A 288,358-nucleotide genomic window follows, 5' to 3' on the forward strand; every position below is an offset into this window, starting at 1 on the left:
CAAAGCCTGAAGTCGGCTCAATTTGCTCTAGGTCTGTAAAACGAACACACTTCAAAACACTCTTTATCCCTATGGTCAAATGGCCAGTTGTGATAAATTTAGCCCACATCTTGATATTTCTTCGACTTTGGTACTACATACCTTATGAATCCCGCCGTGGCAGGTAAGGATGTGATATACTAAGTCTTGCACGAGCATAACAAATAGATGATCCCTATGATGGGGGAGTCACCACTTTTATCAAGCCACAAGTGACTTTTCAAAAAGCTATGTTTCTACTCAAGGAAATATGTATGGTGAGTATCTTGGGAGCAAAACCTTCTATGCTCTTGCACTAAATTGTATCTCAAATATCCTCAATCAATAGAACGGGTGAGCTACTACTTAAAGGTGTTTAGTCATGTTCGATGTTTTTGGACATAAGTTCATTCTGCAGTGACTCACTTAAGAGCCTTGTAACTGGTGGTGGGGCCCATTTGTCCTTTCGGCCAGTTACACTGTAGGAACAGCTATACCCAAGGCTACAGCTTTCGCTCTCACCTGATTTCTATAGCGGCTCGAAGGATTTACCGCTCGAGGTCGTTCCCAAGAGTATCGATCCCTTGGCAGGCCTCTCTTAAAAAGATAAAATTTGAGCGTTACTAACACCTTTCTCTTGCACCTAGGACCACGAAAGCCAAGGGAGAGGATAGTGTGTGTTAGAAGTAGGACCACTCGACCAACTCTTTGCACAAGTGTGCCAAGCACGAAAAACACTTGTTCTTTTTAATCTGTCATTGCAATGTGATCTAACTATTTGGAGATGTTGCTCCAACAATCATGGTGTTCTTTTTAATTTTCAAAGGCAATTGTTTGAGTAAACTAGAATTTGAAAATCCTGGTCAACTTAATGAAAAACACGTTTGCATGAAGTAAAATTGCTTTGAAAATGAGACAAGTTGATTGTGAATTTTATTTGCACCAAAAATGGAAGTGTGGATTGTGAGTTTTATCTTGATGCAAGAAATAAAATTTGCCTTGTTGATTTTAAGCACCAAAACGAAGTTTGTTTTCTAACTTGCAAAAAAAATAAAGTTGTTTTTGTATAAGTTTGTGGTTCTTTTTACCTTTGAACAATGAAATTCTTTTTAATAGCCCCAAACAAATGTGTGATTCTTTTTCAAAAGCCCAAATTTGAAATGTGAAGTTAATTTTAAACCAAAATAAAAAGTGAATTCATTTTTAAAACCAACTTCAAAAACAAGTTAGTAAAAAATATAAATCTACTCTTTAATCTAATTTAAATCTGCACAAAAGAGAAAAATAGTTAGTAAAATCCGCCTATTTGGTGGGCTTCTACAAGCCTAATTTTTTTTTTTTTTTTTGGTTACAAAGTGATTTGTACAACGTTTTGTTACAATAGCGCTAGTCTGCGTTTGAACAGAGGCACTATTTAACACAAACGTATTAAAAGAAAGGGAAAGACAGAGAAGGGAAAAGCACTGAAACAGGGGGAATAGCGCCAAAATAATGCCAAACGCACCAAAACAGTGTCAAAATCGCAACCTGTGTGACATTTTCAACATTCAAACATGTTATTGGTTAAAAAAAAAAAAAAAATTGATCTTTTTGGTGTTTGGATTCACGTCGGGTTCACCAAATGATGTCATGGAAATGGGGACAAGGCAACAACAAAGTTCAATGTTAATAAGTTAGTTTCAACCATAAAAACAAAACAAAGAACTAAAAACCATTCCAAACATATCAAGAGAGATTTCAAAAAGCATGAAAGAAGTTTAACAAAATAAAAGAAAGGAGAAGAGCCTCCCTAAGATGCTTCCATGATGCCTTTTGATGCTTCTCCCTTGTTTCTCTCCTCTCCAAGTCCCAAACGAGTGTAGCTCTCAGCTTTTAGCACTAGCCATGGATGCCATATGGAGATTCAAGATGGTTGAATATGATAAGAAAATACTATGCAAGAGTAGATAGTGATGCTATGAAAAAGCTCTATGCTAATGCCAGTATAACAACAATACTCTAAAATGCTTCTCTTTTGCTTGAGGAGAAGGGTTCTATTTATAGAAGAAATGGGGAAATGAAGGGTTAAGATTGAATGGTTTAATCAAGGGCCAAGTTTGAAAGTTGGGGATCCATGTGCACAATTGGCACCAATAAAATGGTGACAAGTTTCAACATAGGATTGGGTTGAGAGAAGAGGTTGGAGGCATTAAAGGCCTGAGAAGACCTCATGGTTATCTAGAAGGTAAGGGTCAAGTCTAAATTAGGATTACCCACTGGATTAGGAGTTAATGCAAGGATAAACCTTTGTGCAAATGATTAAGAGATAATCATGGTCAAAGCATTAATGGCCTGATGAGACCTTTGGGTTGGGTAGAGGTTGAGTCAAAACAAATGTTTTAACCATGTGGGAGGGTTTGAGGTAACCATTAATGGTTATTGGAGACTTTGGGGATTAAGTGGTTGAAGGTTGAAAGCCTTCAATGGTTATCAAAGACTTTGAGCCATTTAGTGGTTGAAGGTTGGAAGCTTTCAAAGGTTATCCAAGACTTTGAGGGTTAATTTGTTGAACACACAAAGCATTAATTGCTTTTCAAAGACTTTGGAGTCTTTGAGAAGTGACTCCAATTTGCTTAGGAATGTGACAATATTTAGGGGATGGATTAGGCTAATTAGGAAGGGTTTAGAAGAATCTAGAAGGGGTTTAGGCATACAAGTGGATTTTGTAGGAAAATGCAAGTGGGAGAAATTTTGGTATTTTCAATTAAAATAAAATCATTTATTTCAATTAAATGGTGTAAGTTGAATTTGGATAAATATTTAAATAAATATTAATTTATTTAAATGAGAAAAATGAAGATAAAGCATTAAAATGCTTGAAGACTTTGAGGGAAACCATTAAAGGCTTGAAGACTTTAAGGAAAACCATTAAAGTCTTAAGAAGACTATAGAAGGAAGCCATCAAGTTTGAAGACTTTAAAGCCATCAAGTTTGACTACTTTAAGGGAAACCATTAAAGGTTTCAAGTGGGTGAGGATAAATAGGATTTTAAATAAATAATTTATTTAAAATAGTTGTGCAACTTGCTTTTGTAAGAAAATACAAGTGGGTGGAGGATAAAGGTGATTTAAATAAATTATTTATTTAAAATAATTGTGCAACTTGCATTTGTAGGAAAATGCAAGTGGGTGGAGGATAAAGGTGATTTAAATAAATGATTTATTTATTTAAATGTGAGAGGTGGGATTTTGGGGGATTTAAATAAATATTAATTTATTTAAATGTGAGAGGTGGGATTTTGGGGGATTTAAATAAATATTAATTTATTTAAATGTGAGAGAAGATTTAATTAAACAAATATGATTTATTTATTTAATTAATGGTATGAATTTGGTTAAGTGAATTAAATCAAATAAATTGAATAATTTATTTAATTAATAGGAGAAGAGGGTTAAGATGAATTAATTAAATATTAATTTAATTAATTATTAATTGATGGTTAAATAATCAAATAAATACTAAGTATTCATTTAATTAAGTGGACAGATTTATGTGACTACACATAGAAACTATTGTAGCAACCCACATATTAGCCACAAAAAACTAGATCCCAACAAGAAACATAATCTTCACTATGAAACTGTAGCAAGTTGAACACTACCCAATTGAAAATTTTGAAGCGGGTAATAAATTGTACTTGGTCAATGAAAGTACCAAGACAAGACAAACACCCTCCCTATCCAAGACATCAAGTATTGAATGGATCAGGTTGCACATAGTCTTCAAATTTCTGCATGAGTGAAACCTTGTGCTTGAGATGAATTAGAAGATCTCCTTCCTGCACCTTGATAATATCATATATTAACTTGATCTTGTAAAGAGGCATCTATAAGCATAATTTGAGTTAAGAGGCTACAAGAAATGGTCTGAATTTTAATTTCCAATGGAGAAAAAGAGATTGATAAGGCTGCCAAGCATCTAAATTAATTTTCAAATGTGTTTTATTATAGTAAGATGACAAGAGTTGGGTATCAAATTGTGGGCACATGAGGCTCCAAGAAGAGCAACTTTCTAAGACCAAGGGAAGTGGGAAAGGGCAAGTAGGGAAGTGAAAAGATCATTCCAAAGAATTTAGCATGACCAAAAACAATGTTTAAATGATTCATACTTACCACGAAAAGGACAAGAAGGGGGTGGGTTGAGGAAACTAAGATGAGGTCCAGTAGGGAATTTTGCATATAGAATCTTCAAAGCAGTGAATTGGAATTGGGAGTTAGCTTTGGATTTCCATATTAGAAGGTTGGGTTTGTTCCTGTTGGTTCATTTAAATTTGCATCTCCAAATAGAGTTAATTCTGCAAGATATAGGCATGCTAGGGACAAGTTCCTTATAGAGGATTCTAAGAGGGAAGGATCTAAGGCTGCAACCATTTGGCCACCTCCAATTTTTGCTCGAAAGAAAGAGTAACTATTTGAAGAGATAAGAATAGATAGATTGGAAGGTACAATATTTTGAGCTTCCATCAATGCAACCTTATGTCTATAATTTAAATTGAAGCACAATTCGAGTTGGTGCCATGATTTCCACGAAAAGCAATTGGGGTCCCATAGATTTTTAAATGTTTGAATGCCTTTCTTAAACAAACTTTTAGCTTTAAATATTGGAATCAGAGCAAATGGGCTATTATTTTCTTGGATTAGATAATTCCACCAAATTGAAGAGGTTGCAAAGCTGAGACCATGACTGAATGATTGATCGAATCAACACAGCTTCTGGGAAACCACTTGCCGAGATTTCCATATGCGATTTAGAGGAGTTGATCCATAAAGTTTAAAGTATGGAGCCAAAAGGATCTTATCACTCCGTTGGAAAAAATTACAATATTTACCAGTTGTATCAATTTGAATACAAAACTAAACTAAGAGTTTCCAAGATGTGTTTCCTTCCAAAGATTTTCCAATCCATTTGGTTGAAAGATAAATTCCTTGTGTGTAAGGATGAAAGATGCCTATTCTTCCCTTCTCCTTTGGGAGAATATAATGAGACCACAAGGTGGTTGGCATGCCTTTTTTATTTCCCCATTTAGACCAAATAAAGCCCCAGATGAGTTGCGTAAGCTGATTTTAACAAGTTTTGGAGGGAAACCAACAAGAAGAAATATAAACATGGCTAGACAAGAGAATTCTATTGGCCACCTGTATTCGCCCAGCCATAGACAAAAAATAGTTTGTTCAAGATAGCAGTTTGGATTTCAACTTTCTTAAAGACTATCTCCACATATCCTTCAATGGGACTCCAATTCCAAAAGGGATGCCAAGGTATCTAGTAATCCATGTTTGATTTCTTGTCATTCTTTTGGAATCCAAGGTAGGTGAGGATTGGGGTGTGTCATCTAGAATTCAGTTTTGTGCATAGCAAGATGGGAGCCCATAACAACACAAAAGAGATCAAGGATATCCAATAAATTGTTAACATCATCAGTAGTATTTTGAATGAAGATCATGTTGTCATTTGCAAAGTGAGAGTTAAGGGTAGTTGTATTACCTAGAATCTATAAATACCATGGATGATATTATTTGATTAAGCATGATGCAAAAGGTATCCAAGAGCATCAATTATGAGAACATAAAGGAATGGTGCTAAAGGGAAACCTTGATGGATGGACTTTTGGAGAGGGAATTGTGGAGAGAGAATTCCATTGACGACCACTCTTGCATTAGTATCCATGGACAACATTTGAACATGGGCACAAAAATTGGGTCCAAATCCCAACCACTGAATCTTTTTCAGGATAAATGACCACCTTATTCAATCATAAGCCTTATCAAAGTCAAGATTGAGAATCAAAGCATCTTTAACTATTTATTGTGCACATTCTGAAGATTTTCAAGCTAGTGCCAAGCTGTCCAAAATAAATTTGCCCCCAAGAAAACTAGTTTGCTATGGCTGGACAATCTCTTGAGCAAAGGATTTGATTATATTAGCTAACACTTTTTCTATAATATTGTATGAAGTGTTCAATAAGGTTACAAAGCGCCATCCGTTCACAATTTCTTCATGCTTTCCTTTCAGGATAAGTTTGATATGGCCCTAATTAATAATAGCTCCTAGTGACCACGTCTCAATGCCCTCAATGTAAACATTATAGAAGTCATCCTTGATATGGGGCCAAACCTTATGGTAGAACTCAACAAGCAAGTTGTCCAACCTAGGACTCTTCTCTAAAGCCAAATTGTACATGTCATCCTCAGTCTCATCCAAGGAAGATAGTGGTCAAGAAATTGGTTGTAATCATGTTGAATTTTGCATGGAATATAGTTAGCTAAGCTATCCTCCAAAACACGAATTAAAAGGTCATTAGTCGATTCATCAATAAAGAGTTCTCTATAATGATCATAGAAGGTTTTCATAATCATGTCTTGATTGTTCTGTAATGTGTCATTAGCGTACTTGATAACTAAAATGTGTTCCTTGTTATGTTTATATTGAAGGAAGTGGTAGAAGAAGTTGGTTCTCTTATCCCCTTCTTTCAACCATTGCAATCAGGCCCTCAATTGAGCTCATTTGCCCTTATAAGCGGCCATTTTATGAACCTGATTTCTAGTATGTGCAATAGCTTATTGTAGAGAAGTATCTAGTGGATTGTTGTCAAGGATCTTCCTTCTTGGAATAAGTTGATCTTTAAGAGATTTTTCTAGTCTTCTACACTTAGTTGTAACTCTCCTTCCAAAGTCATGAAGAAAGAGGGTACAACATGAAATAGTTCTTTCCCACCAGCTGATCCATCTATCATTCTAAGGTTTAGGTTCATCTTTTCATATAGCTAAAATCCCATCAATGCAATCCTGATTTTGAAGATGGGTAATGTTCAATTTGTATGGGGGATCATTATGTAGGTTTGAGCCTCTAGTGAGTGATATGGTGATGAAAATGGGCAAATAGTCTGAAAGAGTAGCAACTGAATCAAGTTGGATAAGGTGTCCTGAAGGGAAAGATAGGACTAAAAAATTAGGAGAGATATAAAATATGTCCAAACAACCCATATTTTGTAAAAATGCTTCATGATAGCTGCTCCAAGTATACCAATGCGGTCTATGGGAGTCGAATTTTCCCATAATAGTATCATACATTCCCATGGAGTTGGGGGCAAGGGTCCATGCTTCAAACTCAAGTTGTGGAAGATGAGGGTGGAATTCCCAATTGTGATCAATTGGGTGTTCTACTATATTAAAATCACCCTCAAGAACCCATTCAATAGTTGCTAAATTAGAAAGTAACCATTTCCACAAGTTATCTCTTTGGGGTGAAGAGTTAGGGGCATGGATTGAACAAAATCCAATGAGAGTGTCTTTAAATAGGGTGATATCCTAAACACAATGTTTGTAACGATCTATTCGAAAAGCAACAATAGACTTTGCAAGTCAAGGTGATAAACAACCCCCCCTCCCCCCCACACTAACCTCTTGGTGGCTGGTGTGAAAAAACTTAGCCTCTTTTCAAATAATGGCTAAGGATGCATCAAGACAAGTATGACTAACTTTAACTTCTTGCAACATGCGGACATCTATATGGTTGTTTAAAATAGTCTGCTTCACCTAATACTCATGAGACGGGATAGTCAATCCCCTCACATTCCATGACTATATTTAGCAGTTTATTGGGAGTCAAGGATTTTCTCATCCATGCAGAGAGTGCTAAACTGATTTGATGACAATAAATAATATAGGTCAAGACAACCATTAAGAGGTGGTCTTTCTCTAGAGGGAGATTGTGACTGCATCCTCAATGAACTAGAACGGGGGGATGTTTGAGGGTTGCTAGGTTGGGAGGACAAAGGCATAAGGCTGAGAGGAGGGGAATTTGAGAAGTGGTGTGGCTGAGGGTGTACCTTAGGAGGCTAAGAGTTAGAAGGGGAAGAGGGTGTTGATTCTTTATTTTTATTTTTATGGAGATGACTTGTAGATTGTAGGTCTTCTTTGAAAGAAACGCTCTCTTCATATGATATAAACATGATTATTTCAAGATATCAACAACATATGTAGGATATCAAAACAATCTAAGCATCATGATCTCATCATTGTCTAACTCAGTTATTGTTGCCCATTGAATAACTTATTCCTCCCTTTATTCATCACATTCTTTCTGTGTCTTTTACCAACATCTTAATTCTCTTCTAATTAATCTTCTCAAGATATGGCAACATCATACTGAATCAGATAATCAATTTCTTGACATCAATGACAAAATAATGTTATAAAGATAGTTATCATCCTTTTTCAGTTATATCAATAATCTTCAACAACCTAATCAATATCCTTATTGAATATCAACAATCTTTCTTACAGTAATGCCAACACATCTTTGTATCATGGATTAACATGATCTCTTATCTTTTTCTACTATTAATTCTTCCATTGAAATTTTTGTTGGTGTGAGTGGGGTATATTACCTACCTAGTTTATTTTCAAGCCATTTTCACACTTAGTTAAAGTTACTTAGGGTATTTAATTTTTGTGTCTCAAGTTATATGATTATGACACTTGTCATAATCCTATGTTGTTTTATTTCTCACCCTTTCTTATATGTAAAAGGGTTCTCTTATACATTAATTGCTAATCATTGTACAATTGCATCCTTCATAGAATAAAACTAACCTCACATTTTGGGTCTCTCATTAAAGCACATTGATCTTGGGTGGCTATCCCAATAGTCAAATCTTACATGTAATATTAGAACTTGTGGAATTGGTTCTTGTTAGCCTTTTTGAAGACCTAGGTTTTTGATCTTTTATTTTCTTGAAAAGTTAAGAAAACTCCTTTTTGTATGAAATAATGACTTAGAGAATAGAAATGCTAGACATACTAAATTATAGGGGGTTCCATTTTGTGGCATTTTATTGCAAGCTGCATTGGGGTCTTGATGGAGCAAATATGAATTCACCATATTAAGTGTAGAGCATATGAGAAAGTTATTTTTGCTTTTTGTTTCATCCAAAATTGGGACAAGAGGTTACATCTACAAGGGTTTGAAGGAAAAAAATCATTTTGGACATTTCTAGGCCACTCAACATTCAAATCATTATGGGGTAAAATTAACCTTGTCATTGCATCTAACAGGCCTAAAAATCTATAGATCAATTATCAAATTGCCAAAATTCAAGCACTTTTCTTTTGGGAATCAAGGAAAATTTTGAACCCTCCATCATCCATATGACCATACCACCAAAAAAATATTCTCCAATATTGAATTTTTCTTTGTTCATACATACAAAGGTATATTCTATTTCTTAATTTAAAATTTTAGAATTTATTAAAAAATTAAAACTATTGCAAAAAGGTACAAGCATAAATCATCATAGGTGGAAATTTCCACCAACAACCCTACCATTTAGAAGAACCACCAACATCCTCACAACAATATGCATCTCACCACTAGTGGTGGTTATATTTTTTGATAGCGATGACTCTATTGGAGAATGTTTGGGGTGTATACCCCTCAAAACAACCTTTTATTGATAGGTAGATTCTCACATAGTAAGTGATCACATTTTCTAAGGGCAGTTTTGTGAGTATGATGACAACTATAAGATAAAAAATGACAATAAATTGTAGTCACAAGAATATTCCATCCACCTTAAGCATATTTCTTCTAAATTTTTGTTGATAGCATCACGAGGTGACCAATTCTTCTTGCCAATATTGTCTACTTCATGGTTGGAATTTTCTTTCTTAAACCTATTTTTAAGGGTCATATCTTAATTATATAAAGGCCCTTATAAGTACATTTTTTTTTAATTTGATCTATTTTCTACATACATCATGATGGTGCACATATTTTTTTAATTTTGATTTGCAATTTATGGATAAATTGCAAATTATCATGGTTGTTACTGCATAGATCTCGTGTTAAAACCTTTCAAAGCCTCCTTTGGGCTTCTTTCTAGGTGTATTTTTTTTAAAATGCATAGTTTTTTAATTTCTATGTTGTGGTGATATCGGTTCATTTTAGTTTTGTTCCTAAGCTATATTTTCAATTTTGAGCCTATTTTTTAAATCTATAAAGCATTGAGATCAAGTCCACTTGGTGATAATTAGGTGGCAATCTTACTTGCACTAAACATAAAATAATACCTAGATCCTATTTTGCTAGGGACCGTTGATTGAGTGAATTCAAGGGGATCTTCTTATGGTTGTGCTTGTATTCCTCTTGATTTGTGTTCTACTTTCCTTCTTCATCATAAAGCAATCTTCTATTCCACTTATAACACCCTACAACTACTTTTGCATGGAAATATAAATTGAACAAATCGTTAAGAACTAAGAGGTTCTTTCTATGTATGATATCATCCATGGGTTTGCTGGTGAAAAAATATGTTTTTGATTAGTAAAGGAATGTTAACTAGGGCGTTGACCCTTAACATAGTAAAAAACTATCAACAGAAAACAAACAACATCAAGAGAAATGATGTTGGCAAAAAAACAACCGCCCATAGGTAGTTAGAAACAAACACAATCAGACATGCAAGGAATGATATCCAGCTAGAGAACAAAAAAGACCTCCCTCAAGGGGGGGCTGAGACACCCAAACCCCCACGAGGGGGGATTTTGGGTAGGGGAGAAGACTTTCCCTTCCGCTTGCGAGCAACCACAGTCCACGCAATGTTGTCATTAGGTCCATCGAAAGAGAGATCAATCAGAAGGGGCCCCATAGGGTTACAATCAATGGTGTCAATAGGATGCTACAACAGAGCAACAGAAGGCTGCTATAGAGCCGCAATAGGCTATGATGAAACAACAGAAACAAAACAAGAGAAACAGAAGTGGGGACTTCGGGAGATGAGGCCACAAAAGGGGCAACATGAGGATCAGTAGCTGTGAGGGGCACAACATTGACATCATCCTCATGAGAGTAGCCAACATACACAGAGTCACGAGCATTGACTATTAAGTGATCAGCAATAGCATTCTTCCACCAGGTAGAAACACCTTTATGGTGTGCAATAGAGTAGTATGAAGCAAGATGACTCGTAGAAAAGCATCTTCGGTAGCGGAAGGGGAGGCCTTCAAAATCTAGCAGTTGGGACCAAGGCCTATCCCCCACCATAAGAACCACATCTCCCAAGAGAGGAGAGGAGATGTCAATGACCACAAGAATGTAGGCAAAGGTAGTGTGGTCCATTGAGGACGTAGCTTCTCGACCTTCAAGAAATGACCAATAGAGTTACTGATAACCTCATGACAAGAGTGTTCCCAAAAATGAAGAGGGAGATTGATGAGGCGGACCCAAACTAAACGTACATTAAGTGGTTCAGTGAGAGGGTTAAAAGAAGTTGTCCAAGGCCTAATAGAGAGGGAGTGCACTCCCTAATCCCACAACATACCCAAAACCAAATCCCGATCAACAAAAGGTGTAAAGAAAGCGATAAAAAAGCCTTTAGCACAAGGGAAAAGCTCAATATTGTGAGCAACCAAAGGCCGCCAAGAGTCACTTACCCAACGATGAAGGTCCAGTAGAGAAGGCCAAAGCCCAGAGAATATGCACACCAGAACACAACGTTGACAGAACCCAATATTGTCCATGACATCCTGTCCACAAACCACCATAGGGGAGGATTTGGCACAAGGAAGAGGACAAACCCCCTTCGAGGGTTGGATGGAAGATCTGGTCACATGAGCAAAGCTACACTTGCCAATAGTTGTGGGCATAGAACCAACAACATCAACAACAATCGATAGAGAAGCATCACTAGAAGCCAGAGGGTTGAGAGCAACAGGACCCTCAGCCAAAGAACCAGGGGGCATGGGTGTTGCACCAGGTGAATCCTCATGGGGAGCTGCAACAAAAACCACCATAAGAGCATTGGGCCAAACAACAGTAGTGGTATCAAACAAACTGTGAATCATAGGAGAATAACCCCCCTCACGAGAAGGAAGGGGTGGGAAGTCAGAGGAGGAGGGAATGCCACTGACATCCGCAAAACCCTCGGCAGACACAAGCGGCAAGAAGGAAGGTTGCGCAATTCCCTTGGCAACCGCAATAACAACAACCCCAATCCAAGCAGAAGTGCCATGACCTAGTACATAGGGGAGCAAAGAGCCACTGCTAGTCAAGGCAGCAACAAGAGAATATCTCGCAGCAACAGGCACATTCAAAATGCAGGAGGCGGGATAGTCGTTGGCGTGCGGGAGTGACATGTTATTCTCTTAACACATTATTTATATTAGTATATGTGTATATGAAATGTGGCTAACATAACACTTAAATTAAAAAATATATAACATTTATATAGTCTTATATAGGTAGCTGAGTAGCTTGGGTAGCATATAATGTATTAAGTATGGTATGTATAAATGCTAGTAGTTAGTTTATGATCATGATATTGGGAATTGTGTTCTCGCTAGATCTTTTTAGAGGTTTTCCCTCTCAAAGTGGCTTGTTATTCTCAAGTATTATGAAGTATTTGTAGCATATTTCTTAATAAAGTCTTCTCCTGTGCAAGTTATTTTATTACAAGGGGTATTAAAGCATGATCTTGGCATTCAAAAGGAAAAAAAGAAGATTTTTTTTTCAATATTCAGAGGTCAAATTGTAAAGCGCATATTTTTCTCTCAATAGTGTAGTTTTCTTTCTATTTTTTAAAAGGTTGATCAAGGAAATATTGAAGCTACTACAACCCATATTTAAGGCCTTCTAGAGAAGATTTGAAGGAGTTAGCATGAAATCAGGGTTTCCACAAAATTTACTCCTAGGGACATAAAATAATTTAAACTTTGGATCTTAGAAGCTTGACCAAGGAAACGTTGGTCCACATATAGTCATAATTTTTATTCACTTAGATTGTTTTGAGTAAGAAACTATTTGTAGTCACATAAATCTGTCCATCTAATTAAATGAATATTTACTATTTATTTGATTAATAAACCCACTAGCCAACAGTTAATTAAATTAACATTTAATTAATTCATCCTCAAACATTCTCTTATTAATTAAATAAATTATTCAATTTATTTCAATTAATTCATTAAACCAAATTCACAATCAATTAAATGAATAAATCCTATTTATTTAATTTAACCCCCTTTCCTCTTTTAAATAAATAATTAAAACATTTATTTAAATCATTTAACTCCCCCCAACTTGCATTCTCCTACAAATGCAAGTTGCAACCATAATTGAAATAAATTAATTTTATTTTAATTTAAATCCTATTTTCCCTCACCCACCAAACCCACTTGCAATCCTAAATCCCCTTCTAGACCCTTCTAACCACTTTCTAATCATTCCTAATTAGCCTAATCTATCCCCTAAATATTGTCACGTTCCTAAGAAACTTGAAGTCACTTCTCAAAGCCCTCAAAGTCTTTGAAAAGCATTTAATGCTTTATGTGTTCAACAAGTTAACCTCTAAAGTCGTCCAAACCACTAATGGCTCTTACATGACCATTAATGGCTCTTACATAACCATTTATGGTTAAATCCACTTGCCCCCATGGTTAGAGACTTTACCTCTAACTCAACCCTCATTTGACCCATGGGTCTCTTCAAGCATTTATTGCTTTGACCATGGTTATCCTCACTAACTCTTGCACAAGAGTTTATCCATTGGATGAAGACATTATTTATTGGATAATGGCTTTATTCTTTCAACTCAACATTAACCTTACCTCCCAAGTTAACCCTCAAGTCATGTCAAGCATTTAATGCTTATTCCCTCTCCTCTCAACCCATCTCTTATTGACATTTGTCATCCTAGGATTGTATTGAAATCCCTCACATGGATAATAAGTCGTTCAATCCTGACCCTTGTTGAGATTGCTCAATCTCAACCCTACATTGCTCCATTTTACCTATAAATAGAGCTCATTTATTCATAATCCAAATCTTGAAAAACTTGTATGCATCTAACTTATAGTGAATTTTAGAGAGCATTTAGCATAATCATCTCACATTGTCATTTTGGGCTAAAATGAATCTTAGTTAATTACATAATATCTCATATTTAGTTTGTTTTACACTTGCATTTGCATAGTTTAAAAGCATTCACAATCTTGAACCTCCATAAGACATCCATAATAGTGCAAAAAGCTACTGAGAGCTACACTCACTTGGGAACTTGGAGAGGAGAGGAACAAGGGAGGAGAAGCTACAAGCATGGTGGAAGGCATTTGGAGATGCCTTGTTGCATTTATTTTTTTTGTTAAATTCTCTATTTTTCTTTTAGTTTCTTTCTTGATATGCTTGCTTAGGATAGTGTTTGATCTTTGATTTTCTAACACTAACAATTGGTTTCTTGCTTGTTGGCTGTGTTTGTTATCCTAACATATCCTTTTTTGCAAAGCATCATCTGGTGAACCCGGCGTGAATCGAACACGCAACCTCCTGATATCTTTGTTTTTTTAAACTACTAACTTTGCATGTTTTAATTGACACACAGGTTGCGCTTTAGCGCCTTCGTTCACGCTTTAGCCCCTTCAAAAGTGGGCACTTTAGCGCTATTGTTCCTAATAATAGCGCTATTGTCTCTCAACTCGCACTAGTGTCTGTCTTTTAGCGCTATTTACCACTAAATAGTGTTATCGTATCTATTTTTAGCACTTTCAACTCTCTATTTGATAGAATTAATTATGTCTGACAGAGTTCTTTTAGCGCTTTTGTCTCTTTTTTTAGCGCTTTTGCATTTCTTTTGGCACTGTTGATTGTTATTTAGCACTTCTGTTTTCACACAGAGTAGCGCTATTGTAACAGAGAGTTGTAAAAAAAGCTTTTTGTAACCGAAAAATCAGGATTTAGGCTTGTAGAAGCCCACCATAATCATTTTGGCTAACTGCTTATCTCTTTGTGCAGGTTTTTAAATTAGATTAGGAAGTAGATTTACTTTTTTTACTAACTTTTTCAAAGCTGGCTTAAAAAATGAATTCAATTTTTATTTTAGTTTAAATAAATTTCACATTTCTTTTTGGGTATAAAATGAATTACGCATTTTGTTTGGGCTCATAAAAACAATCTCATTTGTCAAAGGTATAAAAAACCACAAATTCAAAACCCAAAAAAAATTCTTTTTTTGCAAGATAGGAGCAAAATCTTTATTTTGGTGCTTAAAATCAACAACACAAATCTCATTTCTTGCATCAACTTAAATAAATCACAATCCACACTTCATTTTGGGCAAGCTTAAAAAGAACAAGCCATTTTTCCTTCAAGTTCAAAGCGATTTTACTTCAAGCAAAAACGTGTTCTCAATTCAGTTGACCAGGATTTCAAATTCTTAGACTACAAAACATTTTTGCCTTTGAAATTAAAAAGAACATGATTGTTGGAGCAACATCTCCAAATAGTTAGATCACATTGCAATGAAAATCAGTTAAAAAGAAAAAGTGTTTTTAGTGATTGGCACGCTTGTGCAAAGTTTGTTGAGTGGTCCTACTTCTAACACACACTATCCTCTCCCTTCGATTTCGTGGTCCTAGGTGCAAGAGAAAAGTGTTAGTAACACTCAAAATTTTATCTTTTTAAGAGAGGCCTGTCAAGAGACACATCACTTTTGAGAACGACCTCACGCAGTAAATCCTTCGAGCCGCTATAGAAATCAGGTGTGAGCAAAAGTTGTAGCCTTGGGTATAGCTATTCTTATAGTGTAACTTGTCAAGAGGAAAAATGGGCCCCACCACAAGTTACAAGGCTCTTAAGTGGGTCACTGCAGAATGAACTTATGTCCAAAAACATCAAACATTACTAGACACCTTTTTATATAGAAACCCACATGTTCTATTGATTGAGGATATTTGTGATAAATTCAGTGCAAGAGCATAGATGGTTTGCTCTCAAGATACTCACCATACATATTTCCTTGAGTAGAAACATAGCTTTTTGAAAGGCTACTTGTAGCTTGATGAAAGTGGTGACTCCCCCATCATAGGGATCATCTATTTGTTATGCTTACGCAAGACTTAGAATATCACATCCTTACCTACCACGACGAGATTCATAAGGTATGTACTAGCAAAGTTGAAGAAATATCAAGATGTGGGCTAAAATTATCACAACTGACCATTTGACCTTAGGGATAAAGTGTGTTTGAAGTGTCTTCATTTTGTGTTAGACCAGTGATAAATTGAGCCGACTTCAGGCTTTTGGAAAAACATATACAAAAACATTTGGAAAAGGGTCAAAAAGTTCAAAGATTGGGCTGATTTAGACCCACACTTATTTGTGCCTTTTGAGGCAAGATTATTGTGTTTGTGTGTGTAGACACTTAAAAATAATTATTTTAATTATTTTTAATTCTTCGTATAATTAATTAATTAATTATGTTAATTCAAATTCCTCTCAATATTAATTAAATATAATTAATATTGTCACTATAGCATATGATTGATTTATTTAATAAATCAATCCCTTTCTTTATTCTTCTAAAAAAAATCAAATCCTCACAAATCTTCCTCTTGGCTAATTAATTTCAATTAATTAGTTAACCTACATGATTCCTACAAATCATCTTCTTAATTCATTCTTCTAGAAACTCCCTAAACTCACTTAACATTATTCTTCTAATTTTTTTAATTCCCTCCACTCATTCTCTCTCCTAGTCAAATTCTCCTACAAATATTAATCCCACCCAACATTTCCTCTAATCCCCCTCCTAATGAGTCGTTAATGGTTAATCAGCATGATTAGCCACAAAGTCAACTCTTTGTCCTTTTCATCCAGCCACTAGCTTTAAATGCTCTTTTCCTAGGTGAATGTAAGATTTTCGAAATCACACATTCCTCTAGGCATCCCCTCTCCCAAGGAATTTTTCATTCCTTTTTATTCCTCCAATCCCCATGATATCCTTTTTTGGAGAATTTTTAATTCCTCCAATGCATCTTGTGGAGTGTGGAGATACAAAATGCCTTTAAGGCATATTTCTTGATCTCCACACCCTCTCTTGGACCTTGTGTAAGCTCACAAGTAAATCGTAGCCCTTCATCTTGAATTCATCCTAGTCATCTGTTTTCCTCTCCTCTTCCTATAAAATAGGGCTCCATCCCTTCATTCTAAACATCTTGAAATCCAGTAAGTTTATGCTGCCCTTTTGAGCCCAGGAAATCATCTTGGCAACTTGATCGTCTCATTCTTATCATTTTTCAAATCCATTCCATTTGTGCACAACATTGGAGAGCCATCCGCATCCAGCAATCAAAGGATCACATCAAGTGGAGCATTATCAAGGGGCGCCTTCACTTCATCAAGCTCAATTCGAAGGAGAAGGTAAAATAGCAAGGTGAAATGGTCTTTTAATGTTATTTTAGCATTCTGCATGTTTATTTCGTTATGTTTTGATCATCTGACCTTCAAATCTGTTTTTTCCTCTTCATTTTGGCACGCCCGATGGGACCCACGTCCCTAAGAACTAATGATTTTTTTTAGGTTTTTGTGAGTTGTGAGACGCAGGTTCTAGAATAGCGTGACTGCAAAAAAAAAAAGTCTTTTTTGCAAGTTCCAAAATAGCGGCTCTATATTTCTGCGCAACAGCTTCTTTTATGTTTCTGTTTCATTTTTGTTTCTGTTCTTTTTATGTTTCTGTTTCAGTTTCAGCACGATAGCGCTATGATTAGTGCGAGCGTTTTTGTGGGAAATTGAATTCCTATTATCTGATCTGTTATTTGCTCTGTTATCTTCTATGTTTAATTATAATCTGTGTGAAAGTAGGAGAGTATGCTCTTGTCTATATAGACAATCAGAAATCTAGGCCTTTCACTTTTCTATTCTGTTTAGCGCGACTGTATGCTCTGACTGCAGGAAATTGTGAAAATGGGAGAGTATGCTCTTGTCTATCTAGACAATCAGAAATCTGGACCTTTGACACTTTTCTATCTGTTTAGTGCTACTGTCTGCTCTGTTAATTTGTCTGAAATTTTTAGGTGCTAACTGTAGTCTGCATTTCTTTTTCTTTTTACATTTCTTGTTATCTTCTTTGTTTAAATATAATCTGTCTGACCGCAGGAAAGTGTGAAAGTAGGAGATTATGCTCTTGTCTATCTAGACAATCAGAAATCTGGACCTTTGACATTTTTTTTTATTCTGTTAAATTTAGGGTTTCTACTCTGTTAAATCTAGGGTTTCTGCTCTATTAAATCTAGGGTTTTCTATTTTTTCACCATATCTTCTTTATCTCAACTCTATTTTCCTCCAACCTTCACCAGATTCTCTGCATTCCCATTTTCCACATTTCCTTCCTTGGGGGCCTTATCCCAAAAATTCACTTTTTAAAGCCCAAAATCTCATATTTCTCTATTTTTAGGGTTTGTCATAACTCCTTCCCCTTTTATCCAATCACCTCCAAATTTTTCTCATATTATCCATCTCCAACTTTTGCTTCTTTGTCCCTCTTGGACAAATTTTCCCATTCCTTCATCTCTCCTCCAAAATCCCTATTTTTCGCTTGCCTATCCCTTAGAAAGTGGCAAAAACCTAGTCAAACCCCATTTACCCATCAAAGCTTTCTTCAAATCTACATTTGTCATTAGTAAAAAAAAATTTATTCATGTTTTTCTATTCATTCTCAAAAAATCAAAAAAATTAATATTTTTGTCATTTTGTTGTTTTTTGCAGGATGCTTGTTGAAGACTCTATTTTTCCAAACTACTAATCAAGTTGTTTTGCAGGATGCTTTTTGAAGACTTCATTTTTCAAACTACTAATCAAGTGGTTTTGCAGGTTGCCTATCTGATTCAACCAAATATTGTGCATTTATTTAACTTAGGCACCTAGATATTAATTAAAATGGAATGAACCATTGTCTTGTGTGTCTTTAAGAAAAGCGTAAAGGTAGGAAAGTATGCTCTCATCTTACTAGATGATCAGAATCTAGACCCTCCAACCTTTTCTTGTTTGATTGTGTGTTTACCTCTAGCGGGCTTGCCCTCCCAACTTTCTCTTTGAGAAGGTAAGAGAGGAACGACCCAAGTGAGTACACCCGGACCTGGGGTTCCCAACTCACTATAATAAATAGGTCATTGACTATGAAAGGGTTAATGGTTGGGGCTATATGAGAGTTCACTCTCACATTGGGTGCTTAGTAAGATCCTAGAGATCTCAATCACGCTTGCATGACTACTAAGTTCTTGGTGCTTCGTTGGGCTATAGGCCTCAATTGCGCTTGCGCAACTTTAAAGGGTAGCTCCTAACAGGAAGACTTAATAAACACCTTGTTCACAGTGGCCAAAAATCTTCTAGTCATTGGTGCAGGAGGTCGGACCTCTGAAGTGGCCCATATTCTTACGGCCCTTAGTAGAGACACAAAGTTCGCCATGAGGAGTTTTCATGGGAATTGATGCTTGGTTGCCCTGAGAAGTGAGTGTCATGGAGGGGAGCCAGTGGGGTCAAGCATCTAAGTGTCTGCTCTGGGTAAGCATAGATAGGAAACCAATTGGGATTCAATGACTATTATCCTTGCTAGCCTTAAGAATGTTGTATATGAGCATGAGTGTCTTTGATATAATATGCATTTGATCACTGTGTTTGCTTTGTTTGATACATACTTGCCAAGAGTAGACTAAAAACACATCACTATCCCCAAACACTTTGCAAAAACATTTGTCAAGACACAAACAATTGTCCAAGTCATTACCCACACAAAGTCCAAAATTGCGTCAAAACTCTATCCGTCCCATTTTTCATAAGCCCAAGAGAGAAGCTAAGAGTTTATCATCTACGTCAACATTCAAGCTTGTCCTTTGAAACACCTATTATCGTCCAAATCAGGGTGGTCATATCCCTTCATACAACTTGTCATTCAAATCGATCCTCCATTAAGTCGTATTCATGTCAAAGACAACCTAGTTATCAAGTTTCTTCTAAACCATCACTACCATACCTTCTTCATCAATCATCCTCAATTTTCTTAAATCCTTTCATCACAAATTTCTCAAGTCTTTTCATCCTGAAATTTCTTAAAAAAAAAAAAAAAATTCATCACAAATTTCTCAAGTCTTTTCATCCTCAAATTTTTTAAATCCTTTCATCACAAATTTCTTAAGTCCTTTCATCCTCAAATTTCTTAAAACCTTTCATCACAAATTTCTTAAATCCTTTCATCACAAATTTTTTAAGTCCTTTCATCACATTTTTCCTAAGTCTTTTCATCAACAAATATCGTGTATGGTCGCAACTCAATCCCAAAAGAAAAAGATGGTTGAACAACAATATGGCATGCTAGACATTGGTGTCCTATATGAATATCCCATGCAAGATCGTACACAAAGTGGGCAACCTAACGATCAAGATCAAAGTCAAAATCTTGACATGGTTAACCAAGATGAACTTTGTCCGGAAGTGCAAACTTTCCTAGCGGATTCTTATAACCAAGAGATGATGGAAAAGTTTATTAAACACAATCCTAGTACACTTCTGAAAACTCTCCTTGAACATGGAGCTCAACTTCCGCCTGAATTTAATAGATCCGCTCTCACCCAACAACCACAAGGAGACCTCGCTCCCACACAAAGTGTTGCACCTACTATTCAAACTCAATCAATTGCAACCCGATCAATCATCTAGGCTCAATCAATGCCACTCACGGTACCTCCCACCGTGGTCTCCATCCCACCTTCTTCCTCCTTACCATCCATACCACTGTCAAATCCGATCTCATCCATTCTCCAACAAACTTCTATACCACCTCCTTCTATTCAACCACAAATTTATATTCCACAAACTTCCCTTCCTCCCAATAATGTCGCAAATTTTATCCGGGCCGTATTCAATCCTGTCACAATAGTTGGCGGACCGCAACCAACTATCCCTCAAACCACAGCGACATCGGTCATCACATCCCATGTTCCCACCTCCTCATCATATCAATATATTGGTGGTGGTGCACCTTCTTTGGTTCATCCAATTCTTGGGGCAAATACAATTCATCAATATCAAAGTCCACAACAAGATCTCATCAAGGAAATTCAAGACATGAAGAATATCATCAAGGACATGAAACAAAGGACTAATAAAAGGAAAACTTACTCGTTCGAAGAGTTTTTCTCTTGTCCTTACAACCCGTCTATATTAGTTACACCATATCCCCTGGGATTTGAGATCCCTAAATTCACCAAGTATGAAGGCAAAGGAGATCCCTGCGACCATATCCGAGAATTTCACATCTTATGCCAAGAAGTCTCCTATAGTGACCTTTATCTTCGCAGACTCTTTCCCAAAAGTCTCACAGGAGACACCTTGGCATGGTTCTCATCTTTACCATGAGGTTCCATTGTCTCTTTTCCAGACTTGGCAGAAAAATTTGTGGCCCACTATGCATACAACATGGGTAATGATGTATCTATGATGGACTTATGTAATACAAAACAAAGGCTTGGAGAAACCTTTGCCAATTTCCTACAAAGATGGCGACATCTTATCAAGAAATTCCAGTGGGACATGCCAGAACAACATCAAATTGAGCTATTCGAAAAGAACTTGGTGCCTGAACTTTCAAGACCTTTAATATCTCAATGTATCAAATCCTTCCAAAAATTGACAGATAAGGGCCTCGCCCTCAAACGTGTCTTGTTGGAGGAAGGAACCTTGAAACATTACCAGAAATCAACACAAAGTTCTTCCTCTTATTATAACAACAAGCCAAAATTCTGGTCCAAAAACAAAAATGTGGTCAATGATGGTATAACTAATGCAGAGCAGGTCCAAATCGTGGCCGCTCCCCTAAAATCCACCACCAATAATCATCAATTCAACAACCAAAATCAATCCCAAAAACCTCACAACAATGTCTCAATCTAGGGACAACCACCCCGATCGAATAACAGGACTCCAAGAGATTTCACTCCTCTGGCTAAGCCTATTGAAGTGGTGTTTCAAAAACTTGTCCAAGCAGGTACAGTGGTTTTTCCAATCACTCGCCCGTTTGACCCCAATCAACCTAAACCAAGATGGTATAATGAAAATGAGTATTGTGAATACCATCATATCAAGGGACATGATAAACGAAAGTGTATGAAACTGAAGATCTACATACAAGATCTCATTGATAGAGGTGAGATTGAGATAGAAAATACAAAACCTGGTAATAACAATGACAACTCAAAATGTACCAGGAACCCTTCTAGAAGCATGATAAAGGAAAAGACTCATCATCTAACGCAATGGGTTATGACTACGCTAATCACGTAATCGGTTTTGATTTTTTGGTAGGTCTCATTGAACCTACATACAATAATGTCAATGTCATAACCATCCAAGGAGTTAATCCTCCTTCTTCCCAAAGCAGACCAAATCCTACTTAGATAATCATTCAAGGTGCCACGCCTTCCACCTCCCATTTCCAGAATGACTGCAATGCAACTACACACTGAGGAAGAGTCACCATCCAAGGAGTTCCTCCCCCACCAAACCGCCCACCCATGTCTTCCACCCGCCGATATGACCTCCTTGATCAACTTGGGAAGACACCCGTGCAGATCTCCATTTTGGAATTTCTCAAGACCTCCCCGGTCTATAAAGAAATTTTGGAGCAATCCCTTCTCCAATCACGCGTTCCAGATAACATCAACGCCACCCAATTCCAAGCCCTCATTAGAAACCTTGCTGCCCAACAACACATTGTATTTAACTCCAAAGATGCTCCCGCAGATGAAGACCATAACAAACCTTTACACATCGAAGCTCTTATCCACAAGCACAAGGTCAAACATATCCTGATAGATGGTGGGTCCGGGCTCAATCTGTGTACATACAAATTAATAAAATAATTGGGACTTTCTAAGGATCTGATAGACACACCAGGAAGGATCATAATAAAGGCATATGATGATGCAGAAAGAATTTCAAAGGGCATGATCACCTTACCTCTTCAAAAGGGCCCCATTACAATTGAAACCCCTTGCCAAGTACTAGATATTGACCTCCCCTACAACATTCTCCTCGGGAGGCCATCGATTCATTCCTTGCAGGCCGTACCCTCCACCTATCACCAATGCATCAAATTCCCCTATAACGGAAGAGAGATCACTATCAAAGGTGATCCCCAACCTTTTCAATATTGCAAACTATTAGAGGGAAAGCATCCATATCATTGCCCACTAAATAGAGCCTCGCCAACTCCTCCATCTGACGCATCAAATGTTGCCTCCACATCATCCCAACCAGATAATCAAATCAAGATCTTGGACAATGGCTGTGGAGAATACAAATTGGAGGATGTCTTATTAATAGGCAACCTCCCTCTCTCTCCAAAGTCATTTGGCAAACCAAAAGAGATAAAAAAGGACCCAAAACCAGTCATGCAATGCCAAAACACCACCTTCCAACAATGGGGCCCACTTGATAATGAGAGCCTCAAAGCAGATATCTTTTCATGGCTGTACCAGGAAGAAGATGAAGATCCAACAAGAATATCCAAAGAAATGTACCCAGAAGCATCTGCCATAGTTGAAAAAATGGGTTATAAAGGACACGGCCTGGGACCAGAGGAGAAAGGAAGAAAAACACCCATAAATCCTATCTCCTATAGATACAACAGAGGCTTGGGGTACACCCCGGTGCCTAAGATTACTATCGCCGGTGCCCCTTCTAGTCCTTCGGAGGATATCAAAAGCACTGACAAAGAGGAATTCCATGAAATGCCTTATGAATATGAGAAAGATATCTTCTTAGATGCTTACATCAATACCATTACCCCCGTAACCCCTCCCACTTCACATGAGCTACATCTTGTCCATCTTGAACTCATTGACTGGGGCCAATGAGACAAACCCACTTTAGATATCTACATCAACGATAATGCTCTCATTGCTCTCCTAACAACGCAAAATATGGAAGATTGTAGCAGAATCGAGGGTATTCAACTACACAGAAAGGGATACTTTGGTAGTCAAGTCAATGCCCTTAGCCACAAAAAAGATAATAAAAGAAAAAGATATGATTCCCTAGGTGAAAACCTCCCTAAGGTGCCTTTAGATGAACAAGAAATAAAAACAAAGGGCGCATCTGAAAGTGAAAACCTGGAAAAGGCACTTGATGATGAGGGATTTGACCTCCCTACCATTGGTTACCTTCCATAGGACAAATCAAATCTATTGATAGAAGAAACAGACAGCATCAACATGGGCACCGAAGTCATTCTAAAAAATGTGCTCATTGCCAAGTCCCTCATAGAAATCGAGAAACAAGACTTCATCAACTTCCTTACAAAGGTAAAAATCAATTTTGCATAGTCCTATTCTGATATGCCAGGGTTGGACCCTGCCTTGGTGGTTCACAATCTCACCGTTTGCCCAGATGCAAAACCTGTAAAACAAAAATTGCGCAAAATGCACCCACATATTGCACTCTTGGTCAAGGCGGAACTCCAAAAGTTGTTAGATGCAGAATTTATCAAACCAATAGATTATGCTAAATGGGTCTCCAACATTGTACCTATCGGCAAACCTGCTGGGGGCATCCGCATCTACATAGATTTCTGAGATTTAAATACAGCTTGTCCTAAAAATGATTTCCCGCTCCCCAATATAGACATTATTGTGGACCTTACAGCAGGACATGAAATGTTATCGCTAATGGATGGGTTTTCTGGATACAACCAAATCAAGATAGCAGATGAGGATCAGCATAAAACTACATTCACAACACCATGGGGTACATTCTGTTACCGGGTCATGCCTTTTGGCCTTAAAAATGCTGGAGTTACGTATCAACGGGCAATGACAACAATTTTTTTTGACCTCTTGCACAAAATTATGGAGGACTACGTGGATGATCTTCTAGGAAAATCCAAGACAAGACAAGAACACATCCCCATTCTAAAACAGATCTTTGAAAGATTGGAAAAATACAAGTTGCGCCTAAATCCCAAAAAGTGTGTGTTTGGCGTCACATCGAGAAAACTACTGGGATTCATTGTTTCCCGCAGAGGCATCGAGGTTGATCCCGCAAAGGTAAAAGCTATTATGGAAATGCCTCTGCCAAAAACTCTCAGACAACTATGCAGTCTCCAGGGAAAACTCCAGTCTGTCAGGCGTTTCATTTCATAGCTAGCAGACAAGTGCCATCCGTTTGCACACCTATTGCGTAAAGACACAAAATTTAAATGGGATTGCCTATGTCAAAAGGCCTTTGAGAAATTAAAAGAATATCTAGCATCACCTCCCGCATTGATGCCTCATGCTCCTAGAAAACCCCTAATTTTGTATATATGTTCTACTGCAGTGGCATTGGGGGCATTATTGGCGCAAACAAATGATCAAGGGAAGGAACATGCCATTTACTACATCAGTCGGACATTGGTAGGATATGAACTCAATTACACCCCCATTGATAGAGCATGTTTGGCATTAGTGTTCAGCACACAAAAACTATGACACTATATGCTAAATAATAAGACAAAATTAATTGCTAAAATTGATCCACTTAAATATCTCTTGTCCAAAGCTGCTCTCACTAGCAGAACCGCCAAATTGGTCATGCTCTTAAGCAAGTTTGACATTGACTATGCGGACAGAAAGGAAATCAAGGGACAAGTCATTGCAAATTAGTTGGCTGAAGCTCCACTTCTAGGCGACCATCCTCTTCTCACAGAATTATCAGATGAGTTCATTATGACTGTTACCACATCCTCCACATGGAAATTGTATTTTGATGGCTCCTACACTTAAAATGGATCGGGGGCAGGAATATTATTGGTCACACCTCAAGGAGATGGCATCCCCAAATCATACAAGATAGCCTTTGCATGTACCAATAACATAGCAGAATACGAGGCTCTCATCACAGGTTTACACTTGGCTATCCACTAGAAAATAAAAGAATTACAAGTCTATGGTGATTCCCAACTCATCATAAAATAAGTCAATGATGAATACCACACAAAAGATGATAAACTCCTTCCCTACTATACCATGGTTGAAGATCTTAAGCAACATTTCACAGCAATCAAGTTTGACCAAATCCCATGAACAAACAACAGGGTTGTAGATGCAATGGCCACCATTGGCTCCCTCCTTCAAATGTCAGCACACAGTTAGAAGTGTGAGTTCTTGGTCGAGCAATTGTTTATACCGGTATACTACCTACCAGAGTCTGAAATGGTGTGTGTTCTCGTTGGTCCCGAGTCCCCTTGGTACCAAGAAACCTTCACTTTCCTCAAAGACAACACCATTCCCCCACACCTCACCAAAACCCAACAGCAAACCTTCATCCGCCAATGTGCCCGTTACAACATCCTTGCAGACACCTTGTTCAGAAGGCATTTTGATGGTTCACTCCTAAGGTGTTTAGATAAACAAGGAGTGGAATGGGCATTACGTGAAGTACACGAGGGTAACTATGGGGCACACTCAAGTGGACTCACATTGGCTAAAAAACTTTTGAGAACAGGATACTATTGGCCTAAAATGGATGAAGATGCATACAATTATGTGAAGAAATGCATCCCTTGCCAGCAGCATGATGACAAGATTCATGCACCGTCACAAGAATTGCAGCCATTCATTACACCATGGCCCTTCTCGCAGTGGGGGCTCGATCTCATTGGAAAAATCCACCCTTCATCTTCCAATGGACATAAATTCATTATCACCACCACCGAATACTTCACCAAGTGGGTAGAGGCTATCCCTCTTACTTTCACCACCGGCTATCCCAAAAGTTATCATCACAGATAATGGTAAACAATTTAAGAACCAGGATGTCAAAGAACTCTGCCAAAAATTCAACATCCAACACCGCTTCTCCACTCCATATTACCCCAAAGGAAATGGCCAAGCTGAGGCTTCTAATAAAACCCTAATAAAAATCCTCAAAAAGATAGTCAATGAAGCGGGCCGTGATTGGCACCTCCAAATCCATCCTGCATTGTGGGCCTACCGCACCTCCATCTGCACCCCCACAGGCACCACTCCTTATTCCCTAGTATTTGGTTTCGAAGCCATCCTTCCCCTTGAGATCGAGATCCCCTCTCTAAGGGTATCACTACAAAACATCCTACCAAAGGAAGAATAAAGAATTGCCCGCTTACAAGAGCTAGAATTGTTAGATGAAAGGCGCCTCAAGGCCTTGAATCATCTCTGGGTATATCAAAATTGTCTGTGCATGAGTTATCATAAAAAAATCAGAACCCGAGAATTCCAAGTTGGTGATCTTGTCCTCATGGAAAATCAGAAAAATCTACAAGAAAGAGAAAAGAAAGGCAAGTTTGAGCCTAATTGGCTTGGACCATATGTAATCACAGCAAAATATGGATCAGGAGATTATCAGTTGGCTACTCCCAAAGGCGATCCTTTGGATGATCCAATGAATATCATGCACCTCAAAAGATTTTATGCTTAGTCCTTAGAAAGTCTTAAATTGTCAAAAAAAAAAAAATCAAGAAATTTTTTTTTAAAAAATGAGAAAAAGATCCTAAAAAAATCATCACTTTGGTGAAAACCTGGAAAACAGGCACCTTATGACAAAAAAAAAATTAAAAAATCAGAAAAAGAAAGAAAAAACAATTCGTCCATTAGTGAAAATCACTTGGTGGTGCTATGGACAAGTACCTTGGTGAAAACCTTTGTGCAGACGCCAAGGTAAATAACCGGATCCACTGTCTATCATGTCGATACTACAAATCATCTGCCATCCAGTCCACCCATGCGCAACATTTCTTCTTTTTCGCCTCCCAATAAAACATGCGTATGATGATGAAGTCTTCGCCTGAGTCATGAAGAAAGAATGTCCCATTGAAACTGATATTTTATGCCTCTGTGTGTAAGCTTCAAGAAGTCTTGAGAAACAATCCCAAGTCCATCCTAGTTCTACTCTTGGCAAGAGGTATCATGTGGTCGCAAGGAAGAGACTTGTTAGATTTTGTTAGATCTTTTCATATAGGCTTGCATCTTTTTCCCTATGACTGCCACTATCTACGACTGCCTGGGTTCTTCCATATCCAGGTACATTATGATAGGTGCATACTAGGGCATATTTCATAGTATGGCATGTTTTGGATCCTTCTTGTATAAATCGGCGACCTGGTACTAGTGTTTATCAACACTTACCTTCTCGTGTACAAGAGGTATCGGTGTGTTTGAGGGTTTCCTTGCATGAACCCACAACTCTATATTAGTGTTTCTTAACACTTACATTGTTGTGTGCAAGAAATTCCCATTTGTCTACAGAGTCAGTCCACGCCCTGCATTTCTCACGGCATCCTGATTTCTATAATCAATGGTGCAAGTCACTCAGGGCAACATAAAACTAGGTTGGCTCTCCACATTTGTTGTGCACAAAAATCTCACCATCATTCCATCAAATCCTAAACTCAATAATCCCATGGAGTTCTCAATTGCCCCCATTTTCCTCCATGGTCTCACATCTCGTATTCTTCTTTCCAAATACCTCATGACTGCTTCATATTTGTTCCTCATCTATCCCTTCCACCCTAATTTTTCTTCCTCTATTTTTTCCTCACATAATCAATTATGATTCTGAATCGTGTCTTATACAGGATGAATCCTTCCTGAAACCAGACGCTCTGATCATGTCTTATACAGGATGAATCCTTCCTAAAACCAGACGTTGTGATCAATCATGTCTTATACAGGATGAATCCTTCCTGAAACCAGACGTTGTGATCTGATCATGTCTTATACAGGATGAATCCTTCCTGAAACTAGACGTTGTGATCAGTCATGTCTTATACAGGATGTATTCCTAAAACCAGACACTCCGATCATGTCTTATACAGGATGAATCATTCCTGAAACCAGATGTTGTGATCAATAATGTCTTATATAGGATGAATCCTTCCTGAAACTAGACGTTATGATCTGATCATGTCTTATACAGGATGAATCCTTCCTGAAACCAGACGTTGTGATCAGTCATGTCTTATACAGGATGTATCCTTCCTGAAACCAGACACTCTGATCATGTCTTATACAGGATGAATCCTTCCTAAAACTAGATGTTGTAATCAATCATGTCTTATACAGGATGAATCCTTCCTAAAACCAGACGTTGTGATCTGATCATATCTTATACAGAATGAATCCTTCCTGAAACCAGATGTTGTGATCAGTCATGTCTTATACAAGATGTATCCTTCCTGAAACCAGACACTCTGATCTTGTCTTATACACGATGAATTCTTCCTGAAACCAAATATTGTGATCAATCATGTCTTATACAGGATGAATCCTTCCTGAAACCAGACACTTTGATCATCTTTGTCTTATACAGGATGAATTATTCTTGAAACCAGACTGAATCTAGATCTTATCAATCGAATCAAATCAAATCTATCGGGATATCAATTTCACAAAACTCCAAAGATCAAATACCTCAATTGATCTCCCGAGGGGGCATCACCATACCATAATCTATCAATCAAGAGTCGGGGCATCCTATCAGACCAATATCAGCATCAAAACAAGATTATTCTTTGAATCAATGTGTCATCACACCTCGCTTCAAAGAGGGGCAAAATGTAGACACTTTAAAATAATTATTTTAATTATTTTCAATTCCTCGCATAATTAATTAATTAATTATGTTAATTCAAATTCCTATCAATATTAATTAAATATAATTAATATTTTCACTATAGCATATGATTGATTTATTTAATATCCCTTTCTGTATTCTTCTAAAAAAAATCAAATCCTCACAAATCTTCCTCTTAGCTAATTAATTTCAATTAATTAGTTAACCTACATGATTCTTACAAATCATCTTCTTAATTCATTCTTCTAGAAACTCCCTAAACTCACTTAACATTATTCTTCTAATTTTTTTAATTCCCTCCACTCATTCTCTCTCCTAGTCAAATTCTCCTACAAATATTAATCCCACCTAACATTTCCTCTAATCCCCCTCCTAATGAGTCGTTAATGGTTAATCAGCATGATTAGCCACAAAGTCAACTCTTTGTCTTTTTCATCTAGCCACTAGCTTTAAATGCTCTTTTCCTTTGTGAATGTAAGATTTTCGAAATCACACATTCCTTTAGGCATCCCCTCTCCCAAGGAATTTTTAATTCCTTTTTATTCCTCCAATCCCCATGATATCCTTTTTTGGAGAATTTTTAATTCCTCCAATGCATCTTGTGGAGTGTGGAGATACGAAATGGCTTTAAGGCATATTTCATGGTCTCCATACCCTCTCTTGGACCTTATGTGAGCTCACAAGTAAATCTTAACCCTTCATCTCGAATTCATCCTAGCCATCCATTTTCCTCTCCTCTTCCTATAAAATAGGGCTCCATCCCTTCATTCTAAACATCTTGAAATCCAGTAAGTTTATGCTACCCTTTTGAGCCCAAGAAATCATCTTGGCAACTTGATCATCTCATTCTTATCATTTTTCAAATCCATTCCATTTGTGCACAACATTGGAGAGCCATCCACATCCAGCAATCAAAAGAGCACATCAAGTGGAGCATTATCAAGGGGCGCCTTCACGTCATCAAGCTCAATCCAAAGGAGAAGATAAAATAGCAAGATGAAATGGTCTTTTAATGATATTTTAGCATTCTGCATGTTTATTTTGTTATGTTTTAATCATTTGACCTTCAAATCTGTTTTCCCCTCTTCAGTGTGCTTGCTATGTTTTCTTGTCAAAAGAAAATCAAAACCAATTCAAAAACAAGTATTCATCCACAACAAAAATATTTAAAACCAACATTTTGCAAAAATCAAAACAAAGTGCAAAATAAGATATCAAACTATATGACCATCCTTCACATTTTGAGAAAGGGGAACCTTCATCAACATATCAATTTAAAAAAAAGACCAGTGAGCTCAAAGGCTTTCATCAAAAGAAGGAAATTTTTCTATCTCAATAGACAAGTTTTTGTCTCACTCAAAGCCTTCTTACGTCATATGTGTCTATATCTTCAAGGAAAATCCAACGAGTTTGATCAAGAGTCTTTGAACCACAAAGATTTTACTCAATATAGAGTTTTGAGTTATCATAAAAATAATGGAGGCAAAATCAACCCTGCCTTCTTTCTAGACATCTGCATAACATACAACATAGCTCAGGAAGAACCACCAACCCCCGAAAGAGAAGAGGAAGAATTTGTCCCATATGTAACACAAAGTATTTATTGAAGTTAAACATTCCATCCATTCTCACATTCATACATCATCAATCCATTCCAACTCTCAAAACATAAAAAAGGTCTTGTCCTAAGTTCTTTTTAGATATTGCTTGAATCAAAACAAACACATCACTTTTTAGAGTGTCTCTACATCTAGGATAAACTCATCCTAAGAGGCATTTCTATGCGGGTAAAAGTAGTCTATGAGTGCATCCTCTCATTACTAGGTAGCTTGGTCTGTAACACATCTCAAACCTTACTATACCTTATCATATCAAACATTGTTAACAAACACAACAAGCAATTCATAAAAGGACTTTGGTAACATCAAACCTTTAGTGTTAGAGATCCATATGCTAAACACTTCACCAAACATTTATCTCTCATTCCATCAGCAACTCATCATCATTTTCACCAAACTTCAACAACAACTTTCAAACAAAATGGCTCAAACCAAATCAAGGACTAGACAACTAGAAATCGAAGAGGAAGAGGAGGAAAATCTCATTGAATTCCAAGAAGCCCTTGGAGGAAATGCAAATGAGGAAAATCCTAGTACTCCCACTCCTGAATAAATAGAAAGGGCACAACACAACCCCCTCTTCAATCTACTTTTCGATGAAATCCTCAAAAAAAATGTTGACGCTCATTTTTTAAGACTTGCTCAAGAGGGAGCCAAACTACCCTCTGATTTTGATACTGCACAATCACGACAAGCATCGTAACACCATAGTCGTAATGAGGGTGGAAGAGGTTGAGATAACTTCATATATGACCTTCATCAAGGGAATCCCCCACCTCCTCCTCCTAATGACATTGACATGTTGAGGCAACAAGTCGAGAATCTAGCCCAACAACTCTGCAATGATGTGAAAACTACCCGGTTTTCACTTAATGATATTTGTCCCTATCCCTTTGATAGGAATCTACATATGCCACCTTTTCCATGAGGGTTTGAAACACCTAAGTTTGAAAAGTATCGAGGAAAAGGAGACCCTAAAGATCATGTTAGGGAATTTCACTCAGCTTGTGTAGAAGTGGCATATGAAGACACATATCTAATGCGCATCTTTCCTCAGAGTTTGGGAGGGACAACCATGCAATGGTTTTCCCGACTAACAGGCGACATTAGAACATTCGAGGAACTTATCCAAAAATTTATCACACATTATTCACACAACATAGAACGCGATGTTACCATGGCGGATCTGTGTAATACCAAGCAAAAACCAGGGGAGCTATTTTCAGCTTTCCTACAACAGTGGAGACAACTATCTAGTAGACGTTCTCTGCATCTACTTGAACGAGAGCTAGTGGAAATATTTATTTCCAACTCAAATGATGAAATGGAATTCCACCTAGACATGAAGGGCACATAATCCTTTGCTGACATGATCACCCAAGGGTTAAAATGTGAATGGGCCCTCATTAAAAAGGGACTTATCAAGATATACAATGAACCAAAAGATGGCCCTCACCCATGTTTTAACAGTGATAAACCCAACTTATGGAATAAAAACAAAAACATCATCAATGATGGGGTTGTAGATGCAAGGACTATAAAGAGTGCACAACTTGTGGTCTGATTTGCGGGGCAAAAACCCCCTCCTAAAAACAACATGGTTGCTCCTCAACAAAATCAAGGACGCAATACACCACAAGAGGAACCGAGGCAATGGCAACAAAATTATAAACCAAAATGTCAATACACACCCTTAGGGGAACCTATTGAAACAATGTTACGACAATTGGTCTCTTCAAATCTGGTGACCTTACCAAAGACATCTAATTACGAACCTCAGGTCAAACTTCCATGGTGGAGGGATAATGAACATTGTGAATTACATCAAGGGGAAGGGCATAAAACAAGTAATTGTCATAGATTGAAAGATCTTGTTCAACATCTTATTGACCGAGGAGAGATTGAAATTGAAGGACATGACCCAAAGACCTCAAATAATGATCATCTCATGTTTAAGAATCCACTTCCATCACAAGATCAAAGGAGTCCTTCCACTTCAGGGCGAAACACAGATACAACTGATTATATGTGAGCCACCTATAATTACACTATGAATCACCTATATGATGCTAACGAACAAATTGTAACCATTACCATCAAAGATCCAAACCATACCTGCAATGTTGTTGCGCGTCGTAGCAAGATCACCATTAAAGAAGCTCCACAAGGCACAACCTCCATCCCAAAGCAATATAACCTTGTGGAACAATTAGATAAGATGCCCGTACTTTTATCCATCTTAGAGATTTTGCGCCTATCGTTGTCTCATAAAACAAACTTGGATCAAGCTCTCCAAGAGGCGTCAGTCCCTGCCAATCTAAATACAGATCAATTTCAAGCTATGGTTGGTAATCTAAGGTCATCACCATGTCTCACTTTCTCTGAAAGCGACAATACATCTTTCCAACAACCCCATAACACCTCACTCCATATTGAAGGATTTATCAACCAACACAGGATCAAGCGAGTCTTGATTGACAATGGAGCAGGCCTAAATATATGTACATTACAATTGGTCACATCATTGGGATATGCAGTTGAATCAGTGGACCCCCGCAAAAAGATAACAATAAAAGCCTATGATGATGCAGAGTGTTCTTCAAAAGGAGCAGTTGTGTTACCAATCCGAGTGGGCCCAGTGGTCAAGCACATCATATGTCAAGTTCTAGACCTTCCTCTGCCATATAATTTGTTGTTAGGAAGAACTTGGATACACGCCATGCAAGTTGTTCCATTCACATATCCCCAGTGTATCAAGTTTCCTCATAACGGTGTAGAAATTACAATCCTTGGTGGTGCAAATCCATTTGCATATTGTAACAATATCAACCATCAGCCAAAGATTATTGTTCCCAACAATAGAGAAGCTATACCATCCACATCATATGTAAGTCCAACCTCTCTTTCCAGTTGAAACACCACTATACCAAAGCAAGAGAAGCTGAAAATGAAAATGGCAGAGGAAGGTCCTGGGGAATACAATCTAAGACAACTCTTTTGTGTTGGGAAACTACCCACTTCCCCTAGAACTCATGGTAAGCCTCAAAGGTTACTTCAAGCACCACTGGTCAAGCCAACATGTAATTAGGTGCCTTTTATCCTTGGAAAGAGCCAAGAAGAGGAGACTAGAGATGAGGACTCAACAAAATGGATCTATATAGACCATATCACCATGGAAATCCCACGGGCTAAGCTTCCCACAGATCAATATGGAAAAGGCATTACCATTATGCAAAGAATGGGCTATGATGGTTAGAGTGCTTTAGGACCTTGCAAGCAAGGACGACACAAGCCATTGCAACCTAAATTAAAGCCTAAAGATAACACTGGATTAGGCTTTCAAAAGGAGACTCTTTCTAAGCTTAGATTCAAAGGGAAACCCAACAAACCTCTATATCAGCCTAATATTATCAAGAGGCCACCCTTGATTATATCGACAACACTAAGAACTGCACCAACTGCTCCAATGAGGCTAAGAATCCTAGCAATGTCATCCACAACACCAATCATCCCACCAATCAAACCAACAACCCCATTAGCAACAACAACCATATCAACAACACCATTAGCAGTATAAGAACCTCTAGCAGTATTGACAACACTGATAATTCCATATAAAACAACAGATTCAACAACACCGATACTCCCAGTATCGGATTCACTGGTCCCAATAATCCTCCCCACAGCACCAATCATTCCATCTCCAAAGGTACATCAGTCGATTACACTTGTCGTGTTTTAACTCAAAAGATATCTCGGTTTGGTATAGTAATCGGATGATGGAAAGTGACTCAGAGACCGACTCACATGAGTGGGAATTTGATTCCATACGTCTCAATACTTCATATGAGGAAGACAGATCTCCACCTCCATCTCGCAAAGAAATCCCTATTTACGGAGAAGCACATATTAAAACCTCTTGGGTTCCTAAACTAGAAACACCTTCCACAGACCCTATGTCACATCTTGCACCTGATTTTGACATGGAGAGAACCATCAACGACCTTCACCACAATGTCTTAACCCTCACTGATACATCTTATGAACTTAACCTGATCGATGAGGTAATGCCCATTATCCATCCTAAACTCATCGAATGGAACCAACCAAATCCCCCATGCCTTGAACAATTCCAAAACGATGAGGTGATCATTGACTTTTTGGAACTACAGGATAACATACCAAGCGAGGATCACAAAGCTGGATTCATCATTGAACTTAATAGCGCAACATACTTCGGGGCGGATGCCAAACCTTTTAGCTACAAAAATATTACAATAAAACATGGATCTTCCAGTGAAAACCACATTGTGGCACTGTTTGATCCCAAAAAAGTAAAAAGAAAGAGCGTATCCAACGGTGAAAACCTCTCTAAGGCACCTACGGATGGAAGGTTTGACATCCTCCCTTCTAGTACAAATCAGGAACGATCAACGATCCTTATTGAGGAAACAAAAGAATTCAACCTGGGGACCCCTGAGGCTCCTCACCAAATACATCTAGCATCTCTTTTAACTCCAGAGGAACAACCTAAGTTTGTATAATTCCTCCAAAAGCGTCAGATCAACTTCGCATGGTCATATGCCGACATGCCTGGTCTCGATCCTAATTTGGTCATGCATCACCTCACTGTAGTAGAAGGAGCTAAGCCTATCAAACATAAGCTTCGCAAGATGCATCCCCAGATTGCAATACTAGTCAAAGCAGAACTTAAGAAACTCCTGGATGTTGGTTTTCTTAGACCAATTGATTATGCAGATTGGATATCCTATATTGTACCTATCGGAAAACCAAATGGGGGCATATGTATCTGTACTGACTTCAGAGATCTAAACAAGGCATGTCCTAAAGATGACTTTCCCCTACCAAACATTGACATGATTGTGGACCTAACAGCAGGACATGCCATGCTTTCTCTTATAGATGGCTTTTCAGGGTACAACCAAATAAAGATCACACCAAAGGATCAACATAAGACAACCTTCACATGTCCATGGGGAACATACTATTGGAATGCATTGCCTTTTGGTCTAAAGAATGCAGGGGTGACCTATCAAAGAGCAATGACCACCATCTTTCATGATATGATGCATACCATAATGGAAGATTATGTCGATGACTTATTGGAAAAATAATTAACAAGAGAAGGTCATATTGCAATATTAGATAAAATCTTTGACAGACTAGAACAATATCATGTTCGACTTAACCCAAAGAAATGTGTCTTTGGAGTAACCCCAGGGAAGCTTCTAGGATACATTGTCTCAAGCAAAGGCATTGAGGTCGACCCAGCCAAAGTCAAAGCAATCATGGACATGCCACCTCCAAGGAACATCAGTCAGCTAAGAACATTACAAGGGCGGCTTCAATCCATCTAAAGATTCATTGCACAACTAGCAGATAAGTGTCATCCCTTTACACATTTGTTACAAAAAAACATCCACTTTCAATGGGATTCCCGATGCCAGCAAGCATTCAAGATGCTTAAGGACTATCTCATGAATACACCGTTGTTGATCCCACAATATCCAAGTAGACCTCTATTTCTCTATATTTCAGCAACAAATACGACATTAGGAGTTCTGCTGGCACAACACAATATAGAAGGGAAAGAGTGTGTCGTTTACTACATCTCTCACACACTGGTCAGGTATGAACTCAATTACACACCTATTGAGCGAGCTTGCTTAGCAGTAATCTTGGCAGCCACAAAACTGAGGCACTCATTGTTAACACATAAAGTACAACTCATTGCAAAGATTGATCCACTAAAGTACTTACTCAACAAAGCAGCATTGACAGGCCGCTTGGCCAAATGGGTGATGATTCTCAGTGAATTTGACATTGAGTATGTCGACCGTAAGGCTATTAAGGGGCAAGTTATTGCAGATCAGTTGGTCGATGCACCCCTCATAGGTGATCATCCTCTTGTTTCTAATTTTCTAGATGAAGAGTTCTTCATGATCACAACAACACAACCATGGAAGCTCTACTTTGACAGTTCATGTATTAGGCATGGCTTGGGAGCAGGCATTCTATTTATCACACCTCAAGGTGACAACATCCTGAATTCTTACAGGCTAAATTTTCCATGTACAAACAACATAACAGAATATGAGTCCTTGATCACAGGACTCAAACTAGCCATACAATGGAAACTGAAAGAGTTACAGATATATGGTGACTCCCAACTGGTCATCCAACAAGTCACGAACGAAAATCATACCAAGGATGATAAACTCATGTCGTAAAAGCAAATGGTGGACATTTTAAAAGCATCATTTCCAACTATCACCTTTGAGCAGATACCCAAGTATCAGAATCGAGCTGCTGACGCCATGGCTACCATTGCATCTCTCCTAGATCTTCCACATAATTCAACATGCTACGAGTTGTTGGTAGAACAGCTTTGGATTCCCGCTTATGATATCCCTAAATCCGAGATGATATGTTGCCTTGTCGGTTCTGAATCTCCATGGTACGATGAGTTCTACACCTACCTACGTGATCACACACTTCCTCCTAACCAATCGAATAACCAACGCAAAACCTTCATTCGTCAAACCGCTCGATATACCATCATTGCTAAAACCCTAGATACTAGCGCAGTCTTGATGGTACTCTCCTTTGATGTTTGGAACAGGATGAGGCAACAAAGGCCTTGGAAGAGGTACATGAAGGAATTTGTGGGACTCACTCAAGCAGTCCTTCCTTAGAAAAGAAGATCATGCATGTTGGATACTATTGGTCGTCCATGGAAAAAGACTCCTACTATTTTGTCAGAAAATGCAAGAAATGCCAAGTTCACGGAGCCTTGATACATGCACCAACATAGGAATTGCAACCAGTCACAACATCATTGCCCTTTAGTCAATGGGGACTTGACCTTGTGGGTAAGATCCATCCATTCTCATCCAACGACCACAAATTCATTGTTATCGCCACCGAATACTTCACAAAGTGGATCGAAGTTGTTCCACTTACCCAAGTCACCGGAAAGCAAATCACCTCATTCATCCTTAATTACGTCATCTGTCAGTATGGTGTACCCATGTCCATCATCACATATAAAAGACTTCCTTTCAAAAATCAGGATGTCTATGAGCTTTGTGAGAAGTTTCACATCCAACGCCGCTTTTCCACTCCCTATTACCCACAAGGCAATGGTCAGGCTGAAGCATTGAACAAGAACATATTAAGAATCCTCAAGAAGATAGTCAATGATGTCAGTCGTGATTGGCACGTTCAATTAAATCCAGCACTGTGGGCATATCAAACTAGCATTCAAACCCCTACAAGCGCAACTCCCTATTCACTGGTCTATGGCGCAGAAGACATCCTTCCTATTGAGGTCGAGATACCATCTCTATGGGTTTCCTTGAATAATCTAATAGATGATGAAGCATACCGAGTCTCCCATCTTCAAGACTTGGAACTACTTGATGAAAGGTGACAAGTTTCATACAATCACCTCAAAGCCTATCAGCAGTGCACGAGCAGAAGTTATAATCATCGAGTTAGACCTCGTACACTTGAAGTAGGTGATCTCGTTCTTAGAGAGAATCCTCATAACCAACCCAACAGAGAACATCAGGTCAAGTTTGAATCAAACTAGCTGGGTCTATATGTTATCACTACTGTATTTGGGTCTCGGGCGTATCAATTGGCTACTTCAGAAGGAGAACCACTAGCAGATCCGATCAACAACATGCACCTCAAACTGTTGCATACATAAGTTGTACAAAGCATCATGCTCCAATACATATCGTAAAAACACCAAAAACATTCAAATAAATGTCCTGAAGAAAATACAAAAAAAAAAAAAAATAGTAAAGAAAAATCATGCATCCAAACGGTGAATAACCACTCCGGTGGCACCTTGGGTAAGTGTGATGGTGTAAACCTGGCAAACAGGTGCCACTCATAAAGGCTATGGCTCCATTTTCTTTCAAACTTGTTGCGATCACATTCATTGCATCCACTCATCCATCAGTCCAACCATGGCTTGTTATTGATCTACAATCAAGGATAGTACTTCATGCGTCTTGCATCTCGCTTTTTCATAGTCATGTCTAAACTGGGGGCAATTCTTTTAAACCTCTTGATGGAAGTGTATTCTACATTACTTGTGATTCATTGAGTTCTTCATTCAAATCTATCTCACAAAATCCAAAAACATTCAAAACCGACTCACAAAATCCAAAAACATTCAAAAACACTCACAACATCCAAAAATATCATAAAACATCACAAATCAATCAAAAACATGGCAACACATGAATCCATCATACATACACATCGAAACAGATATCAAACAAACATTTTGAGCTACTCAAACGATGATCACTTATCAAATCAATCAAACAATCAACATCGACACACAATTGTCTTAACAAGGATGCATCCTTCCTTACCAAAACCAAGACATGATAACATTTTCTTTGACAAGAAAATTTTGTTTAAGATATCAAGTACTTGGTTGATTTGTTAGTTATTTATTCATTTATATCAGGTTCCTACGCTACTCCGGGATATCCACAAGTGATTAGAGTAGCCAAGATGGTTCTTAAGTATTGTTTGTTTATCATCTGTGAATTGTTCCAATGAAGTTCTGGGGCATGTACTAATGGTGTCTACGTGAGAAGTTCACTAAGCTATGTGATCACATGTAAAAATCTATTCATGGATCACTATGGCTTGGTGACTACAATGTATACCTCAACCATATGAGCATGAACCATTATGGAGGGTCAATATTCTTTATCTATGCTACTTGCTTACAAGTACAATGCTCCAAACTTGGTTCCTACTGCGTCGTCCAAGATTGATGCTACCATGCTCAATGATGAAAAATAAAGCACTATGGATCGTCATTCCATCTCATCTGTATATATTGCATTCCATTCATCCATACATTCATAAATAGTTGTATATCATTCATACATAGTAATGACAATGGATGCATACTCCATTTTTTTGATCTTCTTCCATAGGAATGGGTCCTAGGTTCTCCATATCTTCTATCTAACATCGAATCCCCCCCTCACCCTCCTCACCCTCCTCATCTAGGTCCTCATCATAATCCCTTCATCGTTTCCCATCAACTCAATCAAGCTACGTTCATCACCATCCATCTCTAACAGGAGGGGTTGCGCTTCCCATCCTCAGTCATCCACATAATGAAGCCAGTTACTCTATCTACACAGGCACATCAACTCACACACACCTAGACTATCAACAAATACTCTGATCAAGTATCTTCGAATCTCAACAGGTAATCGATTATGGCAAACCTAGACTACAACAGGCATTTATCATAATGAGCTAGTCTCAACGAGGCTGCTATGATTCACCACAAACATCCATCACACGCACACACTATCAATTGCTCAATCAATCCAACATGATCATAACGGATAATTACATCAATTGTCTAAGTCTCAACAAGTATTTTGCATCAGATACCTTGGTTTCATCGGACATTTACATCGATTGTCTAAGTCACAACATGTTACTTTGATTCACTTACTCATACTTTATCCTGTCCAAGCGAACAACTGACATCAACTGTCACGCTTTGACTTGACCGGGGCAATTAAACCGATTACACCAGATTGTCCAACCAACTTTGATTAATTGTATAGTATCAATCAAAAGCACAAACACTACATTCGCACTGTAACCCCTGTGTACTTTCAAGGCTTGTTGTTTCTCCTTATTCACTCCAATTTCTTCCATTCTTTCACCGTTATTGCTCATTTCTTCTATTCTACGTCCCCTCCAATTCTCATTCTTTTTCGAGAGATCGCCCGATTTTTTAAAAAAAATCGGCCCATCTCTCGAGGAGGCATACCACCCATTAAATTAACATTTATGGGGCATATTTCTTCACACCTATTTTTCTTTCTTTGAAACGATGCGATAAACTGCACTGTCTCAAAGAGGGGCAAATGTAGTCACATAAATCTGTCCATCTAATTAAATGAATATTTACTATTTATTTGATTAATAAACCCACTAGCCAACAGTTAATTAAATTAACATTTAATTAATTCATCCTCAAACATTCTCCTATTAATTAAATAAATTATTTAATTTATTTCAATTAATTCATTAAATCAAATTCACAATCAATTAAATGAATAAATCCTATTTATTTAATTTAACCCCCTTTCCTCTTTTAAATAAATAATTAAAACATTTATTTAAATCATTTAACTCCCCCCCACTTTCATTCTCCTACAAATGCAAGTTGCAACCATAATTGAAATAAATTAATTTTATTTTAATTTAAATCCTATTTTCCCTCACCCACCAAACCCACTTGCAATCCTAAATCCCCTTCTAGACCCTTCTAACCATTTTCTAATCATTCCTAATTAGCCTAATCCATCCTCTAAATATTGTCACATTTCTAAGCAACTTGAAGTCACTTCTCAAAGCCCTCAAAGTCTTTGAAAAGTATTTAATGCTTTATGTGTTCAACAAGCTAACCTCTAAAGTCTTCCAAACCACTAATGGCTCTTACATGACCATTAATGGCTCTTACATAACCATTTATGGTTAAATCCACTTGCCCCCATGGTTAGAGACTTTACTTCTAACTCAACCCTCATTTGACCCATGGGTCTCTTCAAGCATTTATTGCTTTGACCATGGTTATCCTCACTAAATCTTGCACAAGAGTTTATCCATTGGATAAAGACATTATTTATTGGATAATGGCTTTATTCTTTCAACTCAAAATTAACCTTACCTCCCAAGTTAACCCTCAAGTCATGTCAAGCATTTAATGCTTATTCCCTCTCCTCTCAACCCATCTCTTGTTGATATTTGTCATCCCGGGATTGGATTGAAAGCCCTCACATGGATAATAAGCCCTTCAATCCTGACCCTTGTTGAGATTGCTCAATCTCAACCCTCCATTGTTCCATTTTACCTATAAATACAGCTCATTTCTTCATAATCTAGATCTTGAAAAACTTGTATGTATCTAACTTATAGTGAATTTTAGAGAGCATTTAGCTTAATCATCTCACATTGTCATTTTGGGCTAAAATTAATCTTAGTTAATTACATAATATCTCATATTTAGTTTGTTTTACACTTGCATTTGCATAGTTTAAAAGCATTCACAATCTTGAACCTCCATAAGACATCCAGAATAGTGCAAAAAGCTACTGAGAGCTACACTCATTTGGGAACTTGGAGAGGAGAGGAACAAGGGAGGAGAAGTTGCAAGCATGGTGGAAGGCATTTGGAGATGCCTTGTTGCATTTATTTTCTTTTTTAAATACTCTATTTTGCTTTTAGTGTCTTTCTTGATATGCTTGCTTAGGATAGTGTTTGATCTTTGCTTTTCTAACACTAACAATTGGTTTCTTGCTTGTTGTTTGTGTTTGTTACCCTAACCATATCCTTTTTGTAGAGCATCACCATTATTTTAGGGTTATTTTTTATCATCTATAGATTACAATTTATGAAAAATTTATTTACATTTGTGAAAAGGGTGAAAAAATAAATAAGTGTATACTCTTTAAAATTTAATTTTGTGGTTGATTTATTTTAAATTTCCCAATTAAGATTTTTCCAACCAAAAAATATTTTTTATACAATATTACTTAACTCAACATGGTAGGACCACAAGCTAGATGTAGGGGCAAGTATTTATACATACTGGGAAATCTTTATATCCAACTTGGAGTTTGGATTAGGTAGGGACTTAGTTGTAGCCCCTTTCTTATTAGATGACAGACTAAGCCAACTAGGAGAAGGAACATGTAATATGTAGTATGTATTATGCTATCCCAAGCTTGTGATAGCATAAAATCTCTACACATGGAGCCTAGTCATTGTAGGCTCATGTTTCTTCTCCAAAAGATAAAGTCAGAGTACACAGAGGATTTTGAATTACACATGTTGCAATATTATGATCCTTCTTTGTATTGTGGGTTAACAAAGCTAACATATCTTACAACAATGACAATGCAAAATGGTAACATGTGTCCTTTGTCAACCCTACTTGTTCATAGGTTATGTGGCTTCCTAATGGCTTAGAAAAGTGATTTTTGTTGCATTAAATTAAAATTTCAAATAAATCAAATGGCTGCAATAGACGTAGATTTGCCAAGATCAACGGTCAACATTCAAAAATGAAAAATGACTACACCTCATCTGTATGAGTCTTAATGGAGGATTTAGTCAATATGTACTTGTTTTCATCAATCTTTTTGACACAATTGCATTTTTATTTCTCATATAGAGCATGGAGAAGACTCTAATGCAAAGAATTTGTAGAATTCAAGTTGATCAAGTATCTATAGGGGCATTTTAGGGTTTTCAAAAGCGAAACAAGTAAGAAAAAAATTCTCGGCTTGTTGATGAATTTTATTTCTATATTGATAATTTTGCGCCTTTATGGTATACTTTTCAATGAGGAAATTGTTTTAAGACCCTATATTTGTCAAATTCATTAGAAGAACAAAGAAGAATTTTCAAAATTACTTGAGATCCCTAGTTCAATTAAAAATTAAAACCCTAACCTTATCAAAGACGGTTGAAACCTCTAGAGGAATTAAAAGGGGTTGGATGATGATATCATAGCTTAATTGTTCGGGTCATCTAAAAAGGGAAAGGTATTCCTAGGGTGTAGGAATTCTATCAAATAGATTTATGGATATGAATGAGGTATTCTAGAATGTTGTCATTCCAATTCATGGGTGTTTAGGTATGGATTCAACAAGTGTATGGTTGCTAAGCTTGTGAACAACATTTGGAGACTAGACTTAGGTAGGCTTGTAGCTCTAAATACTTTCATAAGTATAGACTTAATTAGGGCAATGGCAAAATTCTATTTCCTTGAGAAGAAAGCTATACGCAATAAGGGTGTATCTTTAGCTAGTTTAAATACAAATTACATATGTGAATGTCTATTTTGAATATGAATGCTTATCTTCCAATTGATCTTGGAGTATTGAATAAAGAATATTAAAAACTAAATGATAGCTATAGGGTTAAATGACTCCCAAATTTCAAAAAGAAGGGTAAAGAAAAAATCAGACTGGAAAGAGATGAACTGGAGATCTTTGATTATGATATCTTTGAAGACTTATTTGTCAAGACTTATTTTGCCTTGTGTCAAGCTTTGGGTATTGATGTTAAGACAAATGGTTGTTAATTTGATGGTGTTAGTAGTAGATGTTCAAAGAACAAATGTGAATACACCTTATGATCATTCCACCTTCATTTCTAATGGCATACATAAAAGTTTATTTGAGCTAAGGAAGGATTGTGGCATTGTTCATTTTAGATGGTATTCACTCTTGTGTCACATCCTATTATATAGTGGTAGAATAATTTGGTCACCTAGGCTACAAATTAGATTTTTTGATGAGCTAAAACATCTCATGCCTATCCAAGTAACGTAGGGGTGTCTTGAAAACACTAAGACTAAACTTAATTCTAGAGGCTTGCAAACTTTTTTTGAGCCTTATGAAGCTAATGGAGTGTGCCATATGGGGTTGAGCAACAACCATATAGCTTTGCACCTATCTGCACCAACCTTTAGATCCCTTTCAAGCAATCAAGACTTGTACATACGGTACACCAACTTTGGGACTTGGGAGGGCTCAAGTCTATTTCTTTTTCCACACCTTGGTCTTTCATTGCTAGGCCCCTCCCTCTTGTGCAGTTCCCTTCTCCCCCCTGAATCTTCTCCCTATGCCTTCTTTATTGCTTGTGTGTTTCTTTTTTTTTCTTTTTTCTTGAACTATGTTGCCTTCTTTGAGGCTTTTTTAATTTTTTGCTTCTTCCTCTTTCGTTGATTGTTCTTTTCGTTCTCTTTGCCTTATTGTTTTCTCTCTCTTTCTCTTTTGGCTTTCTCTCATTTTTTCCTTTCCCTTCTTTCTCATTTTTTCTTGTTCTTTCCTTCTTCTTTTTTCATTTTTTTTGTCTTTGTATATGTATATGTATACTTTTTTTGTGTACACATATATACATATTTATTCTTTTGCTCTTTCTTGTTTATTTGTGTTTTGCTATTATAATATATATATATATGATATTATTTATTTTTCTTGTACTTAATTGTATTTATTGTATATGTATACATTTTTTGTGTATACATATATAAATATTTATTCTTTTGCTCTTTCTTGTTTATTTGTGTTTTGCTATATATATATATATATATATATATATAATATTATTTATTTTTCTTGTACTTAATTGTATTTATTCTATTCATTTTGATGTATGTAGTTATTTTTGTGTATCAATTTCTTCTTATTTTTATTTTATTTTTATTTTTTCTTGATGAATGTTTGCATTTATTATTAATCTCTTATTCATGGATGTAATTTTGCTTTGAATTTCTTTGTCTTCTCATCTCTTAAGTGTTGTGATTTATATTCATTTGTTTATTTTCATTCAATAAACTTTCTCTTTTTATGGGGGTTAGTAAGGCCAGGGCTAAGAGCATGCTTACTTGGGGGAGATTGATGTAGCATTGGACAATATCAATCGGAATTTGCTAACTCCCAGTCCCCAAAATTATTACACGAGTTATGGGAATGATTTGGAGGTGAGGAAGGAGCCCATTGTCCTGACGCTAGAACCAGAATTGCTGGAAGCAAGCTGGAATGATAAAATGAGGAGCATAAAATTCATCATGAAGGTAGCCAAGATGAGTCTGAGGACTCCCAAAGGCAGGGTTAAGTGTTACATGAAAGAGGAAAAGATTCTGTCAAATGAGGAGGAACCACTGAAGGATGCGCTGCAGGAACTGGAGAATGGAGATGAGTGGGGGTTGAGATATGGTGATGAATTGGTGTCGAATGACCCCCGGGATGTGGAAGAGGTAGCTGATTTAGAGGTTCATGTGGAATGCCCAGTTATCGACAGAGCCTTTGCGGAACGGAAGATAAGGGCCATGGAGCAAGAAGAGTTTGATGGCACGGCTTCTAAGGAAGCCTTTTAACCTGCAGGTCTATTTTGGCCTTGGCTACTATATGCTCTCTTTGCTGGTATATGATGTATAATTTGCTAAGCCCAGTTTTGTTATAATGGGCTATTTAGATTATCAAATGATATAGATGGGTAGTAGTAGTATGAGCCCAATTTTGTTATAATGGGCCTAGGGTACTCTCTGTTCAGCAGATAGGTAGGAACTGAGCATGTTAGCTAGTGATATGGGAGATATGTGGGAACAGGGTATGATAGCTAGTGATATGGGATATTTTTTATGGCAATATTCTAAAGACATGAAACTAAAAAAAGTAATTTTCTTGATTTAATACAAAGGGTGCTGCCCCATAAGCAGTTATTTAGTTATTTAAAAAAAAAAAAAATCTTTTTTAATTTTTTTAATTTTTGGTTTTTCATGTGTTTTATTGGCCTTCTTGTTTTGTCAATCTGTGTGTCCTTTCTCACGATCCCCTTTTCTTTTTATACTTTGGGTTTGCAACTTCATACCCATTATAATTCTTTTGGCGTGTGATCCGAAATGTTGATAGAAAAATCATGCACACGATTTAATCTAGAAATAGCTATCTATCTACTCCAAAACTATCATGACTTGGCACACAAGCCCTTTTACATCAATTGATTACTGGAACCAATTAACTTTTCAAGAGACCTAGAGTAATTTTCATTCTACTTGAGTTGCATTTGTCATAAGAACCATTGAGAAAATTAGCACTAGGAGGGTCAAATCAAGCTAGACCATTCAAATTCATTGTCCAATGGACAATATAAGAGGACAACCAAATCTATATCCTTCGAAGAGAAAGGCCATCGAATGGTTGTATTAAGTCAACTTGAAAGAACAAGGAATCTACAAAAAGGAAATGACACCTTCCATCCTTGTTCCACAAGTTCATATTCAAGTTGCTCATCTTCACATGTACCACCTCAACCTCCACCAATGGCCTTCTTTTCTACTAACTTACCTCTTGACATTCCTAGTGACGTACATGAGATGCCTAAAACCCTAAAAAGTTTTGTGTTAAATTTGTTTATGGAGAAGGTGAGAGTGCTAAGGAACATATTAATGCTTTCAAGGATACTATTTTAAGAGTTCATATTCAAAAAAGGATGTGTTATATAGATTGTCCCTTTTCTATGGGAGATCTTACATATAGTTGATATTTTGGTGTGTTGGCTAGATCTTTTAAGTATATTATTTTAAGGACTAAGGAAAATATGAATGAAATGGTTCCTCTAAAATGAAAAGCCACAAGATCCTTACCCTCATTTAGGTACCCAAGGATGATTAATCAAATCCCTACCATTAACAATGCCTTAAAAATCACAATTCTTTACGAAATCCCATAGCAAGCATTATTCCCCAAGGGAAAAATTAGTTCATGTATCCATGAACCTTGAATCAAGTTTACCATGTCCCCATGTTACCCTATTCAAGGTAGGTTCAAAATAATCCTATTACTAATATCCCTTAGTTTTTAGACAACCCATTCTTTCAATAATACGCATTAATCCAAATCCCTACAACTTTTGTGCAAACAATGAATAAATTGGTACGACATGAGGTACTGCACAGTTGGTGCACGATCAAACTTCACAATTGACATCAAAGCTTGAAGCATTACAAAACTCTTGCACAAGTTACTAATGAGATTACAAGGATGAAAGTCAATCCTCCTTTGTGACAAAATCATAAGCTAATTCATTTAGTCAAAATAGTTTCCATAATCTATATATTATTTGTGATATGGTAAAATATTGATTACTACATCATAAATTGTTTGAATTTGACCATAACTAAAACTAAATTTGAATGCACCATTGACTATTTATTTTTAGGTTCATTACTCTAAATCCTATCAATTTTTATTTTTATTTTTACAAATCTAGTAAATCAAAATTAGATTAGATACATAATTTATTTGAAATATATAAAGATTTTTCAACTCTTTAGCAGATTGAACATATGGGATGCATGAATTGTTAAGATTAGTTTTTACCAACACAAGCATCTTGAATTAACAAATCATATAGACCACTAAGTTACTCCAGCACTACCATAAAGTTAATTGATTGCCAAAACTAATTAGTTTTAAAAAAAGGAGTGATATTGATGGAAATAAAAGGGAATATTCAAACGGATCTCTTACTCAGTATCCTCCAGAAATGCAAGATTAGTTGGTGCATAATTCTGGAACAGTATTCCCGAAGAATTCTATCCAGGTCTGCTCTTTTGACAACCGAGGTGTTGGGCAGAGCACTGTGCCCAAGCATAGATCTTATTATTCGTAAGTTGCGTGCAATCCCCAACTAGACGTAAAGCTAGGCATAAGAATATTAATTCATGGTTATTTGCTTAAAATACAAAATGTCGCCATTGCTGAAACTATATTTGGCCTGCAGAATCGCGTTGTCATTTTATTAAACATGTTATTTTGACATTCTTTAAGTCCAGTTCAAATGTCAAGACAATGAAATCTCTCAGTTTAGATAGGCATTTTGTTCGTACAATTTATGTTTACTTGAGTTAAATGTATCATAAGGACCATCAACATAATGATCTTTTTACTAGTTAATTTTAGCAATGTCTTTTTTTTAAAACATCATTTTTTCAATATAATGATTCTCAAATAAATAAATAACTATATATAAATAGGTATTTGGTATATTATTCTCTCAAAACTATAAGATTTCCACAATCTATTCAAATATTATTTACTGTTTCTGAATTTGATGATAAAAAAAATTTCATACAATCAAATTCAAAAACTGCATACACCCACTCTTTATAGATGTCAATTACCTAGCATTGCATGTTTCAATTCTGCAATATGATTTTAAAATCAATGCACCAGCAATATGCCTATACTAATATTTAAAAACATTTATTATGCCTATATTAATTTTTAGTTTTTGTTTAATATTTTAATAATTATTTATCTCTTTGATTTTTCTTTTTAACGTTTTAATTATTATTTTTCTCTTTGGTTTTTCTTTCTAACATTTTAATTATTATTTCACTTTTTCATATCTGCATTATTATTTTTAGTTTTTCATTTAAAATTTTAATAATTACTAAAAAATAATTAAATTTTAAAAAATAAATTTATCAATTAAAAACGTCATAAATTATATTTATGATTATATGATTATATTTAGGTTTCTTTAAAAATACAATTAAATTCTTAATAATATTGTATTAAATAATAGAAAAAATCACAATAAATTCACAATTTTGTGAGTTTCTATAAATTAAAAAATGCACTAACAAAAGGTTATTGTTTTTTTTTTTTAACCGAGTAGTATCTTGGGTATTTTTAAGTGACATTCAATTCAATGCCTAAAAGTTAAAAATAGGATACCTACTTTACCTCTTAATGTGTAAAATTGCTATGGATTAATTGACCATTGAATCAAATAATGTTTAAACAATGCTCTTAAGAGAGACTCACCCCTAACAATATCACACCACGACTTTTTAATTTAATGAATATATACTTTAATATTTAATTGTACTATATTCTTTAAGATATCCTATGAATCTTTGCTTACTTGATTGTATATATTAATTAAATTTTATTTCTTATAATTTATTAGATAAAATTATTATCTTAAAGAGTTTATACATATTACTAATAAAAATAAAATAATTATTTACTACTTTTTGTTTGAATGAAATGTAAAATTAGTATTTATTGTACAAGAATTAAACTATTTGATCGGCTTTTTACTGAGCAAAAAAAAAAAAAAAAGAATTAAACTATTTGATATTTAAATAGGACAAAATGTGGAAGCACAATCAAAGACATGTGAGTTTATTACAAAATGAGCCCAGAAATGCAAGCAACAACCCAATTGTTTGCCTCTTCCAAAAGTATAAAAACATTTCTTGTAGGCCATTGCATAATTTAGCAAAACAATAACTATTAGGTTATAGGTGTAAAATAATAATATTAGTATCTTTTTATTAAAATTTATAAAAAAATATTAATTATGTAATGTTTTCTTAAATTTCAAAATGTTATTGAATAAAAAGAAAAAAAATTCATTAATTAAATTGTTATTCTATTTTAATTTCAAAAGACTATCATATTAATTAATATTTTTACTTTTCATGTTAATTTTTTAGAATATTTGTTTGTTAATATTTTAATAATGAATAATATATTTTCATATAAAAAATAAATTGTAATTTATTAAATTATTATTTTAACTAATATTTGAGCATCAATATGTTTCATGTAATAATATATAATTAATATATGACGATATAAAATTATAAATATATTAAGATAATAAAAAAATAATATAAAATAATATAGGAATAATTATTAATTATAACATAATAATATTACAATCATAAAATAATAATATAATTTAACATAATATTAAGATTTAATGAAAAAAATTATAGAAAAGGTGATTAAATAATGAAAATCTTAACTGGATTAAAAAACCAAACAACGTTACAAAATCATTTTTAACATCACTTAAAAAATAGTTTAAAATGATAGTACCTACCATGTTGAGATTAATTAGAAAACATTAATAATGATTCTTAGAGTTACATTTAATTTTTTAAATTTATTCAGGTTATTTTTAGGCTCAATGTTAGGTTGAAAAAAAGGAAGTGTTAGGTTTGAAATAAAATTACAATTTAATTAGGGTTAGAGTGGATTTACATATTTTTAACACCATTTAAATGCTAGCAAATGGTGTTGAAATTAATTAGGAAATATTAATTATGTTTTTCAAGGTCAAGGTAAGAGTGAAATCAAGGTAACTGTTAGGTTTGAAATAAAATTACAATTTAATTAGGATTAGGGTGGATTTAAGGTTTGTGTTTTGGAAAATTTACATGTACTTATAATTTATAATTCAAGATTTGGTGTTTAATGCTTACTATTTGGTGTTTGAAGTCTCTCTATATATAGATTATACCCTATGATATATTGTTTAAGCTTTTATATAAGAGAGAGAGAGAGTTTATATCCCATGATGTACTATTTAAGTTTTATGGAAGACAAGATTCAAGGTTTACAATTAACACTTGCGGTATATGCATGGTTCATTGAATCTATGGGTTTGGCTATAAGTAAGGTTTATATGTGAATGTTTCACATTTATTTTCTTAGCAATACAATAAATGCTAGACTGAAAAATTTAAGAAACTATTTAAACAGTCAAATGTTCAAATGGAACGACTCTATGAATTGCCATAAGAATTCATTTATCTTTCAACAATTTCTTTGTTATTTATCTTCCATTATCATTGTGAATTGTGAAAAAATGCATCAAACTATTTTGCACTGTCTAATATAATATATTTTACTATCAGTGTAACCCTTGCACCTTGTTTTGGTTAAGTGCTAGTTTATACCTGCTAAATAAATGGGTTATAAGAGATGTCTTTTTAAGAAATCTTACAGAGGAAATGTTCTTCCCCTTTACTCTCAAATCAGTTTAAGAGACCTTGAAGCCCTTGCACATCGAGCGAGAATAAAAATATATTTGAACTTTGCCAATTAAAGCACATCGTGTAAATAAACTATAATAAGAACAGTTCATCTTTCGAATCCAACATATGCTTAACACTTTAAGGTCAGAAACCACTACAAGAACAAGATGGAAAATCTGTAATATTGGTATTGCTCGAGTCAATTCATAGTTTACCGTTGCCGTTGCCCAAATCTATGCCTCATTAATCAAGTGCGTACTGTCTTGCAGTTGAATGCGTAAGACAATATTGAACAAAACGCACACCTGTATTGAACCATGCTTTTCGGTATATCCATTGTAGAGTTTCTACAGTGCAAACAAAAGGGGTAATTGGCAGTTTAAACCTTGTGGCTGGATGGCTCATAGATAGGCAGTTAGTCCAGTTCAACTAATATGCATATGGATGCCTATCTCTTTCTTGAGTTACAGTTCCTAGTGTCCTGCTTTGTTCTTCCTGGATGATTCCAACTCAAAATTCAAATCAAGATCATCGTCATTTCTCTTCTATACAATTTTTTTTTAATTTTGATCTACCACCTGGGGAACACTCAAAACAGGAGAAGGAAACCCATTTGCCAAGTAGTCGTATCTCTTCATATCTGGAAATCTATAAACGATTTCCTAAACCTGAATGAGCATTGGCTCGAAGAACTGACCAGTAAACCTTGAATTGCTATATCAAATCTATTCATATCCAGGGTAAAAAGTAAAAGCAACTTGTTCTACATAAAATAACTTTCCAGACATGGACACTACCAGTAGTTATTTGAAAATAATAGAATATATAAAAAGAGTTGTTTGTCTTCCAGAAACTGAAATTTAACCATCAAAATTCCAGAACAAATGTTATTAATCAATATACTAATTACAGGGTATGTTTCCTTTACGCTGTAAAAGCAGTTGTGCCATAGTTTATGAAGTTCGAACCACTTGGAGGAATCTGTGACATAAGATTATCTTGAATAATTAAACACTCTGCTGGCAGCATTATAATGAAGAACACATTAAAAGAATAATGATTCTTAACAAAAAATGATGATATTACACAACTGTAGGAAATTCACTTTCCTACAAGTCATTAGGAGTGTATATTTCTAACAGCCGATAAATGAAATTCAACCAGCAATTCTACAAGAAGTCATACATAAAGCAAATTTAATCAAAATTTGCACCGATCAATAACATACTTTGTGCAATCTAAAAAGGACCATGAATACAAACGTGACACTAATACATGGATAAAGATCCAGGCTTTTTCAAGCTTTTAAGGTTTGACTATGCCTTGTCGAAGGCATATAATCTTACAGTATAAAAGGCTTCGAATAGTTGCATTCTTGAGACCACCACAAATGGAGTTGCAGCTATTCTCCATAGATATGCTGAAAAGCTAGAGACTTTGTGTATTTAAGCTAATAAATTAGTTCTTCTCCTCTCGACTTTGAACCCCACTCGATCAGGCATGCTGAATTCTTTTCTGCATGAAAGGAAAAATTCCAATTGAAATAGCTGCAAAAAGCAAACTTCAATAGAATGAGCATTGACCAAGGTTATTCATCTAGAATAATCTAACTTTGTATTAATGCATGTATGCCAAATTCAGAGACACAGCATAAGAAACAGAAATATCCTACAAGTGTGTAATAACACTTCTTTAATGTATGTGTGTTTCTTGATTTTTTCCGAGGATCTTTCAAAAATATCTGCAATAGCAAATTTCTCACTACAAAAGAAGGAAACATCATCTGTGCCCTTTACCCATGTTCTGAATGTAGCTCATGATTAAGTGTATGCTCCAGTTTCTTAAGAGCAGTTATAAACTGATGTTGAAAGTTTCTTATTTGTGTTATTTGAAAAGTACGGCGCTGCTCTTACAGAACTGAGTCTTGCACAAGTTTAACACATTCTATCTGTGAATACAAAGACTTGAAACTAAACAAATAAAGAAGTGAATGATTTCATTCCATTCATTAAAGCAAGACAATAAACAGGCCTTACATATCTGCATGCACTTAGAACTTAAATCATCCAATCATGGATCAACATATCACAAAATAATCAGCAAGGGTCTAAATAAAAATAATGCCACGTACAAAAAATATGTATTGAAGCTAGAAGCCTAGAACCAAGATTATTATGCAATTTTCTTTATAACTTCAGAAATCTCAAAAAGGGTTTTGCATTACAAGGTCAAACTTACATTGTCAGAATTAGGATTTTGCATTACAAGAATTTGCCATGCGCCATTTTCCATTTATTATTTATTGCATCTGTGACGAATCCTCTTCAGATTTATCAATTGGTCTTCCAGTTGCTACTGCCATGGCTGCCTTAGTCTTTTGTTGTATTTCATGCCGACTCTTGTAGAAATTAGCTTTCATAGCTAGCTCTAGCATAGGCTGTTGAGATACAGGATAAGCTGCCAACTTCTTAGAATATGTTGGATATAAAATCAACCCATCATATGACGATAATTGTTCCTTCAATGCTTTCAAGGTTGCTGTCAACTCTGCATTTTCTGCTTCTAAAATCTCAACCTTGGCCTTGGCTTTAGTTACCTGTTTTAATTTTATCACACATAGTTGATGAAATCTTGTGAGTAGAGAAACTTAAAGCAGCTGCTTTGAAATGTTTCAATTGTTGGGTAATTTGCTTACAAACTTTTAAAATCAGCAACGTCTGGAAATTAGATTGACTCAGTGAAAAGTGTGAAATTAATTTCATGCACAGATTACTTGTCTTGCAGGGTGTTAGAATATAAAATATATCATTTCTCCAACAGAGAAAAGCTAAATCTGAATTTCGCATTTACCAGTCTTCACAGTCAAATATACAGAAGAAGGTTTTACTAGGGTGTAAGAAAATCCTAAAAACCTTGAAGAATTCTCTAAAGATAGAAGATTTGGCTACATAACAAGTAAAATCAACAAAAATGGTTCTGATTATATGTGCAAATAAGTGTGGGTGAAATCAATTTAACTGGGTTCTCAAAAATTCACAAATCAACCATACTGATATCAATGTAAAATCCTCTTATGACTTGTTATACTTTCGTAAGGTTTATACACATCCATCTTAAGTAATAAGATGACTTTCATTAAAGCTAGCAAATTGCTCTCCAACATTAAGAAGAGATGAAACGAATACTAAGAACAAAGTCTAAGAATTGGCTCCCCACCATCACAATGAGCAATAGGGAGTATGCCACCACAACGAGGGATCTATTTGATATAACTTATTTCACTTACAAATCACCAAAGAGGAACAGTTCCCTAGCCCATGCATTATTGGGCAAGAAAACTAACAGAAAAAGAAGTGCACTCAAAAATATATGCTCCGAGTTGAGTGAATTTTATTATTGTTTCCGTTGATGACATTCACTGCCATTGGAAAAATATTCTCAATGGACATTCCAAACAACTGAAGCTGTTTGCATTTACAGATGGAGAAACCAAGGATTGTCAAAACCTACTGCTATCTGGATATTTCAGTCCTTAACAAAAGTTAAAAACTGACCACAAGGTGGGATGGATTAGATCTCACAAATTCAACATTTGATCATTTGAACTTCATAATACTAGTTCTTTTCATTTTCTCTTAATCCCAGTTTGTTATGAACAATAATCTTAATCATGATCTTTGAGTTACTCTTTATTATTTATTTCCAAAAAGGTTTTATATCACTAGCATTAATCATCTAATTACTTTTTAATATTATTACAAATTTTGTAAATGTAATTAGTCACTAGAAACTGTATTAACTGAACACTTAATCTGATGCCTCTTTTTCAAAATTGCAAATATGATTTATTACTTCCCATTACAGCCATGCATTATTCATGATTAATTAGTACTCATGGTCTTGATGCATTGGTAAGCTTCAGTTTACTCCTTATCTTAGTGATGAGGTCAAAACTTATTATGTAAAATAAAGTGCCATGCCCCCACCCAAGGTTAGGGTTTTATAGACAAATAACACACCACTGAGCCAGAGCTGAATAGGAAGAAACATGATAAATAAGAAATAATTTTAGACCATCAAATAGAAAAAGGAGGCCGACCTGGACTATTTTCTTCAAGGAGCCGACCTAGGGTTTTTATAAGACCAAAAATATAAGAGTTTAAATTAGGGCCGACCTAGCCTTAAGATAAATTATTTAAGGGCCGACTCGTACCTAAACAAAAGGCACATATATAAGGCTGGTGCATAGGATGATAAAGAAACAAGAAGGAAGATACAGAGACACATCAAATTACTGCAGAGCAGAAATGATTCCTAAACCTGAACACAGCAATCAAGGGTTAGCATAAGGCTAAAGGATGTTTCATTAATTACAAAAGGTAAGTGATTAATTACCAAAACGAAGTGGTCAAACAAGGAAGAGTCACCTCCCTCACAAGCAGATTCAACCACAGGAAGAAACTTGACTTCCCATCACCGTTGGAGGTATACACATACAACTCATTTGACCACTCCAAGGGCATCATCAAAGCATCAGACTTGGTATTGGATAATACATAAAACACTCAGCGGATCGATTGAACATTACATTTTTGGTATGAGTCTCATATGCATAATATAGTCAATACTATACCAATATGCATAAACCTTTGCATGCTAATGATTACAATGCACTGTTGTTATTGTTGATTGTAACTAGGGTATAGGGGTTCGGATTGCCTTAAGGCAACATCCGAACCCCTTTAGGACCGGGTCCTACCCTAACGTGACCCTATCCTAAATACCACGCTAAAACACACCAATTAAATATTAGCGCCAAAATAACATTAGCGCCTCAAATATCAAGGAGGCCGACTTTAATAAAGTAAAGAGGCATATAAGTAAAGATCATTTTGCAAGTCAAAATCATCAGTTCAATTAAATCAGAATGCAAATTAGCTCTGCTGTGCGAACCTAAGGAAGAGGGCGAATTATTCAGTTTGGTGTAATATTGTCCAAGGGGACATAGCATATCTTGAGGCAAGTCACTGAAGCATACAAGGACAAATCTGATATGTGAAGATCAGATTCGAGCTAAGTATTGTACTGTTATATTTAGAGGAGAATATATAATCTGACCTGTGGGTCTTTCATGTTGGGTTTTTCCTCCTTGGAGGTTTTCCCAGGGTATGCTTGTTTGTCTTCTATCATATTTCTGATTTATGTTGTCTTACTAAGTTCTGCAAATCTGATTACAATCTAGGACACAATTTAATGCATGTTGGTTCACTAAACTACTGCAAATCTAATACAAACCAGGGCATAATTAAATAAGATAAATCTGGTTATCATACCTAGGGTTTAAATTAACATGGTATCAGAGCTCTAGGTGTTACTAACTTCTGATTTTAGCAGATCAATTGTTGCATATAGCTGTTGTTTGTGTTCAGATTAAAGGTGTTAGGTTTAAAGGCTGAAGATAGGCTTGAGGGAGCCATTGACTTTGCTGCTTGGAAAGTTCGTATTCTGTTGATCCTTGAAGAAAATGACCTACTGAAATTTGTAGAAGAAGAAAGGCTGTCTCCTCCAAAAGATGCTGAAGAGCTGAAACTGTTCAAGAAAGATTCCCTCAAGGCTAGAAGGATCATAATTGAGTCCGTCAAGAATCATCTTGTCACTGTCATATCAAAGTTTACATCTGCCAGAGAAATGATCAAACACTTGGAAGGGATCTATGAAGTCAACAATCTCAGCAGGACTCTTGCCCTAAGACAGCAACTTCTACACATAAAAATGAAAGAAGAAGACTCAATCATAGCCTACTTCATGAAGATCAATGAACTAAAGGACAAGCTAAGCACTCTTGATTGCCAAATCTCAGATAAAGACCTTGTTATGATTGCATTAAATGGTCTACCAGATGGATGGGAACCATTCATTCGTAGCATTGGTGGAAGAGCTGATCGTCCCAACTTTGAGCGTCTTCAATCTGATTGCATTGAAGAGGAATCTCGAATTGAGGTAAGAGGAAAACTCAAAAACTCCCCCAAAGATAATCATGTTCTCTTATCTAAATCTAGGAAAGGTGGTCAGTGGAAGAAAAAAAAGAGAAGCAAAGATTTTAGATCCTCCTCCTATGATCCAAAGAAAAAGTCAAGAGATTCCTCTCACATTCGTTGCTTCAGATGTGATAAGTATGGTCACTATGCCAAAGATTGTCAAAATGACCCAAAGGAAAGGGAAGCTAACTTAAATGAGGTTGCCGAACAAAGTGAAGACTACCTTCTTATCTCTGCTCTTTCCAGCAATGTTCCTACGGATAGCAATTCGTGGATACTTGACAATGGTGCCTCCAGACACATCTCAGGATTTCGTGAGCATCTCTCAGATCTGGTTGAAAAAGACACCAATCTTCATGTTGTAATCAGTGATGATGCTCGATACTCGGTAAAAGGTTCTAGTACTACCTCTCTAAAACTAGATTCTGGTATTTCCTTACAACTCTGTGATATTCTATTTGTACCTGGTATTAAAAGAAATCTTATTTCTATTTCGGCTTTAGAAGATAAGGGTTTGCAAATAGCATTTTCTGAAGGGAAAGTACTCGCTTGGTCTAAGAAATCTAACTTCAAATCTGCTCGTATTGTTGGACATAGATGTGATAGTTTATATAAGCTTGCAGCCAATCCAATTCAATCTCTCATTCATGAGACCCCTGAATCATGCAAGCTATGGCATAGAAGATTGGGTCATCTTCACTTTCAAGCTCTTCCCACTCTCGGTAAAATGGTCAAAGGTATGCCTAATCTCAGTTTATCTCATGATGATGCTTGTAAAGGTTGTGCAATGGGTAAGAATGTAAAGAATCTCTTTCATAAAAGCGATAGTAGGGCTAAAGAAAGGTTAGAGCTTATTCATTCAGATTTATGTGGTCCCATGTCAATAACATCTCCTAGCGGGTTCTTATATTATGTTATCTTCATAGATGATTTCTCTAGGAAAACATGGATCTATTTTCTTAAATCTAAAGAGTCTAAAGAAGTCCTAAACAGATTTAAAGAATTCAAAGCCTTAGTTGAAAATACTACAGGAAATCGAATTAAATGTTTGAGGTCTGACAATGGAGGTGAATACACCTCAGGTAGCTTCTATGACTTTTGTGTTAAAGCAGGAATTAAGAGGGAGTTTTGTTGTCCCTACAACCCTCAGCAAAAAGGAGTTGTTGAAAGAAAGAACAAGACCATTGTTGAAGCTGCAAGAGCCATGATTCATGATCAAGACTTGCAACCTTTTCTATGGGCAGAAGCATCCAAAACCGCAGTTTATATTCAGAATAGATGTCCTCATCAAGTCCTAAAGAATGTAACACCTGAAGAAGCATTTTCAGGAATCAAACCTGACATCAGTCACCTAAGGATATTTGGAAGCCCTATGTATGTTCATGTGCCTAAAGAAAAACGAACCAAGCTGGATCCATCTAGAAAGAAAGGCATCCTAGTAGGATACAGCGAATCTTCCAAAGCTTTCAGGATCTACATTTCAGGTCAAAGGTATGTTGAGGTAAGTAGAGATGTAACCTTTGAAGAAGATATTGCTTTCAAAAGATCTAAAGGTTCATTAATCAACAATGATGATATGATGATAGAAAAACAAGATTCAATTGTTGATGCTAACCCTGAGTTACAGGAGGAGTCTACTGATCTCCCAAATCAGGAAGTTCAGAATGACTCATCAGAACCCATGCAATCTACCGATATACCTCAGGATATTGTGGTCTGCAAGAAGAGACCACTCTGGGTTAGAAATACAATTCAAGATGCTGAAGGGTTTGCTGCTCCCAGAGGAACCTTCAGAAACAGCAAGAGTGTCCAAAATCACGCCAACTACATTTCTGTGATGTGCAATATAATTGAGTCTGAACCCCACAATATCGGTGAAGCTATGTCCCATCATGCTTGGAAATTAGCCATGGATGAAGAGTATGGGTCTATCATCAAGAATGATGTCTGGGACATTGTACCCAGACCCAAAGGTAAGTCTGTCCTTTCCTCTAAATGGTTGTTTAAAATTAAACATAATGCTGATGGTAGTATTGAAAAATATAAAGCTAGGTTTGTAGCTCGTGGCTTTTCTCAAAAGGAAGGAATAGATTATGAAGAAACCTTTGCCCCTGTTGCTAGATATACCTATATTAGGTCTATAATAGCTATCGCTGCAGCCAAAGGTTGGGAGCTACATCAAATGGACATTAAGACAGCCTTCCTCAATGGAGTCATTGAGGAGGAAGTCTATATTGAGCAACCAGAAGGTTATGTAATCCATAAAAGAGATTCTCATGTTTGCAGGTTGAAGAAAGCCTTCTATGGGCTCAAACAGGCTCCTCGCGCTTGGTATGAAAGAATTGATAAGTACTTACTAAGTTTAGGGTTTTCCAAGAATGATGCTGATGCTAACATTTACTTGAAAATTTACAATAATGAGATGCTTATTTTAGTTTTGTATGTAGATGATTTATTTCTCACGGGTGAAAATAAATTAATCATAAGATGTAAAAAGGAATTAGCCTCAGAATTTGAAATGAAAGATTTAGGTCTAATGCACTACTTCCTAGGGTTAGAAGTATGGCAAAGAGCTAATGAAATATTTCTAAGTGAGGGAAAATACACTATTGATATTTTGAAAAGATTTAGAATGATAGATTGTAAACCTATGCGTACTCCTATGGAATCTAACTTAAAGAAGTTAAGTGTTTCTACAGCTAACTTAGATTTTGCAGATCCTTCTGAGTACAGACAGTACTAGGCCAGATATCTGTTATGCTGTGAATGCTCTCAGTCAGTTCATGAGCTCACCGAAACATGTTCACCTGGTTGCTGCCAAGCACATTCTAAGATATCTACGTGGCACGATTGGTTATGGGCTGAAGTATACACTTAATACCCCAATCCTCCTGAAAGGCTACTCAAATTCAGGTTGGGCAGGAAGTGTCAAGGACAAGAAAAGCACTTCAGGCATCTGCTTCAACTTGGGCTCCGCAGTAATCTCTTGGGCATGCAGGAAGCAATCTTTGGTAGCATTAAGCACTGCAGAAGCTGAGTACATTGCCGCATCTATTGCATCCAGAGAAGCAGTGTGGCTCCGTAAGCTTCTTGTTGGATTATTTGGTCAAGTCAATGATCCTACCACCATTCATTGTGATAATCAAAGCTGTATAAAGATGTCAGTAAATCCTGTATTTCATGATTGGTCCAAACATGTGGAAACACACTATCATTACATTCGGGATATGGTGCAGAGAGGCGCCATTCACCTAAAGTACATTAGCACAGATGAACAGATTGCTGACATCCTCACCAAACCCTTATCCAGAGTGAAGTTTGAGTACTTCAGAGATAGACTCGGTGTCATGGAAAACGGAACCCTGATTGAGAGGGAGCTTCAATCTCAGTGACTATTGGTAGCACTTTGAATCATTCTTTGCTTGTGTGCAAGAATGAATTTCATCCAATCTATGCTTGTGTGCTAGATGGATAGTTGTAATAATGTAAAGACCCACTGGTGTATTACACTTTCTATGCTTGTCTGCTAGAACCATCCTATGCTTGTGTGCTAGGTGGAAGATGTAATTCTATGCTTGTGTGCTAGATCCATTCTATGCTTGTGTGCTAGATGGAACATAAAAGGTTCAAATTATGTATTCTCCTCCTCCCTAGTTAAGAGGGAGTGTTGATTGTAACTAGGGTATAGGGGTTCGGATTGCCTTAAGGCAACATTCGAACCCCTTTAGGACCGAGTCCTACCCTAACGTGACCCTATCCTAAATACCACGCTAAAACACACCAATTAAATATTAGCGCCAAAATAACATTAGCGCCTCAAATATCAAGGAGGCCGACTTTAATAAAGTAAAGAGGCATATAAGTAAAGATCATTTTGCAAGTCAAAATCATCAGTTCAATTAAATCAGAATGCAAATTAGCTCTGCTGTGCGAACCTAAGGAAGAGGGCGAATTATTCAGTTTGGTGTAATATTGTCCAAGGGGACATAGCATATCTTGAGGCAAGTCACTGAAGCATACAAGGACAAATCTGATATGTGAAGATCAGATTCGAGCTAAGTATTGTACTGTTATATTTAGAGGAGAATATATAATCTGACCTGTGGGTCTTTCATGTTGGGTTTTTCCTCCTTGGAGGTTTTCCCAGGGTATGCTTGTTTGTCTTCTATCATATTTCTGATTTATGTTGTCTTACTAAGTTCTGCAAATCTGATTACAATCTAGGGCACAATTTAATGCATGTTGGTTCACTAAACTACTGCAAATCTAATACAAACCAGGGCATAATTAAATAAGATAAATCTGGTTATCATACCTAGGGTTTAAATTAACAGTTATGATTATATATTATATCTGATTCATGATTTTTCTGCAGTTTACTGATTATACGTAAAATGTCTGAATAATATCGGATCCTTCCTATGTTCTGAATGATTCCAGCCATAGTAGAGGAAACAAGGTTTGCAAGAGGGGTAAGGTGATGGGGCACTCTCCTAGGTACACCACGTCAAGGTGGGGACCAAATAGTTCCATTGTTACATCCCACTTGTGCCCTAGTTGTTTATATGTTATAATTATGCCATGTTATATGTGTGCCCTAGTTGTTCTATGCTATATTTGCAAGATGTTTTAATCGTGCCCTAGATGTTTCATGTTTTAATTGAATGAACGTGCCCTGGATGTTCATGTTTTAATTGAATGATGATGCCCTAAATGTTTATGTATAATTGAATGATGTTAATTGTGCTCAAAACAATAAATTGATGACTCATAATTGTTAGATTGATGTTTTGATAGTTAACATTATGACATTAAGATGTTTTACTTTTGTTAATGATATTTTGAAATGTCAGAGTTAAAGACAAGATTTCAGGTTAACTGGTTGAACTGACCAAGTGTGTGCAGGAGTTCATCGTCCTCCGAAAAGGGAGGGGAAGTATCATCAGGTCAGGAGGTAAGGAGAGAGAGAACTCATGCCATTTGGAAACCCTAACCGTAAGTGAGTCAGGTCGTCTCATGTTCACTTTTTTTTTCGTCAACCTGTCACGTCAGGTAACGCTAATTGGTCTATATAGAGGTTTCAGGGTTTCACAACTCTAAGTCATTGATTGGTAAGTATGCGAATACATGTATATGTGAGTACGTATATGTAGGTAATCAGTACCATGAACAATACGACCGTATACGTGCTCCCATAGACATGTATACATAGGATATATAAATTCATATATATGAATATATTATATTAATGTTTTTTCATCGTACGGTCCTTTTGTGCAACGCATTGGCCGATTCTATTATGGTTATTTTAAATATAGCTAAGTATATAAAAAAAAGGGGGGCTTTAATATTGAATTAATTTATCTTAAATCACACTTAAGCCGCTAAAGCTTATAGTGGCATTTAGCAAAGGTATCGATTTTGTATAGACCAATGCTTATCTCGATGTCATATTAATATTCTCACCAAGCATAATATAAGTGAATCCTCAGCACGTATTTAATTGATATTGAAATTCATTTTAAAGTGAGATGAATAAAATCAAATGTAAAGTAATCGATCCTTCTAGAAGAGTCGGGAAGGAAGCCATTTTGGCATGAATAATAGTTTCTTCTTCAAAGTAAAAAGACGTGAAATTCGTGTGACCTTTGGGAAATGCAATGAGGTGAAATAAAGAAAAAGGAAAGGAAAACGCCTCATTTTTTTTAGGGAAGTATACAGTGGTTTTGAAGGAAGCATTACAGGACTTTTGGAAGAGTTTTTATTCTCTCTTGGGAAAGCAACATATATTTTCAGGAAGTCTAGATAATATTTATGCTCTGCAAAAATCATATCGCCCTCCTTAGCAGAACGGCAACAATTCTGAGAGGAGTATTTCTTCTGGAATAATTTCAAGAGATTCACAGGTGTGAGAGGACTACACCAGGACAATCTCAAGTCATTTTTCTCTCATCTTTCAGGTCATGTCATTTTATCCCAGTCTAGCAAGGCAGAATTGATTGAAAATATGAAGGAAAGATTGATTGAAAATATGTTGTTTTCTGAATGCCTGAGAATTTATTATCTTAAAAATAAATTAAAAGGGGTTGAATGCGTTTCTTCTTTCTGGTCAAGTTAAGGGAGAATACAATAATTAGAAGTTTTGTTTCAAAATGCAGTTCATACTAAGAGTATTTTCACAGAATGCAGCTTATATTAAATATATGTTGTGTTATATATTTTGAATTTCCTTTCTCATTCATGCCCTGTTTTCCAATATGAGAGAAAGAAATTTTATTCTTAAGTATGTAGTATTTGACCTTGCCTTACCGCGGCTGGTTGGAATGATCTTCCTTTTCAAACTGTTAAATGCCTACTTGAGCCTAACAGAAGGGTCCAGTCACACTTTGTTAGTACCAAAGAGTGTATATATATATATATAAGGCCTGTGTAGCCTAGCTGAAGGGTTTTAAACCAGTCGGAAACTATGTGATTCTGTATAAACATATATGCATATAAATATATATACATATGTGTGTGTGTGTGTGTGTGTGTGTGTGTGTGTGTGTGTAAGGAGATAAATATTTGGGTATGGACTATAATCTGAAAATTTTGAAGAGTATAACTGGTAAAGGATGTGCAGAAATATACCACTCAGTATTGAGAGTATACCAGAAAGACTTGTATTACGGAGAATTCACCTCCTTATTTAATCTGACTCAGAAATTAACCAAATCTGAAAATTATTACAGCACTGAGGCTGATTATTCAATCGGAGATTAACCTTCTCTAGCATGTGTAGAAAAACTAAAACCCTAGCTTAGGAAAGGAAATAGGTAAGAGTAGAACAGCTGTATCATGATACAGTTAGCAATTCAATTATAAAAAATTATAAAAAATTATAAAAAAACCTCAAACATTTCAATGACAGCAGAGACATGTCATGCATGATGTTCATTCAAAACTTAAAGATTATATGGCCAGCTGGTGGCTCTTAAGCTATCTACCTTTCCCAATCTAGGAAATTAGCTATATTCTTTAATACCTTTTTGCAAATATGTATGAGAAAAATCAAACAAAAACTTCTTATGACAATTAATGTTGATAACAAAAATCATGTAATACTATTGAGTGGCCAAGAGTCTCTATTTGAGAACAGATGTGGTCAACTATAAGTTGAAACTTACTTAATTCAAGATCTATGAACTAGAACCTTAAGTTGCAGCCGAGAAGGGTGGAACTAGACTTCACAAAATGTGATTGCATTTATTAAAAACCTTTGTCCACGGTGGTGCTCTTATTATGAGCGTCAGTCAATTCTATAGTCCAAATACACACCCCAGTCAGAGGTCATACTAGTTAGGGGTATCCTATAGTGTATGACCAACTAGGGAGCTAAGTAGGATTATACACCAAGTCTCAAATGGCATGAGTTCAACTTCCCGTTACCTCCTTGCAAAGAGTCTAGCCAATCCAGTTGAATATGGCACGGTGGATTAGTAAGTCCGCGTTTGGACGGAAAAGCGCCCTGACGATACTTTCCCTCTTCATTGGTCAATTGATAAAGTTATGAAATTTTGGAATATTGGCATCTGGAGAAATGTATTTTCTAAACCTCTTTCATTTAAATTGAAATGTTTAAAGTTACATTCGTATCTACCATTCATGCTTATAGCATAGATCTTTGTTTAATTCAAGTTTTCAGTTAAGATCTAGTTACATTTCAGTTATTTGATGTTTATTTTTTTTTAAATGGTGTTTCTTTCCTTTTTGTTAAAAGTTGCAAAGCTGTAGTTTATTTTGTTTTAATTTGTTTCAGCACGTTACACCCATGAGGCCAAGGGGGTATACAAAGGGTACTGCCTTTGGGCTTAGGAGAGATGGGCTTTCGGGGCACCTGTTGTAACCTCATCCCCCTCTCAAGGTGAATCAACACAAGAAGTACAATCATAGGGAGAGAGAAATGGTTGGCAAGATGAAGGGGAACAGAAAGTGGACACCTCACTGGGTAGACCACCTCACATGGATGGCATGGGCCAAGAGGCCAAGAGGGATGGTATATCTGCTCGTGCCTAGAGCAAAGGATCTGAGACACCCCATCGAAGTCACTTTCTCCCATGCTCTCCTATAGTTGATCCTTCCAAATATATTTATATGCTTTATGATTGAATTGATAATTCTGCCATGAATTTAAAGATGCTTAATTATGATAATCTGCTTATTGAAATTATTGTTGCAGGGTTTCGATCAAGTGAAAGGTGTTTTCTAACCCCGCTTGTTTATTTGGAAATTGAGAATTAGGGCAAATCTAGGGCATTCCAATATAGGGGACATCACAAATGGTATCAAAGCATGATCCCGCCAGCCTGCAGGATAAAGATAAATCAATAGATGCATTCTAGTCAATAAGAAGGGATCCAGTATACTTTGTTGATTTTATGGTAGTTCTCTTTAACCACAAGCAAACATCAGATATGTTGCCTTCCCAACCATAGACGATAAGCTCTTATTGTCACCCCCGAGCACACTACATGACCTTCATGTTATTGAATTCATATCTATTGATGCAATCATGACCTTGCATATATATGAATCAATAACTCCTAATAGACCTCAAGTCGACCATATACTTTTGGCGCCAAGGATAGGGCCAGACCTATATATTACAAGTTACCTATGAGTCTCCCTTAGTTGCAAGTTACATTTAACTTAATCACAAGTTACACATAAGTGGTTCGCCTAGATAGGGCCTGCCCCAAATGAGACTCATACAACTGAGATATCCAAATGCCAAGGCCGACAAGCCACTTGTTATTTTGTGCACTAGGTTGGCCCTAGAAGGGATTCGACCTAGCTACACAACAACACTCCCTCTTAGCTAGGGAGGATTCCTTCTGAATAACCAAGTCACATAGTGACTACCACCATGGCTACTCCCATGAATAATACGTTCACCATAGCTACTCCCAAAGGGTAAACAAGCACATCATGGAATTTCTTCCATGATACCCACCATACCTACTCGCAGAGGGTGGAAGAGGGCTTTCACCTCAACCTTATCCTAGAGAAGGGTGGGTGCATTACCACCATGCCTACTCGCAGAGGATGGAACGAGGGCTCTAACCTCATACTTCTCCTAGAGAAGAATGCATCTCACCATGCCTACTCGCAGAGGGTGGATCCACCATACCTACTCGCAGAGGGTGAAACGAGGGCTTTAACCTCAAACTTCTCGTAGAGAAGAATGCATCTCCACCATGCCTACTTGCAGAGGGTGGATCCACCATACCTACTCGCAGAGGGTGGAACGAGGGCTTTAACCTCAGACTTCTCCCAGAGAAGAATGCATCAACAAAGGATTGCACCTCGAACTTCTCCCTCACAGAGAAGAACTCATTAACAAGGGATTGCACCTCGATCTTCTCCCTCACAGAGAAGAACTCATTAACAAGGGCTTTCACCTCAAATTTCTCCATCACAGAGAAAAATGCATTAACCAAATCTTCATGATGACGTGGCTCCCTCTGAAGCTGGAATGTCAGGCTCCCTCTAAAGCTGAAATGTCAAGCTCCCTCTGAAGCAGATATCAACCTTCTGATCTCTTCATCCAAGGTTACTTCTGACGATATGTCAAACTCCCTCTGAATGTTGATTCTTCCTCTGCGAAGAAATGCAAGCAATCTTTCTTCCTTGAATGCAATCTCTGATTTGTCCTGGAAGCATTTTAGAGAGAGATAATGATAGTCAAGGGAAATGTGAATACATGATTCACTATTCAATGATGTAGCATTATTCGAACATAAAGAGTACTTATCTTTTATAATTTTGCTCAGCAATGGAATTTCCATTCACTTGGATTGATCACACCGAAGCACCTAGTGATGATCTGATGGCTGCGTGGCCTTAGGCCCTCACCATCACTCATCATCTGTCCACAATATCTGCTCCAAGCATAGCTTAAGCATCATCTGAAGAACTGCCTTTAATACCATCCACAACAAAGTGATGGACCAACCACATAAATGCGACAAAAATCTACTTGTAGCAGGGTGTGCCAGAATGCTAAGCTACAGTGCCTATCCTAGGACAAACTTCAGATGATCTTCAAGAGTGACATAAGTAAGAACTCGAATAACTGGACCTTCAGTTGCAATATCATCTGATGCCAATGCAGGCTTCAACGAAACAAATGCTTCATGCGACTCTCGAAGCTTCTAGGATGATGTGAGAGTTGTTGCAAGGCGTTATTGCATGGAGGCCTTCTCCACCATTCCTGATCGTTAGGTGCCTCCATTCGCTTTCATCCCCATATGCACACATTTCACATTTGTGTACGGCTCAATGTGATCATCACAAAACTCGCCACTATGTTGTTGCTCGATCTCAACCTTCCATTATACTGAGCAGTTGATAGCACGCGTACTGACTCGTGTCGCTTCGTTGAATCCTCAAAATGCTTGCTGCCACCTTGTCGATGTCTCTAGCCACGAGCATCGTGAAGCAAGCGAACTCCATCACTTTCATTTGCTAGTAAAATGTTACAATTGTCAGAGAGAATCCTCCACAACATGTTCTCCTCCCCGAATGAAGAATTCGAATATAGAATGTTAAAACAGATAGAGATGTCCATAGAGACTCCACTTACCGTCAGCATTTTGATACCAGGCTTGGCGACTTTCAACGCCAAGGCATCGGACTGAATCTGTCATTGAGCAGTAACGACAAATCTATGGTGATCATCGTCACCTCAACGATCATTACTCACCATAGAGCATATGTGGTGCTCATGATTGAGTTGAGAGGCTCGGTAATCGACTTTTGCTTGCACTTAGATTTCTCAATCTGAAAATTACTTTGATTGAACTCCCTCAAAAGCATAGGATCTACCTTCAAGCGGTTAGGCTCTATAGAAGGAACCTGGCTCTGATACCATGTTGATTTTATGGTAGTGCTCTTTAACCACAAGCAAACATCAAATCTGTTGCCTTCCCAACCATAGACGATAAGCTCTTATCGTCACCCCCGAGCACACTACATGACCTTCACATTATTGAATTCATATCTATTGATGCAATCATGACCTTGCATATATATGAATCAATACCTCCTAATAGACCTCAAGTCGGCCATATACTTTTGGTGCCAAGGATAGGGTCAGACCTATATATTACAAGTTACTTATGAGTCTCCCTTAGTTGCAAGTTACATTTAACTTAATCACAAGTTTCACATAAGTGGTTCGCCCAAATAGAGCCTGCCCCAAATGAGACTCATACAATTGAGATATCCAAATGCCAAGGCCGACAGGCCACTTGGCATTTTGTGCACTAGGTCGGCCCTAGAAGGGATCCAACCTAGCTACACAACAGCATACTTGTATTTGTGTGTATAGTTTGTGTCTGCATATATTCATGTGTATGCTCCATGTTTGGCATGCGTGCTCCATGAATAACTATGATTACTATAAACACATTGCTATCATTATGAGATTTTTATGTTTGGTTGATCTAGAATATGAGAATAATGGGAGTGAACCAAAAAGATATGAATTTGTTTAGAACATTGCATTTAAGGTCATAGATGTGTGTCATGCTTATAATCCTCATCTTAATAAATAATTTCTTTCTTTAATGATAAAAGATATTTATGATAATATGCAAACATATGGCCAAACTAATCAGTTTTTGCAAAGTCAAGATGGCCTTGATCCTTCTCTTTCGAAGATGAGAGAAAATTTGTCTACCTCGCCAATTTCCAACTATTGGTTATAACTCACATTAGAATTAAGGAAGACTCCATGATCATTCAACTATTGCATGAGGACAAGCAATTTTGGGAAGGGTGGACTGTCATGCCCCACCCAAGGTTAGGGTTTTATAGATAAATAACACAGCACGAAGCCAAAGCTGACTAGGAAGAAATATAGTAATTGATAAATAAGAAATAATTTTAGACCATCAATTAACAAAAGGAGGCTGACCTGGATTATTTCTTCAAGGAGCCGACCTAGGGTTTTGATTAGACTGGAAGGCATATATATAAGGCTGGTACATATGACGATTTAGAAACAAGAAGGAAAAAACAAAGACACATTAAATTACTGTAGAGTAATAATGATTCCTAAACCTGCACACAGCAATCAAGGGTTAGCATAAGGCTAAAGGACGTTTCATTAATTACAAAAGGTAAGTGATAATTACCAAAGGGCAGCGGTCAAACAAGGAAGAGTCACCTCCCCACAAGAAGATGCAACCGCAGGAAGAGACATGACTTCCCATCACCATTGTGTAATTTTAAACCCTAGGTATGTTAATCAGATTTATATAATTGATTATGCCCTAGGTTGTAATCAGATTTGCAGTATTTTAATAAGCCAACATAAATTAATTATGCCCTAGATTGTAATCAGATTTGCAGTATTTAATAAGCCAACATAAATCAGAAATAAAACAGTAGACAAACAAGCATACCCTGGGAAAACCTCCAAGGAGGAAAAACCCAGCATGAAAGACCCACAGGTCAGATTATATATTCTCCTCTAAATCATAAGTACAATACTTAGCTTGAATCTGATCTTCACATATCAGATCTGTCCCTTTGCATGCTTCAAAACTTGCATCAAAATCCACTATGTCCTCTTGGACAATTTCGCACCAATCTGGATAGGTTCGCACTCTTCCTTGAAGTTAAGTTCGCACCCCTCTTGAAGAATTCGCACAGCAAAGCTAATTCGCATTTGTATGAGATTCGAACTTGATCATTATAGACTTGCAAATGTCTCTTATTTATACACATTGAAATCCTTGATTGCAAGTCGGCCTCCTTTGGTTTTTGGCACTAATTTAATTAGGTGGCGTGTGTTTAGGATTGGGCTGGGCATATATTAGAGTCACGTTACCCTAGGATAGGGCCCGGACCTAAAGGGGGTTCGGATGTTGCCTTAAGGCAATCCGAACATAACCCTAGTTACAAACAACACTCCCTCTTCACTAGGGACGAGGAGAATACATAATCTGAACCTTTAAGTTCCATCTAGCACACAAGCATAGAATGGATCTAGCACACAAGCATAGAATTACATCTTCCACCTAGCACACAAGCATAGGATGGTTCTAGCACACAAGCACAGAAAGTGTAATACACCAGTGGGTCTTTACATTATTACAATTATCCGTCTAGCACACAAGCATAGAAAGTGTAATACACCAGTGGGTCTTTACATTATTACAATTATCCGTCTAGCACACAAGCATAGATTGGATGTAATTCATTCTTGCACACAAGCAAGGAATGATTCAAAGTGCTACAAATAGTCACTGAGATTGAAGCTCCCTCTCAATCAGGGTTCCGTTTTCCACAATACCAAGTCTATCTATGAAGTATTTGAACTTCACTCTGGATAAGGGTTCAGTAAGGATATCTGCAACCTGTTCATCTGTGTTAACATACTTTAGCTAAATGGTGCCTCTTTGCTCCTCTTTGCACAATATCCCATAGTATCCATCTTGTAATGCCGGTGGAGGATGACTTCGAACTTTAACATGCACACTTGCAAGTCATGAATACATACATAATTTATTCATGCACACCATGGAGTCTTTCCATGTCATCGATCACGCATATCCATCATTTATTGTCTTTACCTCAGTCTTCTCTCAAAGAAGAATGTAACATCATAATCTTCCATCTTGCACACAAGCAAGAAATGGAATAGACATAATCAAAATATTGTAGTCTTCCATCTTGCACACAAGCATAGAATGGAACTACATAACATAGTCTTCCAGCTCGCACACAAGCATAGATTGGATCCACCTTACATTGCCTGCAGAGGGTGGAGAGGATCTTTTCTACCATTTTACATTGCCCGCAGAGGATGGTTGATACAACACAATGTATCACAGAGATTGAGACTCCCTCTCAACCAAGGCGGTGTTCTCCACAACTCCAAGTCTATCTCAAGCTTCAAGAGACTTGGTGAGGACATCTGCAACATAGGATTGTCCTGCCATAAAACACTGAATTGTCAGGCATCAATATACAACCCTGATAATAAATCAAAATAGCACAACAAGACTTTTAAGAAATCACACTACTTCTCTTGATGCAACACTTGCAACAATGTATTTATCTACAGTAATACTTAATGCCACTGAGGACTGTCCCTGTAGGTCCAAGAGATCGCAGTGGGTGAATGCTTGAAGAGTTTTCCTTGTCTGTAACACTTCCTGACCAATTTGAAATTAAGCAGCTTCAGCCCATAATCAACTGTGCCTCGTAAGTATCTTATGATGTGCTTGGCTACAACACGATAAACATGTTTGGACAAGCTCATGAGCTGACTGAGAGCATTCACTGCAAGGCATATGTCTGGTCTAGTGTTAACTAGATACATCAGTGATCCAATCGACTGCCTGTACTCTGATGGATCTGCAAAATCAGAGTTAGCTGCAGAAACACTTAACTTCTTTAAGTTAGATTCCATAGGAGTAGACATGGGTTTACAATCCATCATTCTAAATCTTTTCAAAAATAACAATAGTATACTTTCCTTGACTTAGAAAAATTTCGTTAGACCTTTGCCATACTTCCAGACCTAGGAAATAATGCATTAAACCTAAGTCCTTCATTTCAAATTCTGAAGCTAGTTCTTTCTTACATCTAATGATAAGTTCATCTTTACCAGTAAGAAATGAATCATCCACATATCGAACTATAATTAGCATTTTATCATTGGATGACTTAAAGTAGATGTTAGAGTCAGCATCATTTTACAAAAATTCTAAACTTAACAAGTATTCTTTCATACCAAGCATGAGAGTCCTGTTTGAGGCCATACAGAGCTTTCTTCAATCTGCACAACTGAATCTCATAACCCCTTAAGATATACCAAAATAGCTGGAACTCCTTCTCAGCAACAGCTGTGTCCAATCACAGCTTCCAAGGTACTTGAATTTCCTTTGAGTGTATGCCCATCCCAATAATTTCCCTTGAAGATTTAGTATGCCCTATTTCAGAAGCATTCCAAGCCACTGAAAGATCCAATCAATTTCCTGTACTCCGGGATAGGAAATCATACTCTATGATGAAATTGAAAAAGGAACAAAATGCTTGACTCAAGAAAAGAATTACATGCTAATACTCATAATAAAAGGTAATCAGCCAACATAGGTTAGAGTATACCAACTCAAAAGGAGACGCTCCTCCTTAACTTTTGCACAATCAATCTTTCATGTTAATCTCAAGGATCCTGTCCATCTATCTTTCAATAAGGTGGACCCATAGCACAATTGTTGAGATAAGATGGGGATAAATTCCATCAAGAGATTACACAGCAAGATTGCCAATAAATGTTACCGATAAAAAAGTCCTAAGAAATCAACAATACATTCTAACTTCTACTATGTAGGAAGGAGCATCATCATAACCAATTAACTAAAAGCAATCTGTCATGCAGTTATTTTAACAGATAACTGACACATAATAAAACTGCATTTGCCACAACATTTAATGACATGAGCTCAAATGTAATAAGTATGTTAACTTGGGATAACACAGGCACAAACTTGCTTGCAGACCTACAAGGATAAACCCCTATCACAGGGAACCTCAAAACATGGTTGGCCCAACACGAGTTAAATCAAGGAGAATATCTTTTTCCTTTCACACAACCCAACAAGGGTTTTACAAAACTAAGTAAACACAAAAGCAAATGAAACCCTATGTAAACAAATTGACAAAGTTATTCAACAGTAATACTTAATCTTCAATTATCATAAAGTCTCTCATCACAAGGTTAATAAAGAATTAAGGAAAATACACCTGTTGATATTTAGATAACACTGACACTGGAACCGAAAGCTTCCCCAAAAGAAACTATCTTTGCAGTCTATCTTCAAAAGCCATACTTCACAATCTCCTCTTGATGTGCCTTAGCACAGTCAGCTAGGGTTTGAAGATTGGTGGGTATACAACTGATTTTGTTAGCAATACAAAATAGCAGTTGCATGACTAGTAACAAATAAATCTACCATACCATCTGAGGTGGAGAACCTAGTGAGGTATCCTATCACCATTTTCCCTAATCATGCCATCCTTGTCCTATGCCTCATGATTTACACATCAATTCATTATGATGAAGAGTAGGAGGGTTGTCACAGTAGGGTGCTCTGGAAGTCCATCCTTCATAGGCCCAAAGGCAGCACCCTTCGTACCCCTTTGGCCTCATGGGACTCCCCGGTCTTATACCATGAGGTGGTATGCCTAGAAGGTGACCCCATCACCGTTTTCCTCTAACTGTCACTTCTCTTCCTCTATCATAAAATTAATACTCAGAATACCAACAGTAATATCTCATAATTCAAATTTATTTTAGTAGGTATGAACATAATATACTGTTTAACAAGGATATCCAGAACGGCAGTATTCAATTAAAATATACAGAATACAATATAATGAATATGAAAAAATATACAGATACCCTTATGCAGAAATGGTCATCAATTAGATGTATGTGTATAGGAAACGATATCACTGGAGTTCAACCCAATTCTGCTGAGAGAGATGAAGAAATCTGAATCTTATTATGTCTCCTTGGGCGCTGGAATGGTGTCTTATATCCTACCTCAAATGATGAGAGATTGTTCTTCTTCTCAAGAGTTCGTGTTATTTGTGAGAAGACACCTCCTTTTTTGTTTATCACTCGAATCTCCACAATGAATTAAAGAATGACTCCCTCATGAGGACCTGATGATGCCCGCTAACTTCACCCCTGTCATTATCTTAGTAAAAGACGAACAGCAACCTGAAGGTAAGAGCTTCCTGAAATCTGAGGGTTAGAATAACCTTGGCTCTGATACCATGTAATTTTAAACCCTAGGTATGTTAATCAGATTTATATAATTGATTATGCCCTAGGTTGTAATCAGATTTGCAGTATTTTAATAAGCCAACATAAATTAATTATGCCCTAGATTGTAATCAGATTTGCAGTATTTAATAAGCCAACATAAATCAGAAATAAAACAGTAGACAAACAAGCATAACCTGGGAAAACCTCCAAGGAGGAAAAACCCAGCATGAAAGACCCACAGGTCAGATTATATATTCTCCTCTAAATCATAAGTACAATACTTAGCTTGAATCTGATCTTCACATATCAGATCTGTCCCTTTTGCATGCTTCAAAACTTGCATCAAAATCCACTATGTCCTCTTGGACAATTTCGCACCAATCTGGATAGGTTCGCACTCTTCCTTGAAGTTAAGTTCGCACCCTTCTTGAAGAATTCGCACAGCAAAGCTAATTCGCATTTGTATGAGATTCAAACTTGATCATTATAGACTTGCAAATGTCTCTTATTTATACACATTGAAATCCTTGATTGCAAGTCGGCCTCCTTTGGTTTTTGGCGCTAATTTAATTAGGTGGTGTGTGTTTAGGATTGGGCTGGGCATATATTAGAGTCACGTTACCCTAGGATAGGGCCCGGACCTAAAGGGGGTTCGGATGTTGCCTTAAGGCAATCCGAACCCATACATAACCCTAGTTACAAACAACACATTGGAGGTATATACATACAACTCATTTGACCACTCCAAGGGCATCATCGAAGCATCTGACTTGATATTGGGTAATACATAAAACACTCATCAGATTGATTAAACATTACAGTTTTGGTACGAGTATCCTATGCATAATATAGTCAAGACTCAATACTATACCGATATACATATACCTCTGCATGCTAATGATTACAAGCTGTTATGATTATACATTATATCCGATTCATGATTTTTCTGCAGTTTACTGATTATATGTAGAATGTTTGCGTAATACAGGATCATTCCTATGTTTTGAAGGTTTTCAGCCATGGTAGAGGAAATAAGGTTTGCAAGAGGGGTACGGTGATGGGGCATTCTCCTAGGTACACCACCTCAAGGTGGGGACCAAATAGTCCCATGAGGCCAAGGGGGTACAGAGGGCACTGCCTTTGAGCTTAGGAGAGATGGCCTTAAGGGGCACCCTGTTGTAACTGCATCCCCATCTCACGGTCAATCGACAAAAGAAGTCCAATCATAGGAAGAGGGAAACATATGGCAAGATGAGGGGGAACAGAAAGTGGACACCTGATTGGGCATGCCGCCTCATATGGATAGCAGGGGCCACATGAGGCCAAGAGGGATGGTATATCCGCTCTTGGGCCAAGGGTAGAGGATCTGAGACACCCCATCGAAGTCACTTTCTCCCATTCTCTTATTAGAATATTTAATTAGATTTTAATTAGATTTATTTACTTATTAATTAATGGTCATTTAAGCTTTTTAGCTTTTAGTTTTCACTTAAACGACTAGTTCTTAATTTAGAATGGTCTTGAAAACTCTTTATATACAGCTGTAAAACGTTGAATAGATAATCTGATTATTTGAGCAATAATTTTTCATGGTATCGGAGCAAGTCGATGGGATTTTTTAAGATTTGGCGAATTTTTTATTAAAAAATTCGTCGAGCCTTTCTACATAGAAATAATTTCCAGATTTTTTTTTTGAGAGTTTTTTTATGAAAATATTTTGGTCTTCTTAAACTAAGATTTTTGGCAAGGCTTTTCATCAGAAATTTTAATCAATTTTTTTTTTTTCATTGTGGCTGTGTTCGTGTTTTGTGCCTATGCGGCTAGGGCACAATATTTTCTGGATGATTTTTTGTAGATTCGAAGGGTGTTTTTTCTTCAAATTCGTGGATCATTTGTAAATCGCATTATTTTTACTTCGCGTGAAGGGATTTTGACGGTTTTTGGCGTGCATTTTTATTTATGAGAAAACTCGGGCTTTGTTTCTCTCAGCAACAACAACGTGGTATTTTTTTTTGGGTCTGACAAGCTCAGCTCAATTCTAGCCTTGATTTTTGCGGGCATTATTTGCCAATTTCACGTAACCAAAAAATCGTACTCTCTTTTGGCGGCGGCAGTGAAAGTTGTTTTCTACCGTGCATCTGAGTTTCTGCGCGACGGCGGAGGGTTTGACTCTCGCAATTTTTTTCTGTGCGCCTTTGGCTTTCTTCATAATTTTTCTCAGATCCACAATTTTCAGTGGTTTTTCCAATGGTCACAGGAAATTTTACGACGGCGACGAGATTGGCATCCATGCCCAAGGGTTTTTTCTACAGACTCATGTGGCAACGATGGGATTTTGTGAAAGTTTTTTTGGTGCATCTGGTTCGGAGATTTTTCCTGACAGATTGTTTGTAGAGCGACAATTTTTATTGCTGCAATTTGTTGGGGGACTAGCTACATCCTCTGCAACATGTTTTTTTCTCAAAACCTTTGAAATTTTTTTTTTTTGGTGTTCTTTGTGCCACACGTTTCTATCCATGTTGGATGCTTCGGGATTTTCATGGGTTTTAATAATTTTTTCCTTAAAAATTATTCTTGGGTTTTATTAAATTTTTCCACAAAAAAATAATATTTTTTTTTCTGGGCAAGGCCTCTCGTCCTATAGGTCCCAAGGTTTTCATGATTTTTTCCTGAAAAATTGTTTGTGGGTTTTTTTATTTTTTGCCATAAAAATCATGGGAAGGTTTTGCTTTATTTTTTCCTCAAAAATCAGGGTTTTACCGCGTGATGTCTAGTGTTTTGCCATGTGATGTCTGTTATTTTACCACGTGATGTCTGGTATTTTCCTGCATGATGTCTGGTGTTTTACTACGTGATGTCTGGTATTTTGCGAATGATATTACACATTCTGCTTTAAAATCTAAGTTTTCTGCTTTACTCTTTCAGCACTTGCTAACATACAAGAGATAGGGAGAAATTATAAGAGATTGAGAGACAGATAAAAGAACCTTGATAAAAGATATAAAGATTATTGTCTTCACAAACTCAATGCATGTGGCTTATCAAGAGCCTTGAGTCTATTGAATATCCTAAGCTTTGAAAAAGTTGAACCACAGAACAAGCATATTAGTGAAAAAGTAGTTCCAAAGATAAGCTATGTCTGGAAAGGTTTCAAGACCTCTAACATCATAGAAAGCTTATTTTGCTTTCAACATAATCCAAGGTTGGACTACGTAGGAAAGTATTTTCAAACATCCCCCAAGTAAAGTTTCATGAAATTATTATGGACATCTACTTAGACAATGGTTGTGTTCTAGTTGTTTGAACCTAAGTTACCGGTACTTCCCAATTTGCCCCCAAATCCGGATACGATACGTATCGGATTCGGATTCGACCTGGAATCCCTGTGGATTCGGACAAGGTATTGTTTTTTTTCACCTGAAACGTATCCGCATTTTTAGACACGAATCCCAACGCATCTGGTGTAGATGTGGCGATTCCGTAGGGTTTCTTTGCCGAATCTACATCGTGCACAAATCTCAAAGGGTTTTTTCACACGATTTTAAAATTTTAAACCCTAAAGTTAAAAAAAAAGAAGAAAACATTCCAACACACAAGAGGAGGCCACGGGAGCCACGAAAGCACAGGAACGGAGGCACGAAAGCATAGCAAGAGGCGCGACAGGAGGTGCGAAGAAGCCACGGCAAAGGAGGTGACGGGAGGCACGACATCCCCCATTCCTTCCCGCTTCCGCCATTCCCCATTCCTTCGAGCTTGCAGGTAGGCTATTAAATTTTGAAATTTTTATAATAGTTTGTTAAATTTTAAATTTTTATTATAGTTTGTTAAATTTTTAATTTTTATTATAGTTTGAATTTGTTTATTTTAAATCACTTAATAGTTTGTTAAATTAAAAGTTAAAAAAAAAAACTAATAAAAATTAAAAAATACAATTTTCCATTTTTAATTTTAAATAATAAAAGTTATAAAACTATTTTGCTAGGTTAATAATTTATTAATTATTATTATTTTATAATTAATATTATAATAATTTCACTTTCATTTTAAATAATATTCATATTTAAAATAATAATAATTAATAAATTATTAACCTAGCAAAATAATTTTATAACTTTTATTATTTAAAATTAAAAATGGAAAATTGTATTTTTTAATTTTTATTAGTTTTTTTTTTTAACTTATAATTTAACAAACTATTAAGTGATTTAAAATAAACAAAGTTCAAACTATAATAATAAAACTATTTTGCTAAATGTTAAATATATAAAATTAAATTTAATAATTTATTTAAAATGAAAGTGAAATTATTATAATATTAATTATGAAAGTAATAACAACATTTAAATTTTTACAAACTTCTAAATTACACAATAAGTAATTAAATATACCTATTTAAAATTTTAAAATAAATTAAATAATAAAACTATTTTGCTAGTTAATAATTTATTAATTATTATTATTTAAATTACACAATAAGTAATTAAATATACCTATTTAAAATTTTAATAATTAATAAATTATTAACTAGCAAAATAGTTTTATTATTTAATTTATTTTAAAATTTTAAATAGGTATATTTAATTACTTATTGTGTAATTTAGAAGTTTGTAAAAATTTAAATGTTGTTATTACTTTCATAATTAATATTATAATAATTTCACTTTCATTTTAAATAAATTATTAAATTTAATTTTATATATTTAACATTTATAATCTATTGTTTAATATTAAATATTAATAATTATTTTTTAATTTGTTGTAGAAATCATAATGGCAACGACTACTAGCTCTACTCCTCAACGGACTTTCAAAACTGACCCAAATTCACCTTTATGGAAATATGTCAAAATAATAGACCAAGTAAAAGGTGGTGGAACATTTTTATGGATATGCAACTTCTGTAGTGTGAAAAAAACTAGCTCCTACAGTTGTGTCAAAGCCCATTTTTGTGCCATTCCCCAACAAGGAATCAAACCATGTCTAGGAAAGGATGGAAATGGGATGTCACCTCAAGAAATAGCAAGATATATTAGAGAGCAAGAGGAAGCAAATGCAAGAGTTGGTCGTGCCTCAAACCATCCTTTGTTGACAGGAAGAGGAAGTAGATCAAAGAGGCCCCCTACTTCTCCATCTTATAGCGATTTTCCTGATATCGTGGTAGAGAGCCACCCATTCTTGGACCCAATTAGTGAAGAACCTGTTATTGTGAAGAGAAGCAGGGGACCATCAGAGAGAGCATTTAAGAATGATGCTAGAGAGATTGCAGATCAATCCGTTGGAAGATGTCTATATGCAAACGGTTTGTCATTTAATGTGGTACGATCACCATATTGGCAGGATATGTTGAGAAAGGTAAATGAGGCTCCACAAGGGTACACAGGGCCAGGTTATGAGAAGGTGCGTAGCACCTTACTAGCAAAGGAGGTAAAAAACATAGACAATGCATTGGCTCCCATTAGAAATTCATAGAAACAAATAGGGGTGTCCATCATTTCAGATGGATGGAAGGATACCAAAAATCGGCCATTAATTAATGTAATTGCAGTGTGCCCTAAAGGGGCAATGTTTCTGAAAGTTGTGGATTGTGAGGGACAGGTGAAAGATGCACAATTTATTGCTAACATCCTTATACAATGCATTCAGGATGTGGGACCTCAAAATGTTGTCCAAGTAATAACGGACAATGCAAAGAATTGTAGAGCTGCAGGTATGTTGATTGAGACACATATATTGGACACATTGTGCTGTCCACTCTCTCAACCTCATGCTACAAAAGATAGGCAGGAAAATACATTGGATCAAACAAATTTATGTTGAGGCTGAAGAGATCCAAAAGTTCATCACAAACCATAACATGTCACAGGCCATTTTCAGATCATTTTCACAGTTGGAGTTGCTAAAGGTAATTGAAACACTTCAATTTTTAAAATCTACATTTCACTTTGATGGTTACTTAATTTTTATTTTTTTTATCACGTCTTCTTTGTATTCTAATTTTTTTTTTTTAATTTTTGAATAGATTGTCAAGACTCGATTTGCATCCAACACAATCGTCTTGAGGCAACTTGTGAAGGTGCGACAGCCACTTGCTAGCATGGTAATTAGTCAAAGTTGGTCCCTATGGAGGCAATCCAATACTGAAAGGGCAGCAAATGTAAAGCGCATGTTCCTAGATGACACTTGGTGGGATCGAGTGGAATATCTTTTGAGTTTCACTGAGCCCATCATGAGTATGATCCGTTATACTGACATGGATCACCCAAGTTTGGGAGAGGTATATGATGGCATTGACTCGATGATTGAGAAAATGAAAGCCATCATCAATGCAAAAGAGCAAGATCCCGAAGAAACTTTCTTCAAAGAGGTTCAATCAATTTGTGTTGAGCGGTGGAACAAAATGACCAGCCCACTACATCTTCTTGCATTTGCATTGACTCCCAAATTTTATAGTGATGAAATGCTTGCTAAGCCATCAAGGGTACCACCATATAGAGATTCAGAAGTCAGTGAAGGGTGTAGGACAGCACTTACTAAACTCTTCCCCGATTCTGAAATGGAGGATTTAATGACAAGTGAGTTTGCTGATTTTGTAGCCTCCAATGGTCAAAGTGTTTCCGCTCTCTGTGACAAGTATAAAAAGGATTCTCATGCTTGGTGGTACCTCAATGGCCATACATCACCAAACCTTCAAACTCATGCAATCAAAGTTTTATCGCAAGTAAGTTTCTTAATTTTTATTGCTCTCTAAATTTAGATTTTTTACTATTTTATAATTGTCACCCTCTCACTTTGTGTCAATTATTCAATAGGTTGCTAGTTCCTCTTCATCTGAGCGAAATTGGAGCACATACTCCTTTATCCACTCAATGAAACGCAACCGACTGGCAGCAAGTAAGGCGGAAGAGCTCGTTTATGTGCATTCAAACTTGCGCCTTCTTACTCATAAACAAAATGAGTATAAGGATGGGAGCACAAAGTTTTGGGATGTAGATCCAGAACGAACTGATTTGAATTTTTCAGCTGCCACACAATCTTTACTTTCTGGGGAGTCTGATAGCCAATTTGCTGCTAGTGCAAGTGGCAGTGAGGCTGCATGTGGTTCAAGTACTCTACCTACATCATCTAATGTCAATGATGATGTTGATCTTGATCTTCCTAGTGACCCATATGATGCTATTGCTGATTATTAGTTGTGTTATTTTATTGTTGAACGGTTGAACCAATGAACAATGAATTCGATATCTATCATAAAATTCAAAGTTTGACAAATGGATATTTCATATTAGATTAGACTTATAGTAAATTTGTAATTTTGTTATAGTTATATGATATATCAATATGAATCATATATGATAGTTCCAAATTTTGTTTAGCATATGGATGATATGTGGGATTCTAAATTTAATTTTTGTTTCTACTTATTAGACTGTATATATGTATATATTTATGATTTTTACTTTTTCTGTACGGACGTACCCAACCCCCCCTAAAAAAATTGCCGTACCAGCATACCGTACCCACGTACCCGTACCGGCAACTTAGGTTTGAACAATAAATGGCTTTTCAGATATTTCATTAATGCATAAAAGCCAAACAAGGTAAGTTGCAAGCACAGATGTAATACCCAACAATAATGTACCAGGGAACAAATTAAACATGATGTTGCAAACAAAATATATAAGGTCAAACAAACATAAAATACACCAAGAAAACAAGCTTCTGGAAAAACTGTGTTCACTCTATTGACATTTCAGATCACACTATGTGATCCATCATCAACATGAAAAATGATAAATGTGATCCATCATTACAATGGAAAAACAAAAAAAATTATAAATGTGATCACAGAGTGTGATCCAAAATGTTAAGACAATTAATTTCAACAAAGTTTTTCCTAAAGCTTGTTTTCTTTTTATTTGATGGAATATGGAAATCTCATGTCTTTAACAAAATATAGTACCAGCCTACTAGAAGTCTCAAACATACCAGTTGATAAACTGCTTGTGTAGGATCTTCGCCATCAAGATTTTGTAGGGAGATAAACAAATTTCGTTTACAATTACTTTCATTTTCATGTTCAGCGCTCAAATCCTTTTCTGTCTCCTTGTATCTTGAAGAAGCATAATCATTTAGATGTCCCATGGATTGCATTACACCATTTAGTTTCTCCTCCACCTCTACAGATAATCCTGTTTCCTGAGGTCACAAAAGAAATAAACAAAATAACTAATAAGCATCTAAAGAAGACAAAAGAAAGCAAGATTTATCATATCAAGAAGTTAGAATGAAAAATGAAAGTCTGCAATCATTTATAGTCATATAATAGCAAAATAATTGTTTTATGCACAAATTTAAATATTTTGTATAGAAGCCAATGACCAACCTACTAAAATTATTAATTAAACATGTTAGCATATCATCTTATAATTATGTTTCATTATTTCACATACTAAAGTCCAAAGCAATATAATAATTGGCAATCCACTAATGCAATAGAATAATCGGTAATATATTAATGCAATATAACCAACCACCACCAGATCAAATTACGCATATAAGGAAATTCTGTAACCAACCATACCAGATCATTGTTGCTTTCCCAAATTCTCAATGCAAATTCATTCTTGTATTTTTCTGGTAAGAGTGTGATCTTTTTTGTAATATTTATTTAGTACACAAAGTGATAATTAGCCCATGTCAAGTCATTTACAGAAAATATTACTAAATGCATCTGAATCATTGGAGTGAGGCCCTGTAGGGCTGCCAACCCATATCAAAGAGTTGTGTAATTTAGCACTTGATGGATCTAAATTCAATATTAGATTTTATTCTCATACTTTGTGTTACATACTTGGAGGCATACAGTATGCATTGCACTGCTAAAGATAATTTAGCTGTCAACATTATGCTTTTAGCTAGCATGTTCCTTCTCTATGGATTATTTTCATAAATTTGTCTGGTGGTCTGGGTTCAGATGGGATCTGAGTCTCTACCCACTATATTTTTTATTTTAAATTTAAAAAATGAAGTGCAATTTCAATGCATTCATGGAAAGTAAACTAATGACCACAAAAGCAATCTATGACTCCTAAAAGCACATTCTAGAATGCATAATGTTGGTGTTGATTGTTGAACCCCATAGCTCCTAGAAAAGAAAAAACCAGTGTTCCACGGGGACGCATCCCCCCTCTTTTTGGGCGCGTCCCCCCATCAGAGACGTCTCGGGCATGGGGGGACGAGGACGTCCCGCCACCACCACCCAAACGCCGCTAGGACGTGGAGACGTCCCTGCGTCTCCCAGGGAGACGTGGAGACGTCTGGGCGTCTCCTGGGAGACGTCTAGGCATCTCCCCGTCCCTCAAGAGACGTCCAAGCGTCTCTCGAGGGACGGGGAGACGCCCAGGCATCTCCCGCGTTCCCACACGAAAAAAGACAGTTTTTTTTTTTTTTAAAGTTTTTTTATAACATGTGCCTTTTGGGGGGGCGTTAAGGGGTAACCCTAATTGGACGTGGGCCCCACCCTACCCCCCAAAACAACACAAAAGCATGTTTATTTTGGATTTCACTCTCATTTTGGAAAACTGATTTTTTTTCCAGCAACTTGAAGAGGAGGAAATACTTGAAGAAGATTGATTGAAGGGGTGAGAAAAGTGACTGCAAGCGTGATAGGAGCTAGAAGAAGCAAGAAGAAGAGGAAGAAGAAGATTCTTCTACATTTTGGAGAGATTTTTCAAGCACAAGGTAGGGTTTTTCAACTTCTTGTTTTTTTTTTGTTTTAATTTCTGATTTTCATTGTTCTATGTCATTTTTGGTTTTTTTTCCCTATTCATCTCAAGACTCAAAATGAGATTTGATGTTGAATCTTGAGTGCCCTCAAGATTCAACATCAAATCTCATTTTGAGATGAATAGGAAAAAAATTTAAAAATATATTGTTAAACAAGGCTGATTTTATTTTTATTTTTATTTTGTGAAATGCAGTGTCAATTTCAAAATGAGCTCCCAAGGCACGAGTGAAGATGACATGGAAATCCATTCTCATAGTGAGAATGATTCAGAATATGAACCTGAAAATGAGGGGGGTGACCATGGGGCTGATCCTGGAGCCCAATCTAGTTCTATGGCAAGTGCACCAGCTAGTACAGGTTGCCCTTCAGAGTTGTTGGCACCATATGCTAGGGGTCATTTTGATCCTAAGTCTCCTCTAAAACAGTTTGCTTCACAAATATCAGTACAAGGCACTGCATCACATTCAAGTGGGGGAACAAGGAAGTGGAAGTGCAATATTTGTGACAGAGAATGGTTCGGTAGCATTAGCAGGGTGAATGCACACTTTCTGTTTTGGAGAGGAAAAGGGGTGAAACATTGTAAGTTTTTGGAGCAACCCAAAAATATACAGTAAAGAATTGAGTTTAACAGGCTTTGGGGGGTTCCAGATGACACAAATATTTCAATGCCTACTACTTTGTCTGCTAGGGCATCACTTCACGACAACCAGAATGTGCCAGTGCCACATACTTCTCATGCTTCGCAGGCGGGAGGAATGATGTTTGGATCTCCATCTACTTCCACTTCTACTGCTGCCAGGGCTGGGAAACGTAAGTTGCATACACCACAGAGCAACCCCATTGCTGATATGTTTAATGTGCAGCTGAGAGAGGAGATAGATGAATCCAATGGCAATTTCTTCTTTGCCAATGGCATTCCATTTCATGTTACACGGTCTCCTTATTATAGGAAGATGATGGATATGGTGGCCAAGGGAGGACCATCTTATGTGCCACCAGGGGAGACGAAAATGAGGACCTCGATCTTGGATAAAAGCTATTCCAAGATCAATATTTTGATGGAGAAGATGAAGGCATGTTGGGCGGCATCGAGGTGCAACATAGTTATGGATGGGTGGACGAACATTAGCCATCGTCCACTCATCAACGTCATGGTCACATGTGCAGAGGGCCCATACTTCCTTAGAGCAGTTGATTGTACAGGGCATCGTAAAGATGCTGATTTCGAGTTTCAGGTCCTCAGGGAGGCTATTGAGGAGGTTGGGCCACAAAATGTGGTCCAAGTAGTGACAGATGCAGCCTATGTGTGTAGAGCAGAAGGGAGACTCGTTGAGGTAGCCTATAGACACATTTGGTGGACCCCATGTTGTGTGCATGCCATGAACAATGCACTCAAGGACATGGGGAAGATTGACTGGATTAGAGGAGTGGTCACCGATGCGAGAGATGTGCAGATGTTTATCTGCAACCACCACACTTCACATGCACTCTTCAGGACCTTCGCGAAGAAGGAGTTCTTGAAACCAGTTGAGACTAGATATGCATCCTATTTCATTCTCTTGGAGAGAATGATTGAGTTGCAAGAGGCATTGCAACTCATGGTTATGACTAATGAGTGGAATAGGTGGGCTGAGGCCAAGACAGAGCAGGGGAGAAGGGTGAAGGAGATAGTGAAGAGTGATGTGTTTTGGACAGATGCGAAATACATTGTCTCCATCATTTCTCCAGTATTCCAGGTGATCAGATATGGGGATGGGGATGCACCTAACCTTGGAGAGGTGTATGAGTGCATTGACTCTATGCTTGACCAGATGAGGGCTGCTGTGCGAGTGAAGGACCCCTCTCTAGCATTCTACAATGAGCAAATCCGGCCTATCATTCAGAGTAGATGGGACAAGTTGAACACTCCTTTGCATATGGCTGCCTTTGCCTTGAATCCTAAGTGGTACAAGGCTAGACCGGGTAGAATGACACCGATTGAGGATGATGAGGTGAAGGCGGGTTTCTTTAGGTGCATAGAGAAGATATTTGATTCCAAAGATGCCGGCACAATGTGCACTGAGTGGGGAAGATTTGCCACTCTTAGAGGTTATTCAGATGCGGCAAAGATGGATATAGACACTATGGCATAGGAGGACCCACTTTTGTGGTGGACTTGTCATGGCCCGAAATCTTTGACCACCACTCTAGCCATCCGTCTGCTATCCCAGGTTTCCAGTTCTTCAGCTACTAAGAGGAACTGGTCTACATATAGCTTCATCCACTCTCTTAAGAGGAACAGACTTACCTCTAAGAGAGCAGAGAAGCTTGTGGCTGTACATAGTGCTTTGCGTCTCATTGACCGCAAGACACTCGTGTACAAGGAGAGTCCAGCGGCACGATGGGATGTAGAGCCAGAGGAGCCTTCACAGATTGATGAGGATGATCCGACCACTTCAGATGCAGGGCTAGTTGGTGTGAGCTTGAGGGACCTTGATCCTCAGGAGTCCAGCAGTTCCAGTGAGGAGGAGTTCACAGATGATTAGAGGCCTCCATTAGCTACAGTTTGAGTTTTCACTTTTCAGTTTTGTCATTTTGTATTTGACTCGTCTCTTTTGTAATGCTATTGCTACACGTATTTGTATTTGGCTACTCATTGTAATGATGAATCATGTAATCATCTTTATTATTATAGACTTTGCAATGGCATTAGATATTCATATTTTTCGTTTTCCTTTTTCGATATTCATATGATAGAAATGAGAAATCTCCAATTTGACAATTTCATTTGTCAAATTTTATTTACTTTTAGCAATTAGTTACGTATCACTAATCTAAGTAATCTTGGTATTTCCTATAGTTTCATTTGAAATCTAATTCTTATATTGTTATACTGTTATACATCTTTTCAAAACTAGTTTTTCAAGTACTATATGTATATATATGAGCACCACCACCCCCCCGTCGCCGTCCCCCCCGCCGTCCCCAAATTTAGGCCCTTGGTCCCCCCGTCCCGGAAATGCGTCCCCCTCGTCCCCCCGTCCCCAACGCCCGTGGAACACTGGAAAAAACAACTGGTTTACCATGAAAGCCTTGAAAATAATATTGAACCAAAAAAGCATCTAAATAAATACAATACACAATAATGAATCCCTATAATAAGAAAAAACAACTCTAGTGAAACCCTAGGTGAGAATTAAATTAGATTATGACATATGTCTTCATCCTAGCTATGAGACAAATAAAAGCACATGACCTAAGTTTAGCTTAAATGTGCCAAAGTAATAAAGGACCTAAAAATTAGTTAACTAGATGATTTTCCTATTTTACTTTAGCATCCCTCTTAAGTACAACTTAGGGAGAACCTAAAAACATTCAATGATGAATGCATGGATGGGTTCCAGCTATAAGGCTTGATGAGGTACCCATGTACAAATAAATAAATCTATAATTGGACAAAAGGGGAAGCTTCATGGTAAAAAACTCTTCTCTAGAAGAGAGAAAATAAAATAAATGCTTACTAGAGAAGAAGAAAAAACTCGATATGACCCCCCAAAACTACTTTTTTCACATAAGTACAATGAATGTCCCCCAAATAGGAGAGAAAAGATGAGAATTTGAGTCCCCCTGATAAAGAAGTAGATCTTGTGCCAATGATGAAAGCCTGATAGAATATGATCCACTACCTACAAACAACATTTCTCCCCTTACGAAGAAATAGATCCATTGGTGATTGGAGAAGTCATTCCCATAAGTTGTATAAATAGAGAATGATGAAGGGATAACAACAATGATGTGGCAATCATCAAAGAGATGAAGATCCTCAAATGAATCCTCCAAATTTGCAATATGAGACTCCAAAAACAAAGTTGATATGTCTAATGAATAAGAATCTAAGTAGTTGTGTATGGAAAAGGATGATTACCATGTTGAATTGAACCAATAGGGGCTATGGATGTAGCAATACTAATCTCATAAGGAACAACAAAATATGGACACATGATCTCAATAGAAATGAGAGGCAAGGAGACAAGTCTCCGAACCATCAGAACATGCAAGACCTGTGATATATTCAAGTTCATCTAAAGTATCATCATCAAAGAGTGCTATCTACATCATAAAAGGGAATGAGACAATCTATTGCAAGATCATTTGGGAATGGAGAGATATGCGTGTCTCCATAGATTTCCCAAAGTCTAATCCAAAGTGTGTGGGGGCAACCAATGTCCAATATAGCAAACAATGTCACAATCAACACTATAAAAAATCAATCCTACAACATGATCAATGATATTACCCCATGTTGATCTACTCTCTGGTGTGTTTGGTCTAGGTGTGAGTCCATAATGATAAAAAAAGACTAAGCTACTCGAGATAGGTCAAGATGCAATTTTGTCAAGACTCAAAATTACTCTTTTTCAAGATTACCACAAAAAGATGAACTAAAAAACCCATGATACCTCCTCGTTCTAAAATTTGAGACCAATAATCTCAATGTATACAAATTAGATGAAAAGAACTCATCTCATGCAAAAAAAAATAGTTCTAGGTGCCAAAGATGTCTAAGTAATTAACCAAAATGTGAAATAGCAACAAACTAAATAAAAAATACCTAAGGTAGATTTTGAAAAAAGTGCATAGTTAGATGTGAAGATATTTAAAATGCCTTTCCAACACTACAAGAATCACAAAAATTGGAGATACAAGCAAAAATTTATGAGCTTGGAAGCCAAAAAAAAACTGACTTCAAAAGGCAATAAAATGTACCAGCAACAAAATCTAATAAAAAGACTTGCACCACTAAAAAGTGCTCGGAGCTAGCTTTTTTACGATATCTTGTTTGAAAATTCGAGTACATATATCCAAGTTAATAGTAAAAAGAAAAAACAGCTCTGCTTGGCAAAATTGAAGTAGTTTGATGGCTCTACAATGGTTGTCTAGTAGTGGAGGGGCGGCACCATTTATCTAGGTGACAACTGGACCACGGGATGGTAGTGATAGGGCCGAGCGATGAATGAGTGGTTTTTGTTTTGATACTTGCTAAGTAGCAATTGGGAGGTTGTTTAGGCCACTGCACAGCGTGGTCGCCATTAGCAATGGCACTACGCTGTTGGAGTGTAGCCCCCTCTGATTGGTTGCAACCACAAGCTCCTAGTTTATATGAATAAGAGCTACAAAATTTAAAAATACATCACTATTCAAAATTGCCCACTAATTCCCTCATTGCTAGTAATGAATGTCAACTGGCCCCCCCAAAAAGGCAACCACAAAAAAAAGGGGTGATTTTTCTTGCCTCTAGCCTGTGATTTTGGCACAGATGCTATACGATATTTCAGATTGTGTAGCAACTAATTATACAGCCATATGGATTCCTACAATTGTACGAATTTTGCTTCATTTTTTGTTCTCCCCAAAATAATTGTTTGTATTCCTTTGCTCAAATTTTGGCATCTAGATACGCAATCTAAGGGTTGTTGGACATTTTGGATGCAAAAGTAAGGCCTATTTTGTTCCAAGATACACTTCGTTCTTGTCAAGGACAAATCTCTAAAAAGTTGGACAGGAAATTGCAGATCTGGAGCTCAGATACCATGTTGGAGTTGATTGTTGAACTCCACAACTCCCAAAAATCACCTATAACCAAAACACCCATCACAAAGGGAGAAAAAAGCAACTACTTTTCTATGCCAACCTTGAAAATTTAACTCCATGTGAGTTGTCTCTCGACCTTTCTATTCAAATCACGTATAAGAATTATACTTTATTGCTGAAGAATAGTTTATATATAGTATAATACAATTTGAAGAAGATAATATTGATAGTTATCTATGTTCCACGATGTTTTCAAAATGGTAATGGCAGGTAACAACGGGATGCATTTGTGGGACAGTATGTAATGTTCCCATTTGTAAATGCCCTAACTTTTGCCCAAATCACTGGTGTAATGCTTAATCGCTGTAGGCCTTAATCACTATATAGGATCTGTTCTTGTTCTATTTATGGATGGAATGCTGTTTGGAATTTATTATTAGCTACCTTCTCTGATCTTCTGTTCACAATGATCGCCTGATTTGGATGACTGCCGTAGATGCTCAAATCTGTTGATGTTCTCCGAATGATTGCCTGATCTGCTTTGTACTTCCCTTTTTGTTCTGCTATTTGAAGCCTTTGGAAAGATGCCTTCCTTCTTCTTAAATACCCTTCTATTTTGCTGAAAGGTTGTGTCTCTTAAGGCGGTTACCATTCTTTCCAAAGAATGCTGTCTCTTCCACGTGCCCCTTACTAAATAATTCTTAACACTACAGGATGGTTGCCTTGACTCAATTGTTATTTCTTAATTAATTCGCTACCTTATGATCGCTTCTTTAACTTAATAGCTTTTTGGGCATAATCACTGTCAATTAGAATATAGTCACAGTCTTGAGTATGCTGATTTCTGTCTCAAATATCCATACCACCTAGGTGGGGGCATTACACAGTAGGGGATGTGAGGCCATGGGAACGACAATTAAAATATAGGAAATTTCAATTATTCATATATAAGGCAATCATCATATACATTATAGAACCGTTTTGTATAACATTAGAACTAGATTGAGAAATGACATACAAGTCTAGACACAAATTAACAGAAGTTCATTGCTTTTGTGATGTTTCTTGTGTTCTACATTCCTGACTTCCAGCAAGTTGCAGATGAATTATTCCAGTTTACAGTACTAAATATACTAGCTGGTGTCCCAACTGTTTACATAGTGGGTTAAGCATCGGCTTGTGCTTGTATGCTCTGCCCCAAGCTGCAAAATGACCTTCAATTGCAACTGTGCTATTTCCTACCAGACTTGGTTGTTAAGCTATAATCGTCGTTTTTACCTGAAAATGGATCCAGTAGAAGGTTCTAAAATGTTCAAACGATAAACTTCCTAAACAGTTGACTCCAGAAGCCTGTAACATCACAGAGCACTGCAAACAAGACACCCTGAAAACTAAAAATATTTCTACAGAATATTATCCATTATCATTTCTCATCTACTGTGAGTTTCTTCCAGTTTGTCCTAATTTTTGTTCTTTTCTAACATGCATGGTTATAGAAGAAAACTATATCCATTTTGTCTTATGTGATTGCAAACTAGCTGAATCACAAGTGCATGCTTAAAATGGGAATTTTATATGATAATTATTTATGAAATTATTTACTCATTGTTAGGAATATGCATCTGATATTTTAACTGTGGTTTCAAAATGCACTTCTGGATATTCCAACTTCCTATTGCACAAAACATCAAATTTATATAAATAGTCTTGTACCTAGACTATAAACTAGAAGAATATTGGTAAAGTACGCTGAAGGATATCATGTTTGTTCATTATTCCACTTAAAAGATAATTATATTATTATATTATAATCAATATTAAATTATTATTATATTATGATATTGTAATTTGTTGATGTTTGTAGCTAGGTTGGATTCCTTCTAGGGCCGACCTAGCCTAGGGGTGACTAATTGGCCTATCGGCCTTAGTCACATTAATGTGTAAAACTATAATGTAACTTGTAATGGGCGATATAACTTGTGAATAGGGCTAACCCTATATTGTACATTGTAACTTGTAAATATACTAGGGCTGACCCTATATTGGGCGCCAAGTTTTGAGCATATTTGTGAAGCCGACCTAAGGTGTATAAGGTGACTAAGTTACATATATATATATTCAGGAGTTCATGCAAGCATAATATAGATTCATTCCTCAGCGAACTCCTTCAGCAGAGCATCAGCAAAATACATTCCTTTCAGCCGGACAGCAAATTATGATCTAAAAACCAACGAACTATTCCCAAAGGACAGCGAATCCACTTCAAGACCAGCGAATCCATCTTCAATAACAGCGAACTGACTTTGGAGGAGCGAACATCATTTATGGTTAGCGAATGGTGTCGATGATCAGCGAATGGTCATCAAACTGTCTTCCTTGACTAGCATTCAAGTATACTGCAGATAAATTCATTATTCTGCTGTGCGTGCCCTAGTTTGGATTCATTATACTACTGTGCATATACTGCTGTTCTAAATGCTTCAAGTGTTGAAGCCGAATCATAAAGATACTGACTGATTATTGCATACTAAGATCTGAGATTTATAGCTGGGTTTTTCACCTCCAAGAGGGAGGTTTTCCCAGGATATTTTGGTGTTCCTAGTGCTCATTATTTTGATTTTCTGTCATTGCTATCATCTGTCTGATCCTAATTTATCAGTCTGATCCTAAAATTAACATAATTAATATTTAAATTATTATTAAGATATTATTATATTTCTATTAAACTCTTGACCAAAGCAACAAAAACTATTAAGACTAAATTATTATTATATTATCATATCATTATATTATTAGTATAATATTAGATTGAGATAATTGTGAAGTTAACTGAGTGATAGACACTGACCAGTTAAACTCAGAGTGACTGGTAGCTGAGAGGAGAAAATAAATAATTGTTTTTTCTTTATTTGCATTTAAGTGTCACAAACATGTCATTAAATTCTTCTAGTTTTTATTGACAGACGGTTTTGCATTCATTATGTGAGTGTAATACGCCTTCAGCATAATGACCAACAAATATGAGATAGAGTTATTCAATTGGAAAGACAAATATAATGGTATTTGTTCATTATATCAGTACATTTGTTAACAAGTAAATCAAGTCCACTTTGAAAGAATTCAAATAATTATTGGTCTAATGACCTAGGACCAATGCAAATTGCCAAATTGGATTTAATATGGCAGAATTTTTCAACTGTTGTCCTTGTTTTTCTTACTCTTTTTTTTCAATTTCCAGCTTTTTTCACTTTAACTTGATCAGGTTTGGCCATAATCCAGCCCTTATAAAGTTAGGTCAGCCTTGTCCAGGAATAAACTATTTTTCTTTGAAAATTTTATAGGGGTGTAAAAGGCCCCAATATTGTGGACAAGTTTACAATCCATTAGACGTGTCAAACATGCAAAATATACAACACATCTCTAGCAATCCCCCACTTGTATACATTGCATAAGTGGTCAAACAAAAAACCCAGTTAAATAGCTAAAGGCAGCAATTTCCATAACTAATGTTCACCGTCTGCACTTTTCTATGCTCACTAGCTTCATTAAAAAATCTACAATATTCACTTAAGTGTCAACCTTCTCCATCAAAACCTTCCTTCATTGTCTACCATGTTTCGAACAAAATGATACTACAGATCAATGTGCTTTGTCAAAGCATGAAATATAGGATTCTTGGAAAACTAATTACACTCATACAATCATAGTCAATCCTCGCTGCATCTTATATCATACCAACATTTGAACACGATCTTTGAAAATTGAAACCACACTAGCTTTTTGCAAGAGTGAATAGCTAGCATGTACTCAACTTTGGTAATTGAAAGAGCAATAACAACTTGCCTCTAGCTATCAATGTCACCAACCTAGTTTGCATCTACAAAACAATATAAGTCCAACACCTTGCCCAAATCAATTGCTCCCTAGTAGCAAATAGAATACTCTGAAGCACCACAATTGTCATGCCTCCACTAAAAACACAGCGTTACAGATCAGATCGTAGCATTAAATAGTGAAACATAAGCATTGAAATAAAATAATAAGACAGCCGACCTAGGATAATTTAATTACCAGAAAATAGACACAACAGGGCCGACCTAGATGCAAAAGAAATTAAAATAATAACAATTTATTCATAATGGCCAACCTCCTCAAGTTTGGCACCCTCTTTGGATATCGGAAATAATTAAATCAAATTATATTTAATTTATTTTATGTGTCAACAACCCCTTCATTGTGGCACCACTTTTTGAAATTAATTTTAAACAAATTTATAGGGGCCGACCCATTATGGAGTACCCAAGTTTATTATTAAAGGGTGCATTCAAAGGGTATAAAAGAATGAACAGTCATCTCATTTTGTGAAGGGATATATCTTTTCAATCAGTCGCCTCTCTTCATAGAGGTATGATATGGTATAAATAAAGATGAGATGGGAGCAAGGAAAGGGGATATAGAAGATAGGAATATTCTGGAAACTGAGTCGGAATCCAGCAAAGATATCATCAAATAGAAGAAGCCTGAAATTGCTTTTGCAGACATCACTTCTTTCTAATTCCACAATGACGAACTTTTGCTGGACTTGATAAGTGTCTACAAAAGAAGAGTCAAAAGCCGCAACACAAGTTACAAAATTTTTGGTGCAATATGGGGAAAACACTGGTAGACATGGATATTCTCATCATGGCTTGAACTGAAAGAAGTTGTTTAAAATATCAACCTCCTCCTGCTAAGAAGGCCTATGATTTAACAAAGAGCTCCCAAATCTCTGAAAGACAAGCAAACAACCTGCTATTCAAATCTTCAAGTTGTGTGTTCCTGCTTTTCTAATACATGAGTTTTCCATTCAGTTATCTGGAATACCTATGCTCGATTTTATAATTAGCAGCAACTATGCTAACGATGTATATATTCTGGAGACACAATGTAAAATACCATTTTATATCTCTAATCAGTATATAAAAACATTGTGATGCTTCTCAATAAGAAGGGCAGCAAAGGTACCACCCATAGGTAGCTTTTCTGAAAGTATTATGATATGATGCTCTCCTTTATAACCTGGGACATGGCTAATATCATGATCTGTTGTAAGTATTTTTGTATGATCCACATCATTACTCTGTATTTATTTTCTCAGGACCTTTCAAAAGGCCAAAAATTTCTACAATTTTCTAGCCAAATTTTCTTAACATAGTCTCATATATTTTGATCTTTAAAAAAGGTTTATCTTCAACACAAACAACAGAACACTTACAATTATACAATCAAAGCATAAATAGAGTAGACTCAAAATAAGACTTGCTTAAATTAGCTTTCATGCTTTTAGCTTCAGGCGGTCACCTCACGTTTCTTAACACATTGGCAGCCATTTCTAATTGTCTTTCTATCGTTACTGGTTCTACTTTTGAGCCCCACTACCCTACTTTGGTCATTCATAGACATTAGAATAATTTAAATGTTTCTTTTCTATAGATTACTTTACAAGCATCCTATACAAAATCATTATTTTCTAACATAAAAAAGAGAATAAGGCAACATAGCAAGTTTAGTACCTCAATCACTGGATTTGAAGAGCACATTTGCACCAACAAAGAAGTGTCACAAGTAGATGACTTTGATATAATAGGGGATCCAAGATCACTGTCAAAATTTGCTTTATCCCTCACTCTAGAAGAAAAAATAACAAGACATAAGTTTCATCGATTTCATCTATATAATCAGCACATAAGAGTATACAAAAATTACATAGCCAATTCAGAATACTAAAGGGGTCCAAAGCAAAATTGGTAATGAACAATCATCAAGCATCACTCAATCTCCAGTGGGTTGGTGCCTACAAATCATTTAAGAGGGGATTGGTGTGTCTTGTGGGTTGGTGCCTACAAATCATTTAAGAGGAGATTGGTGTCTCTTGTGGGTTGGTGCCTACAAATCATTTAAGAGGGGATTGGTGTCTCTTGTGGGTTGGTGCCTAAGAAATTTGTGAGAGTTTTATATAAGCAATATTTTGCCATGGTTTTCTCCCATAAGGGTTTCCTCTACACTACAAGCATAGAATGGCAGACTGATTAGTGAATCTAATCCAGTCAAAAGTAGTGAAGAGGAGTCTTTTCCAGTGCAGTGGTATTGCGAGTCTAAAATCATGCCCAAGGAATGGGAAAAAAAATAGTCTAAAATCATGCCCAAGGAATGGAAAAAAAAAATTAAGTGATTTGCACACAAGAAAAAGTTAAGAGGTCAGTACACAAATCAGTTTACATGGACATGGATAAACTCAGATAAAATGGTATTCTGATTAAGTGAAACATGCCCTATTTTTGGCAAATATGTGTGTGAACAGCATTGCAAATCACAAAGGGATAAAAGAACAAGTTAATTGGTGTTGCAAGTAGAAAAAGGCACCTAAAACGTGTCAATTCCTTTATGAAATAGCACCAAGCATCCTATCCAGAAATCTATTTTTAGCTCGCACTAAAAAGAGCCATCACTTTTTTTAGAGGAAAGCAATTCAGAGATGTGCTCTTTTTAGTCAGAGTTATTTATAGTTCATAGCATTTTTAACTTCCATCTAGGTTTAGTATTCTCTATTTTTAGCTCAAAGTCAGATATTCTTAAAAAACCTATCTATAGATCTCTTAGAATGAGAGAGACATGAGCATAATGTGATACTTTGAAATAATTTCGGTCTATAGCTTAAAGGGAGGTTGCTGGTTTTAGATTTAGAATTATTGGAGGGTATCGTGTAAAAAAATTGCATTGTATTCAATTAGTTAGTGGCTATAGCTGAAGTTGCAGTTAAATTATTTTTTTCATTTCTCATACTAGCTTTGTTAACATAATGAATAAATAGAATTTGTACTTTAATTTCTAATCATATTCTCACCCAACTTGTTGCTGAAATTGTTGTTCATCAAGATTCATTATTGTTAATTCAAAATTCATTGTTCGTTTAATAAATTTATTTTACCTATCTTGCTTCTAGATTACTATCAAGATATTTTGTTATGTGTGTTAAGATAAATTAAATTGTTTATACCAAATTTGCAAGCTTTTTATTGTAATTCCATTTGAAGGTGCAGATCATGGCTTTGTACCAATCCTTTCACTTCACTTACCAAAGCATTTGTATGCTAGTGTTTAAACTGTCCAAACATTTTGTATATTTATAATTTTATATTGTTCAATATTTTCTATTAGTTATAGTGTGTAAATGTGTAGTAACTGCAGGGCTTTTTTTCAGTCAAAAAACATTAAATCATTTTTCCTTGTGTTAAGTGCAAGTCAACATTTTAACCTAGGTAACACAAAAAGATGCACATTAAATTTTATTCAGTGTGACCGTAAACCACCTCAGAAAATATTGTAAAGACTGCAAATAGCAAGTATATATTATGCAAATAGCGTTAAATTTATTCAACGAGGGTTTCCTCTTCTAATTTGAAGAGTAGTCCTACTGCACATCTGTTCAATTTTATGTCACATTATAAGGTGCAAATTGAAATGATCACAATTTTTTGGTACCCACCATAGGGCAAAAGGCAAAAAAATCTAGCAAGCTTTCATTTCATGACAAATGGCAACTTCCCATCATGTTGCTCCTATTTTGTAGCCTAACCTCAATTGGGTTGAACAAGATTAGGAGGATATATTGGATAGTCTGAGCCTTAAGGCACTTTTCTTTAATCAAAAGAAAATTCCTAAACATTAGAGAACAGCAACAACCAACAAATCTTGCAATAAAAAGACTAGTCTTACCTCCTGCTTGGAATTAAAAAAAATCTAGCTTTTAAATTCTACAAGATTAAGGAGGGCAAGACTTACAAATCATGTTTCTTCATCGTCCTCCTATGAGTAAAGGCTCTTCTCCTGCAAGAGTTCCAAAACTTGTTGAAATTTTCTCAAATTTGGGAGAAGAACCACTTCAAACAATGGGTGACAACAACAACAATGGTGGAAATGGTGAAAATCGCAATAATCAACATACTCATATACCATGGGGTAACACTATTGGTCCTTTGGCACTTCTAGGAAATCATAGAAAAACTCTTCCAAAGTTTCATGGCAATGGAAATGGACATCCTTATGAGCACATATTAGCTTTTACAACTGATCGTACAGTTTTAAGTGTAGCACATGAACATGTTGTAGTTCACTTATTTGTTTAGACTTTGCTTCCAACTGATTGTGCAGTTTTAAGTGTAGCACATGAAGTTGTTGTAGTTCGTTTATTTGTGGATACTTTGGTGGGAAATGCAACTAATTGGGGTTCCATCATCTTGAGCCTCATTATATCACCAATTGGGAAACTATGTAATGTCCCCATTTTGAGATAGGATTTAATAATAAATAATAATAATAATAATAATAAATTAAAACATAAAAAAATATAATATAATTAAAATGTAATTAAGTTAATGAATGGTCAAAAGGCATGCAATGAAGAGCTATGACTCAAAAATGAGATATAAGAGGGGGAAGAGATCGTTTGAAATTGGATAAGGAGGGAAGAAAGGAATGAAGCATGGGAATCAAGGAAGGATTAATGGAGAAGAAAGGAATGGTAAGTAGATAAGGTTGTGTCTCTTTCAAAGGGCAAGAAGTATGAAGGGTTGTACTATTTCAAAGGATGGAAATTGTGATAGTTTGTATCTCTTGCCCATTATTTCAAAGGGTGGAAATTGTGATAGGTTGTATCTCTTGTCAAGGGGCAGGCATGATGAAGAGATGTGACCTCTCCCTCACATGGGAAGCTATAAAAGGAGGAAGGTTCATTTTAGGAAGAGAGGGAAGGGAGTGAAAAATAAATTGAATGAATGATTCAATAATCGGATGATTACATTGAACGATATACACACGTATATATAGAGGTTACAAGACGGTGTTCTATAATTAGAACATAACGTTAAAGTAAAAGATTAAAGAGCTAAACACTAAATTAAGCGTGAAAGCTAAATTAAGCTTAAAAGAAAAAGATAAAGCTAAATGCTAAATAAAGCTTAAAAGTTAATTAACCAAAAAGCTAAATGACCATTAAACAAGGAACTAAATATAGGTGACTAAAATATAATTAAATATTCTAATACCCTCCCTTAATGGTCATTCTATCTACTAACTACCCTACAGAAAACACTGCAGGTCTTTTGATCACAAATGAAAAGAACACTCTGTTGCGGTGGAGACCTTCCCTCGATCTGAAGAGTGTTAATGACCAAGAATACCAGAATCCATCCAACCTGACGTTGGATAACCAAACTGAAACCTGAAACCATGATTTTGAGGAAAAACGGCAAACCCTTTTGCAAAAGAGTATCAACTCCAAAACTGACTGCAAGATACCACGGTTGCAGATGTTCGCCCTAGCAAGTGCGACCCAAACTAACTGCAACAAAGCACGATTTTGAGGAAAAAACCGTCAAACCCTGAAATAGGAACCCTCGAAAAGAGAATTTACGATTTTGAGGAGAAAATCGAAAAACCAAGAAATCTGAGGTTACAAATCATTGTTTTTGTGGAAAAAAAATGGTAAAACCCAGATAATTAAAATCTTACGCGAATATTGCAGATTACAGATGAGATAATTTTTAAGGGAAAATTATAAACCCTGCGAACAATTTTTGAGGAAAAAATCGTGAAAACCCTCCCATGATTTTTTGTGGAAATAATTAGAAAATCGACAGACAATTTTTCAGGAAAAATATCGTGAAAACCCTGGGACCTGTAAGACGAGGTCTGGCCTAAATCAATCTGATCAAGGCAACAATATTCAGATATCGTGAACATGCACTGTTTCCAGGTGTTGTGGCAGTTGTTGAACTTTTGTCTGTGTTCCAACATGATGTTAGTCAAAGATGCCATCACAAAAATGGAGGTTGAACGAGGTCAACCTAGTGAAAGCATGAGATAGAAGAATCTGATTCAAAAATCAGAATAGAAGCAGCTGCACAAAAAATCTGAAACCCTGGAGGAGAATTCTGGCACGAATTCTGAGGCACGAATTTCGAGGTTTGGAAGAAACCCAGAAATTAAAATTTTCCGCAAACTTTAAACAGCATAAACAGTGCCCAAAAAACAACAAAAATCCCAACATCCATAGAAATAACAGAAATTGCGAACTGTTTTTAAATTCCAAGGCAAATTCGTTGGCACAAAATTCGAGGCGTGGAAAACGAGGCACCCAAAAAAATATGAGACCAACCTAGAAAAGTTCTCGAAAAAACCCACCAAGAATCTGAAAACAAAATGCAGATCCGGTGGCTCAAAAATCGAGGCACGAAAAACGATACACCCAGAAAAAATTGACGACGACCCAGTTGAGGTCTCGAAAAACCCACCAAGAATCTAGAACCAAAAAAAAAATTGACTTGAACTGAAGGGTCAAAACCCTAGTCGAAAATTGCAGAAACCCTAGGAAAATTTTCAATCTTCAAAAAAAACTCCAGGTTGCAGGCCCGAAAATCTCCAGAACTCTTAAAAAACATGAACTGTTGCCCAACACAGAAATTCGCCCACAAACCAGAAACCCTCAAAAAGCCTTCTAAAAAGCAAAATAGTTTTTTTTATAAAAAACAATAAAAAAAAATCTGGAAAATATTCCAAAAAGGAAATGAATTTTTATTAAAAATTTCGCCAAACTTGAAAGAATCCCATTGACCCGCTCTGATGCCATGAAAAATAAATTGAATGAATGATTCAATAATCGAATGATTACATTGAATGATATACACACGTATATATAGAGGTTACAAGACGATGTTCTATAATTAAGAACAAGTCGTTTAAAGTGAACTACTAAAGAGCTAAACGCTAAATTAAGCGTGAAAGCTAAATTAAGCTTAAAAGCTAATTAACTAAAAAGAAAAAGCTAATTGCTAAATAAAGCTTAAAAGCTAATTAACTAAAAAGCTAAATGACCATTAAACAAGGAACTAAATATAGGTGACTAAAATATAATTAAATATTCTAATAGGGAGATCAATGTGGAGAATAATATATTACTCTAAAAGGCAGCAGTGATAAGTGGTGACTCAATTGTTATGAAAGGTGGTGTTTCAATTCCTATGAAATGTGGTGACTCTTCCCCCAATAAAGTATAAAGGAGAGATCATTCCAAGCATTCAAGGATCACTCACAGACTCATCAATCATCTAATCAACAATCACTTAGTTGAAACTCACCAATACCTCAAATCATCCAATCAAAGGAATTCATTGAATCAATCAATCAATCATTCATACAAATATCATCGAAGGATCAGACTTGGTATTTTTCATAAGATATTAACTACTCAGCAATTCAACTGGTTCTTATAGTTGGTATGAGTTTTTTGTGCATAACATAATAAGTGCTGTATCAATATATATATATTTCTGCATACTTCTGAATTAATACGCATTGTTGTTTATGATCACTGACATAGCATAATAGATATATTGCTGATTCATTGCGTGTTACTATCTATGACTGGTTTAAAATATGGGCATAGGAAATATGTGATCATGATAGAAGATGTTATGCATATTTATTCTTTCTGACTACCGTAACGAGCCATGGTAGAAAAATTGGGGAATTCCGAACTACGAGTAGGGGAACAGCAATGGGGTCATCTTCTAGGTATGCCACCTCATGGAATAAGACCGGGAAGTATGAACATGAATCAACAAAGAGACCAAATCATCCATCTAACTCTTCTTCAAAGAGTCTAACTACCAAAAATACATAGGTTTCATCTTGTCTCTTAATTCAGCTAAGTGTAAACTACTAGCATCACTAACATCAACACCCAATAATTCCTCAATTGAGGCAAGGATCTTCATCTGAATGTCCTAAATCAATCCTTCCATGTCTGTATAACTCAATTGGGCGTTCTCATAAGTTGATTTCTTCATGCCCAATGAACAATACCAACCATGGAAATCCTATCTGTCTCCACAGTGCACAACGTTATCGCTGATCAACGTGGACTTGGGAATTTTCTTCAAAGCTCTGAGGCATGGAATAGTCCTAAACTGGATAAGCCAAAATTCTTCCCAAACTCCCTCCAAATATTGGATTCTAAACATGAGCCTTGTTGTCCTATCATATGCCTAGACAAACTGAGTAAGGAAATCATCCGCCTGTTTTCTTGCACTTTCAATCCACTATCATTGTGGCATGTAAATCCTGAATATTCTCTGGTAGTATCACTGTGTTGGAACATTGTTGGGTCTCCTTATTCTGTAATGTTATTTCAACTTCCTTAATTGATGAGACATTGAGAGGGGGTGAAGGAATGATAGGTGAAGGAATGATGGTCTTTTGCTTCTTCTTCTTGAACCTCGTCAATCTTCTTCCCTCTGGCCTTAACTCCTCCTAGCGTGTTTTTCCTTCTCTTGGGAGCTTGACTCTCTTCATAAGCATGAATCCTAACATCACTGATAGTCCTCTGATCATCTTTGGAAGTAGATTCTTTTGGCTTCATCTTTTCATAAGTGAAGGAAACGCCCATATCAACTAACTTATTCATCAATATCTTTAAATCTATATCTTTTAATTCTGACCAATTAGGCAATAAGATCGCCTTCTTCATTTCAATTTCATATTGTGGATGCGTATGATCTCTGTCATCTAACACTTGATCAAGAATGAGGAAAAGTCCACACTTCCTCGTGAAATCTACTGACATTCTGGACCACATTCATCTCTTCACTGCTTGCTCGTCCATCAAGTTAGCCCAATAATCCTCTATGTTTGTCTTGTGGATGAACTTCTCTCCCCTGATCCTTCCAACTTTTTTATCTGGATCAAATCTTTCTCTTTTCTTGAAGGTTGCAAATCGATAGAATGCAAGCTCCTCACTCACAGTGCTTGCGACTAAGGCAGACTAGCAAACCTCCAACGTCTTCCCAGCTGAAATAGGGAATGGCATGCCTGTCCTATGCTTCTCTTTCTGAATGAAATCAAACTCTAGAAGTTGTCTCACCACTTCCAACAAGATCATTCTGTCGAAAGGATACCTAGGAAGCCTGTACGGTTCGGATTGAAACCCATGAATCCTAAGGTACGTGAAAGTGGGAAACTGAATATACCACGATCCATATTTCTCTATTAGCTCTGTTGCCTCCTTGGAGAACCTCCTGTGGATTCCGCCTTGCAGCATCCACGTGATGTACATTGTGAATACATCATTCACTCTCTTATAATCTTCAATTCTATATATGCTCAACTGGGGATAGCACTCATAACTCCTAAATTGTCCTTGTCCATTCTCAACTTCACCTCTGCATATAAATCCTTTGTATGTAACAAACCACGCAAGCAAGTACACCAAATAGGAAGTCATGGCGAATGACTTGGACCGCTCTACATTCCTCAGCTGAAAGTCCAGATTGTCACTTATGATTCTAGACCAATTTATCAATGTCCCTCTAAGACAATCCTGGATGAAATAGAACATCCATCCATCGTATATTGCAACCTGCGGCATCCCCATCACTCAGTTAAGCAGGAATACTAAGTCACTCTATTCCTCTTTGAAGTTTGTGCACATGAGTGTATTGGGAGCCTTGGAATGATGAAGCCTCGGCTCAATCATCCACTCCTTATTCACCACATTTTTACACGCATCCATTTTCTTCGTGTATCGATCTTCATATTCATCCTTAGTTACATTCTTCATGTCTGATCCACGTGGAATTGCAAACACTTCAAGCATCCTCAGCAAGGTAGGCAATGACAACACCCTTAGGAGTCTTGATCATTCGCGAGCAAGGATCATAACATCGTGCACACTCCAGGATAAGCTCACTGCACTGTATGGACTGTGGGAATCCAGTGGCTTGAAAAATACCACTCTTCATAATGTTTACATACGTTGGGGAAGGAATCTAATTTCCAACTCCGAACATCTGTTGTCGCATTAGGTTCAGACTCAAGAAATGCATGTTTGTATCCGTAATCTCCTTCCATCTGGATGACATCTTGGATTTTGGATAGAATCCAGTCTTCACAATCCTCTGTTGTTCTCTTCTTTCTTTAAGTACGGACTTCGACATCGCACGGGATCAAGAGTGACTAAGGAGAGGTGTGAAAGATGGTGTTTTCACACAAAATTATGTCTGAGGACACCTTCTGAAGTCAACAATGGAGGTCAACAAAGTCTGAAGAAAACCTGCAATTGTACAAATTAACATTTCAAAACAAGTTGCAATCGCCTAAATGTGCATAAATTTGATGGATAACAACTTAGACAAAGAAAGCAAATCAAATCTGGGAAAAATAGTATGGCTGGTAAGAGTTAAATTTTCTGAGGACAAGCAGCCATGGCGAAGTTGCAGACCTGTACAGCTCTCAAATGGTCAAGTGATTGACTGAAAATGACTTGAAATTCTCCCAAAGGTAAATCGTTAAGTTTAGAGTTGGCTGGCAATGAAAGTTTAAGTCTAAAAATAAATGGACAGCCAACAATGGAGGTCACCACTGCTGCAAAAATGGCATCAAAGTTCAGATCTGAGGAATGAAAGCAAGTAAGGAGCAATGGGAGTACCAAGCATGCATGGAATCCATCAGAATATGTCCCCAAAACACTTGCCAAATAAAAATCGAATTTTCCCACCTATGACGTCAGCTTCAAATCTGGAAAATGTCTTCAATCTGCATACAATCTGCCAGCAATGGTGTGAGAGCAGCAAGTGAGGATGGCGGCATCAAGAAAAATCATCAAGGTTTGGAGTCAAAACCCCATCACAACAAATTGCCCCTTCACCAAAATCGTGGATTTCTCCAAAACTGGCAAACTTTGACGAAAAATCGTGGCATGAAGGGTCTTCAATGGCAGCCATATCAGTCTGATAACAGCATGCAAAAATGGCAGCCCCAAGGAAAATCGCCAACTTAGAGGTAAGAGTCCTCTAAAATCATCAAAGTTGCCAAACTAGGAAAAATCACTATCTCCCAAAAAATCGAAAATCTGAAAACAATGGACTCAAGGAACTTCAATGGCAGCAATCAAGTGAATTGCCAAGCTGGAAAAATGGAGGAAAAATGGAAGTCTTCAATCAACCACTCCACCAAAACACTTCATCAAAAATCGCCAATAAGAGAGAAAATCGCCCTTGCATGGAGACACCTAGCAAACTTAACAATAAAATAATGTTGGACTTCTCTCTATTTGAACTCACTTTCATCATCAAATGTCACCACACAAGCAATGTGGGATAAAACACTTGTTCTTATACTTGCTTTGGTGAAACCGATTTGCTTCTAGAAGGTTGAAAACATTAAATGCTTATTGCAAATCATTTAATTGTTTTTTAAATTTATTAAATAATCGTTGCTTTATTAAAAAACAATTAAAACAAGGCTCACTTTATTAAAATATGGCAATTTAAATCAAAATTTGAGCCACTTAGGAAAATCGATCCAAGTAGGGATTTAAAAATCCCATCAAAATCAATTAAAACGTCAAAATATTCCCCATAAGGGAAAATCAATCTAAGTCTAGACAAAATTTCCCAACAAAATTCATCAAAATGCACACAAAATGGGGCTAGGGGAAAAACGACCTTAGTCTGGATGAAAATCTGGACTCAAAATGCACTTCGTTCACTCAAACTACCCCTTGGTGGAAAATCGACCTCAATCTGGATGAAAATCCGGACTCAAAATCATTAAAAATGCTCTTAGTGGAAAATCGCCTTTAGTCTGGACTGAGAGTCTGCACAAAAATCCTCAAAACTCATCACAAAAGACCTAGTGGAAAATCGATCCAGGTGTGGAATCAAGACAAATGTCATCCGCAACCATATCCATGCCTCCCTGGTGGAAAAACATGGGTAGTCAGGACAAATTCTGACACTTAGTCAAAATGTAATGCTTCTAGGGGGAAAACAACCCTAGTATGGATTCACAGTGGTGAAAAAATGAAGCAAGTATGGATTTCAAGGGAAATCCATGTCCAGTTTGGATTCTCAGTGGGGAAAACCATGGGTAGTCAGGAATATGAGGGGAAACGCACCTCTAGTATGGAATTTTGACCTTTTAACCCTTAAAATATGGATTTTCATCCGGAAAATGATGATTTTTCCACTCAAAATCACTTAGAAACTTCGAAACTCAATAAAACTCAACTGGACCTAAGCAAATTCATCAAAAATTGGAGCGTAACACAAGGAAATCTATCAGGATAAAGGGTGAAATCAACTCAAATAACTCCCTAGGAGCGAGAAAACAACCCCAAAAGGTTTGAAAACGCCTTAGCACTTAAAATCACCGATGAGGACATTTAAAAACACATTAAGGCTCCAAAAGGTCAACACTTAGACAAAACTAGGATCATTAAAATCTCAATATTCACGCACTTGATCCTATAACTTCAAAACCCTAAACGACACTAGGCATGATCAAACTCCGAGACTCGGGCATGGGAAACACAAAATTGCCCACTAAGCAACCAAAACCCTAACCTAACAACACAAAAAGCAGGAAAAGAGGGGGTCCCCATTAACAATGGGGTGATGTGTGAAAAGGTCACAACAGCACCCTATTGTGAATGCTCCTCATGCTCTCTATCATGGTTTTGAATGTATTAAGAATGTTCAATCATGGGAAGTAGGATAAAAGTGGCAAGATTAAGGGGAACGGTTATAGGTGTTCAAGTCATTGCATGATTTTATTAAAAGAATTGAATGTACATATAGGCAATCACACAAACAAAGTTTCCTAAAGAAACATTTAATAACTGGAAACAAAATTAGAAAGAAATCTAATCAACCTACAAAATACATTATTGACCATTAAAACTATAATATATGCAAATATTATTCTAATACCCTCCCTTAATGGTCAATTTGTCAACTACACCAAGTTGCCCCCTAAATTTTACACAGTTGGAACATACTGCAAATAAACTAATCCGTCTTCGACAAGTTGTGTGAAGAAATGACAATGAAGCTAAAAATGCTTGGTTCTTTCATGGAAGACTGGATTTTTGGCAAGTTTGAGCACCCCTTGATTGTCACAGCAAAGGGATGAAAGACCTGCTTAAGACATTTGCATGTCCAAAAGCATCCTTCGAAGCCAAACCGCCTCACAAGTTGCTTTAAAAGTTCTCCGATAAAACAAACAAAGGTCGTGCGGGCTGCAAGCAGCGAGGGAGGTCACAGGAAATACCCTTAACGCGAGCAGACACAAGCACAAAGCAAAAATTGTGGGCCGAACGAACAAAGTGCAAGTCGAAAAAGAAAGATTTGGGCTGCTGAAAACCCTAACGCAACATGGAAAATACAGTCGCGTCGCATCATGCAGATAACTAAAAGAATTGCAAGCAGATGCAAAACAAATAGGCACAGGAAAGACGTCACGAAAAAAAGCAGATCGTGAGCCAAAACGCGGCGCGCAGAGGTCACTAAAAACCCTGCATCATAGGAAGAACAGACGCACGCATGAAATATTTTAACACAGGTCATGAAAATTTCTTGCACAAGCCACAAATTCCTAGACCCACAGAAATCTTTAAAAACTTCGAATTTTAGCTATTCAAGAGCCCACAAAATTTTTCTCACCTGCTCTGATACCATGTTCAGGTAATTACATGATTTTATTAAACGAATTGAATGTACATATAGGCAATTACACAAACGAAGTTTCCTAAAGAAACATTCAATAACTGGAAACAAAATTAGAAAGAAATCTAATCTACCTATGAAATACATTATTGACCATTAAACTATAATATATGCAAATATTAATCTAATAATAGGACACCTCACTAGGTACACCACCTCATATGGATGGGAAGGGCCACATGAGGCCAAGGGGGATAGTGCTTTGCCCTCGGGGATAGTGTTCTGCATCTCTAGGGCAACCTATCAAGTCACACTATCTTAGCTCTTCTATGGTTGAGCCTTCTCAAACTGATTTAAGCAATCTTATGATTAGATATATACTTCTAATATATGTTTGATGATTTCTAATTAAAGGGATCTATTTTATGAATTATGATTGTAAATGATTCCTAACTTGTTTGCAGGGCCTCAATCAAAGTGAAAGGTATCTCTAACCCTACTTTGTTTCAATTAAAAATTGTGAAACTAGGGCATTTCCAACAAGGGAACATTACAAACTATGAGTGGGAAATTTCTTGGCATATTCAAGCAAGCTAACGATAGTCCTATCTTGTTTTCCCAACTTTCGAATTCAAAGAAGGATGACAATGACCCTATGCAAGAGTTTATTGCAAGACTTTAGCGTATTGTAACAAGGATATCTATCACTTTGAATTCCTCTTTTAAAATTTTATTGAGTAGTTTTAATAAATGCTTTGCCATCAAAGATCACAATTTTCTTGAAGACAAGACATTAAACAAAATTGGACAATACTCGACAACATGCGATTGAATTAGAGGATCATTTGATTACTACTAGCAAAATCCAAAAAGATGTTATCAAAACTCTAATGAAGAATTTGGCTCTGTTACAGCAAAAGGTGGTCAATGGCATTACAATCATAAAGAGACAAAAGTTCAGCTCACACAACAGTATCAGTCTCCCCCTGAAAAACAAAATCAGCTATTCAACAACTACTATAGGCCATGGTTGACAACTCCACTTAATACGACAGCTATTGAGAGTCCGCCAAATAATAACTATTGCACTTATCATGATACAAATGATAACAGTGGTAATAAGTGCCCATAGATGCAAAAACTTAATCATTATGGGATTTGTAGATATTAAACCAACAATTTCAGGTGTTGTTCAATGTTAAATACAAAAACTCAATGGCAACTCACAACAGGATTCATTAAATATGAACCCATATATGAATAAGTAATGAATGACCTCGATAGACATTCACTTGCTACCAATCTTGATAGTCATACAATGGTTGTTCTCACTCATGCACAACACTTAATAGCAGAAAGAAAGGAAAATGAGATGTGAGACTGCATATGGAGTTTAGCAAAGGTTGGTATTCTAAGCTTAGATGCCACCCTCATCATGGTTAAGATTGGTAGGTCAATTTATAATATGGTGTTGCACATTGTCATTGATGTCAATATTCCTTATGTATGTCCATCAGATTTGTAGAATATCTGAAAGCATACTGAATGCATTCATTAGAGACTATACAGATATTAAAAAACGAACACTCTAATCTTATTAATAGTCTGTGCTAAGTTATCTACCTTTGGCTCGGTTGATTCAAAAGTTCAATAGAATACGTTATTGATTGAAGCCAGAAAGTATGAGAACGATGATTGAATCATATTCATGAGAACGTATGTACTGAGTTGTCATCACGCATGTTCATATGGCAAAGGCTAAATGCAATTAAGATTAAAGAGGCTACGGGTTTAATAGAAGATGTGTCGGTTGTGTTGGTTGATGCAGTTATCACTAACTAAATCTTGGTTGCGGTTTAAAGTTAAAAAGATGTTAAATATTCTTTAATTAGCAGTTGCAACTGCTGTTGGTCGGGTTAGTTAAAACTGCAGTTCCCATTGTTTTTTTATTTAAACATCTGAAGATATTTGTGTGACATCTTTTGGGAGGTATGTTGGCTAAGGCTCGAAATAATCTGATCATGAACAAAAATCTTTGAGAAAGATGCTGTGAATATACAGTGACATGTATATGTGCCTGTTAAACAGAGAGAATACTAGAATTGATGGTGACTGGTGAGAGAGAATGCTATGAACATACAGTGACAATAAAAGTCGTAAGTAAACAGTTCGTTGCAGAAGTCGAGACAAATGTGCTGTATGTATATTGACTTGTATCAAATCTGTTTTATGCGTAGATGCTTCTGTTAGCAGTGATTATTAAATCTTACACAGAACTATTAAGAACAGAGCTTTTCAAAGATTGCAGATTGTATTTGATCTATAAAGTTCTAACAAAGTCTGTCTGAGATTGTGAACAGAATTGCTAGTGTAGATAGAAGTTTCATCAGGAGATTGGTGGTATTACGATGAATATTTCAGTCAAAAATATCTGAAGGGAGAAGACATTTTATCTGTAGTTCTCTTACTCATCATAGTTGTAGAGTTTACATGTGCAGCCATTTATTCAGTTTGTAGAAAGTTTATTTGAAGATTGTTTTATCAGAAGTTTGTAATGTACTTTCAGACTGGAAACACTCAGCTGATTTGGAATCATTTATTTATCAGTTTTAATATTGTAAATCAAAGTCCATTGTAGCTTGTTGGAGTCGGTGCTCTGACTTCAGAATGCAGTGTTGGAAGAGTCGGTGCTCTTCGAAAAGGGGTTCGGTGACTCCTTAGGTCCGGTGCCCTTAAACATTGTAATTGAAGTTTGTAATGTCCCCACTTTGAAATAGAATTCAATAATAATAAAATTAAAATTCAAAAGAATAAAAAATAAAACTAAAATTAAAATATAAAAAAATATTATTAGATATAATTAAAATTTAATTAAGTTAATGAATGGTCAAAAGACATAAAATAAAAAGTTGTAACTCCCTCAAACATGAGATATAAAAGGGAGAAGAGAAACTTATTTGAGAAGGGGATAATTTGGGAATCAGAAGTGCAGATCTAATCATGAAAGATTGTGTCCCTTTCAAAAGGAAGATATAATGAAGAGTTGCACTCTTTCAAAGGGTGCTAATGGTAGAAAGGGTGTGTCTCTTGCCAAAGGGCATACATATTAAAGAGGTGTGACCTCTCCCTCACATGAAAAGATATAAAGGAAAGGAAAAGAAGAAGCATACACAGCAAAGATTATTGAATCACGGGAGAAACATAAATAACAACCTTTAGATAAAGGAGAAGCATCTTCAGTAAACAGCGAACTGAAGGGCTCAAGAACAGTGGACCACCAAGACATATGAAATTGGAAATATAAAGGACCAGCCAGGATATCAACCATATTATCAGTTAATGCAGATCTGGTATGATCTACCCTATTCATGACTTTATAGCATAATAGAATATAATTGCAGATCGAATGTCGATAAAGATTATACAGTACCTTGTGGCCAAATATATTCAGCATATCAATCTTGGTAATAAACAATACAATAAGAATTTATTTATAATTACATAATTATGAATGGTATACGTAATTCATATTATATCTGGCATAAGGAACAATCAATGATGGACAATTATATATATTGAGCGAACTGCCATGATAGTAATATAAGGGAGTTCAAAGAGGGTGAATGGCGATGAGGTCCTCCTCTAGGTATGCCACCTTATGGTAGTTGACCAATGGTCCCATGAGGCCAATGGTCCTCCTCTAGGGTGAAGACATAGTCCCCCGCTCTTGGACTTAGAGGGGAAGGACGTTCAAGACACCCTATTGTATCTTTCCAAACTCTATCATGGTTGATTATTGAATTAAGGGAATTCTAACAACAAGAGAAGGATAAGGATGGAAGTGATGAAGGAGAACCATAGTTGCATGGGTACTCGTTCCCAGCCCCTGGGTTCTCATACCAGAGACTCGAACATGTATCCCACACTGGAAACCTGGTTGGAAACGTCTCCATAGAGAGGAGACTTGCCGCTAACATATCTGCCCGTCTCCCACCGTCTCCAAGGCAAACAAAAAAAAAAGAAACCCTAAAATGTTTTTAAAAAAAACACAGGCAACAAAATAATCAAAATGCAGTACAAACGGAAAAAAACAACGCTCAAAACAAATGCAGGTCACAAGGATTTCCTAAAACATTGCAACAGCCATTACTAAATTATTATATTATATTTAATGTCATTATATTTTAAAAATTTCTATAAATTATTAAATTATATTTAAAAGAAATTAGCATCTCCAAGTACCCACGTCTCCTATTTTGATAAAATAGCCGTACCGGTACCAGCACTAGTCTCCAAAGTCTCCAAGTACCCCCGTACCCGTGCATCCTTGAGGAGAACAGTGATAGGACACCTCACTAGGTAGACCACCTCATGGTAGTTGACCGATGGTCCCATGAGGCCAAGGGGGCTCTAGCTCTCACTCCGCTCTTGGGCCTAGGGTAGAGGGTCTCTTGGACACCTTATTGTTCCTCCTTACTCCCACTTTCTTATCGTTGAGTTCCAATAAGGAATTGAACAAAAACCATGGTTAAGTTAATGTTCCTAACTCTAAGTATAGAATATTTATGCTGAATCGTCTTTCTTGGAATATTTATATTATTAATTATATACATTTCAATGGTTTCCAAGTACCCCCGTACCTGTGCATCCTTGAGGAGAACAGTGATAGGACACCTCACTAGGTAGACCACCTCATGGTAGTTGACCGATGGTCCCATGAGGCCAAGGGGGCTCTAGCTCTCACTCCGCTCTTGGGCCTAGGGTAGAGGGTCTCTTGGACACCTTATTGTTCCTCCTTTACTCCCACTTTCTTATCGTTGATCCAATAAGGAATTGAACAAAAACCATGGTTAAGTTAATGTTCCTAACTCTAAGTATAGAATATTTATGCTGAATCATCTTTCTTGGAATATTTATATTATTAATTATATACATTTCAATGGTTTCCTAACCTATTGCAGGATCTCAATCAGGTACGCATCCTATTCCATTTATTGTTTTACATGGAAATGGTGATTTAGGGCAAAAATTAGGGTTTTTACGAAAAAGGGACATTACAAAATTTTAACTGAGAGGCTGGATTAGGACAGTAGATCCTAGCAGCATTTCTTACCGTGGTTTCCCATCTTGGGTTTCCACGTAATCTTTTGTGCATTGGTTTCTTTGTGTGGTGTATCTCTTAGATTTTAGTTTGGTGCTTTCATTTCAGAATTAAGTTTGATTTAAATAAGTTTTTCAAAAGAATTAATTGGATAAGAGTTTAAGTTATATTTTAAGTTTTGTGATAAGCACAAGAGGCTAGCATCTTTAGGACCCTAATTTTTTGGGTAGATGATAATGAGAGGATGCGTGGAGGTACAAGTCAATATGGGTTGATTTTATATAGACTCAACAAGAGAGGGAATTGTTCTTTCATTTTTTAAGTATTTTTATCTTTTCATGTTTCGTATCCCTCTATTTTCAGTCCTCTTGTCACCCTCCCCACCCCTACTTTCTTTTTAAGGGTTTTATCTACAATCTAAAACATTACTCTCCTCTTCCTAATGATGGATCATTAGTGTGAGCCAAAATCTTTAAGAAAAGGTAGACACAATTGAATCCAAAAGCACTCTATATCTAAGCTTTACGTAATGTTATGCCACTTCTAGTAATGAATGTTTTGGGGTTATCTTGAACCAAAACTTTTAGTAAGTGTTACTCCATTGAGCCAAGATGAGTTTCCTAGCAAAACAATTGAAAGATACCCAAATAGCTCTCATTGTACATCTAGTTAAGTCCATCATGATGACCATATTGTCGTAGATATACAAGCTAGTTACAGAATGTTATTAAACTGAGGAACATGAACTTGTGGGAAATAGTAAATGGCAATGAGAAACCGCAAACTATTACAAATACTTTATTGAATTGGCAAAGCAAAGCCATTTTGTTTAATACTCTACCTTCTAAATATTCCAATATCATTTTACCCTCAATCAACTGCCTTCTCAAACTCTAGAAAATGACTTCAACTCTCTTAGCTGAAGAAAATAGAACAACTGCAGGAGATATAGAAGATGGTCCTCAAGCTAAGAGTGTTCTATATTTAAGAAACAATCATAGAACATCAAATAAAGACAAAGGAGAATTTGATTATTATTACCGCAAGAAAATAGGTCACCTAGCCTATGACTAAAGAATTTAAGCCAACAATGTTCTCAAAGGAAAGTTCCTAAATAAGCTAAATGTAGTCATTGTTGAAGCTCCAAATATTGATGATGTTAAAGAATTTATTGATGAAGAATTCATATATAAGGAGTTCACATTTTGAAAATAGGAAGGGATCTAGTGTAGATGAAGTTCAATACCAATGGCTACCTAGATAGATTGGGAGTTTGTGTATGTCAAAAATTATACCTTGACAAGGGTCATGCGACAACTTGATGGAGCACTATGTATGTAGCTCAACGTTGATAATTGTCCAATAATTTGGGAGATTTGTAATTCAGGAGTTTGGGGAGGTTGTAAGTGTTACAAGTAGCTTAATGGAGTTTTACCTAGTGTAATATCCATCCCTCGAACACTAGTACAATATTTTATTTTATTTCATTGACAAGTACCAACACAATTAAACAAACTTCTCGGTCTAACATAGAAATGTCTACTTCTTAATTTCTTCATTTGCCTTAGTGGTGACAATTATGCACCATCACTTATGCTTGCACTCGAAGGTGGTAAGCTCTTGAGGTCAGGATCCCCATTAGACCTAGACTTAAGCCTTGAGGGTTCATTCTGAATGGCCCTCCCTACATATCCCTTCGAGGGAAATCAGAGGCTTCGTATTTCATTCTCAAAGGTTAGAGGGAGTTCATTCTCTCCTCTTGTATAATATCTTTGATCTCTCTTTAAACTAGGACTATTTATCAAAATTAGCCCAATCATAATATAGCAATAACTAATTGCCATCAAGTAATGTACAAACTCCATAGAGAGTGAGTCAAGCACACTTCCCATTAACACATGGGACTAACTCGTACACATCACACACATGATGACTAGCTTTGGCTTACATCACATATACAAAGTGACTAGCTCTAGCATACATCCCATATTCATAGGGACTAGCTTCAATATACATCTCTCGTAGTTAGTGACTAGCATCACATACCTAGTGACTAGCATTTACATAGTGAGGAACTGCCATATCCATAACAACTAGCTACCACTTGCCCATAGTGCATCCCAGAGAAAAGAAATGTCGGTGCACTACACCGTGGGACACGTTCTTTTGTCTACTCTTTTGCACCAACGAGAAAGTGGGAACAAGATTCAATGTATCTCATACTACACCAAGTGTCTATCCTTGTCCCGACAAAGCCAGCTATACCATTTCCACATCAAGATATGCCCAAAATTATATAATGAGATTGATCCAATTATTACCTACCTATTCTTCAATAGAAATTCTCTTCCTTGTAGTCCATTGGACAGCTAAGCAACAAGGACATCCATTGTCGGCATGCAACAAGCCCCCAAGCCTAGCCTACATGCTCCTAGCGGAATCTGCCCAATACCCTAGATCAATACGGGGTATCTCTCGCCTGCATGCAATTAGCAATAACCATCCCCTAACTAGGGATACGGCTGACAGTCTAACGGCATAGTACACTCCTTGACTACTGTCAATCTCGAGCGGATAAGCTTATCTTATGCGGGCCATAGGATTTATTCTTCGGTGATCACCTAAGATAGAGAGGACTAGTCTACAGGATAGAGGAATACAATCCTCTACCTATGCCCTCGTAGGGTCCGAACTCTATCCGTTGCCAAAAAGTTCAGTGCCTGTACTAGGCTTACCACTATAACTGAAAGAGAGATTCCTAATTCAAAACAAGTAGATCACAAAGGACCGAGCTAAGATTATACACACAGTTTTATAGGTATAGGATTAAATTCACATGCACATACGCCCACTTGGATCCAACACAAGATGGCCTCTTCTCAATAGATAAACAAACTGGCCATAAGGTGGTCTACCCTTTCACTTTATCAACTCATCATTCAAAAACACGATATATATTAAATACAAGTTATAAAGCTTTCTTAATTCTTTCCTAATCTTCTAATGCTCGTTTGGCCTCATTTGAAGCCTACTTAACAGAAAGGTCAACAAGTTAAGAACAACCCCAAACCTTGGAGTTATTACCCCCTAGACCATACCCCTACAGACTTGAGGTGACAGGGGCATCCTTCACCCAAAGACCGCCTACGTTCCCGCTTCCAAACGGGTCAAAGTGACATGTGGCTCTCCTTTAAAAGGTCTCTCAAGGACCCCTACAAAGGTACCCATAACCAAGATTTTTGTTAAAGTTTCCCTACAACTGACCATAATTATCAGTAATTAGGTAATCGTAAGTAAGTTCGCCTTTTGACAACCCATATGGCAACACTTCCATCCACATGGTCATTATCAAAATTAAACCTAATCCCATTATTCAGCATGAGTATTCTAAACCTCTTATAGGTTCACTTCCTTAACACAAAGGTTGGGAGGTTTCTCGATTCTCTCTATTCACATAAACTACACTTATCACTGGACCAAGACATCGTTCCATAATTGGAGCACAAACAAGAAATTACATTATTGTAATCATAGTTACGAACTTACCACATCCAAAGAGTTATATCTTGGGGCAAATAATGTGAGGTTTAATCGACTAGGTCAACCATTTGACACAATATTATAGAGTTGGGGTCCCTTACTACTCTAATTAAGTGTGATTAGTGCCTAAGCCATACTCAAGATATATAGCATCACTATATCATTTATATCATCGTACGAAGATGTATACTGAATGATAGGAGAAATAATATTCTTAACTCTCTAATTTTCCTTTACCCTATCCCTATACTATAACCTCTTATTATTGTGATGGTCTAGCTTATAGACTAGATAATTTATTCATACTTAATATTTTGAATTCTTAATACGACCTTGATGGTCAACAATAAGGTATCAAGAGAAGTCTCATAGCATGTTTACAAAACGTTAATCGTGTAAATATCTTTATTTCAAGAAACCTTAATTTCTACTTATATTCAATTTATCAAATAAAATTCAAGTCATTGCATACAAACATTGACTAGCATTATCAAAATATAATCATATATAGGAATATAGAACATCATAATCAACATAACATAGTTTGAACATATTCAATTATGGTACATTAATAATCAAGATCTGATTTTGAAGCAATAATTATGCAGAGCTTCAAATGACTCTTATAAAGATGTCTAGCTATATAACATGGGTCAATGATTTTAATAGAATGTTCCTATAATGTCCAGGAATTAGATATCTAAATTAATGCTATAATTATTCCTCGAATTCTTTTTATTTAATCTATTCACCATAGGGCTTCTAAAAGAGACCTCTTATCAACTTACACCATCCACAAGTAATTCATTAATATCCTAATACAAGATATTGACAATAAAAACAATTGTCATGATATAAGGTAGTAAGGTATGGGATTGTTGTCAATTAAGAATTTAGGTTCCAATTACCTCCCACCATTATTATATTACTTGCTATAATATTGGCCCAATAATATTTATGGTATAACAAGTTACCATAATAGCCAACATAGTATAGTCAACATTTAATGAATTCCTCGAAGATATTTCTTAGCTCCTGGATAACATAATGACATCATGCCCATATACTTTATCTAGGTCCTTGATAATGAAGAGACAAGAAGCATAATCCCTTACAGAGTTTATCAAACTTCCTCAATAGCTGGTTACCCTATAGCAGGAATCTTTTAACCTAACAAAGTTCATAATAAATTAAAATAATCATTCCCCTTTTAATATAATACTATGCAGATCAATCATACTATGATCTTATACAAGTACCAAGGTATATGGTCCTATCATATATAATTATCATAAAACTATATTTCATATATTTAACATTGGTCATGATAATGATACTTATCATATTACTTGTCTCAAGGATATGGGTAAAATAATCCTATGTTTTCTTGTGAAATATTGCCAATTACCTCTATAGGGTATACAAAAGATTTCCAACCCATAGTTACTAGTAAATAAATTCAATGAATATCAAACCAAAGGTTCTCATAATATTTATAACAAAATATGTATTAGTTTCTACAACTACCCTAGTTGCAATAAAAGTTTCACACTAAAATTGCTCTTTACAACAAGAGTTTAAAATGAACCATACTAAAACGAAACCCAACGAACCAATACCTTTATAGAATCATGGCAACTAAAACAAAATGTTGACAGAGTATTTAAGAAATAAAAGAGATAAGTGATGCCCTTGATCTATTTCAACAAAATGCTTTCAGAATGTGTAACATGTATGAGGCACGTCATCTCTTGAATGTATATGACAAGTTGTCCATATCCATACACCTAAATCATCCTAGATTAATTATTTTCAGCTATGGAAATCTATAAATCAGAGTTAACCACTTTTAGGAAAGAAATGTATAGAAAGGTGTACTTAGCTCTAAAACAATGAGATATGTTTGATGTAAGTGCTAAAATTTGCTCCAATATTACCATGAATTTCCCTTTGGCCTTCTCTCTTCGCCATCTCATGCTCCTCCTCTAATCTTTCACACTGAAACGTGACCCTCAAATAGAAGAAATCGGCCCTAAAAAAGGCAATGGACTTCCAGCTGGTTCATTCCTTCCATCGCTCTTCCCTGGGTATTCATATGTGATGAAATTCCTTTTTCAATGGATGGATAACCGTGCGCTCTTCCTGAGCTTTTACCCCTACTCTCTGTGACGGGTCTCTTTTATTTGCTTACTGCAATGATTGTAGGATACGTGCCCAATGGATTTGTTGAATTGGCTTTTGAAACTTTTGAGTGTTCTGTCCAACCGTTCATTTGCTTTGTTTGTGCTTTCACCTTTGCATACATGTCTACCAGAGCAGTTGCCTCCTCCAACAATCAACAAATTCCTTTCTCCTAATGCTTTGATGGACCTGCATAGCCCATTCGAGGCTCTCATTTTGGCAGCCACAGGGAGGATGTTCTGACGGGTTGTGAAGTATATGTTTCATTTTTTATACCTGTGTTCCCCCCCTTTTCCTCCAAGTTTCTGAGCCCTTTTTCCACTAATCGATTATTTCCCTGAAAAATAAATGGTCTCCATACTGTAACAATGGCATGGATTCCTTCACTCAGTGGTGTTGGTAGATCAGAATTGCCCATACTTACACCAGGAGTTTGTCAGATGCAACCTTTCCAGGCACCATACTTCTTTATTAATGGGTCACCGGTCAGTCATCCTTCTTATACTCCAATAAAAGCTCACATAGCAGGGCCATACACAGCCCATGCCTTGCGAATTCAACAACATTGAATATAATAGTTTATTTATTTATTTTATTTCCCAATGCCTAAACGTGGGATGTGACACCTAGTCCAAGAACTATTTTCAAAGCAATGCTTCTAAGGAATGTGTGGTTCTGCTTTTCTTATTTTCTTTCAATGTGTTTTGGATTCAACTTATATGTTTTTGCTTTTAGTATTGTAAGCCTTAAGAGAGAATGTTAGAATATAAGGCTTACATTTTGTAACAAAGTCACCCTAGTGGCTTAATGTTATGCAATAAAAATAAATTATTGAGATATCGTTCAATTACATCTCTCAACGTCTATACGAGGAGATGAAACCCTTTTGTAATCAACACATCAATATATCAAAATTTCATATTGTGTTACTCTTTGTATATGTTGTTAACTTGTTTTGTATCCACTTCTTATTTTCTAATAAAAAGTTGCATGTCATGCAAGCAATAAGTAGTTAGAGTTGAAGTAGTAGTTAATTTCTTTGATTTATTCTCATGCAAGGTTTTAAAACCTTGTAAATAAGTGTAATTTTGCACATAGCTTCTTAATAGTGATTTTCAAGCCTACATATTGAAATTGCTCTCCACTAAGTTCTTAATTTTGATGTTTTTGTTTGTATTGCAAGTCCTTACATTCTAGGCCAAAGAAAGCTCCCCCACATGATCTGCTAAACAGTTAAACTGTACACATTGCTCTATTTTGTGTAACATTAAAATGTGTGAATTAAAGTGCTAACAAAAAATTGCAGAAATTTAAAAATACTATGTTAAGGAAAGTTACAATCCAGAGATAATAAAGGTTGCTGCAGATCACATAAATTCAAAGTAGTTGAAACAAAATAATGACAATAAAAGTGATGATCACATACATACCCACTACATTTGTCAAGATCAGAAATTCCATTTTGTGAATTGTTATTGAACACATGATCAACAGCACTTGAAGAAATTGTGGTCATAGAAGTCTGAGTCATTGATGTCATCATAGCTGCTCCTGAATCCTTGTTTCCACACAAATTTGATGGAGTATGTTCAAGATCAACTTCAACTTCTACCGATTTATCAGAAACATCTACTTCTGTTCTAGAAAGGGGACTAGAACTCATCATTGAGTCATTCAAAAAGCCAATTTTTACAGCCTTTTCTTCACCTGTACAGCAATATTTCTGGCCTTTCAAATTCTGTTCAAGGACTTCAGAGGTTTGTAACTGCAAAAGCAAAATCATCTGCCAAAATCAAAAGAAGCTTCCAAATATAAACATCAAAGCCAGTAGCACACACATTGACAAAGATAAACAGAATACAAAAACACAAGGTTATGACATGCAAGTAAAAGCTAAGATCTCCTTGCAAATAATTAACAACCATAATCAGCCTTCAGTAAGAAAGTCTCATTACATCTTCCTAAGATTTCAAACAGGACAGACACATGAGCATTCCTTGCATATAAAAGCAAGAACGAATGCTTCTTCAAGTAAATACTAAATACTCATTCATACTCATTCAGAAGAAGAATGTCACACACATATCACCCAAATCATCTAGACAAAACCACCTAGAATGTAGTGCATGTCTTTCCCTCAAGAAATTTTCTTTTCATCATGATCTGTTCTACTTTCTATCATAGCTAGCACGAACAGAAACACAAAAGAATGGTTATAGAGAAGAAAGCAGGAAAGTTGTGCAAGTCAAAAGATGAAATGGTTACCGACATTTTGTAGTGGAGTTGGTTTCTCTGTCTTGTTCAATGCATCACCATTTAGCAAAGCAAGTACCTCTATTTCATTCTCACGCATTATCTCCCCATTTGTTTGCTCCTTATGTGGATCTAAATCTCTGACAGTATGTATAAGAATACCATCACCTTTGCCACATTCTATATGTTCTGATAATTCAGGACAACCAACTTGATTTTCTGCCAATTTTACAACTGATGAACTCCATTTTTTAATACAATTTGCTTGAGTGATGCCAGTATCCTTCCCATTGGATAATAAAGACACACCACTGACATTATTTTCATTGCTGCAATTTTTTAATTGTTCATCTTGAGAGGCTACCAAGCCATTAGATGAGCAAAAACTCTCACTCTCTTTCAAATTACCTGCCTTTTTCTCATTATTAGCTATTTGCAAAGAAGCTGATGCATAACGTGGTCTTTTTCTCAAAATGGAAGGAGTGCTTGTAAAGCTCTTTGCTGCATTTCTTAACACCACTTCTGGCTCTTTCTCATTTATGGAACGTGATGGACAGAATCGAATTGAATTGTTGCTTGATATCTCCATCTGTTGAGCATCAAACAAACTACATGCCTGGCAAGTACAGCCAGGTGCACTTACAGCATCAGAAGTGATAAATGAAGCAGCACCATTACATAGTTTAGGTAGCTCATAGCGTGAAGAATTAGAATTCGGAGACTTCTCCTGAACAAGACAACAAGTAGACTTCATATCTAATGCACCTATTCCATTTACAGCAGATGCTCCTGAAGGAAAATTTCCTGTCCTCATCTCCTGCATGTTAATCATCAGACCATGAATTGCAACATTTGATGTGCAAATAGTAGAGGGGCTTAAATCTGGCTCCATACATCTTGACGGTTGGCATGCATATGAAGTTGATGTCCTACATTCTGCAGCAGATAGTGGTGCAACCTTACCAGAGATTTTGACAGCACCAGTGCGTTTTCTGTGGCTGCTAATATAACAGCCATTCCCTGTTCCAATAGTTCCAATCTCTGAAAACTCACTTGTTCGGTAAGATGATGCACAGACTGATGGTTCAGGCATGGGATGAGAGGTGAATGGAAGCACCCTCTCTGATTTCAGCAACATAGTACTGTCTGCCTTAGAGCTGGGTGAGATGGTAGAATTGAACAAATTGTCTAATCTATTAGCAAATTTCCAAGTCTCTTTATGCATGTCTGACCTTTTCTGCCCTGGCTGCTCTGTAGATAAAGCCCTGTCCACTGAACCTGATAGATTATGATCTTTACAAGATGACCCTGAATTGAAATTGGATCGTTCTTCCATGACTGGCACAGCTGCATGAACAGGAGTAGATGCCTCTTCAACTCCTGAATAAGAAACCAATGATAAATCGAAACTAGCCAGATCAGGAAGCTCTGTAAGCAAACCAGATGCCAAATATGAAGGAACCTTCCTTTTAGCTGAACTGTTCCAATGATTCTTTATCGCATTGTCAGTCCTGTAAATGTAAATCAATTCAAATTCAAAATGGTTTTGATTCCTCCATCTTTACTGACCAAATGATATGATCTTCAAACATAAAACAATAGAACTTGAATTGGAAGAAAAATACTCGTTGGGATAAGCAATAATGCCCAAAATACAATTACAAATATTATATTTGCCAGGTTAAATGACTTGGACTAAAGTAAATAGGAAGATATTGAGATTTTTCAGAATGAACCATTAAGATTTCTAGCCAAAATGTGTATACTGACTAGACATTGAATGGAAAAGACTGATTCCTTAAAACAAATACAGGATTTCCTTACCATAGCAGCTCTATTTAAGGACATTCTGCATTCAATGACTATAAATTCAACGCACCACATATAGTTCAAAACTGATTCCCAAGTACAGAGAACAAATTCGATTGATCAATTATTAAAATATCAAACTAATTTTATAGCTTTCATATTACACTTCAACTACCATTGCAGAAACATATGCTGAATGGTGATGACATAATTATGTGCCTGTAAGAAGAGAGATGAATTAAACACGATTTATCATGCATTTTCACCTTCCTAGAATGCTATTTACATTTGTACATATTACAGCTCTGTGCCAAAAACTTGTGTGTCAAAAACAAAGAGCATATACATATGTAACATTTAATATTATCATATTTGTAATGTAACACACCAACACATTCCCAAAATGCTACTTAGATTAGTGATTTGTTTGGAATTGGTTACTGTTATCACAAAAGCTTGCACCCTTGCTCAGCTCTCAACTCAGCAACCCTGTGAAACATAGAAACAACCCCGAAGTGTGGGACCTTGCGCAAGGGGGTTGAATCTCCGGAGAAGGCCGGCTTCCTTCTCAATCCAAGGTGTAGGTGTTGAACCAACTCAAGACTTTAAAACTAACTCCTAAGCCTACCCTAACAACTTGCAGAGGAAAAGAGAAGAGAGAAATTGCTTGAAACAAAGGAGGTGATGCACCAAGAAGAGATAGTTCCTCTCCCTACCTAAATGACACAAGTAATTAACTAAAACACCCTGAAGATGCACAACTTTTAGTTATATGAGTAACCCCAATGCATAGATGAAGGTCAGAATCCACTGAATGCCAAGAGGGGAGAAGGATTCCCACAAGTCACACTCAGAAAACCAGTTAACACAGCATATATGAAGAGAAAGAGCCACAACATGCAGCTATGATGAAGGTAAGAAAGCATACACAACATACATAGGTTGAATGAAGGCAAGAATGGTGTACTTCAATTAATCATAAGGCCAAACACCAATCTTACAGTTGCAAAAATGCAAAGATTACAAGTCTTCAAGAGAAGAGGAGAGCATAAGAAAACTCAAGGCAGCAGGGAGAGAACCCCTTACAATGAGGCTTAACAGCCTTATATAGAAAAATGGGTTACAATGGTGATCATGACCCCTGCATGTCAGTCTGGAAGTGCAGGGAAGTGCATGCACTTGGCTTGTACATGCAAGCAACCTAGCCATACCTCGAAAGGCAATTCTGAGGAAGATAGATTGACTGACCTTCCAAAGTCAGGCATGCCATAAGTCACCCAGGACCTCAGAATTGCCTTTGGAGGTATGGCTAGGTTGCTTGCATGTACAAGTCAAGTGCATGCACTTCCCTGCACTTCCAGACTGACATGTAGGGGTCGTGATCACCACTGTAACCCATTTTTCTATATAAGGCTGTTAAGCCTCATTGTAAGGGGTTCTCTCCCTACTGCCTGGAGTTTTCTTATGCTCTCCTCTTCTCTTGAAGACTTGTAATCTTTGCATTTTTGCAACTATAAGATTGGCGTTTGGCCTTATGATTAATTGAAGTACACTATTCTTGCCTTCATTCAACCTATGTATGTTGTGTATGCTTTCTTACCTTCATCATAGCTGCATGTTGTGGCTCTTTCTCTTCATATATGTTGTGTTAACTGGTATTCTGAGTGTGACTTGTGGGAATCCTTCTCCCCTCTTCGCATTCAGTGGATTCTAACCTTCATCTATGCATTGGGGTTACTCGTATAACTAAAAGTTGTGCATCTTCAGGGTGTTTCAGTTAATTACTTGTGTCATTTAGGTAGGGAGAGGAACTATCTCTTCTTGGTGCATCACCTCCTTTGTTTCAAACAATTTCTCTCCTCTTTTCCTCTGCAAGTTGTTAGGGTAGGCTTAGGAGTTAGTTTTAAAGTCTTGAGTTGGTTCAACACCTGCACCTTGGATTGAGAAGGAAGTCGGCCTTCTCCGGAGATTCAACCCCCTTGCGCAAGGTCCCACACTTCGGGGTTGTTTCCATGTTTCACAGGGTTGCTAAGTTGATAGCTCAGCAAGGGTGCAAGCTTTTGTGATAACAGTTACCAAGGAAACAAAGACACAAAATGGGCATGACAATGTAGCAGCGCATATAGATGGATAAATTATGATCAATTAGGGCATGCTTATTCTTCAATGGCTCAGCAATTTCCATCCAGGTAAAATGCATTGTGGGCTTTTCCTCTTTATTTTAGTTTGAAGTAATGTTAAACTTTAATAGTGAGGGTTATACATTACATTAACAATGACAATTAGGACTTTTTATATAAACCGTAGACCTTTGGAGTTTTCAACATTGAACCATTTGGTCTAAGTTTTTCTGTTTTTAACATAGTTACGAAGAGATGAAGGGGTATTCATACTGGCACAAGGACAGGGACATCAATGAAATAAGGGTACATGAGTAAATGAATAAGGAGACAACTATTTTACATGTAAATGCAATTAGCAAAAGTTTTGGTTTTTGTGAGCACAACAGCAGATTTTGTTTTGGAAGGAAGACAAAACATAAGATGGATAGCAATTAGGTATATTGAGCCAACCTTGCAATTAATCTACTCGTTAGTGTTCTTGGAATGTGTTTGAACACATGCTTCACAAAACACGACCATTTGACTTAGATGCAAATGAATAATTTGGTGTTTGTTCACCACAACCTCCACCATCAACTCAAGAAAAATTGAGGTCAAAAAAACTTGCCATTCTATTTCTAATTATTATAATTGTTGCAACTTGCAAATTTAAAATCAATTAGACATTCTTGCATAATGCACATACTTATTCCACATATGTCAGGAACTTGCACATTCAATTTGATTGTATCAAGGGGCATCAAGCAGGACACAAGTTGATTGATCCTAGTGAGATTGATCAAGATTCAAAGTGGAAACGATAAGGAGCCACAGTTTGATGGTGAGTGTCTACCTATCTTGAACAAGGTATATATGATGAATGTGAGACCAATCAATTGAAACCGATCTTGGCCCCTAGAGCTTCAGCATCACAATCTGCATCCCCCTAGTCAATGTAACAACCACCTCATAGCCCCGCTCCCTATTTTGTTACTTTGTAGGTGACTTTGCATTTTGAAATTTAATAACAAAGATGACTGAAGTCTGCAGCTAAGTCATTCAATCCAACTTTAATTGGCAAGTAGTGGCTTATAAGCACAACTAAGTTGAAAAGGACATCATTTGAGTGGCAAAACATGAAGAAGTGTGAGCCTGAGCCTATATACCCATTCCCTTTAGTGGCAGGAATACACTTAAAACATGCATCTGAGTTTTTTTTATTGGCAGAGATAGACTTCCCACACGCCTAGTAGTCTTAGAGGAAACTTTATGTGGCTGAGACCAAGCAGGCACACACCTAGGCTGCTCTTGTTGAAGTGGAGTGGCCAACACTTGGAAAAGAAGCACTTAATGTAGACTTAAGTGAAAAATGTGCTGATGGAGTGAGCCTAAGCATGGTAAAGGTTTGTTTGATGGCATGAGAAGGTGAAAAGAAAGCCCAGCTGTTGGTTAGCTGACTAAGTCATGAAATAGCCACCCAGGCCTGTTTTTACAAGGTTTCCAGCTTTATCAGAAGCAACAGCCAGTTTCAGTCATCAAGCAAGATTTCAGCCTCTCCCAAGCAGAAAAAGACAATGTTTACAATCATTTGTGACAGCAGGTTTTCAACTATGCATGAAAGCAGCTTCAGCACAGTCCACTTCTTCAGCTAACAAAAGATATATCAATGGTTAGAATAGTCAGAATAGCAAATAATGGAGGGTGTTTTCATTACAAATCCATGTTTTTTGAGAAAATCTCCCGATCTAGGGTTTGGCTGATACAAAAGATTTATGTTCTAAACTAATTCAGTCATCTAGGATTTAACTGTTTAATGTTTACCACAGTTTTGTGTTCTAATATTAACAAGCATTGCAAGGCAGTTTGCAATTAGGGTTCTGATTCAAGTGTTCAGTCATATCATCAAGCAAGAGTTTCAACTTCAAGTTTTCAGCCTTTTCAAACTCTACACGATGGTTTTGCCCAGTTGACAACATGGATCAGCAATGGTTAAGGTTATTGCACAAAAAGATGCAATGGTAAAATTGCTTGTCTATTACTAAAGGAAAGATTACAATATATAGGCATATAAAATACTGTAGATATATAATAGAATCAACTACTTCTAACTACCTACTACTGTAGACATTTAAGATGTCTAACAACTAATTACATTATTGACCATTAACAGTAAAGAAATATTATTCTAACACCCTCCCTTAATGGTCAATCTATCAAAAACACCAAGTTGCCCCCTGAATTTTACAAACTTATCCAGGCTCAGAGACTTGGTGAGAATATCTGCAGTCTGATCCGCTATTGGGACATACTGCAACTGAACTGATCCGTCGTCTACCAACTTGCAGATGTAGTGACAATGAAGCTTGACATGCTTGGTACATTCATGGAAGATTGGATTTTTGGCTAGTTTGAGCACCCCCTTGATTATCAATATACAATGGAGAAGGACCTACTTGCAGCATCTGCATGTCAAAAAGCATCCTTCTAAGCCAAACTGCCTCACATGCGGCCTTAACTGTTCCCCAATATTCAGCTTCGATCGAGGAAAGAGCCACAGCCTGTTGCTTCTTGCTTCTCCAAGTGACGGCACCTGTACCCAAACTGAATATGTACCCAAAAGTGGATTTTATGTCATCCAGTGATCCTACCCAATCTAAGTCAGTATAACCAATTAGCTTTGGGTTGTTGCACCTTCTATACAGAATGCCATAGTCTAAAGTGCCTTTCACATATCGCAGCACTCGCTTCACTGCAATCCAAAGATCGGCTTTTGGGGTTCTCATGAAGCAAGAGATGTAGTTAACAGCAAAACAGATGTCAAGTCTAGTGGCAGTGAGATAGATGAGGCTGCCTACTAGTTGTTTGAATTTGGTTTCATCTACTGCAAGTGAATCAGACTTGGCTGATAACTTCAGCCCTTTCTCCATAGGTGTGGAAGAAGGTTTACAATCCTGCATTCGAAACTTGTCAAGCAAACTACAAGCATACTTGGATTGTGAAATAAATATACTGTCATCAGTTTGCCAGAATTCAACACCTAAACAATAATGGAGAAGCCCCAAATCTGTCATGTCAAAAGCTTGACACAAGTCCTGTTTGATGGCTGTAATCAAATGTGTTGAATTGCCAATAATGATCAAGTCATCCACGTAGACAACAAGAAAAAGGATATCATCACCGGAGAGTTTGACATACAGATTAGTGTCAAAGGGACTACACTGAAAACTATGTTCAACCAAATACTGATCAATCTTAAAGTACCAAGCCCGAGGGGCTTGCTTTAGGCCATAGAGGCCTTTTACCAATCTGCAAACCTGATGTTCCTTACCAGGAACCTTGAAGCCAGTAAACTTCTTCTTGCAACGCACCATTGAGGAATACACTCTTAACATCCATCTGGTGAAGTTTCCATCCATGAGCAGTAGAACCAAAGACTTTCAAATGGCCCACTTTAGGCTTGTGTCCTGAGCAGGCTTCTTCAGCAGTCATCTTCTTAACGGCATGTGTAGGTGACCGATTCAAGAGGTAGACTACAGTGAACTGCTTCAGCCCAGTATTTCTTAGGAACATTTTGATGCTCTATCATAGAACAAGCCACTTCAGTAATGGTGCGATTTCTAAGTTCAACAACACCATTATGTTGAGGAGTGTATGGTGTGGTGAGTTGGCGCTTAATGCCACGTGTAGCACAAAATGTAGAGAAGTCAGTGGAACAAAACTCCCCCCCATTATCTGACCTTAGAGTGACAATCTGAGAACAAGATTCTTTCTCAACTAAGGCCTTAAACTGCTGAAATGTACTGAACACATCTGATTTATTTTTCAAAAAATACACCCACATTTTTCGACTGAAATCGTCAACAAATAATAAGTACCTAGACCCAATATTAGATGGAGTGTTCATTGGCCCACATACATTAGCGTGAACCAGTTGAAGGACCTTGGAGGCTTGCCAAGAATTGCCATCCGAAAATGGTGTCCGATGTTGCTTCCCAACTTGACAGGCTCCACATACTCCATGATTTTGAGGTTGGATCTCAGGTAGACCAGCAACCAAACCCTCCCGAGATAACTGAGAGAGACAGTGCATGTTTAAGTGCCCATAACGATGATGCCAAAGTGTTCTGATGGATGTACTCCTAGCAGCCAAAGCGTGCTCCTTAGAATCGCCAGAATCAGCAAGTCTATGCAAACCATGATCCTCAAGTCCCATAGCGATTGTAGTACGAATGTCCCTATCAACAATGCTGCAGGTGGACGAACTGAAGACAACATCTAATTGAGGAGAATGCCTCATACTCTGGCTGACGAAGAGTCGATTATGTTCCATGCTTGGAACATAAGTAGACATCAAGAAAAATTAAATTTCTACCTCCTGAGTGAATCTGGATAGTGCCCTTACCAGCAACTGTGTACTCTTCTCCTCCTCCGAAGATTACTAAATCCGAGAATGGTTCAAATTTTGTGAACCAATCCCGACGATGAGTAAAATGTCACGAAGCTCCCAAATCAATATACCAAGCAGAAGAGTGTACTGGATTTGTTGTTCTCTTGGTCATAAAAGCATAGAATGCAGATTCTTTCTGCTCAGAGTGCTCTACGACATTTGCCTTTTGTTGAGACCCTCCCAACTTTTGTTTAGAAGCCAATCGAATTCGACACTCAACCTTCATGTGACCAAACTTATGACAATAATTGCACTAAACGTTCTTCTTGTTTTTGTTGTCCTGAGAAGAACCAAAGCCTTTCGACTAAGAAGATGGAGCCTTCCCTTTGTTCTTAGCAGAAGATTTGGCAAAGAACGCTTGCTCGGTGGAGGTCTGGTATTGCTCCCAAACTATTGTCGCCACCGATCTTGTTGTAAAAGCTTGTTACCAAGATCGAGAAACTTCAACTCGACGTCAGTGGAAGTGATATTGAGTGTTTCAATGAAATGCTCATAAGATTTGGGCAAACTCTTCAGAGTGATGAAGACCATGTCCTCTTCCTCCATTGTGCGACCAATCGCCTCAAGTTGATCACAGATGTCCTTAATCTCTATCAAGTGATCCTGCAAAGGTGTCCTTTCGTCCATCATAATCGAAAAGAGCATGTTCTTCAGAAAGAATGTTCTGCTCTTGTTAGAGGTTTCATGGAGACTCTTCAAATGATCCTATCTCTCCTTCGCAGTTTTTTCGGACGGTAGTTGCTCATCGGTGACGGAGAGTTCAATGAGCATGACTACTTCCCGGTTGCGCTCATCCCATTTAGACTTATCTTATCCGGCAGTAGTTGGATGTCAAGACGTGCCCAGTACAACTGCATCAAGACATCGGTACTCAAAAATTGTCAACATACGCTGCTTCCAGGTCTTGTAGTTGCAGCCATTGAATTTTTGGCTACTTTCAAAGATAATGTTTGTCAGAGATGCCATCACGTACCCTGAGGTCGAACTAGTGAAGGCACAAATTCCAATGCACAAAAACCAGTAGATTGAAAACAAAGGGTTTATAAACAAAAAAGGTTATGCAAGTCGGATTCTAAGGTAGAAACTAAAACCCTAACACGGTTTTGAGGTATAAAACTAATGTAGAGTTTTTAAGACAACCCAAAAAAATTGAGAAATACCCAAAAAATTTCGGTAGCACCCAATTGCACAAATTTGGAAGTAAAATTTTTGAGAGACCCAAAAAAATCCAACGAAAACCCAGATGAGCTTTCAAAAAACCCAGAAGGAATCTGGTGTCTAATTTTCGAAAGTAGCAATAAACAAAGGGTTTTCGTCAAAAGACTCAAAACCCTAGCCGCAGGTCTGAAGAAAAACTTAGGTCAAAATTGAGGCCGAAAACAAATCAGGCATCTTATAACTTTATAGATAAGTGCTCTAGCACAAAAACTCATAGCAAGATGGATGTTGAGTGTTTCTATGAAATGCTTGTTAGATTGTGGTAAGCTTTTCAATGTTACGAACACTGTGTCTTCTTCTTCCATCATGCAACCAATTGCAACTAACTGATCATGAATGTCTTTGATCTTCATCAAATGATCCTGCAAAGACACCTTTTCGTCCATCATGATGAAGAACAACATATTCTTCGGGAAGAATCCCCTACCTTTATCTGACATCTCGTGCAAATCTCTCACATGCCCAAGTCTCCATAGAAGATCTGCCTCATGAAATTTGCAAAAGCATTTCATCTATGATGGATAACTTAATGAACAAAACTACTGCACAATCACACTCATCATACTTGTCTTGGTCTTTACTTGCAAATGTTGATCAAAACTACCTAAAACTACCTTTAGTTGAATATATATCACACCCTATCTTTACATACTGTTGTGACGTCTTCACACATCGCCCCATTTAAATGGGGACCCCCTCTTTTCGCTTTTGTTTTGCATGTTCTTCTCTCTGCTTTTAGGGTTTTGAATGAGTGAGTTGTCTGTCTGGGCTAGGGCTAAACCTTAGGGGTTTCTTTTGGATGTTTTTCAAGCTGAGTCTAGTCAAATTTTGAAAGTTATTAAGCATCCTTCCGAGGATTGATTATTGAAGTAAGGTGAGTCTGTCAGGAGGTCAGATAGGTCCCAGGTTAGGCCTAGTCAGGGTTTTTGAGGGAAAATTCAAATTTTGTCTAAGTGTTAGCATTTTGAAGATGAAATTGTATATTCTTGCCTAGGTAAATTTTGATCAAATTTCGGAGGCTGGATGATGCCTGAAACAGAGAAAGTGCTCCTGTCCTTCACTGGAGGCCCAGGGCGAATTTCATTCTAAGTGCAATTTCTTATTTTGCGAGAGCTTGCTAACTGATTCCTGGCCTTGAAGATGACCTAATTCTGCCTTGTGAAATGATTGGAGACCTAAATTTTGAATATTTTAGCCAGAAAGGACAAAAGCGCTCCTGTCCCTCTCCAAGGGACCAGAGCACAAATGTCATTTTATGCATATTTGTCACTGACTTTTCTATTTTGTTTTGTGCAGGGACTTCCGGAATGATAATTGGACATGACTTGATACTTTTGAAGATTTTGAAGGCACAAAAATGGTGAATTTTGAAGGTTAAAGGAAAAAGTGCTCCTATCCCTCACCAAGGGACCAAGGCAAAGTGCTCCCGTCCCTCACTGAAGGACCAGGGCGAAATGACTTATTTGAGCCATTCCTGGCCTTGTTTGGTTAAATTGAGACATCATAGGCATAGCGAAGGACGAAATGAACATGATAAAGCATCCAGACTTGATTGAAGACAATGAAATGATGAAGTTTTTGCCTAGAAGGTAAAAAGTGCTCCTGTCCCTCACTAAAGGACCAGAGCACTTTTCTTCATATGCACAATTTTAGGCCTTTTTTGGACATTAACTCTTATTCATAGCGTGAAGTAAGATGAAATCTTCCCTAGCAAAGGAATTTCGAGGTGAAAAGTGAGACATTTTGGCTTAGAAGGCAAAAAGTGCTCCCGTCCCTCACTGAAGGACCGGAGCACTGAATTTCAAATTCGCACTACCTTTGCAAGATTAAAGTGATTTTATGATTTGAAGAGGTTAAGGGAAGCATGTTTTGTCCATTGAATATAATTTAAGAGGTTCATAAAGGAGTAAATCAACCCAAATGACAAAAAGTGCTCCTGTCCCTCGCTGAAGGACCATGCCACTTTTTCAAGTTTCTCCTCTTTCTTTGATATTTTATGGCAAAACTTGACTTGGATGCGAAGGACGAATGATGTTTTATGCCTTGAACGCAATTGAGAGGTTTAAAGAACAAAGAGGTATGCCAAGATGTAAAAAGTGCTCCCGTCCCTCTCCAAGGGACCAGAGCGATTTTCCAAAAAGTGTGAATTCCCTGCAAGGCCAAGGCAAGTTTGTGATTGAAATGAATGAAAGAGGACATGATTAGCCCATTGAAGATAATTTGGGAAGCTAGCAAAGGACGGATAAGCTTGAAGTTGAAAAAGTGCTCCTGTCCCTCACTGAAGGACCAGAGCACTTAACATGTTATCTAGCCTTTCTCGCCAATTTGGACAAATTGAGGCCAAGGCGCAAGTTTCAAAAAGTGTTTAAAATGCCTTGAAGTGGAATTGAGATGCGAGAGTTGCAAATTTTGATGACAACTGGCAAAAGTGCTCCTGTCCCTCTCCAAGGGACTAGAGCGCTTAACATATGCATTCTTTATTTTTTGCCATATCCCAACGTTGATGTCCTCCAAATCGCATGAAATGCCAAAATCACCAATTTCAAAATATTTGAAAAAATTTAAATTAAATTGGCATTTAATAAAGGCGCATGGCATTTAATAAATTAATTTTGAGCCTCAAAAAATCGATTTTTTTTATTATTAAGGCATTTAAAATTAATGTTTGTGAAATTAAAATTGAAAAAGGAGCGCTTGAGGTATTATTTTTATCCATTTTATTAGGTCGGTCTCTTGTTTTTGCAAATTTATTTATTTTTTGGCCTATTTTGCCTAGTCGGCCTATGGGGAGATGAAATGGTGAGCGCCCTATATAATGGGGGTATTTTGAGCAGTTTTAATCATCATTCATTCATTATTTCAAGTGCAATTTGAGGAGCAAGGAAGGAGGTGCGAAATCTGGTTTAGTTGGAGCGAATTATCTTAAGTGTTGAAGACTACAGGTGGTGGAATTGATGCTTGAGAAGATTAAAGGAGGCGCATTTTGCTAAAGGAAGGACTTTTATCTATATTTCGCCTAGCCAAAATTCACCCTTTTTTTGCATCATTTTTTAGAATTAATTCTCAAGTGGAGGTATGGCGAGATCATCCTAGTCCCAATGTTGAGATTTTGAATTTTGAACTTCAAGTTTTTGAAAATTACATGGTTAATTAGGAAATGATAACTCAAGATTTATCATGAAGTTTCCTAATTAAAATCTTAAATCTTCCTTTTGAATCCTAATTTCTACACTTCAAGATATATTACTAATTTTGAAATGTTGTGTAGGTATCAAGGACGGTCTCCTCCAAGAAGATCAAGCAAGGACAAGGGCGACCTCCTCCAGTCTAGCATCGACAAGGATGGCTTTCTTCGATCAAACATCAACAAGGGCGACCTCTTCCAATCCAGCATTCCAAGGCGAGGTACATCAATCATCCTGCAAATCAAGGACACAAGAAGTCAGAGCAAAGGGTTCGTTGAAGAAGCAGATAGTTCCAAATGAATTAATTAAAGCTAGCTTCTCAACAACATCAAGTTGAATATCTACCAAGTTACAAGTGTCAGACGAGGTGGCATCCTAGTCATCACTTCTCCAGTCGGATTGGTCCACCTCAGCATGTCCAGATTCAATGTACCTAACTCATGGAAGGTAGCACAAACTTCGACGTACCTGCCCCGGCTATCCATTGGTGGAATTTTCCAGAGAGGACATGTGTCCAAGCAATACAATTATTTCATTGGTCAAGCATTAAATGTTATGTAATGGTTGTAACAAACCCTAATTAGGGTTTTCATTGTTGAATCTTGGCCATTGATCTCAAATTGATCTCAGCCATCGAATTGTATTGTGGGCACTATATAAGCCTCGGCTCTTCATTTTGTAAGGGAATAGTTGGAAGCAGTTGGAAGACAGATAGAGAGTAGTTAGAAGGTGATTAGCTAGTTGATAGAATAGCAATTAGAGTAGAGTAGAGAGAGAAGGCAAAGATTGTTGCCAAGATGTTGTTGTAAGAGACTTGTAAAACTTCATTGAAGAAATGGTGAAATTTATGGGTCGATTCGACAATTTGCATGGTCTCTATACTTCTCATATTTGATTTCGTGTTATTAGATGAGTGGAACAAATGTGCTTGATTGATGGTGGAATTCGTATATCCATACTACTAGCAGTTTGTTGATTGCAGACTTGCCTTGTGTAGTCAACTGGAATCATTTAGCTTAAGCTTAACTTCAATTGTCGCTTCTTCATTGATATACATCAACCTGATGGTGTCTATGCCTGCAGTGATGATTTGAACATCATAAAGCTTTCCTTCGAAGATCGCACTAACCTTGTGGAGATGGTCCTGGGATGTCAAAACAAGACTTAGTTAGAATTCCATCAAAGATCATTCATTGCTCTTACATTCTTAGTGTTAGGATTAGATCCTTTCCTCGCCCTCATCTTTTTTCCTTTTTTCAAGTCAAAGCTAGTAAAATCTTGTGTTCCAGCAAATATTCAAAGCAAATCAGAAGTTCAATCATCAAATGTAAGTCCCCTTGTGATTCCAGCAAATCACATCATACCACAGAGAGCTTATCCACACGTAGAGACCCTACATACAAGAACCTTGAAGTCATCCTGATTGAACCTTTTCGCGACATCTTCAGCATTCGGAGGCTTTATTCAAGAGAGGATAAGGTACCCTTGGGTATTTTATTCTGTGTTTGATAGTGTACAAAATACACGTCAACACATACATAACTTAGACTTTACTTTTTACATAATTCTCAACTTGTAACAATGATCCAAAATAATGAGAAAACAAACTTGATATCTTGAAAGTACACTTTATTACATAAAGCTAATCACCTTAAAGCCTACCAACCTTCCAATATCACTTAATTAGACAATTGTTTAAAAGTAATTTACTTATCAATACTATTTAATAACTTTACCACTTTGGAGCTTTGATGAGATTCTTTTTAACTAATCCTATTTTGAAGAGGGATTGGAAATGGGTGTCAACAAGGCGCATACATCACTTTTGGTTGTTGAACTTCCTTTTACCACTATTGATTGGTTATTGTCACTTCTTGTACTTCAATGTCCCATTCACCTAGCTTTGGTCTCCTTCAGACTTCGAAAAAACTTCTCTGCTTTCATTTCCTTCACAAGGTTGAGATCTATATTTGACATGGAAATTAACCCCACATCCTTCGTCCATTAATTTATTTATATTTGAAAAATCATGTAATTATTGAGATTCATTTGGCAACAACCATTCCCATGAGTCAATTGTGAAGTTTGACATCATGCCTCATACAGTTGAAGCTTAGTAGCCAAGAAAAAATAATCTTTTTGCTATGTTACCCCAAGTTTCCTGGATAGAGATGACAAGGGATGGGGGGACACATTTCAGGGATGAAGATGACAAAGGATGGCTATTTAAAAAATAGTAGAAATTTTAAAATATAGAAAATTTCAAATATTCATATGATAGCATTGATAAGGCAATCATCATATACATCATAGAACTTTAAAACATAGGATAAGAGTTCAATTGAGATTTGCATTTCATAGAATTTAACAAAATTTAATTGCATTCATTGACAAATTCAACAAAATGCCCAAAGGCTGCAAGTTTCAACAACAAAACTACAAAAATATAGAAATAAGAAGCTGCCCCTAATCAGCATCTCCTAACACTAAATCAAAATCAAAGTCTGAGTCATTGCCCTTATCATTTTCTCACAGGTGTGCTTTTTTTTCATCTCTTCACAATTTGCAAAATGACACAAATTAGCTATATTTTTGGTTTTGAATGTTATAATGGCACACCCTTTATTTAGTCTTTACTTTTGTGTTTTTTAAAAATAAAAATGGCATGAAAACTTGTTGGGCTGCAGGGGGCAGCTAGCCATCCCCTACCATTTCTGAGACTTTCAATAAACAATCCCAAGACATTTCCAAATTTAAAAAACTTGGGGACTACACAGGGACATTTCCAACCCATCCTCGCATCCCCAAAATGTTTCTTGTTGGGGTTGTCCCCATTTTGGCCGAGAACACATCCCCAAGTTACATAGTCTTTTTGGCTTTGACTCAAATGTCCCTAATATCATCTATTTACATATATGTTTTCCATAATGTCTGTAGGGCAAGACTCAAGTTGGATATATGCTACAATCCAATCCAATATATGCTGCAATTCAATCCAATCCAATATATGCTACAATTCAATCCATTTACCATTGAAGTGTCAAAGCCTCAATGCATAAAGTGTCAAAGCCTCAAATGTTTGATCTAAACAATGGTAAGCATTTAAAGCATAATTCAACAAGAATACATCTTTTGCAAAAAAAACATAGGCATCAAATACAACACAGAAAGCAATCTACTTTCAAGCTGGTCCAATATATGCCGCAATCAATTTAAATCAATCAAATTATCATTGAAGTTCAGTTGCTTCAATCAATGCATAAAGTGTCAAAGCCTCAAATGTTTGATCTAAAAAATGGTAAGCATTTAAAGCATAATTCAACAAAAATGCATCTTTTGCAAAAAAAAACATGGGCATCAAATACAACAAAGAAATCAATCTAACTTCAAGCTGGTCCAAACCTTTCTAATCAATGATATATTTCATGTTGATAGAGGTTTAGTCCATTTGGACGCAATTGATCTATTTCCTGAAATTTATAAACATCTCATCAAAAAAGGTAATTTGCTGTCATGTACATCACAAAATATAGATCTATGCATACCTTCCGGGTATATACTTTGCTATTTCAGCCCACTTGTTACCATATACTTGATGAGCACGAATGAGCGCCAATTCTTCTTCTTGTGACCATGCCTCTTTCTTAATTTCTGGGTTTAAATGATTAAACCACCTTCATGATAAATGCTAAGCATGCATTAGAAAAAATAGAGATTGCAAAAACATAAGTATGGATGCCACACAAAAGACATGTACACTAATTCATATATGTTAACATGAGCCAAATGTAAGCATCAGTTTTGTTTTTATTAAAAAAGGAAAAATATATTAAAAAGCATTTTTAAACAAAAGCCCAAACCCTGGAATAGACTTGACATGGACATTGGCATACAAACTGTAATAGTATTTTAGTATTTTACATTGAGTAAAGATACAGCTTCAAAAAACCACAAAATACATTGCAAGTATAGATAATCCGACCTGTCCTGCTACTGAAATACACATACTTTCGAAATAACATTTGTCTCGTTGGTGAATATGGTCATAATTAGGTACTGATCAAAATTGCTAACTTTTGACATTCAAGAACATGGGAGACAGTGATTCTGCATTGACTCGCTAGATGAGAAATGGCTTAAGTTTGATTAGAAAAATTACTCCACAAAGAAAATTTTCATATGGGTACAAAACTTGGCTCTCTGAGGACTACAGCACACACTCGAGGCATAGGAGAACTTCCAAAATCTCTAGTTCATCAAGTAGACTGTTATTGATTGGGCATGCAGCCAACTTTTCCTTAGGTCACCTGAACAAAAGGTTATCCTAACTAAACAACAATACAACACAAGCACAAAAATAAAACACTTATTTACAAGAAGTGGTGAAAGGAAACAAAACAAGCTACACAAAATTATTTATAAGTTGAGAAAATTTGCCACCCTTTCTAACAAGCTGAGAAGGCAACCATAGTAGCAACATAGGGAACTAAGAGAAAGGCCTTTTATGGGCTCAAAAGAACATAGGGTTTTATGCAGACAAAACATGGGTGGGAATGGATTGCGACATTGTGGCTAGAAGTAAACAGGAAAGAAATCGTTGTTGACTGGCCCATCCATACTTGCTGATTGTACCCTGCTGAAGCACAATTATGTTGTGGATCCTCATGGACAATGATCATCCACAAACTAGAAGGATAATCTTTATCTAGCTTGTCAAAAATAGTTATCATTAGTGTTAAAATGTGAAAGAAAATGACTGAAATACTTAAGCAAATGAAATGAAAGATGAGACAATGTGAGTGTTTCAACACCATACAACCGCAACCAAGATACCTTGGAGAAACCCCTTGCAGGTAAAAAACTACAGAAATTTACGATTTACTCTCACTTAATGCCCAAAAATGGCTTTACAAGATGATCCCAAAAATAGTTATACCTTCCACAGCTTCAACAAGATGTCTAACTCTCCAAGTGTTGGGATTGGTGACATTAACCTTGCAATCCCAGGACTATGCATCTTAATTTTAAAATTTTGATAGTTGGTTATTATTTCATGTGACACCAAGAATCATGGAAGGGAACTTGGACATCCCACATTTTTTTGTAATTAAATATTATTTTCTAGGCACTTGGAATATCCTTTTCCAAGGGGCATTAATTTATCCTATGATAGCATCATTGGACACTTGGGAAATGGAAGGGAATATAACTATTTATGGTGCTGTCAGAAGTGTAAGAAACATCTATGGCATTGTAAGAGGTGTAAGAAAACATCTTTGATGATGTGTGAGAAGATAGATTCCTTTCTTGAACTTAGGAAGTAGTTGTTTTGCCTTCTAGTGGGTTATTTTTGTCCTCTAGTGAAGTTGGACACCAAAGTTCATGAGAAAAGTTCTGAAACTTCTAAAAAGATGCTTGTAACTCTCAGACACATGTCATGAGCTATCTTTTGCATGTAGACTACTGGCTCATGGTTTGGGTCCCTTGTTTTGGATACTATTTATGGTTTCTTGTATTAGTTTTTCTTATAAAATGGAGCCTTGGGGTAGTGGTTTATAAACATGAGATGAGATGAGAAGTTGCAAAGGTCATATGGTTGGGGTCCCTTGTTTGGATACTATATATGGATTCTAGTATTAGTTTTGCTTATAAATTGGAGCCTTGGGGTAGTGGTTTATAAACATGAGATGAGATGAGAAGTTGCAAGGTCATATTGCTTGGGTCCCTTGTTTTGGATACTATTTATGGTTTCTTGTGTTAGTTTTGCTTATAAATTGTAGCCTTGGGATAGTGGTTTATAAACATGAGATGAAATGTTGCAATGTCATAGGTACGGGATTAAAAAGAGAAGTGTGTTGAATATTGTACTCTTCTTTGTGAATATTAATCCACACTTGTTGCTCTCTTCATTGGTAAAAGAATTTCCCCAAAGGTTTGCTCCACTTAAATTTAGTGGTGTGGTATATTTCTATGGCTTGTTTATTTTATATGCTTTTCATTCCCATTTACATATTTGGTCTGATGCATGTTCACTAATGTTGTAAGTTTTTTCTGTTGCAATGGAAGCATTTGCTTTGTGTATTTGCAAATTTATGGTTGTATTAAAAGCCACTGCCAACTCTTTTAGACTAGAAATTGAAAATTCAATGGAACCGGCTACGAGCTATGGAAACTCAAGATGCAGGATCTCCTTGATGAGAGAGATCAATGGTTGGCAATTACAAGTGAAAAGAAGCTAGAAAAGATATTTGACGATGAGTGGCAAAAGCTAGATAAATAGACACAGGCCACCAGTCACTTTTGTCTTGTATATTTTGTACTACAAAATATCTATACAAAATCCACTGCATTCAAATTGATTATGATTGGCAATATTTATCAATCCAAAAGCATTTTAGATAAATTAATTTTTTAAAAGAATTATATGTTTTAAACTTATATTTTTAATAAGAGATTTCATTTTATTTGATTCTGAGTCAGTAAAATTTTGCTGATGTTAAAATAGATGAGAAGATTAAATGCAGCTTTAAACTTATATTTTTAATCAGAGATTTCATTTAATTTGATTCTGACTTGGTAAAATTTTGTTGATGTTAAAATAGATTAGAAGATTAAATGCATATTATCACTTTGTTCTCTGCTCAAATCTTGGGAAAATCTAGTCCTTGTTGTTAGTGGTCAGATTGAAGATCCGAAGTTTGATGCTCTTGTTGCTACTCTACTTTCACAAGAAATAAGGAAGTCCATGGAAAAGATCTACAAGAATGCATTAAATGTTCAATAAAGGCCTAAAGGAAAATGTGGATCAAAGGAGATCAAAAAAAGTCTCCATGTTGTTCTAAGACTCCCAAGAAAGAGTAAAGTGAAATGTTGGAACTATGTTATATGGGAGCATGTCAAGGAAGCCTTCTTTATTTTAGCTATTTTTGTGTCCAACAAATCATGGTTGATTGACTCAAGTTGTTTGTACCATATGACTCCTTGTAATGAGTGGTTTTCTTCCTAACATGCATATGATGGAGGAGAAGTGTATCTAAATGACAACAATTCGCATCAAATTACTGGTCGAGAAAGGTATACTTGTGTTTCAATGATGGGAGGGTGAAAACATTCACCAGTGTTTTACATTTTCTTTTTATTTCAAAGTTGAATGATTTGAGGATACACATGACATTCGATAAGTCTAGTTGCAAGTTGATAAGAAGGAATCTACTAGATGCTAAAGGATCCCATGTTGGGACTTTATTTAGTCTAAATGCCTCATCTTTTTGTAACTCTACTAATGTAACTATATGTATGTTGTGGCACCAATGTTTGGGCCACATTGGTGAAAAAGGGCTTAGGACAATAATAAGTAAAAAGTTGGTTGACAATTTTTTTAATTCTAACAAGCATTTCGACTTTTGTGAACATTGTGTGTTTGTTCAAGCAATTCCAAAGCTAAGAGATTGTTCATTTGGATGTATTTGGTCCAATGCATGTTCGATCTATCAAAAAAAATTGTTATTTTGTTACATTCACTGATGATTTCTCATGATACACCTAGATTTAATTTGTATTTAATAAATCTAGATTTCTCAATTAGTTTAAAGATTTAGAAGCCTTGATTCAAAAGAAAACATATTAGAAGATAAGGGTTGAGATCTAACAACGGGGTTGAATACTATTCTAATAAATTTGATAAGTTATGTAAGAATGTAGGTATTGTTCAAAAAAAGACTACATTATAACTACCTCAGCAAAATGGGGTGGCAAAGAGGATAAATTGGACCTTCTTAGAAAGAACCCTAAGTATGCTAAGTGGTATGCAACTAGATCAATACTTTTGGGAAAAGACTCTAAGTACCAATTGCTACTTGGTTAATTTATCTCTTTGTTCAGTTCTTGTTGATAGAACACCTTATGAAATGTGGACAAGTAGAAAATCCTCTATCTCACATTTAAGGGTTTGTGGTTGTGAGGCTTATGTTCATGTGCCTTGAAAAAGGCGATCTAAAATAGATCCAAAAGCAAATAAATGCATCTTTGTGAGATATAGTAAGAATGTAAAAAGTTTGAAACATAATGGATGAAATTGTGGAGTTCTTCCTTGCCTGTCAATGTTAGTTCACTGGATACAGTATATCAAAAGCTATAATTTGGACTTTTTGGGAGAAGAGTTTGGGGTAAAACTATTGACCCCCTGGGAAGGACTGCCCCCAAAAGTTTTGGGCTGAGGCAATTTACACTGCAGTGTACCTTCCTAACGGGTCTTCAACACAAGCAATCAACTGGCCTAGGAAGAAACCACGAATCAACTGGCTGAAGGTTTCCAGTTATACTACATGCATATGGATTCCAAATGCCAAGAGAACCAAGCTTGACTCCAAGAGTCAAAATTTAATGTTTACAGGATACAATGACAATCATAAAGCCTACAGGCTAATTGATGTGGACACTAATCACCTAACATTCAGCAAAGATGTAGTGATTGATGAAGACGTTTAGCCTTTTCAGCTCTCTTCTAACATCAAGAGTCCTGAAGATCAGCCTTTGAGGGCTAGCTTCCATTAGCTACACCTAAAGGGGGGGATTCTGACAATTTTGAACTTGTGGAATCTCCTAGGCAAGTATCGATACTAGCAGATTTTCTTCAAAAAAATCTGGATCAGCATCCAGATGATATGGTTCACGGCAGCCCAAGTCATGATGACCACGCTCATTTGGATGAAGGTGTTTCTACAATGAGAACTAAGTGGTGGGAAAAACTCATTGGTGATGTTCGGTATGATGAACTAGTTGAGGGTTGATCATCAAAAGGAAAGAGCAAGCAAAATACAATAAACTTTGCTCTTATGGCTAACATTCAGAGTGTTTATGAACCCCAAGATTACTCAGAGGCGAAAGGTAAACCTAATTGGGAAAAGGCTATGGAATCCGAACATCAATCTCTTTAAAAAAAATAACACTTGGGTCCTTTCAAATCTTCCACCAAGGAAGAAACCCATTGGCTACAAATGGGTGTACAAAGTCAAGTACAAGTCTGATGGTAAACTTGACAAATACAACGCACAGCTGGTGGCTAAAGAATTCTTGTAGAGAGAAGGAATAGACTATAAGGAGACCTTTGCTTCTACAGCAATGATGAGCATCATCCATCTCATTCTAGCCATGGCAGCATAGTTTGGCTAGAAAGTCCATCAAATGGACATTAAGAGTGCCTTTCTCAATGGAGATTCGGAGGAAGTGTACATGACACAACCTTCAGGTTTTTAGGTTGTAGGAAAAGAGCATTAGGTATGCAAATTGACAAAATCTCTTTACGATCTGAAACAGGCACCCAGGGCATGGTGCATAAAGATTGACGGGTATTTGGATGACTAGGGGTTTCAGAGAAGTCCTTTAGATCCCAATTTATATATCAAAACTATAGGTAATGATATTATTCTTCTTGTCATTTGCATGGATGATATTATCATTACAAGCAGTGGGGCACATTTACTTTCTCAGTCTAAATATGCCAAGTGTTTGCTAGACAAGTTCAAAATGACAAATTACAAAATCTCGCCTACACCCATGGAGAAAGGATTGAAACTTTCAGCCGAATCAGACTCAAAGGTGATCAATGAGTCAGCTTTCAGGCAACTAGTGGGCAGCCTTATCTATCTTAAAGCCACTAGACCTGATTTGAGTTATGTTGTGAGTTGCATTTCTCGTTTCATGACAGCCCCTAAGGCAGAACATTGGGTTGCAGTGAACTGGGTACTGAGATATGTGAAAGGGACACTTGACAATGGCATTTTGTATAGCAGATGTTGAATTTCATTATAATACTAGGATCACAAGAAGATGACCATGCACAGTAATCATAGGGTGTGCTCGATTAACCAAGAAAGAATACGATCTGCCAAGTAGTGTATTCACTCTCCCAAGGAATGATTTTGTGGATGATAATTTAACTCGATCTGAGATATATGAAAGTCGATCTGCCATGGAAGTCGGTCTGCTGGTATACAAGGAAATCACGCCACAATGGGGGAGCTCAATCTGATTGAAGTTTGTGTAATGCAGACTGGGAAATGACAGAGATTTCACAGAACAAAGAACACGAACTGCAGTGAAGTACGTAATCTGCCTGAGCCTTCAATTCTATGTATAGCTAGCACAACCTGCTGTTGGTGCTGGATAAATCTGATACGTTAATGTCGTGACTCTTACAACCATCAACCGATCCATAACTAATCGATGCTATAAACATACCTGATAATGAATCGGTATCATTGTTAATGGTAACAGTGCTTATAAACATACCCGATAATGAATCGGTATCATTGTTAATTGTAACAGATCTAAAACATACCTGATAATGAATCGGTATCAAAGCATATGATAATGGATCAATATAAAGTAAACAATAACAATAACTGTTAGCATTATATGCTATCGGGTTAATACCCCGATAGCATATTAATGCTGATATGAATCGACATTAATATGCTATCGGGTTAATAGCCCGATAGCATTTAGATTGACGCTTAACATAGTTAAGTAGGTCGTCAATCTAATCCATCATTATCTAATATCAATATCATAATTATGATCAATGTTATAGTCTAATAAACATAAAACATGAATGAGTAAACTAATAACAGAATAAAGGAGATTAATGAGTTAGGAGAGTCTTATCTTGCAGAAGCTACTAATGCATTAACACTCCCTCTTAGCTTTTGGAAGATAAAGTAACCTGCATCACATTTCTTTTCCAAAATGTCAGTCTCCAAGAATATATATCATCTATACATATGATATGAAGTACCATCAGGACATAGGATACAAATATAAAACATTACTCTAAGTATGTGACATAGAGTATCACCCAACCATGTGATATAAAAGATTCATCATTTTATTATGACAAGATATCACCTAAAAACGTGATATCAGTATTGCCTAAACACACAATACTGAGGATAAACATATGGTTAAATTCTCATCTTATCCAGATTGTGATATATGCACAAACATTTTATTCAAATGTTTTATCACAACACCATCATGGCACATCCATGACATACCAGAGATCCAACATGATAACTGGTTTGAGAATCATAAGATCGTCACCTTATGATGTCTCCATACAAGTGTTCATAATCTGAGAGATCGTCACCTCTTAGATATGAACACAGGGGGTAAAAACCCAGAATGTCTCAACATGACAAAAGAAGTTCACATTTTCAGCATCTTATTTACAAAGCAGATTACCTTTCTATCATACCTAAACCCTTTCTGAAGTGATCAACCTTCACTCTGGAAAGTGGTTTGGTCAGAATATCTGCAGTCTGATCTCCTGTATTAACATATTCTAATTTGATCACATTTTTGTCTACCATGTCTCGTACATAATGGTATGGGATCTCAATATGTTTGGATCTATCATGGAACACTGGATTCACTGAAAGTTTTATGCAACTTTGATTGTCGCAATGGATGATAGTAGGTTTCATCGGATTACCAAACAATCCCACAAGCAACTTTCTAAGCCACACCGCTTCTCGGACAGCCATGGAGGCTGCAATGTATTCGGCCTCGGTGGAACTTTGCGCTACAGAAGACTGCTTTCTGCTGATCCAAGATATCATGGCTGATCCCAAACTGAAGCAGCACCCAGAGGTGCTTTTCCGATCAATCACACTTCCAGCCCAATCTGAATCTGTGAATCCGTGTAGATTAAGATCAATTTTCTCATACTTGAGACCAAGATTTAAGGTGCCTTATAAATATCTCATAATGTGTTTTACTGCTACCAGGTGTATCTCCTTTGGCTCACACATAAATTGACTCAAGGCATTTACTGCATAGCAGATATCTGGTCTTGTATTTACTAGATACATAAGAGACCCAATCATTTGCCTATATAGAGTGGGGTCAGTAGAAGGTGATTCTGCTGCTGCTTCTCTAAGTTTATGAAGATTGGTTTCCATTGGAGCGGTCATAGGTCTGCAGTTTAGCATTCCAAATCTCTTCAGGATGTCTAATGTATACTTGCCTTGGTTTAGAACAATGTTATCAGAATTCTGCCATACTTCCAACCCTAGGAAATAATGAAGGAATCCCAAGTCCTTCATATCAAATTCTTTGGATAGCTCTTTCTTGCATTGATCTATAAGGTGATCTTCTCCTGTGATTAATAAGTCATCAACATATAAAATCATTATTAGCATATCACCTTTATTCTGTTTGTAGTAGAGATTAGGATCTGCATCATTTTTAGAGAAGCCTAGTTTTGATGTGTCAATTCTTTCATACCAGGCCCTGGGAGCCTGTTTGAGCCCATATAGAGCTTTCTTGAGTTTGCACACATGAGATTCTGCATGATGGATATCCATTAAGAAAAGTTGTCTTTACATCCATTTGATGTACCTTCCATCTCTTTGCTGCTGCAATGGCTAGTACAGTCCTTACTGAGGTATATTTGGCTACAGGAGCAAATGTTTCTTCATAGTCTATTCCTTCCTTTTGAGAAAATCCTCTGGCTACAAATCTTGCCTTATATTTTTCAATGATGCCATCTGCTGCATGTTTGATCTTGAAAAGCCATTTAGAAGAAACAACAGATTTCTTAGTTGGCCTAGGAACGATTTCCCATACATCATTTTTCATTATGGATTGATACTCTTCAAACATAGCATCCTTCCATACTTGATGTTTAAGGGCATCTGTTACATTGTCAGGTTCGTTTTTAGATAGATCATTCATAAGAGCAACATAGCTAGTAAATTTATTAGGTCTTTTGCTTTCTCTGAAGGTTCCAGAAGGAGCAACAAACCTCTGAGCTTCTTCTACTGTTTTGGTGGCCCATAGTGGTCTTTTCTTGAGATTTCTAGGTGAGTGTTCATTTTCATTTTCAGTTTCATCTAGATTCTCCCTCTGAAACTCAAGGGCAAGATTTTCATCTAAGTTAAAGGTAGGTACATAGATTTCAGGTTCTATAAAGTTCTGAGCTCTTTTGAAAGCCAGGTCCTCTTCAAAGATTACATCCCTACTTAGTTCAATATTTCTTTGACCAGGTACATGGATTTTGTAGGCTTTGGAGGTTTCACTATATCCTACAAACAATCCTCTTTTTCCAGAAGGCTCTATTTTTAGTCTCTTTTCTTTAGGTATATGGATATAGACAGGACATCTAAATATCCTAAGGTGGCTAATATCAGGTTAGTCTTAGTGAGTACTTCCTCAGGAGTTTTGTCCTCAAGATGGGAGTGAGGGCATCTGTTCTGTATATATACAGCGGTGCTGGATGCCCAGAGATTTGTGTTAAGGTTTTGATCTAGGATCATGGCCTTGGCAGCTTCAACTATAGTCCTATTTTTCCTTTCCGCTACCCCATTTTGTTGGGGGTTATAAGGTATAGTGAGCTCCCTCTTAATCCCATTATCTCTACAAAATTCTTTAAATGAATCTGATGTGTATTCTCCCCCATTGTCGGTTCTTAGGGTTTTAACTTTGTTTCCTAAGTGGTTTTCAATTAGTGATTTAAATTCTTTAAACCTAGAGAGGATCTCTTCTAATTCTTTACTTTTCAGAAAGTAGATCCAAGTCTTCCTAGAGTAGTCATCAACAAATATTACATAATACAAGAATCCCCCTAGAGAGGATACGGACATAGGTCCGCATACATCAGAATGAACTAATTCTAGAAATTTACTAGTTTTCCTAGTACTATTTTGGAATGCACCTTTGGTATTTTTACCTAGGGCACATCCTTTGCATGCTCCTGAATGATCTTGCTTTAACTTGGGTAGACCTGTGACAAGGTTTCCCATTGAAGATAAAGCCCTAAAATTCAGATGGCCTAATCTTCTATGCCAAACTTCATTTGCATTAGTGGCTTCATGGATTAGGGCTAGATTGGGTTCCGTGCACAACTCATACAAATAGCCCCGTCTCTGTCCAATGGTCTTTGCCTTCTTGATGGAGGAGTTCCTTGGCCAAGCCAATACTCTGTTGTCCATGAATGTCACTCTGTATCCGTTATCTTCCAGTGCTGATATAGAGACTGGATTTCTTTTGATGTCGGGGACATATAGTACTCCTTCAAACTACAAGGTTATGCCTGTCTTCAATTTGAAGGTGCAGGTTCCTACTCCTCTGACTGGATGTGTGGAGTCATCTTCGATGGTTACGTCCTCATCACTCTCCTCTGTCATGGAATCAAGTACTTCTTTAAACCCAGTGATGTGCCTGGATGAACCACTGTCAATCACCCATGAGTTGATTTTGTTAGAAGCTTGACTTGTGAGTGCTGAGTAGAATACGTATTTCTCGGAGTCATCTTCCCCTTTAGTCTTTCCTGCTTTGACAAATGTAGCATGTTTCTTGGTTCTTTCCAAGTATTTTGCAACAAAGTGTCCGAACTGATCACATCTGTAACATTGAATGTGAGATAAGTCCTCCTTTGAAGTATTCTTGCCTTGACGACCTTTTCACTTTCTAAACTGTCTTTTCTTGTTTTGCTAGAGTTCGACTTGCATTTGATATCTCAAATGTGCTTTCAAGAGCTTTGAACATTTTATAGGTTGTCTGATGTTTTCTTATGATGGGCATTATGTTGTTTCTCACCCCATCAACTATTATTTTTATTGCCTTTTCATTTCCCTCAATCCATGTTGTTTTGTCAGGGTCATTTTCGGGTTGATCATTTTTAGTTTGAACAAACGAATCCACTTTGTTCTTCTTTGGGATCATTTGAATTCTGAATTTCCAGGCTGAAAAATCATCGCCACCTCCGAGTCTGTCTTCGAATCTAATAGCATTGGCCATTTGAAGAAATGTGATGTAGTATAAACTTGTTCTTAAATTTGTTTCACGAAATTAAATAGCCTCAAGTTCGATCAACTTGGCTCTAATACCATGTAAAAGTATTGTAATTTCCAATTTAATGGACAAGTTATATGCAGGATGGTGTCTTTTCGTTTTGATATTATGACTATAACACTAATATTGTTATCTTTCTTTTACTGCAGGTAAGGAGGATGAACATGTATCGATTTCAATGTCATCTCCTTTAATTTGAATGATGCATAAATAGTAAGATGGCCACGATCAAGTGGCACCTTGATCGGACATGTCTTTTAGACATGTCCGACCAAGATGTCATCTTGGTCGTGACTCTTACAACCATCAACCGATCCATAACTAATCGATGCTATAAACATGCCTGATAATGAATCGGTATCATTGTTAATGGTAACAGTGCTTATAAACATACCCGATAATGAATTGGTATCATTGTTAATGGTAACAGTGCTTATAAACATACCCGATAATGAATCGGTATCATTGTTAATTGTAACAGATCTAAAACATACCTGATAATGAATCGGTATCAAAGCATATGATAATGGATCAATATAAAGTAAACAATAACAATAACTGTTAGCATTATATGCTATCGGGTTAATACCCCGATAGCATATTAATGCCGATATGAATCGACATTAATATGCTATCGGGTTAATAGCCCGATAGCATTTAGATTGACGCTTAACATAGTTAAGTAGGTCGTCAATCTAATCCATCATTATCTAATATCAATATCATAATTATGATCAATGTTATAGTCTGATAAACATAAAGCATGAATGAGTAAACTAATAACAGAATAGAGGAGATTAATGAGTTAGGAGAGTCTTATCTTGCAGAAGCTACTAATGCATTAACAGTAGTATGTTCCAACTAAGGATCAAACTACATTCTTACCAAGTCCTTGAGTCTAGATAAATTTGTAAAATTCCAGGACAAACTTGGTGTAGTTAGTAGATTGACCATTAAGGGGGGGTATTAAAATAATACTGTTATATTTAGTTTAAAATGGTCAATTATGTCATTAGGATAGTATTCAGAAACATTCTTTTATTCTTCAGTTAAGTTTATTTTTCTTAGTTGTTGATCTTATCCGTCATCTACAGATCTTTTGTAATCTCTTATTTAAGGAGTCTTTTGCTCCTTAATTTAACATCAAATATTAAAAAGTTTGAAAAATTATGGATAAAATTGTTTAGTTCTTCCTTGCCTGTCAGTGTTAGCTCACTGGATACAGTATATCCAAAGCTATGATTTGGACTTTCTGGGAGAAGAGTTTGGGATGAAGCCATTGGCCCCTTGGGAAGGACTGTCCCCAGCTGCAATCAACCTATGGCACTTGAAGAAACATCATGTGAATTGAGAAGAAATGTTGAAAATGGTGTTTTGACTAGAGACAGTATGAGGTAGAGCATGAGATTTGTGTACTATCTACTTGTCTTTCTGAATATTTTATAGCGTAAAGTTTAGCATTTTGCAGACTACTACTGATCAAATACAGACTTTCATTAGATGACAAGAAAACTTACCATTACTATGCCCCAGCTTACCATCTGATGTGATGTAAATTTCACAAGTACTTCAATATATTATTATATCTTAAATAAAATTCGAACAGCAAGATTCGAACAATCGTATAAGAAGGTGAGAATTGCATACCATCCAACAACAGCAAAACTTAACTTTCAAGACAATCCATTCTTACACAGTATGTTAATATTATTATACTAAAAGGAAAAACTATCATTCCGTACCTTACATAATTTTCTTAGATATAATGGAAGTTGTATCAAGTCTTATAAGATGAGCATCTGCAAACATCCTAGAGGATTATCATTGGATCTATATGTATACAAAGGAAATTATATACCTAGGACAATGTTCATGCATGTGAAGTAGCAAATTAAGATCACACTAATAAATTCTGTCTATTGTTTTAATATTCTTTCCTAATTGTGCTACTAACATCTCTTGTCCATATCCATGTACTCTACAAGTGATTGTCAAAGAGTATATATACATATCAATTTATAATGTTCCCAACACAAGGGGACATGTCTCTTTTGCCAGATTACATGTTTCCCACATGAGGGGGAAGTTCTCTTTTGCCATATTGCATGGTTACCACAAGGGGAGAGCTATCTTTTGCCAGATTACATATCTCCCACTAAAACAGTCGAATTAGGCAAAATATTATGGAACTTTTGCTACAGCAGTTATGAAAGTGCATCTAATAATTCCTTGGTAGAACAAATCCATAGATGCATATATCATACCATGAAGTCTTTGACAAGATGCTAAAAACCCAAACCGTAGGAAATTTATATTCAAGAAATAAGAGAAAGAAAACTGCCTTTGACAAGGCCAAAACCTTATGCCAAAAGACAATCGATACCAGCACCAACCAAGTATACACAACTGCTTAAATTCTACATAGACAAGCATGTATTGAAATATTTTGTGGTAATTAAATTTATTTTTTAACAATGCATTCCATTAATGAACATGCCGATGAACATGCTGATTAAACTACAATGAAGTGAAAAAAAAAGCTGTAACAAAGTACAAATGAAACACGTCATGTATTGAATAGTATTGAACCTTACATTCAATGAGGAAAAAATCAGACAATCTTGGGAAGATTATGTTGCCAAACCTAGTAGTATGTCTTTGCATTACACTCTTGAATAGCACAATGAAAGACATTAGAGTTAAAACTGGACACTAGAAAGGTAAATAATCACTTAGACATCAAGGTAGCGTCCTCTCGACACACAACCTGAAGCTTTTCAGTCATTTCATTACTAAACACTGCTACTTCAGGAGTATATCAGGTAAATCATTCTGTTCTGTAGATGTAAGATAATGAGATCTGGCGGTTCTCAGCTCCATTATTTTGGAGTAAAGCATTTTATTACTATGGATTCATCTTTTGTTCAGCTCAGTTCCCTCTTATTTCTCAAGTCCGTGGGTTCATGTGTTAGCATATTCCCTTTCTAGTATTAACATTGCAAGCAGTTTCAGTGTCATGCCTTGGTAACCCTCTCAAACTTATAGTTATTATATATGATTCTATGTGTTCTCTAAAATTCCAAAGCAGTTTACCTTATCTATGATTCTATATCATGTTTGTAAGTTTGACGATTGTACTCTAACTCCTTCCTTCTCTGCTTATAGTCATTGGCAGTGGTCAAGGTCCACATTGCAGGTCCATTAGCAATTTATGGCAATATCTTTATCACAGCTATGACATAGCTTTGAGGAGTCTGTTAGGCGGCAAATCGGAATAATACTATTAGTTATGTTTTAATAATACTTTTGTAATGAGTCGGCCATGTGAGTTCCCGTGTCAGTGTCAGTTATGACGGCTGGTACCTCGGCCAACAGCCAAGTAGCATATATTGCCATGTAAGGGAACCCGGCGAGAGGAATGATCACGTAATGAATTTTCGGGAATACAATAAAGGACATATCTTTCTGCCCATGTGATTCTATGATCTTTTGTTAAGCATTTTATGAATAATTGTCTGTGTATTACTTTCTGCATTGTGTGAATTAAACCGACACTTAAGGACCAAACATTTTGGCACCGTTGCCGATTCGAATTCCGGAGATCAATATGGCGGCAGGCGGTAACCACTAATGGGCCAACCATTCTAACAGCAATTGATTGTCACTGAAGGTGATACACACGAAGAGGTCACGCAAGCGGAAGTATGGGAGGATCAACTGACGGAGGATTTGGTGGAATTGTGGGACATTTCCATCACTCAGTACATGCAAAGGGAAGCTCGGGAGAGAGCAGTCCCTTAGGGAGCCTTCCTAGACTGTTGGCACGGAACCTCATTGAACGGCAAGAGCAGAGGGAAGAAATCAGTGGTGAACGTCATCGGCAGCAAATCCTACAACAGTACAAAGAACGGAGTCGTAGGAAAGAGGAAGAGAGGGATACGAGCAGACGTCATACCCCTGGCAATTAATGCCCCTACATCCCAACAAAGACCGACGATGTACTGGTACCAATGGAGAGGTGGGTGAGGGGTCGGTACGGAGATCCCTACATATCAGAGAACAAAACGAATGGAGACATCGACTAAGGGAGATTGCTGAAGACCCGAAGAGTCCAGAAAGGTGGAGCAAGAGTCGAAGTGTGAATCGGAGCCGTAGTCAGGAGAGACAGAAACCGGGTACGTGGAGCCAATTGGTAGAGGCTGCGAGGAACCTACCACTACCAGACGTGGCGGAGGAAGATCTCACCGACTAGACAGCTCACTTGGAGTTGAGTGAAGAAACCGCAACTCAATCTAAGAGCAAACAGTCGAAGCAATCCGATAGTGACGAAGAGGTTGTACGGGACCTGTAGGGTGAGGTCGTCGTACTTCTTGAAAATAATCTGAATAGAATTGGAAACTTGTCTCTTGCGGAGCAATCAAAAATAGGAGGGTCGAAGCCAAAAACCCTAGGAAGGAGGGACTACAAAAGCGAAGGTGACCAAGGTGCGGAAGACGCAGAAGGAAGACGCGTAGAAAGCTTGCGCGTGGTCGGGGGTGCAAGAGAGGTACTGGAACGCGAAGAGCAAAACGGTATGTTTTGATCAAACGCACACAATACCTTCTAGGCCACACATAGTACCTTCTAGGTCGTACATAGTATCTTTCAGGCCGCACATAATACCTTCCAGGCACCACCACCGCGTAACACCTCAAAGGCAAAGACAATGTTGCAGAACGCGGAAAAACAAAAGCTCATAAGATTCATGGGTGACAGGTCGGAGGACCCCGTACAGCACTGCAAAACATATGTAACCATATGGGAAGCGAACGGCCAAGATGACCAAGATTACTGGTTGAATGTGTTCTCAACCACTCTCTAGGGGATCGCAATCGACTGGTATACGAACCTTGATGCCCAACACAAAACTGGTTGGAAAGCTTTGAAGAGGGCCTTCCAGGAGGAATTCAAACTCCTGAGGGATGATAATGAGATTGTGGCTGAAATCTATAGTACTAAGCAAGGGAAAAGTGAATTTTCCTATAACCATAGGCTGAAGGAGTTGCTAAACAAGATGGAGAATCAGTCGGCTGATGGGTTGAAGAAAAGATGGTTTGTGGAGGGGCTCATACCATCCCTCAGAAGAAAGATGAAGGTGGTCCCTTCGTCGTCATATGATGAGGCCTACAACAGAGCAATGGACATTGAAAGTGAAAGCAAAACATCAAAAGGGAAGAGGAGGGCGAGCGATGACGACGGTACGGATGAAGATAGTGATGGCGAGTCCAAGACCGTACAGGCCCTCCGCAAGAATATGATGCGGATGATGAGAGAGTTGAAGGCCGACAAGGAGAATGGTTGTAAAATTCCCTACTAGGACGGATGGTGTATAAACGTACTTGCCCAGATTATACCAATATGTTTCATTCAATTTAACAGATTGCCTAGGAATTTAATTATAAACACCCGTCTTTCCAGAATTAACTTTCATAGTATTTATCGACAACCATTAAAACATACAGTTGGGTATTCTATCGTGCACCTGTTAAACTATTGAAGTAGACTGTGCTTCTTCCGTGACTACTGACTGCTTGGGTGGCCTCCATGTATTTCCCGTGATCTTGACCGCAGATGACATCCCGTGTCAAATACTATACAAACTATGCTCCACGGCATCCCCTTTAGCGTGTTGAGTCTCATCCACGGCACCCGCTATGCATTCCCGATGAATTGCAATTGCTCCTTAATTGCATCGCTCTCTAATTTGTCAACCCGCAAGGCACATCCAATTTATTATTCCACACGAACAGGGAACTGTTGATTACGCTATACCCGATATCGAGTGGTCTCCCGGAAATGAAAGGAGTATTGTATCATTCCCACATACGAAGGTATGGATGGAAGTGGCAAGCGTTCTGAATACCTCTCTTTTGTCTTCCGCCTCCCTGTTATATTTGATGATAACTTGCTTGGCCCGATATTCCCGAAGGGAGTTTCGCATATCACGCAATACTCTTACAGTCGGGTTCCTGTAGATTGCAGCAGTGCACCAATGACATGATCCATCCCGGTGAAAGTCTGAAGGACTTCCAAACTTGCAGACAAGCTCCACCGTAAAGTTTCTGCCTAGATCATGATGCCTCAAAGTTCCAATAGGCCAGACGCAGGCTAGCGAAAGGAATAGTGCAATATTTTTGATGTCACGCAGACGAGCAAATGTTTCCTCCAAACAATGTTATATTATTTTTTCCTTCCCTCTATCGCAGATGCCCATTTCTTTTATTGCCACCGAAGTGGTTATAAGTTCCGTAATAGTTACGGCTAGTTACGCTTAAGTAGCAAATATTAAAAGATGTAATTAAAAGAATATGCCTTTGTAAATATTAATCATTTATATAAATGAATGGGAAATTCATATAAAGTAATTAATATTTTTATATCTTCATTAATTACGTACAAGGTTATGTACAAGGGGACATGACAATGGCAAATAGGGTAAAGAACTCTGGTGTACCGACTGCAAGGCAGAAGGTCACACTAGGGGAACATGCCCACGGAAATCTTTTTACGAAATCTGTCAAGTGTTGGAGCATTCCATCAAGGAATGCCCGTACAATCTAAAAACACGAAGCACACAAGTGCTCCTCACTGAACCAGAGCAAATCACTCCGCCAACCACACCACCCAAAACAGCAAACTCCTATGCTTCACCAGGGGGATATCGCAACAATCGGCGAGGGAATAATCGGTCCAATACCAACACGCCAAGGAGTAAAATCTAGTACAACGCAAAAGGGCGACCTATGATTCAATGCCGCAAATGTAATGAATGGGGCCACTTTGCTCGGGAGTGCCAAAACGAAAATAACAATGGGAGTTTGTTGTGTAAGTGGTGCGGACCGAGAAATCATGAGGACATTGATTGCCCGAAACAAAAGGGGGTTAATATGCTGGATGTGAAGGAACCAGAGGAGGTACTAGCACCCCACTTTGGTAAGGGCTTGAAAAGACTATAATCAAACAAATGTTGCAAACCACTGTACCCGTATAGGTATCTGATCTTCTACAAACAATGCCACAATTGAGGATGGCTCTCACAAATGCAGTCGATGACAACACCGTCGACCAGGAACACCGTCCATTGGCAGCAAAACCACCCAGTACGGACCCCATGTCAGAACCAAAACTTCTTGGCACGACTGCCATAGACCCCATGCTACTCATTGTGAGTATCGATCGGAAGTCGATCGTGGTGGAAATGGAGATAATGGGGCAGAAATTGACAAACACAATTGTTGACGGTGGCTCCAGAGTGAACGTGTTGCCAGAAGAAACATGGAAGGGTCTCGGCAAACCAACCCTCTGGCCACCAACCTTCCACCTTATCGGGGCAGACCAACACGGCATCAAACCTCTCAGAACCCTCATGGCACAGAAGGTTGTTGTGGGTACACAACATTTCTTCCTTGATTTTGTGGTCATTCCGCTAGAGAGGATGGCTAATTATGGCTAAGGCAAGCCATAATTGGAAGAGGAATACACTCTCCATCAAGAGTGAAGGCCGGAAGTACGTAATTGACCTACGGAACCAAGTTGTAAGCGAGGAATTGGCATCATCTGATTCTGACTTGGATGACTCACACAATTGGGAATGGGGTTCCCAAGAAGGCAAGGAGAGGTACGGCTGGGCAAGAAGAAACAATTGATTCATGGCTACTGGAGACATTGGGTGTTCGGGTGGAGAACATTCCAAAGCTACCATCACCTGGCGGACATGGCCGAATAGAACTATCATCTGGCGATCTTGGCGGAGTTGGCAGAATGGAACTATCTAGCGGAGTTGACCTTCCGTCTAGTGATATGGAGCCCCATGGCGGGATGGAAATTCCATCTGGCAAACAAAACTCAAGAAGGGCATTGCAGGTACAACACGAGCCACAATAGGTTGGTGAGCATGCAGGTGGGGAGGAACCTTCCTCTCTTGAGACAGAGGAACTGGTGCTTCGGTTGGAGAAGCCCAACTCAGCAGATCCACTCAGCACTATGCAGCAATGTGTGTCCCAGTTGGAAGGAGTGGCAAAATTTCTGAGTGATGTTGGTCACATTGTGAAAGATGTTGAGCTCGAACATGATTCGAGGGTTGCTCGAGTGGCTGAACAGCTTCTATCCTATGTGAGGGAGGACTATGAGGGAGAATTTTTCAAATCTTTCACAGCCAAAGGATGGGCAAAAGCAGAAACCCCTGAGACGATTAATGCGTGGATGGCTAATGTGATAGTAACAGAGGAGAATGGCATTTATGGCTCTCTACGTGGGACGGAGATGACCTTTCGAGCCCTAGTCCTGAAGTACCAAAGGACGACAGTAGTAAGGATGGAAGCGGTGACGGCACAACGAGATCAGGAGGTATGAGAAGTCAAGTGTGCCAAGAGAACTTTGGCCCACCACATACAGAAGAGCCAGGAGCAGTTGGCTCAGGAACACGCACGGGTCACGTCCTTGGAGGAGACGGTGGCCAAGTATGTCCAGTACCTAGAAGTGAGAGGCAAGGAGAAGGCCGAGTTGGCGGCCAAGGTGGTGGGATTGGAGGCTAGCCTGGTGCAGAAGGAGAAGGAGTTGCATGGGCAGGGGGAGGAGCTTCAGAAAGCTCGCAACAAGGTGGTCGAGGCAGCCCACATGGTTAAGTTGGCAAGGGAACGGGAGTGACAGCCACGCAGCGCCTCTAGCATCTTCAGCAGCAAGCGGGCACTTCCCAGTCATCAGTACTGCCAGGGATGCCCTCTCATCCCTCCCAGCATTAGTTCTAGTTTTTGTTTTGATCAGCTTCCATTTTGTTTCAGTCATCTAGAAGACGACTACTTTTTTGGGGGGGTTGATATTAGGCGGCAAATAGGAATAATACTATTAGTTATGTTTTAATAATACTTTTGTAATAAGTCGGCCATGTGGATTCCCGTGTCAGTGTCAGTTATGACGATCGGACCTCGGCCAACCGCCAAGTAGTATATATTGCCATGTAAAGAAACACCGGCAAGAGGAATGATCATGTACTGAATTTTGGGGAATGCAATAAAAGACATATCTTTCTGCCTATGTGATTCTATGATCTTCTGTTAAGCACTTTATGAATAATTGTCTGAATAATTGTGTGTATTACTTTCTGCACTGTGTGAATTAAACCGACACTTAAGGGACCAAACAGAGTCTCCTTACATGAAGTGTCCTCTTTTTTGTAGTGGATTTCATTTCCCCATATTATTTTATACAGGTTTAAGTCTAGTTTTTCCTATTTTTGAAAGCTCCTGATGTTCTTCATATTTGTTTCCTTTTAGTCCATTTAGAATTTAAAGTATCTGTGATGGTTTCCACACAGCTTTTATAGAATATGATTTTCATTCTGATCTTTAAGTTACCAGTAAGCTGTGATTTAAAACCAGAACCATACCATTGAAGAGGTTCCATTTTTCTGCTTCAGTTTCTACTTTCTCAATCACAACTTTGGATCATACGTGTAGCATGTCAAGACTTGCAATTTTTCTTGGTTTTATAAATACTTTTTATTTTTTGTAGAATTTATATTTTCATATAATGAGAGTTTTTTCAGTAATAAAGAAAAGAAAAACAACCAACATGAATTGCAGAGTATTTCAGAAAGGTATATTTTTTAGTAAACCAAGAGAAAATAAACAATAAACTCAACACTTTTGGCAATGCAGTTCCCACCAAAAAATTACAGGTTAATCTCTCGAGCAGAAAAAGAAGCTAGAAATTGTTGGGTAACAATAGGCAACTAAAGAAATAGGTAATATACATTGACGAAATGGTAAAACTACAGTATTTGAATTAGACAGACGCAGCATCTACAACCATTCAAAGGAAAGGAAAGAAATAGACATAAATATTAAATGATACCTTTCACGACACTGTTTTCCAATGCGACCTGGTAAAAACTGTGAAATGAAAGACCACTTTTTCACCCCATACTTGTGTACAAGCTCAACTATCTTGTTATCTTCCTATTCAAGAGACACATGAAAGGGAAGTCAAGAATCAAGATATAATAAAAGTGAACTAAACCAAATGAATCTAAAATCCACTCTTCCTAATTCGGTGAGAGAATTAGATTGCACAGACCTCTTTTGTCCATGGTCCCTTAATAAGATTTGGATTGATAACTTTCTGCCACCGGTGCAAGCACTGTACATCTGTGCGGTTTGGAAAATATTGGGCTGTTGAAACATTCAAAACTAATATCAATAAAGAACACACGTTATGTAAGAATACCACATGATGCATGTCACAAATAGCAATAAAATATAATAAAGAGACTATTATTGTCTCTGTGGAAAGAAAAGAGGAGCACCCCGAGTCAATATTCCAAAGGCTCAAAGAAATATTTATCAGCTAGTCACAACTTGCATCCATGATAGCATATGCACAGTTAAAATAAACTAGAAAGTTATAAAGAAATCTACAAGAAGATCAGGAAGCCACAAGAGAGCCTAGAAACCAGACACTATGAATGAAAGATGAAATCATAGTTGCAGAAATTGAGAAAAGATCATAATTAATTATCACTTGGCCCTAGTGCCAATTATTTTTTTTAAATCACATGTTTTTCATATTTATCAGTTAAACCAATTTTTTGAACTTTTCTGATTTTCCTGGGCTTTTTCTGATCTAAGAGCTTTTTTTTCTGATTTTTCCTGAACCCTAACCCAATTTTTTTCCCAACAATTGAAAAAATCTTTCTTTTTGGTTTGCCAATTTCTTCCCAAGAAAGATTCTTGCTACTATGGATGAAATTATATCTTATTAGAGAAAAAAAGGTTGGCAGATAAGGGTGAAGGATTAAGCACATAGCATCTACAGACAAGTAACTGTGCCCATGAGAACTTCCCCAAAATCATTCATCAATTGTTTTTCTTCATTGAATTTTCTGTAGAAAATCAACATGGATATAGATGTGAAGCAGATTATGTTTCAGTCTGTTATAGGGTAGCAACTTAGTGTTCAGGAAATGACTCACTTTGAAAGGCTTTTAGACTAATTCAACGTACATAAGACTGCTACAGAAAGTTTAAACCAGACTCTTCCTTTTTCAATGAAATATGAATCAGTTATATCACTTTAACTGAAAAATGTGTAAATGAAAAATATGGTGGATTAAATCTATGCTAGTTTTTGGCAAAACCCTAAGATGAAAGCCAACCTGCATAACCTTTTGCTGGATCTATATCCTTCAATTTCTGTATCTTATTTAATCCATTCTATTGCTGTTATAGTGATGTTATGTATTCATAATATGTATTTATGCATTCATGATGCATTATGTATAAACCCTAGATGCCAGACCTTAAGATAATAACAAATTAACGTGTACAAGTAAGAGGTTGTGAGAACAGTTAAACCACATGCAGGTTGATCATGTTGATTGCATGACTCCCCTTAACTGGCAGTTACATCCAGATGAATCAAGCACATTGCGTGGATCTCCTTGTTTTCTGCTGCACAATGGTGCAGTAAGTCTGTAGTGACTCAGAGGCTAGGCCCATTGTGCCTATAATTATTCAAAAAGTACAAACCAAAAAACAGTAAGAAATTTACAAAACCACAAGCATGCCTTACAAGCTGCAAAACTTAACCAACTAACAGTAGCAATATACTCAACCCAAATTATCCAGAACACCTTCAACGTATGCCTGTCCATGCAAATCCTTGTTCTAAATAGTAATAATAAAGCCAACAAAACAAAAACACTAAAATGAAACACAAACAAATCTTCCAAGCTGTAAATATTAATACCAAATCAAATAACCATAACAATAATTCAATCCAGACCATGCAGAATAGCTCCAACAAATACCTCCTTGCACAAAGCCTCAATCGAAAATTATAATTATTCAAGCCAACAAACCAAAAAAACTAAAATGAACCACAAGCACACCTTCCAAGCTGCAAAACCTAATCAAATAGCAATGCCAATAACAATAATTTGACTCAAATTATTCAGAACAGCTCCAACAAATGCCTCTCTGTGCAAATCCTTAATCTAAAATAATAACAGTTAAAAGTGAACAGACCAAAAACAGTAAAAGAACCACAAACAAACTTTACAGGCTGCAAAATCTGACCAAATAACAATAACAATAGTTCAACCTGAATTATCCAGAACAGCTTCAACAAATGCCTCTCTTTGTAAATCCTTTAAAAGCAAACAAACCAAAGACATGCACTTAAAAACAGAAGCACACTTTCCAAGCTGCAAAACCAATCAAATCACAGATTCAATGATTCAACCCAAATAAAGGGTCAATGTGTCTCCACTTTCTGTTTTGAGGGCCTCACATTAAAGGCAGGTGCAATGTTTTCCAAGGGATCATTTAGAAATTGGACAACAACATAAATTTATAGCTAAGGGATGTAAAGCAAGAGATCAGAACTCCTGTATATTGAGGTCTACCCTTGATCAGGTCTCTAATTAAGTCTTCATTCATTCGTCCCTGTGCTTCATTCCTCTAACCCAATATTAAACTCAAACAGAAGAGATGAGTTTACTCTATAAAGTTTTAGTAGCACCCACAAAAAGTATATTTTGTAAATAATATTGTTCTATGTACCAGAAATGCATACACATAAATGAACAGGTGTGGAATAGATAACCGAGTTACAAGGATCTGAATACATGCAACCAAAGGCCATGCCCAACACTTCGGTGGTAGCCAAAGGGAGAATAAGCAAATAATGGGAGAATAATCAACTGACTACTTTCCCAATCAACTATATTCTGTTTTTTACACTTTCAACCATTCCGCATCGACTTTTGCTTAAGTTCTGAATTATTTGCTTATTTTATAAATATTTCTTCATGTTCAACTCCAAAACTAATAAAATAGCTCTCATAGTGAAATGCAATATTTTAGTTTGGGAATTCATTGAGCCTTATCCTCTGAATTTGATTTATTTTCTGTTTCTTACTGTGTTATCAAATCAGCCTAAAGACTTCCCAGAAATGAGTACGACACATGTTGGACATGGGTATGTAAACAGGCAATTCCAGGACAGATCTACAGCACCCTGTGCAATTCCCCAGGATACCTGCACTTGTTTATGAATTATAACAATACAAAGGAGTTGCAACCATATTCCAAATGTTATGGTAGTTTCTGGAGAAAAAATATGATTACTATGTTACAGTTTATTGTACAATGTTTATCAGATTTACCATGAAATTCTCTTTTTGGAATGTTAGGGACCCCTCTCATTCGAATAAAAATAGCTTCCAGTGCTCTGAAATAATGATTTCAAATTCTCAATTGCTAAGAAGGGATAATTATTCAGCCTGGAAAACTTAAGTCCAAACTTGAGTTAGAAAATTTGTAGGATGTAGTTTCTGGAAGAACCACTTAATGCACACAAGCCAAAGATGAGAAACCTCACATCCAAACAACCACAACTACCAAAGAGGCTTGGGATTGTCTGAAGACAATATATGAATCCAAGAACCAAAATCAGATCCCCAACTTGGAGCATCAATTGCATTGTTTGCAAATGTAAAATGGTGAAAAATTGGAATCCAGGAATCAAAATCAGATCCCCGACTTGTAGCATCAATTGCATTGTTTGCAAATGTAAAATGGTGAAAAATTGGAGAATTTTTCCAAAAAATTGCAATATTAAGGACATCACTACAAGCATTAGGGGAACCAGTATCAGACAACTCTCTTGTACCCGTGGTATTGAGAGCATTGCCCCCTACCTTTACTTCCTCGTCACTTGTTTCAATGTGGCTAACAAAAAGGAATCATTTGAGAAGTTGGTAAATTTGCTTCAACAAGAAGAGGCAATTCATGATGACAGCTCATTCTCTAGACAATCAAAATCACACATCTCAACAAAAGGGAAAAAACCTAAACATCAGAGTGGTCCATCAAGCTCATCAAAATCCAAACATGACAATACATCTATACAAAAAATTAAAAAATATTTCATTTGTGGAAAGAAGGGGCACAATCTCCAAGAATACTCATACAATTCTTTTGCCTATGGTGAATCATGCCAACAAAAGCCACATCAGAATTCTCAGGGGAGCAAAAAGAAGAATCTCTATTGGCAGAAAAAGCAAAAGTAACATGGAAAACACATGAACAATTTTCTTAGCAAGAATACCCAGATGCAAACTACGCAAGAACTTTGGATGACAAGAAGTCTACTTCAAGCTTTGTTTCCTTTTTGGATCAACTTTTTTAGAATAAAAAGCAAACCATTGTTCCTCACTCTTCCACAGAAGCAAAATATCACAACATTACAGGTGGAGCTATCTATAAAGCAATATGGTTATGTTGCATCTTGACAAAAATGGGTGTAATTGAAACACAACCTACAACAATTTTGAAACACAAGCTTCTCCATAATCCATTTTTTTGTGAGCACACTATACACATTGAGATTTAGTGCCACCATGTCCATGAGCATGTCCAATTGGCAATAATCAAACATTCAGCTCTAATATATTTCCACCCAAGAGCAAGGTGCTGAAATCTTTACCAAATCTCTTACCGTAGTGAAATTCAAAGCTTTTCAAACCTTCTTGATTTGTACTCTTGAGAAAATGATGTAATGAGGGTTACATTGTTGGAATATTATAATACATATATAATTATTGATAATCTATTAAATCATTGTATGTGTTAATAATAATACATTATTATTAACATAAGGTAGTTAGTTTGTTGGTTGGTCGAGTATGCATGGTTTGGTCAAATACTCATCTGACTGACTTTCATTTATATATATTGCATTCTTCCTTCATAATCAAATTGTCCATTGCTTCCATTACAATTAGTTTACACAATATCCTACCATTACAACTGGAAAGTAATTACAAGACTACAAGTAGCCACATATCTTATCACCTCCATCTACAATCATGTTTCTTCAAGATATTTTCACCTAGTTTTCATGTTCATCTAGTAAAATACTGAAACCTCAGTGAAAAGTGTCCTAAAAGTAAGATACAGTACCTTTAATAGTTCAACATAGCATATTCAAATCTACAACAACAATACTTATGCCTTAATGCAGTCCTACTTCTGCTCACAAATCAATACATCTTGTCTTTCAGAGATCCATGCTACAGATGCAAACTCTTATTTGATGTAGTTCTTTCCTTTTTACATTTGGTATTTCTTCTATCACAATTTCCCACTGTTTCAATAAGAATGTAAAGCAATGACAACAATATAAATCATCATATTCAATAAGATATATTTTAGGAATGAAATTGAAAAAACTACCTATCCTCTTCCAATTTTTGCCGTTATAACACTGGACAGCTCTCCTCAAAATTTCATCCTGCCATATTATAAACATAAGCAAACTGCAAACAAAATGCTTGTGAAGAAGGAACTTGGAATCTCTTAGATTACACTACATGATACCTTCTAAACTACTTATTCCTCACAACATTATATTCAAAATCAGGTGTCCTGTGATACATTGGCATGTGTGCACACACTTCAGCAAAAATCAAAAACTAAGAAATCCAAAAATATCCTAAAGATTTTTTTCTAGATTTTACTAAACTCTTCTCAATTCCTAGTTGAATTTTGATAGTTGATAACATACAACCATTCAGATGAGCATTATAACATTACCCATATAGCTACAGTAAAACCTATATTTAAAGTGATTTTACAAACAACACCTCACCTCTTCTTCTGTCCAGCCTCCCTTGGATGAACGCCTTTGAGGACCACCTGTTGGCCTGGCAAAGCAATTTTTCATTTAGTTATAACATAATCCCAAATATGAAAATCATGCACACAGAGACATTCATTAAACAATAAACTTCTTTGAACAAGCCCCTAAAATATAATTAATCCCAGACGAGCTTAGTAGGTTGTTATTGATTTGCAGATTGTAAAAAATGCATATGCAAAGATTCCAAATCAGCAACTGAAGGAAGACTAAAAGTTGAAAACAAATTCAGGAAACTAACAAAAAGAAGAAACCTCTTGAAGGGAACAGGTTGTTTATGATGGGACTGACAGACACAAGAGTATGGCCCCAATAGCACTAGAAGACAACCAAATAAGGTTAGCACATGTGTGGTGAATTCCTAATCTAAAGAAATGAATGCCCATTAGTGTTAGCAATCACATCAAAAGAGTGCAACTCAAGTTACTACTCCCATCACCATTGTAAGGCGGGCACCATTGTAAGGCGGGCTATATTCCACAAAAATAAGTGCCAAGAAAAAGAAATGTAAATTCAGAACACTGAACAAATCGACACAACAAATAATGGCTAGTATCATAAGAGCTGGTTCTGTGACATTCTACATGCATTAAACAGAACTCGAATATTGATAACAATACCAAATAGAATTAAGATATCCTAATTGTATGGCAATCTATCAACACATTCCACCACAGGAGAAAAGTTTATGAATGACAAATATTAAACAGTCATCACAGCCATCAAATACCATGTTCTGGCCATTATAACAAATAAGAAAAAAAATGAAAAGAATTGCTAACTTTTGCAGATCAATAACATTAAGAAATGCATATGACAAGTAGCCTTATGCTCTCCATGAGATGAATAAATCAATTCTTTCAGAAGATGAAAACTAAGGAAACTTTTGATGAGGACATTTTGACACTTATTTTAGGAAAGTTGAACATTTTAAAGCAGGAATTGACTATACTTGTAAAAGCCCAACTTGCTTACTTTCATAGAGGTGTCAATTGCTCCCCTCTTGGGGTAAGATCAGATGTTATTGGACGAGTCTTAATATACCTTCATTGTTCAATTTACATGATTATCCTGTTTCTTGGCAATTTTTTATAGGACAATACATCCCAAGTGAATCTGTTGTTTGTCTTGCATAATTATCATGTTTCTTGATGTACAATAAGATGCATTTCACAAAAAAAGTAGATATTAAAATGAAAGTGATATCAAGAGCATATATATAAAAATAAATACAAAAGCAAATTCAGAACCATGCATTTAAGTGATAAATGAATTCCCATACCCTTTAACTGGAGGCAACCCCTTCACAGGACTGTCAAGACTCTCCGCTGACTGAGAAGAACATGAAGCTCCATTACTTTTATCATTATTAACACAACTTTCACCATCTCTCTGCCCACCTACCCCTTCCAATTCTTCTTTCCCTAGTTCCAATCCCTGTCCATGATCCAATCTTATTTGCTGCCCCTGCTCCAACATGGGCTCTTTACCCTTCCTTGGCCTTCCTTTCTTTGGCTTCAACACCACTGCTACTACTGGCTTGTCCAATTCAGCTGCCACTTTCCCTGTCTCTGCCCGCACTAACCCCTGTTCCTGTTCCACCTCCATCCCTGCTCTCCTTCCCTTTCCCCTTGCCACCTCAATTCTCATTTCCAGCTGCACTTACTCAGCATAGTCAAACACCAGCCCTCTCAAATATTAATTCACCTACACAGAACTCTGTCCAAAATTGAAATTAAATGTACTCCAAATTAACAATGGAAGGTCTGCCCTCCAAAAGGAATTTGCATGGCAACAAATTCAATCTCTCTTCACTACCCTTAACTGGCAATAGACCACCACTTTGGCTTTGCGGACCCATACACCAGCTTGCCCTCGTAAAAATTAAAAAAATTGTTTTATATCAAAGCCAAACCCCAATCTCCAGCCATGTCTTTCTTCCAAGCTCCAAAACCTAACCAGATAACATTAACAATAACAATGAATTAATGCAAAATGCCAAATAAAAAATTATCCAAAAGAAGTATCTTCCTCCATAAACCTTCCTTCTAAACTATTAATAATTCAAAAGAGATAAACCAGAACATTAATGAAGCATAAGCACCCCTTCCAAGTTGCAAAGCCTAAATAAATAACAATAAAAAAAAATCGAGACAAATTATATATAAGAGCTTTGCAAATGTCTTCCTGCAAAAGAGAACAACAATTCAAACAAAACAAACCAAAAACATGAAAAAGAACCAAAACATGCCAAAAAGCTAAGCTATTCCCACAAGTCAAACTACAAATCTCTTCCAAGATGCAAAACCTAACCAAATCCTAATAATAATAACTCAATGCAAATTATCTCTATAACAAAGATATTCCTATATTTTTTCTAAAATAATAATTAAAACAAGATAAACCAATAACACCAAAAGAACCACATGCACAGCCAGCAGACCATCCAGAAGTCACAAAACCCAACAAATAAGCACTAACAATAATTCAAAGCAAATTATTCATAAGAGCTTTCAAAATAGCCTCCTGCCAAATCCTTCCTTTTAAGCTAACAACGATTCAAACAAGAAGAACCACAAGCACATCTACCAGCTTGCAAATCCTAACCATATAACAATATTGATAATTCAGCACAGGTCATCCACAAGAGACTTGGCAAAAATTTTACAGTGAAAATCTTTGTTCTAAGACAACAATATTGAAAAATTCCAACAAGACTGAACCAAGAAAACATTAAAAGAACAACAAGCACATTTTCAACGCAAATTATCTGTAAAGGCCGTGGCAAATGTTTTTCCAGCAAAAATTTCATTCCAAGACAACAATAATTCAAAATAAACACGCCAATCACACTAAGAGAACCACAAACACAACAAAATATTAAGCTGCCGCTGGGAATTGAACTACGAATCCCTTTCAAGTTACAAAACCTGACCAAACCCTAATAAAAATTCAACCCAAATTATCCATAAGAACTTTGGCAAATGCACTCCTATGAAAATCTTCCTTATAAAATACCAATAATTCACAAAAGAAATCCACACGCACACCATCTAAGGAGCCAAACTTAGCTAAATAACAATAAATAAATAAATGCTATGACAAAGAGCTTTTACAAATGCCTTGTTGTGAGAAACATCCTTCAAAGATGGCAATAATTCAAAGAGAAGAAACCAAAAACATTGAATGAACCACAAATACACTAAAGAGCTGAACTGCCCCTGCAGAATAAAAAACAAACCTCTTCCAAATTGCAAAACCTAACTAAATTCAAATGGGTCGATAATTCAATGCAGAACATGCAGAAAGGTTTTGGCAAATGTCTCCCTCGAAAGTCTCCATTCTAATATAACATTAATTCAACAAGTACAAACCAAAAACACTACAATACAGCAAGCACGCCTTCCAAGCTGCAAAATCTAATCAAACAACAATAAGAATATAAATAACCCAAATCATCCATAACAGTTTCAGCATATGCCTCTCTATGCAAATACTCATTCTAAAATTAAAATAATTAAAGCCAAGAAACCAAAGAACACCAAATTGAACCACAAACACACCTTTCAAGCTGTAAAACATAATCAAATAACAATAAGTTCACAATTATTTGACTTAAATTATATTATTATCCAGAACAGCTCCAACAAATGCCTCCATGCAAATCCTCAGGCTAAAATAACAATAATTAAAAGCCAGCAAATCATAAACACTAAAGAACTGCATGTACACTTTCTGAGTTGCAAACCTAAATCAGCTAAAATAGCAATAATTCAACCTAAATTATCCAGAATAGATTCAACACATGCCGCTCTGTGCAAATTCTCATCCCAAAATAACAATCATTTAAACAAACCACAAGCGCACCTTTCAAGCTGTGAAACCTAATCAAATAACATTAACAATAATTCAGCCCAAACTATCCAGAGAAGCTCCAACAAATGCCTCAATGTACAAATTCTCATTCTATAATAGCAATAATTAATAGTGAACAAACCAAAAACATCAAAAAAAACCCATAAGCATACTTCTCCAAGCTGCAAAACCTAAGCAAATAACAATAACAATAATTCAACTCATGTTGTCCAGAATAGCTTCAACATATGCCTTTCTGTGCAAATCCTCGTTCTAAAATAGCAATAATTTAAGCAAACAAGCCATAAACTATATAAATAACCACAAGAACACCTTCCAAGCGAAAAAAACCTAACCAAATAACAATAATAATAATTCAGCCCAAATTATCCAGAACAGCTTCAACAAATACCTCCCTACCCAAATACTTCTTAATAACAATAATTCAAAAGAAACAAACTAAGTACACTTTAAAAAAAAAGGCACATACACACCAAAGAGCCAAGCTGCATCCTGGAAGAATCGAATTCTGACCAAAATAACCGTTTAAAAACAAGCACCACAGATTACTTTTAAAATGACACACGCACAGAGCTCACTCAATTTAGGGAAAATTTCAATTCACAAGCTGCTTAGCTGAGCTCCTCGACAAATAATAACAAATGTTTTTAATTCTAATTGACTAATGAATTAACTCGATACACCTTCCCAAACCCTCGAGCCATTCTGAAACGAGCTTACCTGAGTTTTGCACTGTTGTTTTTGCCGCCTGCGCTTTGCAGGGCTTCGATCTCTTGACCTCTCGATAGCTAAATGGAGGCTGCTGCGTATTCAGGATAGCGAGGAAAATTTTTGAAGAGTTTATTTAGTTTTTGTGTTGGAGTTGCCGTTAGAAATTTGGAATAAAAATCCTAACGTTCCCCGGGGAAGGACTTGACGGAACGAAACGGCGTGTTGCAACCGTAAGTTCTGACTTTTAACGGAACCTTAACCTCAGTAAGGTGGTTACTACGGTTACAAGCTGACCTAACCATTTTAGAGGGTGAGGACTAGTAGCAACACTCTACTATAGTGTAAGGGAATAGCAACACTCTACATTAATTATCTACGGTAAGAACAAGTAGAACTATTATAAAATTTAAATAATTAGCGTGTTAGATTAAGAATTAATTTATAAGTAAAATTATTATAAAATTTAAATAATTGCAGATGGAAATTAACATGTTAGATCATGAATTAATTTACTAAGGTTTTTTACATTATGGTTGATTTCAATGAAGATTTTTATTTTTTCAAAATGATTATTTTTTCTTTAGGTTAATTTACGCAATTGTGGTTTGATATTCTATGTGGACTTAAACTAGTACTCACATATTCTCTCGTCAATTGATATAAGGGTTGGTGGTATTTACAAACACCTTTGCAGAACCTATTAAATTGCAAGTGTCATGTTATCCTTAATTAGAACCCAAGCAAGTCGACTTTACAACTCTAAATGAAATGATCAAGGGCCACAAATGAACATTGATGTGGTCATAGTTTGAGAGTCTAATAAATGGCTATCTAAGCATGCAAAAAATGATGACAATAACTTTACACAGTTGTTAACAAAAAAATCACAGAATGAACTAATTTTACTTTCCAAACTCAATTGCATCATAACTTCAAAAGCTTCAATATAATTAATGTTGCAACTTTTCAATGGATCTAATGAGATCTCTTAGTATTAAGCTACAATTCAAATCTTTCAAATGTCTTTGACTATTTAATTTGTTTGCCTTCACTTACTTGCCAACTACTTTGTTGACTCCCATGTTGGAAGGAAGTAGAGGTGCAAAATACACTTCCAACACTAATCTATGAGAAGAAGTACATGCAAAACTTGAATTGATGACATACAATGAAAAGTAAAATAGACATAAAAGTAACATATCATAACATAGTGATTTATATGAGAAAACCTCTTTTGGAAGAAAAATCGTATGCTCCAAAGTAATCGATATATTATTCAACTATAAACAATTATAATAAACTTACAGAGTCTACGCATTTACAAAAGTATCACCAGCAAGAGATTTGGAGCAATTTTAGGAGCATAATAATATGTGTCTCAATAGGAAGCCTTTGTATCAAGCATCCAATAAATAGGAGAAGCAATAAATGAAACCATCAAATGTAGAAGACCATGAGCCAAAACCATCCAGAATATGGTGCTACCTAGTCAAAATCCAAGGCCCAAATCCCAATGTGAGTAGAAAAGATAAAAATTATGTATTCCTTATACCAATCATAAGCCTTCCATCACCCAATCAGCAACTCGAGAGCTCCATTATATATATTCAAAGATGCTTTATTCATAAGTTGGTCAAAGGATGTAAGTCCCTCTTACAATTTTCTTATGTGACATAGATGTTCTTATAACTAGGGAGGCTCAAGTTCTAGAGGCCATAACTTCTTATCTTAAAATTTAATTAAATTTGTTTTATTTTTAATTAAAAATTTCAAAGAGATCTATGTCACCATAACCCACTTTCTCTAGTTAAGTATCATTCAAAATAAACCAATGCAGCCCTAAAACTTACACTTTTATACTCTATAGCCCAAAAACTATTTTTATTATTATACCCCAAAAACATCCTACATTAATATTGAGAGGAGGGTTCTACAAAACTTTTCAGATATTTACAATAATTATAAAAACTTAACAAAAATAAACATAAATAGCATGCATATGACAACACAATGATTTACGTGGAGAAAATCCTTTAGAGAGAAAAAAATCCATACTCCAAATGCATCTATAAGACTCTTACACGTTGTAGATGGAGAAAATCAAATCTGAAATCTTATGGAGATAAGATCTAGATTTATTTCAACATCCTCAATAGAGTACCTACAAAACACACACAATGCAAACTAAAACACACATGCATGCTAAAAATTACTCCATTGGACTTCTATCAACCAAGATCTTGTGTTAAAAAATGATGCTCTCAAAAGCACGCACACAAGAAGCTATGATTTATGAAGATTTGAAATATGATGGATGGCAAATAAGAATGCAAAAAGTATGCTCCAATGCTAGATTGCTAGATTGTTAAATTGTTCATTAGGATCAATAAAGATGAAAGAATCCTCTTATATAGAGAATACCTTGGAAAATTGAGAGATAGGACCAAGAGGTGAAAGAATAAATGGTCAGCTACTATTAAAGGGTAGGTATAGAAAATGATAAAATAATAAGAGGGTAGTTAGGAAAAATAATAAAATAATGAAGGGGTAGGTAGAGGAAAATTAAGAGATAAATGGCATGTGTCATTGAAGAAAAAAGCTAATGAATTAATTAAATAAATAAAGATATATTCAATTAATAGAGGAAGTGGGATCAATTAAATAAATGAAATATTTATTTAATTTAGGGAAAGGAATAATTTAAATAAATAAATAAAATTATTTAAATAGTGAAAGACTAGAAAAAAGATAAATGAATTAATTAAATAAATAAAATTTAAATAGACTTGGCAATTTTAGGTGTCTACACACACAACCTCCATTTTACGCACCTAATATGTAAAAGACACAATACATGAAACCGTCAAACGATATTAGAAAACCATGAGCTAAAACCGCCCAAAAGAGTGGCATCGAATTTATCTCCAATCCAAGATGCTTTATGATGTGTCAAAACACACAACAACACATGTGACTCCATTTGACAGCTCATTTATGTGTTCAACACATTTTTATGTTTCCCATTTAAGGAGACCCATTTTCTAGAGGCCATAACTTTTGATCTGGGTGTCTAATTGATGAACCATTTGAAATGTTAGAAAGATCATGAAGTGCTCTATCAAGCTTTAACTAGATGCCAATTACGAACACTTCCAGTCCCATTCAAAGCCTCTAAGCCTTCAAATTTGACTTTTAAATGTTTAATAATAGAAACTTTTAATATCTTCAAATCTAGACACAATCTTACAATGAAATTTTTTTAGCATGCTTATTTTTCCAATCCATAGCTTTGGGGAAAATTTTAGACCAATCTGTGCTCAAATGTAAACTTACAATAAATGGTAACCTTATGCAAATGCAAGGTTGAGACACCATTTCCTAACATTCTCCCACTTTGTGAACACCTTGCAAGAGCAAAGGGAGTATCTACACCATAATTTAATTTAGAGGGGCCATGAGGCCCATAGACTTTGAACACCATTTAAACTTATTTATACTCATGGTATTTATTGGAGTTGAGGAAAAATCAACTCTACAGCTCCCAAAGATCACCTGCACGCAAATTTGTCACAGAAGGAGAGAAGTAAGAAAACTATGGAGGCCAGAATTTAGAGATCTGGAAATGAGGAGTCATATTGATTGTGCAACAAGAATGCAATTCAATAATTACAGCTGTTATGAAAATACAAAGAGAGAATCCTTATAAGAGGATACTCGAAACCCTAAAGGTGAAAACCCTAAAGAATTATAAGATTCCTAAGTTTAGCTTAAGCATAGAGTATAACAGACTAATAATTAAATAAATAATTATTAGATAATAAAAGATAACTCTAACACCCCCCCTTAAGATGAACTTAGGGAGTAGCTAAAAACAACTAAGGACTAAAAATGCATGTAAAAAAATGTTGGAAAGCAACAATGGGTCTTGGCAACTAGGCCTGATGAGGTACCCAAGTACAATAAAATCTTTGTAAAGTGGAGAAAAATGAGAAAGCCTTGTGGGAACAAAACTCCTCTCCAAGAAGAGATGAAAGCTCAAGTGAAGGACTAAGAAGCCTCCAAACAAGAGTGTTCCAGAAGATAGGAACAAAAAAGAAGAGCATGAAGAACACCAGTGAAGCATGAAATAGTTGCAAACATTGTCGAAAAGTAACTGTTGATTTGAAGAACCTCCATTGAAATACAACATGACTAGGTAGAGAAGATTGTAATCTGCACGAGTGCCCTCAAATGACACTACTTGAATCAGATGGCAAACAAAGGTAAACAATTGAACTCGAAGATACAGATGGCATGAAACACCAAATGTTGAAGAGTTGATCAATTGAACCAAGGAAGCATTAAAACAACAGGACAAACCTCCCCATAATGCTGAAAAGGGAGAGGGACGGTTACACTAAAAAGAACGACCAACAAGAACTACATGAAAAAGAACCAGGAACATCGAAGGTGCAGAGAAAGTACATAGTGTCGTGAAAGGAACACTCACTTGACACACATCATGAGGCTAATGTCATGGAAGGAACACTCACGTGACAAAGGTAGATGGCAACCAAAGGCAAACATCAACCCCCCCATGACATTTTATAAGTAGTGCATGTACAATAAAGAACAAGAGGTGCAAGATCCCAAGTATACAATGCATGATGGCACTTTATCTCAATGCATTTGCATAAATAAAATGCTACAATGATAAGAAAAGATAGAAGACTAGAAATATAAAAAGAACAGCCAAAGACGAGACATCCTACTCAAAGAAAGAGATCACAGGACCTGAAACATCCAAGATATTCACCAGAGTGTTGAAAAGAAAAAAACTAAATAAAATATACCTGGAGTAGAATCTGGAAAGAAAACTCATATGAATGGAAAGAACACAAAACAAGCTTTCCAACGATATAAAGTTTTTGAAAAAACGGAGTTTGAATGCTCAAGTTATGTCTCCCGGAGTGCAAAAATGAACCTCTGGCTATGACAGCAAAAAAAGCCATCAAAAAAGGAAAAATCAAAAGATCAAACCTTTAGATTTGGATAGAGCTCGGAAAGAGATTTCTGACGATATAAGGTTTTTGAAAAAGCACCTCCATATGACCAAGTTACGGCCAAAAGAAAAAAAAACCCTCTTGTAGGGAGAGCATAAAGAGGGTAAAAAAAAATTAAAAATTATTTATTTATTTTTGACAAAAAATTTCTGACGCATTTTTAGGTACAGTCGTACGGATTTTCATGCCTCGAAAAATATGCCAATAAAAAATTATGCCCTAGATGCACCTATCACCGAAAATGGGCAAATTATATATCAAAATTCATGGCATCAGCCTTCTGAATCCAACTATGAGGTCCTTTTGGCACCAAAATGGACCAAAAAATAAGATACCCCCAGAAATTGAAACTTCCAAGATATTCAGCTACATGCAAATATGTCATAGAAGGAGAGAAGCAAAAAAGCTATGGAGACCAAAATTCAGAGATCCAGAAAAGAGGAGTCATATTGATTGTGCAACAAAAATGCAATTCAATAATTACAGTTGTTATGAAAATACCAAAAGAGAATCCTTATAAGAGGATACTTGAAACCCTAAAGGTGAAAACCCTAAAGAATTATAAGATTCCTAAGTTTAGCTTAAGCATAGAGTATAATAGACTAATAATTAAATAAATAATTATTAGCTAATAAAAGATAACTCTAACAATATTAGTTAAGGAATATATAACATTTATTAAAGTCTCTATCTTAACTAGCTTTAGAGATGATTGAGAGATGTTTCAAATGAAGGGTACGACTTGCTTTTATACTTAATGTCACAAAACGTGTTGAAAATTTCAAAGAAGGCCGACATTGGGAGCATTTTCCCACTCAACATTTTTTAACCATTAGAGAGGTTCAAATTTGGGCCCCTTTTGGTTGTACTAGGACATTAGGCACTCTAGTCCAATCCTTCTAGGCAACAATAGAGTCAAAAAACAAAGACAAGGTGCTAAACTTCCCAAATTAGGCACTATTTGAGCAAAATTAGGCAATCTTGATGGCAAGGAAGGAGAAATACCAAAGTGAGCCCTAAATGAGCATAAAAGTGTACATGAGGATACAATTTATGACACACAAAAAGAGAGTCCCAAGGAACAATCAAGCTACCACTTTAGGTTCGTCAAATTATAATGAAAACCACTTTATCATGTCTTAGACCTTGATCTCCCATATAATACCCTCCTTGATAGTCCATGAATTCACACCATATGGTCTCCACCCATAATCGATGCATAAAATTCCCACACAATGCAATTGACACTATTATTGATGTTGATCATCAACCCTTCCAATTTAGCAAATTTTTGGAAGGAACTTGCAAATGCTCCAACCATTGCAAAAATAATGATGTCGTATCACCCTCATCTTCTTATATTGATCCTTTTGTGCACTCACATCATCCTCCACTCCATAATCCACTATTATTGAGTTCAAGGCTAATGTTGTGGGAAAAGGATGTGGTGAATATGAGATACATGATTCACTTTACATAGGAAAACTCTTGCCTTCTCCAAAGTCCCATGGTCAACCCAAGAATCTCAAGAATGACTCTCCAATTATTATTCACTACTAGCCAACAACCTTCCAACGTTGGAGACTAAATTAGATAAATAAAATCTTGAGAAAGATATCACATGATGAATTTATAAATACAAAGAAGGGATGCCTGATCTATCATCAAAAATATATACAAAAGGTTTACATAACTATGAAAATATGGGATATAAAGGAATGGTCTTGGCCTAAATGAATAAATCAATATAGAACCAATCTCTCTTCAAAAGAATTCTCAAAATCAAGGACTTGTACATGGTTCACTTGGGAATATTGATGGTGTTATTTATTCAACCCCACAAGCTTAGCAATCACGTGCCAAAAAAACACCCATCACAAATGGTGATCAAGCAGGATAAAATTTATCAACAACCTAAGAATTGTATTGATGCACAAAAGATTGTGATTACAATGAATGAATGAAACCTTATAGAAAGGATAATGCAACATTAGATTTAAACCCTAGAGGAAGATTCGATTAGTTAGTGTAAAGTGTCTAAATTATAACGAATGAGACAAAACAAGGTTTTATTAGCCTAATAGAATATATACAATACTCCTAGTTTTAACTTGAGTGAATGAATTAATAAAGGACCTAATTAGATAGCTAATTAGGTGATTATCATAATTACTCTATCACTTTTGCTTAAGATTAACTTAGGGAGAAGTTGAAAAGCAAATAATGAATGCATGAATGAATGGGTCCCAGAAAAGGTACCCATGTACAAACAAATGTAATATCACACAAATGGATAAAAGGAGAAAAACCTTGTGGGAAACACCCATCTCTAAAAGAGAGAAAAAGAATAGAAAAAAGTAGATTTGACGAACAATAAAGGAATCAATTTGTTCACCCAATTATTGAGTTAGTCACATAAGTACAAACAATATTCCCCCATAGGCAAGAAGGAAGATACAATGTATCCTCCATAAGGAAGAAGCTCCAATTCCAAGAATGAATGCTCAAGGATGAATGTTGATGATGATCCAAGAGTGGAAAAATATGTTCTTCCCCCAAATATAGTAATCAAGGTAGAAGCAACTCCATGAAAGGAGATAGAAGGGATAGTCTCATGATGTGTGCCATGGAAGACTTCTCAATTTTCCACATGTCTGAATCAAGATATGACATATCAAATGAAGCAAATCTAAATAACTGTAAAGATACCTAAAGAACAATTTTTGAATGCACCGATGAAGATAATATGATAATAATACCAAATATTATATCGAATAAGAATGGAATATCTCCAAGCATGTCCCCAATGTTAATGTACAGACAAGATTGGAGGGTCTTATCAAACTACTCAATCTCGCAACCTTGACATATCATCCAACTCACACTCTTGCACATGTATTAAAGGCAACACATAATTTGCAGTAAAATATGAAAACATAGCTTCATGCAACCCCTCATATTCATTTATATTCAAAATATCCTTCAAGAATTAATTACATGCATGCATGATTTTGTAGGAAATTCAAATTCAAATTTTTTAAGAGTTTCTTGACACTTTGCGCCTTTAAATCTTTAAACACTAGCTTTTCCCTCTATTTAGGCACTTGAATTGAAAGAATAAAACAATAATGGAATGCGAAAGGTCACCTAACTTATAAAAACTTTGCATACAAATTAATTTATTTTCAATTTATTTTCCTTTACAAGTTTCCTTTGTAAGGAAGTTAAGGTAGTGGAATAACTTCCTACACTAACCTTGAGAGGAGAGTTATCCAAAACTTTTCAGATCTTTACAATAGTTACAAAAACTTAACAAAAATACACATAAATAGCATGCATACAACAACAAAATTATTTACGTGGGGAACCATTTTTAGAGAGAAAAACCCACACTCCAAAAGTCGCCCAATATATTATGTAGAAATCAACAACATAATACAATACACTTGCAAAGCAAGATTCTCGTGGGAGTATCACCAACTAGAGGTTTGGACATAACTCAACAATTATAAGACTCTTAACACAACCTCCATCTCATGCACCTAATATAAGAGATACAATATATGAAACTATCAAACTGTATTACAAAACCATGAGCTAAAACCACCAAAAAAAGTGGTGCCCAACTTATCTCTAGTCCAATATGCCTTGTGATGTGTCAAAACACACACCAACACATGTAAATCCTCTTTATAACTCATTTATATGTCCAATATATTTTTATATTTCTCATTTTAGGAGGCCCAACTTCTAAATCCCATAAATTTTTACCTAGGAATCTGATTGAAAAATTGTTTGAAGCACCAAAAAGCTCATGAATTGCTATATCAAGCTACAACCCACTCGCTAGTTATAATCACTATTGGTCCCAAAAAATGTTGTAAGGCCTTCAAAATTGACATTGAAACTTTCAAAATGGAAACTTAAATATGTTCAAATCTAGTTATTATCTCGCAAAGAAAATTGATTGGCACACTTGTTTAGCTAATCCATAGCTTTGGGGAAAATTTTGGACCAATCTCTGATCAAATGTGAACTTACTATGAATAGTAACCTTATGTAAATGCAAAGTTGAGACACCATTTGTTAGAGCGATGCTCCCAAAATGGGATACCAACCTACAAATAACTTTCACAGAGAGAGAGAGAGAGAGAGAGAGAGAGAGAGAGAGAGAGAGAGAGAGAGAGAGAGAGAGAGAGAGAGTATTTCGCCATATGAGATGATAAATATTGTATAATAGCCTTTATTATAAAGGAAAACAAGGTAGGTAGGAGATTACATGCTATGGACATGTGTTTCAATCAGATGTGAGGGTAGGTAGAGACAACTATTGTCAACTACCCAACTACAAAATGCAAGGTAAATGATAAAAGTCTAAATGCAAAATATTAAATAATGATGCATAAGTTGGACTTAGGCATGAGCAAGTAATATTTACTCCAACACCATTTTCCTAACATTCCCCCTCTTGTTGAATACCTTGCAAGAGAAAAAGGAGTATCTACACCATAATTTAATTGCCAGGGGCCATGAGGCCCATAGACTCCAAACACCATTTGAACTTCTTTGTGCTCACAACCTCAATTAAAGAATCTACAACATTCATCAAAGTCTATATCTGAACCAACTTCACCCTACCATTCTAAACCATATCTCTAACAAAATGATACTAAATACCAATGTGCTTGGTCCTAACATGAAAAGTCAAGTTCTTAGTTAAGATGATTACACTATGACTATCACAATAAATTGTCACTACACATTGTTTTATTCCAATATTTGAACATAATCTCTTAATTCAAATGACTTATTTACAAGAATTGGAAACTACCATATACTCAACTTCAGTAGTGGACAAAGCAACCACAACCTATTGCGGACCACCAAATAAAGTAAACATAAAAGCATTGGTGGATCTTCTGCTATCAATATCACCTTACCAATTTGAATCCACATAACCATAAATATCAAGGGAAATATAATCTTCAATCAAATTACCATGATAACATAAAGAATACGTTGAGGTACCTTTCAAATATTTGAAGACTATTTTAACTGCATCCCAATGAACTCTACCAAGATTATACATATATTTGGAAAGAACTCCCACCACTCGGGAAATGTCTAGTTTATTGTAGATCATAGCTTACATCAAACTTCCAACTACACTCCAATAAGCCACTCTACTCATGTCTTCCATCTTTAATGGGTACGTAGGATAATTTGAAGTAGATAACTTTGTTCCAACAATAAAAGGAATGCATAGTGGTATACAACCGTGCATCTTAAACCTCTGTAAAACCGAATTCACATACTTACTCTAGTCTAGCCATAGTTTTCTATTCGCTCTATATCTTCTAATTTTCACCCCAATAATTTGTTTTGTTGCAACAAGATCTTTCATTTTAAATTTAGCTACAAGCTAAGACTTTAGCTATAAAATCATTCCTTTCCCTTTACAAATGAATAACATATCATCAACATATAATGTAATGTATAGAAAATGATCATCATCAGATTTATAATCAACACAATGATATGATTTAGAATACTCAAATCCCAACTTTAACACATAAGTATCAAATTTTTGGTACTACATCCTAGGAATTTGTTTGAGGTGTTGGAATCAAGGAACACTGAGAGGGGGGTGGGGGTGAATCAGTGTTCTGCAATTTTTAACATTCTTAATCTATCATTTTAAACCACTTAATGCAAATGAATAAAAGTAGAGTGCAGAAACACAAAGAAAATAACAATAACACCATAACACCAAGATTTTTACGTGGAAACCTGGTTAAGGCAAAAACCACGGTGGGGTTGAAACCCACAATATTAATATACCTTGTTAGAAGTATAATAATATTACATGAGGGGAATGCACATGCATTCAGGTACATTACCTAGAGCTCACTACTCAAATTACAATAAGGGCTACAACCTCGGAAGGCTCACTGCCTTACAAAAGATTACATATAATAATTGGAATATCTGAATTGATAAAAAACATCTATAAATGCCAAAAACAGTTCCGGTTGAGCACAAAATACTCTGCTCTGCAACACTATTCAGTTTTGCCATTCTGTTAAATTTCGGAGCACAAATTCTTCAAGCGTGCACGTGAAACTACACACAATCGCTCATACACACTTCACACATAACCATCAATATGAAAAATGATCAAATCAAAAGTTCATATATATCTGCAACATCAAATTAAATCTTTTACATGTCGACCCAAAAACCCATAACACACAAATGAAATGTTACCCAAGTCGACTCAATCCGATCCAAAACAATCATGCGTACCAAAACAAATTGTCCACACGCTTCCCAAATGTCGACTTAACATCCCCGAACACACAAACAATTACCAATATTACCTTGTACGGTCCACACAATGAATATCCACACGTTACTACAGATAAACATTGTTCTAACCAGAAACCTGTATATCGGACCTCCCAACTCACTCAACACTCAACACCAGAGGCCATAAACCATGAATAAGGCTATTACACATCCGCAATGCATCTTTGAGATCCACAACACCAAATACTCAACACAAATGATCTACCAACCAAAACATTGTACACTCTAACACATGACTTGTTCTTCTCACCGAACCTCACTATACCTCAATCTCTCTTCTGGTAAGAATGAATCATGAATTGCGGATTGGAAATCTGACTCAAGTTGCCATCAATGACAACATCTGAACACCAATGCAGTGTCTCTTGCCAACATGAGGCCACACAAAAAAAAAATCAATTTACAAACCAAATTACTTTTAACTTTTACCACAAAGTGCTTTACCTATGCCATATAAATATCCTCCTATAAATCACCATGAAGGAAAATAGTTTTCACATCCATTTTCTCAACCCTTAAATCATACGCAAAAACAATATAAAGAAAAAAAATATAATGGATGTTGTTTTTGTAGCAATAGAAAATATCTAACCATAATCAATACCCTCAACTTGAGAGTAGACTTTTGCAACCAACCTTGCTTTGTCTTTCAATACCTCCATTTGAACCAATATTTCTCTTGAACAACCATTTGCAACATTTAGGTTTTCTTCTTTTAGGTAATGGTACAATATCCTATGTATCATTCATTTTCAAAGCTTTCATTTCTTTATCCATAACCATCTACCAAGATTTTGCATCATTCATACTTAATGTGTCTTATATAGATCTAGGTTCATCCACATTAGTAATTAAAACAAAAATACATCTCCAATCATCAAAAACTCTAAGATTTCTTAATTAAGTCTTATGATGCAACCATGCCTCCATAGACACTTTATCAACAAGAGCTAATGTAGGAGACTTGTTAATCAAGTAGCAAGTAGTGGCAATAGATTTAGCCCAAAAAAATTGTTCTATACCAACACCACTCAACATACTCCTAACCTTCTCCATTAGTGTCATGTTCATTCTTTCTACCACTACATTTTGTCATGGAGAATATGGAGTAATATTATGTCTACAAATTCCATAGTCTTTACAAAATCTATCAAAATCATCAGAGCAAACTTCATTACCATTATTAGTCCTCAAACATTTTATTTTATTTCCAATTTGTAATTCAACCATTGCTTTAATTTCTTTAAATTGATTAAAAAACTTCAAATTTACTCTTTAGAAAATATACCCATGTCCCTATACTATAATCATAAATAATTGAAACATAATATGTGGATTTTCCAATGGAAGGAACATCTATAGGGCCAAACACATTAGAATGAATATGATCCAAAACACCACAAGATTTATGAGAACTTGAGTAAAATTAAATGCAATTTATTTTTGATAAATGTAATGCTCACATAAATCAAAATCAAGATTGCAATTATTCAAACCTTCAACAATATTTATATTTTTCAAGATCCTTAGTCCCTTTTCCACAATGTGGCCAAGTATATGGTGTCATAACATAGTTTTATTTGTAGGTAACTTTGATCTAGAAGAAAGAGCACCCTTAGGTACCCAAAATCCATGGCCATCTATTGAAGGTGAAACCATCACCTCTTCCAACAAAGTGTCCACAAATTTTATTTTCATACAAGTACTATTACACTTAATAGTGCATTCTTCCATCTTATACAATGTGTCACATATGACACCTCTAGCAATCACCATAACACATCTAGCCATGTTGCATCTTACATCAGAAAAGACTAACTACATACTCACATCTATTAGTTTGCTCACAAATAACATTGTGCTAGTCCAAGGATATTCAACACATCATTAATCATTTTTATTCTATTATTAGGAAACTCGATTCTAACTTTATCATGGACAACAATACCTAAATGAGAACATCACACAAGTATACCTTACCTCCATCAAATTATTCATACTCAAAAAAACCAATTATATTAGAGCTCGTACAAAAAGATGCACCTGAGCAAATTAACCATGCAACACTAGCTACACAAGTGACAAAAACTACAATAAATGTATTGTCATCTTCTTTCTTAGACTGAGAATCATAATTAAATTTCTTCCTTTTTCTTCTTTGCACTCCTTACAAAAGTGTCTAGGCTTGTTGTAGTTCTAGTAAATGACTTTGGACTTTCCAGGAGATTTGGATCTCCCCATGGACTTAGATTTATTACACTTCTCATTCTTCTTTTCCTTTTCTTTAAGTCTTCCATGAAAATTTAGGGCCTCCTTGACATTAATGGATACCTTCCTCCTCATCTCTTCAGAAAGAAAAAAAATCACCACATCTTTAGTCTTCAAAATAACAAAAGTACTACCAATAACCATAATAAGATAATCCCATAAATTAGGAAAAGTACAAAACAAGATCTGACTTTTCTCCTCATCCATTTTGACACCAATAGTTGCTAATTGAGCTACAAACATATTGAATCCTTCCAAGTGGTCTGTAATCCATCCACCCTCTTCCATTCTTAAGGAACATAATTTCTTTCTCAAGAAAACATTATTCACTAAATATTTGGCTTGATACACTCACTGAGTTTCTTCCAGAGCTTCTTTGTAGATTACTCTTCACAGATAGTGATTAAAATAGTCTTCCAGGTACAATTTGACTAGACCCTTGTCTTTATAGTCCAAAACATCATATTAAGTAACCAAAGTAGGATATATCAGTCTAAATAAATTCTCATCAATAGCATCCGATAGATCTCAATCTATTAACAATTCCTCCATCTTCAGCTTCCACATTTCAAAATTATTTTCAAAAAATCTCCACCTCTATTCTCCTTGATGAACTTTCCATTTGAAAATTCTTATAATAAAATCATAAAGTATCTTTTGCAACAAATCTCCCATTGAAATATAGATTAGCTGAAAAAATCCAACAACTCACACCTAACCAAGAGTGATCAAGCCCTGATAACAATTACAAGGATGTTAAGATAGTACAACAACTTGCTACACTAACCTTAATAGGAGGGTTACACAAAAAAATTTAGATCGTTATACCAGTCACAAAAACTTAATAGAAATAAACATAAATAACATGCATACCACAACATAGTGATTTATGTGGGAAAAATCCTTTCAAGAGAAAAATCCCACACTCCAAAAGTCGACCAATATATTATAAAAAATAAATAACAAACATATTATACTTGCAAAGTAAGCTACTCATATGGCTATCACCATCCAGAAATTTAGAAGTAGCTCAATAGCTATAAGAGTCTTGCACAAAACCTCCATCTCACACACCTAATATATAGGAGATACAATATGTGAAATCATCAAATGGTATTTCAAAATCATGAGATAAAACCACCCAAAAATGTGGCAACAAACTTATTTCCAATCTAAGATTGCCTATGATGTGTTAAAACACACACCAACATGTGTAGCCCATTAAGTGTTCAACATGTTTTTATATTTCCCATTTTAGGAGACCCAACTTTCAAATACCATAACTTTTGATCTAGGAGTCTAATTGACGAATAGTTTGCAATGCCAAAAAGCTCGTGAAGTACTCTATCAAAATATAACCTGCTATGTTAGTTATGTCCACTTCTGATCCCCAAAAACACATCCAAGGCTATCATAATTGACATTGAGACTTTAAAATGTAAACTTTAATATCTTCAAATCTAGACACGATCTTGCAATAGAAATTTATTGACATGTTTATTTAGCCTATTCGTAGAATTAGGGAAAATTTTAGACCAATTTATGTTCAAATGTAAACTTACTATAAATAGTAACCTAATGTGAATGCAAGGTTTAGACAACTTTTTCGTAATATCCTCTACCATGCCAATGGACTCCTTCAAACCTTGAAACATTGAAATTGTGTAATATAGTCACATTAAACAACCTAGTTTCCTTTGGTTTTTGAAATGAAAGACGAGTCTAATGAATGGATAGTTTATCATTGCAACACTTCAGAAGATACCCTTGAGGCTCAAACTTACACCAAAAATTAAAACACATGAACATAAAAAAGAAAGTATATTTTTCATGATGTAGGATTTCTTGCGAGTCTGGATGCTCTTGCATCAAACTTCTAGAATGTGTGATGTGACAAATAAACTGCAATATTTGGCAAGTAGTCATCCTACATTAATGAAACTAGCAAGGAACTATCAATTTAATGAATTGAACTAATCTCTAAAGATTCAAGAGATGGAGGATGAGGCACAACACAAGTCTCAAGAACTAAGGTGGATAATGAAAGCACACATAGATTCAAGTGACCAAACCTTACCAACGCCATCCTTTTTTTTTTTTTATCTCAACAATTGCTATCATGTATCTTTTGTAATAGAGGTTTTCCTCCATTAAGTGGGGTTTGTTTCTATTACGCCATCTTTTATGTTTTGTGTCTGATTATTTTTCATCTAGCATGTTAGTCTTCAACTAACGTGTTTGTGATGAAACAACCTAACAAAATCTAACACAATCTCAAGTTTATCTCGCTAGGGGCAACTTCCTTCAATCGATGAATTTTGCTTCCTCTTCACAAGTCTCAATAACATCTCTATACTTTAGCTTCACATCTCTCAACAAAGATATGCTCGCTAAAGTGGGGACAAAATGTAATGTCATAAATTGCACCCCGTCTAATTCCACGTCACATAAGCGCCTTCGCTTTAGGCTGATTGGAATCATCTATCACTTGCTTGTCCTTTTGTCCGCATGGGAGGCTTCAATCGTGGACTGGTTGTAAGCTTCCAAATACCTTGTCAGATTAGAATTTGGCTTCTTATCGAACATGTTGACCATTTGATTAATGGACGATAGCATGTTGCAGAGACGTCCATGCATCACGTTGGCATCCTACAAATATGTTCGTCTACAAGTGGCCATTTGAGCATTACACTTGCACTTGGAAAAGTTCGTAATGCCTCTGTCCGCGACCATTGACATCAGGATTCTTCTTGGGGTCTATATCAAACATTTCACGATATTCTAGAGACTTCTCTATCATTTAGAAACTTCTTGAGCTCTTGGTATCTGAACCTTCGTCTTTCACAGGTTTTTCTAGCATTCAAAGACCACCATTATCACAATTTCTAGAGAATTTGTGGTGCTAGTTTCTCGAGTGTTGAAGGGGAGTTCTCTCTCTCTCTCTCTCTCTCTCTCTCTCTCTCTCTCTCTCTCTCTCTCTCTCTCTCTCTCTCTCTCTCTCTCTCTCTCTCTCTCTCTCTTTGTCTACTTGCATGTCTATTATTATACATTTAGCATATCTATTATCTTGATTATCTACTTTCATCTTTATCATTTTTCATTTCATTTGTGGTTATTATTTAGGTTGTTCGTGGAGGTGGAAACATCGAAACAGGGGTCTGATTGAGGCGGACCTCTAAACAAAACCCCCAACATTTTTTTTCTTTACTTGTGTGCAAGTTTTGATCGAAGTAAGGAGTCTATTTAATGGGAGGCTTCAATCGTGGACTGGTTGTAAGCTTCCAAACACCTTTTCTCACTTTCTTTTAGCTTTCTGCATTCTGTGTTTATTAGTTTGTTTATTACAATATTATCGCTTGAGTTGTGCAATCACATTTATGCCTTTTGTACAATCTCTATACTTTGTTCATACAGGACAGTAGCGCGTTGCACTGGTGTCTCGGTTCTGCGCATTCGTCCCAAAGATAGAGGCTTAGTAGAGTCGTCTAAGAGTCTTGTATGTAGCTCATTTACTTAGTCTTGTATTTTGCATCCCATGGCTCAACTTTAACACTAGTTTAAGTGAGGTAGTGGTGGTCAATTTGTTCTCTAAGATTCATCATCTTAGAGGTAACAAATTCCCTTCTCAACAATGTGAATGTGAAAAAACTATTAACCAATTGAAGGCACTTTCTTCTACCTCATCAGATTCTACTTCTTTGTTGAGGCCTTCTACTCTACATCAATTAATAAAAATTACAAAAAATTACAAATTTCTTTTTCTCAAAATAACACTTCATTAGATATCATTACCATTATTGGTATAACTATGTCTTTGCCTTCAACCATGGCTTTATATGTAGAATCTCAATGTAATTGTCACTTTATATAGGTATTTGATCCATTAAATTCCATTCTCAACATCTCCTTACAAACAATCTAGTGCAAATATGATTGTTCATCCTCTTGATACAAATCACCTACTTCCAAAGAACTATGATTCTACGTCATTTTGCCTAGATACCATTTAGTGCTTGGTCATGACAAATAAAATACATGCATCTAAGTCATTTAATGCAAGGCTTGATTGACTCAAATACTTTCTATATTGTTGTGTTAATGACAAAGTTGATAAATCCATAGCTCAACCTAACAAGAACCTTCAAATTTACACTAGTACCTTTCTCTAATATACACATGTTAATTTCATAAACCTACAACTTATCCATCTCAATGTCAATCTTGTAGTGGTCCCCTCAGAAATGTTTATTTTTCATCTAATTATTAATCATATTTCCATATGGTTAGTGTGATGGACACTCAACCACATGCACCTTGAGTTGAGATTGCTCCTACACCTATCATTTATTTGTCCCCTATCAACATGTGTGTTGTTGTTTGCAATGATCCTCTCTATATTTCAACCTTGGTCAATGAGAAAACCATTCATGATATTCTATTGGACCTTATGAGCATTGTGGATATTGTTAAAGGAGTTTCTTTATGTCCACTAGTTGCACAAAGATATTTACCTCCCTTTAACCATTTATTTTTGCACATACAATAGCCTTTTTACTCCCACTATGGGTCTCTTCATCCTTTTTATCGAGGTTGACCCAAAATCTCTAGAGATCCTAGGAACACGACGACGTTGTAGTTACTTCTATTCATACACACTTAATGTTTCTTTATAATGACATGGTTCATATTGTCCATCATAGTATCAAACCCTCACCATTCAAGACTTTTCTCTCAATTACTTTTGTCCTACCCTTTTTTCCCTCTTCAGCTTCTTATAAAATTTACTTTCAAGCTCTATTAGAAATATATGACAATTTGGGTTTCTCCTCCCACTTCTACCTCATAAATGATCACCTAGCTAACACTAGTTGTTGATGCTCCCTTGTTTCCCCTATGATAGATAGAGGAAATCAACCCATGCTAGAATACCTCCTCTTCAGCCTCCTCTTCTACATCTCAAGCATAAACTTCATGAAATTAATTGGCTAGATTGCACAAGTGCCACCGTCATGCCATTGTTAGAGCTATTTCTAACCCACCTCCTCCCACACTACCTAATTTTTATACCCCTTTAAGTCATGAGAGAAAATACATAATTAGGTTGAAATAGTCTTAGCTCCTTTCATAGAGTCTCCCTTGCTTCCACAAATTCAAAACCAACCCCCATTCTCTCAACCCATTGATCTCCCCAACATCAATGTGATTTCTAACACCACCTTATCCTTCATGGTCCCATTCATGTGTACCCATCGCCAATTTTTTCTTGAGCTAATATCCTCCAGCCTACACATTAACACCCCTCCTAAAACAAAACCCAAACATTACCTTAGCCCACTCTTCTATGAGTCTAAGCATAGTCCTATTTCCCCACCTCTTAGCCCATTTAAACCACATCTTCTAGAGCAAAGGTTCCTTCTTGATCCACTTTCTAATCCTCAACTCTCACATCTACTAATACTAACGAGGATACAAATTTGGTAGTGTAATGTATGCTTGCCTCACTAGTCCCTCCTCTAAAGGAGCATTTTTTTGTCAGTGATAGATGTATTGGCACTATATGTAATTTTAACATGGTTGCTAACAATATTTTGTTTAATAGATGTTTAAGAATATGTTGTTTTTGATTAAGCAATGAACCAGGGTGTTGAACATATTACAACGAAAAGCCCCAAGGGCAGAGATACACATTCTATTATTAGATCAATTATAGAGTTACGCAGGCCATTAACAAACCACTTAGAGCACACAAACATCACTACAAGAAATCCCATATTGAGTGGGTTGAACTTACACCCACAACTTGAGGATGGGTTTGGGAAGAGGAGGAAGAAAGACCTTTCCTTGACTTCCTAACAAGAGTCCAAGAAATATTATCATCTACAAAATCATTACAAGGGGAAGTAGGAGGGGAAACCTCCATGGAGGGCCTATCAACATACGAAGACGTGGAAACATCCTCCACTAGAGGCTAGAGTTGAACAAGAGCAACAAGCTAAGTAGGTTGCAAGCAAAAGGCAAGAGGTTCCCCAACAAGGTTCGCAAGCTTGAGAGGGCCACACTAGAAGCAAGAAACCCATTATCATCTTAAGAGTCACCAGAAGAATAAGAAGATTAGACAATCAACTCATCACCATTAGCATCCTTCCAACAAGTAGCATCATCTTTACAATGCAAGAGAGAACAATATGTGGTCAAGTGACCAGTTGAGAAGCAATGCCAACATAAAAAAGAGAGGCCCTCACAATCCAGTGATTGAGTCCATAGTTTATCCCCAACCATCAGAAGCACATCCCCATGAAAAGGCTTGGAGATGTCAATATGAACCAAAATGCAAGAAAAAAGTAGAATGCCCCATGAAGTTGAATCAACAACCTTCAAAGAGTGATCAATAGAGTTGCCACTAGCCTTGTAGCAAGAAACCTCGCAAAATTGGAGTGGAAGAATAGGAAGTCAAACCCACACCAAACACACATTGAGTGGTTCAATAATAGGGTTAAAGGAAGTTGTCCAAGATTCGACCAAGACAGAGTATAGTCCCCAAGCCCACAACTTAGCGACAAGTTTCTATCTTCAAGAGAAGTAAAAGAAGCAACAAAAAAACCTTTAGTTCAAGAGAAAAGCTCAATCTTACTAGACATTGAGGGGTTCAAAGTATCCAACAACAATTGATGAAAATCCAAAAGAGAAGGCTAAAGATTGAAGAACCTACACACCAAACCACAACATTGGGAAAAGTCCTTATTTTCCACATCTTAGCTTCACACCACAACAAGGTAGATTTTTACATAAAGGGATGACATTTCCCCTTGAGAGGATAAGCAATAGCAAAATAAACTATATGAGAAAAGCTTAGCCCATTGGCATTAGAAACAAGCCTCGAAGAGGGAGGGCACAAACACTCATCGCTCTGATCCTAGCATAATCCCTTGGAGCAAATCTCCCATTTACAACAATATGACCTTCAAAGCCAGGCAACCTAGACCCCACCATGCCCCCAAGGTGCACATAATCTCCCACACAAAACCAACCACAAACCCCAACTACATAGTCACAGGTCAAGGTCAAGGCATCACAACAGGCGATAGAGACAAACCACCCGAAAGCCCCCCATTAGATGCAACTATAGGCATAAGATGCATAGGGGCAATCAACAAAGTTGATGCAATAACATGAGCGAGAATAGGGGTCCTTGCAGGAGCAAGTGTCATTTCCTTTTCAAAGATGTTGTTACTTTTTTTTTACATGGTGTTTGGCTTCTACTCATGTTATTCTCGTGGAACAACCACTACTTGGTGGTTCTTCACTCCCATGATGTAAAAAAGTTGATGGAGATGGTATTGATGAGTAGTCCTATTCATATTAGATGCATGTGTGTTTAGATAGTCTGTTTATCTCATGTGCTTGTTCTTGTACCCTGTGCACTTGTTTCCTAAATGTCTTGTTAGTTCTCCCTCCAAGAACCATGCTACCCTCATAAGTACATGGATACAAGAGGAACACCATGTTACACCTTTCTTCTCTTTGTCTCTAAATGTTTTCCTTTTGTAGTCTACTTGGTTTCCTTAGTATTTTGAGAATGATGCAAAACATTGAGATGTACGATATCCATTTGGTGAAATTTACTTTTACTCATGTCCTTTGTGTACTTTAGTATACCTATCACCTAATATCATCAACTTGCTAAAGTTGGGGAAAAAAGTAATTCTGAAAATTCCATACCCTACAATCATCATGTTATGTTTTGGGCTCATTTAAGTGTATGTAACCCTTTGATTTTCAGGCTCATTTGACTCTTGCCTTAGTCTTATCCCTCCCTCAAAGACAACTTGAGTTCTATAATTTTTGTATTTATCTCATGTCATGCTATCTTTCCAAGTGTTCATTTGGCTTGTACTTGAATGCTAGTGCAATATGTTAATGTTTGCACAACTCGCTAACCTTAACTAACATTTCAATTGTACACTAGTCATTTTTTTTTCTAAATTTTGAGACTCTACTTCAACTTGGCATGCGTGGTAATTACCCTTTGACTAACCCAATGTCTAGTTCAAGTTACTTGGTTCTTCATCTTCCCTTCTAGCCATTCACTCAAAAAACACTCTACTCCTATTGCTAGTTCTAAAGTTTTGATGTCATTTTATCGTCCTTTCCAACACTTCAAAATTTCTTGAGCATATTACATTCCATTATTGATCTTACTAGCCTACTCTACTATTAAGAACATTGCACATGTGAACTTTGCAAGTTTCATCTCCATCTTGGTGTATGAGACAATTGTGTTTGAATCACTCACACAATAGTCTATCAATTCTAATAGACCTAGGATTTAGTATTCATAGATCTATTTTGTTACTCTTAGTTCTTGACACTATGCAAACCAAAATGTTACATATGGGTTACCGTTTGTTGCAAGCTCTTAAGCAATCTTAAAAAATTATCTTATCCAAGCTACATGTCTATAAAAGCATTAAAATAGAAGGTTGCTTGTAGTTCCTTTACTTGTTCATTTTAATGTTACATTTTATTTTACGTCTTAGTTACATTTTTTACCTTTCTATGTAATATGGTACTCCCATGTTGTTGTTAGTTGTCCTTGCTTCCAGTTGTGCAAACAATCCTAAATTTGAGAACATTTGAATTTGCAACTTTCTAGGACAATAGTGTATAAACTAGACAACAACACATGCAAGATGACAATGCATCATGTGGGCATCTGCACAATGTAATGGACACCAAGACAATGAGCTTCTAGAGTTGGTTGCCCACTATGTCTCGAGTTCTTCCATGTGAGTTTGGTGTTTTAGTTCTATAAATCAAGTTCCAATAAATCACATTTTACAATCCATCTACATATTTTTTCATTTAACATAATTTAAGTTGAAAACAAAATCTATTTAAGACCAGATTTTGTTTAATTTTCATGTGCAATAGTAAGTCAAATCATAAAACAAAGTTCCCAAACATTTCATTTCATGTAATCTTTGTCTAAATAATGTAATGTAGATTAGTTGTAAAGCCTTCGTGCACATTAATTAACCCAAAAAAACCTTATTATGCATTCATACTCGTATGCTTCCCTATATTTGTATATGAAATCGTCTTCGAACTCCATCTCACAATAAAGACTTTCCTTATCTAGAGTCTCTTCCTTGTATCTGACTGGACTACAAGATCCATGCACGCTTCTTTTGATAGCGGGAAATGTCTTCAATCTTTCTCCGTATGGTTGTCCGCAGCTTGTTGAATATTCTAACGCCTTGGCTCTTGATTACGATTTCAACTTATAAAGACTTAATGATCCACCAGTACGATCTGCCCCCAACTGGACCACTTTGTTCTTCTCTTGCCTTTGGTATTACAAGCATTAATTTTATTAGTCTTAGTTATCAATAATTATTGCCTGATATTGATTATTTATGAATTTAACCCAACTTAATTATAAACGACACCGAATATTTACTATCAAATAATAACATATCCTATTGCAATGTAAACGAAACATAACAATACATACCAGATAACTGTAAATGAAGATCAATGGAAACTTTATTAATTAAAGGTAATACTTATTTATTGTAGCCTCCCCTCTAGTGGAAAGCTTTCAGCAGAAAAATCAAATAAAAAAGCAAAATTTGCTGACAATTGTTCAATGTTAGCCAATGGACATTTAAAATTTATTGATTTATTGTATCACCTCTGCAGCAGAAAAATGAACAAATAAAGGAGAAAAGCATAATGACAAAAATTGTTCTATGTCAACCAAGTGAGACATTTGCACTGTCAGCCATGTTGGCAAAAAACTGCCCAATGTCAGGCATGTAGATCACTCAATTTTGTTCACTTATTGTTGCCTCCCTCAAGCTGACAACTTTAAAAGAAAAATATACAAGCAACCAAGGAAAGCATGCTGACAACAACAATTAAAGGTCAGCCAAGTGGTGATTAGAGGTGCAAAAACATGTACCGAGTAGCTCATATAAGCAGTTCATTAAATGAAAAAGTTTATAGAAACAGAAAAGAACAAAATAACTTATTCTTGTAGATATGAATCCCTAACCAAAAGACCAAACCAGGGTCTTCTGCAAGGTACTCACTTTGCTTATTACGGATTAGCAAATGCACCCATGGACTTGATACCGTGTAAAGAAATTTAGTCAAAAAGGAACTCCTCCCCGTACAAAATCAATTCTGCTTGCTGGATTTCAATACAATGTTGAAATCTTGTCCGTTACACAACTGTTGCACACTCTCTACCAAAAATCCAATCTACATCTTACATGGAAAGAATCCAAACTAAATGTATATGTCACAACGAGCCCTAGGTCAAAGCCTGATTATTGAAAATAGATTCTTTGCAGCATTGATCTTTGGAAAAAATACAGATTAAAAAACCACCCCCAGTTCCCACCATTCATTTCCTTTCCTCCAAGGAAATCAATGATATATTCATAGCTTGCTTGATATATGAGCCCTATATTTTCCTGCAGGGGACAGTAGATGCTACTTGGGGGTATTTGGAAAAACTTGCAACAGATATGAACCATTGAAGACAACTAGTCTGGCGAAACTGGGATGTATTTTCAACATTCCCATCTTAGCAACAGCGACAAGACAATATATCCCAACATGAGTAGGGCCTTGCTTTTTCTTCCAACTCCTCTCTTGTAGGCATTGAATCAATTGTATAAAAATCATCCCAAGAGCAACAAAAATTATAAACATTTCTCAATATACCCTTACTAAAGGGGTGGACTCTATCTGGTATGGACCTGAAAGACAAGTAAATTGAAATGTCAGTAGCTCTTGCTATTATTCATTTTACTCATCCTTGGGAATGCAAGCAGAGGAAGCCTTCCATGCATATATACAAGTTTAAAAAAGGCATGAATACCTGAGATAATGGATTCGACGCTTTCTAATAAGTTCATATGTTGTTTGGTTTGTGAGTATCAAATACCTGTGGCAAGAAACAAAAAGTAAAAAATTAAAATTTCTATGTTTTATAATAATTTCTCATGCATACAAACACAATTATAAAGAAAAAAAAGATTTGCATACTCCCCTGATAAAACAATGTAAGCAAAGCAAGAATTTCATGGCTAACAAATGTTTCTCATGAAATATAGGTATAATACAAATCAGACCTGAGTTAAACATTATCAGCATGTGATCAAAACTCTAGCAAAAGAAAAGGAAATTTGAGCCTAGACAAAAGCAAATCTCATGCCGACTCTCACAAAAGAAAAGCAGAGAATAAGAATCAGCCCAAGGCAGGCCCATATGCAACAGTCCTATAGTATAAACTATAAACAAACCAAAAGTTTTGAAAGGAATTGCATTTTCATTTGCATCATGGTTTGCATCAAATGAATCATAGTTTCTTCTACAAATTTTAATAGTGAAGAAACCCACATGAGAATTTCTGTAACCAATTTCAAAACATATTAAAGCAATAAAACTGAATACAATCATCAGATAGAGAAACAGAAAAAAGCAGAGAAAATTATGCTCTGCTTTACTTATTGACATACAAAAAATAGAATAAGAAACTTCATCTGAAAAAGGAGCCGGCGCTGGCTGTTTGAATTCCTAACTAGGAAATGCCTTCTTGGATTGCCAATTAGGGATCTTGTTTATTCTACATGATATCCTTATGTTCCCTAGAATAAGATCTTAAAAACTTGAGGCTGAAGGATTTTAGCCAACATAAGGCTCCATTATTGATCTTAGCCCTTATTTCTAAACAAGATTATCTTAGATGGCCTTTCTTTGGCACAAACTAACTGTTGGAATTCTCCTCATGAAATTTGGTATAAATGTTATTCATAGTAAAATTTGAGTAAACCTTGAAATGATCAGGGGTTTTCTTGTTTCAAAGTAAGATTGCTCCAACTTTTGATATGCTTGACTTTGAAAAGATGATTGGTAGATATATACACTGGTAGAACATTTGGGGTTTATAAGGATGAGAGGTTGATATTTCCAGACCATATAAAGAATAATAGACAACAAAGGTGTTCCTCAAGAAGCAAAAACTGGGAAAAGCCCATGGTTAAAAGCTGGCACCCAACATCCAGCAAGTTTCTCACCCCTGTCAGAACCAGCAAGCTTGGTTCAGTCAAAAAAGCAGTCACACCAGGGTCTAACAACCAAAAATCAGTTGAAAAAACTGCTGGTTTTCCCAGGTTTTCAAAATGGTGGTGGTTTAGGGTAGGGTTTACCATTTTTTAATTTGATGTGCTTTTCCTACTTTAAACCCATTTATGCTTTCAGCTTGTTATGCCATTGCCATGTAAGCATAAAGCTACTGAGGATCAAATTCTGCATATAGTCAAATTGGAGATGAGAGATGCATGTATGCCAAAACTATCATTGGTATGACACATTCAAAAAAGTAGCAGCTAGCCCAAGGTACTGCTTGTGGATATGCCCTCCCAGACCGAGTCTTGTTATATGACTTATTTTTGTTGAAATTATCAATATAGGTGACAATCTAACTGCTCAAGAAATATATACCATTAACCAAATTTTGTCTTGTACAAGACCCATAATCAAAAGGGAAATTCAAGAAAAACAGAAACTGGCCCAAGCTACTACTAGAGGATATAGCTCCAGGCTAAGTCCTCTGATGCCATGGCAATTTTTTTTGCAGAAATTGGCAGTATGGATAACAATCTGATTGCTGAAGAAAGCAATATTGTTAATTTTGTATTGTTAGTATGGCACTTCTGTTTTTCTTCCACTCCAAACTTATGATGTAACTGTGACATTAAGTTTCTGAGAAGATTCAATGTATTGTATTTTAATTCAACATAGCAAAAAAAACATGCACCTATGGTAGACCAAGGGTTCAGGGAAATGCATAAAATCCTAATTCATCAAAGTGAATGGATGAAGAGTAAAGAGATGTTTTACTGGGGATCATTCACCCTGGTCTTTCTTTGATTAAAACTTATGTCATTTTTTCCAACTATTTGATTTCTCTTTTCATCTGAAAGTAAAACATTGTTGCTAAAAGGGTATCATTTATTTACATCATCTTATATGTAAAGCAATAATTGCCTTGATTTGCTATAATAAGTTTGACACAACAATTTGGTGAAAAATGATTCCCATATTTCCTTGGTAACAAAGAAATGTGTACTTAACAAATGTAATAAAAATATTGGCCACTCACGTGTGAAAAAGTAAAAGCATAAGAAGAATAATTAGGCAGAACAGCAATGCAATCAGAAGTATTATCTCTAACCCACCACGCCACCTGACCAAAACAACCATAAGAAAAGCTAGTCAGAGATTATGTGATTGCTGTTTGTGACATGTACCAAATGTAGTTCCTTTTAAAAATTTTAATTGTGAAAAAAAAAACGCTAGATGCAACCAATTTCAAAATTATGTGAAGCTTTGTTATGATAGCACTGTTCATACTACCATTGACTTCTAGCATCACTAGTCTGTTAAGACATTTGTCAGATATAGATAAAACAGCTAAAACTGGAGAATATCAATACCATTCTTTTGACACATCTCTACATATTGACATAATGTACATGGCAGCGGTCCATATACACAGCATTGAGTCCTCAAAAAGATACCACCTGCAAAGTGAAATTGCGATTACGCCCAAAGTGCAAAACCATGACAATTTGAAACAACTTATCAGAATTAAAAAAAAAAAAAAAACTCATTATAATGAGTGGTTTCCTTATAGTCTTAGACAACAAAATGTGTAATTGCATTGCAGTGCCACCCTAGCTACCAGGTTCAAAAAAAAATGCATTAGGGAGGTTCATAGGTGCAGAATTACATATATATTATATATAAAACATAAAACTTCATAAGAATTTAAGAGCTGAATTCTGAAAACATATGTAGTGCATACATACATATTATTATTAAGAATATTGTTAATATTATTAATACATTCATTCACCCATAATCAGGGGTGCCTTGAAGCTTCTAGTATGTTCACAATGCTTTCTATAGAACCAAGTGATTCAATGTGGACCAAACATTGAGCAGAGATCTTTCATGGACTGAAGTTTCCAAGGCTTGTGGCTTCTTGCTTTAGTTCCACTCAAGGTGGTGTTCTAAGTGGGAAGGACTTGGTTGATATGGCAGAGTGGGTGGGTGAGGTGCTTTTTTTTAAGAATAGTGTTGTTTTTTAATTGCCAGCTTTTGGGGTCTGAGGGTTTTGGTTTTAAGATAGATTTTTGTTTTCAGCCATTATGTTAATTTATGTTGTCTTCTCTATATATAAGTTTTTCTTTTATGGCTGGGGCCCCTTGTAGACAATCCACTATTTAATCAAAAAATAAGAATATACTAATAATAGTAATACGTCAAAGGGGCAGTGCACAAATGATTAAGCCATTGTATTCTTTCAATGGTGATCTAGGTTCAATCCCCCACAATAGTATCCCAGTGTCAAAGAATGTGTTGTGGTTGTAATCCCATAATTAGAATGGTGTCCTTGCAATTGATTGGCCAATAGTGCTTTCTTTGGAATTGTAAGTCTTGTGGTTGGAAATGTTGGTCCCTAATGGACGAGTGTAAAGAGTGTAGGCCCCAAACCCAAATCCTAACTATTTAATCTAAAAAATTTATATATTACAGATAAGTGAGAACTAGGGCACTATGACTTCTGTCACTCTTTCCGCTTCATAAAATCGCTCTACATGTAGGATTTTGGGCACTTTTTCGAGGGATCATGGAATAAGAACTGTACAAATCCCTACTGCATCCTCTCCCATGAAGGCTTCATCTAATTATCCCGCTACACTAGTGCTATGGATATACTCAAGTCTGTAGATTAATATTGTGCCCTCTTGCCCTCTTTGGGTGATGGTGTTTCTCCTATGAACCTTTGCTTCTCCATCTATCCGGATACATCAGAAGTAGGCAGAAAAGCTGCAACACTCTCCTCCTTCATCAATCACAACTTCTGTCCAATACTTTGACATCAATGACAAATTGTGTTCAACAGAGTCTATTATCTTCATTCAAAGATGTCTTATAATATATCATAACATTGCATCATAGGTTGGTCAACAGGTGTAATTCCCTCTTACAACTCTCTTATGTAGTATAGATGCTCTTAATTTTTTTTGTGGGAGGCCCAACTTTTGATTTAAGAAGCTGATTGAGCCCTTTTCTAAAAATTGAAAATCTTGAAGAGATTCATGTTGTAATCCAGTTTGCTCCACTTAAGGCTTTATTCAACATTTTTCATGGCCAAAATCAACCTTTAGTGCTTTGAAATAGCCCAAAAATTGCAATTTTTTGTTCTTAACATTAGGATGCAAAGTTGAGACACCTTAAAATTATTCCATTTGTCGAACTCATTGTAAGAGCAAAGAAGATACCAACACTGTCAACCATATGCTGATAGACTTGAAAAGCACTGAGAGGGGGGGGGGGGGGGTGAATCAGTGACACCAAAACAAACACTACTTTAAACACTAACCGGTAGACGAACTTAACCAAAAAGTTAAACAAAATACATGCTATCCAAAATGAAATAACAGCATCCACATAAAGTAGAACATCCACCATAACACAAGTGTTTATATGTGGAAAACCCAAATAGGTAAAAACCACGGTGAGATGGAACTCACAAGTTAACTATCTGCAGTAATAGAAAATTGACCGGTTAAGGTCTTACAAAGAGCTCTGCTAGGAGCGAATCTTGTTACAGATCCCAAGCTTGATTAGAAGCTTATACCCTGTTAAGAGTGACCTTGCTGGAGGATTTTAGAATCCAAACTAATGGATCACCTTGTTAGAGGATTTGTACAATGAAGCTTGTTAGAGCTTACCCGGTTAGGGGATTTAGTTATGTTGTAATGATTAGAAAACAACAAGAAAGATTTGATCTGTTCTGAGTAGCACAAACTTGCTTGATCAAATCATTCTAAGTACATTCAACACTGCTCTCCATCTAAACACTTATCACTCTTTAGCAAAAGTATTCGCATAGATCACCTCTACTATATATGTTCTCTCTTTCTCATCTCTTTCTAAAATGCTTCACTAAGATGTCTCTAAATAGGCATTCAAACCTTATGTCGGCCATAGGAACACAATTTCCTAGGTGCAGTGTATCTAGACATTTAAACATAACTCATCACAAAAATGACCGCCAAACAAACGGTGTTGGTAACGCATCATAGAATCAGATACCGGTTAGAGCAGTCAATACCGGTTGGAATAAAACTAGTGAATCGTTGTCCAGGAATCTTCCACTTGATCTTCACCTTCAAATTCATCTTCACTTTGATGACAACTTAGTGTTACCGCAGGTTATCTCTTAGGCACATACCGGTTGACACAAAGTACCGGTTAGAGATAGACCTTGAACATACCGGTTGGTAGTAAAAACCAATTGAAGTTATACCGGTAGTCAATGTAATCATATATGTGTGTGAGAGAATTTCATCAATGACAATAAGTGATGAATACATTACAATTATCATAAAGCCAACATATGCTAGGTGCCAAGTGGAACAATATCAAAGGTAAATATTGACCCATAAAAATAGAACAATTACTTACCACTTTTTAATAATAATGAGATGCAGAATGCAAATTTTAAATAAAATGTAGATGTAGATGACCATGATATGTTTAGACCTTATTGGTAATGTACGACTTGTACAATACAACTTGTATTTTGTTACGTCTTTCAGGCTTGCATGGTTGTACCAATTGACAAACAAAAAAAAAGAGACCGTGGAGTACCAATGGCATAATTTACATAAATAAACTGATGAGCCTCAATTATATTTACAAAATATCACAACTCTGCAATATCTAGGTTAGGGCTGCAGATCCCCATGCAGATGTATACAATTCGCTCCATTCCCTATCTTTGCTTGAGAAAGTAAACTCATTCTCCATCGTGTCATAGTCGCATCCATTTTGTTTTATGTTGCTCAATTCTATGCCCATCATCAATACATCTTGATTGCTGCCATAACCACGCAGGCTTTCTATTAAGCTAGATGAATCTTTTGATGCAAAATTATTAAGTTCTTGGGCAGAATGCTCCGACATTTTATCATTGCTTGTAGAGTTTGCCCCATTGCTAGCAGCAACAGCAGTGGGAAGAAAGGGCTTATGGCCTTGGCGCCCCATGGAATCATCTTGGAATTTATTTTTAGCCTATGGAATCATCTTGCGATTTGGGCACCACATTTTTGGTAATTTTAGCTCATGGTTTTCTAATTACGATTTGATTGTTGTATGTATTGCTTTTATTTATTGGGTGTTTGAGATGGAGGATTATTATGAGTTTTGTAGTGTTGTCATGCTATCAGAATTGTTGTTGTTGGTGATACTTGTTGTGAGGTTTTCACATGTCCCATTGCAAAAGGGGACCCCACTTTTTTTTTGCTTTCTAGGTTGGTTGTCTTAGTTTAGTCGTCTGGTAGTGTCTTTAGCTATTAACCTTTGCCACTTCCAGTTAGCGCTCCAAACCCCACCGAAGGACATAAAGATATAATGTTGGTGCTGCTAAGAGATGAAGGGTTTCAATGTTTAAGCAAAGTAAGTGATCAAGACGATGAAGGAATGCATAGAATTAGGGAGGAAGATGTTACTATCAGTGGACCCTAAAATCCACGACCACCTTATGTTACTTCCAGTACCCCCTAAAATCCATGAAAGCTTATGGTCACTATCGGTGACACCCTAAAAGTCTGACCAAGCAGTGATACTTCCAGTGGAGGGTCAATACCTCGACTTGCTGTAGGGCATTTCCACTTGCCCCTAAAATCCATGACCATGCATGTATCTAGACAAGAATCAGACTTCAAACACAAGAAACTCGGACTTGTAACTCAGAAATGTGACCTTCAAGCATTAAAATCAGACTCAAATTGATGGAAATCAGATCAAAAGAAGTAAAATCAGAAGATTAAAGCACTCGGCAAGGCCAACTCGACTCGTGACTCGGCTACAACTCGGCAATGACTCGGCAAAATCTTGAAATTATATACTTTTACAATTATATATATATAAAAGAAAAACCATATTATTTGACTCCGGCCGAGTCATAAAAACTTGGCGAGGTCTGCTCTGCTCGGCTCGGCGACTCGGATAACCCGCACAACTCGCGGCGAGTTTTGGAACTATGCTTAGAATACATATCAAATTAAGAGATCCGTAAAAATTTGTCTACATCATATATGTTTGATGCCATCTTTGTTTGCAGATATGACTGAAGAGAAAGATGAAGGTGCGAATTGCTAACACCATTAAGGAACTCATCAACGGATAAAGCTGGTATCAAGGTCATCAATTGGTGAAAGGAGCAGGTCAAACTTCACAATCAAGATGCAGCCACATAAAGGAGTGCAACATGGTGAAGATCATCACAACTGCAAAGTAACAAGAAAACTTCAAGATCAACATAAGGATGGCAGCAAATGCAAAGAACGTGATCAGCACAAAGATACACTAGTGCATTCCAACTACAACATGTGATATGACATACATAGAAGGCCTTACCAATGGTAGAAGGATACAAGGAAGCTGCTTGAAGGAAAAGATTTCACAATATCACACAAGGAGTAAGATCTAAGGTGGAATTCCCAAGGTCTACATCAAATGCAGCACTAAGGCGGAATTCCCAAACAAGAAGATGAAAAGTCAAATGATCAAGAAGAATTACAATCACACACTTGTGATGAGTTACAAGGATCAAGTGGCTGAGGTAGCGTCTAGTCATCACCTACCCAATCACATCATTCTAAGTCAAGGCATCCAGATTCAATGCACCTAACTCATCCAACGAGGCAGATAGATACCACATGTGGGCACGAAGTTCGATGTACCTACTCATCATTTATTGGTCAATCATTCAAGGATGGATATGTGTCTTAAAAATGTAATTTTATCATTGGTCAAGCATTAAATGCTATGTAATGGGTGTAACAAACCCTAATTAGGGTTTCCATCCTTCAATCTTGGCCATTGATGTAGATTTGATCCTGGCCACACAATTGTATTGGTAGCACTATATAAGGCTCCACTGTCTTATTTGTAAAGGTTGATAGTTCAATAATAGAAAATAGTTCAATAGTAGTCAATAGTTAGATAGCAGCTAAAGTAGAGTAGGAGAAGAGGGAGATTGTTATCAAGACTTTCTTGCAAAAATCATGTTAATTTCATTGAAGATATGGTGAACTTCATGTGTTGATTCACTATTTTGCAAGATCTCTACTTTTCATTTTTTTTATGTTGGTTAGATGGATGAAAGCTATTATGGATGATTAATGGTGAAATTCTTATGTTCATACTACTACTATTTCGCTGATTGTGAAGCATTTTGCATGGTCAACTGAACTCTCTTCATTAGCTCAACTTCGATTACTACTCTCTCATTGATATGCATTGCATTGATGGTGTCTACGTCATTGGTAGTAATTTGAACACCATTTTGCTCTCCTTAGAAGATCACACTAAACTTTTTGGAGTTGTTGCTTTGCATGACAAAGTAAAGTCTAGTTGAATTTCACTAAGTCATTCATAGTCTCTTACATTCTAGGATTAGATTAGCTTCCTAAACCCTATCTCTTTTGTCTTTTGTTTTAAACTAAAGTAAACTTCCACATTCCAACAACATTCAAACAATCAGGTTCAACGTAAGTCCCCCTTGTGATTCTAGCAAATCACATCACAATCAGTGAGTCTATCCAAGTATAATGTCAAGACCTGACTATCGGAACCTTGGAGTCATCTCATTTGTTCACATACTTTAGCATCCGAGAGGTCTTTGTTCAAGGGAGGATAGAATACTTAGTATTTGATTTTGTGTTGCATAGTGCATAAAAAGCATATCAACAATATGTAATGTCACTTTGAAATAGGATTTAATAATATATAATAATAATAAAATTAAAATACAAAAGATTAAAACTAACAGTTAAATTAATATATATATATATATATAATAAAATATAATTGAATTCTAATTAAGTTAATGAATGGTCAAAAGACATGGAATGAAAAGTTGTGACTCCCTCAATCAAGAGATATAAAAGGGAGAGGAGAACCTCAGTTGAGAGGGGGATAATTTGGGAATCATTACTGCAAATCTGAATTAAATAAGAAGTGCAGATCTGATCGTGAAAGGTTGTGTCCCTTTCAAAGGGCAGAAATAATGAAGAGCTGCACTCTTTCAAAGGGTGCATCTTTTGCCATAGGGCATACATGATGAAGAGGTGTGACCTCTCCCTCACATTGAGAGATATAAAGGAAAGGAATCAAAGCATCCAGTGACATTATCCATCAACCAGTCCAGATCAGAACTGTTGTTAAGTTACAGGCAGTAACATCTTTGTTCTTGGCAGTATGCATAGGAATGCGCTTAATATGAAATCTGATAATGTTCATACTGTCATATCCCCCCTCATATTCTAGTTAGAGGAGTTATTGGAGAAGAGCATATATAGGATCGAACGTCTACAGACATCATCGAGTAAAAGGAAGAACAACATTCAAGTCAAGAGGCTTGTAACTTGTCATTAAGGAGGATAGTGTTTGGTTATGACGAGATTCCAAAATGAAGAGTCACGCCTTTGCTGAGAGGGCAGACACTGTCTAAAGGGGCGTCTCTCTTCATAAAATCATGTTAGTACATATGGAGGGAAATCTAAGGCAAGAAAGGGGCATCGAACAACCTTGGAAGGGAGACATAATCAAGGAAACAAAAGAAGTAATAAGACGAAAGACCTGAAGAGCACACGGTTATACTGAGAGTGGGGGTGAATCAGTATAAAAGCTTATCTCATTAACATATTCGTTGCATATCAACTTTCATATGTGATTTAACTAATATGAACACAAGTAGAACATGAAAAATATACGAGGAAACCCTTACGGGAGAAAACCACAGTAAATCAATGCTTTTATACAATTCTTCTTTTACAATGTTTGTAGGCACCAACCCCTAACACTGTTTGTGAGCACCAACCCACTGGAAGCACCAACTCCCAAATCTGATTTTGTGAGCACCAACTCCCACTTTTGATATTTGTGAGCACCAACCCCCAATTCAGAATCTGTGAGCACCAACCCACTTCACATAAATCTGAATTTCCACCTTGACAATGTTGCTTTAACAACGGATGATGGACATCTAATTTCCTTCTTTATTCTTCTCTTTCTCCTTTAAATCTGCTATACAGTCTTCCTCAAATCTGCTATAAAGTCTTCAAAATTTGCTGTGAACTTCTCATATATCCTTCTTATAGTTCTGCCATATATCCTTGCTTATACATCTGATCTTAATTCATGCAAAGTTTTCTTTCACAAAACCGACCATAAATGTGGGAATACTTTCACATAAATTTTCTGCAATAAGTTCTGTGCTAACTTCCTTCCTAAACTGCACTCTTGAACTCTTTGATTGTTCTCTATAACTATGTTCTATTTATTTTATTGTTCCATTCATAATATTCTCTTTCAAATCTGCATCTGGAATGATATTCATGTACCTGCTGTTATAGGCATGCTCTCCTCTTCTTTAAAAGTTGAATGATATTCCAATAAAGATCTTCTCATTCACTCTACACGTACACCACACATATTCACAACACTACACGTAAGTGTAGATATTCTATATTTCCCCCACACACACTACCACAACACATACTCAACACACTATTCAAGTTCTCCTTATATCATCATAACTATGTCGGTTCACTTGAGACATGACTTATTGTTTTCTTTAATTGTTTCTTTTCATTCTTTACAAACCACACCCTTCCATAATAATTTATCTTTTGTCTTAGAATTAATAAACACTATCTTTAATTGCAACACCATAAGTTTGTCTTTTTAATCATTGTTGCTGACTCAAATGTAATCGACTAACAACACATTGATTTCTTAACACCTGTCCGCATGTCTTGTAGAATATGGTTGCTGACCAGATATGATGAATCCTTTGTAGCATCTGTAATTTCATCTACATGTGGTCTCCATGCTGTGTGTTTAGTATCATATTCTCTTTGTTTATTCAATCAAATGTTTGAGGGTGAGCTGGAAATTATAGAGGCTCCGCATAGCACAATATGAAGTTGTTTTCCTTCATAACAAATCTCAACTTTCTTTATAAAATCATCGATAAAGATGATCGCTGTTATAAAGCTTCAATCCTAATCGTGATATCTGCAACCGGACATTTCATTCCACAGTAGATTTTTGTCATCGGGCTGCCTTTGATAGGTTACACGTGAATTATAAATATGAGAATCGATGCTCATTGGTTATGGGTATATGTCTTTGTTTACTCTTCTAATTACTATATTAACATTTACCTCTCCTTCATATTATTTTGTGACATGCTCTCTATTTCAATACAAACTGCACCTTCAATCATTTCTAATCACTCTGTTTGCTGTGTATACACCTTGCCATGCTGTATAATATTTGCTAGGCATTACTCGAACCTTCTTGGATGAATCGAATAGTATCCAACAAATTGTATATTTTATCATCCTTAATCGAATTACTTTCCTCTAATCATATAACCAATCTTTACTGTTGCCTAATATGAAGTCATCAAACTCAATCGATTTGCATTATCTTTATAATTGATATTAATCATTGCTCCATTAAACTTGGTCCGTTTACTTTTAGAGCATTAAGTAATAACACTTGTGTATTAGTTCGCCAGTCTCCTTAATTTATGTCTTGCTTGTAAAGGATTGTAGCGCTGTCATTTTCATTCCACCATGTCAACCATCAAAAGACATGATAAACAAGTCGCTGCTCTCCATATCTTATTTCACCAGTGTCTTTAATCTACCAATCACTGTCTTTATGAGAGATCACTTCTTTGATAATTATATTTTTGTGGAATGCTCTTTGACTAGCGTTGTCTTTGTTTAATGACTTAATAAACAAACATTATCTATTTGTGCTTACTGAATCACCATCAAGGAATCACTATATTAATTGATATATATGTAATGTTAACTAACATCAATTGATGACGTTAACACTTGATATATGTTGCCATTCTCTTTGATACTTATTGCTGCTTATCAACCATTCTCCCATCATATTTTCTTCAATAGAGTCGCTTCTCATATTGCATACCTTAATACTTATTTGCCTTCATATCTATTTTTATGATGATAATCAATGTCTTTAAATATCTCCTTTGATATTGGTTTGAATTGCTTTCTTGAATGGACTCTTTATACTGAAACCTTTTCTTGCCCATAAGAATATCTTCAATATTCTCAATTATTAATGATAAAACTCTCTTTAGTCTTCCTTTGATATCGATGATGAAATCTTAACATAACTAACTGCCTTGACATCAATGACAATCTTTCCAACAAGACCAATGGCTGCTATGAATATACTCAGTCAGATATCCGAACTGGTATGGATTTCCAGGAATTATATATAGTAAACTGTAGATGCATTATATGGTTATTCTCACATGATAGTATCTGTATATTCACAGTATTAATATCTTACATATTTGTCTGATGCTAATAACATTCTGCCTATTTGATTGGCAATATATTCATGTTTATGAATCTGATCTATGATACGACTGTACATTATCTCTAGAGGGAGAACCGCTATTAAGGCACCCTCTCAGACAGAGGGAGAATGGTTAATGAGGCACCCTCTTTAGAATTGAGGGAGAACCATTATTAAGGCACCCTCATAAAGTGGCTTGACTGGGGAGAACAGTTACTAAGGCACCCTATATGATCATATTGGGTAGGGTGAACTGCTATAAGGCACCTTACATGATCATATTGGGTAGGGAGAACTGCTATAAAACACCCTATATGATAATATTGAGTAGGGGGAACTGTTGGACAAGACAACCTACATGATTATATTCTCCACTGCTGCTTATATAATCATTCCCTAGTGTAGTTTGTAGTATTTTCTGACTCTATTTTGCAGGTTTGACTACAGCAGAGGTTGAGGTACTTTCTCTTAACCCCTACACTAAGATCTGAAACACCATAGCTAGGATATTTTAAGGTCATTTTATTAAGGGACATTACAAGCATGATCCTGCCAACCTAAAGGGTGTTTGCCACATACGGGTAAACGATAAAACGCAGAAAGTGAATGCACAACACATAATTGAAATATATTAAAGAACCAGTTTCTGTATTAATTCAACTGTCCATGTACATCAAGTGCTTATAACATTACACCCAGATACGACTATGATGATGCCACTACGAAGGGAAGGTATGCAATATATAATACCTGAAGGTGTGCGACCAACCGTCGCGTCCAACTGCCCTTCGGGACAACTAACTGACTGCCGTAACTCATAATTACCGACGACAACATGACATAATGATTATTCCCGACAACATCATCCCCCCCAAGAAAAGAAGTCGTCTCCGGACAACTTAATACAAAATAGAGATGATGCTCATACATTAAACAAAATCAAGGTATAGAACTGCAAGAACTGCTAACGCTAGTCGAGCCCGGAACTCATACACCTGCTGCATCTTCACTTGAAAACCCTTTTCTGCTACTAGTCAATGCTCAAGTGCGGATTTCACCACTAGTGCTTCCTTGACATCACAGTCCTTCTGTGCCTAAACCAAACTTGTCTGCAAAACATGCTTTTCAGTCTCAACCTCCACCAACTGCTACTCAAATGATACTGTCTCCCTAGCCAATTTGTCCTTGATAGCCACCCGCGCTGCCCTCTCGACATCCAACTCCTGGGTACGTTGAACTAAGTCTCACGCTACTACTGCCTCCAACCTGGTGGTTAGCTCCTCTTGAGCCCTCTGTGCATACACCAAGGCAACCTCACGTCCAGTCGAGACATACTCCGAGTTCCTCAAAGCGTACCATTCATGCCTGGAAGTGGCCACAACCTTCTGGCACAAACGCTAGGAGACGCCTCAAATCCTCCATCACACTCCCCAAAAGCTGATAACTGAACTAAATAACTCCCTGGTTTCGTATGACTTCGCATTCTACAGCTTATGGCTTCCCCGCCAATGCTTAGCTTCAGGCTTCTTTCTCTCAGTACGGAACAGCCCCAACACTTACCGTGACTTCTCTGATGCCTTCGCCCAACTCAAAAAGTGAATTGTAGCTCAAAAATAAATTGGGGGTCTGGGGGTAGTGCCCCAGCGGGGTCAGGGGGCAGCGCCACACAGAAGTCCATGGCGCACATCATTTTTTGTGATATTTTAAGATGCCAAAAACCTTCTTCTCCACTCTAAATTTTTCAGTGTCCTGGCTCCAGACTCCATTGAATGATTTTAAATCTGGTCATCGTTTTTTTTTTCACGTGCCATCACCACCGTTTATCCCTGTCACGTCGTGGTATTTTTCCTTTTACCCTCTTTTAAACCATCGCCGCCGCGCTCCTTCATGCCTACGGACTGTAATGTCATGAGCCCGTACAGAGGTTATCTGTCGTACAACAGAATGGTTTGTCATACGGTGGAGTGAACCCGTACAGTGGCTGAGCCATACAGCGATTGGGGTCACCCGAAGCTTGGTGTCGTACAGTGATTGGTCTCCCGTACAGTGGCTGGGAAGGTAGTACGATGGATGAATACATGCCAAGTTCCGCCCTAGGCCGACGACCTCCGTCAACGGTGGTGCACCGTACAGGGTCCCACCGCACGGTGGTCTCCCGTGATGGTTCCACCGTATGGTGGCCCCCGACGGTGGTTTCACTGCACAGCGATTCCACCGTGGCCACTGATTTTTTCTTCTTTTTTTTAATTTCCTAATCTAATTGTCCAGAGAGTCTTCGGCTCGGGTCCCGTGTCTCTAGGATCGCCCTTCATCCTTCTCGGTTTGCCTCGCCCGAGAGTCTCCCGCTTTGGTCCCGTGCCTCTCGAGTCCCCTTCCATCCTCTCGAGTCCCCCTCTGGACTCTCAAGTGTCCTTCCAGCCTCTCGGGTCCCCTACGCGCTTCTCGTGGTAGGGTTTCAATTTGGACCCATTGATGGCAAGTCTATTTTCAATGGCCATCTAAAGACCTGGAACCATAAATTCTACAGGAACCATGGTCTCCTTCTAGTACATAAGAAGAAGTAGAAGAAGAATAAAGATTTTGAAGGCTGCAACCTTCCACACAAGGTTCCAATCGTTGCCGACACGAATGATTTTGGGATTTTCTACGTCACCGAGGTTTGGGGCGTCTCCCTTCCAATATTCTCTGTATTCCGGTAGGTACACCTCCTCTGTTACTTGCTCTAGTTCCTCTACTTCGAGCCTGTAGCTCTGGAACATTTCGTAATCCTCCATCTACTAGTGGAAGAGCCCGTTCAATGATCCTGTCTCATCCTCAGAGCACTCTCCTAGTTTGAGAATCCCTTCGTCGTTGGGCTCCCTGCAGCCCCGTCCTTCGTCCCCCAGGTCGCCTTCTCCTTCACCCTCCAATTCCGAAGATGATGCCAGTTCCTCACTAACCAATTGCGTCCCAAGGTCTATGATAAACTTCCTTCCTCCATTCTCCATAGACAGAGTGTTCTTCTTCTAGTTGTGGGTGGCCTTGGCTGCCACCAGCCACCCTCTACCTAAGATCGCATCATACCCTTTTTTCTTTAGTGGGATTACCACGAAGTCCAGTATGAAGGGTTGCGTCCCGATGGTAACTTGTTGGCCCATCAGTGTCCCGATGGGTTTGATTCCATGCTGATCTGCTCAGAGCAAATTGAATGTAGATGGCCATAGCGTCGACTTCCCCAGCTTCCGCCTGGTTTCTTCTGGAAGAACATTCACTCCTGATCCACCATCAACGATGGTATCGATTAGAATGGTGCCAAGGATACCCATCTCCACAATGGTCAGATTCCTTCCAGTGTTAACTTCTAGCAGCCTGGGGTCTATTGCAGACCCCCCAGGAACATCAATGCGGTGGTTGGTATTGGTGCGTGGTTGGGAGAGATTATTCAAAAATGTTGGGAGGAGGTCGTGTACCTTCACAGGCACCTCCAGTTTTAAAATTTGATTTAGTATAGCCTCCTCCGCCTCCAGTCGACTGGAAGTACCCACTGTACCCTTTGCCTTCGCCCCCTCTCATATCTCTTTCTCAATTTCTTCTCGTGCTTTCCTTACCCTTCACTTCTCCGTCTCTGGGTCTAGGCACGTTGCTTGTCTGACTTGGGCGCGGGTTACGGCCAACACTTCCTCTTCTTTGGTTTCCTCGATATTGAGCAAGTTGACGCTGGACTTCGAGCAGGTGGCGTCTTCGTGGTCTTCCGGTCCGCACCATTTGCACAAATATTGTGTGGCCTCTCCCTTCGGGCAGTCTTGGGCGAAGAGCCCCCACTAACTACACGCTCTGCATTGTATCATCGGTCGGCCTTTGGAGTTGTATTGGATCCGGCTCCTTGTATTGTTATTGTTGTTATTATTGTTTCGTCCTCCCCACCAGTTATCTCGGTAGCCTTCCGATGTTGCATTGTTGTTCGCCTGGGAGTTGCTGATACCGCCCAATGTAGTTGGTTGTTCCTGCATAAGCAATACTTGTTGGTTTCATGTTTTCATGTTGTAGGGGCATTCCCTGGTGGGATGCCCCATCAACTGGCATATATCACAATAGGCCTTCTTTGGGCAGGAGCCTTTCGTGTGGTCGTCCGTCTTACATTCCGTGCACCCAAACTCCCCTTCGTCGGTCTTGCTCGGACCTCCCTTCATAACCTCCAACTCTTTCATCATCCTCAGCATGTCCTTCTGCAGGGCTTGCACCTTTTTGCCGAACTCGCCACTGCTGCTGCTTCCCTCGAAAGAGTTATCATCCTCGGACGAGCTATCCTTCTTCTTTTTCTTCGTGGATGTCTTGGTCTCGCTCTCGAGATCCATCGCTCTATTATATGCATCTTCGTACGAGGTTTGTGGAACAATTTTCATCTTCTTCCGGAGGGAGCGTTTCAGTCCCTCCACGAACCATCTCTTTTTCAAACCATCCGCTAGTTGACTCCATTTTCCCCAACAGTTCCTTGAGTCGCCGACTATAGGCTCGGACCGTCTCGTTCATGTTCTGCTTTGTGCCATAGATTTCGGCTACTATTTCATTGTTGTCTCTAAGGAGACGAAACTCTATCTCGAACTCCTTCGGGTTGGGCCATGTGCCGACTTTGGCCTTATCCGTATCGGAGTACTAGTCGATGGCCACTCCCCTTAAGGTTGCTGGAAATTGTGTTACCCATTCGTCCTGGTCAATAACACCGTTCATTGACCATGTGGTAAACGATTAAACGTAGAAAGTGAATGCACAACACATAATTGAAATATATTAAAGAACTAGTTTTTGTATTAATTCAACAATCCATGTACATCAAGTGCTTATAACATTACACCCAGATACGACTATGATGATGCCACTACGAAGGGAAGGTATGCAATATATAAGACTCGAAGGGGTGCGACCAACTGCCCTTCGGGACGACTAACAGACCGTCGTAACTCATAATTACGAATGACAACATAACATAATACAACAACATGACATAATGATTATTCTCGGCAACAGAGGGTAAAGATAAATCAATGATTGCATTTTAGTCAATGAGAAGGAATCTAACAATACGTGTGTAGATGATGGGCTTTGTTACCCTCAAGGTGATGGACCTCAAGGAACAAACCTACCTTTGCTCTACCTCACTCAAACTGGTGCTAAGGGTGAGCCAGGGGATGAAAATGCAAAACTAAGTACAGAATGAGATAAATGACCAACGAACAGAGTTCCTGAACGACTCTGCTAAGCCTTTGTCCTAAGGATGAGCACATGGAACTGGGACACCTGCGCAACGTGTTGTCGTCCTGTACAGACGAAGTACAGAAGTCGTACAAAAAAGACAGATGCAATTATATTACTAAACAAAATGCAGAAAATGACACAACTAAGCTTAACAATACAGAATGTGAAATACTAGAAAGAAAATGTTGGGGATTGTGTTTTGGAGTCTGCGTCAGTTAGACCCCCGTTTTGGTGTTTCCACCTGCACGGACAACCCAGATAATAGCAAAGGTGAAATAAAATGATAAAGATGAAGGAAACACAATTGGAATAATAGATAGATTGGAGCAAAGGATTATGAATATGCAAACAAATCAAGGAAAGTACGTGAACTCCCCTTCCAAGACTTGTGGAGATAATGTTGTGAGTTGTTCGAGAGAATGCAACAATGGTGGTGTTGTGAAAAACCTGTCAATATCACTCAAGAAGATCGCCAAAAGCTTCAACCTGCAAGAAAACTATCAAGAATCCCCCAAAATGCCTTCAAATAGGGGAGATATAGGCCCTGGAAGGTAAATCGACGTCGGCGGGCGCATGTAGAGGCGTTACGATTCCTTCCAAGTGCTGGCGTAACGCTCAAACGACCACTTGCAGAATGCCAAATTCGCGAGACAACAACGCATTGCATGGACGTCTTCGCACCGCGCTAGTGTCCAGAGGATGACAAGTTGGCGGAGTTAGTAATATTCTAGTCTAAAGCTGTCAAAGCGATCGAGGTGGATAAAAAGACAAAAACAGCGGCACACGACCTTCGATGACAAGGAGGAAGATGCCATTTGTTGCGCTGAATTGGTACGAGGTGTGATTTTTATTACGTGTATTTATGTGTGTGCTCCGTGTTTGCATATATCCAAGTGTATGCCTCGTGTTTTCATGTGTATGCTTTGTGTTTGATAAGTTTCCAGCATGTTTATTCATGTGTTTCCAAAGCCATTTCATATTGGAATCATTTTGGACACTCCATAATGATTGCTTGAGTACAAGCAATCTTGAGTGGGGCGGACTGTAATGTCCCCATTTTGAAATAGGATTTAATAATATTAATATTAAAATACAAAAGATTAAAACTAACATTTAAATTAAAATATATATATATAAACTAACATTTAAATTAAAATATATATATATAAAATAAAATATAATTAAATTATTAATTAAGTTAATGAATGGTCAAAAGACATGGAATGAAAAGTTGTGACTCCCTCAATCAAGAGATATAAAAGGAAGAAGAGAACCTCATTTGAGAGGAGGATAATTTGGGAATCAAAAGTGCAGATCTGAATTAAATAAGAAGTGCAGATCTGATTGTGAAAGGTTGTGTCCCTTTCAAAGGGCAGAAATAATGAAGAGCTGCACTCTTTCAAAGGGTGCTAATGGTGAAAGGGTGTGTCTCTTGCCATAGGGCATACATGATGAAGAGGTGTGACCTCTCCCTCACATTGAGAGATATTAAGGAAAGGAATCAAAACATCCAGTGACATTATCCATCGATCAGTCCAGATCAGAACTGCTGTTAAGTTAAAGGCAGTAACATCTTTGTTCTTGGTAGTATGCATAGGAATGCGCTTAATATGAAATCTGATAATGTTCATATTGTCACATCCCCCCTCATATTCTAGTTAGAGGAGTTATTGGAGAAGAGCATATATAGGATCGAACATCTACAGCCATCGTTGAGTAAAAGGAAGAACAACATTCAAGACACGAGGATTATAACTTGTCATTAAGCAGGATAGTGTTTGGTTATGAAGAGATTCCAAAATGAAGAGTCGCGCCTTTGCTGAGAGGGCAGGCACTGTCTAAAGGGGAATCTCTCTTCATAAAATCATGTTAGTATATATGGAGGGAAATCTAAGGGAGAAAGGGCATCGAACAACCTTGGAAGGAAGACATAATCAAGGAAACAAACAGAAGTAATAAGACGATAGACCAATAGCTGCTACGAATATACTCAGCCAAATATCCGAACTGGTATGGATCTCCAGGAATTATATATGGTAAAATGTAGATGCATTATATGGTAATTCTCACATGATAGCATCTATATATTCACAGTATTAATATCTTACATATTTATGTCTGATGCTAATAACACTCTACCTATTTGATTGGCAATATATTCATGTTTATGAATCTGATCTATGATACTGCTGTACATTATCTCTAGAGGGAGAACCGCTATTAAGGTACCCTCTCAGACAGAGGGAGAACGGTTAATGAGGCACCCTCTTTAGGATTGAGGGAGAACCATTATTAAGGCACCCTCACGAAGTGGCTTGACTAGGGAGGACCATTACTAAGGCACCCTACATGATGATATTGGGTAGGGGGAACTGCTATAAGGCACCTTAAATGATAATATTGAGTAGGGGGAACTGTTGGACAAGACAACCTACATGATTATATTCTCCACTGCTGCTTATATAATCATTCCCTAGTGTAGTTTGTAGTATTTTCTGACTCTATTTTGCATGTTTGACTACAGCAGAGTTTGAGGTACTTTCTCTTAACCCCTACACTAAGATTTGAAACACCATAACTAGGATTATTTAAGGTCATTTTATTAAGGGACATTACAAAATACCCATGTAAAGGCTTTTAGATTCTACAAGTGTATTGTAATTGTTGATTATTGAATAATACATTCAGTTGATTTGGAGTGTGAGGTTTTTGTCTTTAAAGGGTTTTCCCCAAATAAATCAATGTGTTATGGTATTTTTTTTCATATTTATTTTCTTGTAATTGTATGATCAATATAATTTTTAAGCATACCTCCTCTTGTAGATCAGTGTACGAAGCATATTCTACACCTCAATTTCCTTTCAAAAATCTCAAGGAAAACTGACATTGAGGTCTCACAATAAGAAACACTAATTGTTATATATATGTTGGGGGCATATGTCTTATCCAAAGTCTTGTGGACTTTTGATTTTGTAATGATTTATATTGGGATGGGAATTGTCAAGTTTGGCTGGGTTTGGCATCAGCCTATGCTTCAATGGCTTGTTTTTACTATAAGGCAGCAGAATAAACCCCACAATTCATCAATAGAAAAAATATCTATTAATTAAAATTAAAAAATATATTTATCATGGTCATAGAAAACACTAAAAAAAATACATGTAACTGTGTTTAAAATGTATGTAGCACTAAAATCGTACCATTCTAGCTTGCCATGACCAAGTAATTCAAAAAACCAAACAAAACAGCATCAACATGGGTGTGAAGAAAACGTGGGTAAATGAAAAAAAAAACGTGTTTTATATACATGCATTTAAAAAAAGGCTTTTTTTTGTCAGCCTATGGGTTTTTGTTCATAAAGCCCTTAAACTTTTAACTTTTTTAGTTTAAAATTTTTTGCACTTTTTGCCCATTGTGTTGTTTTCAAACAATGATCAAGACTTGAATCTCAAATACTAGATATTGCATGCATGGCACTTTTTGCAGAGATGGGTTTTCAATAATGTTATATTTCATGTTCTAATTCTTACAGCTTAACTTCAACAGACATGGACTTTATATATGCACTTGCAAAATGGATGGTTTTAAGATCTTGCTCTAATTCTAGGTATTTTCTTGGTTGTTTAAATATATCTTCCATGAAATTTCATTGGCTTTGGACCTTGACCTGCACCTTGGATCTCATTTTTTTTCAGACAATTTGCATCCTTGGTTCCCACTTGCGTTTAATTTCTCTAACTCTAATTATGCCTTTTGTTTCTATCTTAGGACTCATTTTTCCCTACAAGTGTGGATTTTTTTGTGGAGTCACAACCCTTCCAAGTCTTTCAAACTATCATTTCAACCAAGCTTCAATCAACAAGCATCTTTTCCTGATGAGCACACGCTTGGGGGGGTGAATTAGTACAACACAAACTTTTACTTTTTCAAACTAAACAATCACAATAATATCAATTGCCCAATATCATTCACATAAGATCTAACAATTATGCAACACAAGAAGAACACACAATTTACATGGAAACCCTTACAAGAGAAAACCATGGAATAATATTGCTTATATAAAATTCTCTTTACAAGCTTTTTAGGCACCAACCCACAGGAGACACTAATCCCCTCTTAAATGATTGTTAAGCAGCAACCCTCTACAAATGCCAATCCCCACAACTGAGCACTAACCTCTCCTATATGAGGCATCAACCTCTAACTCAACAAATATCACCCTCAGGATGTTGCTTTTTCAGCGGATGATGAACATTGTTTATCCACAAATCTGATAATTGTTCGTTGACAAATTTGAATATATTTCCTTTATAAATCTGGATATATTTGCTTCATAAAATCAATTTGTATCATGTATTTTTCACCCTTGTTCTTCATTGAAAATCTGCTTACAAATGATAATACATTATCCAAATCAATTTGTATCATGTATTTTGCACCCTCGTTCTTCTTTGCAAATCTGCTTATAAATGATAATACTGTAGCGTCCTAAAATTGCGACACTTGCAATTTCGACTGCATTTGGGTCTTCACGATGGCGGCGCAACGTTGAACCTGAATGGAGACCTTGAAACCTATTTACGACATTAAAAACTACATCTTTCTGCACCTTGGCCTGATCTTCCTTGCACCCTGTTGTCCCGGGAGGTGGGACCATGGCGCCTAGCGCCTTGGTCCCTCAGGACCATGGCGCCCAACGCCTTGGTCCCTGGCCCTATTTTGGGCCTGGTCTCTTGTTGGGCATCGGGTCTTCAAGTTTGCAGTTTGGAAAATAATGTTCCTGGGTCGGCCTAAGGTCGGAAAAATCAGTCTCCTAACCCTAATTGACAAGTATATAAACTACTTTTCCTCTCCTAGAAAGGGAGGAAGGAAGTAAGCAAGAGCAAGACGCGGAAGCAATATTCAAACATTCAAGCATTCAAGCATTCAAGCATTCCTTCAAGCAATTGAGTATTCTAAGTCTCCATTCAAGGCTAGGTGTTGCATTCAAAGACAAGGATTCAACCATTGAAGAGGAGATCACCTACAACATACAACATACAACATCATTACACCTTCGCCTGTAAGAATACCAAACATTCTTACAACAAGGTATCAGTACTTGTTTACATTACAAACATTTACATTTACAGCATTCTCATTTCTTGGTTAATTCCAAAACCGGGGTTTGACCTAAAGGCAAACCCCTAATCCCTAACCCCCCAATCGTCCCCTCTTTTCTGTGTGTAGGTTGCAGGTACGCGGCTGTAATTGAAGATCTGGAATCCTTGTGCAGAGATGAACAGATCCCCCTTCGTTTCGCGGATTTTTCGGAGGACCGTGTGCACTCCGGGCGCCATCGTCCCGTCAACTTTCGCTCAAATTTGCAGGACAGCAGCGTCTCGACATTTTACTGCTAATTTCAGGTCCGTAGCTTTATCCCGTGTCCCTATCTCTGTCTACAAGCGAATCTTTCTTACTTTTACATACATTCCTAGTTCGATCTTTCTATCTACATTCTTTACAAAAGAGGGTATCCTTGATGTCTTAACCCTTGAAACTCATTTAGAATCCAGTCTTGCATTGTGTGGGATTGGATCTCGTGGGTTTCAACCCCTCTTTTGAATGTAAAGTCTCTCCTAAGTGAAAACCGTCAATCCTAGTGACCTCCTTTCTCTCTCCTTGGAGTGGGGGGAACACCTAGGGTTCGATTTTCCGCTTTACATTTTGGTGAACCTGACGTGAACATCCTAATTCTGATTATTCATGGTTAGATCTGAAACAAAATTTGCTTCCTTAATTACATTTCCATGTTTGATCTTTTGCAAATTTTAGAGGTTAATTGCATAAAAACCCTAAATTTTCTTTTTAGTAATTGAGCTTGTGAAATGTTTAATTGTTAATGCTTGTTTCAGATCTACCCTTCTATTGCAAATTGTCAATTCATATTTGTGCTTTAATTCTGAAAATTAAGTGGTTAAGTGTCAAAACCCTAATTTTTAAAATCCTCTTGATTCAACCTTTGACCAATGATTTCACTGATCAAAACACCTCCAAATCGGCTGTAACTTTGCATTCCGCAACAAAATCATAATATCTCTCATCCCTGAAAATTTTGAAAAAAGTTGCGAGGACCGTGTGCACCCCAAGCGCCATCGTCCCCGACATTTTTTTTGAAATTTCGGGAGCTAGATCTTACTGTATGTTTCTGCTAAAATCCAGAATCTTGGCTGATTTCATCAATTCTAACACTTTCAAAATTAAAGTCAAAGTATGTCTAGTAATTGCTTGGATTAAGGCTTATAATCATTCAAAAATTGTTGAAATTGAAATTTTGTATTAAAATTAAGTTTCTTACAGTCCTAAATCTGAAAAGTGTGTTGGCATTCATTCGAAGTTTCAGTGCTTTATTCAAATTCTTGCAGCTTGTGACTTTTGAAATTAAGTGTTTAATTGCAGCAACTTTGATTTCCACTTTCAAAATTGAATTTTGGATGAAATCGACTCAACTTTTAAATTTCAAAGCTTGCATTGCTTTTAGCATTCCCTCTAAAATCTTAAAATTCAAAATTTCAGTCTCCCTCTCTTTTTCAAAATTCAAATTTTGCATTTTTCAACAATCTTGGTAGGGTTCAATTTTGAGATTGCAACTTTAATTTGGCCTATCTACAGATCGTAAAATCACTCAATTTTTTCAGATTAGCTTTAAAATCACCATAACTTTCATCTTTGAAAATTTCGAAAAAAGTTGTGAGGACCGTGTGCACTCCGTTCGCCACGGTCCCCGACATTTTTTTCTGAAACTTCGGGAGATTGTCCTGATTGCATTTAACAGCTTAAATCTAGGAGATTGGCTGATTTTATTGAAATTTGCTACCTCTAAATTCAAAATCTTCTCTCTCTCTTTAGTGCATGAGTTTTACAACAATAAGCCCTACTTACACTATTCCCGTTAGACGAAGCCTTAGAATTAAGTCTTTCCGAGGTTTAATTACCGAGGAGATGGAACCTAATTTGAATGGCCTTTTTAACGAGGACATGGGTAATTCCTCTAATCCTCTTAATGATGAAGAAGCTCTCCATGAGGTTTCTGTGGAACAACTTTCGAAATTGGATAACCAATTTGATGATTTTCAGCAATGGATGTCTCAAGAATACCCCGGTAGTGAAGCTCTTTCATTGATTAAGGGTCTAAAACGTATGGTTCAAAGTGATAAGAATGGAATTGATATTTTGCGTGGTATTGCACACATTGTGGATTCGAATGTGATGCCTATGAAGAGTTGTGCCAAAACTTTAGGTTATACACAACCTCCAACTCAAGACAATCATTCTATTCCTTTGACAACTTCTATTGCTAGTATACCTACTTTTACATCAAACATAATGACTACTTCAATACAAAACATTCCACCTATGATCACCAGTCATGGGGGCAATCCTACTTCTTCATTCATTCCTTCAATGAGTGTTCCTATTTCATCTCCGCAAATGAACATGACGCAAGGGGGCAATTCATTTAACCCTTCCATTCCTCCTTGTAGTGTTCCTCCTTTCCAATCATCTCCTATGACTAACTATCATAGTGTCCCACCACCTTACTCTCAATCAATACCTTCTTTCAATAACATAATACCTCCATCACAATCTAACACGTCTAATATGAACTCTTCGACTGAAGCGACCATTAACAATCTTGCACAAACTGTCTCTTCTTTACAGCAACAAATTGCCTCTATGAATCAATCTAAGTCTAGTGTGCCCACATTTGATGTTGCGAGCCCACTTTCTCTTGACATTGTTCGAGCTATCCCCCCTAAACATGTTGAAATCCCACAATTGGAGCTTTATAATGGTAAGGGTGATCCTCTAACACATGTTAAGACCTTTCAAACAATATGTACCGATTTTGCTCATGACCAAAGGTTGCTTGCAAAACTGTTTACTAGAACATTAAGAGATAAGGCTCTACAATGGTATTGCTCGTTGCCTTCCTATTCTATTACTTCTTTCCAACAACTTGCAAATGCTTTTATTCAACAATTTCAAAACAATATAAGTCCTAAAGTTACTTTGATTGATTTAATGCATTGTAAACAAGGTGTTAAAGAAAAAGTGACTGATTTCATTGGTAGATATAAGCATTTGTATGCTCAAATTTCTTTTCCAGTACCTGACAATGATATTCAAAGAATTTTTATTTCTAATTTACAAAAAGATATTAGAGAAAAACTTCTGTTTTCTGAGTTTACTTCTTTCCAACAGTTGTGCGCAACTCTTCACAATTATCAACTGACTGTGAGTCAAATGGAACAAGCAAATCCTATGGCTCCGAGTGATAAGGGTGATAGTAGTCAACAACCATTTGGGAAGTTTAAACTGAACAGAGAGGTCATTAAGTTCAATGAAAACATCATCAACAACAATGTGAATGCAGCATCAGGTGTGCCTCCTATTTCTAAGTTTTTCAAGAAAGAAAGAAAGTTTACTCCTTTGAATGAATCATTGCATAGTATTATGAATAAGTTATTGGAACAAAATGTGCTTACCCTCCCTCCTATAAAGCACATAGATCCTACAAAGATTAATTCACCCTATTTTGATAACAAATCTTTTTGTCAATTTCATCGTCAACCTAGGCATGATACTGAAAAATGTTTTGCTTTGAAGGGTAAAATTCAAGATTTGATTGATAATAATACTATCTCTGTTTCTGGTGTGAATGATAAAGGCAACACATCTGTAGCTCCTCCTAACCAAAATCTTAAGATGTTTACTGATCCATTACCTTCTCATACCTCTAATGTGATTGAGACTAATGATTCCTCTTTCTCACTTGATAGTCTTGTGTCTATGACTCCGAATGTGATTAACTTTGTGGAGTAGCAGAAAATCCCTAAAGAACCTTCCATCACATTTGATTCCAGTGAAACTATCAGCGCACCTGATGGTCCTTTATATATAGTTGCAAAAGTCAAGAATAAACCTTGCCGTGGAGTGCTTATTGATCCTTCTTGTATGGTTAATGTCATTACAGAAGAATTTCTTTTTACTTTGCAATTGAATCAAGTGATCTATAACAAAACAAATGTGGTTGTGAAATTATTTGATGCATTTTCTTCTCCTGCAATTGGTTCTATTACATTACCTATTGAGGTCCATAACAAACCCCTTGATGTGGACTTTGCTATTATTCCATCATCCGAACAATTTCGTGTGAAGTTAGGCTATCCTTGGCTATCTTCCATGAAAGCTATTGCTTCTCCTATTCACAAGTGTTTGAAATTTCCCCATAATGGTGAAGTTGTTACTATCAATCATAGTCTCTTTAAACCAGCTGAAAGAATTTCTAGCGTTCCTATTGATTATTTTTGGCCTAAACAATTCCAATCTCTTCCACCGCGGAGTGATCATCTTTTCAAATCTTATCAAAAGTGGAAAAAAGATATGATCCTATCTCTAAGTGAACCTAGAACACCCAAACTTGACATTCCTATCGTTCTTGAGAAGGAAGTTCTTCCTTTGAAAGATAAAACTAATGTCTTTCCTCAAGAAGATTCCCAACCCATCCCTATGAATGTGACTATGTCTATATCTAACAAACTTCCTAAAAGTAGACCTATACCTCCTCGTCATGATGGACTTGATCTCCTTCCTAAACCAAATATTCCTCCTTTATATGGAGGAGTTCCTCCTCCTTCCTCTTATAGAGAGAAGAGACCTTCCTCTTCTCCTATTGTTCAACCTAAGAGACCACAACCTAAACACCCAAGTGATAAGGATGAGAACATTCCTCCTCCTCAATCTTCTCAACTTCCTACTAAGACTAGACGAAATCGTTCTGCACGTGAACGCCGACGAAAGCGTCGTCTTAGAGCTCAGGCAGCTGCTTCTCAAACTTTGCAATCCCCAAAAACACCTTCAGCTAGTATTATTCCATTTTCTCCTCAGCCGAAAATTGAGCCAAAATCTCCTAAACATAAGATGCATGATGGTCTTGATCCTATGCGAGTTAAAGATCCTATTTTCATAAATCTTGATGATGATATAGATGAAAATGTTATTCATGATGAAAATGTTACTCCTCTTTCTTCTGATAGTGAATATGAATATGTTGATGTTGATAACCATTTATCTAACGAATTTTCTAAAGCACTTATCCTAGCTCCTAGACAAGAACAACGTGGCGTGGAACATGAACATAGCCCTTGTTTGGATCTTGTGATAGCTCCATCTGCTGTGTTGGATGTTCCTCCTCTAGCGTGTTTCCTGCCTTCCCGAAATATTGATCAGCAAGATCGGGGGCTAGATGACGTGCTGGACTAGTTTCATTAGCATAGCAGACTCTCTCCTCCTCTCTTGATCTCTTTTGTTACTTCTTCTATGTGTTATTCTCATTCTTCTATTTGTTGTCCTTAGTGTTGTCTACTTGAGGACGATGCAAAGCATTGAGATCTCTTTTGGTCTCTCTCATGTTGACTCAAAAGACACATGTGTTCCCTTCTTCTAGGTGACCTTCCTTGATTGGGGAATGAAGAACAATTATGCATACATACATATGATATACATGAATTATCATACAGCATACTGACCCCAAGGAAAGCAAAGTCACCTCGTGCTTTGTGTTTTGTGTCTATTATCCTTGGGTTTATCTCACACTTGGGGGCTAAATCCTTGTGATAACGTGCTCCTTTCCCTTCTCATTTCTTATGTGTATCACTACCTTAAAGCAATCACCCCCAATGAGGCGTGTGCGATCGCTTTAACGTAGGGGGGCATACACCCCGTTCATATCTCTTCAAGATACTTGAAAGTTTCTTGGCGAACTTAGCTTTGCCTTGAAAATTTTTGGTATTTTTCTTGCATGACTCATAGTGAGGGAACCTTACTACTAACAGTCATGGTTCTCCCTCGTAATCTTCCCTTTTACTTTGTCAATCAAAGTCGTAAGATCCTTAGTCCACTGGGGACTTGGTGTATCTTGCCTCCTTGACGTGGTGAAAGTTTTTCAATGTTGTTTCCTTGTACTTTACCTGAAGTATGGGCGTACGCTTATACTCCCGCTAAAGTGGGGGCTAAATGTAGCGTCCTAAAATTGCGACACTTGCAATTTCGACTGCATTTGGGTCTTCACGATGGCGGCGCAACGTTGAACCTAAATGGAGACCCCGAAACCTATTTACGACATTAAAAACTACATCTTTCTGCACCTTGGCCTGATCTTCCTTGCACCCTGCTGTCCCAGGGGGTGGGACCATGGCGCCTAGTGCCTTGGTCCCTCAGGACCATGGCGCCCAGCGCCCTAGTCCCTGGCCCTATTTTGGGCCCGGTCTCTTGTTGGGCATCGGGTCTTCAAGTTTGCAATTTGGAAAATAATGTTCCTGGGTCGGCCTAAGGTCGGAAAAATCAGTCTCCTAACCCTAATTGACAAGTATATAAACTACTTTTCCTCTCCTAGAAAGGGAGGAAGGAAGTAAGCAAGAGCAAGACGCGGAAGCAATATTCAAACATTCAAACATTCAAGCATTCAAGCATTCCTTCAAGCAATTGAGTATTCTAAGTCTCCATTCAAGGCTAGGTGTTGAATTCAAAGACAAGGATTCAACCATTGAAGAGAAGATCACCTACAACATACAACATACAACATCATTACACCTTCGCATGTAAGAATACCAAACATTCTTACAACAAGGTATCAGTACTTGTTTACATTACAAACATTTACATTTACAGCATTCTCATTTCTTGGTTAATTCCAAAACCGGGGTTTGACCTAAAGGCAAACCCCTAATCCCTAACCCCCCAATCGTCCCCTCTTTTTTGTGTGTAGGTTGCAGGTACGCGGCTGTAATTGAAGATCTGGAATCCTTGTGCAGAGACGAACAGATCCCCCTTCGTTTCGCGGATTTTTCGGAGGACCGTGTGCACTCCGGGCGCCATCGTCCCGTCAACTTTCGCTCAAATTTGAAGGACAGCAGTGTCTCGACATTTTACTACTAATTTCAGGTCCGTAGCTTCATCCCATGTCCCTATCTCTGTCTACAAGCGAATCTTTCTTACTGTTACATACATTCCTAGTTCGATCTTTCTATCTACATTCTTTACAAAAGAGGGTATCCTTGATGTCTTAACCCTTGAAACTCGTTTAGAATCCAGTCTTGCATTGTGTGGGATTGGATCTCGTGGGTTTCAACCCCTCTTTTGAATGTAAAGTCTCTCCTAAGTGAAAACCGTCAATCCTAGTGACCTCCTTTCTCTCTCCTTGGAGTGGGGGGAACACCTAGGGTTCGATTTTCCGCTTTACAAATACATTATCCATACATAACTTCCCCTTCAAATCTGCATATTCTACTCTTTAAATATGCATATACCATATTCATGTCTGCTGCTATACTCAGAGTTCTGCCCTTAATCAACTAATTTATTATTGTATTGCTTCACAAAATCTGCTCCAACTTTCTTTAATACAAATCTGCAATACTCTTCATATTTTCTGCTCTTTGAGTGCTCTTAATTCACATAATCTGTCATTGGTTGGCTTGCTAGTCCTTCACATATGTTTCTGCTGTAAGCCTGCTCTAAATCTGTCCTTTGTCTACAATTCTTCCAGCTTTCTTAAGGGATCAGCCCTAGTAACAAATATTTGATTTAAATCAAGTAAGTGCCCTTTTAAGGGTGGTTGTGCTTTCTTAAACAAGTCGGCCCCTAAACAATGATTTTATTGAGCAGGTCAGCCAGCTTTATAATGATAAATGTTCTTTATAGAAACCTCATGGATCGGCCCAATAAAGGTAATAATTTCAATGCTTACTTGAATGAGGATCGGCCACATTTTGATCTTGGTTTTGCAAATATAAACATACCTTTTCCCTTGACATTAATAACAGCAATATTTTGACAGCAGCAATTTGCACTCGTCGCCTTTGATTGTTTTTATACATTAGGGCTCATTCACCATACTCAGCCAAGTGACACAATAAGCATTTCCTCTATGGGACTAAAGTATAAATTCTTGGTATTCGTTTTTTGTACGTATGCATGAATCAATATTATAACTTATTAAACATATTTATTAAAGTAATATTGTAATATTTAGCTTACAATGGTCATTTAAGTCGTTTAGTTAGTTTTTAGTCTGTTATGTAAGTCAATTAGTTAGTATTTAGAATCTTTCTATTCTATCTTTGATTCTCAATCATTTTCATTATCGAAAGATCTTCTGTACTTGCTTATATAAGGAGTGTTCCTCTCCTTTGTTGAAACAACAATCAATTATCATTTCATGGTATCAGAGCATAGGTTTTTTTTTGGTGAATTTTTTAATCAAAAAATTCATGGTCCATTTACCTAAAAATTTCGAGAAAATTTCTAGAAGTTTTTTGATCATTTTTTTTAAAACAAAAATCGTGGGTTTTTTTTGGCAGATTTTTTATAAAATAAAATTTGTGGTTCTTTCTACTAGAGATCAAGGGTTTTTACCAGCAAAAAATTTCAACGATTTTTTGATAAAAATCATGGTTTTTTGGTTCGCTTTTTTTAGTCTAAGAGTTTTTTTTAACAATCACAAAGTCATTTCGTTTTGGGTTTGTGGCAGACTTTCTCAGCTGAAAATCGCAGCATATTTTCGTTTCAAAATCACGGATTATTTTTTGAGATAAAAATCGCATGACTTATTCTATTTCTTTTTTGCAGTTCTTAATTTGGCAAATAAACGTGAGTGTCTTAGTTGCTAATTGTGAGTTTTTTGACAATTTTTTCATGGGTTATCGTTTGCGGCTAGGGTTTGACAATTTTCCCACAAAATCGTGGTGTTGTTTTGCAGCAACTTTTTGACGATTTTTGGAAAAAATCATTGCTTTCAATCTTTGACAATTTTTTTATAAAATCATGGTTTCTTGTTGTTCATTTTTGGTCACCTGAGGTTTCTAGGGCGAGCTAAGTTTTTGCACAATTTTGTAAAAATCCTAGGTGTTGTTTTTCTCCGAAGTAGTGGAGGGTTTTTTGACCAAGTTTTCTTGACAATCAAAAAAATTGTGTATTTTCATAACTTTGAAGGTTTAGTGCAATTTTCCAAAAAAATTGTGGGTATTGCACAATTTCTTTTACAAACAAATCATAGGTTTCAATTTTTTTTTAATTTTTTATCAACAAAAATTGAAGGTAATTGAGAAGTTGATTTTTTAGCTCGGTTTTCGTGTCTCTAGATAGCAAGAGGGATGGCTTCATTACCCAACATCATGTTGGAAGGCACTCAGAGGTTGAACAACAAGAATTACAATACCCAGAAATAGAGGATGCTCACCATTTTTGAGTATCAATGCCTAGAACAGATTGTTCTGGATAATTTTGCTTGTCCCACAATGGCAAGAAAAGACCAAGACAAGTTTGATGAACCTAATTGAAGCAATTATTCTGCTCAAGTTATCAATCACCTATGAGATGCTTCCAAAAGTGTCGTCTCGCAAGACTGGTGCACAAATTTGGACTCACTTGAAGGATTTGAATGAGACATCAGATAAACACGGAGCTTTCTTCCTTAAAAATATGTTGCTCTCAATTATGATGGATGACAAGATGTCTTTGTAAGATTATTAAATAAAGATCAAAGACATTCACGAACAACCGGAGGCCACTGGTCGCAAGATGGAAAAAGAGGATATGGTGGTTATCATGCTAAAAAGCTTACAACGATGATGATGGATGACAAGATGTCTTTGTAAGATTATTAAATAAAGATCAAAGACATTCACGAACAACCGGAGGCCACTGGTCGCAAGATGGAAAAAGAGGATATGGTGGTTATCATGCTAAAAAGCTTACAACGATCCTATGATCACTTCATCAAAACTCTCAACATTACATCCACCAATGTTGACTTAAAGACCTAAGGTTTGATGAACTGTGCAACAAGCTCTTGCAACAAGACAAGTGGAAGTAGCAGTTTGGGAGGAGCAAGAAGGCAACCAGAGTGAAACAGACTTTTACTACAGAGGACAAAGGCAAAGGCAAGTACACTTAGCAGAAAGGACAAGGCAAATCTAAGGAGAGTTCCAAGAAGTCTATCACATGTCACTATTGTGGTAAACTTGGTCATATGAAGAAGTCCTGCACAATGCAGTTGGCTGATCAAAAATCAAACCAGGAAGGGTCTCAAAAGCAGACTCATGTCGCAGAACATTCAAAGGAGAAGGGGTCAACCTTCTATAAATTCATGACCAAAAAACCAATAGATCATGACAAGTCTTCTGCATGGTAGTTAGTAGAATGACCATTAAGGGGGGATATTAAAGTAATATTGTAATATTTAGCTTATAATGGTCATTTCAATCGTTTAGTTAGTTTTAAGTAACTTTCTATTCTGTAAGTCAATTAGTTAGTATTTAGAATCTTTCTATTCTATCTTTAATTCTCAATCATTTTCAGTATGGAAAGATCTTTTGTAATTGCTTATATAAGGAGTATTCCTCTCCTTTGTTAAAACAGCAATCAGTTATCATTTCAATATTCAATGGTTGTATGGGTAAATGTTTCTTCCAAATTCTTGTCCATTGCATTTTTTTACTACTAGCTTTACACCATATCAAAAATCAGGTTCCTGAGACAGAAGTAATTTTGAATTTGTATTCTCCAATTTTGTTTTGTAAATGAAAAGTTAACTAAAGAATTAACGTCTCTATGAGTAACGAGCGTATGACATACCGATACTTAATGAGAATTATAATTGAAGTGTTTGGACTTTATTTCTCTTTCTCACACTTTTAGCATGAAATAACATTTGTAGATTTTTTTTCTATGCTATTATGGGTATTCTAGCATCTTTGATTTTTCTTTTTTTCCCCATTTTAAACCCATGTAATTGAATTTCATTCATACTTATGGTTTGCCATGTACATATAATGTAACAATGATATTTATTATTAATATATTGATAATGTTAATATTATTAATATTTATTAATACTGTACCTTGAAAGAGATTTAAGAGACTACCAATAATTTCAGTGTGACATACACAATCAAGGGTTATGTTTTCAACAGTGTCCTGCATGGGAAGAAAGTAGTGATATAGCAAATGAAAGAGAGAGTATCTAAAGAGATCAACATGTTTCACAATCTCCATCAGACCGACCCTAAGCAACTGTATTGAGGGCACAGGCTCATGTGATTCACTTGCATTGAAGCAGAGGCTTCAAATCATTGTTGACATATCAGAGGGATTCGAGGCTCTAGATAGTTGCAGACATAGCACGAGGGAGCAGTTCTTTTGCAAGTAATGCTATTGGGATATTGGGGGTAAGTTTCATCCCCCATTGCACTACTCTGGGGACATACTCATACCCAAATGCAGTGCTTTTACCTATGGAATAAACACACAACTCCATGGAACACATTATATTTTGACTTCAAAAAAAACTTTAGTTGACTTTTAAATTACCCTGGTCTTGGGAGTGTTCGATAGGTCAAATCCATGCACATATTTTACTACTCAATGAGCACCATAAAATAAAGCATTCTAAGTTGACCACAAAGCTTTCAAAATAGAAATTTCTGAAGCAATGGGAACCAAGAAAAAAATGTTTAGTCACCCCATGCATTGTCTGCTAAAGATTCAGAAGTGAAACACTGATATCTCTTATGCAGTTGACACAAATTTTGGACATCAACATTTACAAAATTTTCAGATGTTAAAATCTTTAGTAAATCTTTTACTTATGTACGAGGGCGTAAACCCTTGTCATCACACAAAACCTAGCTGCTAAAATTAGAAATATTCTGACAAGTTTAACAGAATATACTTAATCTCCATTTAACTCTTACAGTTTGTATCATATGAAGATTGTTGACATGGAAATTTACCAAAACTTGCAATGGTTGCCTTGACCTATACATGTCCCCAGCCAAACACAATGATGATCAAATCGAAGAACACATTTTTCACAGTCATGGCAATGTTTTGATCTTGGAGGCTGCAAAAAAGGAAAGCAAACTATATCATGAGCCTTGAAATGTCAATGCAACTTGAATAAAACATTCTTAACAGTGAGTTCACAGCCTAGAAAAAAAAAATTTAAGGTATTCAAGAAAACAAAAAAGGATATATAAACATCATTTTTCACTAACAAATAATAATGAATATCCAAGAGCTGCCTACATACAAATCTTGATTCCTTTTTCATTTCAAATATCATTCAAGTATTAAACTAGTAAATAAAGAATTTCCATTTGCAACTCAGGCAACTTTGTTGCAACGTAGGCAATTATACACATCATCATACTTGGTGAGCTTAAATCTATAAACAAACATCAACAAAATGTTATATTTCATTATGATTTCAAAAGAAATATAAGGTATTATGGGAGGATTAAGCAATTAAATTGAGATGATGATGTCAAGTGATATTGTGATATCCATCAGTTACCAAACAGGAAATTTCATCCACACTCAAAAAAAATTATGTGCACTGTTAGCATGCCAAAAATTTCTCTGAGCATGTTCTCAGTTTAGCAGAAATGAAGCCTATGATACATAATTGTCATGGCCTCCTCCAATTAAATAGAAAGAAAGATTTCCAGCCTTACCGTGTATTCTTCACAGGTATATCCACTGACAGGAAAGAATTTAGCTATGTTATTCAACTCAAGAAGGAAGCTATTGATGCTTTGTGGGATTTTAAAAATGTTCTCATAAAATTGTCCATAATTTTAAATGTAGCTGAACTATCAACAATCTCCATTAATTTAGTTGTAATTCAACTCAAAAAGGAAGCTATTGATCCTTTGCAGAGTTTGCACAATTTTCTCATAAAATCGACCATAAATTTGAATACCACTTAAGTTTCAGCAATATTAACATATCCCTTTCATGCCTAACAAGTTTCTCATAAAATCGACCATAAATTTGAATACCACTTAAGTTTCAGCAATATTAACATATCCCTTTCATGCCTAACAAGTTTGATAAAGTAGGCAGTACAGGATCAGCTACACAATATAGGACATCACATGTGCAAGGAGAGAGGAGCATTCTAAACATTCATCTCAGTTCAGTCTTGATGTAAACCCTCAAATTTACATCAGATCTCAAGAGAAACAGACCACAAAAGCAAAAACCTATTGGAAAAAAAGATAAGCAAACCAAAAGATTAAGATTTTTTCAAAAAATGCGGATTTAATTAGGATAGATTGGATTTTCAGAAAAAGTAAAAAATGTGAAAAAAAGAGAAAATTTAATATTATATTTTGAAGGCATTCAATGGCATAGAGACAATAAAATTGAGTATAACCCATGTGGAATATACATTTTTGCCATTTGCGTTCAAATCAGTGATTACATTTTGTTGCACAATGCATACTGCAAGGTGCATAAATAATAAATAGATGCTAATAGTTTTCAAATTTCAACTTATTATCTACTTTGTACAAAATCAACCTACAAACTAGGGAAAACTATTAGAAAGTGAGGTGAACTAATTTCTATGCATTAACACATTTGAGACAAAAGGTGAATTTTGCAAAATACAGGTTAATTTTTGTTTGCATTTTTTATCCATTTTGTTTTTATGCCTCAAATTCAACTCTAATAAAATGTTGAGTACTACTTGTTTAGATTTCATCAATTTGCTTCAAACACGTTTAAAAAAAATGGAAGATTAATAAAACTTAATTTTTATAATTAAAAAAATGCTCTTTTTGATTGAACAAATTCATAAATCTATATTAAATAGAAGTTTCATCATTTGCATATTAAATACAGGTCTCCCTGTTAGCAGTAGTGTTGATGCATGCTTTATGACACACTGAACACAGAATAAAGATGCCCAAAAGACACTATGGTGTACAGCCTAAGTTGGCCTAGTGGTGGAGAACTTGTGCCCTTGAAGAGAGGTCGCAAGTTCAAATCCCACAAGGGAGTAAGGTATGTACGCCTCATTTGTAGTGCAGTTAGGTACCTCCTGTTGAAGATTGGCAGCATCGGTCATCACTTCCAGCCTGAGGAAGACAAATATGTAAGTGGCCTAATCGGCTTAGAGGGAAGTGTTGATGCTATGGTCGGATTCCTTCAGGCCGACATAGACAACATAAAGGTTGTGATAATATAATTATTGTGATATAATAATTATATTATATTTATTGTGATAATATAATTATATTGTATAATTATTATAATATATGATAATATAATAATTATTATATTATATTAATAATATTATAATTGGTGCCACTTGGAAGAGTGGCGTCCCTTGGTGAAGGGGCACCACAAAAGGTATAAAGGAAGATTAATCTTCTCCCTTGAATGATATAGAGATATAACACACAATCTGCTATATTGAGAAGCAGTGCTCGAGGGAGACAATCGTGTATTGTCTATGGCTGGGAGGACAAATCAGTGCCCGTGGTTAATCAAGCACCATAAATTTAACATGGTATCAGAGTGGACACGAAACCCAGGAAAGGACCTGATACAGTAGCAACATCTGACGGAAGAGAACAGAAATCGATCATTAAAGGAAATTGACCATCCCGATATAAACATCAAAGGTATGAAACCCGGGAAAGGACTTGATACAGTAGCAACATCTGACGGAAGAGAACAGAAATCGATCATTAAAGGAAATTGACCATCCCGATATAAACATCAAAGTGAACAGCAGGGGTCATGATTTTTTTTAATGCAATCTATTTAATATAAGTTGTTGATTCCTTGTGATGGGGTATCAGACCTAGAAACCAATTTATATCCCAATTTGATCATTTCATTGATCAAATTCAAGGTGATATTGCTCTCAGCAACAACTTCAGATTTGGGTGATATTTCATCTCTATACAGTGGTTTGTAGAAATACAGGAGAAGTAAGAGATACGGCTGGTAATTAACAGTCACAGGTGGCAAGCAGAATAGGGTGCGATATGAAGGGAAGTAATCTCAAATGAAGCTGTAAATACGATTCAGTTTTCAGCAGGACATTATTGAGGAACCTACACTCAACGTGGAAGATAATCACTACAGTGACTTGGAATTTCTGTTGAGTTGTTCTGGACGTGAGAGTTGAGAGGGAAGTCACGACATCTTTACATAGCATAGATTCATCTTCACCAGGGTCATGTTATCTGGGAAACACCATTCGGAACGGACTATTCTCACAGCAAACCCCTTTCTTCTATGAACTAAGAGCGACAAGCGCCAGAAGTAATAACCACGACTTTCTCAGTAAATGTTCAGCCAGCAAGCTTGGGTTATAGTGCTGTGCGGGTCAAAAATAGTTACACCCAATAACAGAAGGTTTTGGGGTGCGGACACTATGGAGACATTGGAATGAATAACCACACAAGACTAGCGATTCTCCAGATTTGTAAAAGTCCACAGTGGGATCTCCAAATAATAGTGTTTGTGTTGACAGCATGGAGTAGAGCATTATCGGCCGTTAAAAGGAGAGTTTGTGCAAACTTCTGGGCGTGAAGTTCAGCCATAATACTGCATCAACCATTCCAGGTTCCATTTTGTATATTCTGAAGGTTCTAAATTGTCTTGATGAATGGGTCACTAAATTTCTACTTTGGACAGTGATTGTCATTTCTAGGCAATACCACTACCTTTGACCATAGCTGGGCATAATACTAAAGCTGTCCGGATATTGCACAAAGATTTTGTGTATGTTGTGGTTGTTGTAGCATTTAAGTTGAGCAACAAGAAGGATCTCGAATTTGGTCACTCCATACTCTGTATAAGTTAAGGGACGTAGTCTCAGAAATTAAGCCCGTACGTTAAGACTAGAAGATACAACACTAAACTTGATTGGACTGCAGCAGTCTGAGCTTTTGCCATGAATGGACAAACACACTCAAAACAGCAGAACAGTTTGTGTGCAAAGTGTTTGTCAAAATGCCTCTATAGAATCATTGGTGTCATGGACATTCGAGTGTTGGATAAAATGCTTAGGTTGTGACTTGCGAGATGTGATAATCTTTGCCACCACCTCCAATGATGCCATGATCGGATTATACTGGTTATCACGCTGCAATGACGTGACCAGTGATAAGGATGACATTGTCATTGCTGACCTGAAGATAGGTGATGAGTGATGGCGAGGGCCGAAGGCCACGCAGCAATCAGATCATCATTAGATGCTTCAGCGTGATCAATTCAAATGGATGGAAATTTCAATGCTGAGCGAGTTTAGGAAAGAACGTTGGTAGATTGTGAGGAAGACTAACCAATTAAGAGATAAGTTTTCATGGTTGAATAATGTTCGTGAATTTTTCATATAGTTATTAAATCATGCTATAGCGAACCATGTATGATTCCAGCATTGATATTTCTCTTCAAGATAGTCTTGGACCATTATTAATCTCTCTAAATGCTTTTAGGACAGAGATTGCATTCAAGGGTGGATGAGCTTGATACATCCTGTGAGGAAGCATCACAGGCTGCTACCATGAAATTGAGTTGGTGGCTGGAGACGTCTCTGACATTTCAGCTTCAGAAGCAACCTTGGACAAGGAGGTCAGAAGGTTGATATCAAGTTCAGAGGGAGTCATATCATTTTTTGAAGAGATTTGGGATGTTGGCTTACAAGTCTACGTCTACACCGATGTGAGTGCACTTAGTCAGTTCATGTGTGAACTCAAACAGATATACTGATTCCGATTGGGCAGGGTGTGTCACTGGTCGGAAGAGCACCTCTGGTTGTTGTTTTAGTTTGGGTTTCGCCATGACTTTTTGGTGCAGCAGGAAACAGTCTTCAATGGCGCTAAGCTCTACAGAGGCCGAGTATATTGCAGCATGAGTAGGAGCACACGAAGCAGTGTGGCTTCGGAAGCTTCTTGTAGGATTGTTTGGGCAATCCTTAGAGCCTACAATTATCCATTGTGATAATCAAAGTTGTGTAAAGCTTTCTGCCAATTCCATGTTTCATGATAGAAAAAAGCACATGGAGATCAAGTATCACTATGTTAGAAACATGGTGGAAAGGAATGCTATTCAGTTGAGATACATTAGTATCTAATGAGTAGACGACAGACATTCTAACCAAGCCTCCCTCCAGGATAAAGTTTGTGTACTTTCGAGATAAGCTTGGTATGGTGGAGAATGAAGCCCTAGCTGAGATTGAGTCTCAGCATCATTGATCTATTTATATACCAATGCATTCTTCTCTTTGAGAGAGAAGTTTAAAGTGTAAGCTCTTGTTAATGCATTTCTCTTTGAGAGAGATTTGAGGTGAAAGCCCTTATTTCCACCCTTTGGGATGAGCCATGGTGGATCCACCCTCTGAGATGAAGTCATGGTGGATGTCATGTGTGTGAAGCCATGATAATATCACGTGAGAGAGTCTGTGATGATTTTCTTGTACTTGTGTGTTCACCCTCTAGGATGAGCCATGGTGAATATCATTGTGAGGTGACGATCTCACAATGATGAACACTTGTGCATTTTACCATCATTGTGAGGTGACAATTTCACAATAATGGTTGATATCACGGTGAGGTGATATCTCTTCTTTCACCATTTATGGGAGTAGCCATAATGGTTGATATCATGATGAGGTGATATATCTTCTTTCACCATCCATGGGAGTAGCTATGATGGTCAATATCACGATGAGGTGGTATGCTAGCACGATAAGGTGATAAGCTTCCTTCACACATGGGTGTAGCTATTGTGTTAGTCATTATGATGAGGTGATATGACTTGTAAATATCATGAAGGATTCCTCCCTAGCTAAGAGGGAGTGTTGATGATGTTATAGCTAAAGTTGGATCCTTCAAAGGGCCAACTCATAAATATGCAAGTACTCATTTGACTTTGCATATTTAATATATGCCTCTCTTGTCCATGTTGGATCTACCCTATGAGCGTAGCCATTGTGGTTGACATCTCGATGAAGTGATATGTCTTGTGCAGCTGGAAGTATCCTCCCTAGCAGAGAGGGAGTGTTGAAGATTGGCAGTGTCGGTCATCACTTCCAGCCTGAGGAAGACAAATATGTAAGTGACCTAATCGGCCTAATCGACTTAGAGGGAGTGTTGATGCTATGGTCGGATTCCTTCAGGTCGACATAGACAACATAAAGGTAATTAAATTGATAATATAATCATATTATATTTATTGTGATAATATTATTATATTAGAATTATATTGTATAATTATTATATTATATGATAATATAATAATTATTATATTATATTAATAATATTATAATTGGTGCCACTTGGAAGAGTAGCGTCCCTTGGTGAATGGGCACCACAAAAGGTATAAAGGAAGATTAATCTTCTCTCTTGAATGATATAGAGATATAACACAATTTTCTTTATTGAGAAGAAGCAATGCTTGAGGGAGACAATCGTGTATTGTCTATGGCTAGGAGGGCAAATCAATGCCCATGGTTAATCAAGCAACATAACCCACAAGGAGTACGAGGTAGTCCCGTATTGCTCTAACCCATCTGTACACCCATACACAGATTGTTGGCATCGTGGACTATAAAAGACCCTTTCCTTTCCTTTCCTAATAAAATCACCGTGTATGCTAAGATTGCAAAGAAGATTATATGGCAATTCCAATGTTTACACTGCGAATTAGCGACTTTAATGTTGGATATAGCTCGGTTGGTGATGTTTGCTAGTAATCCAAGGGGGACTCAAAAATTTCATTCACAATGAAAACTTTCAGCTACAAAAACTCTTTATTTTTGGGTATTTTCTCTTAATTTGGATTTCAAATAAAAAAGGTAAATAAAAAAGGATTCAGGAATTTTATACTATTCCTAGGAATTTAAGAGACGGTAATGATTGGGTGAAACTAAACCACACTTTAGTTCGCCAACTTAAACAACTAAACAAAGTGGGTGCAATCTTCAAGGGTTGTGCTTAGAATTTTCATACCATGAATAGTACCATAAAAATGAACAATACTTATCCAAAGGTAGAAGTTAACATCCACAAAATATGCTTAGGCTAACTTTGCACAATGAACAAAAATCATTTGTTCATCAAAAGTATGAGCAATAATTTCACCAACCAATACTATCAAATTTTGCATTCATTTAATAACTTTTTTATAAAGAAAATTCTATTCTATGTTGACGAAAATATGAAACCATGCAACTATGAGATAACATAGAGATTCAAAGCAATACAAATGAACTTTATTATCATAATAGTCTTAAGCAACAATTTCACAGAGTTTTCAAAATGAATGAAAGGCCCAAATCAAATAGAGATCAACGATCAAGATCAAAACATAGATACCCTAACTAAGGTTTACAATAGTTATCCAACAAGAGCAAATAAAAGAAAGACACGTGTCACATGGAGCTTTCTTCTAGAAAATTGTATCCCTTATCCCCTTTCTGTGGCCGTATATTCGATGAACCTGGACACAAGAGGATTAACCTCTTCCATTGTGACATGTGGCAGCATGTTTATCTAGATTTCGATTACATCCACATCACCAACATAGGTGGCAAAAGCATTCTCCCAATCCAATTCCTGATTCTGAAAGGCACCCTTGATGGAAAAGAAGGTGGATGCCTTGGTCAAATTTTGCTTAAGGATCTGTCCTGTGAAAGTGAAGAAATTCTCTTGAACTTTGACTTTCAGATTTTCCATGTTTATTTCATTTTCTCGAATTGCTTCCTTTCCAAGCACATTAGCGGCCACAAGGAAAATCTTATTTTAAATTTCTTTAATCAACTATTCAATTTTGACAACTTCAAGCATGGGATTACTTTATCTTGAATATTTTGAAGATCCTCCCACATTTCTGCCATGTCTTGAATTCTAGATAGTAATGAATAAGTTTGCCCATATGCTAATATCAATTCTTCCACGAATGTGACAACTTCTTTATTGATGTCTGCCATCCATTCCTTAGTTTCTCTAGCTGTCACCTTCACTTCTTCAAAGACTTCAACTGTTTCCTGTGGAAGAGCCAAAGGCAAGGGGAACCATTGCATTTCCTTGAGCAATAGGATTGATAAAGTGTTGGAGATAATTTCTCAGTTGCTCATTCTCTTTCTTTAATTCTTCTTTCTTTTCTACTTCTCTTCAATCTTTCCTTGATTGTCTTTGAAGTCAACATGACCAAGGTTGGTGTCGCCAATCCTCTTCCACTTTAAAGTGATTTTAGATTTTGGCTATGCTCCCCCCCTGCTGGCAAACTCCATTTGAACTTTCCTTGAAAGTCCTCCTTGAGTGGTCATCTATTGCCTGATGAATACAAAGAAATTAAGTTTTCTTTTAGCATGTGAATTCTCTGTCTGATGAGATTTTTATTATGGTTTTCAAACTTTGTTTTCTCAACTTTTCACCTTCAGCCTGTCATAGATTTGAAATTCTATGAAGAAATCGGACTATAAATGAAAGAATTTGCTCAACACTTAGTAAAATTTGTGAAAATCAGCCTTGGAAACAAAAAATTGATGAAAATAAAAAATTCAGTCCACAACTCAAATTTTGGACTTTAACTTTGAAAATTGATAGAGAATCTGCTTTTATTTATGAAAGAAGATGAAATCCTTCCAGAAGTTGATCCAATTCCTTCACAAAATCAAGGAATTCTCTTGTTGTTGCTCTTCAAATGCCTTCTTTCCTCTTGAAATTAGAGACAAAGCCCTTCCAATTTTAACTTCGAAGAAGTGTAAATGAAATGATATGCCAAGTTGAATTAATATAAGGCTTTAGAAGATTGAACTTCTTTCGCATCTTTTTTTTTCTGTACATTCAATGAACCTAGTCCCTTTCACATATCTTCTTATTTGTTTTTCTCTGCTAAAGATGGCAACTTTATCCTTCTAAAACATTCCAAAGAATCTTCTCTTCTTCCTTGGCAAAATTTCATACTAGCCAATTTTATTTTTTTATCTTTTCCATGTAGGTTGGCATGTTGGCAAAGAATCTTCCCTACATTTTCTCTTCTTGGGCGGACTTGGACATGTTTCAACGAACTTATGCTGTGTCGAGCAGACTTCATGTGTTGCCAAGAAACTTTCCATGTTTGCTTGAGCGGAGTTCACACTTTCCTAGGAAAAATCCATGAGCAAGAGGGCAGACATCATTAGCACTTAAGAAACATTTCATTCCGCTTGGGCGGAGTTTGCTTGTTGCTAAGGAAGATTGAATTCACCTTGGGTGCACTTGGTGTTGGCTAAAGGAATTTCTCCTCACTTTGCCATTGGAAATCTTCTTCACTTTGCCATTGGAAATCCTCTTATTCTTGCTATTGGAAATCCTCTTATTATTGCTTGAACACTTAGTAAATTTTCTTGCTCCTCACCATGGATTCCTAAGCATGTTCATTCTCGAACTTCTGAATCAACTTCTTGTCTGGAGAATTTTCTTGCTTTTCCATTTTGGAGATACAAACTTTTCATTTCAAAAACAAGAACCACATTGTCTTGACCTGAATGACCTAATCCTAGGTCAACTTCCCAAAAAGCTAAAAAAAAACAAAAAGCAAAAAGCAAAAAAGCAAGTGAAAACGCTGCTTCCCTGATTGGTCCCAAAAAACAAAAAATGAAAAAGCAAGAAGCAAAAAAACAGAATTCCACAAAAATAGGAAGTTGTCAGGAATTGATCTCAAGCAATTGTGTTTTTCGTCCTTGGCTTTGCCTTAGCACTTATGTGATGTTAAAATGCCCATTTGATCAATGATTGTTCCAAGTGACCCGAGGTCTTTAGAAAAACTCTTTGAAAACCCCTAACTCTAGACTTGCAAAGATTGGTGACTCAAAACACTACCCTCAAAAGCGAAAACAAGGGGGTCCCCATTTGAAATGGGGTGATGTGTGAAAATGTTACAACAAGTAGATACACAAGGCATTTGAGAAAAGGAACTAATTTTTTTTAATCGATTTTTATTTCATGATAGTGCTACTAATGCTTTGACCTAAAGTACAAATTGAACCACACCTTTCAGTAGTAACAGAATTTTTAGAAGAAAAAATGATCTGGACAAAGACTAGACAGTTACCTTGATACCTCAGTTACCGGTTCTTGCCTAAATTGGCTGGGTCCTGGTCCTGGTCCCTGCCCGGTCCTGGTCCCAGCCTGGTTCGCCCTGGGTCCCACCCGGGTCCTGCCCAGGCGGCTGGGTTCCCTGTGGGTCCTGTCACGCAGGACCCACAGGGAACCCAGCCGCCTGGGCAGGACCCGAGTGGGACCCAGGGCGAACCCAGGAGGACCCGGGTGAACCCAAGAGGACCCGGGTGAACCCAAGGCCGTGGGTTCCCAAAAACAGGGCCCACGGGTTAGAAAGCAATTAAAAACAATTAAAAAACAATTTTTTTAATCTTATTTTTACATCTAAACCCTAATCCGCCCCTCTACGATGCATTTCATGCATCAAAACATGCATTCAACCTATTCTACTTGCATTTATCTGTTATCATTTATGTATCATTGTATGTGAAAGTTACATTGTATGTTTCATATTTGTATGTTTGAACTGTGAACATATATAATTTTGATGTTTGAAGTTTGAACATATATATATATATATTTAAAAAAATTTAAAAATATATATATATGTACGGACGAACCCGTACCCGTGCCCAAATTTTTATTTTTTTTGCCAAATCCGCGAATCCGAACCCGAATCCGAACCTGCAAATAAATTGTCAAAATTGTTGACTGCAATTTCTATAAAAAACAAGTGCTTTTTACAGGGAAAAAATTGTGACCTGCAGCGCTTTGCTATTAATCATTATTTCTCCCAGCTTTTGCTTCTTTGGAACAAACAAAAAAATGCCTATATATTTGATTTCTATGCATCTTTTGTATAAGGTTTAAGTTGTTCCAATATGTTTGTATGCTAACTTGGCCTCCCTTAATGTATGTAATTTAATGACTATGGAGCTCCACAACAACGTTCAAATAGTTTGTTCTTGTCTAAAAAAAGAATTGTTGCAAAGCATTAAACAAATATTTTTGCTAGTAGCCACGAGGGGCATTGAACATTCCAATCTCTGAACAAGGCTATCCAGTAGCAATCTGCAATATCATATAGGCTGGTGATTTGTAAGTATTCTGTGTGGCACACACAAAAGGGTTCATTCATATTGATGAAAAGAAAAGATAGTCATATGATTGTAATAACACACGAGAAAGTATCTCAGAAGTGAACAATTTAATAACAGAGTTGGCAGTGTGATCAAATGAATAGAGATGGTATACTTGAAAGAAAGATTTAATGTCCCCTTTCATTTATTAATCGCATGCAGACCCATAAGCCCATTCCTTTATTTCCAGGGGCTGGAGAAATAATTTTAACAAGGGGGCCATGATTTGAGAAAATATGCACAACATTAAATAAAATAATATTTAACTTTTAGCATCTCTAGATATGAGGCATAGATTTCTATAAAGCAGGGTGGTTATAACACTCTCTATTCAATTATAAAGATAATATGAAAGAGCACTATGAGGGAATTACAAGGTAGGTTTTAAAGAGTATGTAATGATGACCAAAGCGGGGAGCTAATTTTGATGCTGGCTTGCAATATCAGAGTTGGCTATCTAAGAATGAAGACAACTCATGGGAATGTTTGCATTTGGGCCCTCCTTTGTGCTATAAATTAAGGCATTTGGCCATAAGGATAGTCATTTTTTCTCATATTTTACTCTGATAGTGCCCAGCGAATGAATTAAGGACAAAATCCTTGAGTCTAGAAATCAAAGAACCAAAACCCTTTGGTTTCCTATTAGCAGTCTCATCCAGGGATTGTATTTATGCTGATAGTATTCTCTTGTCTTTTAGCACGTTGATTCGTGGATTGGAACAGCAGTTTACAACAAAACATCAAATCGGATTCAGATAATTGTTTGTATCTTATTGCATGTTGCAGGTTATTTGCATGTGCTAACATGCTATTGCTAAAAAGTTGCACACTATTATCCATTTTTGTAATCTAGAATATTTTGTCAGTAAGCTTCAGTGTAGTGAAAGTGGCTAATAATTTATAAAAATGGTGTAGATGGTTATCTCAATGGTATTAGAGCTATTTCAAGTTACCCTAATGAAAATTCAAACGAAACAAAAAAGAATGACAAAGCTAATGGCACAAATTATAAATCTTCAAAGTAACATGCAAAATCCAGATCATACTAAAGCATTTTAGAAAGGGCGAAGTTCAACATTGCATGACCGACTACTAGTTTGTTAAATGAGTCTGCTTCAAAAACCCGACAAGCTCATGTTTATATAGAGGAACGAAAAAATCAAATGTTGAGACAATTACTTAGGGGAGTCAGACACATTTTATGGAGTATCAAGAGAAATCAGAAGATTTCAAGGCTACATTAATTTCTGTCAACTATTTGGACATACTTGAGAGGAAGGTTCAAAGCAGTAGAGCCCATAACCATAATGATGAAAGGAGAGATCTGCAGCAAAAGGTGAATAAATTAAATGCTCTTACTTTTGATAACACCAAGAAATTGTCTGTTCAAACATGGTTGTGGAAGTTGCAAACCAAAGATGCCATTCAATTTGCAATGTTGTGTTTGGAGGGTATTGCCTACAACTAGTGGCACTATGGTTTGGCTGCACGAGTGCACAGCCTTGTGCATGCTTTTGCTTTCAGACAAAGATTGCTGGTCCGCTTTCAATAGAAGGATGGGGATTAGTACATTAAGGAGCTTGCCTGAATCAGACAACAAACCTCGGTGAATTCATATGTTTCTAAATTTCAGCAAGTTGTGGTCATGACACTTGATGAATCAAAACAGAGAATCACTTTTCTCTTTATCAAGAGCTTATTTGAGCCCCTCGAAGGTCTAGGTAAGGCCTTTGCACCTCCATCACTACAAGAGGCCTCTATGAGGGCTTTGACACTTAAGCCATCTGTACTAAGGAGCAAATTTTCATCTCAACCAAAAGCACAGACAACAAAACGACAATTTTCAGAAAAAATAAAATAAAATTAATTTATAGCCTCAAAGAGCTACACCTCAGACCGTTATGGCAAAAAAGATTGATGAGCAATTTCTAAATTTCAAGAAGATGTGGTTGTAGACGTATAAAAATGACCATATTCCTAAATGAATATTTTATGTTCATTTCTCTATTTGATTGAGTAACACTACGTTACTCCATAGCTTGCATCAAGAAGTCCTGTGTGTGTGTGTGGACTAGGATTTAACGATATTTTCACATATTAAGTTTTATTCGCCCACTTTTCCCACATACAGTGGTCATGATACTTGATGAATCAAAAAAAAGAATCACTTTTATCTTTATCAAGGGTTTATTTGAGACCAAACCCTCTAAGGCCTCTGCACCTCCATCACTAGAAGAGGCTACTAGGAGGGCTTTGACACGAGAGCAAATTTTCATCTCAATTAAAGCACCAACAACAAAAAGCTTATTCAGAAAAAAGAATTTAATTCATACCCTCAAAGAGCTACATCTCAGCCCATTGTGGCAAAAAAAACTGATGAGCAAACTAGAAAAGAGCTTAGAAGGAAAAAGTTTGAATGCAAAAAGCATTGGGAGTCTAGGCGTAAATGTCTGGGCAAGGGCCACATCCATTACATTGGAGTAAAAATTTCAAAAACAGCAATATGCAACAAAAGAGTTGTTTCCGGGGCATGAACCTGAGCAAAGTTTGTCAAAAGTTATTCAAACAACACAATTTTATTGATGAAGACCTTGTGGCTAAGAGGAGATTGAAGATGTTGGACTTTCTAGATTCAATATCACTGTCATTGATGGTTTCACTATCCCATGTATCAGGGTAATTCAGCAGCTCAAGTAATCATTTGGTGATTATAATGTGTGTGAAAGATTATCTAATGTGGGACTAGTGGAAGCACACATGGTATATGGTGGTTGCATTCCCTTGGGAAATCTTCTCAAAATTATTAGTCTATGGAGTTGAAGTTTAAATCTTAGGACAAATATGGTACTTAGGGGCATACCTAAAGGTTCACCTCAAGTGGTCACATAAGGAAAGTCCTTTCCATAAGGGACAAGTCTCATGGACAACTAGTTGCTTTGCGATAAAAGACATGCCTGCTAATTTGCCTGTGTAAGCACTACATTTATCACACTGAGATTCAAACTATTTTGGATAAGCATAGCATTGTGTTCAATGATAGGCCAACAGGGCTACCACCATATAGGGAATTCCAAAATATCATAAAATTGGAGCAAGTTCTAAGCTCGTCATCATCATCATCTATTGCGATCCATGAATATCTAAGTTGCCAGTCCCAGTTCAGATTTGGATTTCGAGATTCAAGTTTGCAGGTTCGTTCAAAAAAAATTTTGGGGTGGGTTTGGGTTCGGTTTGGGTTCATCTATATAAAACATATAAAAATAAAAAATAAAAAATATATATGTATATGCAGCAGCAAGTTCATAATACGCCACTATCAACTATGCTAATAGTAAAGTAACATAGCAAAATACACCACCATATATATTAATGTTTTAAATTTAGTCCAAATTACATACCAAAATGCCAAAATACACCACCATATCAATGTTTCAGTTCAAAATAATAATGTTAACATTAACAATCAGCCATCACTGATCAGATATCATCAAAAGTCATCAAACATATCATCATCCTCCTGCTGTGGCAAATTAAAAGCCCAAACAGTACCACTGGCATCAGTTGTAGAAATCTCAGCCTCACTCAGGAGCAGCATCAAGCAAAGCATAGTTGTCCTTCTAGAGGTCCTTCTAGGAAAAGCATCAAGAAGGACCTCAAGGATTGATATCATTACACCTAAATGGAGCAGATGGGAATTACTTTGACCCATCATGGTCTTGGGGTTTCTCTTTTTCCTTTCTTTAACTTATTTGAAGCATTGTTTACATGCTGAAACCCAGGCATCCCATTTTCTCACAATTTTAAGTAGTCTTCAATATGGAGAATTCATCAATATCAATGGGTGCATATAACCCTTGATGATCATCAGTTTTGGTTTTTTCTTTGGCACTTGTTAAGGTTGTAACTACACACTTGATTGTACATATTTCAATTATGAGACTAATTTTATACATACTTGGGCCATTTACAAGACATTTGTGATTGGCTTGAGATTGCAAGGCAATTCCTCTACAGTAAATCACTTTATAAGCATCCCTTCATAAATGAAGAGAATATGCAACCAACTCAAGATGAGTCTAAGACTCTAAAACCAGGAAAATGATCATATGACAAAATTATCCAGTTTCATCAAATGCACTTGGATCAGTTGAAAATCCTATAGAAGTTTTCAGTGGTGGCTCAAAAGATAACGGGTTGAGTGTCCAGAGCTGAAACATCAAGATTCCTGGTTTCATTTTGACAGATCTTTCCGAAAGCTTTTATTGTAGAGCTCAGAAGAATAGAAGGTAATGTTAGTAATCATTTTAGTGATGATCTTCTAAACAGCAATGGCTTAAGCTATCTATTATTTCGTTTACTAAGCATTTTACAAGGTTCCCCCAAGTACATGGAGCAAGGAACAGAAAAATTGGGAGACAAATCTCTGGTATAGCTAGATTTCCCCCACCAAATCTTTAGAAGATGGCACAGGGAATATTAAGAAAATACAGTATATATGTGCATGTGCATATACATACATATATAAATATGTATGTGCACAGGCAAGCACTCACTTACCATAAAGGCATAAATAAAAATTATAGTAAGAGTATGCAATGATAACTAATAAGTCATGTAAAACAGATAAATATTAGATGCATATTCCTTATCGGAACATTTTACAAGTCAAGAGAATGTTTCCTAATTGTTCCTGAATCCCTGTATACTGTAGGGTCATAGAAACCCCAAAGAATGTATTGGTGAGGAATTATGAGTTTTTATCCAACAATCAAGACAAAATAGCATCACAAAAATTGATGGAAGTAGTTCTGATTTGCAGTTTACAAAATTTCCGGCAAAAACACTTAAGGAATTAGATTGAGCATTACTTTCAAAAGAATTGCAATTCAATTATCTCTAACAATACAGACATCATGCTTCCATGTCATGTTTCTCCTTCAAGTTCTCAATGATATCATCATTCTGTTTAACTAATTCTGCTAAATAAAAACTACCTAGAAGTCTACTTTGATTCCATTTTCCTGTATGCTTTACTATTATAGCTTGATCAATCTGAAACTCCAAAAAAACAAATAATTAATTTACTGAAATTACCTGCCAGCAATGACAGTAGGCACAATTTGAACTTCTGCAAGCAACCACCAATTCATGACACATATCATCAGGTATTAAATTACAGAAGAAGAAAATTTCAGAAGTAATTGTAATTTAGTAGATGCCTTACCCATTCTAATCCGTGTATTGATTATAAAAACAAATGGCAGTAAAATTATGACAATCATGCAGAGCCAAAACAATTTGACAATTTTGACCCATTTTTAAACAGGAAGAAATCAATAGACAGACAAAGCCACTTGCCTGCTTGTGTGTGAAGCCGACGAAATCATCTCCTCCTTTACTGTAAATTGAGCTTGTCCTTTGCCCCTGGCACTTCCATAAATAATAGTTTTGTTACCAGGAACGTCTATTGGCGATGAAATTGCCCCTCCATGTCGTTCACCCTGAGCTGGCCCTTTACCCCTGTCAGTTCCATATGTAGTAGTTCCATAACCAGGAGGATCTATGGACAAAGTCAAGTGTGTCTCTTTACTTGATGCAGAGCTGTCTTTCAAAGCCAGGTAAGAGCTCAAATTACAACCAGCTCTAAGAGAAATAGTTCTTTGTGTTTCAAACCTAGAGTCTTACCTGGAAGTGGAATCAATTCCACGTTTTATACCAGATTCCTCTCCATTATTCCTATTCAACACCTCAAGAACATACCTAAATACAAAACAAGTACCAATAATTTAATAGACAACAAATGCTAAAATTCTCAGATTTAAATCTGTTTGAATTTCATGTATTTTAAAAACTATGACAAAATGAAGAAAAGAATTCAGTTCTTACCCAGGTGGTGAGCTAGATGTATAAAAATACTGAAAGAGACTCAAGATGAACAGCAGCAAATACAATGTAGTGTACCTGAATACAAACAAAACTAATAACACACATAAGCATTTACCAGAGTTCTACTTGAAACAAATTAATCAAATCTTCTCAGAAGTTTCTAAATTAATCCCCACACTACATCTCTTACATCTTCTCACAAGATATGTGCTTGACAAACTTTTAAAAATTATTCCAACTGCTCAAGATATATAGGATTATAACCGTTTCCTCTCTAAATTCTCATGTTCTAGACAATGGGCACAAAACAAAATATTGAATAGTTTTAAGGCTGTTAGATGGACCAAAAACAAAGGCAAAAATAGGCTGCCCCTCTGCTTTCATTGAACTATTTAAAATTGTTTGACAAAACCAAGTGCATAATAAAATATAGAAAGTAAACAAAAGAAATTTTCTAAATTTTCATAATTTGAGAATTGTTCATGCATAGAAGCTACTCATTTAAAGCATGACAGAAAAGATGTAAGGACATTGCTTTAATTTAACAACTGTCTTTCTGTATACAGGGAGAGAAGTGTTACCTGTGTAATGCTCAAATTTAATTTTGAGCTATTTAGAAACCACATGAATTATAAGGCACTACCTTTTGGCATCATAAATGTCAGATTAGAGTAAAATTTCAGATTATGTGTGGGATGCATGCCCATTTACGCTCAAAATTATTTGTAATGCACAATTTCTTTTGTTTCAGTTTTGAGGCAAGATTAATTTAATGAATACTGATAGGATTTTGACAAATCCCCTCAATTAGTTTCATCTATCTTTGGTTGTCCTTAATTCTCTACATTGTTCTTGGAGGAGTCTCGTTTGAATTGAATTTATATTCTAAAAGCGAACGCTTCCTTGTTTGAGTTTTTCATTTTTATCTTTCACTCATGGGAATATTTTCCCTAAATGTATCAATATGGCAAATCTTAATGCTTTCTCAAGAATAAAATATTTTGTAAATATATGAGAATTTTCAAACCCAAATAAATTTGTCACCATTTCAAATTTTAATGTACTGCAAGTAGGTGAGGAGAAGAAGAAAATTTGGGATGATAATATACTCTTATTTCTTATATTAGATTTAATTTTTTTTAAATATCAGCAGGGTCCCCTGCTTCAGTAAGGAGGCACCAAATGAGACTTATGCTTTAACGTAAAAATATATGCATTGCCTAGAGGATATAATCTACCCACCTCATTAACAGGTCACCAACCACATTACACAGATTTTTTTAGCATACCAAAAATTTAAAAATCCCATTGTAGCATTATATCAGTCACTAACCCAAACATCAACCACTTAAAGAAGCTTACAATGTTTTGTTCTTTGCAACATTCAAGAGCAGTAACGGTGAACACATACAAAGCAACCAAAAATTTCACTACTTGAAAGACTCAAGAGTAGTATAACAAGGGATCTGAAAAGATGAGCAATATCGAAGCACAGTTCTGTTGCAATCACCGCTGCCGTTATGCCAAAAGCTCGAGCTGTCAATGAACAGGAGAGCGGCCAGAGACAAGGATCCACGGGAGGCAGGAGGAAGCCATGTCGCAAATCCCAAGGAGGTGCTGACTGACTAGCCAACAATCCCCCCCTCAGCACCGACTGGTGTTCCGCGAACTTCTTTTAAAGAGACCACAGGGTGACCTCCTGGGATTCGAACCCGTAACCCAGCGCTCTGATACCAATTGTTGGAATCACCGCTGCCGTTACACCAAAAGCTCGAGCTGTCAGTGAACGGGAGAGTGGCCAGAGACAAGGATCCACGGGAGGCAGGAGGAAGCCATGTCACGAATCCCAAGGAGGTGCTGCCCAACTAGCCAACAAGTTCTATGTGCATCAGCCAAAAACACTGCACGTTAGAAAGTTGGAAGTTAACTCAACAAAGCCGGTGAGACTTATCAATAACAGAAAAAAACCCACATTAAGGACCAGCATATATGATATTCCAATCCTACACTCCTAGTTCCAGTCTCCATCATTTGTCCGCACAGGGATAGACACCTAATTGTCTCCAGCCAAAGTAAGATTTATTTTCTGGAAACAAATGCATCTACAAGGGAATCAGTTTCATTGTCATTGTTTCATGGTTACTTAAGAGCAATTCCCCTCAGAGGAAAAAGACCCTTTGTCAACCAAGCTTCCAAGTCTTTTGGGGAAGTATTTAATCCAAATGGCTTTTCTAAAACTATGGTTGATCTTAACAAATAACCAATCTGTTCAATGGTCAGGGACAGTACAATTTTGTATCTATTTATTCACCAACATTCCATTGATATAGAATAATACATCATGCTAGATCTCTTCAGACTCAGCTTCATTCACTTACCTTGTGGGGCACATTCATCATATGACTCGAGGAATTTCTCTTGCATGGTAAAAGGGCAGCATTCATGACTGATCGTTACTTCTTAATGAAGCTCAAATAATGAACGGAAGATGAAGTGTTCATTTGTGAGAGCAATTCTTTATCTTCCATGATAGTTCCTTTGCTTTTTGTATCCAAACATATACGTACAGGCATAGATTGAGTTAGATAGAGAAGATAGTCGTTGATTTCATTCAAGAAAATGCTATCTACGTAACATTTAGATTAATGATATTCTGTTATTATAGTGCTATATACATCTGTGGATTTATGGATGAATGTTATAACTTATTTCTGTTTTTGACTTCTTGTTTACAGTTGATTTAGCATATAACACTTCTAAATCCTAGCAATTTCAAGTATTGTACACTGGATCTCTCCTGGGATTGGATCAGAATTGCATACGTCTAACATCACATTAAAATTTTACTGTCAGCCACTACTTGGCAGACCTTACAGGTCAGAGAAAAACAGCTTCACTGAGTAAGAACTCACTAAAAAAAGAAAAATAATATAAAACGAAAACGTTTTTAGGTTTAAAGAAATAAGATCACTGGAGGATCTATTACTATCTTCCACAAAGTTTCCTGACGGGGGACAAGGGGGCAGGTTTCAAGGATGGAGGGACCAAGAGCCTAAGTTTGGGGATGGTCTGAGGGCGGCAAGGTGACAACACAATACATATGGCACTTGAAAAATTAATTATAAAAAGATGTATAAGGAATAAGTATAAGAATTACAAATGAACATTAAAAACATTGCAATGCTTGCATTGAACATTAACAATGGTGGGTGAAGGTTTGGGATTTGAACCCCAACGAGGCCAAGATGTAGAGCTCCCAATGGGGTCAATGGGACAACACCCCTTGCGAGGGTTTGGGAGCAAAGCCCCCAGCAAAATTTGTCCATAAAATGAAATGATTTGTTTAAAAGAATTGTCACAGTAAAGGGGAGTAGGACATACTTGAGACATCTGCATGTCTAAAAGCATCCTCTGAAGCCAAACTGCCTCACACGTTGCCTTGTTCCTCGATATTCTGCTTTTGTCAAGGAAAGAGCCACTGCTTGTTGCTTCTTGCTAGTCCATGCGACTGCGCCAGATCCCAAATTGAAAACATACCCAGATGTTGATTTTTTGTCATCAACGAAACTTGCCCAATCTAAGTCTGTGTAACCAATAAGTCTAGGATCGTGACTTCTGTTGTACAAAAGACCAAAATCAAAAGTGCCTTTCACATAACGCAACACACACTTCGCTTCTACCCAATGATCAGCCTTGGGGGCTGTCATGAAGCGTGAAATGTAGCTCACTGCAAAACTGAGATCAGGCCTAGTAGCAGTAAGGTAGACGAGACTGCCCATCAATTGCCTGAATGTTGATTCATTCACCACAAGTGAATCTGATTTGGCTGTCAGCTTCAACCCTTTCTCCATAGGTGTGGATGCAGCTTTGTAGTCTTGCATCCAAAACTTGTCTAACAGACTGTGGGCATACTTAGACTGAGAGATGAGGATACTAATATGTTGCCCCACATTTGAAATACCCAAAATTTGAACTTCAAATTGCTCCCAATGTTGTATGAAGGCTCAATTATGTGTCTCTGCAAAATGAGTGAGCATGTGATCCAAGGTTGTCATTCTTAACCTACATTGTTGTCAATCATAAATATGTCAGTCAAAATGTGAAAAATGGATGAGTTTTGAAAATTACAGCGAATTAAGGGAAATCGCTTTGTGAATATGTCCTAAGCATCATTTTGTGCCATATGACCAATTTTTGCCTGAACCCAGTTCACAGTTTGCTATATTTTAAATTTTCAAATTTTGATGTCCCTCGAACAATTAAAATCCCTCACCCTAGGTTTCGTCATGAGGACTAAATGATGGTATATGCTCATTTTGCTACCTTGAAGGCATGTTTCAAATTCAGAGCCGAACTCCTTACCAATTGGAAGTTGTGGTCATTTTTCCTAAACCAAGGCATTAAAGTCTAATGGGAAATATTTGAATTATTCTTTTGAAAATAATTCAAATGTTTTAAATTGTTTCAATATATTTCCCATTTTGCTCTTTTAGAGAGGAAGAGCAATCAAAAGTCTTTATGTAGAATCTGATGACGTAGTTGCAAATGATCCTTTGCTCAATGCCCTTTGTTGCTCAAAAATTTCATATTTCTAACCTCAAAGGTTAAAAATGCTCAAAAAGTGAGCAATCCTAACATGTTGCTTTGAAAAGTCAAAATTCTAACCTCAAAGGTTAAAAATGCTCAAAAAGTGAGCAATCCTAACCTGTTGCTTTGAAAATTCAAAATCCTAACCTAATATGCTTAGTTGCTCAAAAATCCTAACTTTCTACCCTCTATTCGAGCATTTGAAAGAAAGTTCTAAGTTATGTCCATCCATTGAGCAGAAGTAATACAGGGCTTTATCGGATGGGTTGGTGTTGTGCTGGTAGATAAGCTTGTAAAATGGAGAATCAAACATGAAATTTATAGCAAGGAATGCTCTGGTACACTTGCATGCAAACTATGTGAAGTGCCTTAAGGATTATTTGTTTCAAGAAATGGAAAGCAATGACTGCTGCATAGAAGACTAATTGACAGACCGTTATAAATTTTCAAGCAAATGCAAGTGTCGTGGTCATTGATATGTTATCTGTAAGCAAAGAAGATGTGGCAACCAATTGACAAAATGCCTTGATGAGATGCTATCACATGGTTTGCAAGGATTACAAGTTAATGCCAAATGGATATGATGAAAAAGCCTCAAGAAATCTTGAACGAATTGATTCAAACACCGACATCCATCAAAGCAAAATGAAGAAGAATTTGTGTCAGAAATTACAATTAGAAAAGCGCGAACATGTATGCGAATGCAGACACGTGGACCGAAATTGTTTGACATAATGGCTCAAAAAGACGTCACCTTATGGAAAGCATGATTGCAGATATGCATTGCATGGATTCGTTGAAATGTCTTTAGAAACTTCCAAGCAAATACGAGAGCATAGACAACGCGCGCGAACTATTTGACAGAAAGCTTCAAGGAAATGTGGTAGCATAGACACAACACGATAATTGTTCTATGAAATGCCTTGGATAGATACCACTTCATACAAAGCCATGATTGCAAGAGGTCAAATTGCACAAAATAGATTTGTTATAAATGAATGGGAGACATGAAGCTTAGACAAGGTCCGCAGCTTGTTTTGATACAATGCTTCAAAGGGATGTCATCAAATGGAATGTTTGGAGAGCTGTCCTCGAATGGAATGTGGATTGAAAGACATGAACTCTTTCATGAAATGCAGTTGGCAGCGAAAAAACCAGATTCACTACCTTTTTCAACATCCTCACAACCTGCGAAATGTAGAAGCATATACAAGGATGTGGATTGTTTAACAATGTTGTGTCATGAAATGAGATGATTGTAGAATGTGTGTGCCTACAAAATTGATTTTGCAAGGAAGCTTTCAAAGTTCTTAAATTAATGTAGCACTCTCTGAATGCATACTAACATTAAATGGAACATTAAGCGGGCATGTTGAGTGAGATTGAAATGGTAAGGACATAAAGATTGAATCGGCAACAATTCCTAACTTCATAACTACTCCAAACTCCGAACAAAGGCTAGAGGTCACATTCGAAATGCTAACAATGAAAGGTTATCGAGTGTTTTCAATAGGTTAATGACAATAGAAAATCATAAGTTAGCATCTTATAAGAATTGTGAAAAGAAGTTAAAGTGCCGACAAGGAGAGTAAATGTTCATGAAGAAAGATGATGCAGTGATGAATTGAAATTCACTATTCAGGAATGCGAGTGTGGGGAAATTCATGGATATATTATGTGATTAGCAATTCATTCATTTGATGACTGACTCTCACTTTGTTCCTATAAATATATCATTATGTGTGTATTGTGGATTTCGTACCTATGGTGATCAAGTGCACTTACATGCTTGACGGACCTGTAACATCCTTATTTGTTAATGTATAATTTATGTGCCAATGGTCAACATACCAACCTATCGACATGTTGCAAGGCTTAAGCATTTTCATCTGTATGCAAGACTCTGAGATTATCTATTCATTTCAACAAAAAGACTTTGAATTCTACATTCTCAACTACCTAGATGGTGAGATGGTTACAAGCATCAAAAGATGAAGTGGAGGAAGATGGAGAAATACATCAGCATAATGCCAATGAGTTGAAAGCCACAAGTTTCAAGTCATCTTTTTGTAAAAGTGACTTATGTCGCCAATTGTAACTAAATTTAGCTTTTTGGCTTACTTTTGTAAAAGTTAGGTAAATCCTAAATTGTCTTCAAAAAGGTAGTTATTCTAAGTGTTGACTTAGGTAGTTTTCCTAAGTTGGTTATCCTAAGTAGTTAGGCTAGGTGGTTATGAAGTAGTTATTCTCTCAAGCCTATAAATAAAAGGCTATTTCATTCATAAAGGGGGAGGAACTCTTACAGAGGGAAAACTCTGGAGAATTTTGTAGAGAAACTTTTTGAGAACTTTTGGTTTTCACATTTTGTACACAAAAGCTTTTGGACTTGTATACTTTCAAAAGAATAATGAAGAATGCATTGAGTTCGTATTAATCTAATGTATTCATGATTTATTATTACTAATTTCTCGTATGTTAAATTAGCAATCCCTTTGTGTATCGATGGAATCTATTGGTTTTCAGTTTAACAATCTATGTAACTGACTTGATGAAACATGTCATTTCTTGGTATCTTGACTTGGTTGTGCTAGTATAGCCTATCTCTTCGTATGTTGAGAGTTGTTGTACTTCTTTCATCATCATTGCATATTTTAAACCCATCTTATGCTTAAACCCCCTTGTAATGGTTATCTATTGTGGAATCTCAATGTGTATTCATGTGTCTACCATTGGGGTTTTTGTTATCTACTTTCTTTAGTTTTGTGTTTTCCTTCCTTTTTGTACTTTCAGGTCAAAAGTACACAAAATACTAAATACCTCCATCATGTGAGGGAGCTGCCCCTATCAAACGCAGAGGAAGATTGTGGCCTCACCACAATCTCTCCAACTGTTGGAACGGTTGTCACTGCTCTTTGGGTAAAAAAAGTCAAATTTGGAGAATCAATCGCAATGACAAATTTGTTTACCAGCATACTTTCAGTCTGCCAAACTTCAACACCTAAGCAATAGTGTAGAAATCCCAAGTTTGCCATGTCAAAGGATTGGCACGAACTTTGTTTGATCTGATTCATCAAAAGTGTCAAACTACCAATGATAATGAGGTCATCAACATAGACAACAAGAATAAGAATATCATCACTAGTGTTTTTGACATACAAATTAGAATCAGATGGACTCCTCTAAAAGCCATTATCTGTGAGGTACTTGTCAATTTTGATGTACCAAGCTCGAGGATCCTGCTTCAAGCCATAGAGTGCTTTCACTGGTCTGCACACCCAATGTTCTTTCCCAGCAACCTTGAACCCTAGAGGTTGCGTCATGTAGACCTCTTCCTACAACTCACCGTTGAGGAATGCACTCTTAACATCCATCTAATGGACTTTCCAACCAAATTGAGCTTCTAAGGCAAGGACAAGCCGAATGGTAATCATCTTGGCTGTAGGAGCAAAAGTCTTCTCATAATCAATGTCGTCCTTCTATGAGAAACCCCTAGCAATGAGACGAGCTTTGTACTTGTCAAGGGTTCTGTCAACTTTGTACTTAACTTTATACACCCATTTGCAACTAATGGGTTTCTTCCCTGGAGAAGGATTAGAAAGGACCCAAGTGTTATTCTTCAAATAACTCTAGTGTTCAGCTTCCATAGCCTTTTCCCACTCAGGAATTCCTTTAGCTTCAGAATATGTCTAGGGCTCAAAAAAATTATGAATGTTGGCCACGAGAGCAAAGTTGACTATATTTTGCTGGTTGCTCTTATTTCTGGAAGATCTACCCTCGATGAGCTCATCAGGTCGAAGATCACTTAAGGTCTTAGCCCACCATTTACGCCGAAGAGTAGAAGAGCCAACATCAGATGCAGGAGGAATAACTGGAACAGAATCTGGAACAGGTGAAAGATTAGCATCATCCGGAGAAAATTTGGGTAGTGCATCATCAAATTCAAAGTCTACATCATCCCTCCCATCAGGTGAACCAAATGGAAGGCAAACGCCCAAATCAGTAGCTTTCAAAGGCTGATCCTCAGAATTTTGCTCATAAGATGAAGTTGAAAAGGTTCTCGTGACCGCTTCCTAGTTACGCTCATCAAACATAACCTGATCTTGTCTACCTGTAGTAGAGCGAGTCTCTTTACCTAAAACGAGATCATCAAGGCGGCAATATTCAAAGATGCTCACCATCCGCTGCTTCCATGTGTTGTAATTTTTGTCGTCGAATCGCTGACTAGCCTCCAACATGATGTTGATCAATGACGCCATCGTGCATGCTTTTCGAGGCACAGAAAATGAAAAATTCTAAAGAGGCGAAAAACAAATTACAGAATCTGAGGCATGGATCCCAATGCAGAAACAGAGGCAAGTTCAGGTACAAACTTCAAAAAGTGCGAAGTACAACTGGCATGAATCTCAAGGTACGAATGTCTACAGACCCAGAAAATTCTTATGAAGACCCAGAAAAACTTCGTAAAAAACCCACAAAGAATCTATAGGTTAAAGTTTATTCCGACTAAAAAATCAGAGGACTTTATAAAAACCCTAGTCGGATCTGGTAGAATTTTTTTATTTACCACAAAAAACAAGGATTAAAACCCTAGCCGTCGCCAAAAAAGAATCTGTGCAGACAGAGATTTGAAATCGCAAGTCGGATGTCGCGAATTTCGCAAGCCAAAAGAACAAGAAAAAATCTCGTCTTCAAAGTCGTCAAGAACAAAGTCGAGTAAAGGCTAAAAAAATACCAACACGCAAAAGAAAATTGTTGGAAATCACGAAAACCAAAACTCAAATGTAGACAAAAGATCCGTCACACACAGTCATTCGCAGTTTTAAATTGCATCGAAAGGAAAACACACAAGCACAAACCGAGAAGAAACGTAAAAGCGAAATAAATCATGTCACAATCCTCAGATTTTGCGAGCAGAAGAAGGGTTGCTTGCACGAGTAAAAAAGAATCCCGTCACCATAAAAAACAGACGTGAAAAGAAAAAAACTCCATGTTACATAGGCGAGCAGAGTTCTATCAGACAACACATTCAGAAATTCACCAAAAGAAATTTTCCCAAAGAAATTTGCTTTCCAGAAAAAAATTATTTTAAAATTAAAAAAAAAACAATTTTTTTTATTATCTAGCTCTGATACCATGTTCATTAAATGCAACGATTTTCTAAAAGAATTGAGATGTACATATAGCATTCATGAAGACGATGTTTCTATTACAAAACAATCGTAAATTGAAGAAAAATAGAAACTACCTAATATGTACAATAAATTACATAATTGACCATTAATAACAAATAATTAAGATATTATGCTAATAAAATTGAGGGGCAAAACCCCTCATAGAGTTTGGGGGCAACACCCTTCACAAGGTTCAAGGGCAACACCCTTGTTGAAATACAAGGCAATATCGAGGGGTGGAGCCCCACCACCAAGCAAAATTAAGGCCTTCAAATAAGTAAAAACCTTCATTGTGAATGCCATTTTCACAAATTTATCACTTTTTTTTGCAACACCAACTTCCAAGTCCTTACTAATTTTGAAACTTAGGAGTGATTTGAATTGAGGCTTAGAAGTGAGATGCATATTTACGAGTTCTTTGTAGAGCTTTGGGTTTGGGTGGAGCCCATAGACCACTAGTGTTAACGTTTGTGGCATGCAGATTAAAAGAACTTTTTGATTTCTAAAAGATATTCACCTTTTTCATTTTATTACCATGGTGGATGCTTGTTAGTCCTGGGAACAGTTGGGAGACTCCTAGAGTCTTCCGGACATTTCAAGGATGTCTTGGAGTGCCCAAGTTGTCTCCAAACCTAGGGTGTGTCCTCGAAACATTTCTCAGTTTTGAGCAGCAGTGGTGGGACAGTAGGGTTTGCAACACCAACTTCCAAGTCCTAACTAATTTTGAAACTTAGGAGTGATTTGAATTGTGGATTAGAAGTGAGATGCATATTTATGAGTTTTTTGTGAGAGCTTTGAGTTTGGGTGGAGCACATAGACCACTAATGTAATGTTTGCGGCATGCAGATTAAAAGCACTTTTTAATTTTTTAAAAATATTCACGTTTTCATTTTATTACCATGGTGGATGCCTTAAGTCCTGGGAACAGTTGGGAGAACAGTTGGGAGACTCCTAGAGTCTCTTGGATGTCTTAGGGATGTCTTGCAGTGCCCAAGCTGTCTCCAAACCTAGGGTGCGTCCTAGAAACGTCTCTGAGTTTTGAGCAGCAGTGTTGGGACAGTAGAGGGATGTCCCCTCCAAATCCTTATGTCTTGGGGACATCCCTATCTTAAACACATGGGAATTTTGAGGGAAAAGTGTCCCCACGAAACACTTCTACTTGCCACCAATTCACTTGGGCTGGGCACCACATACGCATTGAAAACTTGGTAAACTTAATGCACAAGTGATTGGGTTTGCCAAAAGTTTAGGAGAATTTTCAATGCTAACATCACATTACAGCACTACAGCAGACCAAATTCCCAAAAGTAGAAATAGCCTTGAATCCTTCAATATGAAGTCAAATGACCTTATGTACCCCACCAAATATCCTAATTTAGTCTCAGTGTGGATTTATATTACAGATAAAATAAGATAAATTCGAATCCTTTGAAACGGCTGGTCTATTCCAATCTATGTTAAAACTTCTAGAGAGAATCTAAAACTCGAATAAGTGAAATGTGTCACCAAAGACCCCAGTTTGGTATGTTGGTGTGGACGGGAATTTCTCTGCAAAGCAAAAGATAAATATCTTTTTGATTTATCAAAGATTAAATCAGAAACAAACAGGGAAAATATCAGGAACTGAAAAACATTAAAAAATCTGACAGAAAATGCATGGACAAATCACAGAGCAGAATGAGGGAAAAATGGCATTGCAGATGCATACAGAGGAGAAAAACAAGAAATTGTTCATAAACTGGTGACTTTTGGATCAAAAATTGCTAATATTTTGAAAATATTGCAGTATTTTGAGGAATTTATCAGCAAACAGACCAAAACACTATATCTCAAGATATTTTCCCAACAAATGCTTCTGTTGGCCTGAATATACCAGCAAAATAACACAAATTCAGTAGAATTTGACATTAATAGCGAGATTTTACAACACTTAAAAATACTTTCAAACATGAACAGGGTGCACAAATAACACAAACAACACTTAAAACCAAAGTTGAAAAACTCAGCAATTATTCTACCAACTCACGAGTACTCGCAAGCCATTTCTGGCCTCAAGTCACTCACGGATGAGTTGTGACCTAGCTCACGGCAAGTAAAATAGGAAAAAATCACAAAAAATTGCAGGAAATCTGCAAAAAACTCGGTGCTAAAAAACAAAAAAAATTAACTCGCAAAACCTAAAAAAATGCAAGTCATTTTTATGCGTTTCCCAGCTGTGACGGAGAAAAAGGCACAACATGATTAACAGGAAGGACTGTGCACGAAAACACCACAACATGTAGGGCACGAAGTCAAACTGGTATTTGTCATCTTACTTTTGATCATACAAATAAAAATCATCAAATGAATCTAGATCATCCTCAAGTTTTGCTATGTGTTGTTTATGGCGACCACATGAGACAAGCTCTATTTTTCATATTGCTATTTGCATTATCTGATTTATTGACTCAGTCGATTGTTAAGACTTGCCAAATGTTTGTTTTCAATGTCGGTACAAAGATATTTCCTTGTCATTACTTGGGACTTTAAATTTCTCAGACTTTTCTTTAGCAGTTGATAAACCCTCAGAAAAATATGGCTGAAAACAATTCACTGAAAAACCATAACAGGTCTGTGTATTCAGTATTGGATTATGGTTGAGTGCATGATATTCAAAACCAGGGAACGTCATTTTGAATCACAACCTAAGATAAAGGACAATGCAGTTTTTTAAGGTGTCATTCACATAGGCTCATAACAATAAGACAGTAAACGCAATTTGAATGTAAAGTCACAACTTATAAAACAATTCTAAAACATCAATTAGACACTGAACACCATGGACATATAAGGTTTCAGCTTAGAGAACATTCATACACTCCAGATTAAAAAAAAACAAAACCCAGGTTGAAAAAACAAAGACTGAGACATGATGTTTCCTAGCTTTCTCAGCAAGGGTAACCTTTTACATGGAGATACATCTGGGTATAAATAGAATTTTCAATCATTCAGACAAAAGCCCAGTTGATAAGATTTGTTAGCAATCATCAACTGATGTCACAAGAGCAACAAACAGCTCAACCATCTATTTTTTGAGTTCTTTAATTTTTATGTTCTCTAATTTTTTATGTTGTCTCACTTTTGCAAGCTTGATTCTGATTCACCATAATGTTGGTGAATCAGAATCAATTGTACTATTTTTTATGTTCTCTAAATTTTATGTTGTCTCACTTTTGCTAGTTTTCCTTCCTATTTTGCTAAAAGAAAATGGCTTCTGCAAGTAGAGCTGGTGGCAAAAAAAGGGAGACTTGTTGGAAACATGGAACACCAGGTGCAGTCCGAGAAGAGTTATTTGTATCCATCGAACTAGAGGACTATGATCGGTGGCATAAACCTACTCAAATATCACCTTGCAAAGATCACTTGCAAAGATATTACACCATGTGACAAATGTCCTAGAGAAGCGACAAGGGACACAATAGCAATGCTTGAAGCATATGACCGAAGAAGGCAAAAAAAAGAGAACATAGGTAATGGCAGCAGCCTGTTGTGACCATTTCACACATTGCCCCATTGAAATGGGGACCCCCCTTTTTTTTTTTTGCTCGGTTTTGCCTATTCTTCTCTCTACTTTTAGGGTTTTGAGTAAGTGAGTGAGTCGTCTGGACTAGGGCTAAGCCTTAGGGTTTCCTGTTGATATTTTCAAGCCGAAGTCCAGTCAAATTTTGAAGATTATTGAGCATCCTCGCGTGAATTGCAATTTTGAAATAGGATGAGTCTGTCAGGGTGTCAGGTGTGTCTGACTAGGTCCAGTAGGAATTTTGAAAGCCAGTTCAAATTTTACCTAAGTGTTAATGATGGAATTGTGCAATCTTGTTCGGGTGAATTTTGACCAAATTTTGGAAAGTTTGATAAGTGACCCCTGGCCTTGGTGATGACCTAATTATGCCTTGTGAAGTGACTGAAAGCCTAAATTCTTGATATTTTGGCCTATAGAGGCAAAATCGCTCCTGTCCTTCAGTCAAGGACCAGGGCGAAATTAGTATTTTATGCATCTTGGTCATTGACTTGTTTCATTTGTCTTGTGCAGGGTCGCCAGGAGATGCAATCGAGCATGAACTGAAGGTTTTGAAGATTTTTTGAGACTAAAAATGGCAAGTTTCAAGGATTAAGGTTAAATCGCTCCTGTCCCTCTGCCAGGGACCAGGGCGAAATGGCCTACTTAGACCATTTTTGGTCTTAGTTGATCAAAATTAAGGCATCAAGGACGCAATAAGAGATGTAATCAACCTAATGGAGCATTCAGACTTAGTCGTTTGCAATGAAAGTTGAACATTTGGCCTTAAGGACAAAAATCACTCCTGTCCCTCACTGAAGGACCGGAGCTTGTTTTTCAAAATTGCACTGTCTTTGCAGGACCAAGACGATTTTTGGATTGGAAGAGATCAAGGAGGGCATCTTTTGTCCATTGAATATAGTTTGAAGTAATTTGCAAGCAAGGAAATATGCTAAAATGACAAAATCGCTCCTGTCCCTCACTGAAGGACCGGAGCTCGAACACCAAGTTTGCCTTATTCTTGCAGGATTAAATGATTTCGCAATGTGGAAGAGATCAAGGAAGGTGCGTTTTGCCTATTGAATATAACTTGAATGGATCCCGAAAGAGAAAATTTACCCAAAAAGTCAAGTTCGCTCCTGTCCCTCTGTCAGGGACCAGGGCGAATTTTAAAGATAGCTCCTGTCCCTCTCCAAGGGACCAGAGCGATTTTCTCAAAGGACAAGTTTTGGACCAAGGAAAAGTGAATTTCAAGCTAGAGATGAATGAAGGGCGACCCAACCAATCCGTCAAAGATGAATTTTGAAAGTTGGCGAAACACAATTGAGCTAATAAATACAAAATCGCTCCTGTCCTTCAGTCAAGGACCAAGGCGAAATATACATTATCTAGCATTCCCTTCCGAATTTGGTTAAGTCCAGGCCAAGGGGCAGGATGGTAAAGATGTTTGGAATGCCTCAAAAAAGAACGAAGTTGTAAATAACTCGAGAACTTGATGAAATTGCCCAAGGCGCTCCTGTCCCTCTCCAAGGGACCAGAGCGATTTTCTTAGAGGACAAGTTTTTGGCGAAGAGGAAGAAAGTTTTGAGTTTGAGGCAAATAAAAGAAGGCGTACTCATTCCATTGAAGATAATTTTAAAGGTTGCAAGATGCAAAGTGAAACATATTTTGTCCTAGGCGCTCCTGTCCCTCTCCAAGGGACCAGAGCGATTTCCTCATGAAGCAAATTTCCCACAAAGTTAGAACAAGTTTCATGTTGGAGATGAGTGAAGGGGAGCATAATGAATCCATTGAAGATAGTTTTAAAAGTTGGCAATGAATGACTTAGCCTATAGAGGTAAAATCGCTCTTGTCCCTCTGCCAGGGACCAGGGCGAAATATAGATTATCAAGTCGTCCCTTCCAAGATTGGTCGGATCCAAGCCAAGGCACAAGGTGGCGAAGATGTTGGAGGTGCTTCGAAGGAAAGCAAGGTTACAGAGACCACGAAAAGTGATGAGAAATGACTAAGGCGCTCCTGTCCCTCTCCAAGGGACTAGAGCGAAATATGCAAGTGTGTCCAATTTTGAGGTGTCACTTCCGTTTCAAACGTTCAAGAAGGAGTAAGAGACACTATTTTACATTTTGAAAGCAATTGAAAGTTGATATGATCAAGGATTAGCACAAGGAACAAAAGTTTGCTCCTGTCCTTCACTAGAGGACCAGGGCGATATTTATTGAAACAATCATTTCCTTCCTAGACCACGTCAAGGCAAGGACATGCAAAATCGAAAATATCTTTAGGAAGATGATGAACAAGGGGTTAACGTCGAAAGTCAACAATTTTGAGCTCAAACACAAAGTTCGCTCTTGTCCCTCTCCCAGGGACCAGAGCGATATTGTTAATATTCCAAAATCCTCCCATGATTAGGCGCCAATATTTTCGAAATGCATTAAATGCTAAAAATCGATAAAACTTGAAATATTTAATTGAATTAGCATTTAAAAATGGCGCATGAGGCATTTAATGATTAATTTAGCCTTTTTTTAAAAACGAAATTATTAAATACAAAGGCATTAAAATTAATTAATTAGTTAAATAAAAAGAGAGCGCTTGGGTTTTATTTTAATGTTTTTACAAAAGTCGACCTCCTCTTTCTATTTATATTTTGTTATTATTTGCCTTATTTCCAAGTCGGCCTATAGGGATTGCAAAGAGGTGAGCGCCTATATAATGAAGGTATGTGAGCATGTTTTAACCATCATTCAATCATTGTTCATATGCGATTTGGAGAGGCGAATAAGGAAGTGCGAGATCTCATCAAGAGGAGTGCGAACTTTGTTTATGGTGGAGCGAATTTGCCCTCAAGGTGGTGAAGTTAATAAAGGAGACGCATTTGCTAGAGGAAGCCCACGTTGAGGACTTCAATCTTCATTTTGCCTAGGCGAATTTCCTAATTTTGCATCCTTTTGTTAGAGTTAGCTCTCAAAGTGAGGTATGGCGAATTTCCTAATTTTGAATTTTAATCGTCCTAGTCTCAGTCTCGAATTTTGAATTTTGAAATTTTGAGTTTCCAGTAGCTCAATGTATTTAGGAAATGATAACTCAAAGACTTATCATGAAGTTTCCTAAATTCTATCTTTAATCTAGTCTATATTTCTATATTGCAAAATCTATTACTAATTTTGAAATGTTGTGTAGGCATCAAATGGAGATCCCGGAGTTGGAAAATCAAGCCAGATCAAGGACGATCAAGCAAGGACAAGGACGACCTTCTTCGATCCAGCCTAGCATCGACAAGGGCGACCTCTTCCAATCCAGTAGTCCAAGGCGAGGTACATCAATCATCCTGCACATCAAGGACACAAGAAGTTAAAACAAGGGTTCGTTGAAGAAGCAAATAGTTCCAGATGAATTAATTAAAGCTAGCTTCTCAACAACATCAAGTTGAATATCTACCAAGTTACAAGTGTCAGATGAGGTGGCATCCCAGTCATCACTCCTCCAGTCAGTGTGGTCCACCTCAGCATGTCCAGATTCAATGTACCTAACTCATGGAAGGTGGCACAAACTCCGATGTACCTACCCCGGTTATTCATTGGTGGAATTTTTCAGAGAGGACATGTGTCCAAGCAATACAATTTTATCATTGGTCAAGCATTAAATGTTATGTAATGGTTGTAACAAACCCTAATTAGGGTTTTCATTGTTGAATCTTGGCCATTGATCTCGAATTGATCTAAGCCATCGAATTGTATTGTGGGCACTATATAAGCCCTGGCATTTCATTTTGTAAAAGAGGAGGAATTAGAATAGATAGTGAGAATAGTTAAAAATAGTTAGGAATAGTTGGAAGCAATTAGAGTAGAGTAGAGAGAGAAGGCAAAGATTGTTGCCAAGATGTTGTTGTAAAAGACTTGTAACTTCATTGAAGAAATGGTGAAATTTATGGGTCGATTCGACAATTTGCATGGTCTTTATACTTCTCATGTTTGATTTTATGATTAGATGAGTGGAAGAAATGTGCTTGATTGATGGTGAAATTCGTATATCCATACTACTAGCAGTTTGTTGATTGCAGACTTGCCTTGCGTAGTCAACTGGAATCATTCAGCTTAAGCTTAACTTCAATTGTCGCTTCTTCATCGATATGCATCAACCTGATGGTGTCTATGCCTGCAGTGATGATTTGAACATCATAAAGCTTTCCTTCGAAGATCGCACTAACCTTGTGGAGATGTTCCTATGATGTCAAAAAAAGACTTAGTTAGAATTTCATCAAAGATCATTCATTGCTCTTACATTCTTAGTGTTAGGATTAGATCCTCTCCTCGCCCTCGTCTTTTTTCTTTTTTTTAAATCTAAGCTAGTGAAAATCCTGTGTTCCAGCAATATTCAAAGCAAATCAGAAGTTCAGGCATCAAATGTAAGTCCCCTTGTGATTCCAACAAATCACATCATACCACAAAGAGCTTATCCACACGTAGACCCTACATACAAGAACCTTGAAGTCATCCTGATTGATCCTTTTTCGCGATATCTTCAACAATCAGAGGCTTTACTCAAGAGAGGATAAGGTACCTTTAGGTATTTTATTCTGTGTATGATTGTGTACAAAATACACGTCAACACAGCCCCAGTGACAGAATTGAGTTCTACAGGTCACATGCAGATGTGGGGGCCTCTTATTCCCTTGGACCACAGATACAAGGATCAGGAAGTATGGGCACCCATAAGTCAAACTTTTTTGTTCCATGTAACATTCCTAATGCACAACCTAGATTGCAAGGCACTGCATGGAATAAAAAGTCACAACATGAAGCAAAGTTGGCATGTACTAGATTTTGGTACTCCAATAATATTTTGTTCAACGTTGCTTCTAGTCCAAATTAGGAGCAATTAGTCACTGCATTGATCATGGCTGGTAAGGGGTTCAAGGCCCCAAGTCATCATGAGTTGAGTGGGCCATTATTGCAGGATGAGGTCCAAAACACTCGCTGACTAATGGAGGACCAAAGAAGAATTTGTGAAAAGAATGCCTGCACCATTTTATATGATGGCTGGATGGATGGCAGGAATAGGACAATCATCAACTTTCTAGCTTTAGGGGTATAATTAGTATTTTTAAAATCAGGTGACGCCTCCAATAAAGTGGAAAATACAAAGACCTTGTGCAACATGTTGGATGAGATGGTGATGGAAGTGGGAGTGTGATATGTCATCCAGATTGTGACCAATAATGCAGCTGCAAATATGGCAGCCGGTAGAATTCTAATGGCTAGGCATCCGACATTATTTTGGAGCCCTTGTGCTGCTCATTGAGGGAACCTAAGTTGGGTGAAGGATTTGGTTGAAGATGGAAGGAATATCACAAAGTATATCTACAACCAAACATGGGTTCTAAATCTTATGAGAGAGCACATTGATGGTAAGGATCTCATTGATCAAGGATCACATGCTTTGCTACAAATTTTCTCACCTTACAAAGCATATTAGCTACATTGCCCAATTTGAAGATGATGTTTGTGAGTAAAAGATGGTTGGATAGTTCTTATGCTAGGAAACCTAAAGCAAAGAAAGTCGTGAAGGCCATTTTTGTTGATAGATTTGCCGAGATGATGGAAGAGATCATCAATGTAAGTTTTCAAACTTCGGTTGATGATTTATCATTTAATTTTCTAATATTAAAATTTGCTGATTTTGTAGATATATGATTTCCACAATCCGTAGTGTTAACATGAATAGCTTCAGGAATCAACTGTTTGAATTTTTTTGCTCAATATTAAAATTTGCCGATTTTGTTTTTTTTTTTAATTTTTAATATCTAAATGTCAAAACCGTTGGTGAGGGTTTTACGAATGATGAATGGGGATAAAAACCCCATGGGATATCTATATGAAATCATGGAGAGGGCTAAAGAGGCGATTCAACATCTGTATGGGTCAAACAAGACCAAATATGAATCCATATGGTGCATAATTGATCTAGGTGAAACCAACAACTCCGCCAACATATTCATGTTGCTGCCTACTTCTTGAACCCCAAGTTTTATTTCTCCCCTACTTTCTGAGCAGATGCAGAGGTTAAATCGGCCTCAACACATGTATTCAAAGATTAGTTGATGATGAGCACCTTTAAGACCTAATACTTGATGAGTTATAGAGCTATAAGAAGGTTGAAGGGCCATTTTTTCTTTACTTGATTGCACTTGTAGGAGAGCCACTTTGCAGCCAAGTAAAAAAACATGTATTTAAATTTATTTTACCATTTATTTCACTCTTTTAAGTTTATAAAAATCTTGAGCAAATTATAAATAGCATTTTTTATCCTTGCAGATTTGTGGTGGAAAGAATATGGTGCCACAACTCCTAATCTTCAAATGGTTGCCATCTGCATATTATCTTAAACTTGTAGTGTTTCTAGTTGTGCGTGCAACTATAGTGTTTTTGAGGCCATTCACACAAAAAAGCACAATCGGTAGCCTCAATAGCACTTGAATGACCTTGTCTATGTGCGGTACAACCTTCAATTGCATGAAACGAAGGTGCAAGGGCAGGGTTCACATGAAGCACTTGATCTGGATGACATTGATCCATATTCAGCAGATTGGATTGCTGCACCTAATGATGTTGATGTGGATTCATTTTTCATATATGATCATCTAACTGAGTTGAAGAGGGAGGCGGCTGAATGGGAGGCAAAAGTGGCAGCTGTGAGGAGGAACATGAGGTTGGTCATCTAGCAAAGGAACCTATCACTTTGGATGAGGCACCTATTGGCGATGTTGCAACTACTTTAGCACCACCCACCTAGCAACATCAATCATTTTTTAGCTTTAGTTGTAGACGCAGTTTATGATTTCTAATTTTCATTGATACCAAACCTTCAATTGCATGAAAGGAAGGTGCAAGGGCAGGGTTTACATGAAGCACTTGCTCTGGATGACATTGATCCATATTCAGCAGATTGGATGCTGCACCTAATGATGTCGTGATGTGGATTCATTTTTCACAAATGATCATCTAACTGAGTTGGAGAGGGAGGCAGCTGAATGGGAGGCAAAAGTGGCAGCTGTGAAGAACATGAGGTTGGTCATCTAGCAAAGGAACCTATCATTTTGGATGGGGCACCTATTGACGATGTTGCAACTACGTTAGCACCAACCACCTAGCGGCATCAATCATTTTTTAGCTTTAGTTGTAGACGCAATTTATGATTTCTAATTTTCATTGATACCAAACCTTAAAACATATTCGCCACTCAGAGGTTGTTGTTGTTTTGTGGTCTACGATATATTTTGAACTCAACTTATTCAGATATTTCACTTGTTTTTTGGTCTATGCTATGTATTTAACTCAAACTTTGATTTATATCTGATGTAAATCAGTATTATATATTTTCAAATGTTTCATAAATTTGCCGAGTTATTGTCAATTTTTTGCCGAATTTTTTTGGCAAGAACTGAGTTTTTATAAATTTTGGGCCAGCAAAGTCATTGTCAAGTCCAAATTTTTCAACTATGGTCAATACCATTACCCTTGGAAAGGACATAAGAAAGTTTGGCTTCAGCCTATTGAAGGAAAGAGATGAAAATGTGAGCAGCAGCAACAAGGCATTGTTGGTTTCAAGTAGGAAAAAATTGAAGAAAACAAAGAAAGCAAAGAAATGATATACCCTTATTTCCTAACTAGTCAAAGTTGGGATGACAGAAAAAGCAAGTGAAATACCCAAAGAAATGAAGGAATTATTGAGGTAGTATGAGGAGACTATCTCTCCAATCTTCTAGCAGGCTACCACGAATGAGAAAAACTAATCACCACATTGATTTGATACCAAGATCAAACCTTTCAAACAAACCAATTTACAAGTTACACCTATGGAAAATTAAGAGGTTAACATACAAGTTAAGAAGCTGATAAGAGAAAGTCTATCAAAAAGATTGCAATCAAGTGTAGGTTTTCTTTACCCATAATGGATGACCTCATGCATTGTTTAAGTGGTGGCAAGTTCTTTTCTAAGATGGATCTAAAAAGTGGATATTACCAAATAAAATTAACTATTCAGCCATGAATATGAATAGAAAACTGCTTTCAAGATGAAGGAAGTATTGCATGAGTGGTTGGCAATGCCATTTGATCTATCCAAAGCACCAAGTATTTTTTTACAACCTTACTTCAGAAAGTTTATAATAGTTCATTTTGATGATATTCTGCTATTCAAAAAAAAAAAGAATAACACCTGCTGCATTTGGGGCAGCCGCTAGAAAGATTAAACAAGGAAAAGCTGCTTGTGAACTTGAAACTTGCAATTTTGTGCAACATGAGTTGATTCAGAATTTGTGGTGTCCAGAAATGGACAAAGGATTGAACTCAGAGAAGACGAAAGCCACCAGAAGTTCATCGGGAACATTAGTGGAACATGTGCTCCTATGACCGACACTATGAGAAGTGACAGAAAAGAGTTCAAATAGACTGCAAAGCTGAAAGAGTTTTTAAGTTTATAAAGAAGAAGGTAACCCAACAGCCAACAGCAGTGTTAGGTAGGTATCGACAAGGAGTTTCAAGTTGATTGCCATAATACTTGGTTAGCAAAAAGGTTGTTTTTAGTCAAGAGGGAAGACATGTAGCTCACTTAATAAGTTAAATGATGTGAAAATAAAGTATCTTGTGTATGGTCAATAATTAAGATGCAAAAAGACATTATTCGTTGCCAAAGGAGTTTGTCCTATATGTAGATCATCAAGCACTGCATTACATTAACAGCCAAAGTAAGTTGAAGCAAAGGAATATGAAATTAGTGGAAATCCTTCAAAGTTAATTGTGTTGAAACAAAAATGTGGAAGATCTCACAAGGTTGCTGATGATTGCATTGTGTAGAAAGAATCTTTTACCAACAGAGGTGCACATAGGAATAGTTGGGTTTGATTCCATGAAGAAATTGCACAAAGAAGATGCAGATTTCAAAAGAGCAAGGGCAACTTGTAAGAGCCCAATCCACGTGGATAGAACTCCACAGCTGGACTATTTTCTATAAAATGGTTTATTATTCAAAGCACAGCACTTATGCATACCCCAATGGTCAAAGAGGGATAATATGATGAAAGAATGAGTAGTGGACATTTGGCTGGACACTTTCCCGTTGACAAGACATTGGAAAACTGAATGAAAGGAATTATTCGCCAATGCTAGCCAAGAATGTGAGAAAGTTTGTGCAAGATTGTAGGATATGCCAAGGGTATAAGTCAAAATTATGGATTGTACAAACTAGTGCCTATATCAGAAAAACCTTAGGAAGACATAAGCATGGACTTTGTATTGGGATTACCCCAAACTCAAAGGGGTAATGACTCAATTTTTGTAATTGTAGATATGTTTTTGACGATGGATGAAAGAAGACTAAGAAAGCCACAGAGATACCAAGTTGTTGGCCCCTTCCAAAGGCCATTATGGTGGAAGTCGGGTGCTAAATTGCAGTTCAGTTTAGCATATCATCCACAAATGGATGATCAAACTGAGGTGGAAACCTATTAAGATGCATAGTGAGAAAAAAACTGGGACAATAGGATTTAGTCTTTAGCACAAGCTGAATTTGCATATAAGTTTATAGCAATTCAATAAACCTAAGTATATGGAAAACACCATTTCAGATGGGATATGGAAATAGTACTAGGGCTGTCACCAAGCGTAGAGACGAGGCAGCTGTGAGCATGAGAAAAGTTGAGGGCTTTGCTGAATAAAAGAAAGAGATATATAATCAAAAACACTAACAGCTAAAGCAAAGTATAACCAAATTCAAAGAGAATGCTGTCTGAAGAGAAGGGAAAGAATTTTTCAGGTAGGCAACTTGGTGCTAACTCATCTATGCAAGGAATGGCTTTCAAAAGAAACCTCTAACAAACTCAAATAGAAAACAACTGGACCATGCAAGATTTGGTTTTCAATAAACGCATATGAGCTAGAGATGCCTGAAGGAATTGATATTTCACCTGTTTTCAAGTTGCTGATCTATATCCTTTCCATAAAGGGCAGCCAATTGATTATCTTCACAAGGCAAATTCTCAATTTCCAGATTGGAGACAAGTACCGAAGAAAGAAAGAGAGGAAATTGTGGTAGTCATTAACTTCAAAAATCATCAATAAGACAAGAGGAAAAGACTTCAAAGAATCGTTGGTCAAATGGAAAAACAGGGATGCAGAAGATACAATGAATACAACAGAGAATGATCGATATGATCCATCATTGGAGGATTTGATTCCAACTCTGTGAACTGGAGCTCACATTTTCACCTACCTGGGCATCGTTAGTGGCAAGGCAATCTTGCATCACCAAAAACAGTGTAAGTAATATCCATTCTAATAGACTCTATTAGTTAAGAATCCCTTGAGTTGAATAAACTTAAGAGAACTAGAAGTTTTTAATTATCAAATCCTTGATCGAAGGGTGTAAGATCAGCACATGTAATCATTTGTTGTAGTCAAATGGGAGTCTGCTATAATCATGTTCCATCACTTGATGTTATTAATCATTTATAACAGTTTACCATCATAAGAGTCAGTCAAACCATAGGAAGGATTCTGGACCATTTTGGTTGGCAACAAATATGGCAGCAAATAATGATTGAAGAAATGGCAGCAAATAATGGTTGGAGAAATGGCAACCTACTTCAAGAAATCTGAAAGTAGATTTCTCAAGGGTTTTTCTTGCTCTCATAGAGGAATAAATAAACTCACGACAAAAGCAGGAAGCACAATTTGCTCCAAGAAATGAGGAAATTTGATGTTTTCAAGGTGATGAATGAAAAATTTGTAAACATTTGAGAGGAAACTAATAAAGCATGACCTGAGGCGGGCTTATGATGGGGAAAGAGAATCCATGAAGAAACGGAGAGAATCAACCCAATTTTGTGCTTGTTTGCAGCTGACTTTGTTACTAATCGTGTTTTGGGGCAAAATCACGTTTTAAACATTCTGAACAGTTTTAACAGAAAGTAAAGCCATATTCCATTTGGTCTTTTCATTCTAGAGAAGATCCAACTCTCAAAAGAGAAGGAAATAACTTAAACAGGTGATTTTAGACATTCTATCCCCAAAATCATGATTTATTTTGTCAAAAACAGGATTTTGTAAACTACTGCTTCCAAAGACAAATTTGAAAGTTATTTAATGCCAGATCTGAATTCCTCTTAGACAGTTTCTTGATCATCGTGAGGTATTAGTCTGACATTTACATCAGTTTGCCACTATTGAAACAATTTGCTGTGAGGAAAACATAATTTTAGAAGGCATTTTGTTCTAAGAGCATACTATGATTTTGTTTGCAGTTAAAATCCTTATTGCAACGATTCTACCATAAAAGACTTATATTCTTGCTTGGGTTAAGAAACACAATTCCTTTAAACCAAGAAATCAAACCTTAGAAATTAATGAGTAGAAAAAGAAATAAAAAGTTTGGGGAGGAAGAGGAAGCCAGTAAGTTACAATAAAGCATTTCCAAGCTTCAATTAATTGTTTGACTGCCCAGCTCTTTTTTAGAATACCTCATTATTAGTGACAGTTGCCTGACGTTGGATGCGTGTGGAAATCAAAGTGTAAGGTTGTCTTTCATAAGGACCCATTTTGTCTCAGCTTATTAGGGGTTTTTAAGTCAATTAAATTAGGGTACTCTCAGTAAAGAGGATAGGTCATTGTGTCTTAGGACACAGACTAATATCACCATGTTATTAGATAAATGTAAATTTTCAATGTCTAAAGCATTCTAGACACATTTCTTTAAAAAAAGAAAAGAAAAGAAAAGGAATCATTTTACCAGGGATGGGTCAAAGTTTCCCCGATTAACTGAACATCCAGTGCGAACAAGGCTCCCACAAACACCACATGCATGGCAGTCATCGCTACTTTTGTTCCCCATTTGGATTTGTCCCCTGAAATATGCAATCCATACACCCAACTGAGTAAGCTATTAAAATCTTCACTGAATGTCTAAACAAATCCACACACACATCTTAACACTCTACAAAAATCCTCAAAAAAGCACATCCCCAACTTAGCAATCTAGATTCTATATAAATCCTTGATAGAATTCCTAAACAAACCCACACGCCCAACTTAGGAATCTGCAGAAATCCTTAGTCAAATGCTCAAACAAAATACAATGCCCAACAGATCAATTTGTATAAGTCATCCGTGGAATGCTTAAACAAATCCACAAACGGAAAAATGCAATCAATATAAAATCCTCCGTGAAATGCTTTTGAATAAATCTACAAACCTGACTTAGCCGTCTGCATAAATCCTTAAGAAAGAAAATTACACACCCAATCCATATTAAATCCTCACCCAAATGCTTAAACGAACCTACACACCCAACATAGCAATGTATATAAAGTTATAAACCCTATACACCCCCAACTAAGTAAATTTTCCATTAAATATTTAAACAATTCCACACACACCCAACCAAGCTATATAAATCGTCCACGACATGCTTAAACAAATCAACACGCGAACTACTAAGCAATCTACATATATGCTCAATCAAGTGCTTCATAAATCCACCCCCTTAACTAATCAATCTATATAAATACTTTGTTAACACAGCCATCTGAGCAATCTGCGTGAATATTCAATGAAATATTCCCATAAATGTACACACCCAACATAAGCAATGCACGCACGTCCGCCGCAAAACATTTTTAAACGTACGGACCCAAATGAGTAAATCCGTATTAAATTATCTATGAACTAAATCCAAACATCCAACAAACCAATCTAACGCCAAAAAAATCCTGTTTTTTTTTCTCAAGCGCAACTTAGCAATCCAATGCTTCAAAAAATCGACATACACAACTGAGCAATCCAATGCTCAAAGAAATCCACACCCCAACCGAGCAACAAATCCCCGCACCCAAATTAACAATCTCTATAAATTCTCCATAAAATACTTCACTAATCCACGACCCAATCCAGCAATCTTTACGAATCCTCCATGAAATACTTGTTCGTATTAAAACGAAAGAACTATATACAACCAATCCAAAACAGCTTGGAGAGGTAAAAATAAAATGAATTGAAAAATCTCACCATCATTAGCATTCGAACACAAACCTACAGCGGCTTGCATCCTCATAATGGACCTCCTCACAAACCGATCAAGTCAAACCCATCAAACCCTTTTTCTATCACAGGCCTTCGAGCTCCAGATTCATCAGAACGTCACTGCATTTAAACCATTCATCTGTAACAATAGTAACATTTCGTTGTTTTCAGTACGGTAAGCCAATAACTGCTCAGAATATCAGCACATTGACCGAAAGGAACAACTGCGTTTATTCGCGTTCCACTCTGTAAGCATACCCAGATGAATCGTCAAGGGAAAATGATGTCCTTATCGGGGCAAGATACAATTTTTTTCGAAATTCCCTCTAGAGACTCAAATAACTGCTTTACGGGACTGTGTAAACGGACTCCAGGCTCTCTGGAATGGATCTCCACCTTACATTGTCATTCGGCAGAAGTGTAATTAAAACTGAAGTTTATTACACAATTAATTCAATAAATGAACTTCATTAATTTCGATCAATGTCTTCCGTTTCATTTATGGATGATCGTTGCGTTACTCACCTAACGGTAATAACATTTGATTGGTAGGAGAACCGAATTTTGCTGGGATCTCTAGATTAGTTCTTGTACGGATTAAAAGTTAGACAAAAAGATGTTTAAATTTATTAGAGATTTGTATAACAAGAGAGGGAGGTTGAAAGAATACCTAGATTTAGCTTATCTTAGGAGAGTTTGCATTTCAGGTATATTTATATGTCTTATTATCCTAACTCTAAAGTTTATCATAACTCTAATTGTAAACCTAGTCCTAATTCTAAATGTAATCCAAATTTTAGTCTACCCCTAATTCTAAATGTAATCCAAATTTTAGTCTTGTACTCCTACATTGTTTTTTAAATCAACTTTGTCCGTGTTAACAAATAATTATTTATTCATTGAAAGTTCATTTAATATTTACTTTACAATTTTTGAAAAATAACTTTAATTTATTTACATTGTTTACTCAAAAATTACTATTATTTATAGTTATTTTATCCCTTAAAATTATTTTATTTTATTTCCTTAAAAAAAAAATTGTTTACTTAAACTAAGTCTTAAATAATTTTAAAAATTCAAAACTAAAATAAGATAAATATTTAATAAATAAAAAGGTTGTTTATATAAGAATAAAATATTTTTTAATTTTATCACATGAATCTAAAACATTTTATCATATATAATTTTTTATTTTAATTTATATATTATGCTTTCCTCTTTGTCCCAAAAATTAAAATTGAAGCATTCCTTAAAAAAAAAAAAATAGAATTATAATATTTTTTAAAAATTTAACTTATAAATTATTTCAAAATAATAACAAAAATACATTATGTAAGATAATATAATAAATAAATAAATAAATTATAATAATTAAAATTACAATATTATTATACCATCTTACATTATTTTTCTATTAATATTAAATTATTTTTAATATATCACATATTTTTATTATTACGATAATATTTTAAAATTAGTATAAAATTATTATTATTATATTACTGTTTTAGCAAAAATTAAATATAAAAATATATCATAAACTCTAAAAAAAATTTAAAAATATAATCAAATTCTAAAACATTTAAAATAATATTATAGATTCTAAAACTTTTGTGTTCTTTAATATACAAATATTAATACTAATAAAATAATAATTGACTGCAAAATGTCTCCAACTGCGTTTATAATTTAATAAATTAAATCATAATTATTATTAAAACTATACTAAAAACAAGGTAAATACTAGCCACTATGTGGCACTTGTTATTGTTATACATGTTTTTAAAAATCTATATAAAATTTGTGGATAGAAATCAAATATTAAAAATAAAATTAAAGCAAAGAAAGTAATATTTATCTAGTCATTTTCTCTTTTTCTTAAAAAATCAAGATAAAGATAACATGACAAATCTCATAAAAAATAAAATGAAAAATATGTTTTACAAATAATTAATAAAATAATAAAAATGGAAAAAAAAATTAACCATTTTTAGAAGCAATATTTTTTCATTTCCTTTTTGCTTGAAATGCTTTCAAATAGTGTGTTGCAATCAACTTGTTTGTTTTCTTAACCGACAAGAAAGCCCATTGCTATTGTAGGGGAAGAGCACCAATAGCCATCATAGTTTCAATAACCGCACACTTATTGTCATATTGACCCCCCAAAAAATACAAATATCATTGTTAGTACATAATTATAACTATACCAATAAATATTTAATTGAACACCAATACATGTTCACAACTGAATGTGTAGTTGACCACAAAAAAGTGTTAAAAAAAACAACTACTGGTACATTTCCAATTTTAATACAAATCAACTTGCACAAAATATATACATTTTTATTATTAAAAATACTTTTTGTTTACATTGACCACTCTATCGGTGAATTACATGACATAATAACAATCGAATATCAGCTTTATAGGCACTCAAGTGTACAATCTCCCAAACATCACTTCACAGCTTCATAAATTAAATAGATCTGCATTTGCAACTGATGCACTGCAAAAAGGATGTTAGGAACACAAGACAAGTCATTCAAACGTTAGTGTTAGTTAGTATCAATCAACAATGAAAGATGAAAGAAACTACAATCCTAAGCATGCATATCAAGAGAGATATCAAACATATTATAGAAAACGCACAAAAAGGGATGAAAGACACTAAACCCTCCCAAATGCTCTCTAAAATGCTCATAGTTGCTCCTCCCTTGTTCCTCTCCTCTCCAAGTTCCACATGAGTGTAGCCCTCAACTTTTTGCACTACTATGGATGTCTTATGGAGATTCAAGATTTATGAATAATGAAGATAAAAGACTATGCAAATGCAAACAAACTAGATATGAGAAAATGCCTAATTAATTTACATTGATTTTAGCCAAAATAACAAACTGGATATGATTTTGCTCCTAAATGCTCTCTCAATTTTACTATAGGTTAGATGCATACAAGATTTCTGGATCTAGATTAAGAAGGAATGGGCTCTATTTATAGGAAAAATGGAGAAATGAATGGTTGAGATTGAGTAATCTCAACAAGAGTCGGGATTGATGGGTTTATGATCCATGTGAGGGTTTTCAACCCAATCCCAAGATGACAAATGTCATCATGAGATGGCTTGAGAGGAGAGGGAAGAAGCATTAAATGCTTGAGATAACATGAAGGTTACCTTAGGAGGTAAGGTTAGGCTTGAGTTGAATGAATAAATTATTTATCCGATGAATAATGCTTTTATCTAATGGACAAACTCTTGTGTAAGAGTTAGTGGGGATAACCATGGTCAAAGCAATGAATGCTTGAAGAGACCCATGAGTTAAATGGAGGTTGAGTTAGAGGGAAAGTCTCTAACCATTTGGGTGAGTTGAGTTTAACCGTTAATGGTTATGTAAGAGCCATAAATGGTCATGTAAGAACCATTAATGGTTTGGAAGACTTTAGGGGTTAACTTGTTGGAGACATAAAGCATTTAATGCTTTTCAAAGACTTTGGAGGCTTTGAGAAGTGACTTCAAGTTGCTTAGGGATGTGACAATAATTAGGAGATGGGTTTAGGCTAATTAGGAATGGTTTAGAAGAATCTATAATGGGTTTAAGATGCAAGTGGGTTTGGTGGGTGAGGGAAAATAGGATTGTAACTAAAATAAAATTACTTTATTTCAACAAAATAGGTGCAACTTGCATTTGTAGGAGAATGCAAGTGGGGGGTAGTTTAGGGATTTAAATAAATGTTTTGTTATTTATTTAAAAGAGGAAAGAGGGTTACATTAACTAAATGTGTTTTATTCATTTAATTGATTTAGAGTGTGACTTAGTGAATTAATTTAAATAAATTGAATAATTTATTTAGTTAATAGAAGAAGAGGTTGAGGATAAATGAATTAAATATTATTTTAATTAAATGATTATTGATGGTTAAATAATCAAATAAATATTAAATATTCATTTAATTAAATGGACAAATTTATGTGACTACATTTGCCCCTCTTTGAGACGGTGCGGTTTATCGCGTCGTTTCAAAGAAAGAAAAATAGGTGTGAAGAAATATGCCTCATAAATGTTAATTTAGTGGGTGGTATGCCCCCTCGAGAGATGGGCCGAAATTTTTTGAAAAATCGGGTGATCTCTAGAAAAAGAGAAAGAAGTGTAGGGGATAGGTAGAATAGAAGGTATGGAGGACCTAGGACCCATTCATGCGGAAGAGGATCAACAAAAGAGAGTATGCATGGTCATTAATATGTATGAACGATATGAAATGATATGGATGTATGGATGGATGGAATAAAATGAAATGCAATATATATAGATGAGATGAAATGGTGATCCATAGATTATTTACAGTGCTTAATTTTCATCATCGAGCATGGTAGTATCGTTCTTGGCCGAGGTAGTAGGAACCAAGTTTGAGCATTTCACCTGTGAGCAAGCATTTATGGACAAGGAAAAGTTACCCTCCATTCAGGTTCATGCGCAAATGGTCGAGGTATATGTTGTATTCAACAAACCATAGTGATCTATGACTATATTTTGTATAGGATCACGTAGCTTAGTGAACTTCCCACGTAGACACCATTAGTACATGCCCCGGAACTTCATTGGAATAATCTGCAGACAACAAACAAAGAAGAAAGATATCAGGAGCCATCCTAGCTATTCTAATCACTCATGGATATCCCAGAGTAGCGTAGGAACCTGATATGAATAAATAAATAACTAACAAACCGACCAAGTACTTGGTAGCTTAAACAAAATTTTCTTGTCAAAGAAAATGTTACCATGTCTTATCTATGAGGAAAGATGCGTCCTTGTGAAGACAATTGTGTGTAGATGTTTTGATTGGTTGGTTGATTTGATAAGCAATCATCATTTGAGTAGCTCAAAATGTTTGTTTGGCGTCTGTTGCGATGTGTATGTACAAAGAATAAGATATGTTGCAATGTTTTTTATTGATTTTTGATGTTTTATCATGTTTTTGGATTTTGTGAGTGTTTTTGAATTTTGTGAGTGTTTTTGAATGTTTTTGAATTTTGTGAGTGTTTGAATGAGGAACTCAATGAATCACAAGTAATGTAGAATCCACTTCCATCAGTAGGTTAAGAGCATTGCCCCCAGTTTAAATGCTGCTATGAAAGCGGGATGCAGGACACATGAAGTACTAACCCTGATTGCAAATCAATAACAAGCCATGGTATGAATAACGGATGAATGGATGCAATGGATGTGATCGCAACAAGTCTGAAAGACAATGGTGCCATAGCTTTTTACGAGTGGTGCCTATTTGCCAAGTTTTCACCATCGCACTTACCCAAAGTGCCACTGTAGCGGTTTTCACCGTTTGGATGAATGATTTTTCTTTACAATTTTCTTGATTTTTTTTTTTTATTATTTTTTTTTTTTTTTGTATTTTCTTTAGGACATTTTTTTGAATGTTTTTGGTATTTTTGGATATAGTTGGAGGAGCCTAATGCTCTGTGCAACTTATGTATGAAATCGTTTGAGGTGCATGTTGTTGATCGGATCTACTAGCGGTTCCCTCTTTGAAGTTGCCAACTGATATGCCCCAGACTCAAATACAACAGTGATAACATATGGACCCAACCAGTTGGATTCAAACTTACCCCGATGTTCTTTTTTTGGTTGGTTGCGAGGATTCTCCCTGAGAACAAGATCACCTACCTCAAATGTATGAGGTTTAACCTGATGATTAGCTTCTGCTCATGTGTTGTTGATAGGCTTTGAGGTGGTTGTATGCATCTTGTCGTCGTTCATCAATCAATTCCAAGTCTTGAAGATGGGAGACTCGGTATGCTTCATCATCTATCATATTATGCAGAGAGACCTGTAGAGATTGTATTTCAACCTCAATAGGTAGGATGGCTTCTGCTCCATAGACCAGTGAGTAGAAAATTGCGCTTGTAGGGGTTCAAATGCTAGTTCGATATGCCCATAGTGTTGGATTTAATCGAATGTGCTAATCATGGGCAGCGTCATTGACTGTCTTTTTAAGGATCCGCAATATGTTTTTTTTAATGCTTCGGCTTGACCATTGCCTTGTGGGTAATAGGGGGTGGAAAAGTGGTGTTGAATGTGAAATTTCTCACAGAGCTCACGAACATCTTGATTTTTGAAAGGGAGCTTGTTATCTGCGATGATGAAGATGGGTACACCATACCAACAGATGATGTAATTAAGAATGAATGAGGAGATTTGCTTGCCGATGACTTGGGTAAGTGGAACAACTTCGATCCACTTTGTGAAGTATTTGGTGGTGGTAATGATAAATTTATGGTCGTTGGATGAAGATGGATGGATTTCACCCACAAGGTCAAGTCCCCATTGACGAAAGGGCCATGGTGTTGTGATTGGTTGCAATTCCTGTGTTGGTGCATGTATCAAGTCTTCATGAACTTGGCACTTCTTGCATTTTCTAACAAAATTGTAGGAGTCTTTTTCCATGGTGGGGCAATAGTATCTAGTGCGCATGATTTTCTTTGCCAGCGAAGGAACACTTGAGTGAGCCCCACAAATTCCTTCATGTACCTCTTCCAAGGCCTTTGTTATCTCATCTTGTTCTAGACATTGAAGGAGAGTATCATCAAGACTTTGCCTGTATAGGGTTTTGGCAATGATGGTGTATCGAGCGGTTTGGTGGATGAAGGTTTTTCTTTGGTTATTGGATTGGTTGGGAGGAAGTGTGTGATCGCGGAGGTAAGTGAAGAACTCACCATACCATGAGGATTCAGAACTGACAAGGCGACATATCATTTTAGTTTCAGAGACATCATACGCAGGGATCCAAAGTTGTTCTACTCAGAACTCGTAGCGTGTCGAATTTTGCGAAAGATCCTAGAGAGATGCAATTGTAGCCATTGTGTCAGAAAATCGATTCTGATCTCTAGGTACTTGCTCAAATGTGATAGTTGTAAATGATTCTTTGTAACTATCCACCATCCTTTTATACGACATGAGCTTATCATCCTTAGTTTGATAATCATCGGTGACTTATCAGATGACTAGCTGAGAATCTCCATACACCTATAGATCTTTTAGATGCCATTGTATAGCCAATCTAAGTCCTATGATCAAGGCCTCATATTATGTTATATTATTGGCGCATGGGAAAGTGAGCCTGTATGACTTCGGGATGTTGTCACCTTGAGGTGTGATAAAAAGAATACCTGCCCCCGAACCATGTCTGTTATACGAGCCATCAAAATAGAGCTTCGAAGGTTGTGTGGTTGTGATCATAAAGATCTCTTCATCTGGAAAATTGGAAACAAGAGGATGGTCACCTACAAGGGGTGCATTGACCAACTGATCTGTAACAACTTGCCCCTTGATAGCCTTGCGGTCCACATACTCTACATCAAATTCACTCAAGATCATAACCCATTTGGCCAAGCGGCCTATTAATGTTGTCTTGCTGAGTAGGTATTTGAGTGGATCGATTTTGGAGATGAGTTGTACCTTGTGTGTTAACATGTAGTGCCTCAATTTGGTGGTTGCTAAGTTAATTGCTAGGCAATCTTGCTCAATAGGTGTGTAATTAAGTTCATAGCCTACCAATGTGCGAGAGATATAGTATACAACACATTCTTTTCCTTCTGTATTGTGTCGTGCCAGCAATACTCCTAATGTCGTATTTGTAGCTGAAATATATAGCAATAGAGGTCTATTTGGATCTGGTGGGATCAACAATGGTGTATTCATCAGGTAGTCTTTAAGCATTTGGAATGCTTACTGGCACTTTGTATCCCATTCAAAGCAGATATTCTTGTGTAATAGATGCGTGAAGGGATGACACTTATCAGCCAATTTTGCAATGAATCTCTGAATTGATTGTAGCCGCCCTTGTAGTGTCCTTAACTAAGCGATGTTCTTCAGAGGTGGCATGTCCATGATTGCTTTGACTTTCACCAGATCTACTTCAATGCCTTTGCTTGAAATAATGTATCCTAGGAGCTTCTCGAAGCTGACTCCAAAGACACATTTCTTTGGATTGAGACGGACATGATATTGCTCTAATTTGTTGAATATTTTACCCAGTATTTCCAGATGACCCTCTCTTGTTAATGATTTAGCTAGTAAATCATCGACATAATCTTCCATTATGGCGTGCATCATATTGTGAAAGATGGTAGTCATAGCTCTTTGATAGGTTGCCCCTGCATTCTTCAAACCAAATGGCATCACATTCCAACAGTAGGTTCCCCATGGGCATGTGAAAGCAGTTTTATGTTGATCCTCTGGAGCAATCTTAATCTAGTTGTACCTTGAAAAGCCATCCATAAGAGAAAGCATTGCATGACCCAATGTGAGATCGACAATCATGTCGATGTTTGGCAAGGGGAAGTCATCTTTAGGGCATGCCTTGTTCAAATCTCTGAAGTCGATATAGATACGGATGCCCCCATTAGGTTTATCGACAGGTACAATGTTGGATGATGCATTATTATTTTTACACCTTTAGATTCTCCTACATCACTTATGAGGATTATGAAGTATACTCAAACAGAAAAGAAATTAAGTGAGAGACATGATTATCTCTCCTAAGACCATTCAATCACAAAACCAACAAAAGTAAATATAAAATCATAGGATTATACCCTAAATTCACATAATCATGAGACCTCTAACAAATTATAGGAATGGATCTTATACTTAGTGTGACTACAATTGTCACTTTCCAAAACAAAAAAGTGATCTTGATATGAGTGTATTACAAATGCTAAAATAGACCATAGCGATGAAAATATATTTTTATATAATATAGGATATATCAAGTAATGCCAATGAGAAACACATGAAAAATTGTACAATTTAAAAAATATTACTGTATGAGTCTGAATGGATCCTTGAAAGTTCTCAAAATGAGAACTACTTAACACCACCTATGAGAATCTACAATTTTTAGAAATACTAGACACCAAGATTAAGAAGTGTCTACACCACTATGGAGCTCTTGAAAAACTATCCATATAAAAAAATTGCTCAAAAATCAAAGTTGACATACCAAAAATTTGACTTGCGTTTAATGTTTTTTATTTAAAATCCTGCAAAAATCTAGCTGTAAGATCTCTAAACTAAATCAAATTTAAGTATCTTTAAAACCCTTGATATTTTTGGATCCACTTTTTATTTATTATGAATAGACTAAAATGGAAACTATAGAGAAATTGGTTTTGGTGCATCTCTTTTGAAAAAAAATGGTTTTTGATAGGGTTTTATATTTTTTTCCTAAAAACTTTGCCTCATTTTTCTCATTCACATTATTGACACATGACACAATTTATGCAAAATCTTGAGATGAGTCATTTGTAGGCAATTGAAATAACTCTTACCCCATGCCTGAAAACAAACTTTAAATCACAAGTAGTGTTTTCTTTTAAAAGGATGCAAAAATCTAGTCTTGAGCTCAATAATTGATTATTTCTCTTTTATTTTGTTTTTAAGGTGATGACAAATGAAATAAAATATAGCTTGATGAAATTGTAATCTTTGTTCTCTAATTCTTACCCCAAATTTGGAATTATAAGAAATGGTTGATTGATATTGAATATGTTTGACATTTATTTTTATTATTTTATATATCAAGTTCACTGTGACCACAACTTGCAAAATGTGCACATTAAGTAGAAAAGTTCACAACAATATCAGTAGTGGATGCATATATCATGGAGATCCAAGTTTATAAAAAGTATTTTGGCATTGCTTTGATACATGTTACAATATTCTTTAATGCACACCACACGAAGACAGATTTTGGGTATTGCATACTTCCTCTTTGAAATCAATTTTGTTGGAATTATGGGCTGGGGGCCTAGCTTGTTTGGTGAGAGCTTCCAGTGGTGAAGCACGAGGTCGTGAGGTCTCCCCACAACTCACGTAGTATTGGAGGACGTGTCACTTCATCATCATCAGTCGCGTTAAAAGGTTTACTCAACGCACTGCAGTTTATAGGGGTGCTATACCCGATTCCTATAGTCTAAAAAGAATTGTTGGAATTGTATTTTTTCTCTATTATAAGTTAACAATGGATAAATATCTATTATAAAATGTAGCTATAACCTAGTTACTGAATCAATTGTGAGAATTTATAAATTTTATTTTTATTTCATAAAATTCAATATCCTATCTTCAACACGACTCCACAAAGCATTCCATGAAAAACAAGGCTTTATTGATTTTGTGGAGGTATGAAATAGAAAAAATGGACATTTTAATGTTTTGCAAGTTTTTTGTTCACAAATGTTTTTCCTCTTTGAACATGCAAATTCTTTGATAATGTGATTATTATGTTAGAAATTCCTTGGGTCAATTCATCTATGATAATATTTTTTAGATTGGAGTTTTCGTTTTATGTTGGGCTTTGGTCATCTAACAAATTGATTTTCATTCATTTGTAATTGTTTTTTAAGGTCACATAAGAATTTTAACGTTAGGTTGTTAATCTTATAGCTTGGGATAGTTTTGTTTTTTAGTTTCTCATTGTCCAACTAATTTTCTAGACAACATGTAATTGATTTATTTGATTGGATCCTCTTGGTTGGTAATGAAATCCACAAATACTAGTGTAAGGGAAAATGGGGTTCACTAGTCTAATATGCGAACTAGGAATCAAACCCAAACCCATCAATTACATGGAGAACAACCAATAGGCCCAACTACAAACCCTTGAGAGAGTTGGGCACTTGTAGTTTGATTGTTCTCTTATTGATTTAATTAATTGGATAAGAAAGTATGCAAATAATCAGGCTAAATATTGCAAAATTGATAATAAATAGCATAAATAAACAAATGCATGTCTAGAAATGAATTAAGTTGTACAAAAATGGAAAGGGGATGCAAAGAGAAACCTGTGATAGAAATCTAAGTTGAAACTGGGTGGACACCATGGTTAGGCACCTTAGTCCTAACTGGCGTTCAGGTCCAAAACATGAATCCAACTAAATTCAAAAGCCTCCAATATGCCTTACGGTCAACTTTTTGGTCAAAAAACTTTGACTATGTTGTTAGGCACCCTAATCGTCCTCTTTTCTCTCAAATTTTGTCTTATTGGTCATTTTTATGTATGTATGGACTATGCTCTTGTACCCTTACTCTAAACTCAAAATCTATTTTTGAGCCTAGATCTACTCAAAAGAAGAGAAAAATGGTGTTTGGTTGTATAGGAGCTTGCCTCAATCAAACCCCAGGTTGGACTCAACCCTATAGAAATGATGATAAAGAAATAGAAATCTAAAGTGAAATGCTTGAATGGAAATGCTTAACTAAAACGATTATACCTTCAATTGATGATGCAATGCTCTTAGGGCAAGTCCTCCATGTGTTGATGCAATAATATAATAAATCATCATAAATCCATCATGAAGACATAATTGAAGATGCCTTGATATAGCTTGTTTCTCCTTGAACTCATACATACTCTAGAAGAAAAATAATTGCTCTTGAATTGGAATGATAGGACAACTTGGGGATGAGGGATAACTTTAAGAAACCACCCCTTGGGCAAAAGTGTAAAATCCTAGCAAATCAAACATTATTTTTTGGGGGAAATTTTCATATTGATGGTGGAATTTTTTTTCAAAGTAGGAAAAAAATTTATTTTGTATTAGCAATTTTTTCCTAGGGTACGAAAATTACATAAAATTCTGGCGAATAATACCTTGTTTTGTGGGGAAAATATATATTGTAGGAGGCGAATATTTTTCGTTTAAAGGAACAAATATATAATTTTATGGGCGAAAATTTGTAGTCCGAAGGAAAAATTATTTAAGCGTATTGGCGATTTTTATCCACCGCTTGAAAATTATTTAATTTGTTTGGCTAATAATTTATTATTTATGGAAAAATATATATTTTATTGGTGATTTCATGAATTCATTGCCATTAATAGACAAGGCACATGATACATCACATCACATCACTACATCACATTGAGTCCGGACTCTGCATGATGTATCGATAAGTGAAGCCTCTTTCACATGTGAAGGGTGACACTTATCTAAAATCCATCAATGATTTTAAACCGTTTGATGATTGTAGATCAATGGCTTAAGTTTGATTTTGGCCCAAATTTCTAAAGAGAACGTAGTTCAGCAGAAAGTGCCCGGAATGAAATTGGATTCAATAGATACGTATCAAATGTCTTGGTCAATAATGTCGATCATTTAATATATGTCTAGTCACTAACTACAATCCACTCTATCCCCACGACTTCCAATGTGGTGCTTGGTACTAGTTTATAGTTGTTTCCAATTTGGTACTCGTGCATTTATGGGAAAGATTTGCAGAGATATAAGAAAGATTTAAAAAAATTTAAAGCAATTAATATGGTTAGAGAAGGTATTATTACAATCAAGAGCTTCAGCAATTTATATACGATCTCTGCTTCTTTCATCTTCAATTAGCCTTTGGTAGATAAATCATCGGAGCTCATGGTATTTAAATTCTGCGTCTAGTTTAGGTCTATTGGCCCAGGTTGTTTAATTTGGTAATTTGATTTCTCAAGATGAACACTCCTATCCGCTTGAGAAGCATTTCTGTGGAGGACCAGAGGGCCTTTTTGGGCTCTGTTATAGACCCAACCCTCCAACCAGTCTGCAAGGAGGTTGGGATGTTCACTAATGAGGCTGTGAGGATGGTGTTGGGTAGAGACTTTTTGCGTAACAAAAATAGATACCATGTTAACACAGACGTTACGTCTTGGTTCTTGGTGTCTCTTCTGGACCTCGAAGGAGACGAGGTGGATATGTTGTGTTGTCAAGGAAGGTGTTTAAAGAAGACTTCCTTGGAGACGACATTACTGTTGTCGTCTTTGTAGAAGTAGGGGTGGGGATCCCTTGGGCGAATGAATTAACCAAGCTTCTCCTCCCTGACCAAACAGTGTCAGTGGTCAGGCAACTGTTTCTTTTGAACCTGAATGCGGAGCAGTTGACGCGTCATAGGAAATGGGCGTGGATTGGTAGGGAATTTCTCCGGAAATGGTTCCTCCTGGACGACTTTCCAAACTACAGTTGGCTTGAATAATTCTCTCAGCTTATAATGTCTAAAGAATTCTACATGGAGGGAGGGCGAGATTCTTAGGGTAAACCATGAATGTGTCCACTACCTATACCCTAGCCCCGACCCCCTAGTAGTTTTGGTTTTTTGGCTATGACCTCGTAACCTCACAGGCTCAGTGGCTCACTCATTTTGGCTTTAAAGTTTTTGAGGGACTCAAGTCTCAGACATGTAAAAATTGTAAATTTCTGAAACATAAATATTAATGATAATTTTGCAAATTTCAGTTCATTTATGTTTGCCTCTTATGGATATAAAAATGCTTTCTATTTCATTTTATTAATGATAATTTTGCAAATGTTTTTTGTCTATGAGCTATGTTATTTCAATATTTTGTTAAACAATGAAAATAAATTTAATATTGTGATCTTTTTTATGTAATGTTTCTTCCTCTATATTTAATAGATATATAAAAAATCCAATTCATTCCTTTAATTATTTGTACATTGATTATCGTTGATTATAATTTTATAAATATATATAAAAAAGATGTTTATCTCATGAAAAACAAGTGAATTAAAAGTCCAACTTACTTAATGTTGAAGTTTTGAACTAGTGCATGCGTGGGTTAATACATGTTATGATTTTGTCATTATGAAGAAATTTGAGATATTTATGAACAGTAGATGGGATCTCTTTCATGGAAGAGAACCAAGGATATCCCAACTTCACACAAAATTGATCTGATAGCAAAAATGGCATCTAAGCACTTAGTACCAACCTTAATGGGAAGAGTAATAGAACCTATAGTAGGACAAGAGAAACCATCAAAGATCTTAACCACTAAATCAAATTTATCATATGTTACTTCATGCAATTGTAAAGTATAAATATATTCTTAAGTTATTACATTCACCATACATGTTGGATCAATGAGAATCCCTTGTGAGAGTATGTCTTTGATATTTGTAGTGATATATAGTGGGCCATTAGGTGTTTCAATAGTCTCACTAGGATCAAAGGTAATGCATATTGCATATGTCCTTAGGAGGTGCAGGTTTATCAATAAGATTCACCACATTATTAGACTCAAGGCCAAGGTCATTAGAAGAAAATTCAAGATTCTCAGAGTCAATTGGAGAACAGGATTAGACTCAATTAGATCAATGGCTTAGGGTAGATTTCGGCCCGAATGAGGGAAGTAAACACATTTGTGAGAACTTCACCCGGAATTGAACATTTTACATTTAATTAACTATAATTAAGTCTATAAAGCTCTATTTCGGGCTAAAGTTGAAAAGGATAATTAAGACTTAAAAAACAGTTCGGAAAAGTGACTCGAGTGTGGTGACATGCCCGAAAAATGACAAAAGTCATGGGACCAACGACAACTAACAACATATACCATCGTCCGTTGGATGAGCACAGATTAACGACTTAGGGTGGATTTTGGCCCGAATGTGGGAAGTAAACACATTTGTGAGAACTTCACTTGGAATTGAATGTTTTACATTTAATTAAATATAATTAAGTCTATAAAGCTCTATTTCGGGCAAAAGTTGAAAAGGATTGAAAAGACTTAAAAACAGTCCGGAAAAGTGACTCGAGTCTGGTGACATACCCAAAAAAATGGAAAAAGTCATGGGACCCACAACAACTGACAACAGATACCATCATCCGTTGGATGAGCACAGATCAATGACTTAGGGTGGATTTCGACCGGAATGTGGGAAGTAAACACATTTGTGAGAACTTCACCCAGAATTGAACGTTTTACATTTAATTAAATATAATTAAGTCTATAAAGCTCTATTTCGGGTAGAAGTTGAAGGATTAAAAAGACTTACAAAACAGTCTGGAAAAGTGACTCGAGTGTGGTGACGTGCTCGAAAAATGGCAAAAGTCATGGGACCCACGACAACTGACAACATATACCATCGTCTGTTGGGTGAGCACAGATCAATGACTTAGGGTGGATTTCGGCCCGAATGTGGGAAGTAAACACATTTTTGAGAACTTGACCTGGAATTGAATGTTTTATATTTAATTATCTATAATTAAGCTCTATTTCGGGCAGAAGTTGAAAAGGATTAAAAAGACTTCAAAAATAGTCCAGAAAAGTGACTCGTCACTCGAGTCTGGTGGCGTGTTCACTGTCCTCAGAGTTTAGACTGAAGAAATGAATGTTTTGTCCTTCGGCAGTGAATAGATATTAATAATAATTAATAAAATTACAACAAGATTCTAGATATTTTTCCCTTTAGGTATTACTTTTGTACTTTTCAGTGTTTTCAAAATAAGTGACTCATAAATTATAATCGTATTTCATTTCATGGACAAACCAGTAAATCAAGGGAGATTCAGAAACGGCTACTAGATTGAGGAATGCAAGTTGCAACAAAGTCTGTCTACGCCAATCTAGTGAAATAGAAATTTCGGGTAAAATCTAGAACACCTACATCCCGCATTTTTTACTTTTTTTAATCTCGTGGTTCAATTTGAGGGTTAGCATTTTCAGGCTTGTATCTAGCATTATTTTGAATTATTAAGAATAACAGCAATGGGGAAAATGGGAAGCAGTAGTTCAACAAGAAGCCAAGTGAAAAAAAATAAGACCTAACCAAACTGGTTAAAACACCAGGTTTCACTGATGAATACCATGATATTTATGACCCTGCTATCCATAGTGAAAAGTGTATCATAGATATTATATATGCATTGTCTAATAAGGCAAAAGATCCAAGCAGAGCAAAATTTATTGTTTTCAGCACAATGTTAATACAAAGAACAAATAAAATCGCATCGTGGGATACTAGATTGGGAAGCATGGTGTTACCTGAAGTATTCCATTGCCCTAATTTTGTCATGGTCCATGCCGAAAATTATGATGAAGATAAAAAAGCAATTGTCAATAAAAATACAAAAGAGGAAATTATATCCATAATGTGGGAGAATTTGCTCATTTGTTGAACCTAGAGTTTGAAGCACAAAACTAAAACATCCACATTGACCTAGGAAAGATGGCAGAGAATTATGAGAGTCTTGATCCAAGTCGTAGAGATTTATTTATCAAAGCTCTAATAATGTGTGGTACTCCGTTGGATCGGAATCATAAGCCTTCGTATGATTCTAACATTTTTGTTCCATGGGTTCGGGATACTATTTACTTGCTGACATTTTTCCTGGGATTGGAAAATGATAGGGAAGTGGATGCTAGCCTTCTTGAAATAATTTTTAATATCCATTGTGTAACTTAGCCAATAAGATATAATTTATTTGAGCATGTTGTTCAATCCATGCAAAAACAATTACTAATGATAAAAAAAGGTTCTTGTAAGACATTTAGGTTCTCATCGTACTTGTGCTATCTCCTTCTATCCAAGTATCGTGCAATATTTGAGACCAACAATCTTCACATTGTGAACTATAAGATTGATGAGAAGACTCAGAACAGAACAAAGTATCCAATATATGAATGGACACCAAAGATAAGGATGCATGATAACATAAATAACTACAACCATTTTGTAGACTTCTTTTTGGCACCAATGTATAATGAAATTACAAGCACTTCAATGCTTAGATTGCCTATGTCTTGTAGAGATTGCATTCAACTCGGAAGTCAAATACAATTGGCTGACTAGTTCTTCATGGAAGAATACACTGTGTTAAGGTTTTACGGATCAACAGTAAAACCGTACAGACTTCCAATACATGTGACAGAGAGGGTATTTGCATTGGAATATGTACGGTAGTTGGAGAGCACAGATAGGCACTTCCATGGTCAACAAAAGAAGAGGATATTTCCTTCCTTGCCTTTCTCATGTGGAGGGTTCACATTTGAGAGAAAGTCATTCAATGTGGCACATGATGTTTTGATAGTTTTTAGCTTTGGTGATGAGGGTCTCTGGCAGTATGATCCAATCGATGTAGTTCAAGCAAGGCTTAAGAAAAATGGGAACTATTCAGCGTTATGTCAACATGAAAGTAAACCATTGCTAGAAAAGCTTAGAAACATGGACTCCTGGGATGAGGTAAAAAAAGAGATGGAGAAAATTGCCGCTAACAATAACATTTCAACAGAAGAAATGTCATCACAAATTATGGCATTGCACACACAGAGGACAACAGAGGAGGGCATCAAAAATAGGAGGTCCTACAATTTCTACCAAAAAACTGCTAATCCATCTAACAAATCTATTCCCAAAACAATTCTGCAAGAATGTAAAGATAATTATTTGACTCAAACCAAAATAAATGATTTTTGGACTATGAGGAAGAATCTCGGTGAACCAAAGACCAGTGCATAATTTGAGTCCATCTATGAGGATGAAGAGTTTAGCA

The 288,358-nt window shown here is 36.6% G+C and overlaps 2 protein-coding genes across 10 annotated transcripts; both read right to left on the minus strand.

Moving 5' to 3' along the window:
• Positions 1-52,545: 52,545 nt before the first annotated feature.
• Positions 52,546-168,496, minus strand: LOC131033673 (uncharacterized). 7 transcript variants are annotated; one of them, XM_057964944.2, is made up of 14 exons: positions 168,316-168,494; positions 165,002-165,673; positions 163,672-163,726; positions 163,257-163,314; positions 158,095-158,189; positions 157,873-157,976; positions 136,674-136,802; positions 120,384-121,878; positions 119,545-119,879; positions 97,574-97,618; positions 95,305-95,419; positions 82,381-82,590; positions 53,764-54,121; positions 52,546-53,072 (listed from the first exon to the last, which is right to left on the minus strand). In XM_057964944.2, the coding sequence occupies exons 2-13, from the start codon at positions 165,367-165,369 to the stop codon at positions 53,825-53,827; spliced, it is 3,306 nt and encodes a 1,101-aa protein (XP_057820927.2). In that variant the 5' UTR covers positions 165,370-165,673; positions 168,316-168,494; the 3' UTR covers positions 52,546-53,072; positions 53,764-53,824. The 7 variants fall into 7 exon arrangements, with proteins under 7 accessions (XP_057820927.2, XP_057820931.2, XP_057820933.2 ...); XM_057964948.2 differs by lacking the exon at positions 136,674-136,802 and having other exon boundaries at positions 168,316-168,495; XM_057964950.2 differs by lacking the exon at positions 53,764-54,121 and having other exon boundaries at positions 52,546-53,040; positions 168,316-168,495.
• A 23,222-nt stretch (positions 168,497-191,718) lies between these two features.
• On the minus strand, positions 191,719-271,503 carry LOC131033669 (protein S-acyltransferase 10). 3 transcript variants are annotated; one of them, XM_057964937.2, is made up of 12 exons: positions 270,999-271,503; positions 270,187-270,272; positions 269,725-269,839; positions 244,648-244,722; positions 244,447-244,521; positions 244,120-244,362; positions 243,856-243,889; positions 227,564-227,673; positions 195,497-195,583; positions 195,163-195,246; positions 192,877-192,942; positions 191,719-192,754 (listed from the first exon to the last, which is right to left on the minus strand). In XM_057964937.2, exons 2-12 carry the CDS (start codon positions 270,203-270,205, stop codon positions 192,580-192,582), a joined length of 1,083 nt encoding a protein of 360 aa, XP_057820920.1. In that variant the 5' UTR covers positions 270,206-270,272; positions 270,999-271,503; the 3' UTR covers positions 191,719-192,579. The 3 variants fall into 3 exon arrangements, with proteins under 3 accessions (XP_057820920.1, XP_057820919.1, XP_057820918.1); XM_057964936.2 differs by lacking the exon at positions 270,187-270,272 and having other exon boundaries at positions 271,023-271,503; XM_057964935.2 differs by lacking the exon at positions 270,187-270,272 and having other exon boundaries at positions 270,999-271,499.
• Positions 271,504-288,358: the final 16,855 nt, after the last annotated feature.

Source organism: Cryptomeria japonica, chromosome 5 (assembly GCF_030272615.1).
Source record: "Cryptomeria japonica chromosome 5, Sugi_1.0, whole genome shotgun sequence".
NCBI classification, from domain to species: domain Eukaryota; kingdom Viridiplantae; phylum Streptophyta; class Pinopsida; order Cupressales; family Cupressaceae; genus Cryptomeria; species Cryptomeria japonica.

What these genes read in the sequence shown, in the direction of transcription:
- LOC131033669 (XM_057964935.2), bottom strand. Translation starts at nt 271,044, where the DNA reads ATGAGGATGCAAGCCGCTGTAGGTTTGTGTTCGAATGCTAATGATG. An exon ending in AGAGATGTGTCAAAAGAATG is followed by an intron (nt 195,247 to 195,496) that starts GTATTGATATTC and finishes TGTTTTGGTCAG; the next exon opens with GTGGCGTGGTGGGTTAGAGA. An exon ending in ATGCTTTTACTTTTTCACAC is followed by an intron (nt 192,943 to 195,162) that starts GTGAGTGGCCAA and finishes TTCTTGCCACAG; the next exon opens with GTATTTGATACTCACAAACC.
- LOC131033673 (XM_057964944.2), bottom strand. Translation starts at nt 165,369, where the DNA reads ATGAGAATTGAGGTGGCAAGGGGAAAGGGAAGGAGAGCAGGGATGGAG. An exon ending in ACGATGAAGAAACATGATTT is followed by an intron (nt 95,420 to 97,573) that starts GTAAGTCTTGCC and finishes TTTTTCTTCTAG; the next exon opens with AGTGAGGGATAAAGCAAATT. An exon ending in CTTCAAATCCAGTGATTGAG is followed by an intron (nt 82,591 to 95,304) that starts GTACTAAACTTG and finishes TTGTGACCTCAG; the next exon opens with GAAACAGGATTATCTGTAGA.